General features: G+C 42.4%; 6 protein-coding genes across 14 annotated transcripts in view; 5 read left to right on the top strand and 1 right to left on the bottom strand.

Moving 5' to 3' along the window:
* The first annotated feature begins 5,633 nt into the window (after positions 1-5,633).
* Positions 5,634-13,560, top strand: gpr157 (G protein-coupled receptor 157). Its single transcript, XM_049580804.1, has 4 exons — positions 5,634-6,223; positions 9,287-9,500; positions 10,925-11,119; positions 11,763-13,560. Exons 1-4 carry the CDS (start codon positions 5,847-5,849, stop codon positions 11,979-11,981), a joined length of 1,005 nt encoding a protein of 334 aa, XP_049436761.1. The 5' UTR covers positions 5,634-5,846; the 3' UTR covers positions 11,982-13,560.
* A 3,182-nt stretch (positions 13,561-16,742) lies between these two features.
* On the top strand, positions 16,743-29,980 carry slc2a1a (solute carrier family 2 member 1a). Of its 2 annotated transcripts, none has more exons than XM_049580798.1 (11): positions 16,743-18,033; positions 18,184-18,282; positions 18,386-18,546; positions 18,630-18,754; positions 20,924-21,076; positions 21,196-21,509; positions 21,679-21,789; positions 21,876-21,977; positions 24,181-24,256; positions 24,470-24,597; positions 27,819-29,980. In XM_049580798.1, the coding sequence occupies exons 1-11, from the start codon at positions 17,989-17,991 to the stop codon at positions 28,041-28,043; spliced, it is 1,539 nt and encodes a 512-aa protein (XP_049436755.1). In that variant the 5' UTR covers positions 16,743-17,988; the 3' UTR covers positions 28,044-29,980. The 2 variants fall into 2 exon arrangements, with proteins under 2 accessions (XP_049436755.1, XP_049436756.1); XM_049580799.1 differs by having other exon boundaries at positions 18,014-18,033; positions 18,495-18,546.
* A 1,109-nt stretch (positions 29,981-31,089) lies between these two features.
* Positions 31,090-38,044, bottom strand: ca6 (carbonic anhydrase VI). The gene is made up of 10 exons (XM_049580797.1): positions 37,885-38,044; positions 37,130-37,309; positions 35,403-35,551; positions 34,948-35,043; positions 33,893-33,959; positions 32,662-32,819; positions 32,362-32,488; positions 32,167-32,250; positions 32,050-32,082; positions 31,090-31,942 (listed from the first exon to the last, which is right to left on the bottom strand). Exons 1-10 carry the CDS (start codon positions 37,973-37,975, stop codon positions 31,308-31,310), a joined length of 1,620 nt encoding a protein of 539 aa, XP_049436754.1. The 5' UTR covers positions 37,976-38,044; the 3' UTR covers positions 31,090-31,307.
* Positions 38,045-48,458: 10,414 nt separating this feature from the next.
* On the top strand, positions 48,459-59,762 carry eno1a (enolase 1a, (alpha)). 3 transcript variants are annotated; one of them, XM_049580801.1, is made up of 12 exons: positions 48,459-48,609; positions 51,035-51,129; positions 52,942-53,037; positions 53,476-53,534; positions 53,966-54,035; positions 55,679-55,812; positions 55,972-56,194; positions 56,659-56,856; positions 57,354-57,555; positions 57,657-57,765; positions 57,917-57,975; positions 59,238-59,762. In XM_049580801.1, the coding sequence occupies exons 2-12, from the start codon at positions 51,045-51,047 to the stop codon at positions 59,299-59,301; spliced, it is 1,299 nt and encodes a 432-aa protein (XP_049436758.1). In that variant the 5' UTR covers positions 48,459-48,609; positions 51,035-51,044; the 3' UTR covers positions 59,302-59,762. The 3 variants fall into 3 exon arrangements, with proteins under 3 accessions (XP_049436758.1, XP_049436759.1, XP_049436760.1); XM_049580802.1 differs by lacking the exon at positions 53,476-53,534 and adding an exon at positions 53,184-53,242; XM_049580803.1 differs by lacking the exon at positions 48,459-48,609 and adding an exon at positions 50,791-50,951.
* Positions 59,763-63,969: 4,207 nt separating this feature from the next.
* On the top strand, positions 63,970-210,713 carry rerea (arginine-glutamic acid dipeptide (RE) repeats a). 6 transcript variants are annotated; one of them, XM_049580776.1, is made up of 23 exons: positions 63,970-64,253; positions 94,105-94,185; positions 122,311-122,821; positions 132,839-132,909; positions 161,844-161,949; positions 164,788-164,884; positions 167,102-167,206; positions 175,633-175,681; positions 177,027-177,151; positions 179,383-179,482; positions 180,233-180,331; positions 191,807-191,887; positions 201,546-201,708; positions 201,816-201,908; positions 202,474-202,673; positions 202,934-203,095; positions 203,182-203,295; positions 203,395-204,773; positions 205,416-205,638; positions 205,729-206,449; positions 208,446-208,619; positions 208,730-208,910; positions 209,001-210,713. In XM_049580776.1, exons 3-23 carry the CDS (start codon positions 122,455-122,457, stop codon positions 209,032-209,034), a joined length of 4,644 nt encoding a protein of 1,547 aa, XP_049436733.1. In that variant the 5' UTR covers positions 63,970-64,253; positions 94,105-94,185; positions 122,311-122,454; the 3' UTR covers positions 209,035-210,713. The 6 variants fall into 6 exon arrangements, with proteins under 6 accessions (XP_049436733.1, XP_049436734.1, XP_049436735.1 ...); XM_049580777.1 differs by lacking the exon at positions 94,105-94,185; XM_049580778.1 differs by lacking the exons at positions 63,970-64,253; positions 94,105-94,185 and adding an exon at positions 102,330-102,863 and having other exon boundaries at positions 208,476-208,619.
* A 27,499-nt stretch (positions 210,714-238,212) lies between these two features.
* Positions 238,213-269,400, top strand: part of samd11 (sterile alpha motif domain containing 11) — a 98,738-nt gene continuing 67,550 nt past the window's right edge. The window contains exons 1-2 of the mRNA XM_049580786.1: positions 238,213-238,322; positions 243,718-243,840. The gene's annotated coding sequence lies outside the window, so the exon portion shown is untranslated. The remainder of the gene's footprint in view (positions 238,323-243,717; positions 243,841-269,400) is intronic.

Below are 269,400 nucleotides of genomic sequence, written 5' to 3'. Positions count from 1 at the left end.
ATATTTCTCATAATGGCATTACTGCACATGAACAAAAACAATCAATCAGAGCGGAGGAGTCTCTGAAGCAGCTGTCAATCATGTCAATCATTCTGTGAACTGAAGTCAAACTGTCAAACTCAGCAACCCTGATCAAATAGGAATCATGATTTTGTTACTGCATTGCCTATTTCTCACCTCATATGTTTTTAGAAACATGTTTTAGTGTACTGTTTGGCTGTAAAATAAAAAAGCTGGTCTGGTGGGCGGTGCTTGGTGTGCTGCTCCAATATTTCCAACATGGCAGCTGGATCACATACAGTACACAAACAAATATGTTTAGAAAAACATTTGAGGAAATATATTAAAGGTGGGCAATGCAGTTACAAAATATGAATTCATATTTGATCAGCGCTGCTCGTTTGACAGTTTGACTGGTTCATGAGCCGTGATTGACATGACTGACAGCTGCGTTATAGACCCCTGGTATTTGACTGGTTGTTTTTGGTGCACCGCGGTCGATCCGAGCAAATACCATTAGAAGCAAACGAAAGAGGAGAAACATGATTTTTTTTCACAGACCATCTGTCTCATATAATAATGTGTTGACAGGATGAGCAAATATGACATGATGTTATTTCATAAAAGTTACCAACTGTTGCTGCTGTTAATGCAAAAATATTTATTTGTAAAATAACATTAAATTACTGAAATATTATTAGTGAACAAAACTATGATTCAGATTGAGGGGAAATGAATTATCTGATTAAAGTAAGTAAAGGGGTCAAATATAACTTCACATTATCAAATTCATCAGCCTTTATTGTGTTAAAACAATTGGTCGATTGACAGAACATGAATCTGCAGCTATTCTGGTTGTCAATAAACCATTCAAGTAATTTTTCAAGTAAATACATTTCCTTATTACACATTTTCTGTTGCAAAGATTTTCATTCATTTTATTCAACGGTAAACTGTATATTTATCTGTTGATCAGACAAAACAAGATGTTTGACCTTGGATTTAAGGAAAGGCGATCAATCATTTATTTGAGAAAATAATTGGCAGATTAATTAAATTAAATATTAGTAGCAGCCATAACCACATTGAGCTCTCAATTATATGTGCACCAGTATCCTGCTTCTGCATCATTGCAGTTTAACTATGTGATAAATATTGCCTATTTTAGGACATATATGTAATAAATTGCAAGCTATTTGTATGTTACCGTAATATCCATATTTAAGCCCATACCTACTCATATCACTATAACCAAAAAGAACAGTCTAAATTATGGTGTATTTAACATGACTTAAAACCTGTCAAACCTGAAAAGCTAAATTAATTCATTCAGTATTCCTCCACCCCTCGCACCAATATTTGTGAACAATTTCCCACTACCTTATTGTCTTTTTTTTGTTTGTCCGATTTTACCGAAATAGGAAGCCACCATTCTGTCAGGGAAGCTGAACCCAGCCTGAGGCCTGAAACATATTTGTGGACAGGTTTGTGAGTCGAGGCGCGTTGCTGCTCCTGCTGCTGCTGTTTGCTGTGTGATGCAGCGAGGCAGCCAGTCATTCATTTCGCAAGCAGGGTGTTGTTTTCACTGGCATTCCTCAATCCTGTATTAGGGATTACATCAAGCCCTGAGCAGCAAAGAATTCCTGTCATCATGTGTTCAGTGAAGGCAGCGCCTGGCTCGGCACACAAAGGGACACAGATGCAGCCGTTTGGCAAACTAAAAGCAGGTCAAGAAGAGGGGTTTCTGTGTTTGTCGGTGCGCATCACCTGTGTCTGTGCGTGTGAGATGGGGGCAGGCAAATAAATATTTAGTGTTAGTATCAGCATCAGAGCATCACAAACATTTTTCTTGGAAGTATCTAATGTTTTTCTTCTGCATTGGATAAGGTCAAGATGTTCCAACCAGCCATCGGGCAAGGAATTTCCAGTTATACAACCAAAAATGCGTCATAAAATGCACCAAGAGCAGACATGTAGAGCTACAAATAGCCTTGCTGCGGACAGTGAAGATACTCAATAGAGGACGTTTGTCCAACTGTACGTCATCTAAACATCCCTCCTGACACCTCTCTATCTCCTCCATAATTCCCTCTGTTCCTTCATTTGCTAGTGACTGCAGATTGCTCTCTGGTTTCCATGTTGTCCTGTCAGCAAAGCAGAGTCCACAGGGAGAGGACAGTATGGAGTGGTCAGCCGGCCCAAAATAGCACTGCAGCGAGCAAACGCAACTGATAGCAAGGGGGATTTTAGTCCCTAACGTACATAAACACACGGGCACATGCATATTGTGGTACTCGTGTGAACAGATAGCCACACACAGATAGATGACAGCTAAGTCAAACAGAGCTTTTTGTTGCAAAATCATGAGTCATGGTAAGTCTATTCTTAGTTCGGGGGTGTTTGTGTTTGCCCAAGTTGTGTGCACTTAAAGTGATGCTGCATAAAAGGCTAGAGGAGTATCAGGAATCTGTTTGGGAACATGCTTTGGGTCACTCTGGGCAGCCGAGCGTAGACTTATCAATGCAGTTATATAAAACTGAGCTAGGCCTGGGAGGGTGCCGCCTTTTTAAATCTGAATTCAAGATTCCTAAAAAGACACATTTATTTTATTTTACATCACAATTTATAAGGTTATTAAATGGACCAATTCTTACTCAATTATTATCTCCTACTTTTCTTATAGAGCTTCCGGCTGCTGGCATAAGACCACACCATCTCGGGGGGCTCTTAGTGTGAGGCTGTTGCCTTCCAACCACCATCGCCAGGAAGCCAGGCATGAAAAGTGTGACCGTCCCCATAGTGCCAGACGCACAGGTGGAAGTGTATGGCAAATACCACTCAAGATCCTGCTGGGGGAGAGGCAGACGGAGGGACACACACTTGGACGTGGCTGCTGTGGGTGTTTCTCTGGCAGTGTCTTAGCTGGTTGTTGTGAGGAGTGAGAACGAAGCAATCAGCAAGTATACTGCCGCAGAAATTCTTCGCAATAAGAGGCCCTGGGATCACAGCCGTCACGAGAGGAAGGAAAAAGCCCGTATCAGCACTGTAGCAAACACGGATCCTGCTGCTACTGTAAGTTTTTACACGTGTGCTGACACTGTAGAAATTAACCAGAGCTGAGGACCTGATACAGAATTATCTGAAGATAGATCACCTGAGCGCATGGCCTTTTTGTTAACAGCCTCTACAATATTTACAATTGGATCAGAGCATCAAACTTCTTCACTGTGCTGTACTTTTATTGTCCTCTGCTGCCATCTTGTGACTGAACGCAACCTCCCAGCATGCTTTTGTTCTATAACACTGCAGCAATTTCCAAACCCTACAGGGTTTTTTTTTTCAATGACACAGTCTAAAATCCTTTTCATTCAGAAAATATGGCTCAGCTTTCTATGACTTCAGATTCCTTATTTTTTTTGTTGCAAATGCATGTTGATTTGTCACCAAATTCAATTTTGCTTCATGAGTTTTGAGCACATTTTCTATGGTTGATCCTTAATTTTTCAGTTGCAGCATATTAATTTCTTCAAGTATGTCTGTAAAAAAAAGGGTAAATAAAAGTTACATAAAGACTGATTTATTAACTTGCCGTGTTTGTTTTCACAGTACACAAGCATTTTGTAATTATGGAAAAGTTGTTTTTCATAAACCACTTTGCACTGTGTGAAAGCAGCACTTTGAGACCCTTGAAAAAATTTGCCATGCAAACACAGTTGACCTAATGAGTGCAGAGGAGGCAGAATGGCCTGGATGCCAGGTGCACACTAATTTAGGTTTTCACAAACACACACACACACACACACACACACACACACACACACACACAGAGCAAACGCAGATGCAGCTGGATGTATAGTGTGCTCCTGATTAAAGATGCAAAATGCTTTTGTCTACAGAATCTTTAGTTAATTTATTGTCGACACTTGACGGAAAACGTTGTGTATTTCTCTCATGTTTGATTCTGATGATAATGCAGATGTGTTTGCTGCAGACTGCAGGGAAAAGACAACGCGCCACTGCATTGCTGCAAACACAAAAAGGAGTTGCAGTTTTTTCAGGGCTGCAGCAATGCAGAAGCAGTAAAATCCTGCTCTCACACAAGGTCGCTGCTTTATGGCTCTGAATCTTTCTACACTTCAAATCTTTGGTAAATTACAAGGCCACCAAAGAATTAACACCTGCTCGACACAAAGCGCCGCAGACATGACTCATTACTCAAAAATGTCTCAAATGTGTGCTTTATTATGGGGGGGCTGTGATCCTAATGAACCGCTTAATAACTAAGACATTTACTTTGAGGTAAAAGGTGACCACCAACAGCACATTTTAATTAAATTTCTATTTTAATTTCATTTAAATAAGCCTTTTACTGCCCAGAATGCAGAGACCGTTTCCGTTCACTGCAGGTGACAGTCTCAGGTTCTCCTATGGTAGAAAGCTTACATATTGGTTGTGTAATGCAATGTGTCACTGTGGACTGCCTTTAACGAATTAAAAATGTGCTTCATCTGCATTGTTTAAATTCAGTGTTTCAGATTCATTCAGTTCAGTTAGCAATATAAAAAAGCCTGGGGAATATTGGCAAAATTTATATTAATGTTCTGTGGAATACCTTCATAATAATCAGTGCTGAAATGATTAGTCAATTCACTGATTATTCAACAACAGAAAATGAATTGTCAACAATTTTGAAATCTGATATATTTTGATAATCCATTATTCACTAATTAAAAAAAATCACTCACTGCCTCCAGGTCCTCAAACTGGAGGGTTTGCTGCTTTTTCTGATTTATAGAAACACCTCAGATTTTGCTGTACTGGTCAGACAAAGCAAGAAATTTTAAGACATTACCTCGGACTCTCATAATTTATGACAGGCATTTTTCTGTCACTGATTTATTTTATTGAGCATGCAATTAATCCTGCTAACTCCCCGACCGAAGTTAAAGATTTATTGATGAGTTGCAGTCCAAATGACATTTTGGGAATGACTATCGATGCATTTATGTATTTACACACAAGAACAGACATTGGAAATAAACAATCTCTTTGCAGCTTACAATTCTGTTGGTAGGATTTACTGAATAAAGTAATATTAATATTTTTTAAATGTATTTATAAAGTCAAGCCTTGCACAAATGTGATTTCAAGCAATTCTTAAATATTTTTCTGTCTTAGCTTATCTTACTTTATGTTTTTATGCACTCTTTTCTATTTTTACTGTTGTAAGTTAATTATTTTATATGACTGTTATTATCCTGTGCTTTGTAAAGCACTTTACTGTATTGGCAAGCCTTTATGTGGAGTGAAACAGTTGTTATAAAGGTTAACAGGCACTTTTTGTTCATTTTAAATGTGAAAATAAAATCAAATAAAATCAGATGCAATATTGTATATATGACTGCTAAATAGCATGGTCAGTGCTCTGTGTTTAGCATGCTTGGATTGAGGGTTTTTTTCTGTATAAATCAGTCCTGGAATGGAAAAATTGTAAGTTGTCATCTGTTTTAATGTGACAAACTTGTCATAGCTTTACCCGGCGTCAGACAAGTAAGCATCAGAGCCACAAATAGACCTTTATGAGTCTGCCCATATGCTCACTTCTGCTTTTGGTTCCGGTTAGTGCAGCAGCACGCGTAGAGAGGAGGCGGGGAGGGAGGGGTTAAACACAGCAGCAAAAGTTTGTTTGGCTGCCTCAAAAGCAATGGACGAAGTTGGTTAAATCACACAGCTCCTCTCGCCTGAGTTTAAGGGAGAATAACGCGGAGGGACTATGGTGAAGAATAAAATGTACAACAGGATAGACTAGTGCCTTTCGGGGGAGTGTTTACACACACGGTTTCACGATGGCAGATGGGAATCGGACGGTTGTGTACTTGTCTGAGCAGGTGATCGTGTTGTGCTCGTGCGCGCTGTCGTTTCTGGGCTCCTCGCTCATCATCATCACCTACATTATCTGGTCGGATCTGAGGACGACTCCGAGGAGGCTGCTGGTGTACCTCTCGGTGTCTGACTGGCTGTCCGCCGTCTCCTACGCCGTCGGGGTCTGGAGTGTTTTCCACACCGACTCGCTGGAGTGCGTCGCGCAGGGAGCCATATCCACTTTCGCCAACACCAGCTCCTTTTTCTGGACCGTGGCCATCGCTGTTTACCTGTACGTGTTCATCGTCAGGTCCAGCCAGAGGGTCGCCGACAGCCTGGTGTTGTTTTTCCATCTTGTGAGGTGAGTTCTTGGGCTGGCTGTCCGTGTATTTCTGGCTGCCAAGCTAACTGTAAGTGAATTCTAAGCTAACCGTTAGACACGTAAAGTTAGTGTAGCCGAACCTGTATCCTGAGGCATCTTGGGATATCAACCTGGTGACGAAGACAGCACGCTCGACTAATTTAGGATAGCAAAATCAAATAAAGTTTGCCACCAGCTTCCTTCGACTTCAAGTACACAAACTAGTCTAGTTTACTGGTAGAAAAAAATAAGACTAAACACAAGTCTACAAAGTTAGCTTAGCTACTCTGAGCGGCGCTAAGAGCTATGTTTCCATGGTAACACTTTCCAACAGGCGTTCTACTCCACCACACGGGCTCGTCGCGGTTTTCCTGATTAACTTAACTAGCGAATTATTGGATCTGTCATCCTGGGTTTATTGTTCAGGCTTCGTAAACTGAAGTATGATATAATGACACACAAACTAATTTGTTCTTGGGAGGTTAACCTGATTTTAAAGGGGAACACCACCTAAATTAGGAGCTCCAACATGTTATTTCCATGACCTAGCAAAGTTTTAACAACAGTATTTCTCAACTCAAATGTATTTATAAAGCATATTTAAAACAACTCAGGTTGACCAAAGTGCTGTATAAAAATAATAAAATGCTAAAAAAAAAAAAAAAAAAAAAAAAAAAAAAGCCTATACATGACCAGGGAAAATCACATCACTCAAATGCTAATAAGTAGGTTTTGAGTCTGGACTTGAACAGTCAATGGTAGGGGGGGTGCTGTTCCACAGTCTGGGGGCAGGCAGCAAAGGCACCATCACCCCTGAGCTTGAGTCTAGCGCATGGGACAGCCAGGAGCCCCAGGGGTTAGAAGGTCTGCAATGTAGTACAGGGCCAGACTATTAAGGGCTTTGTACACAAACCGGGGAGCCTTATATTTGTTAACATGAGCTACTCTTTCTCAAAGCCAGAAACCAGAGAAGTAAGTAAATTTGTGATGTCATCATGTATAAAGTCTGGAGCTGTTCCATAGACGATAAATGGGGGCCTGACTTTGTGGACACACAGATGCTTGTTTTCTTTTTTAACACCCAAATGAGCTTTATTTTGTTGTAGTGTTCTAGTTTCTGAGACAGAAAATGTCCCCACATACTCAGAACATTCCCCCGTGTGCGTCCAATTCATTGTCTGTGGAGCAGCGCCAGACTTTATGTTTAATGACATCACAAATTTGAATTTAAGCACTGTAGTTTTATGGGATTGACAGAGAGCTGTTAACTGTCACTAATATTTTCAGACTGTCTTAGACCACAGGAATAAATAACATGTAGGAATTTTGAAAATGGGCGTAGTTCCTATTTAAGCTATAGTAGTTCTTTTTTTTTAGGCTCCATTGCTGAGCAGATCAACTGTTACCACATTAACCAGATACTACAAAGCTCCACCCCAGGTTTTTCTCTACTATGGCAATAAGTCAGACAAAAGATATGAATGATATTTGAATTGTATTCCCACTCTTGTCCATAATTGCTAAAAAACCTACATTGTCTAAACTAGGCTTGAAGAAGCATGTTAGCTCTGCGTTGCCTTTGTAAAATGGCCTAAACCTTTTTTTCCCCCTATAAAACAAGGCAAGTTCATTTGCACGGCACCTTTTACGGCTTTGTATAAGACATAAAATTACATTATGACAAGTTATAAAACAACACAGGGCAGTAGGGGAATACATATGATTTTATTTCAAAACAGTAAAATGAAACTGGGGAGAAAATAAGCTAAAATTGAATAAAGCAGAATAAACAGGAAACTGAAAATTATGGTGCATAGAAATTGTCTGCTGTTTTTCTGCTGGAGGTGCGTTCCTTTCTGGGATACATTCTGGAATATGTATGATTAATATTTATTAAGGTTTTCATCATGTTTGCTCTTGAATTTGTTGTAGTGTTTACAGGATTTCTTTAAGAGAAAATAAGTTTTGAAATAACAAAATGGGAAAATTAACTCAATTTAAATCACCACTAAGGCTTTTAAAGGCACAGAAATGTAGACGTTAACAATATAGGTTCATATTTAGTTTGTTTTTTGTCACATTTAAACAGATTGAATTGCAAAAATTATTAGATTTGATCACTGGAACCATGCATTCATTATGTTTATGTATAATTACCACCCAGTACTGAGCTGACTGGTTATATCATGCACGTCTTTTAGGCACTCCAACTTCAGAAACAGTTAAATATCACAGCCGCACAGCTCTTTACAACTGGATTTGACAGGATAAAAACCTCATCAAACGAGGTCCTCTTGTTTTATAAGCATCTATTTGAAGGTTGTTAACAAGTTTAGCAGACCACTTGTTTTATTATGAGCTGGACTTCAATTTGAATGCTCTGAATCGGCACATATGTTTCATCCTTTGTGTCAGATTTCCTTCTGCACGTTAATGAGCTGTCCATGATGATTGTGGAGATGTAGGGAGGGAGTTGATTCACTGTGGTGTAGCGCTGTATAATTGATCTATTTTTGGACACAAGAACATTTTCACCCCTGGGTACGCCTCAGCAGTGTCTGTGGTTGTCATTCTAATTTTGTTTCTGTGAATTCTCAAATGCTCCATTGAATTGAAGATCACACAGCAGAGCCATTCATCCAGGCTTGTATATATAACACACACACACACACACACACACACACACACACACACTCATAAGGCCTTGAGCATTGTGTATTTATAGTGATCAGCCATGTATTGCCATGAAAGTATATTCTTTTAAATTGGTGTTGTAGGAGAAAAGATAACGCTTCAGGGGAAAACCTCGTGTCCAAAAGTGCTGAAATCATTTTGTGGTTTTATGATGTACTAAGCTAATGCAACACAACTGCTATGACTCCGCAGTGCAGCATGCACAAGCCTTAAGCACAAGATAATCTCTCACATGGTGTCACATGTCTCTGCAACATTTGTGGATATTGAACTAACCAAACATCTACGTACAAATGTTTAAAGATAGGAAGTTGACCTTTGAGGAAGTTGCGTTTGATCCTCTCTAAAACTCTCTGCTTTGTGGTCCAGCTGGGGCGTTCCTCTGGCCATCACCGTCACAGCCGTGTGCATGAAGAAGATTGGCTATGATGCGTCAGAGGTGTCGGTGGGCTGGTGCTGGGTGAGGATCGGTGCTCCTGACCGGGTCCTGTGGATGCTGCTGACTGGGAAGATCTGGGAGTTCTTGGCTTACCTCACCCTCCCTGTCCTCTACATCCTGATCAAGAGGCACATTCACATAGCGGTGAGGATACATGGTTTCTGTGCAGCTGCAGATTACATTCAGGACTCTTATGACACCCAAGTGCAAAGGCATGAACAGCAGAATAAAAAACAACCCTTCCAAGATTGAGAATATTCTTATAAAATCCCCTATATATTAAATAAACCAGTGGTTTCTTCTTTTTTTTTTTTTTAAATTGTAGCCCTTTGAAATATTTTTCACCCAACTACCTCTTAACCAATGCAGAACATATTTGGTGAAAACACACAGTAAATGTCAACATGATTTAAATAGATTTAGTGGCGTCTACTTAAAAGGATTGCTGATCGTAACCAGCTGAAACTTCTCCTGGTTAGAATTCCTTTAGCATTCATTGTTCAGGTTTTAACCACGAACTGAATTATCCGCAGGGGTCTCTTCCTCTCCAAAACAAACGAACCAGGTGATTAAATCTGGTAAAAACTCTGAATGAAGCAGTTTCATGTCACAAATCAGCATTTCTCCGAAGCTCTTTGGCACGTTGCAGACAGGTCTCTTGCCCAGTGCCTGCTATGTATGCTAGCCTTTTTTTTTTTTTTTTTTGATCCAGATGTTTAAGATGCTTTTACCGGGAGCCAAAGTATCCACAGAGATCTCTACCTCTACAAAACAAATGGACCTGGAGATTTAAATCAGTAAAAACACCAAATAAAGCAGTTTCACGTTAAAAATCAGTGGTTTTTCAATGCTGCTCGTCAAGGAGCAGCAGCTAACTACAGTGGCGGACACAAAAACGTGAATGGCCCTATCCAGAGCCAGAGTTTGGTTTGTTTGTCCTGGGCTACTGTAGAAACATGGTGGTGCAACGTGGCTATCTCCATAGAGGAGGGCCTGCTCCATATGTAGATATACAGTACATGGCTCATTCTAAGGTAACAAAACACGACAATTCTTATTTTCAGTTGATTATACACTACAGAAAACATACTTATATATTTTATTCCATTTGTGCCAATATATCCCCCTAAATCTTACACACCTGACACCTTAAAAGAAACCTAAATAGATGTAAAAAAAAAAAAAAAAAAAAAAGCTGAGAATTTTGAAATCTGCACCTGAGTTCAGATCACCATCATAATACATATTCTGATAGATGATAATTAAAGTAAGTGCAGTACAAATAGCAAAACATTTGCACATTGTTTATAATTGTTCTAAAAAAAGTTCCATATAAAACCAAGTTGTTTGTTGGCCCGTTGTCTGTTATATCCAGCTTGCAAAGATCACATAAACAGAGTGAACGAGATACAGTCTACAGTGGAAACAAATATTTGTTCCTAGGTCATGTTTACCTCAAGCATCTCTCATGTATCACTTTTGAATTTATGCTTCATGTTTTAAAATACTCAGACTTTTTTTTTTTTTTTTTGCTGTTATGAAATCTGGTCTCACTCTGTCTGACGCAGCATGCTGCCCTGTCCGAGTACCGTCCCATCTTGGCCAACAGGCCCCCGTCCCACTCTTTCTCCTCCATGGCGGATATGAAACTAACACTCATTCCCATCATCTTCATCGTCCTGCGTATTTGGAGCACAGTGCGCTTCATCCTGCTGCTAGCTGGCTCCTCAGCCAGACAGCACCCAGTGCTGGTCACTCTACATGTGAGTTTAAAGTTTCTTTTTAATTAATGATGTCCAGTTTAGAGGATGTCTGCTAATCCCCGTTAATCTCATTTTTAATCTGCACTTTATCTTATCTAATTAATTCTCCGGTTAATACTGCTTCATGCTTTAGATTTTGTGTGTGAGTAGTTTTGTATGTATGACAGCACATGTGTGGGTGTGTGTGCTATCCTTAGTTCATGTGCTGTCAAACTTGTGATTGCAAGTCTGTGAATCATCACACATTCATCATGAAAGTTCCCATGTCAACTGATATTTTTGGACATCTGAAAGTAGCATAATAACTTTTCAAAAAGTATTAATCTGTCTCTTGAAGTGGGTCAAAACTTTGTTGGACAGTTTTACAACATCATATTATTACTGTGTCTTTTATTTTATATAATAATGCAATAGCTCATAAGAATATGTGTTGTTTTATTAGTCAATTAAAATAAATATTATAGAAAATAAAATGTTATTTTATTCATTCATGAGGTGAACTCATAATTTGATGTTATCTCTTTGTCAGACAATAATTTGAAGAAGTCCTGTTACATTTTCAATCCATTAAGAGACATTTTTTCTACTGTAATAACCAGTTACTGCCACACTCCCCTTAAAGGCCTTTGTTTGGACCCAACAGGGAATTGGCAACACCTCGCAGGGAGCAGCCAACTGCATCATGTTTGTGTTGCTCACACAGCCAATCCGCACACGCCTCTGTGCCGCGCTCTGCTGCTGCTCTAAGCGTCATGCAGACGAGCAGCACTCGCACGACGCCCCCAACAGGCTGCTGCCGGGACAGGACACCTCCACGCAGAGAGAGGCAGACAGCACCAGTCAAGTCGGGGCTGATAGATGATATTCTGTGGATGTGAGGATTAACAAGGGTTGACATGAGGAGAGCAGTGGAGATCTCTGCTTCACACTGAGCCTCATTACAGCAAGTGCCTGGCAGGAGGGCTGCAGACTGTGCAGGTGCATGCACATCTGTGTCACAGGAAAAGTCACACTTCTGCACTGTGGGTGATGATGCAACCTGACTTTGTTCCCAGCATTTGGTGAAACATTTTGAGTGTTGCATACCGGATATGCACATGAATATTGTAGTTTCATAGATAGTCTGTCAAAGTGCCTTTTCACGAGAAGTTGTTCTTCGTACACATTTTCTGGTTGCATTTGAGCAGCTGTGCACTCCGTTAACGACAGTTCTCAGCTTTATTTCTCATGTACTGTGTGGATTCACTCACATTCTGAAGTTATCACTGTGAAATGAATGAATATTCAGTTTTTATCTAGTTCCACTGAGTATTTAAATCGTATTTATGGGAAACAATTACCCACTTTTTAGTGCCTGTGCAGCTCTCACTCAATGTGATAAGCTGATAGTGAACTTTCACAGAAAGCTTTAAGTGCTAACCCTCCCAAAATCTTATTTTTCAATGACGGCTGTTGGCTTGAAAGATGGGTGCAACATGTGTTTGGGTGTCAAGCAACAATTATTTTTATTTTCAATTAATCTGTCATATATTTTCTTGATTAGTTTATTAGTTATTTTGTCCAAAAAAGATCAGAATTTTTTTTTAAAGGTCGATCAGTGTTTCCTATAAAGTCTGAGATGAATGTCTTGTTTTGTCCGCAATCCAACGATGTTCAATGTATGGTCATAGAAAAGGAAAGAAACCAGAAAATAATTACGTTTAATAAGCTGAAATCAGAGATTTTCTACTTTTATTTATATATATATATAAATATATATAAATAAAACTCAAACCAATTACTTGATTGTCAAATTAACTGGCGATTAATTTAATAGTGGACAACTAATTAATAAATTGTTGCAGCTCTAGTTTGTTGTTAGTTTGAGTTCATGTCAGTTAGAGATGATTCACTCTGTACTGATTCTCTCTGCTCAGTCATTGTTTTGCTAAACTATTGCTAAATGCTCGGCTTATTACAGAGCTACGGAGCTTCGAGGAAGTAGATAACACAACATGGAAGCAGCACATTTAGTCATTGTTTGGTTAATCGAAGAGTTTTTGTAACGTACAGAGTAGTGGTTGAATAATATAGAAGAAAACAATGCTGCAGGTTTGATTTGAATGAATGTTCTGACACTTAATTTGCAAAGTGAAACCTGTCTCCATTACAAGTTGTTGAAACTGGCATGAACTCAATGTGGCCACAGCTGCTGTTTTTTTTAATAGTTAACTTTTTTACAGCCATCTTTCAAGCATTTTTAAAAGTGTTTTGTTTATGATTGTTTACATTTTGGGTAGAATGTCCCTTTGATATGTTCAGCAATGTAACTTTAATATCCAACTTGTGTCCAATATAACTTTTGGTGTGTTCAAAAGGTTTGCGTACAAAAAATGTGATTTATATCTGATCACATGTGCACATTAAAAGTTACATTAAAATATAAAATATTCTCGTATGGATCCCTTGACATCTTTGTCTTCACTCCTTGCCTAACCTCATAGTTGCAACATTTTTCTGACAGTAGTTGCAAAACCCCATCAGTGTTTGACTTTTCACCAAAATCAACTTGAAATCATCGCTGTCACTGTGGTCATGCTGCGTGACGTGTCATCACATGCCGTCCTTCCTCCTTGAAACTGGAGCCTTCCCTTTGAGCTTCACTTCTCCTTTGACCCCTGCTGTTTTTGGCTCCCGTTTCCCTGTCTGAACCACAGGCCGGGCGCATACCAACGAGAAGTGTGAACCCACTGAACCCCACAGAGGCTCATGGGACCGACCTGGCTCACAACCACAGCGCCACTTCCCATCTTTCCTTCAGCTTGTCTAAGATCCATTGAGTTTTAATGAGCCTGCCTCGGAGATGATGAGCTACATTAAAATTAGATTCATTACTGTGGTGATCGTTGGGAGAGGCGCGGAGGGGGAAATTCCACCTTGTTGACAGCCAATTTTCTCTTATCCTCAAGTGATTGTTGTTTGTTTGGCTCTCACAGAGGGCAAACACTTATTTGGGTTGTAATGGTGGCATCACAGCAAGTGGATTTATGGATGTTGTGTGGTCTCTCTTGGTTTGTTTGATGAACTAGGCAGTGCAGAAGTGGGTAATATTGTTGTAATAAGCCTTTATATCAGGTCAGCCAGACTTTTCATTACACAGCAACAACAGTGTGCTCTCATCAGGGCGGCTAGTTCTCATGCATCTTTCCAGAACATGGAGACCTTATGCTGTTTATACTAAAAATATTAAAAACATAAATACAGTGTTTTATGAGATAAAAGTTTTCCTTCCGTCTAATTTTATCTGTAGTCTAAAGTAATGTGACACAGTGAAGAGGTCACTCTCAGAGGGCCAGCAGTGACAGAGCACTGGATACCACGGCGGAGAAAACAGAAGCAGCGAATCCTGTTTAGGCTGATGACATCCAAAACTGCTGGTGAACATTTTTTTGTCCTTGAGGACGACAGAGGCCATGCAGACGACCTACACTTACTGTATTTCCTGCAGGAATTAATCCATTGTGTGTGTTCTGAGATTTGGCTGACATTGAAGTAACTGGAGCCTGTGGAAACACTTAAGGAAGGGGGTGTTGCTCCATCCTCTGCTGGCTCTCTGCCCACTTAATTCATTAAGTTAAAGAGTACCAGAGGGCTGTACTACACTGCACGGGGTGACCACCAGTCAAGATAATGGAAGTCATTTTTTCACAGCGCAGGCTGTTCATTTGGCTGCGTCAGTGGTTCTTAGAGCCAGTTCTCAAACACACACTGTCCAACAAAAGCTAACGGGCAATAGTTAAGAGCTGCAACAGCATGTTTAAATTAGAAGTGACAGGACATTTTTAACATGCAATAGAAAACATCAGAAACACTGGATACATTAAGAGAGAGGTTACTGGTAACGAGTCACAGCATGTGAATATTTAGGCAGTAAAAAATAAAGGGACACAGTGGAACTGCACTTTGCACTGTGACATGTTTGTCCAGTGGCGTAATGTAGTTACAACAGGCCCCAGTGCATGCTAGTTACTAGTTATAAGGTGCACACACTCACCACTGCCAACTGTTTATTAAAAAACAAAAAGTCAAATGAATCTAATTTAGGGAGCTTTGCTACTTTTTCCTCCTCTTCGTTTTGTCTCTTGTCCTTTCTTTCTAACGCTTTTTATGTTTGAAAGGCACGACTGCTCACTGGACTTGTCAGTCTGGACAGATTTTGCGCCTCAACTAGCTACAGTATCATATCATCTTGTCACATGATCAAATAGACTTGACATGAGGAAACATGAACATCTTACCCAACAATCATCATTGCATACCTGTATGTGACAAAAAAAAAAAAAAAAAAAGAAATCAAATAAGAAATTGTTTATTAATTAATTTAATTGACTAGTTTATATATATATATATATACATACATACATACATACAGTTTATTCATGGTTTTTCTAGCTCATGCAGAATAAGCATAATTTTGTTACTGACCATTTTACAGAGATGGGTTTGCATTTTGAGAGCATATAGCCTACAGTAAATGGCACCATCATTTTTAATGTGAGTTATGTTTGAACATAGGTGTAGTTCTGAGGTGGCAAGCATTTGAAAGGTCCCCCCACTCCACAGTCCCCAGTGCAGCTGCACTGCCTGCACTGTCTATATTTACTCCACTGTGTCTGTCTGTCGTCTTCCTCCTCTTCTTCTTCTTCTTCTTCTTTTTTTTCTTTGAATGTGAAGATGGTGCCATCATCTGTTGACTGATAATATTGCAAACACTCACTGCACATATTCCACTCAAAGGTTTAGGCTACTGTGCAGGATTTTCAAAAACAAAACACAACAAAACAATGTATAGATTCATACTCTCAATCACAGCACCCTGCTCAGGTCGGACTTTATAAAAAGGTAGCCAACAGGTGTCAGACCATGAGCAATACACATCTCAATACACATCTCAATACAAAGGAATCTACAAACATAGCAGAAACAGAAAAAATGCAGTTATAGTGAGAGGAAACTCCAGGCAGACAAGCTTGTTCCAAAATGGGAGTCAGTCTGGAGTTGCTCTCACTTAAACTGGTAATGCTGTGTACTGAACCAACAAATTCTGCATAGTAAACCTTTAAAGGTCCCATGTCACATACACAAAGACAATAAAAATGTTAGAATCAACTGAATTTCATGAGTTAATTGTAAATTTTCTCTAAAATTCACAAAAGCACGACTGGTCCTCTTGGGCTAATGGCACAAAGCTACATTAGCTGCTACGAGTATAACACACCCCAGTCTCTCACTGAACTGTGTTTCAAGTCCAGATGCATTGTGGGAAACTATAGGCGGCTGACTGACAAGGAAGAATTAAAAAATATGATATCTCTGGTCCATTATGAGAGCAGCAATGTTACAGAAGAGCAGGGTATGAACTGCAGGTGTGAGGAGAGCTTGGCTCCTCTTTATAAGATGTGAGCTCCCCTGAAAACATGATTTGTTGATTCTGTTGTTTGTTTGTTTGGGGGGAATTGTGTTAAAATTATTGACAAAATGCTTTTCTGCATGCATTTCTGTTTTTCTGTATCTTCATCATCATGGATCATGTGGAAAATTAGGGTTATTTCTGTTGTAGTACAGTTCATACATGAGGATGATTCATCTCTAATTCATTTTAATACAGATATTAAAATGGCATGCTGTTCTTGCCATCACAATCGAAGCATGGCGGCACAATATCATCAACTTCACCCTCTTTAACTCAAAGATCAAAACCAAACACACACACAGACATAAAACAAGTAGACCTACATGCTTGCAGCTTTGAATGTTTCTTTGCAACAAGAGTCACAGTCATTCCTGGTCTATGAGACATGTGCAAGTGCCCCCCAAAAGCTGTGGTATAGTTCACACACTGCAGATGAGCAATACGTCAGTGGGGAACTCTTTTACTGTCTACCATGGATTGGATTTGGCGATCGTTAACTTTTCCAACTTTTTTGATTTGTCCAATATTGTAGTATAAAAGTGGTTCTTAAAAAAAATCAAAATCAAAATGTGGCCTTCCAAAGACGTGTTGCCTTTTGTCTGAGTTCATTCTCACAGCTCATCCTGCGTTACTTAACACCACATCCTTTTGTGACATACATTGTTCTGACCTCTAATTATTCCTATTTCCCACAAGCATTGTCTGCTCTCTCACACACACACACACACACACACACACTATCTTAGCCTTTTTGCAGTGACTCCTGCCTAAAGCAAATAACATCCAGCTTTAAGAACAGCCTTGGGTCACCATAATGACCAACAGACTCTACTTTAGAGATAAGAGGCGATCAGCACGTGACAAATTGGAGACAATATAAACATAAAAACAGATTCACAGCTGTGGTGTTTCTGCAGAAAATGAATCTATTCTGTAATCAGTGTGAGATGAAGTGTCTCCAGATAAATCCTTCAAACTGTAAAAGGATCAACAGTGAAGTCTTTGCCAACTGTTTGTGATTCCAGCACTGTGTCGTCATGCTGTAAAAACACCTCTTCTGTAATCCAGTCTGCAGGCGGGTAAACAATATGTGGCTTTATCGTTTTGATGGCACCGTAACTCCATAACAACAGCGTTAGATTTCATCAATTGAACCAATTCAGTTAAAGGTGCAATAAAAGCATTGGATATCAACATTCAGCCCATTCAGGCATTTTAATATCTTAAAGTGTGTTGCGTACAAAACTTCCTGGACCTGAAGGCACAGTCAGCAACATGAAAACGATAACTGAAGTCAAGCTGTAAACCACTGCTATGCTCTTTGATCTCGTGTCCAAAGGGCAGGCAGGATCCAGTGGTGCAGTGCTAATAACAAAGTGTGCTGCTATTATTGCTGAAAGAGAGTCCAAACAAAGCCATGGCGGAGAATGAGGAACAGGGAAAGCTTGTGGAGAGGAGAGGGGTGAGTGACACGCCAGGTGTGATTATCACCATCATCACATAGATGTTTGTTTTGTCTGCTTCCTGACAGTGCAAATGTGGTGTAATCATGATGGATGGTGTTTGTGTTGCACAAAGAGGCTTCACATAGTGTGCTGATGTCCCCTGACAGAGATTAACTGTGGTGCTGGTGTTGGCGACACTCATATCTGCATTTGGCTCATCATTCCAGTATGGTTACAATGTGGCTGTGGTCAACTCTCCATCACCGGTAACACAAGCAAAGACACAAAAGCTTTCCCATAACACACAGTGATACAGAGACCAGTGTATATGATGATGTGTGTCTATCAGTGCTGTTCTGCTCTCTTCAGTTCATGCAGCACTTCTATAACACCACCTACATGGAGCGTTACGGCCGACCGATGGAGGAGAACTTCCTAACTCTGCTGTGGTCTCTCTCTGTGTCCATGTACCCGCTAGGAGGCTTCTTCGGCTCTCTGATGGTGGCCCCTCTGGTCAACAAACTGGGGAGGTAATATGTCACATTTATCATCATGCACTTTAAAAAATACTTGTTTGTCTAACATGACTTTAAAAGCATCAACTCCCTGACAGGAAGGGCACCCTCCTCTTCAACAACATCTTCTCCATCGTCCCTGCTGTGATGATGGGAGTCAGCGAGATCGCCAAGTCCTATGAGATCATCATCGTGGCGAGGTTTATAGTGGGCATCTGTGCAGGTCAGATATAGTCAACCATTCAGTCTTAATCTTAAAGGAATACTTCACCCCCAAAATGATCATTTTTATGTAAGTTACTCACCCTGTCTGAGCTGGTGAGGAAAACTGTTTCTCTTGCATGCCTCAACAGTGACCAGAGACTCTAGCCTGGGGACAAGACAAATCCGTTAGCTTGTGTTTTATTTGTTCAGATGCATCTGGTCCCCACTCCCGTTAAGACAGACTTCCGGCCAGCCTGGTCAGGGCCATGCCTGTCACAACTGTTTATCTGATATGGGGTGGGTTTTATTTGATGATTGGCAGAGGAGCATCACCAGTCCAGATCTGAAACATCACATGTCCCACATTTCACTGCTCTGACTGGTTGTAATTGCATCCAGTCTGCCCTGTCGAGCACCAGGCTCACGAAACTCAGATCAAACTGTCAGACTAGGCAAAGTCTCACCTCAAATATTTTCAGAGACACATTTTAGTGAACTGTTAAGCTGCAGTTTGAGAATTGTGACCACGCTAACATTTATTTCCTGCTGGAAAACAGACCAAGCAGCGCCCTAACTTGCATGTGTCACTTGGTGCTATGTCACATTTCATTGCTCTGATTGGTCTACCCAGTTGTGTCCAGAGGCATTTTGGTCTGCAGCCTCTGATTAACACCACTGAAAATTGAAATTGAACCAAGAAGCTACCCTAATATCACTGACAACTGCGACAAATGCAGTGCTTCAACCTGTTATTTATCCCACATGTTTTTTTTCTTGTCCATTATTATCCTGTTTTTGGCAATAACTATAAATGTCTCTCCCCATATTGCGATTTTTGGGTGAGGACCATAACTGATACACCTCCCAACAATTACTTCTTTACTGGCAAGAGGCCATCTTCTTCTCCACTGGAAGTCCAATAAAGCTCCCTCCAACACTCCAACACTGGCTCAGTGATACCATGTCCTCTCTAAAGCTAGAGAAGGTTAAACACTGAATTAGAGGCAAATCAGATCAGTTTTACAATAAGTGGCATTTTTTAACTCTCTACAATCCCTGTCTCCCGACAGGGCCTCCCGACCCAGCCACCTCCTCTTTTTCTTTCTTTCGAACGTACAACGCATGTTTTGTTATTTTTGGTCGTTTGTCTGTCTGTTGTTTGTCTGATTCTTATCTGTTGAGATGTACAGTACTTTGTTTATTCACAACTATTATTATTATCATTATTATTATTATTATTATTATTATTATTATGTTTTGTTTTTTTTAAACTGCTCTGTTAGACCATTTGCTAGACTCTTCAATAAAAATATTTACAAAAAAAGAAAAAGAAACTGAACTGAGAGGTTCCAGACTAATTCATGCTATGAGTCTGGCTACAAAGAATCCAAAAACTGAGATAATTCTTGATGAATTTGAGCCGTAGGGGTTAACGATTGACAGCAGTAAAACTATATTAAAAAACATCAATTTACAAACTCTCACACAAGTCGTTCAGGAAATCTATCACAGGTATTTTCACTAAAATTGTACTAATTAAAACACTTGCGCACACGAGTATTGCACTTGGGTGAGTGCATATGTTTGAACTCTGCTCGTACAATCCACTGAGCAGATGTCAAACTCATGCGCTTGAACTCAGACTGTTTTTGCAGAAGTGTTTTAAATAGTGAGGTTTTAGTGAAGTGAAATAGTGCATGTGTTTGGGAAGTACTGAGACCGTGACTGGATAAATGAGACTTGGATTACACTGCATGAGCTGTGTGAGAGTCTGTAAACGGATGTTTTCACATAGTTTGGCTGTTGTTGTTAAACACTGTTGTTGTTCAACACAGCCCCTTTTTACTACAGTTATTCAAGAATGTTTGCAATTTTTGGATTCTTTGCTCACTGTGGAAGTGTGTGAGAAAACAAATGGGGTGAGTAAGTGATATGGTTATTTTGTGGGTGAAGTATTCCTTTAAGTTTGCTGTCTGCGGGGCATCGGTGGCTTAGTGGTAGAGCAGGTGCCCCGTGTACAAGGCTGTTGCTGCAGCGGCCCGGGTTCGAGTCCAGCCTGTGGCCCTTTGCTGCATGTCTCTCCCTCTCTCTCTCCCCCCTTCAGGCTCCACTGTCCTGTCAATTAAAGGCAAAAAATGCCCTAAAAAATATCTTTAAAAAAAAAAAAAAAAAAGTTCGCTGTCTGCAGGTCTCTCATCCAACGTGGTGCCCATGTATCTGGGAGAACTCTCTCCCAAAAACCTGAGGGGAGCCCTTGGCATCATACCGCAGCTCTTCATCACCATTGGCATCCTCAGTGCGCAGGTGCTGGGCATCAGAAACATACTGGGCAACAGCACAGGTAAATTTTAGTCATCCTTCATTGGTTAGATGTTTAATCCGTCACTGCATATTTTGAGGAGAGATTTTTTTTGGGTTAATCGACTGGTAAAGAGGTGTCTCTTTTCCCTCTGTATCCAGGTTGGCCTCTCATGCTGGGTTTGACTGGTATCCCCGCCCTGATAGAGCTCCTGCTGCTGCCCTTCTTCCCAGAGAGCCCCAGGTACATGCTCATCCAGAGAGGAGATGAGAAGACGGCAAGGAAAGCACTACAGCGTCTGCGTGGCTGGGACGACGTGGATGCAGAGCTGTCAGAGATGCATCTTGAGGACCAGTCGGAGAGGGCCGAGGGCCGCCTGTCTGTGCTCAGCCTGCTGTCCCAGCGCTCCCTTCGCTGGCAGCTGGTCTCCATAATCGTCATGAACATGGGCCAGCAGCTGTCGGGGGTCAACGCGGTGAGCCGGGCCTGGTGTCCTTGACTCTGACCCACTGACGGCCACACTCACTCTGTTTCAGATCGGACAGCACAACAGTTTCTTCTGCTCAGGCATTTTCAACTACAGCACTGTTTCTTATGTGTTAATGCTGTCCTCTTGGATAATGCATTTCTCTCTCCCTCCTCAGATCTACTACTACGCAGATAGCATATATGCCACTGCTGGAGTCAAGCAGAATGACATCCAGTATGTCACTGTGGGAACAGGTGCAGTGAATGTCTTCATGACCATAGCTGCTGTAAGTATCCTGTTGATGTCCAAGGTCTGTTGTGTGATTGCATCAGCAGGAGACAATAGTTCTGAACATATCATTTGTTTCACCAGGTCTTCATCGTAGAGGCTTCAGGGCGACGGCTGCTCCTCCTTTGTGGTTTTGGGATCTGCTGTGGAGCCTGTGTGCTGCTCACTGTTGCCCTCAACCTCCAGGTACCATGTGAAACCCTCAGCATGTCTCACAACCTAAATGTGTGACTCTGCTGTCCTCTAGTGGTTCAGCATACAAAAATAATCTGCTGTTGTATGTCAGAGTTTCTCAACCTTGAGGTCAGGAGATTTGTTGTGGGGACTGAGTCACAGGAGGCTTTTAAGAAAGGTGACACAATCTTTGTTGTTGTGGTTGTGTACTCGAATACACTGTGTTTAAACAACAAGATTAAAGTGCTGACATACACTTTTAATTCATGGTTGTTTACAGTTTACATCCACATCCACAATGTCTGACCTTGACTATACTGACTCCTATCTGTGCAGAGGCAATGTCTGTGCACTTCCCTAAAATCTGAGACTCAAACTTAGTCCATGCAAGCTAGATTAGGTACGTTACTAATATGAAAGCCAATCACTGTCTAATATGGAAAACGCATATTAATTAGAGGGCAAACTTTGACACAACACTGGCAAAAAAATCTGAAACCTCCAGCACAGACTTGTCATTGCAGAGAGCAGAGTTTGCATTATCATAGTGAAAGTTTTGACTGTAATCATGGTAGAGTGTGCAGTTTATGGATGTAAACCAAGTCACTGCCCAAGTGCAAACGACTTCGGAGTGAGACTGGGTTGCTTTGAACGGCCACTTGAGGCTGGCTCCAAAACAGAGTTAATCCAAATAGACCCTCATATTAAAAAGCCCAACTTTACAGCAGAAATTAACATGTTTATAGCCTGGTACAAAAACAGTTTTGGTCTTGAGAGCCAATTGCCCCCTTTAGGACAATTGTATGGGTGGTGGGCTGCTTTGAGTGACAGGCTGTCTGCCAATAAAGTCCTCTGCTTCTCAGTCTGATCCACCCCTCACTGCTTTTTAAATACAATATGGTGGCGGCCTAACTGCCAAACTCAAGGCTTCAAAACGGGAGTACACAAACTAATGGGTGACGTCATGGTAGCTGCATCCAATATATTTAGTCTATGATGTAAACTGGACCCTAAAGCTTCCTTCCGTATCACCAAAAACCCCATCATAGCAGATATTTTTGTGTGTTTGACAACCAATAATGTTGTGTTAGCCACTGTCAGTGACAAGCTAACAAGCTAACAAACAACATAGACAAATTGTTTATTGTTTATTTTAAGGATCCCCATTAGCTGAATGCCTTGGCAATCAGCTAGTCTTCCTTGGGTCCACATCTTACATACAATATATTACACTACATTACATATAAAACATACAATTTCATCAATTTATATTATAAAATACAAAGCTTATGTTTGTATGAAATTTAAATAAAATAAAAGAAAAGATGCTAACTACACTTACCATTCTGATACGTCAGACGCCAGACAACTCATTTGAGTCTGACCCCCTAACCCTAACCCCTAACATGTGGCTAAATCTCTCCAATGTCTCCTCTAATGTCAGCCATCTTGATGTGCACTGCTCCGTTATCGGTCAACCTAACACTAGCCCCTCATAGCCAGACCTGTCTCCTGTCTACACACTTTTTTTTAGCACTGGGCCAGCGCTGATAGAAAGCAGAAACCAAAAGCAAAACCTACTGAGCAGTGGTGGGAGTGGATCTGCTTCCAGCCTCTTTTTAGACTTTTTTTTGGTTTTCCTTGTGTGTGGGAGAACATTATTAAACAAAATGTTCATCATAGAGTATTTTTATTTACTCTAAAATGTGTCCAGAGGGGAACTTTAATGAATTAGTTGTTGTTAGAAACGTTGCTTTAAAGCTAAAAGTCACCACTTTAACCTCGTGCTCCAATGAGCTGGACTACAAAGCCAGAACAGCAGGAAATGCGTCACTGTGCCACATTTTTTTTACTGGACTGTAATTTTAATTTATTATATATTTGGAGCTCAGTCTGGAAAATAAATGCAATGACTTGACGTCTATATTTACTGGGGTCATGAGAACCTCAAGACTTAAAAACAGAGTCGCCCACCACTAAAGTATGAGAAAGCACTGGCCATTAGACAACCACAAAACCAGTGGTGCCCCCCTGCAACCCTGTAATCTCACCTGGACCCAACATCTTCAGACAGGCATCACTTTCAGCATCACAGTGGGTTTAACTCTTCCCACACAGTGCAGCTATTACAGAGATTCTGCGACGTATTTTTCCTGTTTACAAATGTCAACACAGCTAGTTTGTGAAAACAGCAGCTGTGTCTTTGTGTTTCCAGGAGAGCGTGACGTGGATGCCCTACGTCAGCATCACCTGTGTCATCATCTACGTCATAGGACACGCCATAGGACCCAGTGAGTATGACCTTACCGGTGGTTATTTACACACACACTGATTACAACAGGGTGCTCCATTAGCTGAAGTGTTGTTTGGATGCGACCAGACATGTAATGATATATGTTGTAAAACTGCACTCAAGTTGTCTGAGACATCCTCACCCTGACCCTGAAGACTGATGATGTGTCTCGAGTGTTTTGATTGTGGTTAACCACATCTGTGCTCTCCAGGTCCCATTCCTTATGTGGTGACCACCGAGATGTTCAGGCAGTCGGCCAGGCCGGCTGCCTTCATGGTCGCAGGCTCCGTCCACTGGCTCTCCAACTTCACTGTTGGCCTCATCTTCCCCTTCCTAGAGGTCAGTTACACAACTTGTAAGAACGCTTACATTGGGGGATGAAGGATTATTATTTTAAAATGTAATTACTTACAGATGTTTCTTAAGTGTCAACAGAAAGGCAACCCCAGTCACATCCTGACTGTGACATGATGATTTATACCTGATTTTGAATTACTGTACTTCAGTATGTTCTGTGTATGTCTGTCTTAAGATATGCAGACAAACTTTTTATATAACTCAACAAAAATAAACGTGTATTCCTGGAAACTGTCAACACCAAAGTTGATTAATAATGCAATCTCTCCAATCTTTCATCAGACTTTAGATGTTTGTCAAGCATCAAACCCACAGTTTGAAGCAACATCATTGTTATGTTAGGGACACAGACAACAGGCAACAACCAGTTTAAAAGGAGACAAACACCTGAGACAAAAACACTACTGTTAATTGATCCAAAAAAATTTTTTTTTGAGAAAAACAATATATCTTAAAACAACAGTACTACACTTATTAGCTTTTTCTTCCCCTTATTTGCAACTAGTGGAGACTACACAGTAAAAATAAGGGTTCTTCCTGAAGCTTTTTGCTTGCTGTTTTTGCGTTGTGACATGCCTCATGTTTCTGCGCTCTAGGCACCTGGTGTTATTGCCAGAGTGCTCTGAACTCCTCAAGTTGAAAACACTTCCACTCAGATTGGAAATGCACCTCATGTCATCTTTTTCATTACCTTTTTTCCCATTGTCCATTGGAGGAGAAAGTGGTGGTAGTGGTTGCTGGATACCCAGAGCTATACGACCGGATGATAGAGAGCAGGTTGTCAAACTGTCCCAGAGTCATCCTAAAATATTTCTGGAAACGGCCATATCGAGGAGAAGCTCCTGGACCAACTGGTGGTACTCCCCGTGATCCACCTTCTCTTTTAGGGTCTCATGTACCCACACAAATCTCTGTTTCCCTGTGTCCAACAAATTATTTGCTGACAGCCTCTCACCCTCAACCAGAGCTACAGCAAGTACCCTCTGCAGGAGGGTTATAGTAGAGTTAGAGGTGGTTGTCCACCACATGTTTTACTACTAGCATTCAAGTTTTTAAAAAGGCAGTGTGGTGCACCTCGCGTTTTGCAACCTGAAAAATGCTTTCTGTGTGATTGGGGCCTAAAGATTTTATTAAGAACCTTTTTCCTCCAAAGAACCCTTATTGGAGGAAAGATTTCTTCAAGGACTGTTGTAATCATTAATGTCAAAAGATCCTGTTTACCCACGTTTCAAATGGTATTATGCCATGTATTTTCCATTCTGTGGTGCAGTAACCATTGCTGCTGCTGCTGCTACTGCTGTTGTTTAACTTTTGTCATTCTTGGTTAATAACCAGCAACTGGTGCAAAACCTAACTCTCCCCATCAGGGAATCAAACCCCAGTGTTTCACATGAAAGGCAGAGATACTGTCCACTCTGCCATTGAGCATCCTTGTAGAGTTGCGATCCACTGCACCATTGAAATAATAAAGACAGTAATAGTGATTATACGAAATCACCACCCCTACATGTGATTGTGAACCATGATTGTTGTGGATAGCACTAGACCACATCAGTCCAGCTCTGTAGGAGCCTCATGAAGCCCAAGGCTACTGAACGTGGTTTCTTTACCTTCAGGCTAACCTGTTAAACTAAACCCATGATTACTGGAAGAGAGGTCTATGGGTAATGTGGTCAGTTACTATTTATAGAGCCTCCCTGGGTGGGTTTTTGTTTGTATGAAAATAGATATGTCCATATCAAATGCTGTAAATGTCACGGCCTTCATACTTTCACGGGTCCTTTATGATGGCATAGATACACACATTAGATGGCAGTGGAGAGTGTAGTCAGATGTTTCTCACAACAAACAAGGCAGCGGTGGAGGAAGTCGTATTATGATCTCGATATGTAGATGGAGAATTCTAAATCTTTCACTATATTACTAATTATATTATCAGTTCGCTCTGTTCTACCACATAACCACAAATTGTCTCCATCTGTTTGTAGTGCACACCAAACAAACAAGATACTACATGTTAAGTAGTGATACTGATGTTACCTTTGTACAGAGCCAGGCTACCTGTTATCCCTGTCTTTACGCTAAGCTGAGCTAACTGTGTGCTGACTGTAGCTTCGTATGACAGATAGGCTATATGTGTGGTATTGTCATATTGTCCTAACTATTTCTTCGGGAACCCTTTGAAAAGTGGACGTAGAAAATACTGAATGGACAATGCAAAGGAAGCCATTTTAATCAACAAAGGAAGTTTGCATGGGAGGATAGGAATCAATCCAGGTCTCATACTCACACTGAAATGATTCTCATAAACGAAAACTAATCATTCTTAATTAAAATGTATCTCCCGAGCAATTTTATTTTTAGATTCCATGTTAGTGATGATATTATCTTCGTAAACACAATGCAGAGACTGAAATTTACTTCCTACTCTGCTGAAGAAGATGTGTTTTTGCTTTTCGTAACTTCACATGGATGTTTGAGCTTCACTGAGCAGACTGATGTCTGTGCAGGATTTGACGCTAAAAGGCTGTTTTCACATTTATCTGCTGAGGGCAGCAAAGTTTCTCTGTGCTCACCTCAAGTTTAATCACAATTTAAAATTATTTTGATTGTTTGGACAACAATACAATATTTGTTGGTACTGCAAAGTCTAGCATGATATGATTTCAGTATAACTTAATTCAGGGTCTTGTGATCGATACGAGACAATATCAGTTAATATTCTCTTTTTATTTTTCGTGACTGCTTACCATTATCTGCCTGGCGCTGGGCATGTTTTAGAGATGATGACATGTATCAAGGTTTTCTCTCAGCATCAACAATATTGGATCATTGATTACCGATCCATCCAGGTCAACATATCGTTACAACCCCAGAAGCCAATCACAGTTCAATATGTGATTTACACAAGTGTCAGCTAGTCCCAGTTTATTAGGACCACTTTGGTCAGGGTGTTTTTCCGGCTGGACCAAGTGGCGTAATCGTAGAGATAAACACAACTGTTTTGCAGTATCGTGTTTACTTCCTCTCAAGACAAGATCTTCAAACCACAAACAAACAATGCAGGATTTGACTTTGAGCAACAGAAACCAAAAGAGGGCATTCCAATAAAATTAGCCACCTTGGCTGTTGTTTCAACATTTTAACATTTTATCTTGAGGACACACTGATCACATTTCCTCTCCCTCCTTTCCCTTCTCCAGAGCGGTCTGGGCCCCTTCAGTTTTATCATCTTTTCTTTCATCTGTCTGGTCACGCTCATCTACATCTGGCTGGTGGTCCCGGAGACCAAGAGTAAGACCTTCCTGGAGATCTGCCAGATGTTTGCCAAGAGAAACAAAGTGGAGATCAAACTGGGTGATGGGGATCTGCCACTGAAAGAGCACAAAGAAAGCCTGGAGGATGAATTGAGGGTCACGGCCTTCTGAAGACAAATGAGACCATTCAGAGGAGAGGAAGTCTTCACTCTGGGGAGGATTGTACTGCACTGAAATGTCTTAATTTAGCCTCCATTTTCTACAAAGAATCTTTACACAGACTCTTTTGATATTGTTTGTTTGTGGCCACAAAGCCAGCTAAAAATACAAAGAGACTTGGGCCAAATCCCATTTAGTATTATTATTACCCCTCGTTTTAGAGTGCCACCTTGCCCCTCGGAACAGAGTTATAAAGGGCAGTGGTTGAAATCTTTCCCTGTGAAATGTGACCACCCTTGAAGACCCTGATTTTAATTTTGTATTTATTTAACCTTTATTTAACCAGGAATTCCCACTGACATTGAAAATCTCTTTCACAAGAGAGGCCTGGCCAAGATAGCAGCCAATCAAAACACTTTTAAAATGCAACAAATACGATATATAATACAAAAATCCACAAATGACAACTATTCAAATATTCTCAAGAAAAACAAGCACATATCTCTATCACCACATTCTTTATGATGCCCTTAAATTCACTGATGGATTTAAGTGTTTCTAATTTAGATATTTTTGGAGATTGTCCAAGGTACACAGTAGGATAATGCAGTTTTCCCCTGATACGTCCATTGTTGTCAGTGCTGGTTTTCACATAAACAGATGTGACAAGTGTTTCTGGACATTGCAGATACACCATCTTCTGCTGTGGTGATTTCTCTTGCGTGTTTGTGGTTATCAGGGCACTCACGATAGAGTGGTGCAAGAACTACATTTATTCGTAGGCCAGCCCAGAAGTTAGCTTCGCCATAGTTCCCTTGACGAAAATCCAATGGGATATTTCCATTGGATTTTGGAGTACTGCAGAAAATAAACCTTGTGGCAAAAAAAGAGAGTTTTCGATACTTACGTGTTTTGTTCAGCAAGATCATCTTTACAAATAACCACAACTTTCATTATTTTTGAAGTTTAAATGCAATCTCCATGAGTAAAAAGCTAATGTTGGGCTATAAACAAACTACACTTTGGTAGCAAGACGTCGCCATCACAATGAGGCTGTAATGTCGTGTTTGGCATAGTGATGCTATGTAGTCTTATTTAACCACCTTTTAGTAACTGCCTTTTTAAAAGAGACTTTAAAGCTTTAAGATTCACAAGTTGGGTATTTACAGTACTGGTATATTTTATGTCATTGAACAAAACATGAAAGCCTCTTAAGCTTGTGTTAACCACAGACTTTATTTATTTCAGGCATCTCACCAAAACCTATTCAAAAACCCAATGACTTTAAGATGAGGGAACTGGAGGAGCTAAAGTGTTAACTCATTTACAGTTTTAGGAATCATTCCTGCATCCCTCCATTTGTTCACGACTTCAGTTTATGCTATTGATCAGTCAAACAAGTCATCAGATTAAAAATAACTGCTTCATTATCAGGCCTTTAGTGGTGCTCTGTAGGCTAATGTTAGCAGCTCGTACTTCTACCCTGCCGGTCTGCACTGATATTAGAGAAGCGGTGACAAGTGCAGTAACATTGCTGCTGGACTTTAGTTAAATTTCAGGTGTCACATGCCATCAATGGGAGCAATGAGATGTGGAAACATGTCAAAATGAAAGACTGTCACGCAAAAATCAACAATAGCAATGTAACGTTAGCTAGCTAGCAGGGTGGCCACCAAAACATTAGCATACAAGCTATTTCTTTTGTCATGCTTTTTATAGTCCTAAATAAGAGGCTATGATACATTAAAATGACATTAAACTACGTTTAAACTAAATCTACATAAACAAAGAAAATACATTTGTGTTGTTGTTTTTTTGTTGCTAGTGCAGCCATCTTGCTGATGGTTTCTCATAACACTTTTAAGTGTAAAAAACCTCCACTTTGAGGGCCATGTAGGCTTTACTTCACCCTATCTCTCATCACAGGGCTGCCAAGTTTCAGAAAATGACAAGAGTGAGACATTAGTGTCATGATGCGTTTGGAAAAAAATTGGCCTTTTTAAACATCGATTTGGCCTGTTTTAACGTCGATTTATACCTTAAGAGTGATGTCCTCACCTCCATGCCAGCGGCTCTCCCTGCACTGTGGCCTCCTAATGCTAGTTTTACAGTGGTTCTCAAAGTGGATTCCAGGGACTCTGTGGGTTCCTTTAGGGGGGTCTAAATTGACCCTTACAAGGTCTGTAACTCTGACAGTGTACAAATGGACCCATTGGGGTCCATTTGGTTCCATTTGTACACTGTCAGAGTTAAGGATAGCCCTTGAAATTTAGAATTTTGAGAAACACTGCTTTAGGGGGGTCTAAATTGATATTTACAAGTCTGTAACTCTGACACACACACACACACACACACACACACACACACACACACACATTGAGACTAACGTTAGAGTCTCTTTTTCAAGTGTGAACTGGCCAAGAGAAGAGGCAAATAAATGTTACAAAGCTCTGCAACAAATACAGGACAATGATAGACTTATAGCAGCCTTAAAACAGTACATATTAACTAGGAAACTCAAGGAGAAATAGCGAATCAACAGTGAACAAAATTGGGTAGTTACCTACCGTCCGTCTTCTAGCAACTAGCAAGCAGGAGAACGTTGAGTGGGTTTTAAATGTCGGCGCTGTTGTGTGTGAAAGAAAGTTAGAGACGCCAAGACCCTCCTTACGTTGCTTCTGATTGGTTTATATTGCGTGGTGCCTTCCGTGGTTGGTTAGATTTAGGCACAGAGGACTGATGGATTGATCTGGGATTGGTTATCTCGGTCAGTCAATCAGAGTTACTCAAACTACGGCAAGCCGCGAGGACCAAAGTTTATTATCATAAAAAATAAATATAGAGTATTGAATGGAGAAATATAAGCGTGAGAAATGTCAAGTGTGGCGTGTGGTGTGAGAATGGGTCAAATTGCGTGACTGTCACACTCAAAGCGTGACGCTTGGCAGCTCTGCATCAAGTGGTAGGAGCAAGGGGTGTAGTGAGCCTTGATGTGTGCATGGCATGCAGCCTTTTAAAGGCATGAATGGGGGCTTAAGAAACCAAACAAACCAACAAGTCACTTGTAAGCCTTTATTGATGATGCAAAGGTATGAATGCAATACATGGCTGAAGCTATGCGATACAGTTTGCATTAAAGATTGACTTACAGGTGCCTGAAAGACATTTTACCCATCATCACATATGTCACACATTTTAAATCCCCACCATCAGCAGTGATATTAAGGTTTATTGCAGCGTTTTAATGCTCATGCGAACAGAAGCAGCTGAGCCTCTTCAGGAGCATCTGTACTGGCTGTCCAGCTGCACCCCTCCGTACAGACTCAGTTTGGTGGTTCCCCAGCTGAACACATTTCCCACCGTGGTGCTGTTTCTCTCACATGACATCTGGTCCCGGATATCTGCTGTTGTCAGCACATAGTCCCACACATTGACATCAGTCATCTTCCCCACAAAGTCGTCTGCGTTGGAGATGCCCAGTATTCCATCCTGGTCTTTGCCCAGGATGAACACACCGCCAGGGCTGATTGTGTAACCGCTCTTCAGGTACCGCTGCTCCCCTACCATGCCGTTGATCCATAGCTCCGCGCCACCGGTGTGAGACGACCAGGTGATGCAGTAGTTGGCCCAGTCATGGGACTTGAAGTTGTGGGGCAGGTTGACGAACTCATTGCCAATCCAGAGGCCCACCTCTCTTGTATCTCTGTCCTCGCTGATGGAGATCAGCAACTCATTGTCGATGCCGTTACTGGCATAGGAGATGGCAGTGTTGACCCCATCAGCTTGAGGCAGGACATGCATGCAGACGGTGAATGAGTCCAGCTCCATGGCATGGCTGAGACGGGCCAAAGCATAACTTCCAGAATTTTTCTCCTGGAAGTTGAGCACCAGAGGAAACAGAGCGCGGGGTTCTGAGGAAAATAGAAACACTGGAATCAAACTGGAGAGCAAGAAACATCCATCTACCTTTCATCATCCACAGTCTCAGATTCAATCAGAATGAAAACAAAACACTCACCATATCTGGTGGGCCTTTGGTTGCGGAGTCCACCTTTCAGGGAATAAGTAAAAAAGAGTGTAAATATGGGCGCTTTCATTTCACACCTAGCCATCGTGTGCAGGTTTTATAACCCACCTGAATGCATATGCTTTCCAAGAGACGTTATCAGACCCTCGATCTTCAGGAGCCTGGATTCAATCTCATCTTGCCGACAAAATGCTGAAAGGACAAAAGATGACATGGATTAGACTCAGGCCACGGTTGTGCCCAATTTCATTTCTGAGGAATAAATGATGTTGTGTAATCACACTGTTACAGTAAGTTACACACTTCCTTTCCCCAGACGTGGCAGGAAAGATGACTCCACCACACGGTCGTTGAGAGGCTGGGCGATGCGGTAATCATTCCACAAGGTCTTGTTGTCCATGTCCATCAGAGTACTCTCCAGTTTCCTGATCTAAACACAACAGAGAAGAAGATTAAGCTATGGCATGGCACCACATAATATTCAAAATAAGCCAACTTTCTTTAAATAGTTCCCATTTGGTTCTATATATTACAGAATAGCTGATGGTATTACTTTTTTTAATCAGCTAAATTTTGGAACAAAGGCCTCCCTGTCCACTGTACCTGGTTATGAGAGAGAGTGATGGGAGTATCAAACACAGTCCAGAGGATGCTCTCATAGCAGGGCGGCGTGGTGAGAGAGCCCTGGTATCTGAAGAAATGGTTGAGGTTCTCGGGGAGCATGGAGCGCACATCGAGGTTCGATATGTGCATGGACTGACCTGTCGGGATCACATTAAAGGATTACATTACCCACAAAATGACCATTGTATATCTGTTACTCACCCTGTGTTACACTGAATTCATGAGGGAAACTTTGTTTTTCTCATATGCCTCTGCAGTGAACAAAGAATCCAAAAACTTAGAAAATTCTTGATGAATTTAAGTCATAGGGGGCCACATTTAACAACAGCAAAACTATATCAAAACATCTGTTAACAAACTCTCACACATCTCGTGCAGTAAAGTCCAAGTCTCATTTATCCAGTCATATACCCAGTACTTCCTAAACACATGCCTTTTTGCTTAAATTGCAGCATGTGTGTTTGCCCGTGTGTGCTCTTTGTGTGTTGAAGTGTTAAATAGTAATGTCTCAGTGAAAATTCAAGTGTTTGGGAAGTACTGAGTATACGACTGGAAAAATGAGTCTTAGATTATACTGCAAGTTGTGTGAGGGTTTAAATGGGTGTTTGGTATAGTTTTGCTGTTGCTGAATACAGCTCCCTATAACTTGAGTTCATCAACAATTTCTCTGTTTTACAATTTTTGGTTTATTGAATGTGAGAAGCAAAGTTTTCATCACAAATTGAAGGTAACAAAGGGTGAATAACTGATATACAAAGGATCACTTTGTGGCTTTTTGATTCATTTAAAAGGCAACACCACCTAAATGAAGAATTCCAATGTTATTTCCGTGGCCTTGGAAAGTTCAATAAACATTTGTGAACATGAGCTACTCTCTCAAAGTCAGAAACCACAGAAGGAAGTCTCAAACTTGTGATGTCACCAAGCATAATGTCTGGAGCTGCTCCACAGACAATGAAGGTTATCTAGAACATCTTTTACCATTCATTGTCTATGGAGCAGCTCCAGACTTAATATCCTATGACATCACACATTTGAGTTTTCTAGCTTTTGGATTTGGGAGGGAGTTGTTCATGTTGACTGGACCTAATACTTTTGGACTGTCTTAGACCACGAGAATAAAATACATGAATTTGGGGTGAAGTTCCCCTTAAACGTCTCATAAATCTCAAGCACTGTGGTCAGTTAGTTTCTGTGTGCAGTAACTCACCTGCATATTTGATTCTGGCCAGATTGGAGATGAAATCACTGTAGTACGTGTTCTCAAAATGCCCATCCTGAAAGTAAACCAAAACTGAAGCATAAATGTTCAGTCATTAAAGACGACACAAGTGTGTGAGTAAGCGTGTGTAAAGGAATAGAAATGGGGGACGTGATTCTTGGTATAAGGGTTAAATATATTAAACCTTTAGCCTTGTTTTTTCTGTAGGTTTACTCATTGTATGTTAAGATAATTTGTATTTTCCAAAGACCTGGGAACACAGTAACATCACTTCAGAATCCTTGAAGGGCAAGAAACATCTGGCAGGTTGTAAACAAGGGAAATGTTTCGCTTTTTAAGGTTTCTAAACTATGTTATTTGGTGGTAAAACTTAACATAAGTGCACATAAGATGTTCATAATAACCCCCCGTGTCAGATACAAAAGGTCAAAGTTGACACAGAATGTCGGTCTTTAAACTGTGATGGATGTTTTTAATGTAAACCTTGGTTAATTATTCTACAGTTAACCTTTGTTTTCCCTTCACAATACATTACATCCTGCCCCATCTGACTGATGTCCTCAGATGTAATTAACTGTGATTGTCCTTTAAACTTCCATGTCAGTTCATCTATATCATTTGTTACTAAATTAGTTTGTCCCAATAGCACTAACTCTCTGCCACTCTGAGCTGCTATCACAGTGAATGCCAGCGGTGGTGTTGCTGCAGAGATGACGTCTCACAGCTGAGAGCCGCTGACTGTCTGAGATCCGGAGCATTCCTCTGGAAACAAGCACTCATTCAACGTGTCGCCGTGCACATGAACATTCAATAGAGCCTTATACCCGGCAGGATGACTGAAACAAAGTATCATACACTTCACAGGGCATTTGGTAATCATTTTTTCAGCACAAAGACGCCCTTTCTGTAAACTTCCTATAGCAGAACTGATGATCATTTATTTAGAAATAGGGCTGGCATCCTGTGCAGATTTCAACCAACACGGTGGGCAGACAAAGCAGAACATAGAGAAAAGGGAACGAAAGTGTTTGTGGCTTACGTACATCGTAGAAAAAGGCGAGCACTGCCAGCCCGTCCGGCTTATCTCTGGCTTCAGTAAAGCTCTCGTACTTGTCAGAATTGTAATGGACAACATGGAGCTGAAAGACAAGGTGGAAATGCAGAACAGGTTAGGTGCCAAAATATAAATGATGACGTGCTTTACAAATGAAATGGCTCTTTTAAAAGGCAGAACATGTATTAGCTTTAAATTTTGTTAAAATCTTAAATAAAAAACAAGCAAATTAAGGCTGACTTATAGGCAGCAAAGAGATACCTTTGCAGGGAAATATGCTGATGAATATCAAGGCCTCTGTCAAATAAATCTGCATCGAGGATCTTTTTTTTTTTAAATTACAAGATGTAGGTACTTCTGGTTTCCTTACTGATACAATGCTATCTTGCTATCTTTGTTTATAGAGCCGCACATTTATTTTTAAAGACTCAGCTTTAAGCCAACCTCGGCCATGTAACGAATGCCGTCTATGGTGTGCTCCGCTCCGCTGGCCTCCAGGTCCCAGCCCCCCCAGTGCAGGTGCATCTGGACAGCTGTGTATTTTCCCGGGAGGCCCTTGGTGATCACCATCGTGGGAGGCAGGTCGATTTGAACTGATGGAAACATAAAGATAGTCAGATATTAAAGGCAGCATACAAATAATGATTACTGTGCATACCGGCTAAAGTCGTTCAGATTTTGTAATGATTGTGTGTTTTCCATTTAAGTGACCCTCGGTCACTCACCAACAGCTGTTATGATTTTCACTCTACTTGGAGCCTCCTCTACCAGATACCCTGGATTTACTCAGAGCTTGGTAGAACAGCTATCACCTATTTTGCACCCTGGTCGTGGAATAACCTTCACAACACACTACAGCGTCATGAAGTTGTGTAACTGAAAAGTACAACTGAAAAACATGGATTTTGTATTATGTCTCCCTTGTCCCTGAGTGTTTTTAATGTGCTCTGTTTTTAATTGTTCCTTGTCTGTTTTTGACATGCTGTATTTTATAAGTTTTGTAACCTTGTGATGGTGTACTATCTTGGCCAGGTCTCCCTCGAAAAAGGGAAAGAGATTTTAATCTCAAGTGACTTCCTTGTGAAATATAAGTTAAATTAGCCTGATAAATAAAAAAACAAAACAAATTTATTTAAGATAAGATAACATAAGACGAGAGGAGACAAGAGAACATAAGACAAGACAACGTAAGACAAGACAACACAAGACAAGATAACGTAACGCAAGACAACATAAAATAAGACAAGACAAGATAACTTAAGACAAGACAAGACAACATAAAATAAGACAAGATAACACAACACAAGATAACATAAGACAAGCCAAGACAACACAAGACAAGATAACATAAGACCAGACAACATAAGACAAGCCAAGACAACACAAGGCAAGATCAGACAACATTAGACATGACAAGACAACATAAGACAAGACAAGACAACATACGACACAAGACAAGTCAACATAAGACAAGACAACACAAGATAACATAAGACATGACAAGACAACATAAGACAAGACAAGATAACATTAGACAAGACAACATACGACACAAGACAACATAAGACAAAACAAGATAACAGATGAGAGCAGCTCAAGAGTCTGATGAAAGAGAAAAAGGAAAAAAAGTGATGTAGTGCTAACCACAAAAGTATTACAAAAGTACAAATAAAATAAATAAATAAATAAAACTAAAATAATGTGAAATCTTTATTCGCTATATGCCTGTACTTATACAGATAGCGTGTGTTATGTGGGCTATGTTCATGACTGATATATAAAGTTGTGCAATCTACCACAATGGACATAAAGTACTCAATAATTCAAATATATATTATTGATGAGAAGTGATGCAATTTTTTTTTTAATCAAATCAGTAGGCCTACCATCCATCGCTCTATTGGTGCTCTGGGGTAAAATGTGCATAGATTACACAACTCACAAAAGGTTTGAGAATGTGTTCATTGAGTTTTACACCATAGAGAAATTAAGGAAAAGAGGGAAAACTTTCAAACATTTGAAAATCTTGACAGTACAATGGTCAGCAGTCAAATACAGTTTTGTGACTGTTCAGGAACTAGAACAGCAGAAACAGTGGCACGACCCTTTAACAGTGACTTCATTCTGAGGTTGAGAAATTTATTAATTTTCTCCATGCTTTCTTCTCTTACCGGAATGCCCGTTGTTGGTCATTTGAAAGGTTCCTTTCTGAGCATCATATCCGGTAAGCTCCAGCTGCAGTATGTCTGGGTTATGTCTCACGCTTCGCCGCTGGATGTCTATTGGTGACTGCTTCTTACCGCCACATGAAGGGTACTTAGTCGGCCAGTGCATCTGGTCCAAAGCTCCCTCTGGGTGATAACAACAAGCCCCGAAAAATATTATCACATTGTAAAAATCCCCCACAGATAAATGAATTAAAGATGCGACCTTGTTCGAACTATTGCGATATATCAGTGCTTGTTTATGGATTTTAAACCATAGTGACATGACACGAAAGGGACTTGCTCAACTGGATATTGTGGCAGCTGGTTGTGTTGTACTTCCTGATGGTGTACACTCCCAGGTAATTAAGTGCTGCCACGCTGTTTGCATACACCTAATAATTTGTCTCTGCGACTGTCTTCATAAGCTCTTGGTGTAACCACACAGTCTGACTGTGGTTATCCACAGGGGTATTTGGCAAAAGCAGCGCGCGCCACACTGAAAACATAGCAACCAAGTGCCTCGGGTGAATGTGGGATAATAACAAGAGCCTTGTAATATCCAAACAACTTGGCAGTTTCTTATCTCAAAACAAATACGCACTGGAGAGGTTGTTACGCGCGTTTTACGCATCAAACATTTAAATCCAATATAACTCCGTCACTTTTGTTTTTTAAATTAGGCGTGTGATTTAAATTAAATTGTAAAATAAGGCGCCTACCTGTGTATGTCCAGTGTATTCCATCATGAGGAATCCCAGCTCTGACAGCACAGACCAAAACAGCGGGGACGAACACAGAGAAGAGCTCCATCGCTGCGCCTTTGCTCCTTCACGCAGGACACTGGCACCTCACAGAGGTTTTCTCACTCTACATTTAAACTGCGAGTGGAGGGAGGTGTTGAAACCTCTGCTGAATGAAAACGCCCAGCAGCCTCACAGTGATAGGAAAAGACTGTCTCATCTGATAAATGGTATTAAAAAAAGAGTTGAACTGTTATCTCCCAGTATGAAACAACAGAACATTGCCTGCAGATTATTCTACTCCTATTACAGTATCAAACTACAGGTATTCACCTCAGGCAAATGTCCCAATAAATCATATCAGGACAAGTTGATCTCATATTTGACTTTGTAATATCATCAAATGTGAGTGTAGAGAAGATACAGATGTTGTTGCCTTATAGTGCAGTATTCCAGTCATACCTCACTATCTGAAGTTTTTAATATTTTCATTTCACTTGTGCTTCAAAGGAACTTTGTCACTTACTCACATCGTTTTTGCTGAGTAACTTGCCACTCGAGTTCACAGGAAAAACCACAAGCACATTCATGCACACTCACCTGGTTGGTAAACTCACTCTGAAAACCCCAAATAGCTTCTGATAAAAACACATGAAAGCCCTTGGTAGTAAGAAATAGAATAATATGGCATGTATCACCTGTTCATGCGCACCAGTCACAACATGTCCAACGACTCAACCCTACATGCCAGAGCCGTTCAACGCTGAGGTGTGAGTGTGCAGTTCGCCCAGAAGGATTAATGTCCTCACAAAGACATAGTAATAAGGGAAAGTGAATGGAGTTCAGAGGGAGAGTCTTAGTCAGGATTTCAGAGAAACAGTTCAACATTTTGATTATTCACTGTCTTGGTGAGAACTGGATGAGATGATAGATACCACTTTCATATCTGCATGGTGAATATAAGGCTTCAGCCATAAAGACTGGAAAGGGCTTACTAATGAATACACTGTGTGTAGTTTGTTTGATGTGTAAAAATCAAAGAGTAAAAAAGGCAGCCCAGTCACTGTCCATTTGTAGGTTTCATACGTATCATATCAACATTTCTAAAGTGACATAGTTGTGATTACATATATGAGTTGACTTTGTCATTGGGGGTAAAGGGGATAGTGGATGGTGTGACAGCTGCCAAGCTACAAAACACTGATCCAATCCAACAAACAACAACAGTTGTTTTCTAGCAAGCCATCGCTGTATATCCAGCGGGAATTATGGCACCAAGACTGGATATTTAAAAGGTCCAGTGAGTCAGTGTGGCTGACATATTGGTAGAAATATGAATTTTATTAATAACTATGTTTTCATTAGTGTATAATCACTTGAAAATTAGAATTGTTGTGTTTTCGTTACCTTAGGATGAGCCATTTATATCAAAACAGAGTGGGTCCTCTTCCATGGCTTCTACGGTAGCCCAGAATGGTTAAATCAAACACTGTCTCTAGTTAGGCCCATTCACGTTTTCATGTTTTCAAGTGGGAGAAGTTTTCCTTGTAGGCTTTCTCCATGAAATCCCTTTCCATCTGAAATCTACTCATTTTAACCCAAACCCCGACTTTTTTTTTTTTTTTTTAAAACTTTAACCAAGACATCCCTTTCTGGTAGAAAGCCCTCAAGGAAAATTTCTCCCAGCTCGTGATTTCGTGTCGGCCACCGTCGTTCTCCTATATGCTTGGAGCACGGGAGAAGTTTCAGTTGATTGTAATCTGCGACCTCACCACTCGATGCCACTGTTCTTCACATTAGACCTTATAACCAAAACATGATCTTTTCCAAACCATAACCAAGTAGTTTTTGTGCCTAAACCTGACCATGTTAACCACAGTGCTGTTAAAACTTATAGTTTTAATGTATCGACCACATAATAACATACAAATGTAACATACAATGCCAACATTCATTCTGGTGGTGGTGACTGGGTTGGAAAAAGGACGATTTGCAATTTCACGCTGAGTTATGAACTGCATTTTTTCTTGGCTGAGTGTATCTTCCGCGGTAAGGTTGTTGGGGAAACAACAGAGACTTCCTAAGGTTTATGTGCTCTGCCAAGAAATAGTCTGCCAACCACCCATAAGTTTAAAACAGATTAAACAAATGAGTGCAGGTCAGCAGAATTTGTTACCTTTTAACCAACCATGTCTCACTCCTGACTCACCAAAACTCGATACTTGGTCAGTGGCCCTTAACATCAGATACTGAGGCACAGAGGCAGCCATTAATGGTGGTATGAGACGCACTGGGCAGCTTCATTTATTTGATGCTCTGAGCCCCACCATATCCTGTGAAAATAGAAATGTATTTTGAAAAGACACAACGCAGATAACATGATGTACCTAAACGAACAAAAACAGCACAGGAGGGGCACCTAGAGAGTCATAGGGCCACTAGCCAGGTGGCTGCACACTAAAATAATGTCTAAAATAAAATAAGTTTGGAAGTATTTAGTCAAAGAGAGTCCTCATAAATGTAGGGATACAAATCCTCTGTAAGTATGTTTGTGTCTGTGTGTGTGCAAAGACCTGATTGAGTTACAAACTGATCAAAGCACCCACCTTGATCTAGCCTCAGACCCTGATTGTTCCCCTCACATCCTTCCTGTCTATAACAGAGTTACAGCCTCTCGTTGGCCTGCACTTGATTGATACCAGTTGTCTTTGTGTTTGGCTATCGACACCTCAACGCTGATAAAAACAGTTTTAAACAAGCCCAGGTGGAGAAAACAGAACAGACCTTTACGGGTGAAGTGACAGGAGAACGTTTTCTACCCACACACAGTCTGAGATCATTAAGAAGCCACAGGTTTGATGCCCCACGGCGCTCAGCTTGCATACACCAGCACTTAGAAATGAACCGAAGCTGTCTTTCTCCTCAGTAAATCACTGTTTATCTTTGCCTTGAGGACAATAATAGTTTTTAAAGGTCTCGGCGACTTAAATGATGTGCTGTGATGCTACGGCCAAGCCTAGTAATTTAAAGCCCACATATGGTGAGCCTGACATATAGCTGCAGTTATACGTAGTGTCCTGCGCTGGTTCTGTGGTGAAGACGAGACAAAGCTGTCTGAGAAATACACAAAGCTAGATCTTATCTTAAGAAAGTTAATAAAAGTAGAATTCTCTTGAGTGCAACTGCTCAAGTACAGGATCAAATTTACAACAAGTGAGAACTAAAACTCACTACATGACGCCTCGTCACAGGGATTCTCGGTTTGACCTTTAAAGTGTCATGTTGCATTTTTATGAGTCAGATGGGAATTTATTGCACTCAATGTTTCTCTTTTCAATGTCTCCCAGTACCCTGTTGGGAAGATAACAAGAACCTACCACTTAATAATGTAGTTTTGATGATGTGTGATGGCGATGGCAGTTAACAGGCCTATTCAAACCATATGACACCAAGTACCTCGACTCCGTCCAGTACTTCTATCAACCATTAGAAGAAGTCTGTGTTGCCCAGCTGCAGTTTGATCTTGTCAACAGTGGGACTGAAGGAAACTTTGTCGACTGTGATGATAAATTCAATTGAAGTTACTAAGAATAGATCAATATAACAGAAAACATCAAATAGATAAAGACAAAAAATATGTATCACATCAATAAGAAGAAAATATGTACATGCTTAAACATTTATTTGCATTCATACACAGATGTGGAAGCCACACATGCGACACATGTAGAAACAAATGTGTACACACATGCAAACATGTAATGGTGAGCATTTAAGAGATTCATTATTTTACCAATGGGTTTGTTTCTATCTATCTATCTTTCTATCTATCAGAGTAACTGCTGGTGTACTTCACACATTTCTTTCATCTGCAACATGTCAGTATCTTTCACCATCAGCTGTGAACTCTGTATTTTGTGGTTAACAACTGTCTTGACAGCCATCCAGCCTTGTTCGCGAGACATGTTTCTCTTTTGTTTTCTAAAAGTACGTTTATATTTTGTTTGGTCTATTTATATGTTGAAGTTCGAATGCTGGGTCAATACTTTGGACATAATAGTACACGTTTTGTACAACTTCCTGTAAATGTTTCATTGTGTTTTCTGCTCGACATTGTACATAGTATTTTTCAGGCTATACTATCTATCCATTTTTGGTAACTCTCTGCTCTTCGAACACAATATCCCTAGGGACATGTAGTGAGGGTGAACTGGGAACATCTGGCCAAGGCCCCTGTCCATGGGGTATTCAACTCCCACCTCTGGAAGTATTTCTCGTGCATCCCGGGGTAGGTTGGGGACATGGAATCCGAGTGGTCCATGTTCTTGGAGCTGTGGACAGAAGGTTGGTGGTGCCTGTCATGGTGGCAATCTGAGAGGCCATCAGGCCGAACACATTCTCACTCCTACCTCATCACATAGTCTCTCGAGTGAAAGTAGATGTTTGTTGGACCTGTTCACCACTACTCCATGCCCCCTTGTCCCGCCACGTTTCCCCCTGATGCCACCAGGCACAGTGTATCATGCTGATGTTAAAGGACACCCTTTATCGTTAGTTTCTCATGCTGCAAGTCACTGCCCAAGGGCCGAGTTTTGACAACTTCAAAGTGAGATTGGGCTCGTCTTTCGGGTCTGGCTGGCCAAGGTGTCACCTGAAGCAGCAGACAGCTACTGGTTGGCCAGAAGGGCTGTAGCCGTGGTGGTCACTGAAGCAAAAACCTGGGTGTGGGAGGAGTTTGGGGAGGCTATCGAGACCGCTGCTTGGAAAGGGATGTCTGGGGTGCTTTGCTTGGCCTGCTGCCCCCATGACCCATCCCTATATAAGTGGATGACAATGGGTGCATGGGTGGTATTGATCCCATACAATGCTTATCTTATCTTAAAGTAGAAACAGACAACTTTTAAACTCCCTCCTCTAGTGTTTCCAAGTGGTATTATGGTTGCCGTCACTGTCGCAAAGACAACTGGTTCGCTTTCCGTTAATACGCTGAGTAACTACCTCAGTTTCCACAGTTACTTTGCTTGTTCCACTGCCCACCATTTTAACTACTGGGGACAGTAACAACAAAGAACTTACACTGATGGCAAGTGGGGATAGTTACAGAGAACTACCAGGGAAAACAAAAGCACTATCCTCTCCCTGTTTTGGTTGTGCAATGGTTGATGCACTTCTTTTATTCCATAAATCAAGCCTTCATTGTTTGAGGAGATCTTAACGAGGTGGCAGACAGAAATGCATAATGACAGGGAGGCATTTAGGGAACTAATCTAAATGAAAATGGTGCCAGTATTCTACAGTCACTACATTGTGCAATCAACACTTCTCATAATGTTGAAGCAAAAAAACATTGTCAGTTTCCACGTTACCTCATCTTAACTTTTCTTGTGTTGTCATTAACTGAATCAGGAACTTAACCAAGTTATTTTATTCATGTTAAAGTATTAATGTGATTAAATGTATCCTAAATGGACCGACGGAGATTACTATCTAGATTTTTACTTAAACTAGGTTGTTGTCCTTTTAATTGCTTATAAATATCAGTGTAACTTCTTTTCCTGCCCTGAGGAGATCCTTAATGAGCTGTATACAATGAACTGTGTTTGAACAAAACAACACATACATGTTTTTTTGTGTTTGTGACAGTTAAATGCTGTTAATAGTGTATCTGAAACCACAGATAACTTGAGTGATGAATGATTAATATCTGTGTTGATACTAAGACGTTTCCCTCCAGACATTAATCTGTCACACAAATCATGCACACTCACATAGCTGGGGAAGTTGTGTTTCTTAGAACTATGTCGATATGTTTAAAAATATATTTAGTTGTTAGAAGTGACCCAAGTTATTTAGTATGCATGACAGCTTAGTGTTCGTTGGTTGAGTTGTCAGGACATGCACGGTATAGAAAGAACTGATGTGTCTTAAGTCTTTGTTTATTTATTTCTTAACCAGGGTTCATTCAGCATGAAAGCTCATTCCAGGAACGCCCTGCTTGCTCAGTTGCACACGTTCACACCTGGAAGCTGCCCAGCACAACCACTGAGTCACTGAGAGGCTCCATTGTAGCAAATTAGTCTGGCATGTGCGGCAGCTTAGCAGTGGTAATGACATTTTTTCTGAGGACGTGAGGCTTTCTCTGAAGAATTAAGGTGATGGGATTTTACTGTCATCATCACAGCAATGTAAATTCATGCATGTCATATTTTCTGACAATATCACAGCAGGTGTAGATTCCTGAACTGAGGATTCATTGAAGCCAGAGAGCATAGATGCAGAGGAGCTCATATTCAGCCAATCTCGCTAAAATACACTGCATTCCCTTTGGCTCACCATCTAAACCTCCATGCAGGCTGCCTGGCATCAGGAGGAACTGCTGCTTTGGTTTTATGGGAAATATTCTAAATTGCCTGACAGCAACATGCTACAGATCACCAACTCTTTTATGTTTCCTCACATCCTGGTGCAGCTTTCTGATGTTGACCAACAGATTAGCAGCGTGGCAGCCTCCAACCATTTCACAGGCAGATGGTGCAAGTGGGGCCAGAAACTCCAGATACCACCAGGTGACAGACTGGAGGCAAATTCAGCAAAGGTGAATGTGAGAGTCAAAGGCAAAGGTTGACATTTTAAGATGATAATAATAATAATAATAATAATAATAATGAGCAGTGGATAAAAAGTGAGCAATGGATTAAAGGGAAATACAGTGATAAATGTACATTTTGCAAAATACACATGCCCTTGAGCAGTTGCCAGTCCTGAGCGGAGAATAGAGGAAGTTTCTGTGGAAATAAAACAGCAGATTGGCATTCTCACACTTCTATAAAACAAGTAAGACATGATGTGTCAAAAATGTGAGCTTTAGATGTGCTGGTGTATTTTGTTATTTCTGGACAGAGCCAGGCAAGCTGTCTCCCCCTGTTTCCAGTCTTTGTGCTAAGCTAAGCTAACTGGCTACTGACTGTAACATCATATTTACCTTATGACCATGAGAGTGGTGTCAGTCTTCTTTAACTCTCATTAAGAAACCAAATGAACATAAATTGTACCCAAAATGTTAAACCTTTCCCTCAAAATCTAATCCAACACTCAAAGCTGGACTAATGACAAAACCAAATTTTAATATGTCACCTTTTCATAAGTAGCAGCAAATGTTTTTATTAATGGTTAACATCTACTAATGAGGCCTATAATAAGAGCATATTTGGGGTTTTGACTAATCTCTTTTGCTGTTGATTTTCCTCCTCATAATAAAAGTTAGTTTTTTAAATAAAATAAAGCAAAAGAAAATAAGATAAAATAAGGTAAAATAAAATAAAATAAAAATAAAAATAAAATAAAATAAAATAAAAATCAATCCCTTCTATTAGAGTATAGAGTGTATATATAGAGTATAAAAGTAATTTAAAAAATAGATCAATAAGTTAGATTAAAGGGAGGGGGGTTAGGTTTCTATATATTCATTGGGTGTATGTTTGTAATGTCGGGGTGTGGTGTTTATGAATGATGGTGTGCATGTTTGTTGTAATGCCCTATCAATTTTGCCATTACAAACAAAGTCATCAATAAAGGGATTTGTTTCTCATTTTCTTTATTAAGACATCAAATTGTAAATGTTAGTAAGTCATTAATAAAATCATTTGAATCTGTATTTCTTTTCCCCCTTTTTTTTAAAGATTTTTTTGGACATTTTGCCAGTTATGTAGGACACGCCTTAATCATTAGGCTACCAGGCCATGACTCATAAATTCAGCAGGTTGAAATGTAAAGTAAGTCAGTGATGAAGAGATTTCACAACAGTCTTTGAAGTCTGCAGTTGTAAACAATTTAATTTTGGTCAAGATGTTCAACAGCTGTTTTATTGAAGGCCGGAGGTCAAATGGGCCAGTGGAGTATCCTTCTGAGACCTGAACTTTTATTTGGTATGTATTTTTAATTTCACTTAGCCATTCGGGACCTGATAAGTATAAAAAACTAAACATCATCCACAATAATGAAGTCCCAGTATTCTCAAAGGAGCTGATAAATAAACAGGTTTCAGCCATAAAATGTGATCAGGTTTTGGACCTTGTCCACATTTGTGCCAGGATCAGCTGCAGATTGACTTGGCAGAGATGGCTGCCATCTTTTTTTTTTTATTTATTTATTTTTTTTTTACATGGTTTAGTGTATTGTGCTCTTACTACCACTAGATGGGACAAAAAAGGACAAGAACAACAGGTCTAAGTTAAGTAGAATGATGTGTAAGGTCAAGTAAACCCAAAATGTAATGTCCTCATATGAGGACACAGGGTCTCAGGAGGATATTCTCTCAGATGAATAAACAGCAGTCTGAAAGTTATTCTTATAAATAGCTTATAGCTGATCTGTGCAGCATTACTGAATTATTATTAACCATTGCAACCATTATTTGAAAGTGGTCCCCAGTAACCTTCTCTAGGACCCGAGATAGATTTAAAATTTTAGTCTAGCTGTGCACCCTTTCTTATTCCTCAGTATTTCCACTTTCTCATGAATACAGATGCTCATAGTGATGTAAGTGTTCCTAAATAGGTATCTTTCCTACTCAAACATGCCGTGAAGGGAGCCAACAGTGCGCAGCTATGTGAGATTCAATTTGTGGTTCAGTCCACTGCAAAGCTGCTGGAGAAAAGCTTACTGTGGATTTATGATGGCATCTCCCAAATCCTCCATACAGTCCATACATGGACAGTACGTGCAGCCATAGCAGGGATGAAGTTGCCAGGAATTACAATTTGTATTTTGTACAGTAGATAAGTAATTGTTCCCTCAAATTAATAATTCTTGCTTACGATTTATGCCCCCAAATGCTGCATGTGTTCTGCAGCTGATTTATAGAGCGTGGGCACATTTTTATTCAAGCATAGGTCATTTCCACAGAGGACATTGTGACATGTCACAGTAGGTAAAGCACAGGTGCAAATAATACAATGGATGATGGCTGAATTCTATTTAGCTGCTTCGGTTTCAGGGTACTGGTATTGTTCATGCTGGCTCGATGTAAATCTTAGTGAGGGAATTTTACTTTTAAATGAGTATTGTTGGGTAGTATTATTACTTTTACTTATGTTCGAATACTGCTTCCACCACTGCCCTTAAATCAGTTTCAGTATTGACGACAGAATAGACAACATGAAGTTCACTGTAACATTTCTAAGTCGTTAAATATCTATGCTTTAACACACCAGCTCATTCAGAAAATACATTTACTCCTAAAAAGACCAGGATTCATCATGATAGTAGACCTAATCACAACAAAATACCAGAGACAGATTTTTGAAGCGGTTTCCTTCCCTCTGAGAATTTGTCGGTTTATTGGATAAATATACTACATCAATAAATTCCTCCATCCTCTGTACTCCATCCATACGTGCACATGTCTGCTGGAGGCACTTGTTGCAGTGACATTTTAATGAGAGCATGTGGGCAGCAGATGGCGCAGTCGGATTTACCACTGACAGAGTCTCAAGGTCACTGCAGCAGGCTTTCATCACACTATAGCTCCGGCAGCTCTGATCCGCCATGGATGCTGCTGCACTCATCGCACTGCGCAGCTGCACGAAACCCTGTAATGTCCTGTAATGGATGGGACGTCAGATGTGTAGAGGGGAAGCCCACTATTCACTCATGCTGTGAGTCAGTACAGCAATGTCTAAATGCATAAACGGTGCAGTCATTCTTGGAAATGCATAATTGTAGTTCTAGTCATTTCATATCTACTTTATATGCTGAAAAACACAACACAACTTAAATTTACGTCAAAATAAGATGCTGATACAAGGCAGAAACATATAAAAAGGCTTCATCTAGGATCACAAAGTCTTATACAGAAGCTGATTTGATGACTTGCTGGTCCTAAATATAATATGTAGGATAAAACAGTGATGCATTTGTTTGAAAAGTTAAAGTTCTTGGATGTATGCCTTTTATAAAGTCATTACTGTTTCAACATGCCTTTATATAGGCCTAACAATGTATTTGATGCAACAGGTCATGTAAAAATGCCACATGTTGATATATAGTTAAATAATTATAAAACAACCGTTGATATTTTTTTTTTTACAAGTTTTCCTCAACTGTCTAGACATCTTTTACTTGCAAGTCACGACATCAGCGCTTTTTCGTGTGAGGAAAAAAACACACCTCGACTTTGATATATATATTTTTTTAATGTTCGTGATGGGAAAAGAAGTCAGTGCCAAAAAACGTGACCACAAATGACATGTGATCATCAACGAACCACTGCATCGGAGATTCCTGCCCGCTTTTCTGCACGTACTCACAATGCGTCATCTTTCCGCATACTGCCTCCTTCCATCCTCTCACGATCAAAAAATACATTACCCATAATTCGCCTCAAATTAAAACACACTCGCTCCCTGTGTGTTTATATATTAAATGTTTATTAAAAGTGACGTTTTTGGCTAAGATTTAAGACATCCGCAGCCTCCTCATTAGGGATGTGGAGTCCGTCTGGGTACTGATGGTGAACGTGCATCCATCCTCGCACTCGTTCGCCTCGTGAGTCAGTCCCAGCCAATGGCGTCGCTCCGTCGCTCCGTTCCTTCCTGATTCCGTCCGCATATCATCGAGCCCGAGGCGTCACGAGCGCCTTCTCTGCCTGCCTGCCTGCACGAGAGAAAGACAGCACCGTCCTTGCACACAGTTAGGCCCGTAAAGGTAACTTTTAACTCCTCATTTCTGCTTTTTAAAGGCGTGTTTTGTGTAGAACAACATATTTTAATATTTACAGGGCATATTTTAAGACTGTGTGTGTTAATTTAAACTACTTTTCTTCTTTTAGAAATGTGTACATGATGTTCCTCATCCTCGTCGGTAACCTCAAAGACTTGTCCTTGTGTTAGCGGCTACTTTGTCATTGCTATCGTTGATTATAAACGCCATTAATTCCGCAGTTGTTGGTTGTGTGGCTATCAGGATGGAGTAGTTCCTTAGACCACCGACTATTTTTAAACCAGGCCGTCAGCTGGTGAGGTGTCACTCCATGTAGAGCTGCAGCAGGGTGTGTGGGAAAAGGGCGTCAAGTTGCACGACCAGCTTCCAGCAGTCTCCTCCATGTGTTGGAGACCCATTATTAGTGTGTTTTTAGGCTAAAGCTCTAAAGGAGGTGATGGTATGTGAGACGCAGTCAGAGGCTACGCTGCACATGCTGGCTCAGGCAGTGAGCTAAGTTACCAGTTGCTTGCAGCAGACATGGGGGTGTGTCCACCGGTGGTAGGAAAATTACTGTATGAAGTAAGAAACGAGGCTTCAGTGTGTCTTTATGTGATGGTTAGTCATAAGTGACGACCAGAGGACGCTTTAAAACACTCACTCAGTTAGTAGGTTGCAAGTTTATTGCTGCAGTTATAAAGTTTTTTTTATTTTTTAAATCAATAATCATTAAACTGATTATTAACACAGAGATAAGGCTTGCTGGCAGACTCTATTGTAGCCTAATTGAGGATGAGGCCAACCTGACATGGGTACACACGTATCAGGTGTCTGTCCTCAGTTATTTATTTATTTGTGGGTGCCATTTTGTGCTGCCAGCTTACCTCTTTGCTCTCCATGTTTACAGTGATCCTGCAGCAAAAGAATGCACTGCATGTACTGTACAGACAGTGTTAGGGCTGTCACCAACACTTATTTTCATTAATGGTTTATTGATTCATGTACCCATTACTTTTTCCATGAATCAGTCAGCCATTTGGTCCATTAAATGATCAGAAAAAACACACCACAATTTATTTAAACAGCTTTTTTTGTGCGACAAGCAGTCCAAAATCCAAAGATGTTTAGTCTTTGATCTCAAAAGATAAATAATTGCATCCTCACAATTGCTGGAAGTTCAGGATTGGGGGGGGGGGCATATTTGCTTGAAAACCAACTTGAATGATCAATGGATTATTGTTGGCTTTAATGGGTAAATACAGGTAGACTAATGGTTTCATCTCTGCTTTGTATGTGTGGTTATTTCTGTAAAAAGTGGATTGCAGTGGAGGTTAGTAAGTTTAGTTGAGGCGGAAGGGTTGGGTCAATGGTGGAAAGTTTTGGTTCCAGTATCATTCTGTACTTTCTGGGATACTTAAAAACATTAACATTTCTTTTTTGTCTCTACAAAATCTTTGTGTTCACATAAATAGAATACTAAAACAAGCAGTCTCGCAAGAACTCGATAAACCTGCATGGACTTGGTAAAACTTTAATTTAAATCAAACACTGTCTTAACAAAGACCAAGCTAACTGAACAAGATATAAATCTGACCAGACATTCAATGCAAGCTTCAGCACCTCACCCCAGTAAACTCTAGTGTATTTCCATTTAAAGCACTTTCCATTGATTCTCCTGCAGCTGCACTCTGGTTTAACTCTGGAGGCTGTCCTCAAAGTTCACTCATGCATTCAGAGTGGGTAGATGAGCAAGTAGGAGCATGAATACAGGGCAGGATAGATAAAAAAAAAAAAAAAAATCAATAGTACATGCTAGACTGTCTGGCTTAAAACTTTGTCTGACCTCCACTACTGAAATTTAAAAAGATAACGAAGGCTCTGAGAGATTACACCAATACGCAGGCCTTTAACCCGTATCAGTACGGTGCACCTAGGACAAAAGAAGGAGCCAGATGTGAATTGTGCCAAGTCATTCACTTATTGTTACTCATGGAGCCCTTTCACTACTGTTATCAAGAGTCCCCTGTTTGACAGCAGTGCTCTCAGCCCAGTTTTGCAATGCTGTTTTGTAATCTGATATATAAAGTAAACTGAATGGACTCGCAGAGATTTTTTTTCCTTGCTGCATAAGCCACGCCTTTCTGTGAGTCATATATCTGCTGTCTCCACCTGCCTGCATCAGTTGGTTCAGGCGGTGTGCATGGCTCGTATATATGTTTAATTACAGGATCCATTAGATGGTTTATAGCTCCAAACTCGAGTTATAAATTAGTACATTTTGTTCTGCGCATGACATTCAACATTACAATTACTGCCAACTCATTCTTTTAACTTGAAGCTTTAATTCAGTAAGTAACAGTGCCGCTGTCTGTCTGCTTGACATGTGAAGCAGCGATATACTGATGTCTCTTCTCTGTCATTTCATCTGCAGATCCAGAACCATGTCCATCCTGAAGATTCACGCTCGTGAGATTTTTGACTCCCGTGGAAACCCCACTGTGGAGGTCGATCTGTACACCAAGAAAGGTATTGTATGGCTAATGTATCTCATGTACTGTATGACTTTAGAGGTTGTGGTCAAGGGTGGCACAGCTAGCTTCAGACTTAAGTGCTTGTTCAACCTCTTTGAACGCATCTACATGTAATTATTTCCTAATTTGTGAAATGCTGCAGTAAGAACAACATTTTTGTGTCTTGCCCAGTTATCTCGCCAGAAAACTAGCTCAGTTGTGGATTAGGATGGTGAAGCCAGTGTGTTGCCCTGCACTGTTGCCCCACGCTGTTGCCAGCTCTGGGCCCAGGGCGGATCAGATCAGATGGTGTATGTGTGAAAATAGCTCCTGTAATATCACACTGCCTCTACAGCACTCTGTTACTGTAATGGTTCCTGTTTGGGAGCACAGATAGCTCATACAGTAGGTACTTCTTGCAAACCCATGAGTTAAGTCGAATCTTTGCAAGGTTGAGACGTCGTGTTAATTAAACCTACAGTGTGCTGCCATCACCTAATTGTATGCTAGATTACATAATGAAGCTGCTGAGCATTAAGCATCTAAACCCTGCGAATGTCTGACACGTCTGCCTACAGTTGAGATCAATTAACTGAATTGAAGTTTCCTGGCAAGCCGTTCTGCTCTGAGAGCTAAAACAAAAGGACAGCTCAACCCAATGAAATGTCCTGAGAATGTTAATGAAGCAACCTGAATGACCATTGACATGGAAGTGAGTGGCTACACTGCCCTGAATACATCAGCTGGAAATAGTCTGCTCTGTTCTGCAGCCCTGTCGTCTTGTCATTAGTTTGGGATGTTTGCTAAGAGCTCCAGTTTACTGTAAACAGACCCTTGTTCTTTTTTCTTTAAAGATTGCCTTTTAAGTCCGTCAGCCAGGCCTAATTTGGCATCATTAACGGCACAGACCCAAGAAGAGTGTGCTGCACTCAGAGCATGTCTGTCATAGTTACTGTAATGTGTTTTACTGTGTTACGTAACCAGGTTGCCTCTCGGTCAGAGTCGTACTAGAAAACCTCCTCTGCTTGTTGGCAGAATGATGCAGGTTCAGTAGCTCTGGTGATCCAGAGAGACAGTTACAGTCACTGTTACTGCTCTATTTTTTTGTATTTAGGCCATGGCTTTATCCAGATAAAATGCTAATATGATGTGGTAGCAGGACATCACAGTTTATAGCCTGATGGACTGCTGCCAGCATCCCCCAGCTGCAGCCAGGTGATGTCTTGATGCAGATGATTCGCTAAGCTCCCGTCCTAAGCCGTAAATCCCTTCAGACTCGCACCGTCTCTGCCGCTTCACTGAACAAACTAAATAGATTTTTGATCATCCCCAATTTCACCTCACTTGGTTGAATCCAAAACGGCCATCCTTCTATGTACGGGGCGTGGCTTGGCATCTTTCCACAGATGCACTGCACATGCTCAGTTGGCAGCCTATTGTCCCCTGTTACATCACAGCCCTCTGCTCCACAGCCAGTACCACTTCCTCCACACGTGCTTTATTTCTCTCTGTGGACAGAAAAAAGGACATTGGGAGTGTCTTCAGCTAATTGAATGGTGATGGCGTCCCCTAGTGCCTTTGACTTGCTGCTGCTCCTTGAATACCAAGCACCCCCTCTTGCACTTAATGCTCCATCAGACATGTTTATGTATGCACAGTCTGTGTTGTGTAAATATCACTGTAATCACAAAGTTTACATAGTTGATGGCTGATACGGAAAATTACATTTCAGCATTGATCAAACTGCAGGCAGGCCTTTGCCGTCTTGTTGGGCATGACACAGCACTTTAGGAAATGACTGTTGCAAAATGTCCTCTGTGTCTTCAAGGTCTTTTCAGAGCTGCAGTGCCCAGCGGAGCCTCCACAGGCGTCTATGAGGCTCTGGAGCTCCGTGACAAGGACCCAACACGCTACATGGGCAAAGGTAAGCCATCATCACTGTCTCACCTTCTTAACTTTCTGTCTTCCTCTACTCCACTGCTGTTTTTCATGCCATTTCAACACCACTATACTTTCTGTCGTATTTCCTCATCTCTTCCTTCCTTTATTTCCGTTTCTTCCTCCTGTTAGGGGTCAAAAGAGCAGTTAAATATATAAATGAATTCTTGGCCCCTGCACTGTGTAACCAGGTAAATAAAGTGTGGCATAACAGGATGACTACATATCTGTGTGTGCAGCAGCATGAAGAGTGGCTTTGCCTTTGGACACTAACCTTGACAGGCATTAGCAGATGTTCACAGATCTATAAAAGAATGACTCACACACCCACATGAGATTGGCCGAGGTGCTCTGTGGTCATCTGCCTCGCCTGCTCTGCATGGTCTCTGTCTGGGTCAGTCATGGTCTGCTTGTTCCTTTGCAGGTGTCTTAAAAGCTGTTGAGAATATCAATAAAGTAATTGCACCTGCACTGGTTGACAAGGTAGGACCATTTATTGTTTGACTAATTTTATTGTGTGCCAGTATCAAAAGCCTCAAATTATTAGATCAAATTGTCTTTTGAAAATTCAGTAGAAAATGATGACACAAAAATATTAGCATTAACATTAGCAGCTTTACTGACAGTCTTATTTAAAAACAAGTGGTAAGACATTGCATCAAACAGACATGTTGAGCAGTTGGTTGTTCCCTATTTTACATTAACCTCATTGGTTTTTGACCTTTGCATATACAAATATTGTAAGTATGTATAACAATTGTATTAGTGGAGCTTCAGTGACATAGTTCTGAGATGTTGTGATTATTCTAACGTGATTTTAGTGTGTTCTTCTGAACTAACAAAGTCAGAATTAAACAAAGTTAATCTTTTATTTCCAAACATGCAGTATAACCTGTCACTTATGTCTTATCCAGAGCGTGAACGTACTGGAGCAGAACAAGATCGACCAGCTGATGCTGGATATGGATGGCACAGAGAACAAATGTAAGATGCTACTTTGTGTACTGGTGTGACAATCTTTTGTGAGCTTACTTTAGAAAGGGTGTGGCAATGTGACAATGTATGTATGACATTTGTATAGTTATGTATATGCCAGTGTGTCAGCCGTCAGACAATTAGCCATACATGTTTGAATACCTCGGTGTGTGTGCAAGTACAGTGAGCATTCCTGCATCAATGTCATGAAGCATCTTGGTTAGTCAGATATTCAGTTTGCAGGATTAACCATAAACTAAAATTCCTCTCTGGTTATTTTAGTCATTAACAGTTTCTTTACTGATTTTCCAGATAAAAATGCATATCTTGATGTGTGCATGTTGATACTGCAATACAAAATTTCATATACCATGATATGAGTATTTTATCCAAATTTCCACTCTGCCTAAGATTGTTTTGAGACATTGGGTGTGTCTGAACTATATGTACCCTATGCCAAGTTTTTGGAATGAGTGTGAAATTTATGCACTATATAGTAATCAGAAATATTTTAAAAATTAGAGACTTTGATATATACAGTCCATTCTGCTAACAATTCCACAATGCTTCACATTTTATAAATGTGAAACAGAAACTTTCCATGCAGCTCTACAGCTGTCAGTGTTGTCGTAAAATGACTGATTGATTAGTGCCAGAAATATCAACTGACTGCTGACTATTGAGTGAACTACTGAGTGTCTACTATGTAGGGAGTAGTAAGTGAATGAACAAGGAAGGTTAGTGAACAAGGGAGTGATTTTGGACACAGACCTAAGAAAAATATTTTAAAAAAAAAATAAAGCTGTAAGCAGCGATTTTGGGGTTCAAGCCCACATGTACCGTCAAAATTTGACAACCGTTAAGGAAAATCTATGACAGAGTATGACACCCTACATGAAAGATGACTAACAGGTTATCACAATCAGATAGATTTTCTTTAATGTACAACCTGATCTGGGTCGGGCCAGTCGATGTGGTCGAGCTGTGCTGAAGCCATCAACTGGCCATCGCCGCCTCTCACTAAATTCAACAAACATTCTGGGGACATGTTTCAACAGCTTAATTAAAAATATCCAAGCTTTATGCAGCTTCTAATGAGCTCGATTCTACAATGATCCACACAAAATTTGGTATAAATCAGACCTGCGCCCTAGGAGATGTCAAAAATATGTTTTTCAAAAAAATTAAAATGACGACAAATCTGATCAGGCAGACTTTAATGGTTCTTGAGGCAAATTTGTACAGTGAGTACAGATGGATATCTGCACCAGATTTTGTTTCATATTCATTAAGCAGCATTTGGTCACGACTTTTAATTACTGGTGAAAATTTCATGCTGACAACTTACCATCTCACAGGAATATGCAAAAACATTTTTGAAGAATAATAATAAACCAGGACAAAAACAATAGTTTCATCCCATTAGACTGGAACCTGTAAAACCACCACAGAAACATCAGTAGGCACACATACATCATGTTTGTGCGACAGAAAAGTCAGTTAGATCCTACTTATTTCAAGGTTATGCATTATTGATTTTTGCTTATTAGCCACAGAAATAATCAGTAAGGAATATATTGGAGGACAGTAAATGTTTCATGAATGCAGTCTCCACACAGTATATTGAAATATCTGTGTCTACCCTCCCTCAGCTAAGTTTGGTGCTAATGCTATCCTGGGCGTCTCCCTGGCTGTGTGCAAGGCTGGTGCAGCAGAGAAGGGCGTTCCTCTCTACCGCCACATTGCTGACCTGGCTGGCAACCGTGAAGTCATCCTCCCTGTCCCTGTGAGCACAACACTGCAGTTACCTAATTAAGAGGCTTTATGGAAACTCTTAATGTTCACAGTCCTGACAGACATGTACCGTTAGCGTTTGAGCCAAAGAACCATAAATTCAGTCGTGATTCCATTAGGCTGAAAGCCGATACTCTCTGCCCTCTCTCAGGCTTTCAATGTCATCAACGGCGGCTCACATGCAGGCAACAAGCTGGCCATGCAGGAGTTCATGATCCTGCCTGTGGGAGCCAGCAGCTTCAAGGAGGCCATGCGTATTGGTGCTGAGGTCTACCACAACCTGAAGAATGTCATCAAGGAGAAATATGGCAAGGACGCCACCAATGTAGGAGACGAGGGAGGTTTCGCCCCCAACATCCTGGAGAACAAGGAAGGTGAGTGGAATCGTTAAATCAGAGTCGTAGCCACTGTTTAACAATTAGAGTTTCATTACCATTGAAAGGTCAGAGATCCAGCTGAACACGTTTTTTGTTGTTTTAGGACACTGTTGTTTTCATTTTTGAGGAATGATTTGATCATATGAAGTTGTTACTGCGTGCCTTGACTAGTCAGATAGGAGTGACTTGAAAGCATAACATTCTTAGACCTCTCAGGGAAGTGCTTCACTTATCATGTCACTCTTGGGCCGACATATGGTTTCTAAATTAAGGCCTCAACTCAGTAACAAGTGCACTGACTGCCTGCCTCTGACTCCAGTGTCAGGTCAAGGTGCTGATAAGGCAAATGCCCTCAGTGGGGCAGAGTCTTCAGTGGTGACTCACTGACAAATTAATGTTTTTGATTTTCTCAGCAACAAATGTGGTCACATTATTTACTCTGTATGCTGTTTTTGTCTCAGCTCTGGAGCTGCTGAAGAATGCCATCGCCAAGGCCGGCTACACCGATAAGATTGTCATTGGCATGGATGTGGCTGCCTCTGAGTTCTACAAGGCTGGAAAGTATGACCTGGACTTCAAGTCTCCTGACGACCCCAGCCGCTACATCTCCCCTGACAAACTGGCTGACCTCTACAAGAGCTTTGTCAAAGATTACCCTGGTGGGTTTTTAACACATAGCCCTAAAACTCTTACTGCTTGCTGTTCCCATGGATGCAGCATTTCAAAGATACTATAGAAATCCATTTCATATAACAAGAAACGGGCTAAGCATGAATGACAGACTCAAATAATACATGTGAGGACATACACAGACGTGGGCCTGTGCAGACATGAAGTATAGCCTAAGGAGAACAGTATGTGCATATGCTGTCTGTCTTAAAATGCAGTGCTTTGGTTCACTCTTAACGCTCTTATAAGCATTGTTTTCAGTGGCAGCAGGCAGCAGACAACCACTTTAGATTTCTGTCAAAGAAAGTAGTGAGCTGGTGAACATGGTGGTGCATTTACCAGCTTGTTTCTGCTGCCACCAAGTGGTCAAAAACATCAGTTGCAGATTTTTTTTAGATAACTATTGATCAGTGTCTATTGAAATTCTGCTGACTGGTTGGATTTATGAATGTCTAACATTATTATCACCCTCTTCCTATCCTAACAGTGGTGTCCATTGAGGACCCCTTTGACCAGGATGACTGGGATGCGTGGTCCAAATTCACAGCCTCCACCAGCATCCAGGTGGTGGGCGATGACCTCACAGTCACCAACCCCAAACGCATCCAGAAGGGTGTGACCGATAAAGCCTGCAACTGCCTGCTGCTTAAAGTCAACCAGATCGGCTCCGTCACAGAGTCCCTGCAGGCGTAAGTGTCGATAACACAGCAGTGTGATCGTGCTTAAAAATCCAAGTAAAGTTTATAAAGTGTAATCTGACTAACTGGGCTTAAATGTATCTTTCTTTCAGCTGCCAGCTGGCCCAGAAGAACGGCTGGGGCGTGATGGTCAGCCATCGTTCGGGAGAGACAGAGGACACCTTCATCGCTGACCTGGTGGTTGGCCTCTGCACTGGACAGGTAATACCTCACAGACAAGTAGTTTGTCATTCTTATTCTGACGTTCATCGGCTTCTGCTATGGTTTTTAAAGCTGACTATTCAAACTGTACCACAGGTGTAGCTTTAACAATACAGACTGGATCTTATATGTCATGTAATTCCTCTCCCAGATCAAGACAGGTGCACCTTGCCGATCTGAGCGCTTGGCCAAGTACAACCAGCTGCTCAGGTGAGTCCAGTCCAAATTCATATGCTTACATATGGTGGCTAAATAAAAGCTTGGCCACATCTTCTTTTCTTTTTTCTTTTTGTATTGTGTTTTCTCACATAACACCTCAGATCCAATAGGCTGAACTCTACGAAAGGAAAGGAAATAGCTCAAATACATTAAAATTACAGATAAATTGGTTGCATTGTCAGGCTGTCAGCTTCCATATCCTCAACGACAGCTAAAAATGCTGCCAAATAGTATAAGAATTTCCAAGTAAACCCCCTGACAGTATATCTAATTTTCTCTAGTTTAATATGGTGCATGATTTCCCTGATCCAGTGACTATTTGTATCAGGCTCCTGGCCAGACGAGAACAGAAGGCCAACATTTGGGTTTGCCAACTCTGTCTACCTGGGCCACAACAAACAGTACAAGGACAGTGCCATTGTTTTTTCCAAATATTTTAGAGGAGGTCTTAGAGGGTTTTCCAAGTGTGTAAAGCATAGGACATGTCCAAAACATGTGCAGCAGAGTGGCTAGAGCCAGCCTGCGTCAGTCACATCGGATTTATATCCGCTTTAATCTCAGAAAGTCTGACTTTAAACCAATGCAGAGTGTGTACGAATGTTTGGGTTTTTTTTTAGCACTGGTTCATTCAAGTCTGCTTCAAATTTATTTTAAGGAGGTCTGAAGGCGTCAAATTGTGCATTTTCAGTAGTTTGTAAATTATTTTCATAGCCTGTTTTATGACCAATTAATTGAGTCAAACATAGAAGTGGAGGGGCATAATGGAAAGCAGTCTGAGTTTGAGGCTACAAAGTAAGTAACTGAGCTGCCAGTGCCTGTAACAATGGGATCTGGGGATATTATATTTAAGCACAAACTGTTCCTAAGAGGCAAAATTACTATCAGTACAGAGATCAGACAATGAAAGAACACCCCTATTAGACCACATTTCGAAAGCCTCATCCATCATTGATGGGGACAGACAGTTTTTAGCAATTGGTGCAGCCCATGATGAAGGGAAAAGGATCTTTTAAACTGTCTCCAGATTCTGATCGAGTGTAGGACACTCAAAGTCACCAGTAGTGAAGCTGGAAAGAGGCTGCGTGAATGGCAGTTTAGAACACAATATGGCTGGAGAAGTGAACCCAGTGGACGCCAGTTACACTGAACTTTATTAACAGTTCAAGTTGTGTTGTCTTCACTCCTCAGAGGCACAGCATAGCAAATTTTCTCAGGCTATCTATCGCTAACAAACTGTCATCCCTCTCTCCCAGGATTGAAGAGGAGCTCGGCGACAAGGCCCGCTTTGCCGGCCAGAACTTCAGACACCCCATCTGAGCTGGTCTACCTCCTTGGGCCTCCGTGTGTTCACTGCTCATAAATAATCCCCACACACATATACGCCACGCTAGGTTGCCTGCCCTGTCTGGAGAGAAGGTGGAGAGATTACTGCCGAAATCCGAGGTCCAAGTCTGTGGTTTGTGGCGTGGAGAGGCTACAGTACGTCCTAGTACAACCACAGCTCAGCTCATCCTCAAACTATGCTTAAGCTCCTGAATAGTGTTTGTCCCTATGTGTGTGTCCGTGTAAATGTGTGAGAGGTTTTCGTTTAGCTTCATGTGAGTTGTAGTGATTTTTTTTTTTGGTCCTCTGAGTATTTGAGCTACTGTAAGTGTAGTCGAGCTCTGCCTCGAGCAGTGGTAACAGTACTGTATGTGCAATGTGTCGCATCTGACAAGGTCTTGTGTTGCTGTAAGCGTTGGCAGGAACATGTAATAAACAACATAGTTTGAAACGTTTCTGTGATTTCTTTATGTGTTGTACTTATAATTCCCATATCCATTCAAAGATAATGAAGGTTATAATCACAGATCATTCAGGATTTTCCTGCAGAGAAAATGAACATGTCTTTAGCAAAGGGCCTCCTCCTCCTCAGTAACTACTCCTGCCTGTGTGAAGCGTGTGATGTAATCTGAGTGCCACCGAGAGGCAGAAACATGAGCTTGGTGCTTGGGGACGCCATTTCTGTCCCCCTGGGTAAAAGAATCCAGAGGCTCTCTGCAGTCTCTTTTTGTACTGAGCCTTGCCAAGATAAATGAGGGTCTATTCACCAGTGGTATGGTACCGGTGGGGATTGCCAGCTGGGTCTGTGCCACACCAATTCACTTTGTGTGAGCCCTGTCTGAACCTGCCTCCATTGTTTAGCCGTCACCAAGGAGATGTATTACAAATCACTGGTACAAAGAAACTACCTAGCGTATATAAAAGCGTCTATAAACATCCTGTGACTATCATCTGCTGCAGGTTTCCTTTAGCAACACGTCTTCTTCACACTTAAATGGTCTTACAGTGACGCTTTTACAAAAGGTTCAAAGGAGTAAGAGGGTAAATCTGGGTGACTAGTAAATTGATATTACAGCGTGGATAATAGGACAATGTGTCATTTCTTTTCCTTGAGACCTGCGTCATCTAGTGGTCAGATCTATACGGTACACATCACTGACATGTTCCCTGAAGACATGATAATAGAAGCCAGAGGGCCACCAAGATGACATTTAAAGGTCCAGGGTGTAGGATTTAGGCAGGCAGAAATGGAATATAATATAATATGCATGTTTTCTTTAGTCTATAGTCACCTGAAAATAAGAATCCTTGTGGTTTCTGTTTCCTTAAAATTATCTTTATATCTACATAGGGGGCAGGTCTTTGGTCCTTTTCCACAGAGACTGCCATCTTCACTGCCATGTTTCTACAGTAGCCCAGAACAAACAAAAGAAACACTGGCTATAGACTGGGCCATTTGTTTATTTGTGTCAGCTGCTGTAGCTAGAAGCCCATCTGCAACAAAACCTTCTGAATGTCTGGATCTTAAGTTATCAGAGAAAAAGGTGAGCACACAGTAGCATGATGTGGGGCAAGCCGCCCATCTCAGACATGCCAAACAGCGTCAGAGAAACACTGAGTTGTAATGTGAAACTGCTTTATTCTGTGTTTTTACTGGTTTTAATCACCTGGTCCGTATGTTTTGGAGAGGAGGAGACCTCTGTGGAAAATCCAGCTCCTGGTAAAAAGCTGACAAATGAGCATTTAAATTCTAACCTAGAGAAGTTTTAGCTGCAATCCTCACTGCTAGACACCACTAAATCCCCCTGAGTCTTATGCACTGAGTGTTTAAAGTTTACTTCATTGGGCTTCATCAAAACATACATGTTCCTGTAGATATAACAACAGAATTATAACAGCCACCGATTTTGCCACCGAAAATCAAACTGATACTTATTTGACTGTTAAACAGGATGTACTAAAGGCAGCTCCTGGTCCTGACATGAGGCACACATGTACCAAATGAACAAGATAAACACCATTTATTAAATTATACAATCTTTATTTCTAGTACAAAAAAAAGACTAATTAATCTAATTCCACAGTATTGTCACCAAAGCAGATCTACACCTCACAGACACAAATCATGATGACATCAGGCTCATTGTCTAAAAAGGATAGTTTCAGTTGCAGAGAAGACACAGGTTGTTATATTTTAATTAGGGATATAGGTGCTGCTATCTTTAATGGAGTTGTAGTTGAACACCACCTTTTCTACACAGGAGCAAGATGCATAGAGTTTTTGGTGGTTCCACGTCTCTTTGTAGTTGTTATGCATCTTTTTGTGGGTTTGCATCTATCTGTGGCCATTTAGAGCCTCTTCCTTCTCAGTACGTCTTAATTTGACATTTGACATTTTGACATTTGATAGGTGAAGACCAGAGGACCCCCCTTGACACTTTCAGCCCCTGGACCTGTGCCTGGTGGGCCCTTTCTGTAATCCATCCATGGTCCGATCACTATATGCCAGTCAATAAGTTCATGTGTATTCAAGGGGTTAAAGGTTTAAGCAGGGCTACTGCACCAGTCATGACACACACACAGTGTTACATACAAACAAACAATTCAAAACATATTGACCAGTGTTTTCACCTTTACACCCCCTCCCAGTCAACACTGCCAGAAAATAGGAAACAACACCCAAATGCTATTAAAGACTATGATTGTTTCTGCTGTTTTAAAAAAAAAAATCTTTGAATGATCAGTCATGAAAGTAGATTGCTGCCTTTTACTCATAAAACTTTAATTATTGTATTCTATTCTATGATTAAATTTACATTTCTAACTATTCCATCTCATGTGGACCCCAATACATTACACAATATATACCATGTTTCTTTTACTTACTGTATATTCAATGCTGCAATTCAAATCCTACAAGAAGTATTTAATTCTATTTCTATATTGTTCTTTTCTAATTGTGTTTGTTTTTAAATGGTTATTTCTTTTATAAACTGTTGCATTAGTGGAGCTTCAGTGATGTAATTCTTAGATACTGATGGATGCTGGAAATGGATGGCACAGAAAAAAAGTGTAATATGCTACTTCATGCACTACAACTGGTTTGGCAATATCAGTGCAGAGTTTTGTAAAGTTTAGATTTGTAAAGTTCTCTGTACTTTAGGAAGAGAGGCAATATGACGTCATATATATGAGAATTTAAAATATCACAGTATTTTTGACCAAATATCTTGATATTGATATTCCAACGACATTATAGGGTTGACTATTGATGCTTTCACAAAATATTGACTATTTAATGAAGATATAGTGACTAAGTGGGTAAAGGTAAACAACACAACAGCTGAAACAGTCCAGTAAGTTCAGAAAGTCACATCATTCTACTGTAACGCAGCCTTTAAAACCAGGAAAAGACAACACGCCTGTCTCCATATAGACACCTGGTTTGGTTGCCAAGCAGAATTTTTTTTTTTATAGAAGTTTTTCAAATGTATAAAACTGGGTTGTTGGCTACCTCAAATTCCATTCCTCAATGATGAGTTATTCATATTCCTTTAGGCCATAAGGCTCCTCAGATCAAAAGAATCAAAAGAGTTTTTCATGAAAATTAATTCAGGTTGTGAGTATTGTTTTAACAGGATAATGTGGTGTTGTGTCGGTATGCCAGATGCCGTATCTCACACTCTCTGATGCTCTGTCACCTGGAGCTACATCAGATGAATGATTCATAACTGATATATTATCTGAAGCCTAATTTTTATACAAGTACTCACATGCTCATACTGGTTAAAAAAAAACCAATTTCTTTCTATTTCCTGATCTTTGCTGTGTAACAGTTTTGTGTGAAAGGAATTAAAGCCCTGTCCCATACAGACACCTGTCCCAAATATAGGCCTGTTGATTTAGGTGATTTAAGCAAATAATAGCCCAAGCTACTAACTGAAGTTTTATGGTATCCTTATTTCCTCTTAAATTCTGCTGTTCTGTTGTGCCAGGTGTCTACACTATAGTATAGCATTGACTGTTTTGTGGTAATATATAGTTAGATTTTGTCATATATTTCTCCTTTAATTCTGTTATTTGTTTAAAATATGCCTTTTGATGTAAATATATTCTATTTTCTGTATATTCAATACTAAAATTGACTCAAATCTCCCAATAGAGATTTGATTATCATGGAATTATTATTATTTTCTATTCTCTCAGGTGCTCAGTGTATTTCATCCACCATTAAGGAATTCTGTTCTCTATTTTGTGATTTTAAATGTTACATTTTGTTATAATGTTCTGTTCCAGTTCTGTTATTTGTTCACTGTATGCTTTATAATGCAACACATCTGTTGTATTGACTGTATATATTCAGTGCTGCAGTACACTCAAACCCCCTCACAGAGATTGTATTGTATTGTACTCTATTCTTCTGGGCTCACTGGCAGTCCAAATATAGTCTGGCAGTATCACAGGTTTATAAGGATGAAGATAGACCAAGTGTTGCTACAGTATAGACACCCTGAGGACTCCCACACCGCCCCTCTCCCTCGCTGTGGATGTTCCCAGTTTTGGCCAGTGGGTGACGATATTTTACCGGTTGAACTTTGAGAACCCCCCAACTGTTCTCACCCCAAGATGAAGAAGGATGCTGTCATGCTGAGTGCCCCTCACACACACTAGTCTGTGCATTCCGGCAACGATTACTCCCTCTTTATTCTCAAGTCCATCATTTATGACAGCATTGTATCAACCGTGGTCCGCTCCGTTATAGCTACATAAGAGAAGATATACAGGTGGCACTGCAGCTGCCGTGCTACTCTGTGTAGTGGCGACACTTGGCTAACTAACGTTGGCTAATTGCCCCTGCCCCTGCTGCTGCTGCTGCTGCTGCTATTGTTTGTTGTTGCAGTCTCTCATCAAACAAATCACAGATGTTGTAGATCAAGCTCTTTAAGGTAAGTGCTGTGAGCTTCCACCAGCCTTCTTCTTTGCCTTTGACTTTCATCAGTAAACGAGCAGGAAATGACAAATATGAGGGAATAGTTTGTAAACGTTAGGGGCTGTTAACGTACACCCTTGCTTGCTAGCTATTTGGCTAATTTGCCTATTAGCATCAGCTAGCTAGTTAGCTGATAGACTTGTTTGCCCCTCACTGTTGCTGGTTACCATGAACTAACGTTAGCGGCTAGCGCCAGTGACTAGCACTGATTGGGAATGCCAACAAGGAGCAGGGTAATGTCTGGATACAAACAGCCCGTTGACACCGGTTAGCGCAGAGCACTTGCCACACACACAACATGGCTTCATTTTTATTAAACGCTTTGTGGCTTTAACGTGAACGTAACCTTGCAATACCCCACAGCAAACGTTTTCCCATTTTGAATCACCCGGTGTAGTAGCTGTGTTCCAGGGAGTAGCCCGAGCCCATTCAGCTATTGTCATTAGCTCATGGAAACGTTAGCTGGCGAAGCTAACTTGCTGTCTTTGTGTGCTTGACTTGTGGTCAATTATTGTCATCTAGCTTACAGTATGTGGTTATTCAAGAGCCTGGTGTTGGCTGGTTTTGAGCAAAGCTAACGGTGGATAACGGCACACTCGTGTTGGCTGTTGGAAACAAAGATGCAAGGCTTGTAAAAATCTTCATGGGAGACATTTGTCAACAAATAGAATCAGCAGAATTGGCATGAACACTTTTCACCTCTGGCAGCCTGGGTAATTCAAAACATTTGTAGTAGTGACTACATGAGGCACAAGGATAGTAGTAACGTTATATGCTGGGTTTATGCTTTTATAAGTGAAGTTGATTTTTTTTTTGTTGCATGAGGTTATTCTAAGTTATGGATTGTAAGTTTGAACATTAACAGAAGACACTGGCTACAGACATCCTGCATAACCTGTCATTTAAATGTGATCCTTAAGACAGTTTATGTTCATGTTAATATCTGAAAGAGGGAGAGCTAGTGACTTATATTTATTAAGTGCATCTGACTCACTGCTGACTAATTCACAGTCTTACGCAGCCTTGCACAATTGTGGTCCTCACCATAACTTGAACATACACTGCACAGTGATCAAAGGCACGAGTAACATTTGATTTGCTTCGTAAATGCCAAGTTATTTTAAGTCCACTGAGAGAATGGAATTTAGTGTTGACAGCAAAGCCTGCATTTCCTTGTCAAAGTGCCACAACATTAAGCTGGGTGTAAGGAAATTGCAAATTAATTATCTGATACCCTGACAGCATTAAAACATAGACATGCACATTACCATGACTGTAAGCAAACTAACATGGACAGGTTTTGGAGCTTTGCAACTACACTGCTACTCTATCTGTGTAGTTGCCACCTGTTCAGGCCTCCCGATAATGACATGACACTGTGGAGAGAGGGCAGTGAACTGAAAAAGTTTACACACATCATTTACGTCTGTGATGTCTGTTACACACTGTGGTTTAGCAATAGAGGGTTAGGAAGGAAAACACACTTACACATGCATACACCCATATGGTCAGACATTTTGAGAGGAATACTGCAACAATATTTTTACACACAAGTTATGATTAACAACAGGTAACATCCCTTTCTTGCTTTGAAAAAATAAACCAAAACATATTCAGCCTGCTTTAGATTTTAGTGTATCAAGTCATTGCAGTTGTGACTAAAGCTGCACCATCATACACCTCTTTAGCTCCATACATCATGCATATGGAACATCTGATGTTTTAGTGGCTTTCCATGCTGCCAGTAGCTTAGTGGTTGTGATTTAGATTTTCTTAAACTACCACTTAGACTGTAAACTTGCAAGGTTAGGTTACAGACATCTGCCATTACAGGCTATACGTTGATTACTACTTTAGCGCAGCTCCGACAGAAAAGCATCTTAATGTTTGGTTTATAGTTTTTGTAGAAAGGGAATTTTTCAGGTTCAGCCAAGAGGATAATTTAGAGCAGCTTAAAACAGAACATTTGTGGCATGGATGTTTTGTATAAATGTGCAAAGTCCCTTTTTTTAAATCCCCATTATCTGGTTAGTTCAGAGGTCAGAGGAGGTCAGGGTGTTTTATAGTGTTTCAATTTGAATGGGATCTCAAGAGCAGCAGTGGGTAAAATTACTTTGAGTCACATATCCAATGACACACCCCATCCGTCGAATGTTAATCTAGCTGGGTGGCTGTAGTAGCGGCAGAGTAATGATAAGAGAAATGTAATAGCCCTGCTATTTTCCTTTAATGACTAATGTGTGTTTGAGTAATGGCAGCTCTCTTATGAGTAATATGTGGCAAATGGAAGGCCAGACAATGTTAAGGAAAATCCCTTTTCACTGTGCTCTGACACCTCTTTGTTGGATGATTTGTCAATACACATGCTCGGGAATTCAATGTTTACATGCTGTGCTCGGATGGCATCTTGCCGTTTTTCGCCAAGATGCCGTCACTACATCTTTCCCTCACCATGAATTGTCATGAAGGATGATTCCCCATAATAATATCTGGGTATAGTCTCAGAGCTACTTCATGCTGTATGCTGAGGCGTTGTGGCAGGTACGAGATGGTGCTATAACCTGTCATCGGTGTGGTAAGCCTGTATTTTAAAAGGGGCATTTTACTCTCAGCGAGGCTATTGTGTTTCAAATAAAGGTGATTAGGGGGATTTATTGTGACTTTTGCTCAAGGATTTCATACACAGTGTGAAATTATGTTGGCAGGGGAGGCAGGTAAGCAGTGAAATATCTGCTTGACAGAGCCAGCACAGGAAAGGATGTGTAATCAAGCATCTTTAGACATCAGATTTGTAATTAAGAAAGTGCGCTGCCTTGTATTTATAATCTAATGACTTTGTGTAGTTGCTGCAAAGAGGGTGCAATAGGGAAGCAAGTGGATAAACTGATTTAGGTTTTTCCTGTACAGTGCTTGATATCAATTTCATTGCAAGATATCTGGCTGTTACATAGAAAATTAATGCTCTGAACAAAGGAGCAATGTTCGCTCAAAGACCTCTTGATGGGCCATTCAAGTGCTGTATATTCATTAAAAATAACAATCTGTCAGCACTTACTGACAGCACGCACAACAAGCCAAGCTCTCTTTATTGTTCTCCGAAGATGTTTTTCAGTTCCCGTGCCAAGAGCTGGGTAATTGGCTGTAGCAAAGCCTTGCATGTGTTGTTTTAAGATATTGGACTGACACGCACAGGGCACACTGGCAGAAATGAGGCAAGCACACTTCTCCCCCTCCCCCCTCCTCTTCCTGGCTTATCCCAGCAAGTCAGAGGAGGCAAGATGCTGGATGTGTTTTGTGTTCTCTGACATCTTCCCTTCACCTCTCATAAGAAGAGATCCAAGCATGCTGCATCATATCTCATCTTTGTTTGATTCGGGCCTAACTCCGCAGCTCCACAATTGTGCCAAGGAGATCGTATCGGCAAACGCAACCCGTGTTAACAATTGTGAGCTGTCTCGCTACATACTGCTGGTGGTATTTGATGTACTCGATGTGATCAAATCTACTTTTTCTGTGAGCTCAGCCATGGTGAAGTCGGTCTCACTTCATCCCGCAAATGCCGCCTGTGTCTTATTGGGCTGGCTTGGCATGGATTCACATCTTAACTGATCAGGCACATTGTGTTTTGTGTTGTTGCCAGCCTCTTGGCAGGTCCTAGGTACAGCAAAAATAAGTTCTCTCCATATTTGCCTTGTTCAGTTTTGTATGTGACTTTGCAGCTATGAGCCTGCAAAGTGTTGCAACTCACCACATTTCAGTGTTGTCTGTGATTTATGTACATGAGGGGTTGTACAATGGAGTGTGAGGAAACTGGAAATGGATGCTTGGCTAACATTTGTAAGAGTTGTGAAGCAACAGTAAACACAGGGCAATGAATACATGGTAGTAGTGTATTAGCTGTGATGATAGTTGGTTCACAGCAGATTTTTATTGTCTGCAATATCTTGGAGTCTTTCACATTGTTAGATTTTTCTTGCATCTCGCTAATTATTAGTTAAAACACACCATAGAATGCAGATGATAGCCTATTTTTTCAAGCATTTGAGTAAGATAGGCTAATAATAGCACTTTCAATTACAGTGACAAAAGCATGAATTGAAAGTGTTCAAAAATAACAGTCAGCCATTTGCCATCTCTGTAAAAGAGGAAAATGAAATGGTGTAGGATCAGCTGGCTGGCCCCTGAGGAGAGGGAGAGAAAGGGGGGGAGAGATGAGGAGGAGGAGGAGGAGGAGGAGGAGTGCTTTGCCGCTGTGTGTGTCAGTGCTGATTAGGTAAGAGATTGCCTCATGTAATGACACGGCATGGCGCTAGTGGTGCAGAAACACAAACAATGCATACCAGTGTTTTACTGCGCACACCCCCTGCAGCTGCCTGCCTGAAGATGTTTATATAGACATATACTCTCTCCCTAGAATATTTCAACATCTTTTTAGATGATGCCCTTTATTTCAGCGACACGCACTTATACGCCATCCGGAAGCCAATAGCCCTTTTTCTCCGTGCGCTCTTTTTCCTTCTACAGCACAGATGAAAGATGGAGGTGATTAAAGGAAAGGAGCACAATAGAGTCAGTGCAGTTTTCGATCAGCATTTATTGTTACTATTGACAGCAGTATTTCTCAGCGCAGGTGTGTTGTTAAATAGGCTACATAACCTGCCAAATATTCTGCTCTTGTTGTTGAACCATAAGCATATAAAGGGATCAAGTCAGATTTTGTTCTCTGCTGGTGACAGTTAAGGCTTCTATTGATGTATTGGAGCATTGATATTAACAATATTAACTGAGTTTTTATCCATGAGCTTGGCTAGTAATAGACCTGCTTTGGGCTAAGCTAGAATGCTGCAGAGATGACGTGTTTTTGTAGGCTGACACAGAAGTTAGCATTGCCATGGTTTCCTTGACAAAAAGCCAGTGGGATTTTTCTGTTGGCCTCTGGGTTACTATAGAAAATATGCTCTGCAGCAGACAAAAGTGTATGATACTGACATGTTTGTTCAGCAAGATAATCTCCACAAATGTAAATGCAGTCGCCAGAGGTAAAACACTAACGTTAGGCTTTAAATGAACTACACCACAGTCGCATGACTTTGCCGTCGCCACCACAATGAGGCTGTAAAGCTGTGTAGTCTCATTTAGCCACTTGTTAGCAACCGCCTTTTTAAAGACACGTAATAGATTCAAAATTCACATGTGGGTTATTTACTACTGACGTATTTCATGTTGTGTTGTGTCATAGAACAAAACATGAAATCTTTTAACCTTGTTTTTACCATGGACCTTATTTCAGGTACCTAACCAAAAACATCTTTAAAAAAACCCATAGACTTTGAGACATGGTAACAGAAACTGCAAAAATACTAACTTTTTCTGTGTTTCAGGACTTATTCCTGCAGCACTCTATTAGGGGTCTAAGAAAATATCAATACACCTGAGTATACTATATTATCTTTTGTGGTACTATATCACCTCTCAAAAACACAGTGTCGATTTTTGATTAATCATTTAAATACAAAGATTCGTAGCAGTCATTTGCAGCCATTTGACTCTTCTACTCCAACCTAACAAATTGCTAACGTAAACACCAAGAATGACAGTTCTCCTAATATTAGATTTAAACAAATGATAATATATGGCCTTGCTTACTGTATCGCTGTATAAGGCAATGTATTGAATCATAACCCTGTATCTTGATACGTATTGTATCGCCAAATTCTTGCCAATACACAGCCTTAAGGTCAGTTATCTTGTTGCTAGAGGAAATGTTTGGTAAATGATCCACCGTACTTCTTGACAGTGATTAAGGTATATAGTCACTTTGTTGTAATTACCAGAGAGCCACCTTGATTAGCAAGTCTAAATGATGCAGCTGATTTAATTGATTGTTTTATAGAGAGATGTGTCAATAACAGCTGTCTGTTGTCCAGACAAACATATGTCTTTGTCATTACATGAAGTGGCTGTAATGGCTGTTTTTCTCTGAACAATATGCAGGGCATTGATTTTCAACACTGTGACACTGAGACAAATCATACATACATCTTGTTACTATTGCTGGTTGTGCTCTGTGGCCTGGCCTCTGTGACTAACACAGGTACTGCACCGATGTTGTGACTGCACATGAGGCACAGTTTGTTTGCAGAGCTGCAGAGCCCAGACCTGTTACTGATGTTTTAATGGAGACGGCACGCAAGCCAGTGGTGAGCTCAGGGTTCATGCAGCCGTGAGGAAATGACCCCGGCGACATTGTGGCACTTTCCACTCTGCTGTTCAATAGGGGCCTTTGGTAAACTGTGTCCTTGCTCGCCCTTGCGGGTTAGGCGCACCTATTGAGCCTGCTGAGCCCTCAGTTTAGGTGCTGGGACTTACGGCTGGATCGACCACAGGTTTAAGGATGGACATCTTGTCTCTGTGCGTACCCCAGTTCCAGCAGCCAGCACAGAGAAAATGAGTTCTGAGGATTGGGTTTAGATTTGCCACTGTAGCACTTCAACTCTGATACACTCTAGCTACCATCAGGGGAAGGCTGTCAGAGAGAGGGAGAGAGCGGGTGGGGGGGGAGAAAGAGAAAACAGCGAAGCACAGCAGTGCTATCTAATAGATCAATTTGTAATAAATCTGTTGCCTCAAGCTGTTGTTGTTCGCTTCTACTCAGTAAAAGGTGTCTGCGTTTCTCAGGCAAGAAAATGCTTGTCAGGCAGGGCATACAGAGCTATCAGTGAATGAGACGTGCCTAAAGCACAGTAAATCATTTTCTCTGTGCTCAGTTTACATAGGTCGAACACATCGCTCTCTTATCAGCGCATTCCATTGGTCAGAAAGGGGGGTTATAACCAATCGATAGGGCTGAGCACTGAAATGAGGAAGTAACGCTCCCCTCACATTAAATTTCCCCATTATTCAATATGAGCCATTAATCATGATGAAGGAGCTATTGATTAGGCTATCAGCCAAGGTTGGTCAATTTATTTGCCACGAGTCATTCCACAATGTGAGGATCTGTTGAAGTAGTGCTGCCTCACAAAAAACCAAGTGCCACAATTGAAATGGCCCCATTATTATGACAACAGTTTGATCTTTAAGGTAACAAAAGAGCGGGCCTCTATAAGGACCACATGGGACCTCTCCTGCTCCTCCTCCACCAGCAGCCATATGGACCGTACTAATTGTGTTTTACGCCAACCATTTTCACCGATCCATTGGGGACTTGTGGAAGTGCTGTAGCTATAATGTCACCAGCAGTGGGCTGGCTCATGAAAGAAACATTAGCGAGCAAGATGAGAAGACAGGAAGGCAATACACTGCAAGTCAACACAATTATTGATTTTATTCAAATGAAATCTGTGGTTCTCTGTTCTGAATCTGATGTTAGGCGCCTTTTAAAGTATGATTTCTATTATGCCTTTTTCCCGATTGTAGCTGTTGGCGGAGAGCAGGATTCACCTCAGTCTCACACATGCACTTTGTCAAGTGGTAAAATCTCTAATTCTAGGCATATTGCCAATGTATAAAGATAAAGCTAAGAAGAGGACTTGCTCTTGTAGTCCCTTATATCTCCGAAGATGTTTTATCCTGTTAACTCACATGATAATTTTTCAGGGAGGTAGTTTATTCTGACTCTGACCAGTAGCACATTAAGCCAGCTGTAATTGCTCCACAGAGAAATTGTCTATCATCCGTTTTGTTTTGTGACAACACAAATGCTGAGGTTTGAGCGTTGAATGTAAATGTGACATTCACAGTATTTGCTTTGCCCTTCAGGCCAGCGATTGGTTGTAAAGCGTTTGAAGTGCTAAGTGTGACTGAGGCAAATCAGTGTGTGTTTTAACGTGTTTATAATATGCAATCACGAAAAGGGCACATCTATGGAAATTAGATCTTGTGAAGGAGGGGAGGGGCGTCAGAGTGGTGATGGTAGAGAGAGAGAGAGAGAAAAAAAGAGTGTGTGTGCGTGCGTTTCATTGTGTCCCCACTAACAGTTTTCTTGTAATTATTGAAATTGATGTTTGCCGCGAAGCTGTAAATCTGCAAGATCTCTTGTTAATAAAGCGGCAGAGGCAGCCGAGCCGTTAGGCTGGGAAATAAAAGGCAATCAAGCCTCCAACATCCTGTCCCTCGCCCCAAAATGAAGCAGCAGAAATCCTAATTAACTGAGAGGATGAGCAGCTCTTACTCCAGTGCTCGGCTAGTCGGTGCCAGAGCTAGCTGCTATACCCTAATGAAGACGCTCCACTAGCCGCCTGCAACCCCTCTTTCTCTCTCTGTCTCTCCTCCTTCCTTCCTTCCTTCCTTCCAGCCCTCTCTATCTGGCTTGCCCGAGGTATTTTCTCTTAGCTCCTCTCCTTTGCTGCCTCCTCCTTCCTTGTGAGTGAAGTTGTGGATGTGACTGTTGCACTGATGGAGTGAGAGGAGCTTTGTTGCCTGGAGGTGTCTGGGAGTCCTGCACAGGAAATCGGTGAGCTAGATGATGGCCTCTGTGATGCTTATTGCTGCTTATGTAAAGTGCTGCGAGAGAGCAGGAGAGACAGCATTGATCTCCTCCCATTGATTTCATAGATCCTCTTTAGGATGACAATAAAGTTGTCTCTCTGTGTCATCTTCAAGTGCTCCTTCTCAAATCAGCGATGTGGCAAATTATTCCTGTCATCAGCCACCCATATTCCAGCAGCATTGTGTGATCCTTTGTGGAGTTGAAAGTCGGGTTAAATCTTGCTTTGCACACTTGATATTTGTTTGTGCTTTGTCTTTGCAGCAACACCGCAAGTCTTTGAACATGTCATTCAGTAATGCGTTGGTTATGTATTGCTGTGCTTTGGTGTTAACCAAAGCTCCCAGAATTTATAGGCCTGCTCAGTAGCTTTCACAGAAAATAAGATATGCTCTGTGTAGTGAGTACTGTGCTATAAGCCAAATCTTTGTTGTTGTGAAGGAGTGAGTGGTGATTGATTGTTTGAAACCCGAGCCCGCCTCAGCTCTCCCAGCCAGCTGCTTCTCACTATTTACCTGTAAACTTGTCCTCTCTGCTTTTGCTTTGTCTGTGGATGGCCGCAGAGCTCTTTCTCTGTCGCCTCTCCCCCCTCTTTGTTGTACCAAGCAGCCCAAAGGCCTCCAGGGATGAACAGACAAATAGAAGACAGCGAGAGGTGAGGCTCGGTCCCCCCATTCTCCCATCTATCTTTCTCCCTTGCGAGCACTCTGCCAGACAAGTTTCCAGGCACTCAAAAGCAGCAAATCGACTCACTGTAGGAATCACTGTCACTTAGCCGAGCTGGGGCATAGCAGCGCACTAGGAGGCCAAATCCTCCTCCTCCTCATCTCCCCATTTCACCGCCTTCTCAAATGAAGAAAATGCTATTTGGCATGGCATTGCTGAGGCCTGGTTCTCTGTATAGATGAGCTTATTCCAGTCTGCCTTCCCAAAAGCTTTTTTTCTTTCTCTCTTTGCCTCTTCAGTTATACATTAGTGGGGTGCCTCTGATGACGACTTGATTAAGTGCTTGTGGAAGGGTCTAGGGAGCAGTGTTCCATCTTGATGTGCTCTGGTTAAATTTAAACAACACGATTGGCAGGTGAGATGGTGCAGCACCATCGCCTGAATCTCTCATCAAGGTTGGGGATGTTTTGTTTTGTGCACAGATTTCATGATTGTGATTGAGTGCGAGGAGAACGCTGTCAGAGTTTCAGTCTCTTCCTTTATTCTTGGCACAAAGCAAACGATCTGCTCGGCACAAAGCCAGCGCGAGCTCGCTGCAGAACCCAAATGTAGTAAGCAGAGCAAGGTGGCGTGCGGCTTCGTATCACGCTCATGCACACGCACGCAGATGCATGCACAAGTACATAGACACATGCACGGGGTGTAATGAAAGCCAAAAAATTCTCCTGACAGCAGGAGTTTAAATTTCACTCCTCGGTGCGACAGCTTTGTCACAGGGAAGAGATTCACCACCACCTCTGGCAGCCCTCAGAGACCTTTCCTTGGAGAACCAGCAGTCCTCCCTTTCTTCTCCTTGTTTCCCTCTGTATTTAGCACTCAGCCTTTTCCTCTAATCAACGACAGGCTTGTGAAAATCTCTACATAAAACAATGCACAATGCTGCTTTATTTTTTTTTCTTTCCCTCTGCCTGACTCTTCCCCAGAGTTTTTTTTGTCTTGCCTGTGCAGCTGTTGCTGTGAAGAGGATGACAACAGGCAGAGAAAACTAAAAGGACACGTCGTCTTTATCCCCCCCCCCAACCCCACCACCACACCACCACCTTTCTTTTCTCTTTTTGCTTTTCTGTAAGCAGCTGCTTACATTACACAGGGCTCGTCCACCTTGTATTTGCTGTTGCAGAGAGATAAAGATGATGAAAGTGAGAAATATGTGTGACGTTCTTTGGGAATTTGGCTTAGGAATGCAGGTGTACATGTGGGTGTATGGGGGGGGGGAAGGAAGTCATATGAGTGGATTTAATTTTATAGATTTGTGCGCATTTTGTTTGTAAGAGTAAGGAATCAACCACCATGTTTTAATTGTTTGTGACACGTGAAATGAGAAACAATAATGTGTGACTAGTGGGCCCAGGAGATTACAATCTGGTCAGCCGCTTAAAGGAGTGTCAGAGAGATGCATTACTACATCTTTGTCTCCCTTTCTGCCCCCCTGGGCCATAAACCACTCACGAGCATTTAGCCAGAAGTGATTTCTCCTCTGTTCACCTCCTCGCCCTGCTCCTGATCCTGTGGAGCTGCTGGTGGAAAACCTCCCAGGCTTCTTGAATGAATCCTCTCTAGTGTGTGTGTGTGTGTGTGTGTGTGCTCGCAGCCCTGGTTCTCGGCAAATCTCTGCAGCACCACCTGATTTGACTTGGTAATGGGGCATTGATGAGTCTTGGGGGAAATCGGAAAAAGGAGCACAAAACCATACAGCAAAAAGCCACTACTGTGAGGCGGCAGTAAAGACAGCGTCAGGTTTCTCAATAGCAATTGACAAAAGAGGAAAAAAGAGAGAGTGAGGTAAAAATGGAGGACTGTTAGAGATATAGCTGTCATCTGTTGATGCCTATGGCCGCCTGCTCTTCCTGCAGCGGGAGAAAAAAAAAGCTTAGAGGTGGAGATGGGCTTCAGCACCCAGGCTTCAACTCCATTTGTATTTCTACTCCACCGTACTGAAAAAGCTGCTTCTCTCTCCAGGACAGCAGATTATTTACATCTTTAGCAGAGCTCATTGCTCACAGAATATTGAGTTCAGTGTGGAGGACATAAAAGGTAGCCAAGCCAGGAGTAGTAGGGGAGATAAAAGCAGGATCGCTTAAGTACTCTGTGTTATTTCAGGCACATTTCTGCTGCTGTTGATGTAGCCACTAGCCTAATAATTCATCTTGCCTAGTTTTTATCACTCAGTGCATGCCCATGCTCCTACACACACACACACACACACACACACACACACACACAGTAACTACTCACAAACACAAATTCCCCTCACTGGCGAGGGTAGGCCCCCTCTAATATAAAACAAGCGATTCAAAGATGAAATGCTCATCATTCTGCTGCCTCACCATGGCCATCCAACAGATGAGTAGTGCTGCGAACAAAAAGCAGGGGCTGCCTGCGCCCAGCTCCCTCACAGGGGCATCTTGTCTGTGTTATCACTCCAGCTAGTGCTGCAATTAATATTAATGTGCTTTAAAGCACGCTCCAGCAGCCCTGCTTCCCCCTCTCTCTCTCTCTCTCGCTTTGTGTGTGCATGTGTGTGTGTGTGTGTGTTTGTGACTCAGGAGGAAGAGAGCAATAAAGCCAGCAGGGGATAAGAATCTAGGCAGGATATGACAGTCCTCATGTCAGCTGTCTTAGAGCTGGAGGGATATGTGGATAAAGACAAGGGATGAAACTGAATCCAAACCAGCCAGACAGGCAGGTAGCACGGCGTGTAGGTAGAGACTCGCAGCACTCGCAGCAGCGGCTGGGCTGGGGGCTGTGCGCAGCCTGTTTATTTAGTCATGTTGTAATAATGCTTGACCTTTTCTTTCAAGTCCACGGCCTGACCTTTAGCACCTTACTCCTCGGCAAATCAGTGCGTGTGTGTGTGTGTGTGTGTCTCACACAAACACATGCACATGCAGAGAGGGAAACGAGCACCTCCTTTGCAGGGAGCTTCATGGTCTGCCAACTCCAGGAGTGGATTGTTCCAAATTAGTATGCATTAGGTGGTTAGTGCAAAGCATTTAATTATGCGAGATGGCACTAAACTGTCTATGTTATGATTAGCCCAACACGTTACAACCTTAATCTCTTCATTTTTTTCCTCTCTCTTTCCATGGGTGAGGAGGTGGTGCAGGGTGGGGGGGCTGATAGGCTGGTGAAGGAGGATGATGTGTGTGTGTGTGGGGGGAGGCTTTAGAAATGCTCCCATATTCCCATTAGATGTTACAAGTATCCTCCGTATCTCTGCAGCCAATGTTTCTCCCTAGAAGGATTTTGATATTTTCTTGTCTCCCCTCCTTCACTCCCCCTCCGTCTGCATGCCCCCAGATACTTTGTCAGACGATATTGAATCAAGTCGCTTCCTTTTATGTGTATATGTGCACGTCCCCGCTTCTCTGTTTTCACTGAGCCGCTTTTCAGGGTAGGCAAGGCTTTTTAATCTCGGGCAGCAGGCAGCAGTGGCAGAAGCAGCCGGGGCAGAGTCAGAGTGAGCCAGGCAGCCATCCAGCCAGGCAGGCAGTCAGTCGCTGCAGTGGAGCCCCAGCAGCTCCCCGGAGGAGCCCATTATACAGGAGAGATATCAAACCATGAATCATTTACGCCAGTCCTCCCCTCCCCTCCCTTCTCCTACCCTCGCACGCAGCCTTGACGCCCGGCCGGCCGCCTGCTTGCCGCTGTCTGCATCTTTAATGAATGATTATTGCATTTCATAAACATGGGCTGCAGTAATTAAAGTATTATTGATCCTTTCCATGTTTATTCCAAGGTGGACAAAAATGTTTTTTTTTCTCCCCCCCTCTTCACACATCTTTTTTTGTCATTATGCAGGATAGAAAAAGTCCCTCTAGGAACAGCAGACGGTGATTTATTTAGCCTGACGGTGTGATTTTTTTCCCCTCTTGTTTAGGCATTTCAAGAATAGCCTTCATTCAGGGAGGAGGGTGATAATACAGCAGGGTGGGGTTTTTTGGGTCGCTCTCATTGTGTGGTGTGTCGCAAGGATTGTGTTGGAGTGTTGGTGTTTTGTGTTTTGCGTAAAAAGTGTAGGGACATGGGGGTTAATGTGCTGGAAAAGAGTGATTTAGGTCAGTGGTCGTGTCTGCATCTGTCACTCTGACAAGCTGGCGCTTTAGGAGGCTGCGCGGCGTTGAATAAAGGAGAGAGTGGGAGACAAGTGAGGAGAGAGCTGGCTCTTTCACATGGAAAAAAAAGGAAAACCTGACTTGACTGTGATTTGTGCTCCCAACGACAGGCACCGTGTTACAAGCAGCCGTTTGATATAAACCTAATCAGTTTCACCTCTTTATTGAGGATCAAGACAGTTAAAGCCTCTGCAAATAAGTGCACGTCTCCTTGCCTTCCTCCATCTGTTTTTCCTTCTCTCCCACCCTCCTCGGCTCTCCCTGCTGTCGTTTCTCCCGGTCATTTTTCCCTCCTCTCTTCCCACTTTCACTGCGCTTATCTTTCTCGCTCTCTCAACATCTCTCCCCTGTTTCCTCATCCGCCCTCTCCTCCTATTTCAATCAGGAGTGCACTTCAGTTTCTGTGTAAATATCACAATCACTGATGAGGAAAAAGTGCTGGCATCTCCACAAGGGGATTAGAGGAGCCATTTTGTGTATCACTTATTAATGTGTCCATCTCTTTTTTTTTTTCTTCTTTTTTTTGCGCGTGCTATCTCCCCCAGAGCTGTATGGATTGTTTCCTGTCATGGAGGCTAACATATAAATCTGTTTTGCAGCCTGGAAGTTTTTATCTCTATAATTGTTCGAAGAGTTTCGCAGTAAAATTTCACTGTTGTAATAAATGTCTACACCCCACTGAATCCTTACCTGTAAGGATTTTTCAGAGTGTTTCAGTTTGATAGGATATATTGGTTAATTATTTTCATTCACAGCTGTTGTTTTTCTTCTCCACACAAAAACTGCTCAATAACATCATCGTAAAACAATGTTGTCGTTAGCATTCAGATTGATCCAGCCATTAAAAGTCTGTGATAGCCTGTTTGAACTAGCCTGCGCTGATTGTTAGCCCTCTTTCCCTGCCCTATGGCTCGTCCCTTTTGTTAGCGAGCCACATGGCTCTCTACAGGGCTTAGTCTAATCAGTGCTAAATATTCAGCGGTAGCCCATAGCCTAATCAGCCAGAGCATAATCATTGTCAACCAATTGCATTCCTCTTGACCTCCCAGATGGAGGTAAACTGCACAGCCTCTCCATAGCGCCGCCTCAATTACTGCAGCAGTAATGGTGATAAAGAAGACCACGGGCTCAAATGAAAATGGCTGATTGATGTGGACACACATGGCTTATAATTGGATTATAAGGAAGGACGTTAATGGTGTTAGGGGCGTTGTGGTGGAGCGGGATCCTAAACACTGACCAGGTATTTAGTGATTTAGCCCTCCTGCCTCCTCGTCTAATGCAGTTGTGCATCACAACAGTATCCTCAGGGGTCTTGGCACCTAAAGCACAACCCTCTTGTCCCACCCCCCTCTTCATGTCAAGGGTGGGAGTGTATATGTGTGTGTGTGTGTGTGTGTGTGTAAGTAAAATGCTTATGTGAGCTGCCAGTAACTGGCTGTCTTATGCTAGTGACAGCTGTGGGGTCAGAACAAAAAGCTGTCTATTTCCAAAGCAGCAACCCTCCTCGTCCTCCTGTCCAACACACACACACACACACACACACACACACAGACACACACACACAGAGAATGAGTCAGTGGGAGAATTTGAGGGGATGAGACATGTCTGTCCTACAGTAGCTGCATTGCAGAACAAGGCTTTGACTGAAGCATATTTTCACTATTAATTTAATTATTAATCTTATAAATTCTGTTTTCCTAATTTAGTCGCTAGCTGTCCCTTCACAACGTACCATAGCCCAAAGTTGGGCTGGCACAATACAGATTTTCATTACACTATTATTGTGGCCAAATGAGTTTCATGGTAACAATGTTATTGTGATATCAATAAAAAAATAAAAATCTTTTTTTGGCAAATGATTTACACTCAAAATACGAGTGTAGAGAGGTGGAGACAGTCTCAGTGACCATAACTGTACATAATTGTACAAAAAGAGCATTTACACATAATAGATAGTGAAGAGGGAACCAGATGGCGTTGGAGGGCGGGAGACAAACCGATAATGTACAGAAACGGAAATGGTATAAGAGATGCTGAATTATTTACACAATAGTATCATATGTGTATTATTAACATTGTATTAGTATTTCCATTTTAAATATCACACTTATCGTGAATATTGGTGTATCACGACCCCCCTGGCTTAATGTCTTCTGATGTATTCATTTGGCTAAGCAGCATTAAAAGCAAAAACGTGTATTGAATTTACAATTAATTAAATTCTCACATTCACCTCAGAAATACTTAGTATATTTATTTGATAACTGAATCATATGATTTAATATGTTATAAAATAGTAAATCCTGTAAATGACTAATTGATTTATCAGCAGAAGGAGGGGCTGGTCAGTCGTGTTGCCGGGGGTTGGGGGTTCAGCGCTCCACTTGTTGTCAGGCTGCTCTTCATTTATTTCTGTTTATCCTAATGGAGAGCGTTGAGAGAGGGATGTAATTAATTGACCCTGGCAGCTCAGAGGGGCTGTGGTCGAGTCGGGGAGCAGGTGCTGACTGCGCTGCCCACCGTCTCTTTTCACTGGTCCTCATCTCAGTGTGCATATCTCTGCCGAGTGCCCAATGCTCCCCGCTGACCGATTGGTTCTTGGTAAGTGCAATGATGCTGGATGCCTGAGCCTGCGTGAGCGGCATAATACCAACTAATGCCTGAAGGAGTGCTCTCCCCATTTCTATCTCGCCTCTCCCCTCAGCTGCTGCTTAGCCAAGCCTGGCCAGTGCCGAGCAGAGCTGAGTGCCTCCTTTTCTACTCTCACTCTGCTCTGCCTGGCAGTTTATTAAAGGGAATACTAGCTTTTTCCTCGCGCCCGGCCGTTTGATTTCGACAGCAGCAGAAGCTGTCATGGCAGATAAAAGGCAGCGGGCCCCAGAATTACGGCGCACACAGCATCTGTATTTACTGCGTCATTCTCCCTGCCTCTGACAAGGGAGGAGGAGGAGAGGAGGAGAAAATGGAGGACAGGCTGCTGCATTCATGTGTCTTTACATTGACATGTCTCATCAGGAAAAGAGGTGGACAGACAGTCTACAGTGAAGCCATCAATCAGCCCTTTTCAATACGCCTGTCCAGCACACTGTAATACTCACACATAAAGACTGACAATAGAAGGCATTATTGCTGCTGTTGACATATTTTTATAAAACCCCTTTTTTTGTTGGCTTTGTGAGATGGAGTAAAATAGTAGGGTGATTGTAGTGTGCTGGTTTAAAATGTCAAGAAAGCATTTTTATTTTTTTTCACGGAGACAGTGTGGATTGATATGATTGCTAGTGTTGCTTTGATTTTTGTCTTTCAAATTAGCAAGTAACACATATAAACGATACAACCATTATGTATTTTTTTTAGAAATATCGTAAGATGAGCTGCAATGTTAAGTTGATTAATTAATTAGTTGATTGACAGATAATAATAAAATAATGTTGTACTGTTTTTATATGCAAAAAAAGGCAAATATTTGCTGGTTTCATAATATTTTAAAGTGAGATTTGATGCTTTTCTTTGTCATACATGACAATAAAGTGAATAGCTTTGGATTGTTGGTCAGTTGAGACCATTTGAAGACGTCACCTTGGGTCCTGGGTAATCACACAGAGCACATTTTACTGTTTTCTGACATTTTATTGACAAGCTGATTAATCGAGAAATAACGTGCAGATTAATTGATAATGAAATTAATCATTAATTGCAGCCCTAATGTGCTTAACTCTCATCTTGGGTGTAATTGATTCCTCAGATGTTTGCCACTTGTAGTTAATCAGATAATTGCTTAAAATGATTTATTTTGATTTCACTTTCTAAAAAAGTGTTGTCTCTCTCAGCCTCGCCTTGAAACCAGACTTAACAGAGAGATCCATTTTCCTGGCAGTATCCCTCACTGTGGCTGTGGGGTCATGCTAATTTTTCATCGGCATCATTTCATTGAGCTTTAATTAACACAACAAGGATTCGGTGTCCTCCAGTGTCATCCACTCAGACAGCTAATACAAACTCATTAGCCTAACTCCTAGCAACTCCGATACAAAATGTTATTACACTGTTTACTGTTTTGGTATATATTAGAATTGATTATGTTGATGTATTCATCCACATAAATTAAGGTTTTCAGATCATATCCTGTAGGCCATTTCATCTGCTTAGTATCAGAGGTCTGGAATAAGCTTTTATTTAATACAGTACCACACAATCCTGCTGCTAGTTTGCTTAATCTGCCTCAGCAGCGTTTCAAGCAACCAGCTGTCTGTCTTCTTCATGCGTCTCGATGCTCTAGCCTGTGGTGACAGCAAGACTAATGTATTCATGGCGCCGCCACGGTGAGAGGCATTACTTTACCTTTGCTTAATTGAGGGGAAACTCCCCTGACACCTGCTTAGCACAGCACCAGGCTAGCAAAGCGGCCAAACTCAACCCTAGGTGCTGAGGCCACTGAACCCTGACTGAGAAATAACACAACCCAAGACCACCCAGGGACTGCCGAGAGGAGAAATGATTTAATAATGTTGATGAGATATTACACCAACCCCTTCGTCCACTGTCTCCCTCTCTCTCCCCCCCTCTCATTACTTCTTACCTGAGGAGGCAGGCGGCTCTGACTCACTCTGTGCCTGAAGGTGTATTTAGATGGGGCTGCTAAATATTTCACACCCTAAAGACAGACAAGTGAAAGAAGTGAAGGAAGAAGAAGCAAAAAAGGGGAGTAAGAGGGGTAAAAAAAAAAAAATCAGTGCCGAGGGTTTTGACATGGATTGTGCAGGGAGGTTAGGGAGTGTAGTCAAGGGCAGTCAGGGCAGGCTTGTAATTGGCTGACACCAGAATATAGTGGTGGATTTGTGTGTGTGTGTGTTTCTGAGCGTGTGTGTCTCCCTCTCTGTGCAGTCAGACAATATCTGAATACTGTAAGGCCAAATATATCGCTCCAGCCAGACTGCATTGCTTTCAGGGTGTTGATATGCTGCCATCACCTTGCACTATACAGAATGTTGATGTCAAGTACAACCGACACAGTGTATTATTTTCTTTGGGCTCCAACACCAAACTCCCCCCTACCTCTGCAGCAATACAAGCAAGGTCCCATCTGAGACTCGGCTTGACAGCTCGACTGAGCTCCTGCCTCGTTTTTTAATTGTCCCGTGCCCCAGGGGCTGCTGGGAGCTAGCTGGGCGGGGCTGAACATTTTCTCCAGGGGGGGTGAGGAGAGGTGGATGACGGAACGCTCGCAGTGTCAGGTGCAGGTGCGGAGAAAAGAGATGGAGAGGTTGCTGACAAGCTAACCGTGGGGAGCCAAGTAGTGGGAAGCCACTCACTCAGACGGGAGAGGAGAGAGAGCTTTATATAAGAGGAAAGCACACAGGAGGCATCCATCACCCCGCTCCAGCACCAATGCACTCACTGATACATATTATTCAGCTGTTATCAGTTGGTCTATTAACAGACACCACTGCTAGAAATTTATGCACAGAGCACAATGTGGCCTTAGTGGTACAACAGCGATAGATTTTTTGCACTGTGACTGTCAGAGAGCTTTTTGTTCAGACAAGGTTTTGTTGTTGTAGGACTTGGAGAGTGTGTTGTCCCCCTTTTCTAGTTTATTTACAGCCTAACACTTCCCTTAATGTCTGTTGGACAAAACATCATCCTAGTCATGTTTAAATCACAACAGTCGGCCTGATAATCGGTTAATCATTTAATTAATTTCGAGGCAAAAATGCTTAACATTTGATGCTTCCAGCTTCTGAATCTAAATGTGAGATTTTGTTCCTTCACCTTGTCTCATCATATGAAATATAAACTAAATATCTTTGAGTTTTTACGTCTTGCTTGGACAAAAAAAGCAGTTTGAATATGGCTTTGTTAGGAATCGCATACTAACATACTGCCTACTAAGTACTGCATACTTTCTGCTACATAAATGATTAAGTATGCCATTACCAACAGACTGTTAACACTGATATATACTCAAGCAGCACTGCTGTATCATCTGATTGACAGCTGGTCTGATCCAGCCAGCGGCTCTCACATCAAATTTCTAGAGTTGTTGCGATACCAGTATCAGAAATGCCTCCCATACTTCCTAAAAAGCTGAATCTGGTATCAGCAAGTAGGCGAGTCTATGCACTGATCCGATACCACATAATTTGTTACACAAAATTTAAAGTAGTTTTACACCTGGATAAATATGGAAATCAGTTCTTCTTTCCTGCTCTAAAACAGTAGTCTATTCAGCAAGTTACACCATGCAGACACTGACAGCTACTGGTTTAGAGCGGCAAAGAAGAATTTATTTCCGGTAAATAAATAGTGTAACGTTAGCCATTAAATTGTCAGCAGTTTGGCAGTATTTTACACTGAGACAATTAGATAGTTCTGTGACATTCATTCTTTGTATGTATGTGTTCATGTTTTATGAAAGGTTTAACTCAGGGGTGTCAAACATTTGGTCCGACCAAATCCAGCCCACTGGATGACTTTGCACATCTAATACTGATGCACTTGTGGACGCTAGGAGGTGCCAGGTGCCACTTCACGTAAAATAGTGCTTCAGAGGCTTTCCCACCCCGAACCAGAATACAGTTCTCTGAAAAAATATTGAATACTTACTGTGGTCGTAATTAATAGTGTTAATCAGCAGCTTAAGTACAAAACAATCTGTATCAGACGTCTATTTTAAAACAATATTGGTGGAACCCTATGGCTAAGGCATTGCCAAAAGTTTTGATTTGTAAAATAGATTGTAAGGCAGGGGATAACTTAATCTGCTTCATCAATAGCTTCAACTTTGGTTTGGTGTGGTGATGCCAACATTTCTACACAGGAGTGGAGATGTATGAAAAAATACATATGGAATGACAGTGAGTAGTGTTTCATAAATGTGTGAACTTTTCAAGAATGTAAGTCTTTACACTGAGAGATAGTCATGAGTTATTATGCAATGGTTTTACTGGTCTAGCCCACTTGAGACCAAACTGTGCCGTTTGTTGCCCATGAACTGAAATTAGTTTGACACCCCTGGTTTAACACATCCATACAGGGTTTAAAGTAAATAGCTGCATTATTTATTTATTTATTTATTTATTTATGTATTGTAATGTAGTGGTATTGAATTGAACTCTGTTCGGGCAGATACGCAAGTTTAGCTACCGTAATCAGTATTGGGAAGGAATAAATGGTATTGTAACATCACTACTAATTTCCAAAAAGGCATAATTTGGATAAACTGACCTCATATTTGGAATCTAAATTGTTACTTTCTCACTTGCAAAAATCTCCAAACTTTATAAAGAGACAAATTAATAGCTTTTAGCCTCGCTAAAATTTCTGCAGGCTGGTTGTTACGCAGTCTGAAGAGACACAATGCATTGTGGAGCAGTTGATTATGTCCCGTAAGCTCACATCTCCTACTCAGATTCTTGCTAATATAATATACATACGAGCATTTTTCACATGCTATGCAGTGTGAACACACTACATACTCAATTTTACACCAGACAAAGTATGAACAGTATATTAGTATGTGTTTTCGAACACAGCCTAAGTCACCTCAGACTCAAGGTTATTTGATTTTTCACAATTTTTTAATGAATAATTGATTGATTGACAAAATAATCTGCAGATAAATTGATAATGAAAATGTTGCAGTCCTGAATTTGATTGTGTTACCAACTGTATTTGCACCGCCTGCAGCAATCTCACAATTGACCTTATTCTACATATGTATTTTTATGCTGGTTTGTGTGGGCTACTAATTCCCATTTACATGCTACCCGGCATTTTAGCCTAATTAATATCTTTAGACGCCTCCTCCGCATTATGTTGCAACATCAGTTTCCCTCCAGTATTCAGCCTCATATCTCTCTGTCATGTTGCTACTGTGTTAAAAACCTTTGAGCAGATTCTGGAATAACACTGTGCCTTGTACTATTCATCTCACAGCCACATGAAAACTGAGTCAGACAGCAGAGCAGTTGGATTTCAGCAAAATACTGTCAAAGCTCAGATTGTGATTCATCACTCCATTAAGGTGCACACACATCTTAAACGCTGTTGAATAAAGCGGTTGGAATGCATGTCTTAATGTGATTATGCTCTCTCTGAATATGAACGCATTCAGGTTAGGGTAATTCGAAAAGTGTGTTTACATGGTGATTTATAATTCACTGTCTGAATTTGGTAAATTATTGAAAAATTGTGGTCCTTGTGAGCTCAGTCTTTGAGCTATTGAGTCTTCTTTAGTGAAACGTCTGAACAATAGAAGAGCTGTTGTTCAGGGCTGCTGGAATGAAATGTTGTGCAGCCGAGAGGAAGCAGCAGCATGCTTTTGGGTCTTGCTCTTCCTGTGTTGTTGGCACAGAGACGTCATCCAGCCAGTCACGCTGGGGTCAGAGGCTCTGAAAATAGCCCTGAGGGGATTCGAGCTGCACTGATAGCATACCTGCTGTTACGTTGAGATGTTATCCAACTGCAAGCCAACCCAGGCTCCCTCCCAGCTGCTTTGGATTGTTCTGCAATACCTCACGCAAAGATGGAGTGGGGCCATTACACCTCTGGCTCTGTAGCACTCCCTGCAGACATACACATGCACGTACTTACACCTGCACAAACATGCATGCACGTACCTGCAGCCATGCACTGCATCGAGGTCTGTATATGTTTGCCTTTGCATGCACAGATCATCACACACATATGCGACCACACACACACACACGCACGCGCGCATCAAACCAGATTACGCTGTCACCACAAAAAGCTTCGTAGCAGCAGCACAGGCAGGCTGGCTTTTCACAAAGGGTCAGAGTTGACTGCAAATTACAGCTGGTGGCTGACCAAGGCCGGTGATGGATCTCAATGCACTCTGTGTTTACCCACACACCTGCACCCCCACGGATGGGAGAGATGGCGAGCACAGCCGAGAGCACACAGCCATTTTGTAACACCTCAAGGAACTCTCCCTCCTCTCCCTGTATGAGGAATAGATGAGGTGGTGCCATTAAGTGAATTTGCTGTTATTTCCCCAGGCTCTTAGCTGAAGATGTCAAACCTCAGCCAGCGAGGCAGCCAAGGATGACTGCCGACTCAGGCAGAGGCAAACACACACACACACACACACACACGCTCCACACTCTCTGCTACGCAAATGATCAGCTTTCATGCTTCTGTGTAATTTATCAAATTGCTTGGGCATGTGATGAATGGGCCCAGATCTCAAAAGGAAAAAAGACATTTAGTTTGCATTAGGTCGCTGTTATGCCCATGTAACAGCTTAGAATTTAATTACAGTAAATGGTAAACATCGTATTCACATTTTCTGAAACAATAATTTAGTAGGTCTAATTGCTTTGTAGTTTCACAGACTTACACTTGAGCGATTAGTACACAAGTGGAATCGGCTTGTTAAACAAAAACTGTTCAATCCTATTACTTATACTACAGACTACTGTGTTCTCTTAGCGTGTGGAATGAGCAAGCGGGCTTAATGTTCTCTACATTTTCTCACAAATGCCCGCACTCACACATCCTTACTGTAGAAGAGGCTGGTTCTCTCCTGGTGATTTGTCACAGTTCCCCATTGTATTACACACCACCTCTCCTTCACACTCCAAATCCCCCCCCCCCACCCCCCCCCACCCCCCACACACACCCTCCTTTTCTTTCTCTCCCTCCCCTCCTTCGCTCCCTAAATCATTTCTTTACATGTGTGTGGGTGCCCCCTCTCGCTGTGATTCTGATACTTCATAACGGCAGGAGGAAATTGAGCTGACCTTGAGGCTGCCGAGCTCCTTTATAATGCTGATGTATGGGGCTGTGGGCGCAGGCAGCCAGTAAGTGAGAGGCATGTTTTTATTTGCCGGGGAGCAGGGCCCAGTGTCAGGACACATAACAGGGTTCATTTCTCGCCCACTCGAGCTAGCTAGTGTGCCAGGAAGCTTAGTGTCAAGCATTCAAGTCCGCTAGGTGTGATTTACCTGCATTAGCCTTTGTGTACTGGAATAAGTTGCATCATGCTGCAGATAGAGTTAACCCTGTGGATAGCTTGGTCTCACTTTAATATGATTTAGATGGTGTTGCTGCATTGCAAAAGTCTCACTGTTGCCAAGTCCAGTATCTCAAGGTTGGAGTAGAGATTAATTCATGCAGGATTGTTTTTTGGCCAGTTTGCATTTTGTCGTCGGGTGACAGGGCGATCATTTAAAAACGACACAGTCTCTTTGACAACCTCGTATCACCCCACCTGTCATTGATGCCATTATTTTTTCAGCGTGGTTGTCCCACTTTCTTCTCCTCAGCAGCTCTCTGCTCATCAGTGCAATCAGCTTCCTCCTAACACAATCAGCCCGCTCTCAAATTACAGTCATGATTGAGACCAAGTCAGCCTGAGGAAAAGATGAGAGCGCTTATGATTCAAGCCTGAACGCTGCTCAGGAGGTGGACATGATAAATTAATATCTGTAAAATATAATGCAACCCAATGCAATAGCCCTGCAACAAATGGCACCTTTGTGATGCTTGGGAAATGCATTTTATGAGAGAGGTGGCAATTCTGGGGCTGCGTGCACTTGTTTGATTATAATGATTTGTATTATACTGTCAGCTTTTTTTCTGGAGTTTAATATCTGTACCACAAAGTAAAGGGAAAATTAAATTACAGCTGCAGTTAAAGAGTATTTTTCATTTTCAATTAAGCTACCAATTAATTTCTAGATGATTAATTAATTGTTAAGTCTATCATTATCAAAATGAATGCAGATTGATTTTGTCGATCAACTCATTGTTTAATCAAGAAATTGTTGCATGTCTGAGAGGGCAGAGAAAAATACACCACCACACCCTCGTAGTGGGTCATTAGTGATGATGAAGAGGAATTGCCTGTTATAAGTGCATACATTGCTTTCTAGGAAAATTCTGCATAGTATACCTTTAAGCCTTACAAAGTTTAACAATCCTGACCAAGCCTACTCTTGTCATACCCACGCATAAACATGTCAACATAAATTGTCGCTGATTGCATAATTCAGAACGTTATTCAAAAATCAAATCTCACCTCATGCTGCTAAATAAATGCAGAAATGTTTGAAGATGTTATGTGCTATTTGAGGGTCCCCTGTTGATACAAACGCAAACTAACTTTGTCGCAAGTCCACAACCTTAGTCCTATGTTTCAAGATTAAAAGACCGACATCACACTGTCCTACAGTCCTAATGCAATATTAATGTAATGCTACTGGAAGAGTCTGATTTACTTTGATGATACTTCTCCATCTTCTGCTGTAGGATGAATGGTCTTCAAATGCGTAACCAGGCATGTTGAACAAAACCAATCTGCCTTTAGTTTACACAGTGCCTATTTTTTAAAAGGGATATTTTTTTTTTAGTAAAATTTTCCCCCTCCATTTAAAAAAAAAGAAAAGAAAAAATATCCGTCCACACGACCTTCATTTTACAAAAAATCTCTGTGTACTCAAAAATGCAAAAATGACTCTCAGTGCCTTTGGTGTTAACTGTTGTCACCGGTCTCCCCTCATCACAAAGGTAGCAAAGTGTACAGGCTAATGTTACTTTTTCCAAAACACCTCCTTGAGATCTCATCACTGTTGTTTTGCCTTTGATATAAAGATGAAGGAGCTCACTCAAAGATAGAAGTGATGCTCTACACATGCTAAAAGTTTTCCTTTGACTCCCCAGTCAACAACAATCCGACTCTTGACATTGTCCCACCATCTGCTGGTCCACTCGGGTCTAATCCAAACCTGCAATTTTTGGCAGACTTTAAAGTTAGTCCACTGTTGTTTTTGTTTCTAACGCATGCTCACAAAGCAACATTTGGGCAAGTGCGAATTCGTTTCCCAAACGCTTCGTTTTACATGTCTACAGAGATGCAAACCAGAGTTTTGAAAGTGACCAAAAACTGTTGGGATGAGAGGCTAAAACGAAGTGGAAAATATCTGTTTACAAAAATATCTGTGAGCCTTAGCCAGGGCCTTTAACACTTATTCTCTACTTGCAGGCCTGTTGCTGGTTAATTGGTTTTCAAAATAAAACCACTTTAATAGTGTGGCTGTGTGACTTTTCACAATGACAAAAGAACAATAGAGATAACATACAAGCATTCATTTGTTTTCACTCTGTCTGGAATGTTAAATAGTCATTTTAGTCTTAATGTGGAGCTTTGTGTGTAATGTTAGTGGCTGTGGTTGACATTAAGAAGAGCGCAGGAAGCTTGTCAGCCCTGCCAATTCAGCTCACTTCTCATATGGCACCAATCCACTTGCATAACCCCATGTCTGGATGCTGCACTCTGAAAACAGGCAAGGACCCAATTCATTCACGGCCTATCCAACAACACATTGACTGTGCGCAAAATATGTTTTAGCAGCTTAACAGCGGCAGACTAATCAATTGATCCAGATTTTGCCATCCATTGATCTTGGCACACCCTGGGTCCAGGCTATTATAGTGTATGTATGATAATGATATCATTAGCAGCCCGTGGCCGATCTATTAGGGCAGGGGAAATGCTTGTAAAAACCACTCGAACCATGCATAGAAACATTTGCACTGCCAAATGCTGGGGCGAATGGTCCAAATCTGCTTTGCAAATGCCTCCCTGTCACTCTCCCTCCTACCCCACCTCACAACAGCAACAGTAGCGTGGCAGAGAGGCGGGTGAGCCTGCTGGTGCTGCTGACTGGCATTCTGTGTGTTGATGAATGTGCCGGCCTGACGGCTCAATGTGCTTACCTAACAGGAGCTGCTCTACTGTCACACTGAGTTTCTCAGTCTCTCCCTCCCTCCCTCCCTCCCTCTCACTCACCTCACTCGTGTCTTTTTTCGGGGGTAGTAAGAAGAGCGTTCCACTTGGTTAGACACTGCAGCCTCCACACTGTTTCTCAAAGGTTAATGGAGCTGCCTCACAACGCACACTAATCACCAGGTAATCGCTTTCGTTTGGCTTGATAGGTAGCTAAGGTCAGCTATGATGATCAGAGCAGCCCTTTTGGGTGTGAGGATCAAGTTGCCAAATATGGTTATGCAATTTGGACTACATTCTTGTAGCAGTTTGTTGTCTCCTCTTTAGAAACCCGTTTTGGAATCATTGCTCATATCCTAACACACTTGCCACCCCGCCTCGTAGTGGAAATAGTGAAGACGCAGCACATGCTATCTTTGGTTTCTTCATGTTGTGCTGTGGAGGTGTTTGAAGTGGTTAGCATGAGCTTGGTGTTAAAATAGTGGCTTTTCATGTGCCGGACAGCCAGAGACACTGACAGACCGAGAGGCGGACTGAAGTCATGAAAGCGAAGCGGTTGTCTTTGATGTCAGCCAGCTTCCGAAGGGCCATGGTGGTCGGAGGGGATTGAGGTTTCAGCGTGGGATTTGGGGATTGTCGTGTCTGAAAGGTCCCACTGGGGCTGAGTGTGTGTGTGTGTGTGTGAGTACATGCATATTCACATAGTAAGACTGAGACCAGGCAGTTAGAGAAGGAAAGGCCAGTTTGTCTTTGTCACCATCCACTCCATCACCCAAGTACAGTGGTCGACAAGGGCAACAGTAATCTGTTGCTCATTTGTAAAGTAATATTTGCAATATTGTAAAAGACTAAAGCCAAATGTAAAGAAGTATATGCCTTTTAATGTCGCTTCTTTACTCCACTTTTATTCCTACTCACACTCTTTCGTCTTGTCCCTCTCACTCGGGTCAAAAATCAAACTGTTCCACTTAGTGCTCCCCCTAGAGGCCAGGAGAACTTTGTTGTGTTGACTGGATATGCAGCATTTTTCTGTTGTGTTAGCTTAGTCTCTTTGTGTGTTTTTGACTTTGCATTGTTTATGTATGAGCAGCACATTTCCATTGTTGTATATGTTTTGGATTTTTGTATGTGTTATTGATTTGGCATTGTTTCAGAAGCTGCAGCACGTTTCTCTTTATGGAAATGTTTTTGGCTATTGTAGCGCGTTTGCCCTTGTCGGCCACTGTACCACTGTGCTCACAAATAATAACCCTCAACTGGCAGAGAATGGAAGTGATCTTGCTCTCACATGAGCACACATACTGGAATATAGGACTGGACATTTCTAGGCCCGTTGAGCTTGTTTTAGTTGCTCTATTGTGACTTGTGGGAGAGACGGGATGGACGGGCAGTTTGTTAAAGGAATGATGTTGCATGCCTTGTGCTATTTGGATACAGCCTCTAGGCCGAGATATGAGCAGATTAAAATGAAGATAGGCTAGTCACAGACTGTATTTTTTTTTTTAACTAGGAGAGAGATGAATCTTAGTGTGTGTGTGTGTGTGTGTGTGTGTGTGTGTGTGTGTGTTTGATGCCCACATTGTCTGTCCCTGTGGAAATTCCAGAGTTACTGAAGGGATTGTGAAATCAATGTGAGCTATTCATACGCGGATCTAATCCTCAGATTTACTGCCATTTAATCTGTGGTTATGGCAGGGTTCTGATGGCTCTAATGCTGTCAAACAGATGTCCCTGCTCAGCCACCCAGGTTAGGCTGCACCTGGTGACACCATTGAGCCCTGGCACTAGATGGCCCACTGTGCATTTCATCTTCTCCTCAGGTGGCGACTGTTGTATGAAAACATGCACTATAGTGTCACGGTGCATCTAAAAGAATATCGAGCCAAATGTTTACATCAAAAATGTACGACCTCTAAATCCTCTTTGGTGAGTTTGATCATGGCGTTGATAAACTAAATGTTTATGTGCTTATCTGGATGGTGTGTTTGTGCTATTTTTGACAGTGTGCTCTGCTCACTGTGCTGTTGAACAGTGCTGAGATTGCACGGACAGAAATACTTGGATTTTATTCACTGCACACCTGGTGTTATTTTCAAATTCAGAGAGGGAACAGACCATTTCACTTCAAAATGCAGGCTGAATTCAGGAGGCGAATTGCATCAGAGGCAGCGAACGAATAATAACAAACAGTATCATTTTTGTACATCTGGTAAATATCATGGGATGTTGCCTTGTTTTGTTCCAGCTTTGCCGTCAGGAAATAATTGGTTAAGAAACCAGCCACAACAGCCTTTAAAGAAAAATAGCTCAGACAAAATCCTACACATATTCACCCTACTGTTCCTTACATATTCATCAGTCGCTCATTATTATATCTCGTCTGTAGGGTGTCCTTAATTTTCTCATCATAAATATTCAGAGCTACATAATGACATGCAACATATGCTATACTATTCATTATTCTAAACCAAAATTATCCCCTAATTTATCCTTATAATTCACTTTAAAAAACGTGGCCAACCATTGAATCACATGATTAGAAAAGGACACAATTCTACCCTACACTGTTTCCACATAATCTTTTAATAAGTGAATTGTTGTTAAAAAATAAATATTTGTTCAAATCAAACCATACGTCCAAAAATTAATTTGGATTGTTACACCCTGCACATGACTGCAGGCACTAGAGTTGCAGCTGTACACCTGAAACTGTACACTGTGGTATTAAAACTGACGGTTATCACACCTTAAGCATTTGCTTAAGTACAGTATTTTTAAAATAAAAGCAACCACATGTGCACATCGCCTTTCTTCCTCCACTTCCTGTCTGACATTTACACTTCTGTTTTTGACAAATAGTTTAAAGGTTTGAAAATGATAAAGGGTTGGTTTAACCTGAAAACCCCACCTGTTTACATTCCTCCTATTGTAATTGATAATAATAAATATAACTGTATAAAACCGTGCACTGTGTAACCGTGGTATTTTCTGAGACACTTATCGCACCATGAAAATCTCATACAGTTGCATCTCTAGCAGGTGCATGTGCAGGACAAAAATGCACACACATACACATCCCCAGTCTGTGCAGTATTAAAATGCTTGCATTGAAATGTAGCAGATTGATAGTGTGTGTGTGTGTGTGTGTATGTGTTGCGTTTCTGAGTGTTAAAGAGAGTAAATGCAGGGAATCTCTCGGTGTGCGGATGCTGAATGTGAAATGTCAATGTTATTGAACAGGTGCTGCGAGGCAGAGCTGTGATGTTTTTATTTCCAAGCTCTTGTCAAGCAAGGCAGAGAAGAGAGGGCTCATGGGATAATGGGGGAGGTTCAGGGGTGGGGGGGACTGTGTGTCTGTGTGTGTGTGTGTGTGTGTGTGTCTAACAGTGTGTGTAGCAGGTATGAGTGCCTCGATCTGTGTGTATCCAGAGAGGTTTATTGAGAAGAGGGAAATGAATACTGGCTTGGAATAAATGCTCACAATCTCCTCGTAGAAAATGTTAACTGCACTGTGAGGGGTATTATTATTTTTGTGTGTGTGTGTGCGCAAGTTCTTTCAGTGGCTACGTTCACCATGTGTTCAACATTACGCCAAATATGGCTGCTGACTTCACCCATGCATACACCTCTGCTGTCAAGCTGTTATCACCTCGTTTGTTCCATTTGCACATCATTTACGTTTCTTTCCCTCTGTCCTCTGTGTGTGTCTGTTCCTCCCCTTCAGTTTTTCTTTTGCAGACTGTCGTTGTGTCAATACTTGTTGAGAGGCAGTGTGGCAGGGAGCTAGGAGGTGAATGCAGTCAAGGTTAGTCAACAATGCTTTGTGACACTGGAGTGCTGACTAACACAGTGCTTTCTAACCCCCCCCCCCCCCCCCCCCCCTCCCCGAAATGTTTCTTTTCCTGCCCCACCCAGTGGTCCTTGGTCGTGTATTCTACCTGCCCTTGGTGCTCCCAGCCTTATTCCTCTCCATCATCATCCTCACCCCTCATTGTGCTTCGTCTTCCCCCCTTGCAGCCATCTTTCCCCTACTTTTGCTTTCAATGGAGAGAAAGGCTCAAGCCTGTCAGCACTCATTCATCCCTCAACTGCTAACCCATGCTAACCTACTCTTGTGTTTGTGTCTGGATGTATTATTTCTGGAGCTGTGGCAAATACCACTTCTGGGGCATTGAAGCTTCAGTGAGAAATGTCCACAAATAATCAGGTTTTGGGCGATGGGAGGTGGAGGACTAAGAGACAGGAGGACATATTTTGAAACATCAGTCGATGCATCTAAAATAACATGATCATTAGCCACTTTGTTAGCATGCTGGTTGCAGTAACATTAGCAACAACAGCTAGAGAAAGAAAATACTTTGCTAATGGCTAAGCTATCACTTAAACTTTTCAGGTGATGCTTTTTGGGGTCGTCTTTGTAAATTTTGAAACTACTCGTGATGCTTGACTTGGTCAACATCTTGCTAGCAAACTAGGCCTACCACTAAGTTCTCAAGTTTCCGTTTCGAGAATAACCAATAAATAATGTTGATACATAACGAATTATGTTGGATCACTATTTCTTAATGTATGGCCTGTTTTTAGGGTAAAAGAAATGAACGTTCAAATTTAGTTTTAGATCATAGACTGTAAAAATAATGGATGTGACTACCGTGAGGTCAGTTATTGGTTTGTGAATGACTGTTTTGAAGCTACGGGTTCGGCATTACAGATGTAGCCGTCTTGTGTTTTTGGACCCAGAAGTGACCATAGTTAGGCGAGAGGCTGGAGCTATGAAGGAGCGAGGGGTGAATCTGACTGAGAAGACAGTATTGGCAGACAGCCTTTCACTCAAAGCATCCTGCACTTAATTATGTATAACTTTAAGCCGTGATAATTTCTGAACAGGTGAGTTATATAAATATTCAACCGCTGTACAGTTGTCATGAACGGGGAAATTAGCTATAGAGACCGGAAACGTTTTTCGTTCTAGGCTGTAAACACGTTTATTTCTGCTGTGAAACTGGACATTTTAACATGGTGGTCTAAGGGGAGCGACTAGCCTCTGGTGTCAGCCTCAAGTGGCCATTTAATGAACTGCAGTTTTTGGAACTTCCATGTTAGCTTAATTTTTTTGCCCTGGAGGTTGCTGCTTGATCGGCCATTAGTTACCATGGCAACAACCGAAGCTTCAAGGCGTTTGAGTCAGCCCTAATTATTTCCTTTGTTCGTCAATATACCAAGTATCTCAATTGCGGTTTCGCTTGCAATTCTGCGTTGCACTTTCAGTTCCAATAAACACATGTGAAAGTATGATTACCGTTTTGCTATTTACACCCTCCTTTCCTGCCATTTAAAAAAAAAAAAGAGTTGGAAGAGTAAGAGCAGCGCCTATCTGAATGTCCAGAACAGTGGCGGAGAATTCAGTCACCATATTGGGGTGGGGGCTGCAGTTCAAAGCCGACGAGCAGGTTACTTAATGAGTTTGGTAATTGGCTCGCTGTGGCCTCCGCGCATCCCTGCCCTCCTGCTGCTGATGTGTGCAGGAACAGGGAGAGCGCCACAGCTTGCACTCCCTCCCTCGCTCAGTCTCTCCTTCCCTCACGCGACCCATCCATCTTTCCCTCCATCCATCCCTCTTCCACGAGCTGACTCAAGGAGCTAATGCTGCACCAACCCTCCTCTCCCCACTGTTCCTTTTATAAAGACAGTAAGCGTGCTACATGTTAGGTTTCCACTCTGCTCAATGTCGAATATCAACAGCGTTGGCCTGTCTCTTATTTCCCCAGTCTCTCCCACTCGCTATCTCTTACAGGCGCATACACACACACACACGCACACAGTATCTATTATATGTTAGATGCTTCATGCATTATGCAGAGTATGTGCATCCAAACAAGCAATTTGCAGAATTTCCAGCTCACCACTTCTGAGTAGTAATTCTCTGTGTGTCCACAACAGCATAATGAGAAACACACTTCCATGCTCAGTTGATTCATAAGTCCAAACAATAAAGACAAAGAGTAGCGAGCTTGCCATGTAATCATAAATGACACCTAACATATTATTCTCAGATTTCGGCACATTATCTCATCACCAGATACATCAAAGGGACAGCTATTCTTGTCTCACTGCTGTTGTAATAGTGTGTGCGGTAGGGAGGAAACAGCGTCACATCTGGTTTAAATCTCGTGTATTTAGTTATAGTGAGAATAGCTGAAAGAAAAATCAGAAATGACCTTCATAGTTTAGTTGTAATTGAGAGAGGTATAGGTTTTAGTGAGGGTTGTTTATTGCTTTGTTTGTTTATAACAATCCTCCAGATTTAGTGTCTTTAGGGATCAGCACTAGTGAGGCTAGCCTAATATATATTCTGGCTAATGAGCAAGCTTCCCACCTTCCTACCTATTCCCATTAATTTCCATTTTGTACCTTTAAAAATCCATAAATAAAGCCTGCATGCATTAGTAAATGTAGCCGTCTCCAGTTGCAAGACTGCTGCCAAGCTTTTTATCTACTCCCACAGTTGAGCGGTTGATTCTGCACGCTGTAGGGGTTGGGAGGCCAAAGCACAGCTAAGTGGCTCCTCTTGACCTCAGCACTGATCTCCCAACTGTCTGCTCCGACTGCACACAGACAGATTTTACCCATTCGCTCCCACAAAAAACAGCCTAATCTCATAACACAGCCTCAACACCCTGTCTGTGTGCTGTCTTCCTGAATAACACATCCTTTTCTCACCGCACCCAGTGTTGACACACTGACCGTACATTTGCCTTTGAGATTACCTCTCTGCTATTATTCATGCCAGATTGAAAAAAAGGGAATGTGAGGAAAACGAGATGGAAAAAATTCAAGATGTGAAAAATTAGCTTGAATGACTTGAGTATTTTGTTCCTGTGACCTATAATGGATGTGCTTATTCTAGTTATCACTATCTATCTGTAAACTAGATGGTTGAATCATTAGCTTACACACTGAGAGCAGCCAAGTGTGACCAGAGGAGGGTAATTGATTTCTGAATAAGCACTGGTACTGCAGAAAAAAAAAAGCTACAGCCATGTGGGCCATTGCGCCATATTGAGTATCTTAATACGCATGTCATGAATTATAGTGTAGGGAGTTAATTTTTTTTGTTTTACACATTATGAGCCTCAGCTCCCCCACTCAGACTCCTCTTACAGCACAGCAACAGCATGAAGCTGCACTTCCGCTTACTGTCCATAAGGTGGCAGTGTATGGAGGTGAGACAGCCATGTGCTCTCTGTGAAATGGAGCAGTCATAGGCTATTTGAGCAGATTAGCTTGGAGACAGTAACCACACAGGAATCACACACTCCAACCGCCACTCTCTCTCTTTTTGCTTTCATGACCACGGACCCCATGTGCTCAGCCGACTGCTGATGACTTTTAAACAGAGTTTCACCCTGCCGGAATAGGATTTTACTAACTGCTTCCAGAGCTAAGCATCAGACACATGTACTGTTTGTTTATCTCGCTGCGTCTTTGTTCACAAAAGGATTTGCCTGAAATGTAAACTTCCTCTTTTCGCCACAGCCCGCACTCTGTCTCTCCATGGCCCTTTTGGAAATACAGTCTCATTCCTCAGAGTCTGTTCTCAGTGCAGCCACGGCAGGCTGAACTGCTCTTTTATTCAGATGAATGAGGCCCTGTTTTGCCTGGAGAATCAGACAGACACAGACAGTCCATGTGAGAGCTCGAAGAATATCTGTGGAAAATCAGGGGCTTAGTGAAACAGCATCTAAGTTATTACACATGTGCATTTGTTTGTGTCACCTCCTATTTGCGTGGGAGTATGGCCACAGAGAGTTGGTTTTTCTGGTTTATAAGCATGTCACACGCTGATCTTCTTTTACCTTAGCTTCACTATGCATCTCAGCAAGCTGTTATCTAACGGAAACTGTTGACAGTGTGAGCTCCTGTCGAGAGCAGTTTGCTTTTTTGCTAATATATATCAAAGTCTGCAAATGAGCAGTCGGGTTTTACTGTATTTTATAAAGAGAAAATGCTGTGATTCCTCTCACTAACATTTGATCAGTTTGTCTGCCAGGTGGCAGATACTTCCATCTGGAATAAGGTTTACTTACATTCATTTTTTTAATATGCAATAGTTTTACCAAATGGCTGCTGCAAGCAAGTTTCACTCTCTTGAGTAGCTTGTGTAGCTTGGCAAAGAGATTAGACATATGTAGCCTACAAGTGTCTTGGTTTTCAGAGTGTTGCGAGGCTGCCAAATGTGACTGTGAATAGCTATGTAAACAAGATAGCTATGCGAGGCTAGACCTTGCACTGATTGCCTGAAGTGAAATACCATTCCTTGGCTTCTTTCACATTTTTACAACTGTGTTAATGATCGCAAATAAAGGCTCGCTAGGTAGCAGGTTAATTACTAGCTGTCTGTTTGGATTGCCTCCAGAGGACATCTTGATTTTCAGTTAGTCTTTTGTCACCATAACAGGGCTGTTTGCTTGTGTAGAGAAAAGAGCAACCTTTATTTCTTAAAGGTCCTTTCTTCTTTTTCTTAGTTAATGAAATTTCACTCTGTCAAGTACTGTTCTTTTTAGCAAAAGCAATAGTCCTTGAATCTTCATATCCACAAGCGTGCAGTTAACCATATTTAGTTGAGTAATTTCCTTGAGTTACTTTGTTGGGAGATTGGAGAGGATTGTTTTATTGCTTCCCCTTCTCTCAACCCCCTCCAGGCAAAGTCTGTGTTTTAATTAGTCGTGTAAGACCCTATTTTCCCTTTGGATTCCCCCAACTTGTAAAGTGCTCTCTTAAGAATCCATGAAGGCTAAAAGGGGCAATGAATGATTTGAAGTCAGCTTTTTTTTTTGCTTGCCTGCCAGCAGTGAAGGGAGAGGCCTATCAGCACTTGCCGTCAGTATGAGGAACAGTAACTTCAAGCAGCAGTCACACAGAGTCTTTGTTCTTTATGGATTTAGTACATGTGGCGAGGAGAGAGTCACTGCTTTAAAGCCCCATCTGGAAAAGCACTGTTCAAGTTTTTAATATGGGAGGAACGGCTCCTGTAGATAATACCTGCCTGAGAATGGTAAAATGGTCTCAAGGTTCAGTCTAGCACATCCGTTTTTTTTTTCGCCCTCCTCGCATTATGTTTTGGCAGCAGGGAAGTTAGCTTGTTACACTGTGGAGATTTAGTCATGTGTTAAAGTCGAGCTTCTGAAGTACACCCCCACCACCGCCACAACCTAACCCTCCTTTTGGTTTACAAGTCTGTTTTCTTCTCTCAATCCCTTTTTCCTTCAACTTGTCTGCTCATCCCTGGTGAATGTATTAAATGAAGTTACTAGATATGAGTGCTTAAGAGGCCAGGGCCTCTGAGGCTTGCCAAGTCTCTCACAGGCTTGGCTCAGTCATCCATGTCGCTTTTTTCTGTTGTTTCAGCTACTGGCTGACTTACTTGTATCGCCGAGCACTTTCTCTCTTTCTCTCCCTCGCTTGCTCTCTGTGTTTGCTGCCTCTGAGTGGCTTGTTTTTCTCCAGTGTGGAGAAATCAGGCTAAAGCAAACAGTGTGTGTCAGCCACAGCTTTTGTTAAGTATTCATTTTTAATGAGCGTAAGTGGCTACAGAATCCTATAAACCATAAATGGAGTAGTCAGACTGGGGAGGGGTGAGGAGGGGGCCGCGTTGGCCTTTGATTCAGTGGCTGTCTTGCAGTCTTTTTGTTTAGTAACACTTGTACTAATTATGTTTGATGTGGATGAAGAAAACATATTTCAAAATGATAGTTTGTGTTGCTTTATTGTGCCTTTTTCCCTCCTCTCATACGCCCCCTCTGGTTTTGTTAGCTCTTACAAGGAATTGTTCTCCTTTAATAATCTTTAGGAAAAAGACAGTTGCAGCAAAGTGTCATTTTCTCTTTCGAGCAAGCGCTCGGCTCTGTTAGATTTCATTTCCTCTGAATTCAGAAAGAGGCAGCAAGTAACCAGTTTTTGTTCTGCCGGGATCGAAGGCACTGTGAGCTGTAGAAGGGGGTGCTCAGGGAAAAGGTATTGTGATGGGCCGTTTGAATGCTGAACAGAATTGAATAGACACAGTCAGCTTCCCAGATACATGCTTAGGCCTGTAGAATGTGGAGTGCTTTGCTTGTAACTGCACCGGTTGTCTCCTTTCATTATCGGTTAATGGTGCCCAACTTGACAGAGCCATGTGATAAACAGAGGAGCTGTGAAATCCTGGAGGTGGAGTTCTCGTCTCCCTGATAATGGGATCTCATCTGCCAGGGAGGGGAGCCTGCCCCGCCAGCCAATCCAGCTTTGCGCTGCACTGCCTTCAGAGAGGATTCACTGCGCTCACCCTTCAATGCTGTCTTGGCCCAACTTAAGCCTCACCGACCTGCTGAAAATGTTGGCTGCTTTCTTGTTGCGTAACACGTGATACAATCACTTATGAAGCCTGAAATACCCCTCTATCTTTGACTGTGTATCCCCAACAGAGATTGACATGCATTTCTGCCTCCCTATCAGCCCTGGATCCTCTGGATGTTTGTGTAACTCAGGAGAGGAGGCAGACTGTGTGTAAATATCATAAACACTGACCTTGTGAAATGTATACATACAGTGATAAGGGAGGAGCTGCTGCTGCCGTAGTGTTAGGTTACTACGTGGAGGGGGGGAGTACGACTTCTCAGGACAGATGCCTCAGGAGCTGGAAAAGGTTTTACCAGCACTTTGTTGCACACTCCCCACCCTCTGCTATTGAAACGAAGGCAACCAACATGGTTTGCAGCACAATGAAAGACCCCCTGCACACCACCCTCAACTCAATTGCTATTGATCCTCACTGCCCGTCTCTCCTGCTGCCTGTGTTTGGCTTTAGTGCAAAAAAAAAACCCATCCCAGTGCTCAAACTATTTGCTTTACGTAATTGGATTTTGACAGTGATCCAATAATATCATGTTTAAGACAATGAAAATGTGTCAAGCTACTTGCTCGGTGAAATGGAAATCATCCTATTAATTTATAACTTAAAGCAGGCCATCTTTGTTTGCATCCGCCTCTTATGTGTAAGGGAGACTGTCAGATTTCTTTTCATTAAAACATAATGTATATTTTACCACAAAATGAGGGAAATAACCAGGATCACATTTGATGCGACGCAGAGGCTAGCCATTAAAATCAGCCTCCCAAATATTGCTAATGGACTACTCACATTATCATCCCCGCTTGTTTCTGCCTTTTTAATGGGTGGGGTGACTAATTAATTCATTATCCAAAAATGCAAATGAGCTCCACAAGCCTGAGCAGCATTCATCCGCTTCTCCTCTTGTGTATTTCCCCCCCCCCCAAGCAGATGCATATAGCTAATGTTTTCAGATATAAATCAGTTAATGTATTTATGTATCAATCGTTAAAATGTGTCCTTGCGCACACACACACACACACACACACACACACACACACACACACACACACAGGGAGAAAAATGTAGTGTGCCATTAAGCTGTTATTAACAAGGCACTACTACTACAAGCTTTCACTGCTTTTCATTGTCTCGCTTTAGTGTTTGAGTCACATTCCCATAAGCGTTACCATTGATCGGTTGATGATGGTGGGTCGGGGCCACTTTGGCTGCCGTGCATCTCGCTTCCTGGTGTGCGCACACACACACGCACTGTGCGCGCCGCGTTTCCCTACGGGGCTGCCATCAATCAGCAGCCCCATTGGCGTCCCCCCAACCACCACCTCCACCACCACCACCCTTTTGTCCCTGACGATTATTTGAATCCAGTCCATGTTTTTGTTTCGCTCTGCTTTTTTTTCTCTTCTCCTCTTTTTTGAGTGTGGTCGGGGTAATTCTCCTTCACTAGTGTCTGGATAAAGAAAGACTAGGTCAGCCATGTGGATGCGTCTGTTGAACAGCTGAAGAGGAGGAGGAGGAGGAGGGGAGGAGGAGGAGAAGGGGGGGGTTTACAGAGACGGAGGGAGCGATAGGGAGAGTGTGTGTGCATAGGAAACAGAAGAGAGGGGGAGAGAGAGCGCGCGTGTGTATGCATGCATGTGTGTGTATGCGTGGTGTGTGTGTGTGGAAAAAGGAAGCGGAGCCTGTAAACGGCGAACTCGCTGGTTTCCTACCCCTCGAAACAACTAACAGCGCTGTGTTACTTTTTCATGTGGACACTATCATCGACAACAACACGGCCGGAGGGAATAGGAGCAGTTTCACGGGGGGACTGGCTGACGGTGCGGTGCCTCTGCTCGGCTTTATATCGGACGCGGACTGTAAATCAGTAAAGTGAAACCGTCTTTTGTTGAAGCAAGTGCTCGCCCGAGCCCCTCCGTGCGGGCAGTGGGTTTAAAACAGGAGGAAAGAAAAGTGTCCGTGCGCGCCTTGGTTTTGTCCCGGTTCTTGGATTTGGCCCAGCTGGCGTTAAGTTCGGTGGGTCATCTCGGGCAAGGATCGCGTTTTGAACTTGTTTGCAGCAGTCTGTGGGACTCCAAGAATCACCAGACTGGCGGGTGAGTAGTTGAATACAAAAAAAGATTGCAGGACGGTTGTGGTTGGAGGAAGAGGAGGAGGAGGAGGTGGTGGGGGGCGCAGACAGGGAGAGCAATGTGTGTGTGATTATAAAAGAAAAAACTGAATTTGAGCAATAGTGATGAATAAAGCCGGGTGACACTTAGACTTTAAAGCGTAGAGTGTCCTATTTTTGTTTATAGGAAGCGTGTGTGACCTCGAGTCAAATGTTTTTGAGTGCTCCGGCGAGCTGAAAGTTGGCTGCATTGTTGTAAAACTTGGCTCCTCTTCTCTCTGGACTGTGGAGCAGACCCTCAGGCAACCTCCATGACCTGAGCAGCCTGTAACAAGGCTTCAGCAGCTAATGGTTTTAAAGTCAGAATAATGAAGTAAACAAAGTGAGAGCTTAAATAGCAACGTTGTTTCCTGCTGCCCAGGAAACATACATCAAAGACAAAAAACTCCTTGTGTGTGTGTGTGTGTGTCTAAGCAATCAATCAACTTCCTAGAGGAGAGAAAAGTTGCATTTTTGACAGGAAAAAATGTTGAAATGTGTCTTGATGAGTCAGTGCTACATAAATTTTGAACGGGTGGGATTTCCCCAAGTTTTACATAAAAGGGATTGGCTATTGGATTTACAGCCATGTTCGTGTCATAAATTGATTATTGGAGTGTAATAATGGAAAGAAGTTGAGTGTTTTAAGGGGGACCGTGTGCAAGAGACCGGCTGCAACCAGCAAACTGTTGAAGGACCACCAAATTAACTTGACTTCCCCCCTTCAGCACCCCAGAGGCTATGAACTCTGGCCCGAGCACATGCAGCTCTCACTGTGGGGGGAGATCTGTGCCTGTTGTTGAAAGGAGCAAAGGGGGGGGGGGGGCTGGTGTGTGTGTGTGTGTGTGTGTTTAGGAGGGGACAGCTTAGGATTTGAAAGCAGACTACAGTTATTTGTCTGAAAGGCAGCTTATCTAATGTTTTCCAGTTATAGTGGGGGGGGGGGCTTGTTTACTTAAATTACTGTAAAATTGGTCATAGTAAGTCTTCATGTGACTCCAATCAGAAGCTGAATCCACAGGGTATGTGGCCACATAAGCACAAAGAAAGCTTCAGCCCTGAAACAAGATACAAATCGAGGATGAGGAGGGGGGAAGAAGCAGTGATTGCCCTCAATCTCCGCCATATAAAAACAATCCCTTCCTGAAATCCTTCCCCCTGCTGCTGCATTTTTTAACCGAGCTATTACATGGACTCAGATGTTACATTGCTAATTGTGAGGAGCTAATCTCCACCATGCCCAGCTTCCTGTGGTATTTTTTGTCCCCCCACTAGCTGAGAAGTGACCTCCAGCTTAATGATTCAGATGTGATTAATCCACTTGAGTGGGATGACACCGCATGGGCTAATGTATGGCACAAGCACAGCAGATAATGGACGATTGTTGGAACATAGAAAGGACATTTGCTCCTCCTAAAAATGCTTTGAACATTTGAGCCTCATTCGGTTTTATAAAATCAAGTGAATGTGAATACGAGGCATTGTATAAGTCATGAGGTGCAATTATGGTTAAAAAGTTAACAGTGGTTGTTGTCTCTCTGAGTATCCCTGTAACTCGCAGCGTTGAACTGCCAGCTGGTTCTCTCTAATCTTAAAAAGGAGTGATCTTTGATTTAGATCTCATCAGCAGATGGGGTGTGAAGATTTTACAGACAACAGACTTTGCTTTCCTTTTTATTGACAATTTTAAGGTGATGTCACTTGTCATATGAGTTTATTTGTGCCACCAATATTGGCTGAAAATACGGCAGCATAAACAAGACCGGGTTTGAAAATTCTGGTCATATCCGTGATGCTGAGGTTTTTTTTCCTGGTTTGTTTGTAGAACACTTTTCCCCTTTTAGACCATAGATGTTTTGTCCGTTGTTGGGTAGTCAGTGAACTGAAGAGGATTAGCTTTCTATTTAAGTAATAGGCCTGTGTCTGAAATGGTAACCAGTAGTGTGACAGATGTAGTTTTGGGTGATATGGGTAACACACACTAGCCTGGGAACCAGACAAATCTGCAAGCTCATGTTTTATTTGCTCTGGTGGATACGTCTGGTCCCCCTCCCACTCAGACAGATTTCCAGCCGGCCTGATCTGCTTTGAGCCAATCACAACTATTTATCTAATATAAGGCGTGTCTAAGATGATGACTCACAACTTATGGAGCCGTCGCGCTTTACGCAAAACACTCTGACTGCATTTTTGGCTCGTGCACCCACTCACATGAGACACTACCAACCTAAATGTAGCTCAATAAAGTGGAACACAGTTTAGGCATTTTTGTAAACAGCTGTATTGATGCTACACCATCACAGTTCACCTCTGGAGGCTGTAGTCAGCTCAGCGCTGGGTCACATGTCTCGTTGCTCTGAATGGTTGTAGGTCTATCCAGTTGTGTCCAGAGGCATTTTGGTCCATGGCCACTGATAACGCCTCTTTGGAACTAGAGAACCTCTCAGTAAGAACTGAGAGGTTCCAGTCTAACACGCATTGGTGTGGCCATGTCATGCTAAACGCACCCTAATATGTGGGAAAACTTGCATAGCTTGTCTTTCCAAACACATTTAGAAATGGCATCTTCCTCACTTCCCCAGAGGTTAGGATATCCATTTAGTTTCACTTCTTGTGGAGTGTATGAAAGAGGAAGTGGTCAGACCTCTTAATGGAGTTTTACACAAGAGCCACAAGTTGTTCTGCAGTGTGGGATTCGTATGGGAAAAGAGCACTGAGGCTTTCATGGTGAGGCTGCTATCAGACGAGAATATAGCAGTCTTAATCTTAATTATGTACACACTATCATACTGCTATCGGTATCATTTCACATCATCTCTATTTGCACTGCTTCATACCAGTGTTTGTAGGAAATTAAATCTGATGTGCAATTTGATCTGGGTCTGAGTCCGCAGTCTGCAATGTTGATTCATGTAAACCAAGGGAATCATAGTAGCGGTGTGAGTCACCCCCCTTCATAAACACCAGTCTCACCGCTGACAAGGTACAGAGAGCTAGTAAACATTCAGCTCACATACAGGCGTGTGTATGAGTGTCACCTCTGAGGAATCTGAGGGGCGATATCCGGATCAAAGAGGCTGTTTCCGACCATACAGAGAGAGAGATGCTTCATAGAGTGAGGCTGTAACGGCTGTCTAGCTGCTCAGAGGCGGCTGAATGTTTGACAGGGCATTGGAAAAACGTTATTTAATCTGCTCGCATGATGGCCCTCACTGGGATTGCACCACGCTGTGTCTCTGCCCCCTTTTTTCCTCCCTGTGTCAGGATGATGGCAGTTGCTGGCTGGTAGAAAAACACTCAGAGGTTGTCGGTGTGTTGTTGTTTTTTTTTTTTTTAACAGCATGATGTAATGCATAAAGAATCAGAGAAATTGTAATTGATGCAGTGTTGGCGGGCCTCTAATTGTCTTTCTAATGAGTAAGTCGGCTGGGGTCTTGATATCTTTTCCATTGGGGTAATAGTCTGAATGACTCAACTGTATCCCATTGTAATTACAAAGAAATGACCCAATTGTTATTATAATACGCTGCATAACTGAAAACAGATGTGATGTTTGACCCATTAAAAACAAACTGTTTGTAAGATGTTGATCAGATAAATTTTAGGGAAATTACAACTCTGGCTTTTTGGTTGTGTGAATGTGGCTTATATTAGCCACATAAAAGCTATGGCTCCCAGTTACCCTCCCACTTTTGACCCCAACAATACAGAAATGCAAGAGCCGCCGTGTCATATAAAGCCAGGCGGAAAATCAATGAGAAGTCATGGCTTCCATACCATTGTTGGTGTCATTTCCATCCCCCTACACAGAGACGCAGACGCATAGTTTTGAGGAGCGATGATAAATCTCTTCAGGTCTTGTTGATTCTTTAGATGGGTTTCATCTCTATATGGAACAAACCAGCTCGCCACTTCCTGACCTATTGTCCTTGCAGATAGTGGTTCACCAGTGACGCATTTAGAATACATTAGCCACTGATTGACATAATACACATGAAACAGTGGTAGCACTGCTAAGGAGGCAGTACCCTCTGGTGGGTGACTACTGAAATAGAGAGTGATGAAGGACTGGAGAGGTGCTTTGATTGTTCGTCGAAAATTCCATCTAATTTGTTGTGTGCGCAGAGAAAGGGGCCGATATCTTTTAATTAACATAAACCTCAGGAGCCGACGATGAGTGAGAAATTGGGATAATTGAAAATAGGCCCTGTCTCCTTTTTCCCCCCACTCTGTCGGTACATCCTTAAAGCAGCTGAGCCCATCAGAGGGCACTTTCACACATGTTAAGTGGGGGGACATCTGGCCTTGTTAATTCAGTGCATGGTCATAAAGTGGAATGGCGGTCCCCACAGGGCCGCCTGCTCCGAACACCGTCAGATGGAGCCTATGTGTCCTCGCTGCCTTCTCGTCCTCCCTGTTGACTGTCTCTCTGACACCAGCTCTGACACTTCAACAAGAACATCCTCACAATCCCGCCGTGATGTTTAAACACACATGCCGATGTCCGGGGGAGATAAAGCGATGGTACATAAATCTTCATTTGCCAGGAAAGTACATTTTATATACTAGGCATGGGGCGATATGAAAATGTCACGTCACAGTTACCCTGGCCAGAATAATTGCAAATTTGCGATATCATCATGATAAATATCAAAGTTTGCTTCAAGCACTTAAAGGTCCAGTGCGTAGGCTCTTGGGGTGTATACCAGGAGAAATTTAGTATATTTTCCTCAGTGTATAATTACCTGAAAATAAAAGTTGTGGTGTTTTTGTTCTCCTTGCATGATCTGTTTATAACTACATAGGGACTGTGTCCTCATACTAGGAATCCACCATGTTGCAACACCATGTTTTTACAGTAGCCAGAACGGACAAACCAAACATTGGCTCTAGATAGGGCCATTTGTGTTTTCGCGTCGACCACTGTAGTAAGCAGCCCCTCCACAATGCTCCCAACAACATCGGAAAACCATAGATTTTCAATGTTAAACTGCTTTATTCAGTGTTTTTTTTTTTTTTTTGGTTCTGATCCCCTGGTCCATTTGTTCCATTTGTAGACCTCTGTGGATAATTCGGCTCCTGGTAAAAATCTTCTGAACAGTGAAGGAATTCTAACTGGGAGTTAATGCTTGACACACGGGAGAAGTTTCAGCTGGTTGCAATGTGATATCCTCACCACTAGATGCCACTAAATCCCACACACTGGACCTTTAAAATGGCACCAAAACAATCAATTTCAGAAGAATCACTCATAGATTGGAGACATGTTTTTTTAATGAGCATTCTTTTTAGTTGGAAAAAAATCTTACGAGCTTAAAATGCTAGGGTTTTCAGGTATGTGAAATGGTATCATATCTTTTGATATGAAAAATGCCAATGCTTGATTGAGATCATTACATTTTTTGAGGTTGGTGCTTATGCAGCCATTTTACAGAGTCTTTATTATTGGTTGGCCATCAATGTTTTTAGGTGCTGCTGAACACATATACATGATTATTCAGAAAATGGAAATTCACCAACTTATTGGGAGTGTATTTTTTATTGTGATGCACAATAAAATCACCCATCGTCCCATCCTTGCTGTAAGGCTATAATGTGTGGTTTTCCCAACCAATCCTAATTTTCATTTACTTACTACATCAATAAAATGAGACACTCTGTGGGATTCAGCAATCACCTATGCAGAAACGGCGTATTTCCCCCCACCATATATTGGATATCAGTAGCCTGTGTCCATTAAGTGTATGTTTAATGATGAGTGGGCTGTCAGAGTATATATTCCAGTATCCACCGTATGTCCCTGCCTCCTCAGGAGCGGCAGCAGCAAATCGAGTGACAGCAGCAGGGAAGCGCTCACGCTGTGCATTCATATCCTATTTTACCAAGTAAACATTTAATGTGTTTAAATGTATCACAGCTTTATTTATGCATAGAATCTGCTGTTAAGTCTGAATTATACATTAGCCAATGAATAATGCATCAGTGCCATTCCTTAATGATTACTTGCCAGGCAGCGAATGGTAATATTTGCTGATAAATTTACCCATTGATCTTGCTTGTGTTTAACCAGGCTTGTAGAGATGATGTTTGCTCCATTTTGTGTTTAGGGAGGATTTTTTTTGTCAAGGATGTAATCAAAAGCAAGATAATTGTCTGGGTTTCTTTTTTTAATAAGATGTCTTTTAAAAATGACAAATGAGCCCCAAGGAATGAAAGCAAAATGGGAACAATCTGAATTCTCTGAGCACATACTACTGAGTCCTTGTGGTTCTCAATATGCCCATTTTCTCTAACATCTCAGTAAGGTTGGTGTTTACATACTGCTTTCTTCATGGCTGCTCTTAGGATGAGTTATTTATCCTTAGACCTCGACAGATCAATGTCCAATTACAGTTTTGTCTTTGTTGGCTCGTGGCCCTTACACGACAGAGTATGTTTGTTTGAAGTAGTCTAGACGATGTCTGCCGAGTCGGTAATTTAGCCCATACTTGGTAAAGGTTGTCTTTTGATAGCGCGTCTTTATTGGCACCGGTCTTAACAGCCGCACCGAGCCAGATTATTGGCACATTATCCGTATAATGCTGCGACTCTAGCATTGCCTAAGCCTTGAAGCACAGCTCGTTACTGTGCAGATATATTGCTTGTCCGCACAATGAGAAAATATTGACTTGTTGTCACTCACTCATTTGATTAGTTGTGCGGGTGATTCTGCTTTTCATTTGTCACCCTGGCAACGTAAATGGGGAAAACACAGCAACAGCCTCTCTCTATCCAGTAATGAAGCACTGGAGCATTGCAGACTATCACATCTGGAAAACCTCTCTCTAAGCAGGAATGAATGTCTTTATCACTCACGTTGTATCATTGGCACTTGTCAGCTCAGCTAGTATCCACAAAAAGCCAACATTTGACAGCTTTTCTCACTGCAGAATGTGCAGCTGCGTGGGAGGGATGTACTCCAACAATTCCACTTTGATTTTACAGGCTTAGTTGAGTGAGATTTATCCGTATATTTACAGTGTTGGCGAGTTACTCCATTTTCTTTTGTCTGTAAGAAGAGCAGCTTAAAGCAGTCTGCCGCTGTGTGTGTGTGTGCGTGTGTGTGCGAGCCAGGTCATAACGAGAGCACCTTACATTTAACCCAACAGGATTCATCAGTGGCCTTGTTCTTCCAAAAATAATGAGGTAGACAGTAAGGGCTGCCCCAGGCTGCATGTAGGGAGATGATCTCTCTGAACCGGCAAATCATTCCTGTTTTTTATGCTAAAAAGACAGGCTAATGACTATTCTTGATGTGTGTCAGTGCTTTTAGTTAACTAGCTTTAATTCACAGAAAGATCTAATGGGCTTGATTGTCAAGCTGAGTCGAGGCAGTCAGTGAGAGGCTTGCGCTCGGGTGGGGGGGAGTGTAATTGTTTTTGCTGGCGGTGATTCTCTCTGGAAGGGATGACTGCACAATCCAGATATGTAAACCAGAAGAAACTGAAAGGCAATATGCTGATACCTTGTCCGTTTCCTCTTGATCAACCTTGCCTTTGAGATGAAATTTCTAAGCTCTGCCCAAAACATTCTTTTGGATTCAGCTTGTCAGTAACGGTTGCTGTACAAAACCTGTGTCTGCTCAATTAAGCATTTCAAACATGTAAATCATATGTGGAAAATGGAGATCTTGAGGAAATCATTAACTGTGACGGCGCACCGTAAAACAAAAAGAGGCAGAGTTAAAGACAACAGATGCTCAAAGGGTTTGATTCTGCTTATTGGAGCATGACACTTATTTAGTGCAGCGGAGAATCTCAATGCGTTCATGGTAGACAATGATGCTGTGTCTTGCCAGTGCCCTGCCAGTCATCCATTCTCCAGAGGCATTCGCAATATTCATTTAATGTTTTTTTTTTTTTTTTTTTTTTTTTGCATTCATCTAAACCTCGCATTTCTTTGTTTGCTCGAGCCTGGTGTAATTTTTTTCAGAATCAGGTAGCTTGTTTGCCTGCACAAGACAGCTTGTAATGTTTATCAGGCTGTAGCAGAGTACACTTCCACCTCTTATGTTTCATAAATAACAAAGCTGCTCAGCCACTGTGCCAGTAAAAAAGGGAAGGTATGATAAAGAGAGCTGACTCTACTGGCCTGATAAAGATCAACTTAAGACCCACCAGGAAGCAGTCCAGTTTGCAAACACACGGTTTTTGGGGTTAGTGTTTGAGTCAGCGTCGGGGCAAGACTGGACATCTGTCTCCCAGTGATCTATAACGCCCACAATCCCTCCCACAGACTGTCGGCTTTGGCACTCAAGCAGTACACCGGTTGCTGTAGTACACCCAGCCACCCACAACAGTGGCTTATCTTGCTAGCATAACAAACAGCGGCCTAACAAAGAGGATAGAAAGCAATAGGACACACAGCAACAGAGGACCTTAAGAGCGCTGTGCCATCATAACTCCACTTCAAAATGGAGGCCTTTGTTCTGAGATTGTTGGAGAGGACATCATAGCAAGGTAGCAGCACATCTTTTCATCCTCAAACACACTCACTCCCACTCACTCAGCCTGCTGTCGGTGAAGGAGATCCTCTGCCTGATAGGGCTTCAGAGAAAGGTATTCCTCCGGGACTGTTGGTGAGGGATTTCTACACTTCTGCCATGCGCTGATTAAAGGAACACTTGTAGATAATCCTTTTAAAAATAGGGTCCTTATTGTGGCAGGGGTGGAGGGAGATGGGGTGTCGGGGGCAGAAAAAAAGCCCCAGATTTGGATTTCTAAATGGTTATCACCTTGGTATGATCGGCAACTCTGCTAAGATAAATATTTAATGACAGGGTGGCTGAAATAGAGCCGTTACTGACTGCTGGTGAGAAATGGAGCTTCTATTTAGAGCCCATACTATTCCATAAAGTCATGGCATTGGTAGACAGCCCAAGGTTATTAGTGTGGTATGAGAGTAGTGTGTGTTTGTGGTGTGCCTGTGGGTTGCTGAAGAGTTCTCACTCTTTTTCTTGCTGCAGTGATATAAAGGAGAGAAATGCACTCAGTTTGTTATTGAGCATTCACTCATGAATCCTTGATGGATTACGGGTGCGTGTGTGTTTGTGTGTGTGAGAGCAAGCGCTAATGCACGACTGCGATACTATTCAGGCACATTTCACTTGAGCTACTTGCACAAGCGAAACAGCTGTATGTTTTGCCCTTTACTACCTTAGTTTTGCTCTGTTTCATTCCACATGCTCCCTGCCCTCTGGGTTCTTGTTTGATGTCATTCATGTCATGCAAAATTGATTGCGAGGGCTCGCATCAATGCACGCTGCAATGAAGTTATCACAGTGTAAAGACAGATTTCCCTACATTGATTCTCCTAACCTTACACTTTCACACTCGAGTGAATAGAACCCTTAAATTGATGTCAGCCTTGCTTTTAGATTTTTGGCTCAGATTATGAAGTGAAGCCTGTATTAGGACATGAATGTTACCGCACAGCTCATTTAAACACTGATCTTGGCTCGTCTTGATTCATCCTGTTTACTCATTACATGATAGCTATGGCGAAAGCAATTACTTTCAGCTTTCAAGTACCTTGCTTTTGGTCACACTGCGGCTCTTATTCATTTCACTGGAGCTCCCAAGGCCCCGTGGCTTCCAATCAGTCCAGTGAGTGGCGTGCACTAACATCGTGCCTCTTTGTGTAGGAAATAGGTGGGTAAACACAGCACAGTCCTTGAAGCACTTCCCATCCCTGCTATTGGATTACCAGCTGCCTTTCCGGGTCTCATCTGCGCAGATGAGTGCCAAGATCAATGGAGCTCTTAGTGCAAAGCTAATTCGATCAGGACTGGCTTTGCTACTGCTGATCAGAGATTATTTTTTTTCACGTGAAACAAAAACTTAATCAAGTCAAGCCCATGTCCAATAGCCCGTATTTTCAGCCGCTCCAACTCCCATAGACATCAATTAGGAGGCATTTCATATTCATTATTGAATTGTTGAGTTGGCCTGCTGAGAAGAGGTGTGGAGATGGAAGTAGTGAACTGCTGCGTAAAGTGATCCGGCCAGTTTTGCTGAGTGTAGCAGGAATGCCGCCTTTTCTCCAGCAGAGCAACTGGCATCATAAATAAGCTAAGAGCGTGTTTTTAGAGGGATGAGGTGTCTCCTGCGTTGACGGTGAGCGGGTAGAAAAGGGTTGAAGGGCATATTGACCCTCTTGTTCTGGAAAGCGAAAAGCAGACTCTTCAGTGCCCCTTGTTCCCCATTAATTATTGTTTGATGCTAATAAAGGAGGGGGGATGGGGCATGTTATGAAACATAATTATTCATTGCAGCATTTCCCCCTTGACGAGCCTTGCTCCCCCCTCCCCTTGTGCTTAGCGAGGAAGCTGCCAGGGCTGTCAGTTGAGTACAGCAGGCAAAGATGTCCCCTCAGCCTTTTAAGGAGGGGACAGGAGGGAGCAGGGTGAAGGGCGCCATTTGCCCGAGTGATATATGAGGAGAGACAGCAATATATGTAAGGAGCTGCTGAAAGAAAGATAGAAGGTCAAGGCACATTACACTCTGGCCATTTATTGGCTGAGCACATAGTCTGACCTGGACTGCAAATACAGTTGCTCAGCAGTAGCAGCTTTTTTTTTTGTTTATATACGTATGTGTGTGCTTGTAAGTGTGTGTGTGTGTGTCTGTGTCTGTGTGTCAATGGCCTACACATTTTAGATTGACACGTGTGTATACACTTAGATGAATGCTGCACTGTAGTGAATATGCTCTCAGTGGCTTTTTATAAGCTTGCAGATGCAGTGGGAAGCTATTTTAACAAGGCTGTAGCTCCACAAAGCTGTCCTCCTAGATTTCCACTAAGCGACTGCGATGGCAAAAGCACTAGAGGCTGATTTCCTATGCATGAGCACAGCATATGGTGTGCTTAAACACAATGCAAGCACGGGATTAGTTAACAATTGTGTCTCACAACGTTGTGGGAGAGTGCAGTGGAAACGGTTACTCCAGGCACTATACATATATATATTCCTTCTGCTTTTACTTTGCTGAATATTAAAAACAAACCATGTAGGTGATGTCCTCTGTATTTTGAAAGAGTGTGGTATTGGCACAGGCAGCCCCTAAGTTGTATTTTCATTGGCATTAATGGCCCAGTGATGACAGGAGAAGTCGGTGAGACTGCCATGGTCAAAGCCTAACATTAACATTCCAAGAATATCTGAGGCTTATTCACAGCAACTCAGCCGCACAGCCAGCTGCGTTCACCTTCAGTTTAAAAAAGACAGCAGGCCCAGTCAGCCTGAGCTATGTTGTGTCGGGCCGGGCGGTATTTTTAATGCGCTGTTGTTGTTGCACAGTGAAGGATGCAATGTGTAATCCAATATATTGCAGTTGCTAGGTGTTTGGAAAGATGAAAAATATGCAGCTTGTGTTTGCTCGAGGCATAGCACACTATCAGTCAGGGATCAAGTCTCCATTTCACACATGAACAGGCAGAGTTAATCTGTGGATCACTACAGTACACTGCGTAATATCCAGCCTCTATTCTCATATTTTCCCAAAAGCCCATTGTTCTAGGGCCCTGCTGCTAATGTTTTTGGAAAATAGTTACCTTTTGTACCTGGTGTGTATTTTTAGGTTAGGACCTAAGCATTCGCTTGTGGTCTAGGTAGTAAACCATGCAGGTCTGACTCCTCCAAACTCTTTAAAATTAATTGTGTGTATTTGCAGCCTACCTGTGAGTGTGTGTGTGGCCTGTGTGTTTGTGGCAGGGTGCACTAAAATGCCACTGCTGTAAGAGGCCCAGTCCCAGCCACTGCATGTTTTATGAGCTGTCCTCAGAGGATATGGGAGCTCTGAGCTCAGATCCTGCTTGTTCCAGCAGCGTTTTCATCACTCCTGGCCACTTCCCCCTAGCTGTTTTTTTTCTCCTTTTTGATGAGGGAGAGAAAGCGCATCCAGAATAAGGCAATATTTACAACACAGCCCTGTCTGTGGCTGTAGCATGGCTAGCTGCATGGAGGCCCTACAGAATCATGATTCATATTATTCTCCCCATGCGCACTGCAGAGGGTGCTTTCCCCTCTGCCGAGGATCACTGGCCTGCACGACTGAGATGGTGGATGACAAGGCTGAACGCTACACTGAATATTCCACTCCCCTAGTCACCTCCCCCGCTGACTGCTTTCTAAAGCCGTCCTTTTCCTTGAGCAAACACATCTCCAACTGGAGAACGTTCACTGACGCTGTCTATTTACAGTGCTTACACATCGACTCGTGAATTATGGCTCTGGTTGGGAGAATGCTGAAATTAGCATGGAGGGTAACAAACAAAAGGGGGATGTTGTGCGTGGAACCTTTTTTGTTTTGTTTATTTTGTAACGGCAGTCAGTCGCAATGTTTGGTTGGGTGGCGGTTGGTGGTTAGAGGAGAGGCGTTTGCATATGAAATAATAGCCCTTCCTAATTAGAGGTAATACCATCCTGTGGTATCTAGAGGTGGAGGTGTTTTTTGGCTCAGATCATTATAAGACGTTGAATGGAGGGATTGTCCCCCCTCCTCCCCCGACCATCTGCTCGAGGATAGAGCAGAGTTTGCCACCGCGTAGCTAAATAATTTAGGCGGAAAAAATGGTTTTGTGTACTGACCTAATGGCTTTGTTTTTTGGAGCTGTTCTTGAAGACATCCTTCAGTGCCCCTGCCGGCCGGTGCTGTCAGTCTGAAACCTCAGAGCTGTCTTATCTGTCACTCTAATCTATTTATGTTAGTTTTTCCTCTGTGTTGGCACGTCACTCTGTGTGGCATAGTGATTAGAGTAGCTGGAGGATGTAGGGCAGCCATATGAATACATTTCCTCCTCACCCACGCTCATTTAGACTACCAGTTGGAGTTGAACTGACGGATGGGATCGTTAAGCTGATAGGCAGATCTGGGGAGGAAGAGTGGGGATGTTTGATTGCAGAATATCAGTGCAAGTGGTGCATGATTGAGTGCTCAAATATTAAAATCTCAAGAGTCCTTTCATTCTAACAGACGACAAAATCACTGTTGGGTTTTTTCCCTCTTTCTCAGTAAATCTTTTTACAATATACATCTGATTGAGAAAATGTCATGTAACTCCCTCCCCCCTCCCCTCACTGCAGCTCTACTCTATTTTATAGAGATAAATGTTTGAAGATACATATATGATGCGGATATTTTTTAGTGCAAGTCAGGCTTTAATGTGTCCCCAGTGTGTATTTATACCTCTCCTGACCCCTGCTTTACCTTTAGGTAAATTTCCATTACAACAGAATAATTCACTAGAAAAAAGATTTGTCAGCGCCTCTCCAGAGGTGGAACACACTAAAAATCCTTTCAGATCAGGCACTTTGTTCACACTGCAAAAAAAGCAGCCCACAGATCTACAGGGAAACGCAATTAAGAGCCACATTCATGATAGCGCTGTCTGCCGCCACATACCTCACATTCTCCTGCTTCTCTTATCAATGACACATTGGGAGAGGTCCTTTACTGGCCTGCGCGCGATTATATTTCTCAAGAGTGCCTCATTTAAAGGAAAGGGGAAGGGTGACAATGGACAACCCTGTCATTTCCCTCAGGAGCCGTGTCTAAACATGATGCCTGGTGAAGCAGTCAGAGCTGCCGAAATGGCCTTCAGCTCTGCTCCAGCCAGACAAACATGGCAGGCTGAAAGGGACTGTGTCTTGGAGTAGCTGGTATTAGGCTGCAAAATGAAGTCCTGCACACAGGCGCCGCAGATAATGGACATCTTGGGTTGTGGAGCGGCCCCCTCAGGTCCATTTGGAGCTCTCAGAGGGAGCACACAAACAGGGACTAGGGGGGGATTTAGCCTTCCTTTAGAGATGGAGTAGAGGCTTAGACCATGTGGAGCACACAGTCTGATCCTCATGTCTGTGGCTGGAAGTACCTGTGGACTGTTGGACAGAGAAAATGTTTGACTAAGTTGGTATCGGTTCAAATTACAGCAAGAAGGTAACTGATGCTGTTGTTAGCCTGGGGAGGTTTTGTAAATGGTCTTAATCTTTTTAGACAGTGATAGTTTATTGTTGCACACAGTGTCATTGTGCATGAGAATCTGTTCTTGTGCTGCAGTGCTTTGCTTTTTACCATGGGAGTCTCTAGGCTGGTTTAAATGTTGATGTTGGAAAGCCCCAAGCTATCTTCTCTCGAGCATGGCTTTTACCTACTAAACTAACCCCGGATGCCAGCTAAAAATAGAGCCTTTGTGAGCGCAGCTTTAGCAGAGGGGGAAAAAAAAAGATGTGGTTACTCATCAGTGAATTGAAAAACAAGTGGAGCAGACAAGTGTCTTTGCCCTGCCAATGTGAACTAAAACAGAGAGGGCCTCTGAGAATAAAGCAAGCCATGATTGCACCAGGTAAGACAAAGCAGGCAGCGTGCAGAGACCACAGAGAATCCCTTATGAAGTGGCCTACCCCTTGCCTCCAGCTGAGCCTTTCATTGTGCTGTTGTTTCTAGGGGGCTTGGATGGCAGCTTAGATTAGATCGCACTGAGTAATGGATTGGAGCTGACGAAAACCTGCTGCAGCTCGACATCACCACAGCTAGGATCCGTGCACTGCTGAGGATCTGGCTGGTTTATTCGGATCAATTTGAGTTGCCCTCATTGTTAATAACCCTGTGTATATTCATGCTAACATTGTTCTCCTCTAATCTGTATTCATGCGAGTATTTCATTCAATCCCTTTGCAAAGCCGGCCCTAAATCCTTGCCAATCACATTTTGCTACTTCATAATTCTCCAATTGAATATGCCATGAATGACTTTTTCAGTCTCTCTCCCCAAACTGAGTGGATCACTGTGCTGGTTATATTGTTGTTAGATTCTACTTTGCATTTAAATGTAAAAATTTCTAGTTTCTCTATTGTTTGTTCTATAAAATGTGGTATGAATAAATGTCCAGCTTTTGCATATTTATAATCCAAGATAATCAATTACTAAAATTTGGTGGGATAAGAAAAAAAAGGAGGAACCCTACAGCTGTATAGGTACTCAAGCAAAGCGTGATAATTTGGATGTTTATCCTTAGACAGGTTTTGATTAAAACTACAGAGATGAGCATGGATTTGGGTAAATGTGGGAGTGATTGAAATGAATAAAACATGGCTTTTTAAAAGGCTGTTCGGGAGACAGAGGGAGAGAGAGGGGGAAAAAAGCTGTGTTTAGTAACAGAAACCTGCTGTGTGGCCATTGTGGGGGATGATGTGTTAATCGAGCCACAAACTGTGTGGTTTTTCAGGCCAGAGGTCTCATTTAAACAGGCTCGGAAAAGAGAAATGTATTTGAGCAGGGCCCCGCTGGCTGCTAGCCCTTGACTCCATTGCAGTAATGTAAATGGTGGATTAGGTGACGTTGGCTGGGACCCCCTCAACCCCTCTCCAGCCACTGCCCCCTCCTTCTCTTTTCCATTAAGACAGCTGGTATCTTTCAAAGGGTCCTGGCCCAGTGATTGATGTGTAATAGCTCCAAGCCTCACCTGCCCCCTCACAGCGTTATTCATCGGCCAGGCAGCCAGCGCTGCTTTCTACTAAGCACTTTGTTTCCTGGGTTGTGGGTGGAGAGCCCCCCCCCCCGCGCTTTCTTTCTCCGTCTCACTTTCTCCTTCTCTTCCCTGTCAGCCATCAATACATTATGACTTTTCATTGCCACAGTGTTACTACTTCACTTCACACTGACTCACTCCTTTTTACTTGCTCAATTTGTTCAGCTTCAAATTGTTCTTTTATCTGCATCAAACTGCAGCTGGCAATGTGCACCAAAGAAAATGTGCAAACAGAGACACTTAAACATGCTGTTATTTGACTGGTAAAAGTTTTAACACCGTTCACTCCTTGCTCAGTCCCACCCCTCGAATACAAACTGTCCAATCACCGTGTAAAATCAGCCAGCTCTGAGTGGGGTCTGACAACAATACAGCTGTGCTCTGTAGACTTAAATGCAATCGTCTCAGATTTTCCTCATTTTCAGGTTGGTTTTGTGCATTTCGAGCTCGTCATGGTTAAGAGTTTAACCATGATACTTGTTACTCAGAGAAGTTGGAAGGAGATAGACAATTCTAACAAACCCTGAAAGTGTAGGGCTTTCGATAAAGCCATGTGGATGTCCTCATTCCCAGTTGAACGCCTCAAAGATCAACAAGCACATCAGTGTCTGCTCCAAACTAAATAATGACTTTTGCTAACCCTAAAATAAACATTGAGGCCATGCAGTGTTGTCATTAATAGATGTTAGCTGGTTTACTTAAATCATTATAAGCTAAGTCACTAGTAGCTTTCCATTGAGTTGGCAAGCCTAGCTTACATAAGGTCCTGAGATACCAGCTTGGTGTCAACAGTTTGCAATATTGGTAAAGTTAGACTAATGTTAGCTTTGTCATTTGTGATCTAGCCAGCTTTCTAATGTTAAGACCTACCTTGTTTTAAGGAACAGTGTTGCTTCTTAATGTCATTGTCCTCTGTCTCGAACACGAATGCTTTGGTAGTTCACTTTAACACTGTGATCTTGAACCTTTAGAGTCTGTCTTTACATTTTTAAGCTGTTATGGATGTTGAGTGGTGCTGTCATGATTCTGGAATTTCTAACTTTGATACAGTACCTTGAAAAATAAGATATTCAAAACCATTTTTGATGTGATAAAGAAAAATTGACATTGAGGATATTCAATTTTAAATTTTCACTGAATAATGAATATAATTAGGCTATAACATGTCAATGACTTTTCTTGATTAGTAGCAGAGTGCAGAAGAATGACTGTAATAAATGTTAAAAATAATTCAAACATTTTTAGAATAATGAAAAGAATAGATTGCACATGTTCAAAAGCCCCTGACATTGTCACACATTCAAAATGCAATAAGGTGCAAGTAAAAACCAAAAGAAAAATGTGCTGCAGAAGAATGTAGGCAACTGGAGAGAATGAGAAAAGTCACAAGAACATAGTCAACTCACTGTTGGAGGGTAGAGAGAGCATGTAATTGGTATCAATAGTATTGATCCTGCAAAAAATGAGCATTCAAACTGTCAAATATTCAGAATCAGTATGTATCGACAAATCAGTATTTTTGACAACACTACTGCTGAGTCACTGAGACATCCTGGATATATCCTCCAAACGCATATTGTGGGCCCTTCTGTCTGCTCACTTTTCCAAAAAAAAAAAATTGACAATATTTTTGTCAGGGAGTGCAGTTAGCAACAGTGTGGGCTCCATGCTATGTTCAACAGCTTGATGGAGCTGGCAGCGGCTAACAGCAAAGGGGCGGGGCTTAGCTAAGGGGCAAATAAAGAGCAAGCATGTCTGTATGTATGAGGAATTTTTTTTAAATAAATACAATTATGTTAACGTCAGCAAGATAATTGGAGTTCCAGAATTTGGAATGAGGCGGTTGTGTAAAGTGTTTCCAGATGCAAACTAATAGCACCTAGATTGTAAAGATACTTATAGAGGCTTATAGCAGCCAACAACATCAAAGGAGAATAGGCCAGCCCTTCATTTGCAACAGTTCAGGGTCCTCATTGCTCTCAGTGCAAGAGGCTTATGTTACTGATTAGAGGAGAGAAGAGGTGCTTAGCTCATACACAGATTCTGGCAGCTCCCAGGATTAGAGCTGTGCTATCAAATGGTACCTTCATCAATGTTTTCATGTTCCTCACACCTCCAAGACATGCTGCTGGATATGGACACAGGAGGGGGCACAGTATGTATTTTGGCACACCCAGCAGAGGTGTGTATAATCGGCGGGCAATGTGTGTGTCCTTGCACGCACATGCGCGCTGAAACTCTCCGTCCTGCGTGTGCACTAATGTGTTCTTGTGTGTGTATATGCTGGCAGCCCAGTGGTCGCCGTGGTAACTCATCATTAGGTGATTAATGGGGCTGTGACGAGGCTGCGGTTTAATCAGGCCCGGTGTTTGTGTTGAAGCCGACGACAAGAGCAGCTGCCCTGTCAGTTGGTGTCTGCTCACGAGATGACAGCACCCGCTGCTGAGGAGCGCCGTTGTCAAAAGCGCTTCATTGTGTGTGTGTGTGTGTGTGTGTGTGTGTGTGTGTCTGACAAAATCCTTTCTTCCACCTTCCTCTTCCCTTCTATTCTTCCCCTCACATTCTTTCTAGCCCTCTCAATAAATGCACGTCCACTTGCAGACATGCTGTATAATTTTCACTCGGAGCTGGGGCTGCTTTACCTGGCTCAATCTCTACCCGTCCTCCTTTTTCACTCTCCCTCTCCCACCCTGCTATCACCACCATGGTAACGCGGGTGCTGATTGCCTGGTCTGATCCCTCTGGGGGCTGTAATAACTATTTCTAGTTAATTTGTTGCGGTGGGGGTGGAGGGGTAAACACTGGCAGTAAATGAGAAGCCTCCTTTGTAGGCGCAGTGTGTAGGGGCAGTGTAGCGCAGACAGCGTGCTGCTTCAGCTTTGCCCACTTCACTGTTTATGGAGGATTTCATTATGGCATGAGAAAGTGGTAGCTGGGCTCCTTTGAATTACGACGATAGCTGAAAATGGCAGTGAACTGGGCATGGCAAAATGACTGGCTCAGCCTCTCTGCTCTCCCTTTTCTTACCCAGTGGATTGCTGTGTTCTTCCCTCCAGAGCTGTCACTTCACATTAACACAGTGGTGACTGTCAGGGCAGAGGGTTGGGCTGGGGTGCAGTCCAGTAAGCCAGAGTACACACACACACACACACACACACACACACACACACACACACAAAACCACACACAGATGAGTAAAACTGTGCCTGGTGTCATCACAGATGGTCTGCAGAGAAGCTAGCCAGTTAACTCTGTCATTGAGCTTTATGCTGTGTCTCTGCCGTGGCATTGCAAACGACAAGCAGAGTCTTGTGCCGAAAAGCCCCTCGACACATTATCTCCGAGGAATTCTATTGGCTGCCAGCCTCATCCTCAATGCAGCGCTACCTCTTTATGGTTATTCAGTTACGACTTCCCTTAAGCTTATTGTGTTACAAATACTGTGCACGCAGCTTTTGTCATTCTACTTTTCTCACTCTCTTTTTTTCCGTCCCTCCACCCTCTAATAACTCTGTTTTACTGCCTCTCTGAAAGAATGGAAATATGTTTGAGCAGGAAGCTACGAGGTTCTGTTCTTTGATAGAGCTACTCGGTGCTCTCCAGAGTATACATGGTTGTGGAGGGGAGTGCCAACAATTACTGTGATGTTGAGAGGAGTCAGCACAGCTGCCTGATCTCTAGGAACTATTCTTGTATTTCTCACCCACAAAAGATTTCCTCCAGCACAAAACAGCCCTGTCTTACTTAGAAGATACAGCTTCTGTACTGTAAGGATATTGGTCATTTACATATAGTCATGCTAATTGTCCTTCTTCTCTCGTCCACAGCTTTTCTGAAACACTGGGGTTGTTGGTGTGGCCAAATTTTCCCTGGATTTGACTGGTAAATTCAGAAGACTGAAGCCCAGGCTCACAGTCTACCTTTCACGGAGGCCCAGCCGTGAGAGGACTGAGGAAGGCACGTGGCGGATCATGACGGCCGACAAAGAGAAGGAGAGGGAGAAAGAGCGGGACAGGGACAGAGATAGGGACCGGGACAAGAGAGAGGCTGGTAAGTCCCGCCGGCAGGACGGGGACCGGGGCGACCGTGAGAGTGAGAGCTCGAGGCCCCGACGCAGCTGTACGCTGGAGGGCGGGGCCAAGAACTATGCAGAGAGCGAACACAGCGAGGACGAGGACAACGACAATGGCAGCACAGGTGGAGGCAGTGGCACGGCCGAGGAGGCTGGCAAAAAGGGCAAGAAGAAGACGCCTAAGAAGAAGTCTCGCTACGAGCGCACAGAGAACGGAGAAATCACGTCCTTCATCACGGAAGACGATGTTGTTTACAGACCCGGAGGTAAGTTCAAGTCATGGCTAATCCAAATGTGTCAGCAGATGAGCCACACCACAAACTGCAGTGAGCACTGGTCAGTCCCCATTAATCAATTTCCCAGTTTACTGATAATCATAAGACCATCTCCTAACATCACATTCACGATATCCCACTTTGTCCCAAATAAGCTCTTTTTAAGAATTAAAGCTCCACTCCAGCCCGTCTTAATTCCTGTTTTTCGGTTAATGTCCTTTCTCCAACAGAGAATGGATGTGTGGTTAATAGTTGGGATGTATTCCATTACTATGGTATGTCAGATTGCCATTCTATCTTACATGTCAAAGTGATGGCATGGATTTAAGCAAGGATAGTGATAGTGGTTGCAGTGGATTTTTCTTCACCACCTTCACCTAAAGGAAATATGAATGAATATGAATTAAACATCAGCTGCAATTCAGTTACTTCTGAAGCACCAGCACCAACTGGCGATTGCTTAGTAATCTTATCCCTTACATTGCCAACTGTAGTCTGTAGATGTTATCTCATCCATATTACACAACGCTGAAAAAGTTTTAAGATTCACAGCGCTGTGCAGGGCCCAAAATCTAAAGAAACAATCCCACAATCCCAAACTGAAAGCTCACCATCTTGTCTTGCCTGTGACTCACACAACCCTAAACTGTATGTGCATTGCAGGTGTAGCTGCTAAAAGTATACAATCCACAGTTCATCCGCTCCGTGAACGGTTCTCATCTGTTACATTTTCAGTATAGCTAAAATACAGATAAGTTGACTATCTAGCTTACAACAATGTTTCTTGGTGTTGTTGTTGTTGTTGTTGGTGCGAGTGCGTCTGCTCAAGTTTGGGAGACGACGTGACTTCTACTATAGTCATACATCATCTTCCTTTCCTAGCAACAACCTTTTTTAAAAAAAGATAATTTTTGAGCACAGAAATTAAGTTAGTTGTCAGAAAATATATTTGGAGAACAGTGTGGCTAATCAGTATTGTCAGGAAATGACACAGAAAGATGTGAAATATTAAAAAAATGCCAAAACACAGTGGAGTGGGGCTTTAAGACACATTTTAATTACTCAATGGTTCATTTCTGGGTTCTTAAAGAAACAGTCGTCCGTGTTGCAATAAGCTGCTGAAGGATTGCAGATTCTCCAGAGTAGCGACTCTCTAACTGCAGAAGTACTCCCTCAGGCTAGAGGCCAATGCATCATACAATCAATTCCAAGTTGACCCACTCTGTGCTTTGTCTTGGCCTAAGTCAATAAAGCAAAGTGGTGCTTCTCTAGATGATGTGATAGTGACGACAGCCATGTTAATGATTTCATCCCAACACCATCTGACTCACTGAAAGTATGCTATCTCCTCTGGGGCCAAAAGGTACTCTAGTTTCCTGGAGTGATGTTTTAGCAGCGGTACAGTGTCTTTATTACATCTGATGCACGAGGCTAAAAAGAGAATCAACCTTTTCCGCAGCTGTAAACATGGCCTCTCTTTCACCTACTGTTTAGAAATCGGTTGTATTGGGGGGGGGGGGGGATGTCAACACTCGCTGTCGGAAGAAAGCCAGGCTAGCAAGTTGTGTGTGTGTGTGTGTGTGTGTGTGTGTGTGTGTGTGTGTGTGTGTGTGTGTGTGTGTGTGTGTGTGTGTGTGTGTGTGTGTAGTCTGCTCTCGCTCTACTACTGCTCAGTGCTATCCACCTTGCAACTAAATCATTGCCGCCATGTCTTTTCGTTTATCTGGCAGCTAGCAAAAGGTCAAGTAGTGGGGGTTGGGGAGGGTGGCCCATATTGCTTGGGTACTTAAAAAGAAAACGTAGGAAATTACAGCCAGTGTGTTAGGATATTTTCCCACCCATGCACACATCAACACAAACGCTCAGCCCTCCCTTTTTCTTTTTTTTTTTTTTTAGGATTTTTCAGCTACTTAAGAGACATCTTCAAGCAGGTGCAGTGAAACAGCCAGACCTCCCCACCCTGCACTTTCCGTCTAGCTGCGTAATCTTGTTGGCTAAATTATCTCTGCACTGGTATCAGTGGAGGTCCTCAAGCAAGCAGTCACACTGAACCCAAGTCTTGTTGTCGCTTAGTCTCTTTTTCTGTCTCTCTAACTCTCTGCAACAGACTCCATCGAAGCATTTTTTTTGCGCCGCATTTCATGTTTAATAGAGAGAGCACCGGCGCTTTGTCTCTTAGTTAACCATGCGGAGAAGGGGGAGCAGAGAGGGGGAGAGGGGGGTGAAACAAACGGAAGCAGTCAGTCACATCAATGAAACATTCACAAGGCATATAAGCAAAGCCCCGCAGAATATTTATATTTCCACATCCGAGCGCACAGCACAGCCAGCGTCTGGTTGATGGGGAATATTTATGTTTCCTGTCTTCTCCTTCAATTAGTTTGACAGGTCTGGAGCAGCCCAAGTGTCACAACCTGCTCCCACCGCCCAGACTGGAGCAGTTTGATTGGTTTAGATTAGGGATGAGCCAGGATAGGGGAGTGGGTGGCCCTAGCACTGGTACACTAGTTTGTAATTTACCTCCTATTGTCAACGTAGAATATCCTCCACCTCAGCAACTGACCTCCTGCTGTCTCCTCTGCTCATTGTTCAAGTGATAAAAGCCCTGTGTGTGTGTGCATGGTTGTGTGTGTGCGTTTTCCTCCTCCTGCTTGGTCATTGGTAGCAGCCTTCTTGCAATCAGATTTGATGTGTGCAGCTTAAGCAGGCACAAAGCCTGCAATGGATTATGCTTTACTAAATGTTAAATCCCCTTATAGGCGTCTAGTGACACACAATATGTAAAACTAACCACCCCTGGAGAGGGATTTGCACCGCCCCAGACATGGGGAGAGGGAAGAAGTCGGTGATGGAAGGCAGTGAAGAAACGGAAAGAAATTGAGAACCAAAATGCTGTTTTGATTGCTTTTGTCACAGGTAGCTTTAGAAACATACAGGCCCATGTCATCACATAAGAAATACCAAGTAAGCTAGTATTGAAACCGTCTGCGCACTCCCAATCTCCAGCCATCTTCCAATCTCTCTGCTCAGCCTCTCTATCCCTTGAAGATGGGCTCAGGCGGCTTAGTGCACATCGATTGGATGGGGAAGGGTGGAAGGAGAAGTGCAAATGGCCAATAGGTGGGCCTGCAGCTAGCTGTAGCTGTGCTGCTGTTTAAAAAAAGGATGGAGGAGTGTGTCTGTGGTGGCTAAGGGACTCTGTCCCAGGCCATTGGTATGGTCAGCTGCTGGGGTGAACAGCCTGATGCAGTGCAAACAGACATGCCAAATCGATCTGTGCCCCGTGGCTGAGCTCTCACCACTTCCCCAGGCTGGGCCAGACACCTCCAGAGCCTGTTCTCTACACTGGTCTACCCCCCCACCCCAGATTATAGATCCTCTCTCTGGAGATTATACACACTGCCATGGGGGGATCAATAGGAGACACCCTAGAAGCACAGAGACACACAAAAAACTTGTCCGTACACACACACATACATGGCACACTGATAACCAGTATTTCTGCACACTCAAAAGTGTACTGTAACACATATACATGCACACACTAACACATATACAAGGCATGCTTTTAACAGTCATAGACACGCTCCCTATCTCCAACAAGCACACTCCTTCAACACACACACACACACACACACACAGAGTACTATCCACATTGCTCATCCCTTCTCCTCACTGCAGCAGGACTGTGCTTGGCGCTGCAGGCAGCTGGCTGCCATAGCATGTCTCCTTCCTTCCTAACTGACTGGCTGGCTGGTTTGTTTAAAATGGAGAGAGCTAATGGAAACCACCTGCCCCCCTCCACTCCTTCTGCCCTTCTACCTCAGTTTATGTCACACAACATGGCTGCCACAGCCAACCCACTGAGTTTCAGGAAGATAAAGACGAGACTTGATTAGAGTGAGCAATTTCTTCTCAGGAAGTGATAGGTTTGTGTTGTGAGTGCAGTGTATAATACAGGGCTAGTCTGAGAAAAACACCTTGTGTGTATGAGTGTTGGGGGAGTTGTTGATGTGGACAGCTGGTGCTTTTTGCCGCAGCCACCACAGAACCCTAGGGAGTGTGTGTGTGTGTGTCACAGTATGTGTCATGTGCACACATAGTGAGCTGTGCAGCAGGAGTATGTCTGACACACACATGTAGAGCTGGATAACCAGCCCTCCCTCCTCCTCCTTTATTCAAACCCAGGATCAACTGTTGGCAGTCACACAAACCTGCCATGTTCTTCATGTTTGCAGAGGCTTCAGTTGTTCTTTCTTGGATAAATGTTCGCTGTAATATGTCTGCTGTAATGTTCTTCATGTTGTTTATCATGTATATTCTTATTACTGCTAATGATAAGTGATATCAACCACATCAGGTGTTGACCAGATGCAGCAGAATCATGTTAAAAATAATTTCTTAGTCATTTCAGTCGTATATTTTATATTGAAGGAGCTGTATATAACAGTCAGAGCATTAATAAAGCAGCAAACAACTCTTTCCTATGTAATAGTGGAGTAATGGCGTCCTGAGCAGAGAATGAAGTCACGTTCCCTCTGTGTGTTGTAATCAGAGCTCTGTCTGTGGTAGATTGCCCAGTGGCCTGTGCATGTTAGTGCATGTGAGTCCCTGTGTGTCTGTGTATCCCACCGGCTTGCTAATCACCACTGATAACACTGACCCGACTCACAGCGTTGTGGCAGAAGCGTAGCACCCACCCTCAGGTTTCCCTCCAGGTTAATGCCATTAGCTCTGTCAGCACTGTTAGTGGTGTCAACGATGTTTGTGCTCTGAGCACTGTTAGCTGCTAGCCTCCAGCTCAGTCACCTCCATGTCAAGGTCATTATAGTAAACTAAAAACTGAAACTAGGTGGGAAAAACATTGTAGTTAACTGAAATAAAATAACAACTAGATTTTAGGAAAAAAGAAACAGGAAATAGCTGAAACAATATTGTGTACTTACAAATAGAGATTATTAATCTTGAGGTTTTTCTGGTTAAATAAAAATAGATCAAACAAAACAAACTAAAATAGAATAAACAAAAAACAAACAAACATTGATTGTCTTAAGTTTTGGTGGTGTTCAGTTTGGTCAAATTTGTCTGCACAGTATGAGGAAAAGGATTTTTAAAGAATATTTACTAAACTAAAATGAGCAAACCCACTTTGGAAATTTACTCGATCCAAACAAAAACAAAAGACAGATGACAAAAAAAAAAAAGAAAATAAGGAAAAATAAAATAAATAATAAAACTATAACAACTGTGCTTCATGTTAAGAACCATGTGCAGACAACTTGAATCAGACACTGAATCATAGATATGCTCTGAATGTTACACAAATTTTTACTGTAGTATTTTTTTTTTTTGCCAGGACAGGTAGTGTAAGGGCTTAGCCAACCAACAGACAGCTTCTTTTGCAGATGCTCTAATACACCAGACCTTTAAATATAAATATTTTCTGTCATCTAGAGTTAAAAAAATGACCTAAACTTCATGTAGTACCTTTAAGATTGAATTGTAATGTAATGTCCAGTATCAACCATTGAACTACATCATTTATTTAAATTTGCACCACCAATCATTTTTCACTTTATTGTCCAGATGGATATTTGATTTAGAGAGAAGTAAACTATACCTCATAGGAACAAAACATATTTGGACTCTGTTTTCAGAGTGAAATCCTCGTGAGGAGCCAGTATAATGTGGTTCAGTGTCTGTTAGATCAGTTATTCTAGAGCCAAGACACCGTAGGCTAGTATACGATTAGCATAGCACATCCCCTGCGCTACAAAGGCTAGCTGTCGATCAGTTTGCAGTTTCCAGTCAAGCTAACATGAGGGACAAGCCCTCGGAGTCATCTCGTATTGAAACATAGCAGTGTGAATCTGTAGCCTGTCGCTAACTGAACAGATCTATTTTTAAAAAGCCCTCTCTGCTCTCCCATCTCTCCCCACGCTAGAGACTCTGGGAAAAGGGCTTTTTAGTGAAATCCAACCACCTGCCGACTGCTAAATGAGAAAGCGTGGGCTAGCCGAGAGGGAAAGGAGAGGAGGAGGAGGGAGGAGGGTTGGGGGGGTGTTGTCAAAGAGCCTCTGTTCTCCCCTAGGAGCTCAGTCAGCTGTAGGCCTGCCCCATTGTAGAGAGCTGATGGTATCGCTTGCCAGGTATTTCCCACTGCTTTTCCAGTGAGAAGAAGGGAGAGTTGTTGGGCTTGTGGATGAGGAGAGAGGACGGAGGAAAGTTGGTGGAGAATCAAAGTGTCCGTGCGCCTCCAGGCCTTCACTGCCTGTTACGCCACCCCGCTGGGACCAACCCAGCAGGAAGTGGCACAAGGCAGCCTTGGTCATCAGCTGGTGTCCCTCGCGGAGACTTGCTGCGGTCGGTGGTGGATCAGTAATAACACCAGTTTCCCTCTTTCTCCCAAGCTCTGTGTCTCTCTTGGCCTTCCAGTCCCCTCACACCCCTGTGGTTCCATTATTGCATTCCTTGTGCTATTTAATTTTAGGATCAGTACACTCAAGAGGGGGGAGCTTTGCTAAAGCCGTGCACTACTCTGCTGCGTCTCTGTGTGTGTGCTTGGGCGTTTGCGCATGTGTGTTTCGCCGGTTTGAGCCGAGCACCCTTTATAACAATGCAGGTGCGTCCTGTCGCATGGCTAACACTCACCACCTGCGAGCACGCCTGAAACAAACTCTCGTCTTGATGTAATCAGCCTGTCTTCTATCCTAAAATATGCTCATATTCTTGCTGTGTTTAGCTGATCTCATTCCACAGCACCAGCCGCCTCCCCCCATCACTGTTTACAAAACACTGGCGTATATGACTGTGTTCACAATGTGACTTTTCCATTGTTGGTGGCTCGTAAAAGAAAGCCAAGCTGATATTATCTAAGAGCTCCCCCCCTCCCCTCAGCTGAAATGCTGCAGCAAATTAAACAGCATCTTATTTGCTTGATACAGAGAGTAGGACACGGCTCTTTTGCTGAGGCTAGGTGTGTTTTAGATTAGACATGCTTGGCAGCCATAAGAGAATGGCTGGCTGAACAATGAGCTACAGCTGAGAAAATTGCTGTGTGTGTGTGTGTGTGTGTGTGTGTGTGTGTGTGTGTGTGTGTGTGTGTGTGTGTGTGTGTGTGTGTGTGTGTGTGTGTGTCACAGGGTTACAGCGATGAATATTCTGTTGTTTGAACTCAGCAGTGACAATGTAATTGGAGAAACAGTGACCGCCAGGATCGGGTTTCAGTGAAGTGCTCAGGTCTGAGGAACTGCGCTCAGTAGCTTCATGATTATCTCCCGGTGTCAAAGTATTGAACTTTCTCTCGCTCTCTATCAGTCTGGGTGGCGGCGGCAGTCCGTAGTGGATTGTCGGGTGGAGGCAAGTAGAAGAAGTTAAAGTTAACGGCTGCGGAGGGAGTGAGAGCACTCAACTACAAAGACTCTGCTGTGGTTCTCCCTCCTACAGCGAAGGCTACATCCATCCAACGAGCACACACTTCAACCCTTAAAAAAACTGCCCATCCCCCCTCATAGACCCCCACCACGGCTAAACCTCTCGTCCCTCCCCTTTCCACTTCTCCACTTGAGCGAGGAGACCCACTTCCAAATGCACAAAATGGCAGGAATGTTTAACAAGCCAGGCAGACCCTGGAGGAACCGTGTGGCCCGCTTCCACCAGCCCCCCAACCTCCCCGAGCTCTGATGCCTCCTCTTTCGCTCAAACGGCAGAGTCTGAAGCATTAACTGGGTTTTAACTTTCACATTCATTGAGAATCGTGTTATAGTCGCTTTCAGAGAAATGCCCTTGAGGTAGTCGACTTTTAGTGCCCAGGATGAATTCAAAATGTGCTTTTGACGTTCGAAGAATAGACTCGCTTGCTGTCTGTGAATGATTAAACTAGATCCCTGTCTCTTTTTTTCCCACCACCTATCTTTTTCACTCTCGCTGTCTGCTCTTTATGCCTGTTGATGTGCTCTGGGGTGTAGACACAGAGATCTGGCCCCTCTAAATGAATGTGCCGACGAGGTGAAGGGACACTAAACCCTAATTCCCCCGATTTGACTCCTCTGAAACATGTCATCTCATTCAGATTAGTCTCTTTTGTTCTCGGCCCTCCCCCCACCTCCCTCCCGCTTGCTCCCTCCTCCTCCTCCACCCGCTTCTCCCTGTCTCTCCCAACTCACACACACACACACACACACACACACACACACACGCACACACACACACACACACACACACACTCAGTGTTGCTCACAGATCACACAATAGCACTGATGGATATTTTCATTCATGTTATCTTGTAAATGACTTCCAGGGATGGTGTAGAGGAGGGAGAAAGGAGGGAGAGGGGAAAAGCGAGAAGAGGGCAGTAGTGAGAAAGATATAATGCGTCACTCAGAGCCAGCGAGGGCGATAAACCCCCCCCCCCCCTTAGAACAGCTCATTCAGCCCACAGCAGATAACAAGCCCACCCTGGGGTTACACACACACACACACACACACACACACACACACACACAAAGCCTCTCAAAAAACAAAGCCATGATGTCACAGACGCACTCGTACACACCAGCCCCTCTACAAATGGTATCTTGGGTGTCAGAGCCATTTAATATCTTTGCCAACCCTCTTTTCCTCTGCAAGCGGTAAAGATAAACCACAGCCAGATCGATAACTCTGTTGACACAAACAAATAAATAACAGATGAAGGCACCGTCACTCACTGGAAACAAAAAAAAAACCTAGCTGCTTATCTTTTGTTAGAGAAAGTGTTGCTTAGTCCTTCCTTAAGGAACAGCTCAGCATGTATTTGGGTGAAATGAGCACTAGCGGTTTGTGTTGTCAGTGTAAGTCTTACCTATAAATCAAAGCGTACAGAGCTGCAAGATATTGTCCGTCTTCATTGGCCTTGTGTGTGTATGTGCGTGTGTGTGTTAATGTTGGCGAGTGCTACGCTCTGTTGCACCAAACGGCAGCCACGACCAGCCTTGGGAGCAGTCAAATAGCTTGTTACATTGCTTCCACCTGAATAGAAGGTCAATTTTTTTCAGTGTGTGATGTAGTTTTCAATCAATTGTCAGTGGCTTTTGATTGCTTCGTCCGTTGAGCAAGCAAGAACTGTCTTTTCACAGGTTATTATTGAAACCAAAATAAATCTTTTTTTCCTTCTCAGTTTGATCACACTCATGGTGTTGTGTTTCTGCTAAAAGCAAAAGGTGAATGGGAGACTATTATGCTAATTAGACTTTTGTGGATTCAAATCTCTTCTTCTATAATAATTCTAACCCTTGGCTGTTTCTGGAAAACACTGTGCCAGGCTTAGCAGTAACCATTAGCCATGTCCCCCCCTTCTGCCTCCTCCTCCTTTTCTTCTCCACAGAAGTGGCTGTGTGTTTTTGTCCTCTGCAGCGTGAATGTTTTTGTTAAGGAGATGAGGGTTCACGACCTGGCCATACCACCAGTCACATTCAATTTAACAGCACAGCCGGCCAGGGCCACCTCCTCACACACAATTTGAGGGGGCTGCTTTTAACACTTGTGAGGGTTATGTAATTTGGCCACATTTTAAACCACGAGAGGACAGAAGGTGAATTTCTTTTTGTGTGTGTGTGTTTGTTTCAGCGCGAAGCTAACCCAGAGTTAACTGGACATATATGTAGGTGTAATGACAGAAGTTGTCATTTTGCAGCAGTGAGTTACAGTGGTGACTGGGGGGGGGGGTGGAATGGGGTTAAAGCCAGTATTACTCACTGGTGTATAAATGGAGTGGAACAATAACATAATTCCCCTTGGGCGTAATGTTTGCTTTGGAAAGGCAACCTTGTAGCGCTCCAAAAGTCCTTAATCCTATTACTCGCATTCCAATTGAATTTGACTCAAGGAGAAAAAATGTCTTTTCAGCAGAGGTAACAGCACCCAAAATAATATATTACTGAGTCTGGCTGCAAAAAAACACGAAAGCTTTGGGAAGTGTGAACATCTTCTTTCAAACTCACTTTTCCTTTTCTTCTCTCTCACTCGCAGATTGTGTGTACATTGAAAGTCGGCGGCCCAACACTCCCTACTTCATTTGTAGCATTCAGGATTTCAAGCTGGTGAGTACATTCCACTTCCTGTCTGTCCTGTTTTATGTCCTCACGCTGGCCTGAGGTTCACCACTAATGTGCCCGCCCATCCCGTGTCGCAAGCTGGAAAACAAACCACTGTTGTTACTAGTGAGCAGAAATGCCAAAAGAAATCAAGGCTACGATGTCGTGTGCACCATAATTAGGAGATATAGTTGCTGAGTTGCACATTTTCTTTCGCTTTGGTCGTCTGATGAAGAGTGAATACAAATCCTAGTGAAATACGATTTATTATCAGTTTGTATCCTGAGGTTTGTTTTGAAAGGGTCATGTGGAAAAATAAAAACCCCTCAGAGAGTCAGGCTTGAATATTAACCACCTTTGTGATCCACTGGCAGTGTAATAATGCTTGTAATGGAAATAAAGATGTTTGTCGATGCACTTAATTGATTTAATGAAGGAGACCGTCACCAGTTTTCAATTGATTTTTTTACAACCTAATGTGGCCAAATTGCCTCTTTTGCTGAATAAAGAAAGAAATTAGTTTTTAATTTGCTACAGAGAATGGCTGATTCATCAGGCTCAGTCAGTTTAGTGAAGTGGGGCTTGTTTTCTCTGCAATAGGACACCGAAAATGTATCACAGACACACACACACACACACACACACACACACACACAGATACACAGACAAATTGATTTTCCCACACTGCATTCTCTGTTTGCTAAAGGGGAAGTTGCATTTGAGTTCACCAGACAGATTTGTCTTCGTTCATGCTGATGAAAAAGGATGTAACCTCATGGTTTGAGATATGTGGTTAGATATGCTACGCTGCAGTTGACTGTAGAGACACGCTGCACAGGTTTACAAATCACAAATGTCTCACAGTTACCTGTACACCATTCAGATTATCATTTTTAAAAAATCAATATATAATTTTGAAGCGCCACATTATCAAACTGGGTGTTTTTACACACTCAGTAATAATGGTTAGCTCCATGTGGTTTTTTCTCAGAGGTCAGTGCCACCAAACAAGTGTTTCTTTTGGCTAAGGAAATTTCATGGTCAAAGTTCACCAAATGTGAACTCACCAGTGAGACCTGAAATCAATCGTTTTTAATTGGCCCTTTGTTAGGTTTCCAGCTGCCATGAATGGAGAGTAGAACACATTTCAGTGCAGGTTTGCAGTATTGTGACTGCCTTAAAGTCCCTGTGAAATGAAAAATAAATTTTCGTAGTTTTAATTCGATGTCCTTGTGTTAATCCATAATTTATCTCTTGTTATATGCCAAATATATATCAGTAAATCAGTATCAATATTTTTATATCGAAATCCCTGTCTTTTCTCCTCCTGTAAAACCAAGTGAAATAGTTTCAAATGTTTGATGACTCATGCTGCACTCACAAGTGTTTACAAAAGTTAATCAAATCAAATAAGACTTTGGGCAGTTAGCTGGCCACACTGGTGATATAAAACTGCACTTCACTGTTTGTGGGTTGTAGCAGCAAGCTAACAGAGCGATATGTAGAGAGATACAATGTGACTTGTCCCACATTGTACATTGTCCCAAACAATGTGACTGAAGTATAATTCATTCATCTCTACCTCATCCTGCTCCTGATGTACTAAAGAGTTGTCTCACTTCTGAGACAGGAACAGAGGTAGTAACAGCGCCGAAACAATGTCTGTATAAACAGGACAGTTGGCAGAATGGGATCATAGGCGGCACCGTTGTGATGCTTTGACAACGTGTTATGTGTGTAGCTCACTGTGGGGTTTTTAAAAAGTAGCTGTTAGCAGTTAGCAACTAACTCGAAGAAGACCAGCAGCTGTAAATGTCCACAAATTGTAAAAGCAATGAGGTGAGGGAGGTCCTTACTCTCTGAGCGGTGGACCAGATCAGCTGCCATATAACAGGGACAGTAAATGATTGTTATTACCATGTTATGCCATTGTTGTTGTTCAGAAAGAGCTGCCGATGCATTTGTTATGTCAAACTAGATGCTGACACTGTTTTGTTAAATGTCACGACTGTCACACTCTCTTTTGATTCCACAATGCTGGGATGCTGTCTAAAGTCACACACTGGAGGGGAATGATGCAGCTGTTGTTTGGTTCTGTGTAACAATGTAAAGGCGGCATGAAGAAAGGACTTTGTAGCAGCCCTATAGCACGATCTCTGTGTAAAAAGGGCTAGAGAGGGAGGTATGTGTGGAGCCAACAGTCTGCTCAGCAGCTTTTTAGCGGTCCAATCAAATGCAAAGGATTTGATTTTTAATCCCTCTTGTAACTGTACACCACTCAAATATTCTGTTTCACTGGGGAATATGTCACAGCACAAGCTAAAGACGCTTTACCTTCTGTTTTATTAGGGCTTAAATGTGCAAATACCACAGGAATATGTAATCGATGTGTCCGTGTTGTCAAATGAAGCAGCATCTAACCCTGCCGGTGTGAGCATTGCCTGTCTTTTAACAGATTGGTTGTCTAAGTAGAGTGCAGAGGGCTCGGTGAGGGGCGGCCAGGCCCCAGGGGGCCAAAGTAATGGCTGCCAACAGCCAGGGTGATGATGGGAGGTCAACTCAGAGGCCACACACATGCACACACACCACTTTTGTGGTAGTGTGTGTATGTATATACGTGCGTGTATGCGTTTGACGTAGGTGTGTTGGCGCTTTCATATGAGAATACTTTTGTGCGTGAAGGGCGGTTGTTGTGTGTGGAAGGGGCTTTAAGGTGAGCTGGAGGCCTTGCAGCGGGGAGGACAGCCAGGCCCCACAGCAGCAGGGCTTTAATCGGATTGCTGCTAGAGAGTGCTGAGGACGGCAGGAACCCCTCCTCGCGCACGTACATGTGCGCACACACACTCGCAGGAAAAACCCACGCACCTGCACCTTGATTAAGAGCGCCAGAAAAGGTCCAGGGCAGACAGAGGTAATTGTCCAGAGAGGAAGAGAGAATACTGGCTCCATTAGCTGACCCCTCTCTCTTTTCCCTCTTTTCTCTCTCTGTGTCTCTCTCCCTCTCTGTTACTCCCTCCCCCCCCAATCCATCTGTAATTAATGAACAGCCATCTGCATGCCTGTATGTGTTTGAGCAGACTGTACCCTTGTCCTCCTATGTTAAAACAACAAGCCCCGCTGGCTCTCTAAACATGTACAGCGCTTTTCAATGAGCACACTTTGTCACCAGGCTACAAATCACAAAAGATCGGCACAACGTAGTTACATTAAAAACTCCTAACCTAAGACCAAGGCAAAATCCTCTTTTACGATGATAGCTGGTTGAGTTTGTAATTGCACACGCTAACTGGCCAGCCCTGAATCTACCCTGTCTCCCTGCTCTCAAAACTGGGGCACAGACTTGTGCCTTTGGGAGAAAAAAACAAATCATCCACTCATTCTCCTCTTTTGTGGCACATAATGGTCAGCGTAATCTCATTTCCTCCTCTTGCCACAATATATTGAAAAGCAGAGACAACAGGCAACTTGAGATCCATGTAAGCGAACCACGCATTAGATGTCAACTCATTCTCTTTATTTCCTATCCTCTCATCCTTCCCTGCCTCTGTCTTCGACCCCCACTTTTTTCTTGCCGTACGAATTATCGATCAACCCCCCTCTGTGTGGGGGAACAGGGCTTTGGAGGCGCAGCAGAGGGGGAGGAAATTTCATTGGTCCTGAACCAAACAACCTCATCAATATTGCCCGTCTCGCACCCTTCTCCTCTTTCCTGTCTCCCTCTCTCCTCCCTCAGTCTTTAGGCTGCAACAGTCTCACTCGTGTACTTTATCTAATGACCTGTGAATCCAATTAGTGGTGTGTAGAAATCCTGAATGCAGCCATCAATCTCTTCTGCGTGGGGAAGAACAAGGATTGAAGCCTGCCTCTCTGTCTCTTTATATCTTTTTCCTCTCACTGTGATTCTGATACTAGCATTTTTGCATGTATGTGTGCTTCCTCGTTGCTTCTGTACACACACACACAGCGCAGTCATTCAGCAATAACGCATGCAAAAAAAATCCATTCTGCAGCATTATTGGGGTCATTTTGAACATTTTCATGTCAATTTCCCGAGTTTGTTTACTCAACAGTGGCAGCTGTGGTGCCCACTATAACCTCTGTGACATATTGATCTAGCCATAGATTTCAGCCTCCCGCCTTCCTCCTAAAATGTCTGCCCAGATACAGAGGTGACCAGTAGGAGGCCATTTTAACCGTTGGAGGTATTAAACAAAATCAGGAGCTGAAGCGCTCTCACGCTCATGTTTAGATTATTAGAAAATGGGACATATTTATTAACAATAGTAAAAATGATTTACAAAACTTACTGTACATTTTGATTGATGATTTCTTTAATAGCACAAAAAAAGGAATATAAATAATAACAGAATATGCAAGGGTGGCCAAAAGACTTAAAGGCTTATCATGAGTCTCCCTTGATTTTGATTATAACAATTAAGTGAAAGAAACTTAAACCAGATACAATTTTGAATACGTCTTGATGTCATTATCCTTTCACAAAAAGTCAAAAATGCTAGAAGAAATCAGTGCTATAACGTCAAGTGCACCATAACAAGATAAATCTATGAGAGAGCCATTCAACATGAAATGTGAATTTAAGTGAATTAGGGAACTGTCACAACAGATGCACACATAACTAGTCAATAAAAATGTGTATTAGGATGAATTTTTTAAAAAATCTGTCTTTTATTCCCTCTGATGTGATCAATTCAGTCAATTAAGACCCAACAATCCTCCAGTGTGTTTTTCCCACAAGGGCTAGTTTCAGTTTCCACCTGGAGCCATGACCTTGTAATGTGTTTACTATCTATATTTAATGAGAGTAATGCAGTGAGCCGGCTGACCGTAGACGTGTGTGTTGTGTGTGTGTGTGTGTGTGTGTGTACATGTGTATGTTCGTCTTTATGTAACTTATATTATGATCATGAGGTTTGTGTGTGTATATATCTGGTGCAGCACGTCACATGCACACTGTGTGAGTCGCTGTGAGAGGAGAACCTGAGACAATAAGCCATCTGACAGCGACTGAGCACCGAACAATCTGCAGCCATATCTGCCCATTGACCCTGGCTTCACCAATCCATCCTGCTTTTCTTACCTCGATTGTCTCCTCTGTCTCCATTTCTCTCCCTCTCTCATCTGTCTGTTTCTACACTTCATTCCCCCCTCATCCCCACTCCTCTTTATCTGCTGTCACTCACCTCCCTCCCTCGCTCCTCCCAGCCCATGTTCTAGTCATTGTGTCCATGTCCTCGACGCTCATTGACCCCCCCCTCCCCTCCTCCTCCTTGCCTGCCTCTCTGCTTGTATCTAACCTCATTTGCTGTTATTGGCCAAGTCAGCTGTGTTCTGTCCTCCCTCCCTTCCTTCCCCACATCCCTCTCTCTTACTCCCTTTGCTTTCTCCCAGCATCCCTGCCTCCCTCCCTCTTTCACTAATGGAGTGATTGCAGCGTTTCTCCCTCCGGGAACGCGGGATTGAGGAGCCCAGTACGCCAACGCACACACAGATTTTTCTCTGTCGCACACACACATCTCCCTGCTTATGGACATTTAATTAGATGCCATGTACAATGCAATTATCTTGCCAGGAGTCCAGCTCATATGTTGTAGGCCTGATCAGCTTAAAAGGATGAGGGATTTTCTTTGTCATATAACCAGTATGCTGTGTGTGTATCCGTTGGTTTTTATTGTGTGCCCCTCGTCTTGGCTTCAGTTTAAAATCACAGAGTAAGGTTATAGCCATCTCAAGGTTGAGCGTGCTCTGTTTGCACTGTGAGATGTGTACAAGTCAATCTGTGATAGGTTCTGCATTCACACGCGTTTGGTGAAAACATGCCGTGATGGTTTGTCCTGGCCTTCGGACCTCATTGTACACGTTTCTGTAATTGAAAGCAATTGATGTGTGTCAGTCTAATTGATGAGACGCGTTAAAAGAAAAGGTGTGCCTGGAACATGAGGTGCCTATAAACCATAGCTTCTATTGATTAGTGTTTGGCCTCACGTCTCACATGCAGGATTTGTTCATGTGGGGTCGCTTGACCTTTGGATGCCTAATGAGCAAGGATACACTTAAGAGCTGCAACAATTAGTCAATTAAGCAATTAGTTCATCGACAGACAATTAATTGGCAACTATTTTGATCATCAAATAAACGTTTTAGTACGTTTTTGTTAGCAAAAAAAGCCAAATATTTGCTGTTTTCATTCTTCCTAAATTCTCAAGTTTTATGCTTTTCTTTGTCATGTGATGATAAACGATGATAACATTTTTGGACCGTGGGTTTAGATCACAACATATCACTTGAAAAGACAGGGTGTCTGCAGGTGCTTAAAAAGTCTAAAAAAATATTAGACCTTTAAAAGTCGTTAAAATAGTCTTAAATTTGAATTCATGAGGTCTTAATTACCACAAACATTTTATCTAGTCTCATTCATTCCTCTTTTAGTTTCTTTTTGTAAAAATTAGTCAAGTGTGACTGTCCATATATCTGATTTTACAAATCTTTAAACCTACCACTAAACCTAATACTGTCTTTTTACTTGCCTTTGCCTGTTGGCAAAATTTAATCAAACTCACTCCAATAACCAAATGCCTACATAAAACCTATTTCTTCATTTATATATTCTACTTACCTTCATACTTACGTGCAATGCTTGAATAAGACAAAGATAATTTGCCCAAAAATCTGTCTTAAGTTTGGTAACAAATGATCTTGAAATGGTCTTTAAAAGCATTAAACATAAGTGTCTGATACCTGTAAACACCCTATGACATCGTCATGCGCTCTGGGAAAATGCACAGGGCATGTTTCACTATTTTCTGGCATTGTATCGACAAAACCATTAATTGATCAGTTGAGAAAATAATGGGGTGATTAAAAATGAAAATCAATCTTAAGTGCAGCCCTAATACACATGGTAAATTGTTTTAACAGGAGAAGAACAAAAAATATTGAGGCATCCTGATGTCGATTATATTGTTCGTGTATCCCAGCTAACTGTGATTTTTGCCAGCTTATGTTGTCACATCACGCTTTCCTCATATTTACTCTCATTTAACTGTGAACTGTCAAACAAAACAGAGAAATTATTCAATTGTCTTTCAAAATTAGTTTCTGCTCTTCATTTATCTGTTAAAAAATGAATTTTGGCAGCCATTTAAATTTGTTATATTCTTTTCCCCAACAGCTCTGCTAATAGCATTTGTGTACACTTACTTGTGAAAAGATATCACCATCATTTATGTTTTAAACTTGTTGAAACGATTGATGGGTAAGCCAGAACACTTAATTAGCAGATAGCTTAAAAAATAAATGATTAAAAACAGCAATTTATAGTTTTCTTTTTTACATTTTCCCTTAACATTGCAACGTGGCACAATTATTTCTAGGACTATAATAGAATTAGCAGTTATGTTTTAATGATGCACAAAACACCAGATTTTCCCAGCAGTAATTCATCTAGCTTGTTCTGCTGTGACGTGTTTTTAAATACAATCCAGACTTTAAAACAATGGTGCAAAATTAACATCACATACAGTTCAAATTCTATCATAAATATGTTAATGTGATCACCTTTTAAAAATGTATACTCATGAACATCCGCAGTCCTCAGTGTGTAACCTGGTCATATTCACCGTACATGTGGGGTTACATGTTTGTGTTGGATGGATATAACAGCATAGCTTTCCCAGTTGTCATGTAAACAACATTTGTACACCTCCACTACACATACACACACACACACACACACACACACACACACACACACACACACTAAATGTTAATTGTATCTCACACAACTGTTTCCTGATGGTTTTAGTTGGTGCTTATCATACAGCCTTGGAAAATGCCACCTATTCAAAGCCCATAATTAAAACTGTTTGATAAAGATGCAAATATATGTGCATAAATACGCATGCTTAACATGAGCAGTTATTAGGTTTTCTGCGGATCCTGAGTACAGTCCTAATGGAATCCAAAGTGCTGAGAATTAGCTTAACAATGAGATCCACTCGCTAATTAGCTTGGGGCTAGCTTGTCTGTGCATATTCTGATCCCTGCAAAAAATACCACTTAATTTACAACGTGGCATTGGTGAGTGGAGTTTCCTGCCACGCTTCTGATCCTTCCTCAGATTTTATTCTTTCTGTGAAGCTGCAGTGTCAAAGTGCTCTGTGATGCATGCAGCAGCGAGTCAATGAAAGGAGAGACGTCAGGCTGTAACGTTACGCTACAACCTGTGCGTCTCTTCCACCAAAAAGTCTCTGATTGGTGCTGAGCCATCGAGATGATAGTAGAAGGTTGACTAGACAGGCATCACTTGTCTCTTGTCACTGCCTAGAAGGCTGAGTTCCCTCGTTTTATCTTCCCATTTCTCCCTTCGCGACCACCCTCCACCCCACCCCCCATCGAACATTTTGAAATGCAATTATGGATCAGTGAGCACCGCCATCAGTCGCACTTCTTGTTAATATTTATCGAGTAGAGCAGCAGCCGCTGCCATCTCTTGAGAGAGGGGCGCTACCCTCATTAGGGGCAATTTTGTATGTGTGTGTGTGTGTGTGATCCTCAGCTCTTCTTTTCATTCCACGGTCCACTCAGCTGCTTTAAGCGAGCTGGTACATTTTACAGACATGAACATGTGGAGGTGCAGCCTTTCACAGTTGTGTGTGGGGCCGACTTAAGTGTCTGCTCTCTGTGAGGAAGCAGCTTTGACAAGGGCATCTAGACGTCTATAGACATGGCCGACCAGCCGAGCCTGCCGCAAGCTGTTTGATTGAAGCATTCTGCCTGTAATGTTCACCATTGAGCAGCATCCTTAAAGCAATAGAGCCACAGCACAACAGCTACTAAACACTGAATGGCTGCTCATTGTCACTTACCTGCAAAAGGAAAACAGACCTGAAATTGTTGCCGACATTATACTTCGTAACTGTGGTCGGCTAGAGCAGGTTAACACATGAAGTGGAATAATTTTTTCGATCTGAACAAACCAAATCATGTTCAGATTACCTCCATTTATTTGACAAATAGCCCGCTCCGTCTCCTCCCCTCACAGTTGGCTCTGACTAGACCCTGTGAGCAAAGGATTTTTTACTGCTGCTTTGGCAGTATCAGGTGACTTTCCCCATTATGACCGCGTTGATTAATGCTCCTCCATGAGGAGGTATGCACCCCCTCCCATTCCCTCCCTCCTTGGCTTGCTCTGCACACTTGAAATTTCACTGAGGTGGAGCTATTAATGCCATTCTTTGTGGTAACATAAGGTCATTTAGCTGAGGTGTCGGGGTCACCGGCTGCAGCAGCTGCTGTTTCTATGCAAGCATGTTCTTAAGCGGACACAATCTGCAAGACTGACAAGTGCTAGTCCTTCTCTGGTGTCAGTTTGCAAGCTCGGTGCATTTCTCAAATCAGATGGAGACAGGCACGCATCTCTCAGGCAGCTACACAGCTCTGTCTCTCTTTGGGGAGGCAGGTAAGATTGATTGTCCAGCACAGCGCAGCGATGAATAAATAAAGCAATACAAATGGCAAGGTTGAGATAACAACACAGTTCAGACTCAGCGAGTGCAGGAGGCTGTATTCAGCTCTGCTCGTGGGTATTAAACCAAACCTACCCAACCCTCCCCCTGGCTCCTCGCTTCCACTCTGCCTCGTATCCCCCTCTTTTCATCTTTTTGGACAGATAACACTTTTTTCTCTCACCCTCACTGCCCTCCCTGTGCATTAGCTAAATGCTGCTATGGAAACTAGTTGTTCAGCCAATAGGATGATCTCTTTCTCTTGGATAGAAGACGGGAGGAGAGGGAAGTAGAGACAGACTGAAATCAAAATGGGGTTTTGTGTGTGTTTTTATGAGCGGTGATTACCTTCCCAGATGGAGAGGGTGCAGCCTCTGGACAGTGGGGGTTGGTCGGGCTGAAGGACCAGGCTAGCAGCCATAGCATTTTCATAAGACTCTTTAAAAGCTCAATCAATAGCCACCTCTTTGACCCGCCACTGCTAAATTATTCAGCAGAGAAGCCTTTTGCCCACTCTTCCCCCTTGGAGTTTCATTAGTTTAGTTTACTTTCACCGGCTTGGCTGCGTCTCTCTTACAAACAGATGCATGCAAATTTGTCATGTCATTTTTCAGTGACAGATGACATTTGGGCCTTGCATATATATCCAAGTGCTAATTTCACCCCTTGTTGCTAAGTTGTTGAAATATTCAGCGGCTCCTCAGACACTTTTCTTTCTTTTTTTTTTCTGGCACATCACAAGTGAAAATGTCTCCTCTGATGTCTTCACTAACATCTGAAGCAAATTCACTGCGCTCCGGCGCGGAGCACTACATTTTATCTTTAAAGCAGAAGAGCAAACAGACAGCGCTATCGTTTTTGGCACCAGCTTTGATGGGAAAGTATAAAAAAAAACAAATGTAGCTGAGACGTCGAGAAAGACAGGTAGATTTGATGCCCTCAAAACCTACAGGACACCCCACCCGGTCGTTGCATATGAAAATAATGACAGGGGCTGTTTAATTACCTGACCAGGTCCTCCTTTGAAATGAAAACAGTCGACTCCTCCATAGGGGGTTGCACGCTAAATTAGAGGGTGAAGGGTCCTTTGAAGTAGGCTAATGTTCATAGTGTCTAACAGTCGCTGGGGCTAGATGGTTTCCTCAGTAGGTAACCATAGAATTGTAGATGAGCCCCTTCTTTATTTCGTTGCTCATCATTTTCAGCTCTAAGTGTCTCGGGAAGTATGCATGTATTGTATTTAGAGGAGAATCTCTCATCTGTGCCTGGCCACCCAGCACTGAGTGTAGTAACCAGACACTAAACACATTTGCGTGGATTGGTCAAGCTTTAATTGGATTGGCCTCTGCACTGAAAATGGACAGCTAATTTTACCCCACCTCCTCGTCCTCTCCCACTTTACATTTCCCACTTCCCTCCTGTCCCCTATTTTTCTCTTTTCCACCCTCCACTTTTTTTCCCGCTCTCTCAGCTTAAGTGGGTATCTGGCGTGCTTCACCGCTGGTTCTCAGCTCAGCTCAGTGTAATTTCCAGCTTGTCCAATGTGTGACATGCCAATAAAAAAAGAATGAGAGAGAACAGGAGAGGAGGAGGAGGGGCGAGAGCTGTGGAAGTGGAGATTTACAGTGGTATCGGGTTCACACGCTTCAACTAGGGCCCTATTTTTTCCCCTTTTCTCTGTTAAAGAACACATGGTGCAAATTAACTCTCACCAGTAGAGAGAGCAGAGGGAGGAAGGAAAGAGGGAAGAAGGGCATCGGTCAGGGAGAGGAGCAGACACGAGAGGAGGAAATTTCAGGGATTGCTGTGAGGTCTGAGGAATGTCGACACTTTGTACCTAGGAGCCCGCTGCCTCACACAGCCCTTAAAACAACAGCAACATCACCACAGGCTGCCATCTCCAGCGGCTCCCCTGCAGCAGCACTGCAATCTCATACAGACCCTCTGACATTCTGTACATGTGCTACAGCTTGACTCACTGCTCGCTTTATCTATTCTCCATCTCTGAACGCTTGTTAATCTAATGCAACGCAACTGGCTCACATATGCTCACGCTTTGATTATGAAAGGGGAATATCACTCTATTTAAGAGCTGTCATATGCCATTTCTCTCACACAACGCCTACCAGTCAGTGTATGTGGACCAGAATACCATCTCTTGAAGCAACAGTTTACTTCAAAGTCAAACATGCATATTTTTCCTCTTCCCTGTAGTGCTGTTTATCAATCTAAATTTTTTATTCATATGTGAGTTGTGGAGTGTTGGATATATCGGCCGTAGAGATGTCTGCCTTCTCTGGAATATAATGGAACTAGATGGCACTCAGCTTGTGGTGCTCAAACCACCAAGAAAATTACACTTGAAAAACTTAAAACAATGTCTCTTTTAGAAATTGTGCATCTACTCATGGACGGGAGGCTCATGCTTGTGAGAGCACAAAATTTAAGCATTAATGGCATCCTCCTTGGCTGAGCTGCAACATTAGCAAGCTCAGTGATGCTAGGTGAGCTAGCAGTAGATGCACGCTATCTCTTGCACAGTGATCCGATTGGCTGGTGTAGTTTGGTAGAAAGAAAATAGTTTCCAACATGAAACTGCTCACAACAAGGTCTGTGGATTATCTTTAGTAACCTGTCATGATTTCTGCAAAGAGACATTGCTGTTGAGTTTTTCAAATGTATGTTTTTACGCTTTGAGTACCACAAGCTGAGTGCCATCTAGTTCCTAGTTATATTAAAGAGAGGGCAGACATCAAATTATGTGTGTTGGCTGCTTAATAAGGACATTTGAGGACTTGTTCCCCTTTCCTAAAGTGTTAGAGATTTTGAAGGGGGTTCGGCAGGATGTTCAGTGTGACTTGTCTACTAGTGTAATACAGTAGACAAGCTAACTATGCTAACGACATATCAGAATTTTGCGACATCATTTGTTGCCGACGCTAGATATTAAACAAAAGACAGACTATATGATATTTAGTTGCTGTGGGCTGTAAATTCACCGCTTTAAAGCATAGGGCAGAAGATAACGTTATTTTGTAGCCTTATAGGGCAGAGCTTCTCCTGTGATGGGCAGCTCTCTCAGTGTCTGCAGCTGCCTGTACCAAAGAGAAGCATGAAAGTGAAGAGCAAAATCTGGAGCCCAAAACCTCCCTAGAAGTACACTGCACACTGGCTGACACTACTAGACTGCTCAACAGTATCAATATCAGTCGACAATGGGGTCTCCGACCAAAATAGCACTACAGGTAGAAGGAAAAATATGTTGTATGTATGTTTTGAATTTGGGGTGCAATGTTCCTTTAAACTTAGAAACCATAGAGCCAAGACTATTAACAGTCATGTCATCAAGATTTAGACACTGGAGCTGCTCCATAACCAACAAATGGGAGATTTGAAGGGCTCACAACTCAGGCTTTTACTGTCAAATGAGGATTTTTTAGTAGATTTGTAAAATTCTCTGAACCATATAATGCACCAGTATCCTCTGAGATGAATTCAGCACAGCCTTACCTTGTGTGGCACAAAAAGATGAGTATCTGTGTCAGTGTGTACAGTAAAAACTACAAAATAAGCACAAGGGTAGAAAAGCAGGACAAACAGGTTTTACAGATTTGCATTAATGACAAATTTAGACTGGTCTTCCCTCGAGCACAGACGGAGGATTGTGTGTTTTCTGTTCAGTGCGTCACATTTCCGCCCGCAGTGGCTGCGACTGGTGTTGCATGTGCTTTGATGGGCAAGTCTAAATTGTGTTTGCCTGTCTGTCACCGCCAATGGATCACGTGGACTGAGGGAACCACAGCTGTGAGGGCTTGGAGACGCTTCACCACACATGCATGCACACACACTCACAAACACACACACACACACTTCATTTATTCTGCACATAGGTGTTTGGGCATTTTTGTGACTTGCATCCACACACTCAAAAACACTGCACACTTCATTATTCTTCCGTTGTGTAATCCTCGAGTCCCCAGTTGTGCTTACCACAAAACCATCCAGTCCAAACCTCAAAATTCTCTACCATCTCCTCGACTCGTCTGCTGTCTCGCAGCACATACCTCAACCCCCATCTCCCTCCCTCTCAGCCCCATTTCTCTCCTGAACATCATCTGTACTGAGATTTCACGGTACTACCAGTTGATTTTATTGTTGCTTCGATCTTAAACAGTACGCTGTGAAGCAACATAAACACTATCCGCGATGGTAAAGACATTTCCTGGCATCAAAGGGCCGAGCTGTGCTATCCCCTCAGTAGCTGTATTCATTTCTACTCCCGCTACGCTCAAACGCTCTTTGTTCTTCTCTTTATAGGAATGTACTTAACAGTTTGGCAGTGTTGTGTTTGTGAACAGAGCCGCCTTTGTTCCAGCAGGCAGTTAACACTTGTGCACAGAGCAGAGGGAGGAAAGTCTGCGTTATTAAGCCTACTGTTAAATTAGCCTAAGCAGTATCTTAATGAAATGATTAAGAAAATACAGACCTCCCCTAAGTCCCCTTTTTTTTTGTACAGTTGTCAAATCCCCCATGTTCTTTATCCAATGGCCTCTCCTCTACCCCTGTGCAGTTGTTAAGGCGAGCTGCTGCCGTGCAAGGCAATCTGTGTTTGGAGCTTTGTCTGATGTGCTGCTTAATATCCTCTTCTTACTCGCTCTGGAGCTAATTGAAATAATCACAGCATTTTTAAATATATTTTTTTTCAATCCAGATGGCACTGGCTGAGTGTTTATGGTAGGACTAACACAGTCAGCTATATAGACTTTCACTGCAGCATCACGACAAGCTAACCTTGGGCTATTGAGCTTAACAGCCCATTTATAGATCGCCATAATGCCCTCCCCATTTGAGGGTGAATAACTCTTTATAGGCTCCCATCATTTGCTCTTTTCATATCTTACGGCATTCCTCGCCTTCTTCCACATTATTTCTCTTTGACTTCTCCTTTCTTCCTCTCCTCTACTGTCTGGTCCTTGTGATGAATCTTGTGCCTCAAGGCATTGTGGGTTTCGGGGGTGGGGGTTGCTGATTTGGGCCCATTACTGATGGTGGCCCAGCACGTGGGCATGTCCGAATCTGTTCACACACTAGCTAGAAAGGACAGCGAACAAAAAAATAAATAAATAAAACCTCCCATCCTCCTCCCACCTCTCTGTCTCCTATCTTCACCCTTCTCTCCAGGTGAAATGGAATGATTTAATGTGCGGTCCTGTCGGAGTGGGTAATGGAGTTGGCGGATGAGCGCGAGAGGCTCTCTCCATCAGCAAGTGGAGGGTATGGAGGGGTGTCGGAGGTGATTGAGACCCCCTCTGTCTGGGTTTGCTCCTTGTAAAGACGGTGACCCCCACGTCCTCTCCTCCCTGCAGAGCCAAGATACACACATTTACACAAAACACACACCTCATTTCTTCGGCGTGTTTGCCGCAGTGGAACTTGTGCTTACATTCCTCTTGCTGTAGACTTGTGACAGGACCTGTAGGGGACTGATGGAGCTTGCTGTTAACAGATGGCTTACCGTCTACTTGGAGTAATTTTGGCCCAAAACGTCATCTCTAAAGATGCCTCACTGGATCATTAGAGGGGTTTTTAGACAGGCTCACTTTGAGTGATAATGAGACATAATGTTATTTATTTGTCAGAGCACTGCTTTAGCTTCTTTGAAGCTACTAATTGAGTGTTTCATGTAGGTTAATTTAAGACTTTCTGTTTATCAGATCACACAACTGAAATAAAGTCACTTTGAGCCTGTCTGGGAGGTTATATTGCAGTGCAATACAAGTACTAATTCAAACAGTGAAAGGTACAGAGGGAGAATATTGATTACTACTATTGATCACACTCCCACTGTCCTTGCTCTCCCCCCTTGTCTTTGTTTGGACTGTTACCATTTTACATGCTGTAGGAGCCTCCTTATCAACACTCACATCCAGTCCACCTCAGCATCGAGCCTAAAGGCAGAGGTATTGGTTATCCTTAAGAGAGTAGATTTGACAGCCCTGCTCTTGTGTGGATGGCTGTTTAAGACTCCCGCTTAACTCAGGACACAGCAGCAACTGGCCATAATTAGGTGCAAACTGTTTGCTGCCATGCTAAAATGCCATTTAAATGCCAAATGGCAGTGAGGGTGTGTATAATATGTGAGATCTCTGGGCTGTTGCTGTAGACTCTCTGCTGGATTGTTGCAGCTGCCAGAGAGAGGTTACACAGAGATAAGTGGTTGTTCTTGCTGCCTCAGCCTGCACTGGCCGCATTAGCTCATCAGCTAGGACTCCCCTTCCAAAACCTTTCACACTCCAGCCGCTACTGTTAGCAGAGATGCTGTCTGGTAAACAGGAGAGGGCAGGTATTTAACTAATTAATGTGCAAGTCTGTACAGATGAGCCAGTGGCTCATGCTGCCGGCGCAGTTTAGCCAAACTCAGCTTTTGGTGTGGAAATTCACTGAGGCCATGTAGCTTTCCACACATAAAGGAGACCTTTTTTAAATTTCCAACCCTCAAGTCTCTTGCAACTGTACACAGCTGATCTTGGCTCTTTGATAGAGTCTTTTGTCTATGTAGTGCTGACACCCACTCTGTGCTGTTTCATTTAACTGCGCTGACTTTATTGGGCTAGCTGCTAGTCTGTTGCTGGTGTACGCAGCCCTGCAGGCCCATATAAGGCATGTGTATCAGCTCTGTGTGGTTCTGCACAGAATCACAAGATGTCTGGAGCCCACCTGTCAAGCCCTACCACAGCCATCTTTAGCACCAGCCTGACAAAACCCACCAGAGCACAGCCGGCTGTACGCCAGCCCGCTGATGTGCTATGCTAACATGCTATAACAACGATATTTATTATGGTAATATGTCATGCTAAGCTTGCAGTCACTGGTTGCCTTGAATGAAAAGAAGCAGTGTTTTCACAGGGCTGGTGCAGCAGCCGCTGAGCTTTATAGCCTTTAAAGTAAAGCGAGGCTACACATCCCCACATCCCTACCAAAGACTCTAATGTGTGTGTTTGTGTGTGTATGCGCTCACATCACTGTGTGTGAGCAGCGTGTGTAATCACTCCTAGCTGGCGGGCTCAGAGGGAGAGGTGGAATCAATGCAGTGGGCTATGAAGAGAGGAGAGAGAAAGGAGGAGAGGGAGGGTGGAGGCTGATCAATATCATAGCAGCAGGGTGGGGTAATATCCACTTCATGCAGCGCCGCCACAAACAGGGAGGATTGTGGGAGTGAAGCCGGGGACGCAGAGGAGAAGAGCAGATATGAGAGAGAAGAGGAGAGGGAGGGGCATCAGTAAAAAGATGCAAATCTCTGTGGCGCCGGTAAACAAGAGGCTTTGTGTCAATCACCAGATGAAGTGGCACATTTAGCATTCTCCTCTCTCCCTCCACCATTCCAACACTGCTGGGGATTGTTTGCTCGGCAGCTGCCTGCCCATTGGTCCAGCCCAGTGACAGGGCGTGGCTGTGGCGGTGATAATGTATGGGCTGCCATGGCAATGATACCCGCTGTTTAAGAGAGTCATCAATAACCCCGCCCTGTTGTATTCCACAGACTGTTAGTCAATGTCAGCTGGATCATTCCATCATCAGCCTATCATATCACTCTCCACACGCAATCTATTACAAGCATCCACTCTGTTACAAAGAGCCAGCTGTAAGAACACCTAATCACCCTCCACCCAAGGACAGGTGGATGTCAATCACACCGCTACAATGGAGCAGGAAAGGCGAGAATCTGCCAACACGACTGACTGAAAGCAGTCTGCTTTCAGTCTGCTTTCAGCCTCACACACAAGCTACAGTACATAAAGCTCTCTCTTTATGTCGCCACCGCTTTGTCGTGTGAGCTTGCGTGCACAGCACCAGATCTCATGCTGATGCTGATTGCATGGTATGGTGAACTGTGTCTCCTTTCTGCTTGATTTAACTTCAAAGCCGTGACTGGGCTGAGCCGAGCAGGCTTCGCATTGCCGTTTAGAGCTGGGAGACAGGATGTGATGGCGGACAACTGAACTGTGCACTGTAAACGGACACTTCCTCTGCGGTGGGTAGGAAGTCCCCGCCAAACCATATGGTCACACTGGGATGCACAGATCATCCGTGTGTGTGTGTGTGTGTGTGTGTGGGTGTGGGTGCATTCTTTGGTTTTCCTCTTAGTGGGTCTCTGAATGTGTTTGTGCATTTACTCCACTGTTTCTGTATATAGTATCTTGCCCTGAACATGCTGTTACAACTAATTACAGTGACCCAGGCAGCCTCTTATCTAACACACCTTACAGCCATTTTTAAAGACAAAGGCAGACTTGTGTCACCTTTCAAAGATGGTGGCGGGGGGGCAGGTGAGGGGTGAAAGTGAAGCAATAGGTGACTTGCAGAGAAGAAAGCAACGCCTCAGACAACTCTGACCTCTCTGTCTTGTCTTTCTCTTTTTCTTTCTTTCTCTCCTTCCCTCACTCACTGCGGGTAAACAGTCATCCCCCTCTCCTCCCTGACAGAGTGAGCTGAGGCAAGTAATTCCCCCGTCTACAGCAAAATCCTTTACCTCCCCTACCCAGCCCTAGATGCTGCTGCACAAAGCAAATGCAGTCTGAGCTTGTGTATGTGTGTGTGTGTGTGTGTGTGTGTGTGCATGTTCAAAGTGTGCCTTTTGATTTACAGGCACACACACAGATAAATGGGCGGAGAAGGCTTTGATGTGCCTCGGTTGCAGAGAGAAGAGATGTTGGTGTGTTGTTCAACCTCTTTGTCTCTTTCTCTCTCTCCCTCTCTCTCTCTCGGTGGGCGCTCCATCTGTGTGTGTGTGTGTGTGTGTGTGTGTGTGTGTGTGTGTGTGTGTGTGTGTGAGAGAATGATAACCAATGTGTTTGACACTATGCTCATCATGACTTCAATGTTTTTCCCATGCTCTGCATTAGTGAGCAAGTGTTTACTTCACCATATATATTTCATTGTGTTACAGTTGGGGAAGTGAGCCGCAGAGATATCACAAGAGGCTGCAGTTTTAATTAGCTGTGATTAAAAATCAAGATGACATTTTCTGCTACTCTTGATCCCTCTCATTGACCCATTTGTAGGCCTTTTCCATACACACGTGCCGGCTGAGTTCCACTCGCTTTGACTCTGCACATCAGCCCAGCACAGCAGGGATTTGCATGTCCATACAACAGGGCTACCCGCTTGAAGATGTGTCTTTAAGTGATGACGTGCTTGTGAACCAACGGAACGTTCTCTGTCCGCCCGCTGGTGTTATTGTGGTCAACCACTTTCTTGTACTGCTGTCAGAGTTTTTAAATTTTCTCTCTCCACTGCACGAACATACGCCAGATGCCCGTCTCATCCAGCTTGCAGTGTCTTGGACAAAGGTGTAAGCAGTGTTGGGGAAGCTACTTTGAGCTACCAGTTAGATGTTGTACTACAGCAAAGCTATCCTGGGGAGAAATCTAGTTTGGTTATCTAAAGCTAATTAGAAAAAATACTTCACAAAACTTCTCACTCATTGTGGTCAATGGGGGTTTAACTACAGTAGAAAAGCAATGGTAAAAGCAATATAAGATATCACTCCTTTCATTTTATGGCCCCAAATTGTTTGTAGTTTCATTAGTTAACTACTCAGAAAATGGCAAAAAAAGAAGTAATTTAACTCCTTAAATCACTATGCACATATGAATGTAGCTGATGTACCAGCAAGCTACTGCAAAATGTTGTAAAACTACTAGTTTAATTTTAGTTGCTTTTTTCCTCCAAGTGTGGAAATAGAAAATTCGCAGTTTGCATAATCCAGTTGAAAATCATATACACTTTTTTAAGCATTCAAAGATCCAATCATCACTTAAGTGTATCTCCTGCAAGAGAGCCAATAAAAACAGATGGAGTAGTTAGTGTTATCATATTGAAATTTAAGGTGTGTTGATTGATGTATAATGGATAACATGGAAGAAAACATTCCACCTTAAAGGTTGGCAGTAGCTGCTGGAAACCTTTGAGCTGCACAGCGAATTAAATTATTTCTTTGCATTATGAATAATGATAACAAAAAGCATCTGACGTCACCGCAGCCCGCGGTCGGGAATGCTTTGGCCTTCCTCCGGAGATGGTCCATCTCGGGCGCCCGTGTCACAACTTGCCATGTTGAACTGATAATGGAGACACAAATCATCGCAGCATGGTTTGATTTGGCACACTTGAAAGCGCCAGTGGAAAAGCCCTACATGTTGTCTCCAGCTGTGTTCTATTGGTGCATTTTGATAATTGTAAACAAAACAAAAATTACAGAGTTAAGAAAGCTAAGGTTATTCAGAGATCAATTTTACCCATCTTAACTCTGCTACTATCATCCTGTGAAGAAATTAATGACCTGCTTAAATATAATACATCTTATGGAGGATACCAGCAGGCTCTTAAAGTCTCGACAGAATGTGTAAGGTGCGTATTTAAAGGTGTATTTTTCCACTTGGCAATGGCAGTTAGGTTCACAGCATGTCTGCTCAGTCAGTGCAGAACACAGTGTGATGGTGTTTCATTTTTTCTGCCTTACTAAATCAAATTTTTTTGTACATTCCCACACCTTAAATTTTGTTCTTACACCTCCTATTTTTAGTTTCAATACATGAATCAGTGATATCTAATTAAAACACAGTGGTTTGTTCACAAGTTTGTTGTTTTTTAATTCTGATTATTTTCTTGATTTACTTTTTTTTGCCTCAGTAGCTCATTTTACCTGTTATACCATACACCTAATTGACAGTCAAAGATAAACAAAAGGCAAATTTTGCCTTAATTTTTATGCACTGGAAGATTCTAAACCTCTGGTGGTGACTTAATTGTGTGGGAGGACGACACTAAAAATTCAATCAATGATTCTACCACAGGGAGGTGAACAATTCAGGCTTTTTCATCAGTGTAAAAAATGCCTTTAGACTCTCTGACTGATTCCAGATTTATACTTTGTAACGGCTGAATTAAGGATGTGTTCAGAAAATGTTGTTTCACTCTGGAATTTAAACTCATTTTCAGGTCGAGTCAAACATGTTACAAATGGTCTGAAATGTGTCTCTGTGATACGCTCAGGAGCTCCATCTGTGATCATGTTACAATATGGCGGCTGTTATTGCCGGTCTAGACTGAGAGTCATGCAGTACAGCTCCTTCTAGCACTGGGCCAGCCTTGTTATTGCAGCTGTGTTGTCTACAATACATCTCTTGTTGCAGCACAGCAGGAGGCTGCTCAAAGCTTCTGGCCTGTGTGTGTCTGTGTGTGTGAGTATGTGTGCACATGTGTTATAATCACATTCTTCCCCAGCAGTCAGACTACAGTTGCTGCGAGTGGCCTTTTGATTTTGTGAGCTGTAACTGTATTTGGGGAAAGGCCTGCAACTTCTCTATATCCCTCGTTTTAACACACACATCTGATAGCCCTACTGCATTTGCATCCACACTGATATATCGTCACACATGGGTAGGTAATTTGCATGTGATTATTTGCATATTGTACAAAGCAAGCGTGCCTGACAGACCACCCACTGCTCGGCTAGTGCGGCATCTGGCTGATACACCGCTTACATGATGTATTACTGATAGGGCCAGTGTCATCACCAGAGACTGACAGACAGGCAAGGTCACCTTCAGACGCAGAGAAGGGGAGGGTTGGTGGGGGGGGGGGGGGTGGCGAGAGAGACAGAGAGATGGATATCTTGAGAAGCAGTGGCCAGATAAAACAATACAATCACAACTGGTTGAGCTCTCTGTGATATGAGTTCTTCAAGGCTGTCTGCAATGCTGTCCGTCTGGTTTCATGCACGGCGCTAAGATCTGTTTTGCGTGCTCGCACTCTTCTTTGCTGCTTATTTGCCTCCATCTCCGGCTGTGTGTCGCCACTCCTCTCTCCCCTGGGTGTGTGTGTGTTTGTGTTCTTACACGGAAACGGTTACATGCATGTGTGTGTATGTAGAAATGAGCTTTGGTGTGTGTGTTAAAGGGATCATAAATATTCCTATTATCTGTAACTGTGTAGATGTGTGCTGACCATACAGAGCACACACACATAGAGGAAGCCTCTGGATGTCTCAGTATCTATGTCACTCTCAGACACACTCCCCATAGACACACTTCTCATGGCTTGACAGCTGCTCTTACATAGAGAAGACCTCCAAAGCACTCGCATAAACACACACTATGTTCCTTTTATTTTTTTTACCAACCCTCCATCATCCCCCACAAAGCACACACACCATCAGTCTTTGAAGTGGCACACATCCGCAAGCACACAAAACACCTTTCTGACTCCCCAGTGAGCTGTTGGCTGAGGTGTACTTCACACACACAACCTGCCCACCCCTCACACACGCATATCTTACCCAAATCTTATTTGCTTTGCACATGTATTACTTGTGCATTAACCTACACTTTAGCCTGAAAGTTAAGTGTGTGTGTGTGTGTGTGTGTGTGTGCACGTGCACGCATGCGTGCGCACGCCTTACACCGAGGAGGGGGGGTCGATTAGCATTGGCTTAAGCAAGCCTTCTCATTTCCTGTCTTCCATTACAGCACTCAATCAGCCCACAGCTCCTTTTCTGCCCATGCCCTGCTCAGGAGGCTGCCGCTGCTAGTCGTACACACACACACACACACACACACACACACACAGGGTCTGGATTAGCTGGCTGGGCAGACGTCCAATATGACATCTACACACACACAGCCTAATATTCATATCCTCTTCTGCACGCCCCTCTCAGCGAGCAGTCCCCCCTCTCTTCCTCCACAGCAGTCGCCCAGTCAGTATTAGTAAGATGTCTCATTAGCTCACTAGGCTATGCTAACAAGGCAAAGCTAACCCAACGGATCACAGGCAAACAGCCCTCCGAACTAAACACCAGGCCGTTTAAACACTGCGCTTGACACGAAGGAAGCTAGTGTCGTCCAAAGACGCCAGCATTCCTCAGTCTTTTCTTGTGTGTCTGTGTCTAACTCCGAATCCTGACTCATGGGTATTACCTTGAGACCAGACAAGTCTCCGCTCTCAAGAGAACATCCCGGGCTACACGCAAACACACACACACACACACACACACACACTGGCAAACACACTGACACGCACAGGAAGCCAGGTATCAAAGCGAGATGGCTTTGAAGTGGCTAAATGAAAGGCTGAAGGCAGAAATGACAATGTTTTCTGGCAGGCTATAACTGTACGTCTGGCTGAGAGGGAGGGCTTGGGAAATAAAGTCAGTATTATGATCTGAACACCCAGATATGAGCTCTCCTAACCGCCTCCATCTGTCCTCCTTGCACAGCCTACGTTTGAAGTCTCACTTGGATCTGCATTCTAGTCTATACCCTGCTAGTGCTGCAAGGATTTCTGTCTTTGTCCTCAAAAAAAGAAAGAAAGCAAAGTGCCTGTGTGTTTGTGTGTAGCCTAAATCACTGAACACAAGTTGTCAGGTCCCTGGTGCTCTGTGTCTGTGGTCTACAGATAATGATCATCATTAGCGGGTGTATTTTTTTTTATATCCTCTCTCTCCTTTTGCCTTTCACGGTGCTGCTCTCTGTACCATCACTTAACTTGTCTTAAATTTCTTGGCTAAATGTGCCGCGCAGCAGAAGTGTGTTGGAGGCAAAGGCAAATATTTGAGTTGGACACAGCCTGGCTATTTTATGGAGCGAGCAGCCGGGGCTGGTGTTCTCGATTCTCAGCGCCACTCTCCGTCCTAGAAGGAGGGCAACGTGGTCAACATCATACATTTTTCTTATTATTTCTGCCGTTAATTTACTCGCGCCCACTGGGACACGTTTGAAATAAAGGAGAGATGAAGCGAAGGCTGGCGCAATTAGCCCTGTTTGTTATCAGCATGGGGTGAAGCAGCGTTGGACGAGCTAGACCTCAGATGCAGCAGTCATGTGCAGTGCTTGTGACTCTCCAGTGTGTAAAGTGTGCCTGTGGTTGGCAGTATGATCCAGCAGTAGTGGCCCTCAGCCCTCAAGTCTTAATTAGTGTCATCTGCGAGTTCCACGTGACTCAACCCCTCTCCTCTTTTTCTCTCCATCTCTGCCCCATCCCTCCGTCTTTAGCCTGGGATGACACTAGGACCTGTTAACATCCTCTGATGTGTTGCTGTACGTCGTCAATCTGTACAATGACACGACCAGCGGGTCTGTCGTGAAGTGATTTATGTGTGTCTGCTTGACTTTTTTGAAGCGGGGGTGTTAAATTTAAGGCAGGCGTGGGTGCTCATGTTCAAAGGCACACACACGCACACACATACAAAGAGCAACAAGAGCAAATCTGCCCACTTTGAAACGGCTAATGCTCATCCAATCCAATATGGAGCCGGGCTGACAGATGGGCCCAGTGTGTTCAAAGCAGAGGGCGCCGATTTAATATCCAAACAGGTCAAGCCAAAGAGAGGCAGAGAGAGAGACACCCCTGTGTAGGCACGGCACAAAGGTCTTGCCAGCACCGCCACCACAGCTGGGACTCACCTCACCTCTTCCCTCCCTCCCTCCCTCCCTCCCCTCCTCCTCCTCCCTCTGCCTCCCACACTCTCTCCATTTGTTCTTGTTGCCAGGCGGGGTAGCAGTCTGCGCACAGTTCCTCCTCACAAACATTGTAATCAGCATTTGTTTAGTGTTATTATATGTGCCTAAGAGAAGAAGGCTTGAGGGGCAGGTTATCCTTCCTTCATCCAAGTAGCCAAGTGCTCAGAGTGAAGCCCATAAGGAGAGGAGGATTGCAGAGTGGAATCCTGCTGCTGCCGGCTCTGACAGCCTGATTTAGAGGTGCTTTTTCTTACCTCTGACACAGAGTCCCAGCCTGCCCCGCTCTACTGCAGGGTTGGGAGAAGAATAGTGGTGCTTATCCTGAAAGCCTGTTATTTGTGTGTGTGTGTGTGTGTGTGTGTGTGTGTGTGTGTGTGTGTGTGAGAGAGAGAGAGAGATAGGGAGAGAGAGAGAGCACATTGGCTTGTATGTGTGTGTTTGCTCACACAGCATGCTGGCATTTCTTTTTAACAACCTCCTTTGTCAGTCACTGAGATGTCGTAGATTGCGTGAGCACAGCAGATCTCTTGTACCTCGCCAGTGTACGTTCACACACACATACAGTTTCTGTGTGTGTGTGTTGTGTCGTCCAGATGGAAGTGCTTATTGAGTGCTGGTGTGCTGGCAGATATCTCTGTCTCGGAGAGAGCAGGAGAAAATAAGGGAGAGAAAGCAGGGAAATGAGGAAGAGAGAAAGCCGAGTGGAAAACCCTTCCAATCAGATCTGTCATCTTTGTGTGTTTGTGTGTTTATGCGAGTGTATGTGTGATCTTCCCAGCCAGCTCTTCCTGCCTCCCCTCTCTAATCTTATCATGTCAGAGCAGCAGATTAGTCCTCCCAGATCCCATCTCTGCCTCCAAATGCCACAATCAGCCTTTTGTTCTTTGGTTGTGCTTACTCTCCCCTTGCGGCAGGCGAGGTGAACACTCCCACAGTCCGCCCTCCGTTGCCATTTTGAGCCTCTGCCTGTCAATGTCACGCCGCTACCAGCCCTGATCCACCACACTCGAGCCTCCTCTGCCCCTGGGGCGTTAGCTAACTAAGCTGTTAGCTCAGCAGCCTAGCTAGCCTAGCTGAACTGCTTGACATTCCTCGCTAACACTGAGCTGCTGCTGCTGCTCTTGTCTGTTTGACCTCCCTCCCTCCCTCCCTCCCTCCTGTCCTCGCTCTCTGCTGTCTCCTTTGTCTGTGTGTTTGGGATCTGTCTTTCCTTCCTTACTTCTGGCTGCCACCTCCTGAAGGAAGTCATAGATCCTGGCTGCTGATGTCACCAGCGAGGGGAGGCGGGGGTCACTAACAGGGTTAGCAGAGGAAGAAGAGAGTGTTTGAAAAGCAGAGAAAATAAACAGAGGTTTCCTGTTAACGAGGTGCACTGGGGGCCTGTCGTGTGGGAGCGGGAGGGTCTGGTTTTGTTTAAAGCAAAGCTCTTGTGTTACAGTGCGGGGAGGAGGAGGACTGGGGCATTAGGTTTGAGGGTTACAGGTTGTAACAACGTTCTCCTAGTTTTGTCACAGCTCGGCTTGGCTGCAAAGCAATGACCGTGTTGTAAAAGGCCACTGTGAACAGATGTGGGAGAAAGCCTGGGCTCGCCGCTAGCGCCGTGCACTCTCGCTAACATTGAACGGAATTAGTGTTGTCATTGGTTTTGAATTGAAAAAGCACTGTATTGATTTCACACTCTCTTAGCAGAAAACATGGAATTAATCCTGCGCTCAGTCCATCTTTTAAGTGTACGCCTAACAGAGCTGGTTTCTTTTCACTTTTAAAGCCTGTTCTTGTTAAAAGGGAAGTCTGCCCTCTGCGTTTCCCTCTTTTCCCCCAGTCTTTGTAGTGGTGTGGTCGTACACAGGGGCCCCAGCTCCAGAGTTGACTGCACACACATGCAGCCACACAAAGAAAACTGCACAGCCATTATGGATCCAAGGGGCCAGCCACCTTTAGCTAGTCAGAAGGAGAATTAACTGACTCACACAATGCCTGGCTTGTTTGGGCTGCCGTCAGAACATATGCATTAATTTGTTTTTTATCCACAGTGATATACTTTGGATTCACTCTACAAGAAATGTACTTTAAAATGGTATATTTCCCCAGTATATAACCTTTTAAGAGATGGCCCTCCCTCCTATAATCCAACCCCTGTCTGATGAGTGTGCCCAAGAATGCCACAGGCCAGGCTGAGCCAGTGGAAGGAGGAGGGGTGCCATTGTGCTCAGCCCCAAAGCATGACTCTCAGATTTATATCTGCTCAATGAATAAAGGGGTAGCCTTGTACCCTGGAGGTTTCAGTAAAGCAGGAGGTGGATAGTTGTAATTTTAAATCTGAGGAAATGAGAAGCTCTTGCTCCTCCTACCTTAATCCAACCCCTTTCTCTCTCCTTATTTCCCCCCCCTCTGCTCCCTTGCACTTTCTCTTTTTTTTCCCTCCTCTTGTTTCATTTCTTTCCCTCAGTAGTGGGTTAGTAAGTCTTTTGGCCTCTCCGCGGTGAGCAGCATTCCCAGGGTTTAGGGCCCAGGAGGAGGGAGGGCAGGGCCATGTTTAGCCTCTGGCAGGACAGACAAAGATGGCTGACATTGTGCGGGGCTCAGCTCTCTACAGGCAGCGTGGAATGTCTCTAATCAATTCAGCATTGTGGTTCCTTCTTATATGTTCTCTCTCTGTTATTTTCTATGGCAGACTCAGAAAAAATCCCAGACAATACAACTAGTAGTTTGTATGGCGAGTCTGAGCTGTCTATCATCCCCCTTTATTTTCTCCTTGCGTTATCTACTCATTTTTCCTCCCCGCATGTTTATAGAATTGTGATAATTGAAAGCTATGCTTCACTCCCACTACGTGCTCCATATGTTGCACTCTCAGTCTTTCTCTCCATCTCCCTCCCTCAATTGCCTGAGAGGGCTTAACGCTGCTGTGAGCTTCTAAACAGCAATCTGCTCGGGAGAGCGACAGCCACTCTGTAGTGACGAGGATACTGATGATAGCTGAAGTGAGGTTCGCTCTCTGCTTTGCTTCGTTTGGTTGGTTTAAAATAATGCAGGCTCATGAATAAGGTGTAAAACCCATGTGTGTTAGCGTCTGCGTCTTTCCGCCTGCTTGTGCTTTTCTGTTTGCATCAGACTCTATGTTCCATCTCTCTGAAATCCCTTTGATTTTGTGGTTTTACAGGCAGAAAATGAAATGCTCAGGTAGCACACTGGCAGCATTTACAGTCTCCTTAAAGTATTAATTATGTATAAGCGGCGGATAACTACTCGTTGTGCTGTGGCAGGCAGCCTGTTAGTCTAGAAGGCAACAGTGTCTGTTCACTGGATAGACAAGAGGTTGGGATGGGTGGGCTAAATGCTGGGAGGGAGGGGGAGTGACATGACGTCATTGCACACATTTCTTCACACATGGTATGTCTACGTGCTGGGGGGGGGGGCTGTGTCTCAGTCCATCCGTATGGCTCTCTGTTGAATCACAAAGTGTGTGTGGTTGTGTGATATTTGCGTCTTCATACTCACACACAATCATCCAGAGCAGTAAATGCAGCTGACCTGACTGCGTGCCAGCTGCTGTTTAACACGTCCAGGCTCACTTACTCAGTCATTCCTCCTCCCTGCTCAAGGTTGGAGGAGGGAGGAACGAAGGGAAAGAAAATGGAGAGGTGGTTAGAGTGGAGGGTTGGAATGAGAAAGATGGAGAGGGAAGGACAGGAGGGTGGGAGTGAGAGGAGGAAGGAATGGAGAGAATGGGAAAACCAGAGGTGGGCTTGAGGGTTTAGGGAGGTGATGATTTGCTTGGCTGCGTGTGCTCAGCCTCCTCCCCAGTGACATAACAGAACAATGTACTCTAAAGGCTTTAAATATCTTTACTCTGACCTCATGTTCCTGCACACACACACACACACACACACACACACACACAGATACAGTTAAGAGCCTGGAAAGAGCGGAAGTTAAACTGTCTGTCTTAGATTACCATAGATTTTCCTTTCTTCCATTTTTTCCATATGCTCATTTCTCCTTTGCTCCACTGGTGGCGTCAGTGGTGGTGCAGGTGTCTCAGTCGGTTAGTGCAGTGCAGCGTAGCCGAGTCCCTAATAAAGATGGCTCGGGCCAATAGGATTGTGTCGCAGTCCAGCACCCAGCCCAGCAGTCTCTCTAATGTTCTTTCAAACCACTGTGACGGTCAGTTGGGCTTATGTGAAGGCACAATAAATATTTTATAACATGAAATGAAAACACTATTTTGCCCTTTTCATCTCTCACCTCAGCGCTGGCCTCAGTTTCTACCATTTTCTTCCATCCCCCCACCCCCCCTTTCTTCCCCCTCCCCTCTCTGTGTTTTCATTGACTGGCCCTGGAAAGGCTCTCTCCTCACCCCAGTGCTGCCACTTGCTGGTCATCTGAGGGATTACAAGCCTCTGTTGACATGCACTTTATCAAAAGGCCAGTGGGTGGCAGCACTTAAAGAGTATTAAGCCCAAAGCCCTGTAAAGAGATACAGTGCCTGCTCATGAGTAAACTTTAAAAGCCTTAATAGTATGTTAGGATCATTACAGTATTGTCATTAAGTGAAGAGAAGGCAGAGGATTGATTTGTAGACGACTCCATCCCCCTCATGGCTCCTTTCTCCCTTCACTTCCTTCAGCAACGGCCATCCCACTGTTTACTTTATTAAGGCTCTAAATGCTCTGCAATCCCTTTTTAATTGACTTGGTCTCTCCCTGTGCTTTTTGGCATCAGTCAGTGCGAGTCATAAACAGTGTGCCTGCACAGCCTCTCTGTTTGCCAAGAGGCCAGTTTGTGACGTCGTAATCAAACAAAGTGATGCCTGTTTATCTTAGTGTGAGATCTTTTTTTTTTTTGGTTCCTCTCCTGCTCACTCGCTCTGTGTCTCCTCTCTGTGTTGCAGAGTAAACGGGACCATCTGCTGATGAATGTGAAATGGTACTACCGCCAGTCAGAGGTGCCCGACTCTGTCTACCAGCACCTGGTGCAGGATCGCAACAATGAGAACGGTGAGGCTGCCTTTTGTTTGCTGAAACATATCCGCACATGTGCATATGAACAGTACGCACACGTACACACACACACACACACACACACACACACACACACACACACACAGAAAGTCAATACACTTACTTGCTCTGTAACACAACAGTCAATCACTCGCCTTCACAAACACACTCACACACACACACACACACACACACACACACCTGTCTCGGCTCTCCATACTGTTGTGGGGGATATAAGAGCTAACTGTGAATTGCATTTCAAACAGAAACCAGAAGACGGTGTTCCAGGCAGCCAAGCCAATCCCGTGGCTCTGCTCTGTTCCCCCGGTAACACTCCTTCAGGCCAGACAGCAGCGTTGTCAAGTGTTAATAACCCGCAGTGTCATGTGGCCTTTGAGCACACACTCTCGACACCATCAGTGTCAGTGGACTCATCACACTCTAGCACATACACATCTACAGGAACAGAAGCACCGTCACTGCTGAATATCAAATGCTGATGACAAGAAGGAAATGTCAGGAAGGAAAATCTGATTCAACATGGACGTGTAGTAGTTGAAATAATTTGTTGATGAACAAATAACTGGAGTTACAAAAAAGCTTATGCAGAGCCACATATAATTACACTTTATTGTTTTTATTCTTATTAAAGTATATTATCTTTTTGATTTTATTTCCAAATTCTTAATCGGTACAACCCCCCTGTAGTTATAGCTGTGAACTCTTAACTGAGTGAGCTTGCTATCAACAATTATTAATTGATTGAATACTTATATCCACCTTTCATTTTTTCTCAATCCTTTTTTGAGTCTTACATAAAAAAAATTGTCCCAAAAGCGTTGACTTGAACACGTTTGATATTGCTCTATAAAGACGTGGCAGAAAGCACTCAGTGTGCTGGCTCTGAACAGTTTGTTAATGTACAGATACTTTCAGTTTGATTTTAGTTTTGTATTTGTTGTAAAGGTATAAAATATTCTAAGGCATATTGCTTTTAAGTAGGAGTGTAAGAAAACATCGATACATGTGATTATTGCTCATAGAAATAAAATGAGAGGTGAACGGATATTTAGCTGTTTGTCGTGGTCATTTGACTGGCAAAAAAGAAAATGACTGTTGTTAGTCGTTAATGGTGACAACATTTGTTAGTGGGGCTGTAAAGGATGTCACACTGACTAGTTTGAAAACTCTCTTTTTGTTTATCAGATAGAAAAATACAACTGTACACCAATCAGACTTTCTTCCTTTTACGCCACAAAGACTTCCGTTAGCTTTGTTGCTTTGTTAACTCATCGTAAAACACATTGAAACTTGAGAAAAACAAAATAAAACTCAACAAAACCATTAAAGTTAGTCTTGTTAGTCATCTAGTTAGTTAGTCCACAGTTCCACTGATCACCAACTCTGGTTTGGTTACAGTTTTCAGTTTACATGTTACGGTGATATTTTAAATGTAATGTATTGCATATTTGAAAACCTGCTACTCCACCTCTTGTTTGGTTGTTACTGCAAAACCTCACCTCAGTGAGTTCACGGCTTGCCACGAGTCAATTTGTTTGTACGGACGTTAGCCTGCTACAACGGTTGCGGTAGAAACAGCACATATAAAATGCCCGCCACTGTGACCATCCTGCTACATTAATTTGAATAGCAATGTCTGTTTTACTCTGTATTTCTAGTATTGCTACTTTATGTTGTGTGATTCTGTATTGATTCTCAAAAACACTTTCAGTTCTTAATTGTTTACTTTTTATTTTCTTAATTTGCTTACCTAAAGAATCCTGCCAGCCTTCTTTTTTTACTGATACAGGCAAATATGAATTCTCTTGCTCATATTTAACTATAAGTAGCATTGTGATGTTGTATTTTAGAGGGTCTGTGAAATACAAACACATACCCGCTGATCTGATTGCAAAAAAGTAAGCTTTTTTTACTCAGATTGTATGCATATGAGGGTGTGTTCTTTATACTATGGCAGTTTTCCTGAAATTAGGGTTAAATAATTGCAATATATCACCTTGTTTACAGTATCTGTATATCACAATATATTGAACCCCCTGTATCGTAAGAATGCATCAGTGTATACTCTCACACACAGTCACCTGTAGACACATCTTGTTGGCAGTTAGTTCTCATTAGCTAACATTCCCCTTATGGCTGAGCTTTTCTCAGTTTGCAGATTACAGTCAACTCATCATATATACTTTGTCAAAACAGCCATGTAACCAGAGAACCAGTGCACATACAGTCACAGTTATAACTTGACAGGGTGTCAACGCTGTTTCCTGTTTCTACAATAATCAAAGTATCATGTGTCAGAGGAAATGCTTTAGTTTATGTTTATGTCATTGAGGTTATCAGCCAAACACACTGTATGTTGTATCCTCCAGAAAAGCGCAGTGCTCCTCTATCAGCAGTCTGTCCTCGCAACAGGGACTCAGGATTATTAGAATTGATGTCACAAGGCCGGAGCGCAGTGGCCACAGCACGCAACAACTCAGGTCATTTGTCAACGACAAGTGCCCGCCTTTCTTGGTGCTGCTGATGCGTCTTAACCCCCGCAAGGGTCATTTCACTTGAGAACTGAGCATTATGTCCTCTCCTCAGGGGACCGCACTTTATTGGCTTTATTGAATTATGTGGCATAATATTGACCTCTGCAGAGGCACTTGTTACTTAAGCAGAACTGTGCTCGTGATTTTCATTAGTGAGTTCAAACACCCGAGCTACTTTATCTCTGCTCCCTCTTTGTCAGAGATGAATGACTCGGGTTGTCTACGGCATTATATATCATGTAGATATGTATTCAGTACCACTGTTCTTTCTTCCCCCCAGACTCTGGCCGGGAGCTGGTGATCACAGACCCAGTGGTCAGGAGTCGAGAACTCTTTATCTCTGACTATGTGGACACTTACCATGCTGCTGCTCTCAGGTAAACAAACACCAATACACACACATATCTTCACGCACACACACAAATACTGGGATCTTTATAAGCTTAGCTGTTGTAGAAAATAGAAGCACTAAAGGTTCACCCTTAAATATCCAGTGACATCACGTCTGCTGTGATTGTAATGCTTGCATCCGTAGCACGGTACTCCCGTTAACACCCCTCACCTTTTTATGTGCTGTGTTTTGAAAATTCCGTATTTAAAGGGTCTTTCACATGTGGGACCCTGACCTGGATCAGAGTACACTTGACCCCACAGTCCAGTTTGTTCGATTAATGTGAACACCGTGTGGCATACAGGGCACAGCAGACTGATCTTTCCACGAGTGCACTTGAAAAGGTGGTCTCGAGTACAGTTTATTTGCATTCCTGCTAGTACACATCAGATATGAACATTAATTGTATAAAAACACAGACATGGATTGCTATTTAAGGCAACTACAAGGAGTTTTTAAGGGCTGATAAAACAGCTTCGAACTGCAGGCAGAGAGCCCCACGTCCGACAGCAGTGGCTCCTCCTCCAGTCCCCTTGGAGGAGGACGGTCTCCTGGGCAGCAGTGTCCGTCTGCGGCGCCCTTTTCTAGACTGTAGAACAACAAAAAAGTCACGTAGATGATAATGATGCAAGTGTACTCAGTCACGGAACAACATTACTGATGTGAAAGCTGAGCGGCGGGAGAGAGACTAGGGAGACAGTCGTAATCGGGCATGGTATGAATCAATCGTACCTGGTATGAAAACAGCCTAATGAAAGTTTCTTGTTACCATATGGGAAACTCTTTCTAGCACCACGTGTGCCGTGATTTAGGTTTGAAAATTTGCTGTCAGGTTGGACATTAGTAAACTAATCCATATGGGTCTAATTCTGTCTCATAAAAGTAATATTTTGTGCTGTCATACCAACAATTCATCCTGTAAGCAGCACTGTGTTTGTATATTCAAACAGACTAATGACAAACACCATCTGTTTTTAAATGGAAACACCACTATTGTAAAATAGGAGACAGGAGAATGACTCTTTATACTATGTACTATATCCTGATGTGTCTGTTGTTCTGAACGGTGGAGGCATAATAGTAATAGTTCTGCATTACTGCTTCAATTCTGTCAGCTGTCCTTGAGCCGACTTTAAAAGAAATCTCATCAATTGTACTATTAATTCAATGAATGATGATATAGAATATTTTACTGCTATGAGCAGGTGCTGTAGAAAATAGTCCAGATGTGTAAAGATGCACAGCCATAAATGAGACACATGCCTCAAGCTGTCTCGCATTAAAACACTGATTGAAATGGCTGTGCATCAACTCCCCCATACACACACCTGTCAGAACATGAGCCTCCAGAGTCAAACTGATGGCACTCACTCTGTCTATGGTTGATGTCAGGGGAAAGGAACACGGGCTTTATCATTTTCTTGGTCTGAAATGAGATATTCTGTGTTCGTTCTGTGTTCCTGCCTCTGCCTCTTCATCCATTCCTGTCTGACCACCCCTCCCACCTCTCTCACTTCCCCTTTTCTTTAACCAAAACCATCTGTGAGCAGCACAGCAGCGTGCAGTCAAAGCCATGTCTCCCAGAAACCACTGATTTCAGGGCAAATTAGCGGCAACTTCTTCTACACAGAGCGCCCTTTGATTTGACTTATTTTCCAGGCTTTAGATAAACGGGAGAGAATTCCAGCGGGATGCTGTAATGCCGCAGCTCTCCGAAGACAGCCCTCCTTAGCACCCTTTAATCTTTTCAGGGGGAGGAAGGTACTGTTTCTCTGCGAGGCAGCCCAGCTCCATATGCCTCTCATATCTGTTATTTAGATAGAGCCAGACACCAGGGTGCTGGAAACAGGAAATGGTATCAAGATGTTGGAGCGTCAGCCCTCTCTGCTCATGGGGGGGTAACCGTGCACAGGTTGAGTTCCTGTCCAGATCTCTGCAGCGTCTGTCTCCCACGCCTCAGCTGCAGCAGACGAGGCAGGACTGACATGTTCAGCTGGTGTTTATGGGTTCAGTAGCCAGAGCGTGATGTCTCACCGCAAAGTCAGCAGGCACTGACAGGCTCTACATACCTGCTGCTGTATTTGTCACCTCCAATAGGCGAGCACCCCAAGAGCATCTAATTAGGGCCATGTCTGCTCCTGCTCGGGGATCACTTTGTCATGTGGTTGTTTTTGTCTAATAAAGCCTGTCTTCTCTCTCACAGGGGGAAATGCAACATTTCCCATTTCTCCGACATTTTTGCTGCCAGGGAGTTCAAAGCCCGCATTGACTCCTTTTTCTATATCCTCGGATATAACCCAGAGACCAGGTGAGCAGCTTTTTGTCCTTATCACTTCCACTCATTCAGCCCACAGGCCACAAATGTTAACTCTACACAACTCTCATACATTTAATTAAAATAGGGCTGCAGCCAACCACTATTTTCTTCATTTATCAATTATTTCTTTGTCTAAAATGTCAGAAAATAGTGCAAAATGCACATCATTACTTCTTCAGCGCAAGTTCATGTCTTCAATTTTTTTTTGTTTTTTTTACCAACAGTTCACAACCCAAAAACATTCAGTTTACTTTCACATAAAACAAATAAAAGCAGCTCACAATTGAAAGGCTAAAACTAAGTAACAGTTAGCATTATTACATTATTACTTCAAGAAGGGCTTTGCCGAATTTATTATTTTACACTCAAAGCTTCTTTTGGGGTTTTTGAATGAAGCCTCAAATGTTTGTCTTCATATTTTATGATGTCATCACCATAAAAAAAATCCTCCAACAAAATCCAGAATTAGAACAATGTTATTCATCAGAATAAATAAGTTACCCTTTTTTAATAAATTAATTTTATTGATGTAATTTATGGTGCTGTTAGATTGGTGCTAGACTGCAGCTGCAACCCGGCTTGGTTTTAGATTTAGATTAAGATTTATTTATTTATAAGGACAACTCACACTGATCAACATTTCTGTAAATGTGACAGTGTTAGCCAGCTGGCTAATTTTCAACTGCAGTCTTTGGCATCATGTTCTGAAACCAATAAAAACATTAAAAAAAAAAGCACAGGATAATTCACAGGACAAAGACAGCATTAACTACAGCAATTAGAAATTGTCGAGATAGACAACAGAAGCCATGCAAAGCAACAAGCACCAGCAGAGCATCGGTACACTACAATAACACAACAACAACAAACAGCATGTTTGCACAGGCAGACATGCAAGCTACACGAAGCACCAACACAGAGATTAGCATTACATTCACACATGCAGAGCAGCAATAGAAAGTAAGAACAGATAAAACACATAAGTCAAATGCACTAACACACAAGCCATGCCACAGAAAGTTGGCTATGCTGTTAATAAAATAGATATTGCATACATGCCAATGTAGATTTTGCTGCCTGGCAACGGGCAAGGACATAAAGCAGTCTTTACAAGTATGCTTTCTGCTGTGGGCTCTCATGGAGCCGATGTGGGTAAGTCTTGACTTGTCTGCCACTGTGCAGAAATACTGGGTTCAAACCGAATTAATACACATGCAAAAAAAACAAAAAAACAAATGTCAGCGTTATGAATGGAGCTTTGAAACTTCAAACTATTCGGTACAGTCTTAGATTCAAATGACTGATCAGTTATCAAAATATTAATTTATGTCCATTTGACTAATGGACTAATTGTTTCCTCCATAAAGTTTATGGGCAGGTTATTGCAATAAAAGATTACAGCTTCATTTATTGGGGAGCAGTACACTGATATAAAATGATATGACACAAGATGGTATTACGTAATATCACACTAATCACCACATAATATATCCCTAGTAGGATTAAATGGTGTTTGATGGTACCAATAGGCAAAATCAAATTTCTATGACATTATAGAATTCAGTGAATGAGTAAAAATATTTGGATATTTGCTTTTCTCAGTATCACCCAGCAGTAGCATAAATACTATTAAAATCATGTTTAGGAGAGCAGATGAACAAGTCGTTTTTCTCTGTGTCATTACACATGAGCTTTGTGCTTTTTTGGGCTTTGGTGACTCAGTGTTATGTCTAATGATGCTTTCTGCTCATTACTGCTGTCAATGTTATCAGTGCACAGAGAATGGTCCTAATGTGGTGTAATTATGGGGAATGAGCCCCCCATGGCTTTGTAATTGTCGAGGCGTTTGTCGATATTTGTCAAATTACGTGTCAAGTTTTAATTACTGATCTTTTACATTACCATTAAGATTAGAAAAGTCTACAAGAAGCTCACTGATTGTGTTTTAAGTCACTTGTTTGATAAGAATGAAAGGACATTTTCTTAGAAGACCTTTTGTCATGTGACAGCAGGAAAGCACAGGTGTGAATAAGAAAGTACGTGATGGCTGAATTTCATTTAGCAGCTCTAAATTCAGGTTGATGCTATTGTGGATGCTGGCTCACCGTCACTGCTTACATGGAATAGAGCCAGCCTTACTGTGACAAGTCAATATGTCTGCTGTGGGAAAAAACTTTTTAAATCAAGACTTTTGATTTAAAATAGGCTTTTTATATGTTGTCTTTGTTATACCTGCTCAGCTGGCCACATTGTGAAATAATTAAATAACCTTTGTAATAGTGTCATGACGTCTGAAGATGGACAAATAGGGATTGTTCATGCCAGCAGATATTTTATTTAAATTTAACAGTACAGTTGATAAAATATCATGGCTTTTTTTTCCCCTTTATTTTAATATTTAAACACTTCAACCTTTAATTTATACCTTATTTACCTTTGTATCATTTATGCTTTGTTGGTCATAGGGTTGGGCAATATATTGATATCATGATATGAAACTAGATATTGTCTAGATCTTGGATAGCGTAGTGTTGTGTTGTCTTTAACTGGATTTAAAAGAACAGTGTGTACAATTTAGGAGGATTTAGTGGCATCTATCAGTGAGGACTGCAGATTGCAACCAACAAAAATGTAGAATTCCTTCAGTGGTCATTATTCAGAAGGTTTTTACCAGAAGCTGAATTAACCACACAGGTCTTTTTCCCTCCAAAATAAAAGAACCTGGTGATTTAAAACAGGTAGAAACACTGAATAAAGCAGTTTCACGTAGTAGTGTAGTGATCCATCGGTCTGGATTGATATGTAGAGTCAGTGATCAAAGATCCAGTATCATCGATACAAACTGAAAACATTGATCTATATCGTCATCTTTGGAATAGGCTTTTATGTTAAAAGTCTGCATCACTGTCAAACAGCTGCAGGCAGACGACAACAGCAGAGAGGAAGACAATCGTTATTTACTCGGGAATATGTCAGCAGTGTGGAAATATTTGGGTTTCAGAAAAAAACAGGTCAACAGACAGAGCAAATTGTCGTCATGAGATAAAACATGACGTAACATTACCTGCCTGGACAGCCATAGTTAGCTAAACTGTGTCAACAATGTTCGGCTGAAGAAACATGCGTGCAGGCTGAAATTCAACCGAGCTGTCCTGTCAGGTGATACAGTGACTTAAACCACCAGTGAGTAAGAAAAATAATAACGTTACATTGATTTTTAAGCTATGAGTAGAGGAAAATGTCCGCTAGCCGCCAGGCTAATTTATGCTATGTCAACATGCTAAAGCTAATAATGGGTCACTAGCAAAAAAAAAAGGAAACAGTTGTTTTGTCTCTGAACCGAACAGTTCATACTGAGCTGAATGTGATACTTATGTTAATGATGTTAGTAAGCCATGTTTTATGGCTGTTGGGAGAAGTTTGCCTTCAGGGCCAGATAAACCAGATGTGTTATGAAACAGATGATGGTTTGAGTGAAAATGAAAAGTTCTCTTTCAGTAAGGACTTTATGACAAAAAGTCCTGAAGGTTAACTTAATCCCATGTGCTGTGTAATGTGTTAGTGGAGTCAGTTTAAAGTTAACCTTAAGCAGGTACAGTTACTTACATCATTTATGTGTTGTTTCTACCTTTTATGGCTAAAAACAAAAAAGAAAGGGATAGCAGCTTCTTTTGTAATTGATGGTGTTATTTGGGCAGATAATATTGTCTCATATTGAAGGCTCCTTAATCGCATTGAATCGAAATTGTATCATGGCAGAGTTTGTGATATTGCCAAGTATTGTATTGTTTTCCAAAGAATCAATATAATATCGCAGTGAAACTGGTGCTTTTTACACCCCTAGTTTCACAAACAAATCGGTGTTTCTCTGACACCCTTTGACTTGTCAGAGATGGGCCGCTAGCCCAGCTCCTGCTAATGAGTGCTCACCTTTTTCTCTGATAACTTAAGATCCCGATGATCAGGAGGTTTTTATCAAGAGCCAAATTATCAGCAGAGGTCTCTTCCTCCCCAAAACAAATGGACTCAGTGATGTAAACCCGTAAAATAACTAAATGAAACAGTTTTGCATTATAAATCTCTTTTTTTTGTAGTGGAGGGGCTGCTAACTACAGTGGCCGATGGAAAAAAAAAACGTGAATGGGCCCATCTAGAGCCAGTGTTTGGTTTGAATGTTCTGGGTGACTTTAGAAACATGGCAGTGCAACCTGGCGGACTCTGTGGAGGAGGACCCGCTTCCTATGTAAATATAAACAGCTCATTCTAAGTTTAAAAAAAAAAAAAAAAAAGGCGATTCTTATTTTCAGGTGATTATACACTATGGTGGTGCAGTGGTTAGCACTGTCGCCTCACAGCAAGAGGGTTCCTGGTTTGGACCTAGGGTAAGGGAGCCTTTCTGTGCAGAGTTTGTTCCATGTGTCAGCGTGGGCTTTCTCCGGGTACTCCGGCTTCCTTCCACAGTCCAAAGACATGCATGTTGGGTAAATTGGTGACTCTAAATTGCCCGAAAGTGTGAATATGAGTGTAAATGGTTGTCTGTCTCTGTGTGTCAGCCCTGTGATAGACTGGTGTCTTGTCCAAGGTGTACCCCGCCTCTCACCCACTGTCAGCTGGGATAGGCTCCAGCACCCTGACAACCCTTAACAGGATAAGCAGTTCCGGAAAATGAATATACACTAAAAATGACATAGTTTTGATGATACATTATATTTCTGCTCATGTCCCCCTAAATCCTACACACTGAACCTTTAAAGGCTGCATTACAATATAGTGATGTAAATGTCACAACTTACTAGATTGTTCTTGCTGTTCTATCATCTGCCTTTAACAGCTTAGTCATTATATCCACATTACTGATGATTATTTATCAATAAATACAAATAATTTGTAATAGCAACAAATATTGTGATATTTAATTTTCTCCTCCTCCTAAGTTGATCCTCCATTTTGATATTCCCAATAGGAAAAATATGTGGGACGTGTTGGATGGTTAATTGTACATGGTGAGCTGTTGAATTCATTTAGGTGCTCGAGCAAATTTGGTGATTGTTATTATCCACTGATGGTGATTGGAGTGTTTCACGTGTTGCAGTGACAGCTGTCCCTGTTATTGGCACCGAGGGTTGCCAGTTGGGAGCCCCCTCCTTCGGGGCCCTGTTCAGTCTCAGTCATCCGCTCCCTCCCCTCCTCCTCCTCCTCTCCTCCTCCTCCCCTCCCTGCTCCGCTCGTTTGGTATTCTGAGCGGGCTGTCTGCAGCCTTGCAATTTCACTCTTGTTTATTATGGCGCAGACATACGAGGAGAGATGAATTCCGTATCCTGCATGCGTGTCTGCCTGCCTCCGTGTGTGTCTGTGCGTGTGTGCGCTTGTGTGAGGTCGCAGCACATGCTCAGTAGTGTCTATAGAGGAGCGAGCCGAGCTTGCGACGCTGTACGTGCAGGCTGAGGTCACAGCACAAGCTCAGTGAATACCTCTCCGGAGCGAATGCGTGGTTCTCCATTTTGAGCACCTAGAAATAGGTGGGAGAGGGGAGTTAATTCCAACGAGCATTTTACACACAGTGTCACCACCCAACCTTAGGGCTCGATGTCAGAAATGGACGATTTGTTCAGTCCCAGGAGGTAGGTGTGCGCTCATATTCTCGTGCTTTCTCGTGCCGTTATTAGTCGCTGCGCGAGTGTTGTCTCATTTTCACGAGTCGCATTCCAACTGTGTGATGTTTGCGAGCTGTCCGCATCACTGTCATTGTGTTAACCGGCTGTGTTTGTGTCGGGGAGGAAGATAGCGAGTGTGCACATTGTGTCAGGAGCAGGAGGATTGAATGCTGTTGGGCACAGAGGCTGTCATTGCAGAGCACATACCGTTACGCGTTTGCGCTACCGTAATGGATGCACCGTCGTATCACGCCTTTATTAACACGTTTCCAACAGAATCCCCATAAATACATAGTGTTTGCGATGCATGCGTGAGTATGAGGCTGATAAATGTGCACCCAGTGTGCTCATATGACGGTTATTATACCCGGAGCGGCTACCCTGGCTCCATTTTGCAGCTCCTGTTTACTATCGAGACGACATGGCGCATGGAGCAATGCTGCTCTGCACACAAAGCTCAGCCGGCTCTGCTCACCCCTGCGACCAGCTGCGATGTGTACACACTGCTTGTCATGATAGTTAAATACTCTCAACTTGGGTCTGTTTTTGCTGTGCTGCAATTATGTCAGTGTGCCACAGACTCGCGCCGTGATTGGCTGAAATTGATGGAGGGGGCGGGGCCATCCTTGATTGCACACACACAAAGTTGACCAGACTGTCACGTTGTTGTTGTTTGGGTTTAATAAGTAAGCCTGTAATTATTTGGCAAGACTGTGTGCTAATGCTGAGATAGATCTGAGCCAGTGGCGTGTAACAACTGGCTATGTTTTATGCTGTTTATTGTGCTAGGCAACAGGCTTTGTGCAGCTTATTAGAGGAAAAGAAAGAAAGATTATTACAGGAAGTTTGAATTATAACTAATAACTTTCAGACTATGCTTGTTTGCCTTTCTTATCTACATTAAGAGTCAGATAATTAAAAGACTAGCGTGAGTCTTTTTCCAGATTTGTCTGCAAGAAATTAAATCTATAAACATGCTTATTTTTACTGGAGATATTAGTACTAGCGAAGCCCTAATTTTAGCCCATATTTGCTCGTTCTGTTCGCTGTTTCTGTTCAAATATACCTGCAGTCTTTATGGAAACTCCTGAGAGCTCCCCGCTGCGATACATCTGTATTCTGCCTCCTCTCTCAGGACCTGTGCTGCATTCCATCTGAATGTCGACCGTCTGCTCTCAGGATTTGCCTGAGAGTAAAACATGGCTGTCTTCAGACGCCGTTCTTATTCTGGTGCACAGGTCCTCATTTGTCATCCTTACTGCTTCCTGCCAAATGGACCTGGCCGACTGCACATTGTCAGGAACACGTTTGTGGAACTTTTTCTCTGCTGAAACACAAACCAGATTCATTTTTTGTAGTTGGTAGATTGCATGCAGACATTCATTTGTCATGACCACTTAACATTGTAGATGTAAAGCATATCTGTACGTAAGTATGTTATATGAGACATTCCACTCCATGTTTGTCTTTCTTTGTTTAAAGCCTTTTTAATCTCTAATAAGCTCATAAGAATAGTTAGCTCTACGCTATGCAATATGAGTATTTCTAAAACTTTAGGTGAAATAAATGCGCAAGAAATATGTCTTTAAGTAGGATTCAGGTGTTATGAAATCATTATGAGACCTTTACAATGTATTCTGAAGTGCTGACGATGCAGGAAACTATCATACTTTATCTTTATCACCACTATTCATCGCTGCAGGCTCTTGCAGGATGCCAAATTCCGATAGCTTTACATTTAGTTCGCCGACAATATTTGCAACAAAATGAAATGAAAGTATTTCGACATGTTCTGGAGCAGCAGACTGTCCTGGCAAGCCCCGGGTCATTCACTGCAGCTTTTTTGGCCTGTGCTGATATCGTCTGTGCCAGTGCTTCTGTCAGCCATAGTTCATAACACCATGGATTACTCCTCTAATCGCTCTCTCCTGTCTTGAGAGGAGGTGGAGGTCTGTCTCAGAGGGGGGAAAGGGGAGTTGGGTCAAACACGTACCCGTCATAGTGTTTTGTGGTCGGAGGACTGTAAGGAGACCAGAGGGCTGTGGTCTCTCAGGTTTCCGCCGGGTCTCCGTGATGGAGTGCGAGCTTCTCTGGGTGCAAATCATGCTGACAGATTCTGGGCCGCCCCGCACTCGGCTGTATGAAAATTGGCGCTGTTACCTAGGCAACGGAGGGAAAGGCTTTTCAAAAGGAACATCTTGTCATTTTCTTTAATCCACTGCAGCTGGAGATTCGGAACACTATTATTAAATTGCAGTTGCTATGGCTACCAACATTTGTACCAGCAGCCGTTTTCAGAGGCGCTCGCCCTGCATATCCAGAGCCAGCTCCCCCCACCTCCACCCCTCCTCCTCCTCCTTTTAGGGGATTCTGTTTTATTGCTGCATCCACAATATCAGGCCTGTAAATGTGCTCTGCTCAGCTCGCCGTGCAGGAGCAGTCGACCAGGAATATTCTCCTCAAATCTTTATTTGCTTTTCACAATAACACACTGTGTACTTTCCTCACATGCCTGTAAAGATGTCCACAATAGAAAGTCCAGTCCTTGTACCCCTCGCACTGTATTTGATCTTGTGCAGTTCGTGTTTTCTGACGTGTTCTTTTGAAGCTTCAGTTAGTCGTGATACCCAGTTGTGACTTTGTAGTTTGTGCAGATGTTTAGCTGATTCAACAGGCACAATGCCGTCAGATTTCTTTCAGCTAGCTTTGAAACGTTGCCAAGTAAATATTTTGTTTCAATCTGCTCCCTTTGTCTCTTCTTAGGCGACTAAACAGCACACAAGGGGAAATCCGAGTGGGACCCAGTCACCAAGTAAGTCATTGTGCAGCACACATCTCCCAGCTGTTGAGATTTCTTGTGTAGGTGAATTTCTTTTTTCCACTTTAGAAACAGCAGGCAGCCTTTGGCTGAAAACTGTCTTGGATGTGTGGATTTTATTATTGCACGATCAGCTAAAATTTGACAACTCTTCTTTCATCTCATAGATACCATTTAGTCTCATTCATGGCATCACTTGTCATTTAAGATGTAGTAGCATAATAACGACACCATTCCGCCTTACCAAAGTTTATCTCACAAAATATTTGATGCTAGTTTAGTTTTTGCTGCAATGCTGTTCTCAAAGACTTTCTATCTAAATGTTAAAACAAAAATACACAATTAATCCTATCACATAGTGAAGCCAGTGTAAAATTGAACACTTTCTTCAATAAACCCTGGTGGAATCAAGATCCTTTAAATTTGACATGTGCAACTTGCATAGAAGTTTGCTTTTAGTTTCCATGATATTTTACAGTAATGTCTGCATCTGCCTGCCATGAAACTGTGCTGCAGCTTTGTGTTATAGCTGTGCATACCTGTTCAAACTTGCTTCAGGTTTAGATCATAGACTGTAAAAAAAATAATGAATATAGCCATTGTGATGTCACCCATTTTGAAGCCTTGAGTTTGCCACGTTAGCAGTTGACATCTTTGGGTTTTTTGAAGCCAGAAGTGATCATATTTGGACAAGAGGGTGGATTTGTGGAGGAGGGAGGAGTGGATCTGACTCCTCACTCAAAGCATACACACCGTCAATTATGTGTAACTTTAAGCCTTAATAAAATTTAAGCAGGGGAGTTGTATAAAAATTTGTCCCCTGTCGGATGTCAAGAACAAGGAAATTAGCTTTAGAAAACAAAATATTTTGTTTGTACCAGGCTGTGAACATGTTTAGTTCTGCTGTAAAGTTGGGCATTTTGACATGGGGGTCTATGGAGATCGACTCGTTTTTGGAGCCAGCCCCAAGTGTCCATTAGAGGAACTGCAGTTGTTCGAACTTGCACACTGGCTTCATTTTTCAGCCTCTGAGGTGCTGCTCGGTTTTGATGTATCAATAAGTTATTTATATTACGGCCATTTTTCACATTCAACATTTAGGGAGAATCTGCTCTGTCTTTATATTTTTAAAAAAGAAAGAAAGAAATCTGAGACCTGCAGTTTTGTGTTGTGATAGGGTACTGAATTATTGTGAGTGTAACTTGTCCCTGCTGCCCCGAGCCAGCCACTCAGTGAAAAGTTGATGACAGGGGGTTGAAAGCTGATATTTTTTTCAAGCTTGCTTGCTATTTGTAGTGTGACACCATCTGTCCCTCTCCTTCTCCCTGGACCTAATTAGGCCAAGCTCCCTGAGCTGCAGCCTTTCCCCTCTCCTGGTGGCCAGGCCGTGACCGAGAACGAGGAGCTGGTCTGGATGCCAGGGGTCAATGACTGTGATCTTCTCATGTACCTCAGAGCCGCAAGGTGAGCCCAGAGAATCCCAGGAGTTCAGACCTGGCAGGGTTACAAGGTCTAACCTACAAGTTCAAGGGAAAACTATTACAAGAGAGGTTAAAGATAGTTCGTTCAAATATATGTAACCCCAAACTGTCCTTTGCCCTCACTGTATTGATCTGAGTGAAAGAGGCATAAAATCCAGATTTAAAAAATATCAATGTATCAAAGACTCACCATCAGTGAACATAAAAACATCTACAGGACAGCAATAGCTTCCACTCTGTCCCATTAACCTGTTTGTGTACCCAGAATCAGTCAAACCAAATGTCTCTAAATGTTTGTCGTCTCAGGAGTGGTATATTAACGCTACTTATTAATGTTACACTTCATCAGCTGTCATGGGACAAACTCATTCATCAGTGTTCCCTGAGATGTTGTTGCAGTGAAAGTGATACGTGTTAACAGGTTTCTGTGTTATGTTGTAGTCGGGGGCCACAGTGTAATTAATCACAGTCTGTCACTGTGACAGACAGTGTTGTTGAAATTCCATCAAAGTCTATATTTATCCATCATACTTGCTTTCGAGCTTACCAGCTTTACATATACCCATATCATGTTGCATTAGTGTAAATATACTGTGCATTATAACACCCTTAATGTGAAAGCCTCGCTCGGTAAAAATGTTGAAAGCATGTTTTTTTTCTTGGCTCAAACAAGCAGGGAATATCAAATGTGCTTTTTCAAGGGCAACAAAACATTGCACTGACTGCAGTGTAATAAAGATTGTTATTAATATATGCCTCTTGCATGCCTCATCATAAGTTAATGAGAAATAGAAATACCATTAACTGCAGTGTGGGGAAGAAAAACACACCTAAAGCAATTATATTCATTATTGCATATGCCAGTTTTTTCTCGGTTAATTGATTAATCATTTGATCTATAGAACGTCAGAAAACAGACAGAGAAAATGCCCATCACAGTATCCTAGAGCCCAAGTTTACATCAGGAAATGTTTTGTTTTGTCTGACCAACAGTCCAAAACTCCAAATTATTTAATTTACTGTCGTGTATAAGACCTGGAAAAGCAGCACATTCTCGAATGTGAGAATCTGGAAGCATGTTTTTTAACTCAAAAATGACAAAACAAGTAATCAACAAAGTAGCTAGTTTTTGGTTTATAAAGGACACATTTTGTTATTTGTTTTTCCTGAACCTGTTTAATTTTATGTTGCATTGCCAGCATTTTTTTTTTATCTGTGTACATGAAAGATACCATTTATAATTACTTGTCAGTGGTTTTACAGTGAGGTAAATGGGAGGAAAATCTGTTGAGGTGACCTCTGCTTATAGACATCTGTTTCATTACTACTATGTCTGTGTCATAGTGCTGCACAATCTGTCGCTATTTTATTGTCATCGCAGTCTGAACTTGTGTGATAAACACATGGTGAAAGACAGTGATACTGCACTCAGGAATTTTTTAAGTTAATTGAAAGAGAGTATCAGTAGAAAACCGCACTTTAAAATGTAAATATCATTCATTTTTTGTCATTGGTGCCGTTTTCATTCAGTGCAATCCTAAATAAAAGAATGTTGGAGATAATTTCCTTTCATTTTTGAAATTTTAGCAAGTAGTTTGTTGTATTTTAGCACGATACTAAGATCAGCAGAAAAGCAGAACTGAGCACACTTCAATATCTGTAATAATTTCACAGTAATATTGCTACTGCCAAATTCTTTGTTATTTCATATTATGCATTTTCCTGCAGCCCTCCGTGAGACATTTTATTCAATTACCTACGATTACCAACACTTCAAAACCAGTTACACTCATATCCATGTACATTGTACTGTTATTTCCACCTGTCATGTGTTTCTATTTATGTTGTCTTACCTATCAAACCAATGTTTAGGCTGATGGAATAAATGACTTAGGACCAGTAGTTAGCATTAGGTTAGTTTAGTCTCTAGGTTTTTGGTCAGTGTTAGGAGTTTTGTAGGTTATAAATGTTACTACATATTATATGCTCTTTATTTTCTCAAATCATTAACACATTTTAAAGTACGATTTGCTTCGTGTCTGGGCCTTATTCTCAAGCTTTCACTAGCTTATCAGAGAGTTTCATTTCACATCTCTATTATTTTGTATGAATTGTACATATAATTTTAAAGTCAGTGAAGGGATTTAGTAACCACTCAGTAACCAGGTGTCTGTGGCTGTTTTAATGCTGATTTCATGTGTGTTGTGTCCACAGGAGCATGGCTGCCTTTGCAGGGATGTGCGACGGAGGCTCAACAGAAGACGGGTGTTTAGCAGCCTCTCGAGATGACACTACATTAAACGCACTTAACACTGTAAGTAACCATGCAACAAGTCTGCCACAAGAAAACCAAGTACACACAATAGAAAAAAACAATGAAATGTTACGTTTGAATCGCAGAGTGTTATTTTTCTGTGATGCAGCTGTGCAGTGATGGGCAATGATAAGGCCCCTGAGCCAGTAGAGTAGCCCCCTGTAGTAAACCCAGCCTCAGAGGCGTACAATACATTAGGCGTAATGAGAGATTTGTCTGTCACATTGACAATGAATACCGAGGAATCAAGCACAAGAAAGAGATTAGAATCATCATAAACAGGGCATTTATATTCCGACTCTATAAACTGGAAAATTAACATAGCGGGCAGGTCATTGTCTCTCGACCTTCCTCTCTATTTGCAATTCCAATGAGTAATACTTGTTTATTCTCAGAGAAAGAGCTCCAGCGCTGCCTGTTTCGCCCAATTGAATGTGACACAGGGCTTAAAGCTGCACGGCTATTGCCTTTGTCGCCGCGTTGTTTATTTCCAGGCTGATTCTCGGATCTTTGCAGAGCATTTCCTCTGACGCTTGAAGATCTCTAGTAAAAGGTTCAGCCACTCCTTAATGTAAAGTCTGTTTGTAAAACAAATCAGCTCCATAAAATGTGTCAGTGTAGCTCAAAATGTCCCTCTTGTGTCACTGTAAAGAAAATTGGCACCTTAGTAAACGGTTTTTTTTCTAGTTATTCATCTATGCATTGCGTTATAATCAGAATGATGAGATGATTCTTTGTTGTGATCCTCAGCTTCACGAGAGCAGCTACGATGCAGGAAAAGCTCTCCAGCGTCTGGTGAAGAAGCCCGTACCCAAGCTGATAGAAAAGTGCTGGTCTGAGGATGAAGTGGTGAGAGAACCGTGCTCTTTAATATGGAAATGCATTAAAGGAATACTTCACCCACAAAACGACCATTTGAAAATCAGTTATGCTGTGTTACCTTGAATTTGTGAAGAAAACTTGTTTTTTCTCACATGCCTTCACAAAAAAACGCCAACATATTAAATTGATTGACTGGGGACCACTTTTAACAGCAGCAAAACTGTAGTCTCATTTTTCCCAGTCATATGCTCAGTATTTCCCAGACACATGTATTTACACTGAAAAAAAAAAAAAAACAAAAAAACATAATTTTTGGGTGAAGTATTCCACAAAGATATCATGCTTGATTTTTTTTTTTTTTTTAAAGAAACGAGTTGGCATACACAACAAATAGATTTTTGTTACAGCAGGGTTTCCTATGGTTTTCTTGAAATTGGTATTTTTAGTGTGGGTACCTGCTGTCTGTCAGAGCCTGGGTTGTGTCTTTAGAGGGAGCTGTTGAGAGGGAGTTAAAACAGGACTCTTGGCCCACTCTCACAAGACATCCGTAAAAAACTCTCGTCAGTTTCCAGCTCCTCCAAGGCCCAAGAGCAGCTGCATCCTGTTTATCACCCACAGAATAAATCTTGAGTGTGGAAGCCTGGAAAGGGGAAAAAGATTGAGGGCTGGTAATGTTAGCCTCCATTTGAATTTAGATGTGAATTTCACCACAGCTGTTGAAGGGCTGGAATCAGAAAATGGCAGCCCGTCTCCCTGATCAAACAGCACATCATGAACGGGTGGAGAGGAGGGAGGAATGAAAGCGCTGGATAACACCATGTCAGAACGAGTGAGAGCTGCAGCTTTGGCCTTGATGCTTTATGACAGTCTGCACTACATGTTGGTACACACACTCCTTTTAAAGATAACACTGCCGACTGATCTGAGTGAAGATCTTAGAAAAACATAAGGCTCCACCACTAAGATTCTTCTGTGTTGGTTTTCTCCTCCTCCTCTGTGAATCATCGTTTTTTTCCACTTTGATATTGTTTGTTAATGCCGAAGCTTGGCAGTCTTTTGTTGAGCTTTGAATCCAGCAGCTCAGATCCAGTGAAAGTGAATGGGTGTATTTGTCTTGTAATTGAACGTGATGGGCACATTTGAATAAAGCCAGAGCTCACGGCAGGACCACAGCGAATCACAACAAATTAAGTCAGCCATCCTTTTGTGGACTACTTATGAGTTCGCCTTTATTTATGCATGCTCGCTGGCGCCAAGCTTAACTGCTGTGCGAAGATGATCAGAGCGGGGGCCAGGCATGTTGATGGGAGGCTTTATTGCCACGCTCCACCACAGCAGGTCTACCACAGACCACTTGTCAAAGGAACACAGTAGGGGCTCGACAGTACAAGCTGTAAATAACTTGATTCGGGAAATAAAGGGATCACTTCAGTGATTCACTTTTGTCTTTTTTTTAATCTGAGAAAAATATGCTTTACAGTGTTATTTATCTGTAATGATATACCCTAATATATTCCTGGAGTCTGAGGGAGGATACCACTGTCAATATTTCTGTTAATATAGATGCATAATATTAACAGTCGATCAGGATGCAGATCCCTAACATTTGTTTTGTGATAGAATTGTTACCAGCTGAGTGGGATATGTTGAAGTATAGAAACTAGAAAAATGCACACATCCCGGCTGCGACGTGGCTGCCCGAGCTGATTGTGGCCACTCTAGACAGTTTTTATATTTTTAGCAGATGCGCTGCAGCTTGTTTCAGAAGATAGGATATAATTATGAGGATTAATGTGTTCTCAATAACTAAAACAGCCACAAGTCTTTGATGCATGTCATTCATACAGCACAGTAAAATAGGAAATAACAATACACGTAATTAATTGCCTTGAATTACCTTTGTCTCTGAAATAAGCTGTTTAAGTAAACTTACCTTGCCCCAAACAGGCAAAAAAGAAACTATTTAACTGCCTACTTAATTGTAGTGGAAGCACAAGGGTCAGTGTCAATGACTTGGATAACAAAATCTGCAAGTCGACACAATCGGGCAGGCAAAACCCTTTGCTTTTGAAATGGCAGATGAACAAAAACGGGTTGCAGCCACAGCAACCCAAATGCAGGGCAGCCCAAATGCAGGGCAGCTGCGCCCAATGGAATCGTCCCTCCCAGCTTCCTTACAGACAAGATGGCAGTGAAAATAACAAACATAGTGTTTTTTATATCTCGTATCATGCCTAACTTTAGTGGATCATAACATATCAGGCATAGAATTAACCTGCAGGTGCTCTGGTTCAAAATGAGACCAGATTTGTCAGGGGCTTTTTTAGCAACAGTGAAGGCCAAAATGTGGCCTGCAACAGATTAGGCAAGGTTATTTTGTTGTTAGCCGAGATGATTTCTGGAGAACTTGCAGCAGCCATCAGTCACGTAAGAGGAGTGAGGAGTCAGTGATAAATGATGGTACAGAATAGGTTTTTCAACACTTACGAATCATCACAGCCATGAGAGATCCTTGAGCATACAGTCATAAGTATGCACACAATATATTAGGCTGGTTGGCCCAGTAGTTTGTGACATTAGCTGCAGCAGACGCTTCTTGTTACTCATCGTCCAACATAAACACCAATACTGATATACTGGCCTGGTTGATTTATTGGTCTAGATGTATATGATGTAGGGCTGTTTAATTTTAGCAAAAATGATAATCATGATTATTTTGTTTAATATTGATTATTATTTAACTTGATTACTCGTTGACTTTGGAAATGGCATTTATTCAACTTTTTAACAGTGGATTTTCTTGAACTTTAAATTTAACTCAACTGAAAAACTGGATCAGGGTGAACTAAACCTGTCATAACCTGGCTGAGAGTCGGCTGGGGCTTTTAGGGAGGGGTGATAGTGAGCAGCTGTAAAGGAATAAATGAAAGGGGTTTGCTGGACTAAAAGAGAGCATCATTGTGAGACAGAATGCAACACAGTTAATTTTTTTCGTCTCGATTATCTTGTTTTTATAATCCTTGAAATCCCAAATCATAATTGGAGAAAAAAAATGTGATTAATCGTCCAACCCTAATATCACGATACAGCAAATGTATACAAGGTACATAAGTCATCCAGTTTATGTTCAATGTAATGACCTCTGTTCCACTGTTTATTAACATCAGATAAAACTCTTAATATATGCAAAACAAAACCCTTCATAACTAAGAAACAATTTTGCTTGAAATGTGGTCAAAATAATTTTGTAAAAGTTAATACACTATGATCATTTTATTCCAATAAATTCCACCAAAAGACAATGACATTGAATTATTGCTCAGCCCAGAATCTTCAGGCCGTTTAATTAATTCTGTAACCTGGGCCGAGGCAACTCCCTCCACACTTTCACAGAGGAGTTTCATCATGTTCAGACAGCATTATGTAACTGAAGTGGAGGAGCTGTCAGGAAGTCCAGTACACTGTATTAGCCGTGTTCAGTGGCGGGTGTGTTTTGTGTCTGCGGGTGGAGGCACTCAGTAGGCCGTTAGTGCTCCACCTGCCCCACAGCGTCCACAGCCGGGAGAAGCAGCAGCTTGACTCTGGCTGGCCAAGGACACAGCTCCCAGTGATCTGATCACCAGTTGTGCCTTTTCAGCCCTGCAGCCTTGAGGGACAGGTGTAAATGCAGCTCCAACCTTGACACACTCAGAAAGCAGCCCTGCTGCTCTTCATTTATTTATCACCCCTTGCCTCTGCCTCTCCTTTGGCTCCTCTTCCCTCTCATCCCCTCCAGGAGTAGCTTCGTTATTCCTGCCTGCTCTTTTTTCACCCCACCCCTGAATTCTTTTAGAGATGTGAATAAAAGTGACAGCGGGGGCCGCTGAAATGACAGAATCAGCCTGTCTGCAGGGTCACTTGTCACCCTCCCCTTCCCCCTCTGACTCCTCTTGCCCCCCCCCCCCCCCCCCGTCTGCAGCTGCTGCCACATAGCAAATAATTCCAAACCTCGTCTCAACTCCCAAACGCTAGAAAAATATTTGTAATTTCTCCCCACACACCTCCTGCAGAAAGACAAGACCACTGCCATCATTTGTAAGCCATTTCATTACCGCAGCCGAGGAAGTGACAATGTTGCGAAGGGGGGTGTTTGTTTCATTTTTATTGTCTTGTCGCAGGCACAGAAAATAATTTCACTTCAGTAAGATGTGTTGCAGTCAACCCCTGAACCATCTTTCACTGTGAGATTATTAGTACAACTTTCAGAAATGGAAAATCCATCACCTTGATGTGAGCCCCGCTCAAACTAGTTTCATGCATCAGTAGGGTGATAACTATAGATCACACCCTAGAAAAATCTCAATTGTTTTCAAATAAATTAAATATAAAACTATAAACATTTCACCAGAAACATCTACTGTGCAGTGTTGTTGCTGTTGTGCAGTCAGCGAGCCGTTGAGGGTAGAGCAGTGGTTGATTTAACCACCAAGAAAAGAGAAAATGTAATCTGTTATTATGGCAGACAGTCAGACGTGGAATAGTCTTCTAAAGTCTAACGGAGAGAGGCAATCCCACCACACACTTCTCTATGTGTGTTTTATCAGAAGCCAAATCAATGCTCACTGCCCACACAGAACTCTCTTCCCATCCTTTTGATTGTGCAATAGTCTCGACGGCAAAAATAAACTCTTTTAAAACAGGAACAAAAAGAACTTCAAGTGAAAGGCATACAGGTTGTTTCTTTTGTTGCCCATAAATGTTTCTTGTCTGATGCCTTATTACGAAATAGCAATAATGTTACAACACTGAGTCGTTCTTCTTTCTCAGTAACCACTTGTTAACACCATGAAACCACAGTTAGCTAATCATCAGCAGTCGGAACAACTTCTGCTTTTTAGATCAGAAAAATCTTGTTACAGATTATAAATGAAGAGTTTAAGGTGACTCTCGTGCTGCAGCTGGCCTCTGTTGACACTTTCTGGGCAACTGCTGAAACTTGTGTTACATTAAAATACTTCCATGCACACATTCCATGTCATGGAATAAAGTTGTGAATCAAAGATAGTGGATTCTTTAAAGCTGCTGTATGAACCATTCAAAACATTAAACATTAATGTAGCAACAATCCAGTATTTGCTATGTAAAGATAAAGTGGAGTAGTGGTGTCCTGGGCAGAGAATGAAGTCACACCACCTCTGTGTGTGTTAATGTGTAATAATCTGAGCTTCTCTGTTTTTTTGTTATAGTAGACGGTCTGGCCTCGTGTGCATGTTAATTCATGTGGGTCCCTTGTGCGTATTCCACTTTGCCGCTGATCTGCACTGCACTCATATGGCAGTTATTGCTGCTAACGCCGTCCCAACTAGGGCTGAAACAATTCCTTGAGTAACTCGAATAATTCAATTACTAAAAAGCTTTGTTAAATCCAGAACAACTGTACAGCACACTGTGTTTCGCATGGATGGTTGTTTCTGTTGCACAAGCGCTTATGTTACTTTTGCTGTTGGTAGCCTACACAATTGTAACATGGATGTAGCACGGTTTGCAAAATAATGGAGGAAGAGGGACAAGAAAAGAGCGAGAGAAAAAAAGAGGAGACACGACAAAGAAAATGACAAAGTGTCAAGAGTGTGGGATCATTACAAGTGTCCTCGAAAACATTTCAATGTGTATTGCAAAACGGACTTAGCATACCACAATAGCACATCCTCAATGCTACAGCTTCTAAGTAGAAAACATCCACTGTATGCATTGAGTTTGCCGCGCGGACCCAACACAACAAGGTAATGTCAGCGTTACGTTTAATTGCATTTAACCTTAATCAGTAATTGCTAGCTGAGATTCATAATGTATGTAAAGAATGTGCGTGTATTATGGCTTTATAATGGCTGATCAGTAACAGAAATCAATGCGGTGGTTAGCGTTACCTGGCGATGTACCATGCGTATAAGCAAGTTTTGTTAGCGAAAATAGCAACACACTGAAAATAAAATGTTGTAGTCAATTTGTTTAAGCCTTAGCTCCATTCATGTTGTTTTGTTAGTCACACATCACCAGAATAATTGATAGAATACTCAATTACTAAAAGAATGGATAGCTGCAGCCCTAGTCCCAACCTATGGTGGTGGAATGGTATCGTCTCTGTAGCACTGTTTGCGCTATTACCACTGTTAGCTGCTAGCCGCCGGCTCAGCCACCTCCATGTTGAGAGCTGTGTGCAGACAATCATGGCTCAGAATTGGCAGTAGAAAGAAGAAGAAAATCTGCGCACTGAATTAGAGCTCCCAGTAAGTTTTTAATGACTAAAAAAGCGTTAGACCCAAATGGGCCCAAATGGTCTTCCTCAGGCAACTTCAAAAGAAGTTGCCTGAGGAAGACCCGTTTGGGTCGAAACGTTGCCTTTTTAGTCATTAAAAACTTACTGGGAGCTCTAATTCAGTGTGCGGATTTTCTTCTTCTTTCTGCATGGACCCCTATTATCCAGCACCTGACCTAAAGCAGGATTGGATGTGCGCACAACTACTCTGTCTTCTCAGAATCGGCAGTAATCAAGTATTGTTAAGTATATTTTATGAAAATATAAATCAGTAATTTGTGGTTTGTTCTATACTTGTGAAATATGTTACAGTATCCATCTCTTCAAAGTAATAGTCAGTCGAAAATAGGAATAAATAAATGTTACTCAATATAGTAAGTTGATAAACTGTAATAAAAGAATTCTTTTTTTAGAAGAATACTTGTATTTGTATATAACCTTTATATTTACTCAGCAAATACATTATATCTAGTATCTCACACACATTTTAAATTCTCGCCTAGCCTCAGATGCATCCCTTACTGAACTTAACTTAGCATCTGCCTCTTGAAATATCAAAATCAAATTGATTTTATTCTAAAGAAATGTTTATTTACATTCAGTGTTTGTCAATAAAATCCAAAGTATGGTCAGTAGTACGTCACCTCTACCTGCCCTGCCTGCAGACATATTAAAGGTCATCAAAGGAGTCTTGCACTCATTAACTTGATGTAATTAAAATGTCTCTTCACGTGACGCTGTTGTCTGTCCTGATTGTAAATAAGTGGTGCTAATAATGCATCGGCCAACAGGAGGTGCCACATAAACAATCAGAAGCAGCGGCAGCAGCAGTCGTGCTGTGTGTCGCCATGTCAGAGACAGAGCGGCTGATCTATGACTGCTGCGGGGCGGCAGGTCTATTCCTCAGCCAGCTGCGCTGTGCCGCGGCTTATCTCCGGCTGCGTCTTCAGTTGATGGATGACTGGAGCAGGCTGCCGACAGCACTGAGGCGGGAGGGGAGGCGAGGCGAGGGAGAGGAGAGAGTAGCGGCCCCCCAGTGGTTGAACACAGGCCTACAGACCTGAGACACACTGCCCAACCAAAAACACCACAGGCGGATAAAACACAACACGCCGCCCTGCATCCCCTGCTGCAGGCTGTAGATTATTTTAAAGTTAGATGAGCAGCTTTGCTCCAGTGTTTCACATCTGCAGAGGGAGCCCTGCCTGCTAAACAAAGATTTAGTGTCAACAGTACATTTTATCACCCTTATGGTTCTGTGCCAGCAATGCTTTTTAGGGTTGTTTAGTAACTAAATAGCAGGCAGGATGGGTGTGTGCTGGAATTTCCTGTCACCTTTTGTGTCAGTACAAGTGAAGGGAAGCGAAGGACGTTACTCTGCCTGCTGAAAGTTGGCAGAACATGTCCATGTTTGTTATTGGGTAAATACAAATACATAACTTTTTGTCTGTAAAAGGAGGTTCAGGTTTTAACAAGGGTTTCTAATCAAAGGGTATATCTCCTTTAAGATCTGCATACACTGTTCTAAACATAGATTTCTGTATTTATGTATAATGTCTGAACAAAGAGGATGTGGGTAATTAATGTCTGTCAGTGCGGTCTCCCCCGCTCTTCTTCAAGCATGTTGTGATTTCCTCTCTGCACACCGTGGCCAATCTTATTACTAGCTGATATTTCATAACAGACAGCAGTGTGTTTTCCCTTTGGTTTTGGCTAGCTGTCTGATTGTGCTCAGCCCTCTGGGTTTATACACTGCAGGCTCTGAAAGGTCAGCTTTTAACAACAAGTCAAGTATAATGACTCCATATTGAGTCAAAGTGGCTTTGTTTGCTGTTGGACGGTCTTGCGTCAGTGTTTTCATGCAATGACATTTAGCAGGAGTTATGTTCCATGTGCGAGCCTGCGCCCCGTCGGTCGTCATGATACTATCTGTGAGCATATGTCTGCATTATCTTAACCAGTTTTACAACTCCCAACAATCAACTCTCAAGCAGGAAGTGCGCACGCACAACAATGGCCTATTGAATCTTTTTTTTTTTCGTTCTCCTCCTCCTTTTATATGTCTTCTCTCCAGCCGCACAATAGTGCTCTGTTAGTCTCCGAGGGGAAACTTGGGGTGGGTGAAAAGCGCCAGCTCTCTGGAACACACTCGGAGAGAGAGAGAAGCCTGTTGTTTCTGCACAGCGGATGGCCATTTGGTAACGCTTCCACCCAGCCCCCCCCCCCGCCCCCCCCCTCCTCCTCCTCCTCCTCCTCGTCTCTCTCTCACTCTCTCTGGCTTGCTCGCTCTGGCCCTCTCAGCCCCTCCTCCGCCGCTGTGTTGCCTAGCAACGGAGGGCTGGAGCAATCGGAGCAGGGGCAGAGCGATTCAGGGAGCAGATTGGCGGATGATTTATTAGCTGGGCTGGAGAGCAGTGAGCCCAGGCAGCTGAAATGGAGCCTTTAACTGGAGCCGACGTGTAGAGAGGGGAGGAGGGAGCCAGCGAGAGAAAGAAAACGGAAGGGAGGAGGGAGGCGGGGGCAGAGAGGGCGCATGCACACAGCTCCTCTATGGAGACGGATGAGCAGACTGTGTAAATAGTACAGTTAGGGAACATAATTAAGGTGACATAATTAGGACAGACACAGGCTGCATGGGCAGGTCTAATTATTGACTAGTCCTGCCGTCAGTGCGAGGCAGGAAATCTCACTACAAACTCTTCTCCTGTGTGGTCCCTCGGTGGTGAAATACCAAACTCAACTCGGTCAGCAGAATCCCGGTCTGTCTTAAAAAATAGAAGACCCACCTCTTCTGAGAATACTTACTCACCTTTTATGCCCTCTCTTACTCTCAGTCCCTCTCCAGCTCTTTCTAAAAGAAATAAATAAATTGTCTTTTTCTGCACTTTCTTTGCTTCTTGCACCTGCTGCTTTGTGACACTTCTGTCAGGTGGAGCATGAAGCTGAGTGTAGAGGCACTTTTTTCCTCTTTTGCTTTGGACAAATAATTGATTTATTATTTTTATTTTTTTTTTATTTGATATACCCTAACTCATCCTCAGAGCTAACTACTTCAGGATTGTTCAAATATTGTTGTATCTTCTTGAAATTCTGCAAACAATTTTGAAGCTACTAGTTAAAGTAAATGTTTACCTAGTTTTGTCATCACCTGTCAAACAAGTCCTGTAACACTGATCCCCTGAATCTCTACAGTGGCGTTCCCCTGGTCATGTGTAGCTCTGTGAAACTTTGACTGACAGTCCAAATGGTAATCTGCTCTTAACCCCTCGAGTGGTTGGAGACGGGTGCTGGATGTCAGGGAGCGCTTGTGTTGGAGACGGCTCCATCTACTGGCTAATCAACCGCTACACCTTCGGTCTGATTAATGCAAATTAACTGCTGTCTCATGTCACTGATGAGAACGGGCCTTTTTTTTATTTGGTGCAGCTGTCAGCTCTTTTAGCTGTAGTGTTTGATCAGGTCACTTGTGTTTGATTATTTAGTCTAGTTTCACTCAGACTTCTTTATTTTGTTCCTCACAATTACACTGTTAAACTCCAAAACTTGAGACTGCTGAGTTTGTTTGCGTAATGGAGATGAATACAGTCATTCATTCCTGTTGTTGAGATAGGTCTCTCTTTCTCGCCTGTAATTTTCCCTCTTAAGGGACAGTTGTGTTTTGCAGCTGGCTGTTCGACTTCTGTAAATTTGGCCTTTGTTCCCCACCAAAATCTGGGTATGTAAACAATCTGTGGTTACATAACGCACTGTACATGGCATGGAAAATGAACTCCTGACAGTCAGGAGAGACTCCATGTCTGGTTTTCCTCCTCCCTTGTCTCCTTCCACCATGTCCGAGAGCTGCCTCCCCTCTCAGGCTGCCAGCTAGTTGAGTTTGTGCCTCTGTGTGCGTGCTCACCCCAAAGCTCTGAATGCATTTAAAGGACTGCTGTAGTTTCTCTTTCAATCAAGAGGGCAGTTTCGTTGTAGTTTTAACAACAAACAGTGGCCTGGCTTTTCCTGTGTGGGTGTAGAGGCATGAAGCCTGCTCATGCAGTGTTAGAGGATGGAGAACAGGCTGAAATGAGCACCGTGCCTGACACTAACATGAAGCACAGGACTCCACTCCAGGTTTTCCAGCCTGCTGCGAACCAGAGGCTCTCTTGCAGAAAGATCACATGTAAAGCCTTCCCCTTTGTAGTGGAAGAGCAGAGAGTGACAAGCTATTTCTTGCTTGTAAAAAAAAAACAGGAAAAAAAAGCAATGTACCATCGGAGACATTGTGGATTTGCCCCCTAATTTTTCCTTTACCTGTGGCTGGACGTAGAGATTTGTGCCGTGCTCCCTGAGGACTTTTCTCTGCTTTTTGCTGGAGTTACTTGGTGGAAACGGTTGGCTGAGATCACTGAGGAACGGGGCTCGCCTCTGGAACAAGAAAGTAAATCTGTTGGTTGTCTGCTTCGCTGGTTATGAATGTTTTCAGCCTCCGCTTTTTATGGCTCGCGGTCTGTGGCTCTTAAAGGAGAAGAAATACATTTAGGTTTTTCAGCGTTTGGGTATTTGTTCGTTTCTGATGTTGTTTTTGTGCTCGCTGAGGTGAGGTGGTATGTTCATGTTGATTTTTAACATCAGATTCAACCTGATGTTATGAAGTAAAAATTTTTGTCATCATGCCGTTCATTTCTCTTCACTCATGTGAGGGTGTATTTGTGGATTTTAAATTTTGACATGTTTTCTTTGCTGTTAAAATTGCCAAAATGTACAGACAATAATAGAAACAGTCCACCATACACAGTGAGGCACTTTCCTGCTTTTCAACTCTCAAGTTTTGGCTTTAAACTTTTCACAAACACATTCAACATGTTTACTGTCAGGTATGTTTTTTTAATATATATATATATATATATATGTATATATTTTTTTTAAACTGTATTTTCTCTCCACATGAAAATACAAGCTCAGCTCAGTGTCTCTCCCTGCCTTACTTGTCATTTCCTCTCTCGTTTTGCCCTGACATGGCTGTGTTTTCTCCGGAGTTTAAACGGCGACAGAGATTTCTAGATACACATCAAACCTCCCCGACCGCAGACTAGCGAAATGAAAACAGTGTTTTTTGTCTTGGTGTTAGCCTGTAACTTTATGCGGTTGCAGCTTAGCTGACTTCACAGATACTAACTGGTCTCTTTTTTTCTCTCTCTCTCTCTCTCTTCCTCTGTGAAAAATTGCAGAAGCGCTTCATTAAAGGGTTGAGACAGTTCGGCAAAAACTTCTTCAGGATCCGGAAAGAGCTGCTGCCCAACAAAGAAACGGTAAGACGGTTTAATTCCCTCCATACTGTTGAACTTTTTCAGTGTGTGTGTGTCATTTGTTTTATAGCACTGGCACATATAAAACGAGGTACATGTGGTTTGCTCGTAACTAATGGAAAGCGTGAGCAGTAAAACATTTTTAGTGTGATATTTTGAGCATGGCTGGTTTTTAAACCAGAGGCCTTATTGATAAGAAGTAAGTGCTGCCTCCTGCCAACAACTGTACTGCAGCATTGTCAGATCTCCCTTCAGGCTGTCTGAAAACAAACAAAAATATGGTTTTACCTGAGAAGAGAAAAGGCTAAATGTGCTTTACAGACGACCACTGAAACCTTATGAGAGACACGCTCAACATTAATTAGCGCTCTCTGTTAGCAAGTAGTAAACAAGTTGTGCAGATGTGATGTGAGCCACCGTGTTTGTAGCACATCTCAGGTCTGAAGAGCAGCCTGCTTCATCTCGTGTTTTTACTAAAGTGTTATAGCGGCACTCGAGATTTTTTTGTTTTTGCATTTCCACCAACTTTTAGAGTAGTCGGCTCTAAAGTGCAGCATAATGGCTTCCACGAGGATTAAAAGGCAAGTTACGATGGGAGCCTTTTATGCAAACAACAGCAAACACAGAATCTCTAATAATTGTGCTTTTAAAGGAAACAGTTTTATTTGTTGTCTCAAAGTTGCAAATTGAAGTTGAATTATAGCGACAGAAGACACATGCTTTTCCTTTAGATGCCCAATCAATTATTTTTTTATCATATAAATTAGAGGTATCCACATACAGAAATTGAGAGTTAAAGATAAAGATGAAAAATCAGTGTTGCTATCCCAACTGATCATAGCTGTAAATACAGGTTCCTTTTGTCTGGTAACATCACTGAAGGCAACAAAACTTTAACAGCACCAGAAAATTTAAATAACTTAGATTTTGTTGCTATTTTAATGTGAGTCAATCTATTGAAAGCACTGAAAGTGAAAGTAGAAATTGGAATTTAAACTTTTTTTTCTTGGTACTTTTAAAATTTGTTGACTTTTGATTAAAGGAGGCAAAGTGACTTAATATCTGCCAAACTTAAAGGAACTGCTGTAATTATTTGTTAATGTACACTGGCAGAAGCATGTCAGAGTTTCCCTCCCCTGTATGTGTGAGTGTGCGCACGCGTCAATGTGTTAATCATTACTGCACAACTGTGCGACTTGTTTCGTGGCACAAATAGGTCAAATCCAGGACTAACAATGATAAACAACAGTTAAGCTTATTAAATGTGATCATTATACCAAAAACAAAACAAAGCAACCACACAGGCTTTGTGTTGTTCCTCTTTAAGCTGACCCACAGCATTTTACTATAATCTTTGTCTCATTATGTCTGCACAAGGAGTGAAAAGTGCTGGATTTTTATCTGGGCTATAACTGGCAATAAAGGGAACATGCTGTACATTTACATGTTGCTTCAAAGAGCCTCCACACCTTTGACTTAGCTGCTAAATTATTCTCAGATATGCATTTTGATTCATAAAGCATTGCAGACCTTGCTGTTTCTGTGAGGCCGCTCCTGCTGGAAGTGTGCCGATACTGTGCTGACACAGACATCAAAGGAAAATCAAAGGTGTTTGTCATAACTTCTTCTCGCCACTTCATTTCCTTGTCTGCTGCAAGCTGAGGATATGTCAGCCGTGCTTCTCAAACACCCCCTACAGATCATGTAATATTTTTTACTCAAGAGCTCTTTAGTGTCGCCTTCTTTGTGCTCCATTTTTTATTCCTCAAAACCAATTTGAACCTCTTGAATAAGAGATTAAAGTGTATGAACACAGTTTCCTCACAGAGGTTTCTTCAATTATTTTTACTGGTTTTGAAATATACGACTAGTCCAGTTGATTGGCTATAAAGGAGGTATTAATGTAATTCAACCTGGAGGGGGAGTCTACTTGGCAGGAGAGGTAATAGACCTCCTCCAGGATCTAGGCCTGCCACCACCACAGAGCAGAGAGAGATTAATTTTCCCCCTACAAATGGAAAATAAACTGCCCTTTAAACATATGAAAAGAGGAGAAAATGACTGGGAGAACACGGGGAGGGTAGCAGTGACCGGAGGAGAAGGGGCAAAGTGGGGCATAAGCTCAATATAGATGCCTGGGTTGTTGCACAGGAAAAAAAACAAACTCTCTGCTTATGATTGAACTTGCTTTTGTGCTGTAAGACTGATCTGAGCGTGTGCCAGTCAATACCCCGAGGAAAGTGCCATTTATTTTCTACCTGCTCATTTCCAAATCTGGAACATGAGCACCACAAGATATTTTAGGTCCTATCCATTATCTCCAGTCACAGGCACGAATTTCTGTCATTCCACTTGCATGCAACGCCATCAAAAAAAAGAAGCATGTTACAGAAATGAGGGTGCCTCTGCCCTAAGTCCTGGCTGGACCACTGTTGCTGAGCCGGAGTGCAGAGCATAAAACCCTCAGGCTGATACCCAGAGGTCCAGTACAGTGTGTCTGCCCCTCACTGTTCCTCCCGCTAGCCCCTATTAGCTGCTCTGCCCCTGAAGTGCCAGCGAAGCTCGAAACACCCAGTGCCAAGGGTAAGCACCCAGCGCTGTGTAAACACACCAGGCCTAACTAGGACTCAGGAATGCTTTATATAAAGTCACATAAAGGCCCGGAGGGGGAAGTGGGTGTGTCGTCTGACCGTCTGCAGCGAGCTTTTGCTGCCACCATTTCCTCCACTCCAGAGAGGACGTCATGGAACACGAGCTTTCTGCTCCCAGTGTTTAAACAACTAAATATGCTGAAATGGCAGATCACAGATAACTCTGCTGCTGATATTTTCACTGGAGGGGTTTTCATAAAAATGTGGTTTTAGGGGGAGATCAACACACAGTATTTGCTGAACAGATTTGTATCAGCTACTGCTCTGTTTGCTGTGCAGCCAAACAGAGAAACTGACAGCTGAAAATTAGCTCAAATATGAAAGTTTTGACTTATTCTAAAGGGCCAAGCACAAACTATTTCACTGGTGGAAAAAGGTACTGCAGTTAACTTGCAAATTAAATGTTAAGGTTAATTCACAAATAGGAACGTGACTAGAATTTTATTATTTTAAGGACAAGGCTATTTTCAGTTTGCATCACTAAATAAAATAACTGCAAAATCAACTGTATTTAGTACAGCTTCTGTCTTAGTGTACTACGAGAGAGATTATAAATTGCATAAAAATACAAGTAGTTTGTTGTCCTAATTGTTACATCAGTGTATTTATGTATTTATAGACCATAAAAATGTTTCACGATAAAACAGAACAACCATAGTCTCATAAACTGAAGTGAAGCAACGGAGAACAATTTACAAGCACAGAACAAAAGCTCGGTGTGTACGTGGAAATGTTTATCAGTCGAGTTTTCCCTCAAGGCTTCATTCCTGCATCCTGTTTTTTTATTCCCTCGGGACTGCTCCCCTGTACTCCACGTTTAAATATTAAATTTCACACAGTGTATCAGCACACGGTTAGCATTAGGATCAACATGGTTAACTAACTGTATTTTAGTCATAATGTGTAAAAATCATGACCACTTCACATAATAAATAATGTAAAAACACGTTTATTGATATTTTTCTATGTAGTAATATAATACAGTTTCAGTAATACAGTCAGCAGGTACTTGTGCAACAAAACATCAGATGCATGTTGTGTAAACGTACAGGGCAGGAAAAAAAAAAACAGTGAACTGATTCATAGAGGCATTTTTATGCTGCTGGTTCCTGCTTTGTTTTGGCGCTGAGGTGGAAAAGACAGAAAGGTGCAGTGGCAGCGTGTTAGAAAAGCTAACAAAGGTGAAGCCACAGTGTGTTTGTGGTTTGCCTTAACGTCACAAGTCAAACAAGTGTCCTCTGACGGCAAACAGTTTGAGTCCAGCAGCTTGGCAGGTAGCAGCAGTCATTTGGAGAAAAAACACAATTCTCAGCAGTACTTGTGTCTTGATTTAGCAGCCTCTGGTGATTTGCGTTTATTGTTAGCTTTTGATAGAGGCAGGTGACGGAGCAGTACAGGACATAGAAGTCACTGTGACTGCAGAGCGTGTAGTGATTTGAAGGACGTATGGGCATATGGCTGACCTGAGCTGCACGTCTGATTTTTAAAAACGCTGCCTTGCTTGTGTCGACATTTAGATCAACCAGGAGGTGATGTGCTCAGCGGCTCTTGCAGCATCTTGTTCTCTCGGAGAAAAGAGAGCACCCTGCACCCCCCCCCCCCCCCCCAGGCCCTGTCATTTACAGGATGGCCAACAGGAGAACAGTGTTCTCAACACAACCTCACAGCAGATGTTTGCCCTGGTACAATCTGTACAAACGTCAAATTGAATTCATTGCTGTGTCCTTAGCTCAGCAGCCAGAACCTTGGGGATGACTGTGATTATAAATACTTTGGTTCAAACACTAATTAAACCAGCTACAAACTACAGGGGCCTGGTCCAGTTGGCAGCAGCTGTCAGTAGTGTGACAGAACAGCTTTCGTGTTTGGTAAATGATATAACTTGTTTAGGCAGTGAAATCGCTGTCGGCTGACGGAAGCTCAACCAGCACGTATTGATGTTCTTTTAGCAGACCACAGGCAATTTAGCGCGGCAGAGTGCGGGCAAAATCTTTTCTCTTTTTTTTTTTCTTTCCCAGCCTAATAGATGGAGCTCGGAGAGCCGGAGCTCCTGTGTAATTGAGTTCTTTGGTAAGCTTCATGTTGTGGTTTTTGGGGACTAGCTTATCAGCAGAACACGCAGGATCGACCCTCCAGCAAAAAAGGCACTGTTGCCATCCAATCTGCTTTCATTGGCAAAAGCGCTTACAGCGGGAAAAACACGAGTGCTGATTCTTCAGCATGTGCATCCCTGACCTGTGAAAGCAGAGCTTATTCAGTCATTCTCCAGCAGAAAGGCGCCGCGCAGCAGGGAATGGCTGTCTATTTAACCGCCTTTCACATGCACTCTGCTCCACCAGCCAAGGTCCTTTCACTATTCAGTCATCTAAAGTCTAAAGAGGACGGAGAAAATAATTTTAATCTTACCCAGAACTCACCTGGTACCTTGTCATGTTGGAGGAATGTTTTTTTTTTGCATATTATGTGACAAGTTCCCAGTGACCTGAAGTAGTAGAGAATAATTTTTGTCATCTGTATCATTTAAACATGACATTGATTAAAGATAAAACATTAATATAAACACTGTTAAAAGACTAAAGATAAATAAACATGTCAAGTTGTCTTGCAGCCGTCACAAATACTCTTCTGACCTGCATAAGCATTTACCAAGTAACCCTGACGGTTACAGTCGGCATGAAGATGACAGAGAAGTCAAGCACCACTCACTGAAACGATTCGCGGTACAACCTGTCACGACCGATGAAGAATACCAAGTCCAGGGGTCGAGCACATACATAATTAAACGCTGGTTTGATTTAGCTCAGAGAAGTACATCCCCCTTCACCTCACCGAAATGAATCAGGAAGCAGTCCTCCCTCCTTTGGCTGCAGACTGTGGAGGAAGCAGGAGGAGCACAGGTTCATGCTGCACTAATGGATGTTTACACAACTCACTATCAGCCACCACAACCCAGAAATCACATGCTCCCCGCGCGCTGCGGCTAAACCGCCCAAAGTTTTTAGCAGTTATTTACGGAGAGATTTTTTTATTAGGAAAGGTTGCGGTTGGACTGGATGTTGATTGTCCATTGTTATCCTCCGCTGGCTCTTTATTCCTCCCTCTCGGCTCTCCTCCACACTTGGCCCTCCCCCTCCTCAGCTCTCCCCTGTTCTCTCCTCCTTCCCCTGCTCTTGCCAGTAACGGCCTTAACCGTTTGGCTTCATGTCAAAGCAGGGGCCTTTTGTGGCTCTGTCACAAATCTGCCAGGAAAAACAGAAACCATCTGTTCAGGCCTGGGCCTGAGAGGGGATGAGGGTGTAAATACACAAGTTTAGCCCTCGCCCTCAGCCCTGCCCGCGCACACAGGACCACCGAGCCCAGTGGAGGAGCCTGCACTCCCACTCACCCTCAACCTGCACTCCCACCCGCAATTAAACTGCAGTCTGCAGAGGTTTCATGGTTAACCTTATTCTGTCTAAAGCTTACAAACAGGAACAGACGATAGTTTACAGCACAGTGACTCAGAAACGAAACCTGTTGACTTCTGTTACAAAACAAAGCACTTGCCATTTACAAAATCTTACTATAATTAAATGATGAGGTTAGAGTAGTTTTTTAACATATAAGCAAATATAAAAACTGTGTATTAATGTGGCACAGGACTTATATACAGGCTTTAAGCTATTACTCTCAAGAGCACTGATAACTTTTACATTTATTTATGTTAATTACCATAGAAGAAGAGTACAAATCTTTGCACGATGGATGAAGAACTTGTTTCACTGTGATGGTTGAGTCTCAAGACAACATTGCTGTACATAATCTTGAGCTCCACATCCATTTCACACACACACTTTTATGTAGACAACCATTTTAAGTGGCAATAACCGGGATGGAAGCCCTGAGTATCGTGATAGGAGGGTAAGCCCTTTCCTTGTCGGATAATCCACTGGCCAGAAAGCTCCTGCAGATGGAAGCAGTCTAAAAGGCCTTATAATACTGAGCTTATGTTGTCACTATCTCATGTACTGCGGAGCGGCAGCACACTCTGTACTGCAGTGATTTAGTGGACTGGGGGAAAATTATGGTGTGGAGGCCGGGGCCAATCTAGATTTCTATTTCAAGTATTTCCATGAATTTTTAGCGGGTACCGGTGGACTATTTTAGATGCAGGTTCGTGGAATGAGGTCTGTTTTACCGTCGTCTTTATTTTATGACGTGACTTAACAACTTTACACACAAACTTGCCGTCTAAACGCCCAATCATGGGGAATAAATACAAGGTAAATGAAAGTTAAAGTGTTGCTGCGGGCATATGGCAGCATGACAAAGTGACTGTGATAGAGAAAGGTACGCAGTCAGTGCGAGAGATCGGACATATGTGATTTCAGGGGAACCAAATTTGACGTACAGGCAGGCTGTGAGAGGTAATCTATCAATCTCCCTTTGACACTAATTTACAGCACAAAGCCTCCCTCAACCACAGGAATGCCATGCTCATATTCAACTGCACTTCACTCACAGACATCATTATGTAACTCCACATCAATCTTTCCTTTGTCAGCACATTCGGAATATGTATTCAAGAGCTGTAAAGGCAAACTATAAAGCAAATATTACAAAGAGGTTTTTGCAGTGTGCATTTTAAATAGAGACACAGAGAATGTTTCCTTTTGGATTTTTTACCTGCAGTCACGTTTGAACTCAATAAATTTACCCAAATTTAAGGCTTCTTCTTCTGTTTTCCCCTCGCAATTAACATCCGGCTGTACCAGCTCATCGGTGCACCTGTTAATTCCCATTCAAAAGCCCAAGTTAATGTTTTCATTAGCCCCTGCCTAATGTAATGGTACTTGACACAGTGTAAGTGATGGAGAGGCAGGGTGACCTTTCCCCGTGTCTGCCAAGCTGTTGTTGAGGCCATGTAGTTGTCAGCCTGCAGCGAGGAGGCAGAGAGGCACTGCTGAGAACAGTCATTAAGCACAGAGCAAAGCCAGCGCTCGGCACCACTCGACACTTTTGATCTGCACATTTCAATTAGATTTCACATCAGGACGCCTGCCTTGCCTCAGTTAGCACCTGCGCCCTGCCTTCCCAACTGGCCGGCCAAGCTGAAGAGGAAGGCGCACAGGAAACAACTAGAAAGTTCTCTTTAACGGTCTGAAATAGATGCACAAACACATGGCAGCACAATAGAGCCGTTATGGTGATATAATCATCATTAGCTGATCTGTTCTGGGCACAAATATGGACATTAAAAAAAAATGTCCCACAAGTAGGAGGTTAATCTTTCCCTCTTTATCCGACTGCTTTTTCTATTTTAAAGGAGTCCTAGTGATTTGTCTCTGCTAAGCTTCTACATGTGGAACCGTTCCCAGTATCCAGATGTGCTCATCTGCAGCAGTCTTGAGGTCTTAAAAAAACCAGCACAAGCTGTGGGGCTTGGGACAGTTTTACTCTGGAGCGCTGGCTTTGCCATCGCACGGAGCAGCACCTTAATTTACCCTGAAATATGAGCAGGTTTCATTGAGCTCAGACACCCTCAGTAAATGTTCCCAGCACTGCTCTGCCTGATAAGACGGAGTCCTACAGCCACTGGTAGATATGAATTACCCCTAAGAGGCACATGAAGGCAGATCTTATTAAACAAGCCTAAGCCCACTGAGTGGAGCTTTTTCTGCCAATCAAAGCAGTGATTGAGTTCCTTAATGTCAGATACTCGCACGACTTGTTGAAGCGATAAAGGAGCAAACATTGGCCAATCCCTGACCTGTGTTTTCTCACTGTGCGTAAGAAACCAGCTAGCCTCAAGTTGTTTTGTATTTCATGAGATAAGAAATTAAAGCTGCAGTTACCTTTACGTGTCCATTAGTATCAGCCTGTTATACTTTGAAATTTCTGGCTTTGATACAAAGTTATTTTCTTTCATTGGAGAAATAGAGTTAAGTGAGTCTTTTATTGCCGCTTACAACTGTCCGCCATTTCATCATATCCTTTCCCGCCTTTGTTTGTTGTGGAACATTTTGATACACGATGTTAAGCTGTTGCTGAAAAGCTGTTGATGCATTTTAGAGAGCAACGTACTGACTAATTTATGTCAAGTTTCTCAGCTGAGGCGGAGAAGGAAAACAATCGATAGCCATTAAACCCTGGGAGCTTTGTTGAACAGCAGTTTAACAGACCTCAGACAGTAGATGGCTGCCCTCTGGGCTGTAAAGATTACAGGTGACTTACTGCTCACCCAACAATCACACCACACCTTCATGAATTTGTTACAGGACCACTAGTTCACGGCAAGGGAGAGAAGGGCAAAGCCCCACAGGAAACTACATAATTGTGGCTGACTCCTGTCGCCAATTTTCAAGGCTCGCGTATTATGAGTGTGGCCGGAAAGCGGCAGTTAATATGCACAGGCTGCCTCAGCAAAGTGCTTTCTGATCCATGATTGCATGTGTTAATGTTTCAGTTGGGTATTGATTTCCTGGCGGCCTTTTGTACACTGGATTTATCCGCCTCGCTCGCTGGCAAGTGCGCCCCTCCGAATGTTTGATTAAAGTTCAATTGACTCTTCCAGTGAAGGGGCGAGGAGCCATTTCACTCCCTATTTGTAGCGCCAGAGCTCTGCCTGACATGTTCTTTTGTTCCCATTCAAGCTCCTGCCACCCAGGCAGCCACCAATGCACTGATCCTAATATCCCTGCATTCAGTGAGCCTCCTCGCCTAATCCTGGGACAGACAGGGCCACAGTATAAACATGCCCGGCCAGCTACAAAACCTGGCATGGACTCACCCACTCCGTGGCCTTTCACTGTGAAATACTGTGCTGACTGCTAATGTGTATTTTCCACATATTTTATTCAGCCTAACTGCAGATATTTCACAGTGACTATTTTTCAACAACTTGGACAAATAGACCTTTAATTCCTTTTAATTCAGTCAAAAGTGACGCCTCCTCTTCAGTGTTCCTCCTGTTTGTGTTCTTGTGATGTATTTGCCCATTTTAACTTAATTTGTTCTGTGTTTCACTTCAGGGGGAGCTCATTACCTTCTACTACTATTGGAAGAAGACCCCTGAGGCAGCCAGTTGTCGAGCCCACCGCAGACACCGCCGCCAGCCCGTCTTCCGCCGCATCAAGACGCGGACCGCTTCAACTCCTGTCAACACTCCCTCACGCCCCCCCTCCAGCGAGTTCTGTACGTATATTTGACCCCCTGAATGGCAACCACAGAGGAAATGGCCTGATACACTGTGGTGTTAGAGCAGTGTACCTGAAGTGTTTTTTCCTCTCTCTCTCTTCCAGTGGACCTCAGCTCAGCTAGTGAAGATGACTTTGACAGTGAAGACAGCGAACAGGAGCTGAAGGGCTACGCCTGCCGCCACTGTTTCACTACCAGTAAGACACCACGCTCTGCATTTACATACACTCTATAATACTGGTCATATGGACTTGCTTGGCTATTCCTGTCCTGATTAGGATCAGTGTGAGGCTGCACAACACAGCGCTGTGTGACAGATGGGCATCAGAAGATGTCAGGACTAATTTGATCAAATCAGACATGAGCCCACAGCTCGTTCACTCTCTCCACCTCATTATCTTTCCCCTTTTTCCACACAGCTGGCTCCCAGTGCCAGGCTCCCATCTGATCACACTTAGGTTACTGCCATCACAACTAGGGTGGCTAATAGCTTTGGCTTTATAGTGTTAACCCTTGTAGACCTTTTTAGTGCATTATAGAAAATTTAAATACGGTATGTAGCGGGGGACATACATTACCTTTGATTCATCTCCTGCATTAAATATGTTTATCCCATTAGATGTTAAACAACAAAGTTACTTAATGACCTCCTCTGTATTCTACAGTATCGCTGTAGTTCATAGATCATTTCTTTGTGTTGTGTGTACTTCTCAATGCCTGCGAGAGTGTGTTATTTCACAACTGTAAATGGCTTTTCCTCAGCCTCCAAGGACTGGCACCACGGGGGCCGGGAGAACATCTTGCTGTGCACAGACTGCCGCATTCACTTCAAGAAGTACGGTGAGCTGCCCCCCATCGAGAAGCCCGTGGACCCGCCGCCATTTATGTTCAAACCTGTCAAAGAGGAAGAGGATGGACTCAGCGGGAAGCATAGCATGAGGACCCGACGGAACCGAGGCTCGGTGGGCACACACTCATCTATCCTTCTATTTTCACCTTCAGGAACCATAGCCTCAGAGTCATCCCCAGAGCCAGACTACAAAGCAATAAGCCTATCATCTGTAGACAAGCAGTACAGGGACAGCTTTGACATGCATTGATTCATACATTTGGTTTTATAAAGAAATTCAAAAAAGTTAGATTTGGAGTTACGTATAGTGTATGTCCATCTTAATTTCAAGTTATATGCAGCCCTAATATTGCTGTTAATTGTTGTTATCAGATGTCGACGCTACGTAGTGGTCGTAAGAAGCAGACAGCCAGTCCTGATGGCAGAGCCTCGCCTACCAACGAGGATTTGCGCTCCAGTGGACGCACTTCTCCCAGCGCAGCAAGCACGGACAGCACTGACAGCAAGACAGACTCCATGAAGAAGCCCAGCAAGGTAAACACAGCAAGGACTGATTTGTATTTATGTGCACGTATCACTGTGAAATGTACCCTAATGGCTCTGCTACTTTGGCTCCACAGAAGATTAAAGAGGAGGCTCCTTCACCTTTGAAGAGTGCCAAACGGCAGCGAGAGAAGGGAGCCTCAGACACAGAGGAGCCCGAGAGAGCCAGCGCCAAAAAGTCCAAGACACAAGTGAGTGTGTCGTGCTTGTTTTGCTGTTCGGATATGTTTCAGTGGAATGCAAAGACTTGGTGTTATGATACTCATCCTTCTCTCTCCTCTGTCCCTCAGGAGCTGAGTCGGCCAGATTCACCCTCAGAAGGGGAGGGCGAAGGGGAGGGCGAGGGCGAGAGCTCTGATGGGCGCAGCATCAACGAGGAACTCAGTAGCGATCCTAAAGACATTGACCAGGACAACCGGAGCTCCTCCCCAAGCATCCCCAGCCCACGTGACAATGAGAGCGACTCAGACTCGTCTGCCCAGCAGCAACAGCTCCTGCAGAGCCAGCACCCTCCTGTCATCCAGTGTCAGCCAGGCACCTCAGCCTCCTCATCGGCACCACCTCCGTCTACAGCCTCAGCCCCCTCGCTGCCCCCACAGGTCTCCCCCACAGCGGCGTCCACCTCTCTACCTCCCCAGCCTCTGCCCCAGGCAAGCCCGATGTCTCTTATCCAGTCAGGAGCTTCCCTTCACCCTCAAAGGCTTCCCTCTCCACATTCACCTTTGACTCAGGCTCCACCTCCTGGCCCCCCAGTCCCACCTCAGTCATTACCCAGCTCACATCATGGGCCCATGCCACCCATGCCACATCCACTGCAGCCTGGCCCCTCACACATGCCTCACCCTCACTCAATGCCCCCTCAGGGCTTCCCTGTGGGTCAGTCTCAGGTCCCACCCCTGCCAATCTCTGGCCAATCACAGCAGAGGCCGCACACGCCTCCTTCCCAGTCCCAGTCATCAGCTCAGAGTGGAGGCCAGCCTCCCAGAGAGCAGCCCCTTCCCCCTGCCCCAATGTCCATGCCACACATCAAGCCTCCACCAACCACACCCATCCCTCAGATACCCAACCCACAGTCCCACAAACATCCACCCCACGTGTCGGCGCCTCCATTCCCTCAGATGCCTTCAAACCTGCCTCCACCTCCTGCCCTCAAGCCCCTCAGCTCTTTATCCACCCACCATCCTCCATCAGCACACCCACCTCCCCTACAGCTCATGCCTCAGGGGCAGCAGCTTCAGCCGCCCCCAGCCCAGCCTCCAGTTCTCACTCAGTCCCAGAGCCTCCCACCATCAGCCAGCCACCAACCTCCTCCACCTCCTCCTCTGCCGCCCTCCGCAGCAGCCTCACATCCAAACGGGCCACCGCAGCCGCCATTCTCGTCTCATCCTTTCAATACAGTTCTACCTCCAACTGGCCCTCCCCCATCCTCATCAAACTCTATGCCTGGCATACAGCCTCCATCCTCCACCGCTCCAACCACCTCCATCTCCATGCCACTGCCTGCCTCCGTCACTTGTGCCGGCCCCGGCCCGGTACTCCCACCTGTACACATCAAAGAGGAGCCTCTGGACGAGACAGAAGAGCCAGAGAGCCCTCCGCCCCCACAGAGAAGCCCCTCCCCAGAGCCTACCATCGTCAACACGCCCAGCCATGCCAGCCAGTCAGCACGGTACGTCTGCTCTGATTTCTACCCCAAAAGAGGAAAACATACACCTACAAACGCAGTTATTTATCAGTAGTCTGTTGAGCTGCTTACTGTCTTGTCTGGGGATGCTGATTAGCTCTCAAACACATCTAACAACAAAGAGTCTCTGCCTTCAGATTTTAAGGCTTTGATGTAAGCAACAAATCGAATGTCCTCAGCAAAACAGGCATCCAAGGCCACAATTAGCCCTGAGCTCCAAGGGGCTGATGGCGAGGAATTATCGGGGATGGAGAGCAGGGAGATTAATTACAGTGAGATGCGGCTGAACCGAGGCATCTGAATATGAGTATCTGTAGTTGCCTTGTGCTTAAGTGGCTCTCAGACTGCCAATGAATAGCAATGAGGGTTTTAATACATACTCAACGTAGCAGCAAAAGTGAATGCCAAGGGAGTTTGTTTCCTTTTGAATAATGGACCAGTGTAAGCTAATACAAGCTGTCTTTTCATCTAATGGGACATTATCTTGCCATTCAGCATGCAAAATTAAACATGAATTTCTCTCCAGCCTATTTTCTTTTGTTTGTAACAAGTATTAATTTATGAACTGGAACATCCCTCCATTTTTCTGAATAAATATTGAATGTTTTATCTCCACCACGACCACAGGTTCTACAAGCACCTGGACCGGGGTTACAACTCGTGTGCTAGGACAGATTACTACTTCACTCCACTGGCTTCATCTAAACTGGCCAAGAAGCGAGAGGAAGCTCTGGAGAAAGCCAAGAGGGAAGCAGAGCAGAAAGCAAGGGAAGAGAAGGAGAGAGAGAGGGAAAGGGAAAAGGAACGAGAAAGAGAGCGGGAACGAGAAAAGGAAGCAGAGCGAGCTGCGGTGAGTGGTTTTGTTTGTCTCCCTTTAGTTTGCCTGTGGTTAATTTTTTTCTTTTAAATCTTACCGAACATGTTGTTTCTCTCTTTACAGAAAGCCTCCAGTTCCTCTCATGAGGGCAGAATGGGTGAACCTCAGATGGCTGGCCCCGCCCACATGCGTCCTCCATTCGACGGCCCCCCCACCACGATCGCAGCTGTGCCTCCATACATTGGCCCCGACACCCCTGCCCTGCGGACCCTCAGCGAGTACGCCCGACCCCACGTTATGTCCCCCACCAATCGAAACCACCCCTTCTTTGTATCCCTCAACCCTGCAGACCCGCTGCTGGCCTATCACATGCCCAGCTTGTACAACGCTGACCCGGCCATGCGGGAGCGCGAGCTACGAGAGCGGGAGATGCGTGAGAGGGAGATCCGTGAGAGGGAGCTGAGGGAAAGGATGAAACCTGGTTTCGAGGTTAAGCCTCCAGAGATGGACACACTTCACCCCTCCACAAACCCCATGGAGCACTTTGCCCGGCATGGGGCCATCACGTTGCCCCCCATGGCTGGCCCTCACCCTTTCGCCTCCTTCCATCCTGGCTTGAACCCATTAGAGCGTGAGCGGCTGGCCCTCGCTGGGCCCCAGCTGCGGCCAGAAATGAGCTACCCAGAGAGGTTGGCTGCAGAGAGACTCCATGCTGAGAGGATGGCCACAGTGGCCAACGACCCCATCGCTCGTCTACAGATGTTCAATGTCACGCCACACCACCACCAGCACTCGCATATTCACTCACATCTCCACCTCCACCAGCAAGACCCTCTCCATCAAGGTAAACGAAAGCCCTGCTTGTACACAAACATGCTATCACTGTATCACTTAAAATGACACAATAGAGTAAAATAAATTTTAAGAAATAAAATTATCTATTTAAGTATATTCAGTACATACTATAAATGTTTACAGAAAAAGGGCTGCATTCCAAAATATTATCAATTCTGGGAAAACTACAAGCTGGTAATTGTTCATTATTTGGCAAATGTATTTGCAAAATGTGTTTAGTAAATTGAGGTTGCCAGATTTTATCAGAGGAGCTTTTTATATTTCCTTTAATAAATATCACTGTCTGGTGTAACCCTAAAGTATACAACAATAATGTTGCTATAATTTCATTTATAAAGGGGAAGATGATTAATCAAATTCAAACATGTCAATTTTTAAATGTCTTTTATATACTTACAGACATATTCAGAATGTGCATGATACATTGATCTTTTGTATACAGTCATATTTGTAAATTGATGTATGAATATTTTAACTTGATTTTCTGAATGTTTTATTGTGTGATATTGATTGTAATTAGGGCTGGGTGGAAAATCAAATATGATATTACAGACCACATAACTTGATATTGCAGCAATATTCTAGGGTTGCGTTGTTTTCACAAAATATATACACAAAGAGATTTTTGAGAAATAATCATAAGTAATGTGGATTTAATGTTTAATGTGTTTAAAGGCAGATAATAGAACAGCTAGAACAGTCTGGTAAATTTAGAAGATTACATCACTTTACTGTAATGCAGACTTTAAAACTAGGAAAAGACAACACTTAAAATATAACACTATCCAAAAACAAATAAGATATCTAGTCTCATATCACAATATTGATGTAATACTGATATATTGCCCCGCCCTATGATGTTATTGTATAATATTCTGTGCTTTTACATTTTGACATTGAAAGGGAGATTTGTATAATCAGCACAAAGATAAGGGAAAAAAAATCTTTATTTAAAGCATTGCTAAAGAAATAGTCAAGGACCAAGAATAGAACCTTGGGGCACTCCAAAGATTTTTTGATACTTATTCAAGATGCATCACTTTTCAACTTTGATACTATACCTAAATAAGATATTGATAATTTAACCCATTTTCAAAACCAGGGTAAAATTGACATTGAGCACATATAAGTTAAAATTTTTATCAAAAGACATAAACTATAACTTGACACCGACGACTTTGCTTTTCTTGGTTAGTAGCAGAGTGACTGTAGTACACATAGGCAACAATAAGACAGAGCAGGAAAGCGCAGTTGTTACCCGTGTATTGAAAAATGAGTATGAAACCGGTTCAAATATTCAGAATTGATATGTATCAATAAATAAATATTTTGTCATAGCACTAATAAGACATAGTAGAAATATTGCTAACCAGTTTTACTCTGTGCTTCAAAGTTAGAGGAAGAGAAGGTACTCTAAGGAATCTTTGAAAAAATTAAAAGATTGTAAAGAGAATTAGAAAGGATAAGAGTTAGGGTCACCTGTGTTTGTTATAAGTAAGTTAAATAATGTACAATAAGAAAAATAAGTTTTGAGGAGGTTAATATTAAGTTCCTTGTGCTATTATTTGAATCAAGTTGTCTGTTAATGCAATTATTAATTTAATATATATTACTTCTCTCATAACAGTGAAGAGTGCACAGAGGGGACATTGAATTAATGATAATTCAACTTGCATCTCTTTTAGTTTAAAAATGTCACCATATGATCTGAAACTCCACTTCATATTTTATTGTCTGTAGTAATGTACAGTATTGACATATGAGATTGGATTAAAGCATAATTATATCCTCATTAAATTTCTAGAGCCAGCAGATGCTTCACAGTGGATAAATATAGTAAAGTTGTCCCTGCACTCTTTTGGTCAGCCTTGAGAGGAGTAACATTATATTAAGCTGTGTATCACTAATGCCTGTCGCATGCACTGTTTATGATACACTGTCGTGAAATGAGTGTACCCTGAACCTAAGACTCTGACGCCCAGAAGGTGGTGGTGAATGTCTTGTGTGTCCTCCAGGCTCGGGGGGCCATCCACTGGCAGTGGACCCCCTGGCAGCAGGACCTCACCTGGCTCGCTTCCCTTACCCGCCCGGCGCCATCCCCAACCCTCTCCTCGGCCAGCCACCGCATGAACACGAGATGCTGCGCCACCCAGTCTTCGGTAGGCTCCCCGCCAACATCATCTCTCATTAACAGCAGTATCAAATCCAATCTATCAATCCCAGCTCTGCCAGATTGCCTGATCAAATCTTTTGTTTGTGCCTCGTCCAGGTACTCCATACCCACGGGACCTACCAGGAGGTCTGCCGCCGCCCATGTCCGCAGCCCACCAGCTGCAGGCCATGCATGCCCAGTCTGCTGAACTCCAGAGGCTGGCCATGGAGCAGCAGTGGCTCCACGGGCACCATCACATGCACGGAGGACCACTGCCTGGCCAGGAGGACTACTACAGGTCAGATAAGCACCAGGAATCAGACGAAAAAACATTTAGATAAACCAAGCGAATGTGTCCAGATATTAATACTTGGTGTTTGTGTTTCAGCCGACTGAAGAAGGAGAGCGACAAGCAGCTGTAACCAGCCAAGGGAAGCAGCGACCGACAGGTGCAGGACACGGGAAGTTGTTACAGAGTTCATTCAGTTTTGAAGAACAGAAAAGGCCAAGTGGATCGTCTGAGAATTCTTCTGGGTTTTTTTTTTTTTTTCTGTTCCTGTCAAAGACTTTTTTTATTATTATTTTTCAAGACATTGACTTTCTTTGGTATATAGCCAGTAGTGACAACGTCCTCAAGACTCCTGCATGACAAGCTTCCCTGACGTTTTTTTGTAGGTGCTAGAACAAGACACTGTGCTTATCAACAACAAAAAAAAAGACAAGACCGGTCAGGCCGTTTATGGAAAAATAACAAGTGCTATCTTAAACTCAACATTTATTTTAATACATTGTTGGAGGTTTTTCATAATTTTAAGAAAAGCTACAGCATGGCGTTTTTGAGTCTGTAAATAGTATATATAAACATATAATTATTATTATAATTATTATTATTACTAGGTGTGGACTCCAAACCAAGTCGTTTCAACCTTCAATATAATTGTTTTGAAGCATTATCCCTTGTTTCAGAGGGGAGCACCATGGCATTATATGAGCAGTTTCTGAGAGAGTTGTGGTTCAGTTGTGACGTTCCTCTGACATCACTGTGTTAGATTTAGTCCCACATACACTATGTAAACCATGACGCTGTCACACCCACATCCATTCATCACACACCTTTGACACGCAGCAGGTTGTCAGAATGTGTACACTCAACATGTTGAGTTCATGATTTGAAACACTTGAAGAGGTGATGCTGTTGTCACCAAGGCTTCTGTGGAGTGCACGCCGAAGCCATGGATTAAAAAGAAAAACTAAAGTTTGCACTGAGAGCTCGAGCTCCACTCGATTGGTTTTATCCTTTTGCTTAAAATCTATATTTAAGTCAACACATTGGAGTAATACTTCATTGCTTTTTGTTGTAACAGAATGATTTTAATTATGATTTTAAACATGTGGATACCAGGAACACATTTGGCTGAAATGGCTTCAAGTTTTTATTTTTAAACACCAGGACCTGAATTTTAACTTTGCTCAGTGTATCAGGAGCCAAATTTCAGGATTGTTTTAAATGTGTGAATGGTTTTGAGTCAGTGCTAGTTATGTTGTGGGTGTCCCCTTTTCTCCACCTGGTCCAGTCACCCATGTTTGTTGCAGGGCTCACGTCTGACTGAGTCATCCTCCAACTAGGCTGTAATAATGTTCACTGTGACACTAGAGGGGGGGCCTGCCGACACGTGACCACCAGGAGGTAGAGGGTCGATGACTGTGTGAGCGTGTGTTTTTCTCATGATGTTTTCGTATGCCTTGGTTCCTTAAGGATACACACACTCCTGGACCCCGGGAATGGGGTGTGTGTTTGCGTGTGCCACTGACTGTTACAAGTTGTGCTGACCTGTCATCCCAGTGCACACCAGCCCCAAGTTTTACTTTTTGTTTTTCGCTGTAGCCATGACATCAGTTCTGCTTTTGTTCCACGCACTAAGACTGTTGGACCGTCATGGACATTTAGAAAACTGTGGCTTTTTTTTATTTTCTTTTAACCAAATGAAGAAATTGTACTTGCATTTTAAAAGTGACCATATCTTCCCTTGGAGCACTATAATTTACATTTAAATGCTTGAAAACATCAAACCCATGCCCCCCCCCCCCCCCCCCCCTTTTAAAGATCCAAAAAAGTCTCTGAAGCCCCGACGAGAAACCTGTCACTTTGTCTCGCCATCTCCCACCGATTCCTGTCTCTCTCTCCCGACGACGTACTCCTCATCGTCACCTTTGCCTCGTTTTCCTGACGATTCCCTTGCCTTTTACTCCCTCTTTTTGTGTCTCCAGAACCTTTGATGTTAAGTGTTGTCAATGGTTTAGCTTCTTGTTTCAAAGCGGCAATAGCAGAATGTAAATTCTGACTGCTAAGATTTATATATATACTGGTATCTTGAAGCTTATTGTATATATGAGTAGTCGCCATGGGATGACACAATGTAAACAAAAAGTAGAAATAATAAGAAAAATTGTGAGTCCTGTGTTCTCTCCATTTGAGTATTTTGTAATTTTTTTGAAAAATTTGTGGAATTAAAATAAACGACTAAGTTACACCACAAGAAACGACTTCATCTCTTTCTTTTAATGCCTTCAGATACATCACATTTATTTCTTTGTAAACACATTTGTTTGTATACCGAGGTAGAGCAGACTGCTAAATCCCATCAGCCGTGAGACACAATAATCCTGTTTTAAGGGTAAACAATTTTGATTTCTCACTGCTCGTTCGTTAAATGGCAAAGATAGAAGGAAAGCAGAAAACACGCTTAATTCTCTGTTTTCTTTTTACATTTTGGAATTCTCCAGCTGAGCGCAGGGCCTGATGCCGGCTCTGTTTTTGATAATACTCATGTCCTACATTTGCTCTTGAATAATAGAGTTTTTGCTTGACGGGAGAAACGTGTTACAGAATAGATCAAGCGTCCCTGTTTCTCTATTTTTTTTCCAGCCTTCCATTTTCTCAGCTTCACAAACACTGAGCTTTAAGAGATCACCCCAGCAGCAGGTAGTAAATCTCGGAGCTGAATATTGCTCTGCTATGGTATAATAACATCAAAGCCAGGCTAAGCCAGAAGGAACACTTACTCAGGCTGAGATGCCTTGCTATCAGCGGGGCAGGGCTGTCATTTCATCCTGTGTGTGTGGGGAGTGATAGACCAGCAATCTGTGATGGTGTGCCGCAGCGATGGCTGTCATTTTGAGAGGGAGCTATTATTCTACTGCTGCTCTCTGAAATGATGCCCTGTCCTCGGGAAAATCGAGGTTCCTTGGATGCTCTATCCTGGGGCTGTCATGTGACGGCCGCCTTGTGAGGAGGTGCTGCTTGTTGTCGCCGGCTCGCCTCACCTCCCCATAAGACACAACGAGACGTCAGAGCCGAGCAGTGCCGGCTGGTTGAATAATTCATCTCCCCTCCTCCTCTTCCTCCTCCTCCACACCGGCGATGGAGCGACTGTGACTTGTGTCAACTCAAATCCTTCTCATAATACTGTGTGTACCCCTCAGGCAGGCACACAGGGATACAGAGTCTTAAAAAAAATCTGCTCTTTCTGTCTGAATAGCAATATGCCTTGTGCTGTTCTCGCACTGTTATTGTATCTGTTGCAGCAGGTCTCGGACACAGAGCCTCCTCATCTCCTCCATCCTCCTGTCTTCTCTCTCGCTCCACTGGGCCTGCCTGCCGCAGAGTGTGATGCTCAGTGGCAGAGAGGGGCCTACATGCTATTAGCGCGTTCAGTCGGAAGGTAGCTGTGTTCCTTCAGCGGGTAGCTCTGCGGTTGCCCTGTTTATTTTAAAATGAGCTGTGTTGACACAGAAAGCAAATCTGCTGCTGGTGTTATTCCTCACCCGCTGTCTGAATTAGATATACAGGAGACATGATACCAGATATTTCATGTGCCGTATTCTCTCAGACACCATCACCTTGTTCTGTGAGTCTTGTGCGTTTGCAGAATTAAAAACATTGCTTCCATGTTTACTGGATCGATATTCAGTGAGTTAGAAAACAAGCAACCTGTGGTTATGTAAAAAAAAAATACCGCTCGATAAATTGAGCACAGCTGTAGGAATCTGATGCATGCAAATAAAGGTAATTAAATCCATCTACATTGCAGATGAGCCTGTCTCGAATATGCATACATGCATTTTATTTAAAACAAGGTTCGTCCGTGCCTTTCAAACATCTGAATATGTATATCACCGAAACAACCTTCATTTTCCAAGGAAAGGTTAAAGCAAGGTTTTCCTATAAAGCACTGGAATGATAACTACACCTGCGGGGATAAACTTTTAAAGCCTGCTATGTGGTAGAATACTTAGATTGTCATGTTGCTGTATGCTTTCAAGCACTCTCCCTGTAAAGTCAGAGTGAAAGGTCCTACAAACAAACCTGCTGCTTCATGAAAGGACACCAACATCCTTCAGATCCTTCAGATTCTCAGATAAAAGACCCACAGGTTGTCCAGAATCTCTGACCCTCTCATCCTCTGCCCCAGCTGAAATCATCTCCATCCTCACCGAATATGACTCATGGTCCGGAGCCAGGTCTCAGGTCTGTACAGTAAGATGTGTGTATCAGTGTGTGGTCTGTGAGTTCAGATGTTAACTGTGATTTTAAAAAGAAAAGGAAATGGGAGAGGGTGTTGAAAGAGATGGAGCGATCTGCCAGGACATTTTTCATGGTCTAGGGATCTTTTCTGGCAAACTTTTAGTGATGAACTGTAAAGTTTACTTGAGTATTTTTATAGTTTGGGGTTCCTACTTCTACTTAAAGAAACAGTCCACCCCACAATCAAAAATACATATTTTCCCTCTTACCTGTAGTGCCATTTATTAAACTAGATTGTTCAGGTGTGAGTTGTTGTGTGTTGAAGATATCGGCTGTAGAGATGTCTGCTTTCTCTCTAGAGTAATGGAACTAAATATCACTTGGCTTTTGGTGCTCAGAGTGCCAAACAATACATTTGAAAAACTCCACACTAATGTCTCTTTCCAGAAATCATGACCCAGTTACTCAAGATAATCCACAGACCTTGCTGTGAGCAGTTTCATGTAGGAACTATTTTCTTTCTACCTAACTACACCCACCAACTGTATCACTGCACAAAAGGAAGTGTGCATCTATTCATGGAAGAGAGGCTCGTACTTGTCACATAAATGGCCTCCTCCATGGCTGAGCTGGAACATTAGCTAGGTGAGTTAGCAGTAGATGCACACTTCCGTCTGCACTGTGATACGGTTGATAGGCGTGTTTCTGTGGAAATAGTTCCTACATAAAATTGCTCACAACAAGGTCTGTGAATTATCTGGAGTGACCGGGTCATAATTTCTGAGGAGACACATTTCAACTGTTGGTGATCAAATTGCATTATGGGTAATGTAGGCAGCAGGTTTTGACAAAGAAGAATGCATAGTGAGAGAAAATTTCCTACAAGTTACACAAGCAGCAATTAAAAAGTATTAAAAAATAGCATCTCATCATGCAGAATGGCTCCTGTCTGGCTTATTATATGTTATAGCATATTATAAAATAAAATATGATACTGTAACTGGTCTAAGTCGATATAACAGTGCATTATATGCATGTCATAAAGTAGTCATATGCTTGTAAATTAATGGCAACTCAATTTGCAGTGCTCAAAGTGTCAAAAGATAAATAAAGAAATTTGAAAAACTTGTTGTGAGCAGTTAAATATAAGAACTATTTCCACGGAACCACACCTGTCAACCGCATCACTGCACAGAAGGAAGCGGGCATCTACTGCTAGCTCACCTATCGTTACAGCTCAGCTGAGGAGGATGCCATTTCTGTTTACATCTTGCACTGAGACAAACACAAGCCTGTTATCCATGAGTAGATGCACACTTCCTTCTGTGCAATGGTATGGTAGTTGGATGTAGTTCTGTAGAGAGAACATGAAACTGCGGGAGGTCCGAGGCTTCTAGCGAGAGGAGAGGGATAAATAAAACAAAATAAGATAAAATAGGAAAAACCTGTCTCCCTCTTTTATTTTATTTTCAGCGTTTAATCAAGGCGGAGGCGGGCGGCTGGAGGTCCAAGACTTCCAGAGAGGGGAGAGGTAGAAACAAACAGCCAATGTGTGTCTGTGTGTGTTATGTTCAGGTGTTGTCACGTAAATAACAGTGCTCAAGCAATAAACAGGACAGACAATAGGATTTAATTTATTTTTACACTACATTTTCACTGAAAGCTGACCGAATCTGATCCGAGCCCGAATACAATTTATAGCTACATTTTTGACCAAACCCAGCCCGACCCGTCGGGTACCGTCGGGCTCGGATCGCCACACTCTATGTGTCCCCTATTGGGGCCTATCTGAATTTCTGTCTTTGAGAGATATTATTTTGTAATATAACTGAATTTTCTATCCATACATATACATTTTAAATATATTAAAATAATAAGGCATCTTTGAGTAAACTGCGAGTATCATTTAAGTAGGCTATGTCGTGGCCGGCCAAGTGTCCTCTTTTTTGGAAATCAAAATATGGTCACCCTAGGTAAGATGACTTCTTTTCATCTCAACACCAACAGGTTGTTTTCATTTCACTCGTAGTTTTCAGCCCCAAGCAACGCTGACTCAAATGACATCACTTGAGGCAACTGATCAGATTTCACACAGCTCCTTCTTAAGCCACAAAGGGCTTTTTACAACTTTTTCACATATGCAGTCGTACTCCCCAAGACATGAGAACAGGCTTTGATGTGTAAAATTCCCCTTAAAATAAAAGATCTGAATACTGCTACACAGTTGAGGGTCGAGGTGGAGCCCTCAGTTTGTTTTCAGTAAGTTTTACTGTCATTATGAGAACACTGGAGCTAGACATTACATCTCAGTTGGACACCAATAAAAAGATTTTTGAAAGAGAAAAAGGGGAGGACACTGCAGCTCTGCATACCACAGCATAATGTTTCAGGTCCATGAGATGGCTGCCATTTTGATCCACCTTAATGTTCAATCCCTGCATGTGTGCTGCAATAACTTTTCCTCTGTGTGTGTGTGTGTGTGTGTGTGTGTGTGTGTACAGTTTATCTCTGTGAATCTGTTTGCGTTGCTGCCTGCTGTGTGTTTGAGGCCTGGGCTGCAGCTCCCATGCGTCTAATGATATCCTGCTTTCACATTCCTGTCATCGCCGATCTGGATTCCCCCTTGTCTGCACCAGCGGATCAACCCAGTGCAGCCACTGGCCCGACCCAAGCATTCCTCACCCACTCCCAACACACACACACACATACACACACACGTACACGCCCTCAGGAGGCCTTTGCTGACGCCTACCACAAGCCTCACACACACACTGCCTCTCGTTCTCCCACACTCCTTCTCCCTTCTGTTTCTATTGTCTCGAGTTAGATTTCAAGGGAACAGCCTGTAGCCAGAGTCGTAGGGAACTCTTTGTTCAATAAAGCGTGCCAGGTTTGGTTCCTCGCTGGCAGAGGACAGACAATGCAAGGCTTGCACGCTAGACTTCCAGGCTCCTCTTTAATGTGTTGTCATAAAACATGCAGCTGGCAGAGACTTAACGTTCAGTGGGACTGTGTGCTGCTGCAGCACACTGAGCCCTGGGTTCTGCCCTTCCAACTGTCCCACGTGCATGTTTCTTTCTGCAGCGTCTGTGCACCGTCAGAGTCACACAGACCTGACATTTCAGATTTCTCACAGCACAACATTTCAATTCACTGTTCACCCAGTGGAAAATGTGAAACAGTAAGGAGACTGCTGGGGCTACAGTCCACAAAAATGTCCTCTACTGTCATCTCAAAATATTGGGACAGCGGAGGGATATTGGTTCTTTTGGCAGTCCACTCCCTTAAATTTATTCTTCAGATGAAAATAAGACCTCAAGCTGTCATCTGATTTACTTCTCCTCTGCTTAAAGGGGAAATAAACCCAGAATGAATTTAAGAAACAGTCTGCACACTGCCATGCGGCTTACCCTTAACCCCTTTAATGTAGTCATGAGGGTTTCATAACCTTGTGTAACACAAAAACAGATTTGTTATACTCTTGCATCTACAAACAAATTCTGTTAGTCCTTGAACCAGAAAGTATATAATAAATCCCAAACCAACTTGTACAGACGCTGGCTTAACGATAAGCTTATGATAGATGTGTCTGTTTAACATCACAAACTCCTTTACAGAAACTAGCTGCATGTAACTGAAGTACCTTAGTTTGCTCTGGTGCTTTGTGCCAGTGATGGCATTTTTAACTTTTTCCGAATCAGTTTTGCATCAAGTTAACGGAGCTACCTACAGTTCTGTGTGCATTTATTTTAGATATTAAAACTAATCTCATGTTTGAAGACATCTGAAATAACTATTCCTATAAAGTTATGCACAGAAAGGTGAGAAAAGACAATTAGAAAATTGAAATAGAGATATAGTTGGCCTAAAAACTTTGTACATAAAAACTACATCAAGTTATTAATCTGCATCAGGTGTCTGAACATTTTTCAGGCCAAGGACCCCTTAGCTGAAGGAGAGCACAGACCCCTGACTACATATATTGTATAAAACTGAGTTGCAGAGGTAATTCTCTTCACTTCACTGGTCTTAAAGTTGCACAGTGTGTCAGATTCTCTCGCTCAAAAAGTTACAAAACTATCCATTAGGTTCACATGAACATCTCCATCCATCCTTTTTTTTAACTGCATAGCCAGGGCCGGGTCGCGGGGGCAGCAGGCCAAGCAAAGCACCCCAGATGGCCCTCTCCTCAGGGACCCCAAGGCGTTCCCAGGCCAACTGAGATATGTAATCTGTCCAGCGTGTCCTGGATCTACCCCGGGGCCTCCTACCAGTGGGACGTGCCCGGTACATCCGAGGCATCCTGATCAGATGCCCAAACTACCTCAACTGACCCCTTTCGACGCGAAGGAGCAGCGACTCTACTCTGAGACTATCTGTACACTTCAAATGATAATGATAATACAGCTAATATGTTTACCTTTCTACTTTACCTCGCCGTTACAGATAAATGCCGTGCAGATGGCCTCATTAATGTTGTGTGCTGTACTGCAATGTGTAATTTAAGACATATTTTTTCAAAAAACTTAATAGTGCAGCAACTCTAAAGACTCCCTAAGGGTCGCGGACCACCTGTTGAAGACCCAGAATCTATGGTATTTTTCACATAAAGGAGAAATGTTAGCGAAAACCAGGTAAAATCTAAGTTTCAGAAACAGGAAGCTCAGAGTATTCTTACAGATAGATCACAAACAATGCTTTAATAACTTTAAAGGTATACTATGCAGCAATATTGCCAATGGAAGTAAAAGTCAAAGCCAACCCCAGATTCTGTCTTTTTTTTTCAGCAGTTTGTCTGCGATTTCCATAGCCGCCTCTTGAATACGTGCTGCTTACGGTCTGGCACCTGGTTGCTACCATTTTAATTCTTGGCTTCAGATGCTCGCTGTGCCCTGAAACATCCCGAGAATATAATAAGAAAGAAAATAAGAGAAAACAGGCAGAGGGAAGAGTGTCTGTCAAAAAATACACCACCACACACTTCTAGTGGGTCGTACGTGATGTTTGACAGGGATTTCTTCTGTCTGAGTCTGTACATTGCCCCTTATTAAAGTCCTGTGTAGTATACATATAACTTCTTGCCATCAGAGTGGATACAGTCCAGAGAAATAAAATAAGTTTAACTTGATAGAAATCTGATTTGTGGGCCACTTCTTACGAGGAGAACGCATGTATACCTCACAGTCCTGTCAGCTTCCTGTTTGTGCAAATCACATTTATGGATGACAGCCTGCCTGCTATGTTCAGGCCCACAACTGGAGGTCCACTGCTCCATCCACATGTGACATCTGCTGCTCGCTGTAATACACATCCAACACACCCTCTGCAGTACAGCAGGTTATTTAACCCATTAAAGCCCTCTGCTCTGCTGTAAACACTTGTTGCTAGCACTGCAGATGATACAGCACACATATAAAATCTAAGCAGTGTTTGATGTGTATTCTCACTGGAAACATAGGAAGTACACCCAAAAAAAGTCAGTATGCATATTAAAAATGCCTGGGTTTTTTAGTGTGCTCTTGATGGTGGTCATTATTGTCCCACAATGCATTAAACACGGAAATTGGAGGAGCTGCTCACAGCTGGAAAAGATTAAAGCAAAATGTGGATGGTGCTCCAGGAATATCTCAGAAACACAAAATAGTAATTAAAGTCTTGGAAAGACATTTTGATGGCTAGTTGTGAAGTAAACAGTGATAGTCCACTGATGTAGTTTGGTTCATATGCTTTGGTGCACGTAATGTATTAACTCCTTTTAGTAGGAAACTGTATTTTAGTGTCTAATTTCTGCTCCTCAAGTTACTGTACCTGTATTATCAGTATAAGTGTGAGTGATTTGTTTTTCTTTTTTTATTGTTTGGCACTTGATGCTTTCGTTTGACAATGGCAACAAATTTTTCTTTATACTGATGAAATACTGTAAAACTTCAATTAATAGCCCAGGCTATTATTTGCTTAAATCACTGAACTCAACAGGCTTATATTTTGGACAGGCCTTTAATTCCTTTTACACAAAACTGTTGCTCAGCAAAGATGGGAAATATGATCGAATTGTTTATTTGAGCCAGTATAAATATTACCTATATAAAAATTAGGCTTTGAATAACATATTAATTATGTGTTATGTTATGACACTTGTTTCACAGCACCCAGCATATATTCTGACACAACACCACTTTATCCTGCTAAAACAATATTCTTAACTTGGATTAATTTTTATGAAAACACTTTTGATTATTTTGATTGACGGACCCTTACGAACTAAAGAAATATAAATAACTTACAGGGTAATCCAGGAAAGGACATATATTCTGACTTAATGACAGCTTCAGAGGAAGGGAGTCACCACTTGTTTTTTGTCATGCTGATAAATCTTAATTAATTACAGTCTTCTCTGGAGCTCTTGGTTTCAGTAAAATGAACTGAGCTAACAGTGTGTAGCATCTCCATATTGACAAAAGTTTAAACATTTATATATTTGTATGTACGATCTAAACAGCTAACTAGCATTAGCTCAAGTGGGTCGTCAACAATCTGGTTTTATACATCCAAAGAAATTCTTTAAAAATGAAGTGCTTGGCAACCAGACCAGGCGTCTAATTGAGACAGGCCTTTATTTGTCAAAATGTGTAGCCACACCAGGCTAGTAAAAGAGACGAATCATTTAATTAGGACTAGGCTTTTTTTTTTTTTTTTTTAAGATTATTTTTTAGTGGGCTTTTTGCCTTTAATGACAGGACAGAGTGTGAAATGGGCAGAGAGACAGAGAGTGGGGACTGACATGTAGCAAAGGGCCGCGAGCTGGATTCGAACCTGCAGCCGCTGCAGCAAGGCAATGCCTGCATTATCCACTACACTACCGACACCCCAGGACTAGGCTTTAATTGAAGTTTTACAGTACGAATGAATGATTTTTGAGTTCACCAGTTTTACAGGCTAAGTTGGTTTCCTGGTGGCACACTGCGACTGAAGTGTCTAGTGGAGGGTGGACTGTATTACTGATGTAAACATGACTTTTGCACACTAGATCATCACATTCACATTACCTCATCATATGGTAACACCTTCTATAATGTCCAGTGTTGGGGAAGTTACTTTTAAAAAGTAGTGTTTGCTCGTTACTTGTTACTTCTTTAAAAAAGTAATCCCTTACTTTACTTTGTTACCCTCTGTGAAAAGTAACTTTTTACATTACTTGTTACTTTTACGTTACTTTTATGGTGCTTGACTTTGGTCATTTCCTAAATGTGAAAAAATCTGAGTTTCCCACTGGTATTTACCACTTTGGTGATAAAATAAAGATTAAAGAGTGAGAGTTAATTTGTGTTAACTAGGCTACATGAATTTGCCAGACCTGCTGCATCACTGAATGAGGAAAATATTAATATTCACAGACACTATCTTTGAACAAATAGTGTCATATTCATGAATAAATCATTTTCTGTTCTGTTATTACGTGTGTAACTGTGAGACTGTGTTTGTGTAACAGACTCATACTTTGCAGTAAGCTACAGACCTGCACGAATAAATTAATTAATTTTCTCTTCTGGTATGGTAGGTACTTTATTAACCCCTCGGGGGGAAATTTCAATGTCACAGCAGCAATTTAAAATACACAAAATAGGAGCTGCTGCAACAGGCTGCCGTTCACACAGCGCCAGGAAGGTAGGCAGGTTATGATTGTTCTGTTTTCTGTGAACACAATGCTGCATTTTATTGATGTTTTGGGGGTCGTTTTGATTTCCTTTGAGGTTCCGGGGTCGTATGTTGCCCATGTCTGAGGTCTGACTAGCGAGGTTAACGTTACATCACGTCAGTATATAGTTGGTCGACTTGTTCAGAATCGCCCAGGTCTTGTACATTAGTTAACGTTACTGTTTTGTGTCCTTGTCGCTGGCTCGGCAGTACTTCGGTCCGTAGAGCACAAAAACCATCAGATAAATCCCGGTATTCAATATCTTGGACATGACCGCGAAGTACAAAATTATACACATCAAGGGATTTATATGCCTTGAGTTTCTCATGCGTATAAACGCTGGGTTTCTCCACAAGATATTAAAAAAATGTCCGGCCACTGTAGCTTAGGCCATTTCGTTGGGTCGGTGACCCACTGACCCGACATTAAGTACGGGTCAGGAAACCTCACTCCGTTGCTAACTGTTAGCTTATTACAATAAGCTAACCTGTCTTCGGTTGACAAACCGTTAAAACAATCTGAGGAGGCGTGTGTATCTTCCATATTCCTCATACGATTCTTGATTTTGGCGCTCCTGTCTGTACTGTTGACATGGCAACTGTCACAGTTCCTGCCTAGTGCGCAGCTGAGGCAGACAGGCAGTGTCACCGTCAAATCTGTCCCCGGGAAAAGTAACGTTGTGCCCAACTGACAAAGTAACTACGTTCCGTTACCATATTTTCAGTAGTAACGCGTTACACTACTTTTTACCCAATAAAAGTAGTTACGTTACTGTAACACGTTACTTTGTAGCACGTTACACACAACACTGACAATGTCCATGTCTGTAATGCACAATAAACTGCTTATTGCACTGTATAATAGTTCTAAGAACATTAGGAGCTTTATAATGATAATCAAGACACATTGTAAAGTATTTAATAATGACTTAAAAGGTCAAGTATCATGACCACTTGGAGGTAACTTACAATTACATTATAATGCATTATAAAAGGATTAGGAGTTATAAGACACTGTGATCCTTGCAAACATTTATCAGTGAGTGACCAGCAGTTTTGAAGTATTATGATACTTAACATAATATAATAAGAAAATGTCTTTTAAAGCATTATGAATATTTATGAGTGTAGTAGCTCAGTTCATAGGGACTTCAATTGAGAACTGGAGGTTCGCCAGTTCAAGTCCCCATCCAGACTAAATATGGTAGCTGGAGAGGTGCCAGCTTGCTGCACTGCAGAGGTGCCCTTGAGCAAGGCACCAAACCCCCAACTGCTCGGGGTGATCGTCCATAGGCAGCCCCCTCACTTTGTCAACGCTCCATTTAACATATGTATAGGTCCTGGTTGTGCATGTGTGTATTTCGGGCCTGTGTGTCTCTGACAACAGAGTGAAAAAAATGAATTACACCTTGGAGATGAATAAAGTATATCTTCTTCTTCTTTCTAATTATAGGTCTACAGTGCTATAACCATAAGTATGTTTATAATGCATCATGGACATGGGTGTCATAGAAAGTGTTACCAACTATTTAACTTAAAGCAATAGGTTCACCTGATTAGTTTCTTCTTCTTTATATCATATATGTGAACTTCTGAGCTCCTGTTACTGCTGCACTCACTGCCAAGGTTAACTGTAGGCTACAAACATGAACCCTGATATACATACATTTAACAGAGGAGGCTGTCTGCTCCACACCATGTGTTCTGGAGGTTGAATTTAACAGGCATAATTACGTTAGCGTCTTTGTCGGCTTTTTATAGGGCATGGATTGTGTGTAAGTTCCCCTGGAGGAAAGTTTATTATTGTCGTCATTGTGTATTGTCCCTTCTGTGCGGAGCTTGGTGTACGATGATCTCATAATCTAGATGCCAAATATTATCTTTATACATACCCCTTATTCTCATTAGGGCTGTGACTGATGATTACTTTCATCACTGATTAAACATTTAGTCTTAAATTAGAGGATGTTGAAAAATGGTCCATACAATTTCCCTGAGCCCAAGGTGATGTCTTCACATTGATATTTTTTTTGTCCAACCAACAGTCCACAACCCAAAGATTCAAGAGAGGTATAAAGAACAAAGGAGCAAATCCTGAGAAGCTGAAACCACCAAATGTTCAATATATTGTCTTGATAAATGTCTGAAACAATTAATTGATTAACAATTTTTTTGTCAAATAATATTCTGCATATTGATCTACATACATAATCTATTCTACATTAGGTGGCTGACAGAAATCCTGTATTTTGAAACCCTAAATCAGTGTTTCCTGACTGGTTCAGCCAAGGGGTCCAGATTTCTCCTCAATAATTTGTTCAAGGTCCACACAGTTTAATACATTCAGTGGCATGGATTTGGCCATGTTGTCAAGCTAGTTTGCTGTCTCTGTCAAGTAGCTGAGCTGTAACATTTGCTAGCTCAGTGGTCGGTGCACGCTTATTTCTGCACGGTGATATTATTGGTGGATGTTGTCCTATAGAAGGAAAATAGTTCCTTCATGAAACTGCTCACAACAAGGTCTGTGGATTATCTTGAGTAACTGGGTCATGATTTCTGGAAAGAGACATTGCTGTTGAGTTTTTCAGATGTGTTTTTTGGCACTTTGAGCACCACAAGCCGAGTGCCATCTAGTTCCATTATATTAGAGAGAAGGCAGACATCTCTATGGCCAATATCTCCAACACTCTGCAACTCACACTAAAACTATCTAGACTGATTAATAGCTCTACAGGTAAGAGGAAAACTATGTATTTTTGAATTGGGAGTGAACTGTCTCTTTAAGTGACTGATCTGTACACATCTTCCACCACTGCTTTATACACCTAAACATTTCATAGTGAAATACTGCACTCTTTTAAAATGTAATCATGTATATAATGCATTAGTATATCCACTTAGACCAGGTACAATATTATACATTATTTTATGATATAGTATAATATCTAATCAGACTGAAATGAGCCATTATGCCTGATGAGATGGGCATTTTTTATACTTTTTACTTGCTGCTAGTATATCTTGTAGGAAATTTCTGTTATATTATATGCAGTCTTCTTGTTTGTCAAAACCTGGTGCCTACATTACCCACAATGCAAGTATGTTATGTGACTAGTGGCCAGTGTAGCTCTGAGCTGCCAGGCTAAAGCAGAGATGAGGTCTGACAGGATTGCTTTCAAACTCCACACCAACAGGTTTTCAATGTCCAACTTGTAGACGTCAGTCCCAGCCAACACTGACTCAAGTGACATCACTTGAGGCAACTAAATTAATTTCGTGCAGCGCCTTCTAGAGCCACGCAAGGCTTCATATAACTGTCTTCATCAGTAGTACTCCCTGAGACATTAAATAGGCTTTGACGTGTTAAATCGGTGGAGTGTCCCTTTAAATAAAGATCTGAACCATGCTACACAGTCGAGGGTTGAGGTGCGGTGTGTAACTTAATTTCAGTGATGACCTGACAGATGTGATTTGGGGATCAAATGCCAATATCATTAAGTGACTGACCCAATATGCTATAGCTCAGCAGCTCCACTGTCTCCCATCATGCAGATAACCCCGCCTTGACCCTGGCCTGTCATACTTGCTGTGGTGGCTTTATAAAGCCTGCCTGTCTCAGGGTAGCAACAGCACTAAAGCTAAATAAATCACAGCCTGTAAATGGCTCCTACTCCTCAGCAATTTCCTCAGCGATCTATCATCAGTCTGTGGGCCAGGACTGATAGCTCACTGTCACTCGCCTGCTACCTTGGAGAACCCAGCATTGGCGTTCTCTGCAGTGTGGTAACGGGTTTGCCTCACCTCCTGATGTTTTGAGGACTAGGACAACAAAGGAGAAGGTGGTGAGAAGGCCAGCGGGCTTAGAGGTGCAGCTGGGGTTGCCGTGTGGTGGCTTGGGGGCCAAAAGAGACAGGTAGCACCCTGACCTTGTGTTTGCGTAATGGCCGTCCCTGTGATAGATGACATTGTCAGAGCACTCACCCGCTGCACCACGGGGGCTGTCCACTTGCCCTGACGCAGATGGATCGGCCTTTGTTTTTTCCCTCACCTCAACTGTGTAATTAATCTCCAGTGCGAGTCTATGGAGGAGAGTGCTCTGTGGGCTGCGGGCCGATAAACTCACCGGCGGGCAGGCAGAGGTAGCTTTCAAGGCCCCGAGGACAAGCACCACCTTGGAGCTGGCAAAAGAAGATGTTTAAATGCATGCTGCTCGGGGCCCCCTCCCTCACCTAGGTTATCAAAAGAAGAGGCGATGAGCACAATATTTGTCCCCGCTCCCCAGTACAATTTATCTGGGATGAAAATAGCGTCTCTTGGAAGATTCAGCAGTAATAGACTCTCTCCAGCACCACTGCCATCACACATTTTACACAGAGGCCTGGTTTCTCTCTGCCTATTGCTTCACCGCGCCACGTTCTCAGCTCCATTTCACAAGATAATAAGGCTGTGGGTTAAAATGGCTTAAAGTAGATGAACATATCTGTGCTGCTGTTTTTTATATTCTGTTCAAGTTTAGCAGTATGAAAACTGCAGCCTGGCTACACAAGTGAAGCTGCATTTTATGCTCAACCTTAAAGGAAGATGTAATTATCTATAATACATAATACATAATACATTTTGTCCCTATATTTACTACAGTAGGCCTCTGTAGATTTATACAGAACAGGGCTGTAGCAATGGAGCCAACATTGGGGGGACCAAATCTCCTGGGGGGTCCAGTGTTCCATGCTAATGCACAGAATGCATAGCTAGCTAATGTCAAAAATGCTCTTTAACAAAAGATAAAACATTACAAACTGCGCCAATAAATGAAATGTACAGGCTACACTCCCAGTCTCCTATTTAATTGGGAGAGGTCATCTCCATCGTCATGTCCATCTGAAAAATGGATTTTTTAGTAACAGATTGTTTGGGAGATATGTGGCTCGTGAAAAATGGGTCCAATATTTACCTGAGTGACTATGGCGCTAAGAAATCGATCATAATCTGTGCTTCCACTCACTTCTCCCATTGGAATGAATAGATGCAAGATGGCTGGTAGTAGGGGGCGTGTCAGTGACAAAGCCCACATGATACAGTTACAGGAAATGACTCTGAAGTCAGCCGTCTCAGTTTATCAGTGGTCTCTGCTAATGTCCTGACAGGAAGTTAAAATAACATTACAAGAAGGAAACCATTCATAATATTATTATTTTTACAACACTTTACAAAAACGATCAATATCGACATATGACTCATTTTACATTCTAGTTTTCCACTTGTACTTACAAGTATTAAAATTGAGACAGTGCAGTGTTTGAGACTGATTGTATTTAGTTAGATAGAGGCGCCTCTTATAGTTAGTACAGTATGATGGCCCAATTGCCTGAGTCCAATAATGGAGTACTTATCTATTGGAGGTACACATACTTTGTAAATATTGTGTATGTATTATATAAATGTCATGTATATTATTATGGGTATATGGGCATGTATATGTGTGTATATGTATATGTATGTGTGTATGTATGTAGCCTATGTGCATGTATATACATATATATATATATACATATACAGTACAGGCCAAAAGTTTGGACACACCTTCTCATTCAATGCGTTTTCTTTATTTTCATGACTATTTACATTGTAGATTCTCACTGAAGGCATCAAAACTATGAATGAACACGTGGAGTTATGTACTTAACAAAAAAAGGTGAAATAACTGAAAACATGTTTTATATTCTAGTTTCTTCAAAATAGCCACCCTTTGCTCTGATTACTGCTTTGCACACTCTTGGCATTCTCTCCATGAGCTTCAAGAGGTAGTCACCTGAAATGGTTTTCCAACAGTCTTGAAGGAGTTCTCAGAGGTGTTTAGCACTTGTTGGCCCCTTTGCCTTCACTCTGCGGTCCAGCTCACCCCAAACCATCTCGATTGGGTTCAGGTCTGGTGACTGTGGAGGCCAGGTCATCTGCCGCAGCACTCCATCACTCTCCTTCTTGGTCAAATAGCCCTTACACAGCCTGGAGGTGTGTTTGGGGTCATTGTCCTGTTGAAAAATAAATGATCGTCCAACTAAACGCAAACCGGATGGGATGGCATGTCGCTGCAGGATGCTGTGGTAGCCATGCTGGTTCAGTGTGCCTTCAATTTTAATAAATCCCCAACAGTGTCACCAGCAAAACACCCCCACACCATCACACCTCCTCCTCCATGCTTCACAGTGGGAACCAGGCATGTGGAATCCATCCGTTCACCTTTTCTGCGTCTCACAAAGACACGGCGGTTGGAACCAAAGATCTCAAATTTGGACTCATCAGACCAAAGCACAGATTTCCACTGGTCTAATGTCCATTCCTTGTGTTTCTTGGCCCAAACAAATCTCTTCTGCTTGTTGCCTCTCCTTAGCAGTGGTTTCCTAGCAGCTATTTGACCATGAAGGCCTGATTCGCGCAGTCTCCTCTTAACAGTTGTTCTAGAGATGGCTCTGCTGCTAGAACTCTGTGTGGCATTCATCTGGTCTCTGATCTGAGCTGCTGTTAACTTGCGATTTCTGAGGCTGGTGACTCGGATGAACTTATCCTCAGAAGCAGAGGTGACTCTTGGTCTTCCTTTCCTGGGTCGGTCCTCATGTGTGCCAGTTTCGTTGTAGCGCTTGATGGTTTTTGCGACTCCACTTGGGGACACATTTAAAGTTTTTGCAATTTTCCGGACTGACTGACATTAATTTCTTAAAGTAATGATGGCCACTCGTTTTTCTTTAGTTAGCTGATTGGTTCTTGCCATAATATGAATTTTAACAGTTGTCCAATAGGGCTGTCGGCTGTGTATTAACCTGACTTCTGTACAACACAACTGATGGTCCCAACCCCATTGATAAAGCAAGAAATTCCACTAATTAACCTTGATAAGGCACACCTGTGAAGTGGAAACCATTTCAGGTGACTACCTCTTGAAGCTCATGGAGAGAATGCCAAGAGTGTGCAAAGCAGTAATCAGAGCAAAGGGTGGCTATTTTGAAGAAACTAGAATATAAAACATGTTTTCAGTTATTTCACCTGTTTTTGTTAAGTACATAACTCCACATGTGTTCATTCATAGTTTTGATGCCTTCAGTGAGAATCTACAATGTAAATAGTCATGAAAATAAAGAAAACGCATTGAATGAGAAGGTGTGTCCAAACTTTTGGCCTGTACTGTATGTATGTATATATATATATATATATATATATATACACATACACATATATACATATATACACACACACACATATATATATATATGTGTGTGTGTGTGTGTGTATATATGTATATGTGTGTATGTATGTATATGTATAAATACACAATGTTGTACTGTATATCATTATATCAAAAGGAATGGTGGATATCTGACATGTTTTTGTATTTGATCATGTTCATGTAGGGCTGCAACAACCTGACCCGTATTCTGTATCCCCTGAACCTTATGCGGTGGTGTGTTGCAGCTCTATATGCATATAAAATCCTCAACATATCGTTTTACACAATATATTTTCTACATAGTATATATTTGTTTACACAGTATATATATATATTTCTCTATACATGATCGCATATACCACTAAGCATTATATATATATCATATTATATTTTATTTTATTTGGCGGAATTGTACTCCTGCTATTGGAGATGTACCACATGGTATAATCCTTGCATTATGGGTATTTAAGATGGCGACTTCATTGTAAATGATTAGCAGTCTGAGGAAGAGCATCATGCTCGAAACGTCACGCAAAATAAAAAAATTGCATACGGGAGCTCTTTTGGTGTGCGGATCGCTTTTTTCATGAGACTGATTGTACCTTATTCATTAATTTAATGTTTATCTGATAAATACAGTATGCACAGAGAATCGCACGGCAATTATCCAACGCAATGCATCATAACATTTATAGCAAGTGGTAATTCCTAGGCCTTTAAAATAACAAACATAAAACATGATCACAGACAACAAGGTAAAACTATGTTATAGTACATTTTGTTGACCTTATACGAACAGCAGTATGACTTACCCGCCTACACACATATTCAGTATATATACGCACAAAGATACCTACGAATATACATACATATAAACTGCTTACACATACATGCCTATCTAAAAAAAACCATCCCCCTGTTTAATTTTAAAACGTTGACAATTTTGATCTGTTTTGAGTTCAATAGGCAGTGTATTCCATATGTTAGCTCACTTTTTTTTTAGAAAACTTCTGGCCAAAGGAGGTTTTCCTGTACGATACTTTACAGTTCCCTGTACATGCAGTAGTGTTCCTGGTAGACAATCCAAAGGTCTGTAACAGTTTCACCATGTTGCAGAGAGCCTGAGAAGCTTGGGCATGTCAACACTGTGGATAAATGTGGTATAGTTGTCAAAACCTCAGGTTTTCCAGGATGTGACAGTGGTGTGATCCTCCTGGCCTTTTTGTCCAGTATTTTTATTGCACGATTGCAAACCTCTCCAGGGATTTAATTACTGATGAACTTGTGACCTTGATGTGTAACACAGCAACTAAGATGAGAGATAATCGTGGAATGCATACATATATATTTTGGCCGCATCAAACATTAGACAGCCCCTGATTAGTCTAAATGTGTACAGACTGACTTTTACAGATCCATTACATTTTTTAGAATCTTTATCAAATTTTAACTGTGGGCCGAACGTGAGCTCTAGATATTTGACCAAAGAAGTTTGATTGATTGACTGATTGTTGATCTTAACATGTACACTGTAAACCCCAGTCCCAAGAATTTTAATGTAAAGTCACATAAATGCCCTGGATGATCAAAATGACATAAAAACTTTACATTAACTTGACACAAAAAGCTTCACGTAATTTTTCATGTTAAGTCAACAATTTTTGAGTATTGAGTAAATTTGACTAACATGTATTAAGCCAATTTTGTGTAATTAGTTTAAGGCCAACAAACAACACTTTCACTGTGCGCTTATTGTGGCGTGTTGGGGCTGAATGGGTGGAGTTTCCCAGCATTCCTTGAGACAATGTGTTTAAGGCCATAAGCTGAAAAAAATTGTTTGAATGTGTTATAAATCATTCACGTTACCCATTACGCAGTGATTAATGTTTATGTATTTGACAGTGGTTCTAATGGTTTACAGTTACTGTTGTGGTAAAAGACATTTTGCACTGTGAATAAAGTCATACACACAGTTAGTGACCTCCCGCCTGTGTGGATATTAGAGTGTCTAAAATGAAGCTGTGCTGAGGTGAAATAAAGAGCACTTCCTGGTTGAGAATTTGTTTCTTTGCGTTGTTCCAGCAATCAAGAAACCTATGCACACCACAATATATTTTTATGGTTCAATGAAATTTTAAAAAAAAACCCAAATGTTGTAAAATGTGAACTCAACATGTTTATGTTTACGTGTCATAGAATTTAATGCTCAAACAGCAGAAAAACGTTATGTTAAACTGAGAAAAAAAATCTGTCAGACAAGAGTCATATGGCACATTTATTTTGTGTCTGGTGTACTCAAAACTTTGATGTTACTGTATTGTACTAAACTAAAAGTTTTGAGTACCAGCTGTTTCCAAAAAAATGTTTAAGTTGAGTGAGCAAATTGGGGTTTCCTGAGGATAAAACATATCCTCCTGAAACCTTGTGTCCTCCTCCTACGAGAACATCACATTTTGGGTTTACTTGACTTTATACTTTATTCTGCTTAACTTAGGCCCATTGTCCTCGTTTGTGGACACTTTTTTGTGCCAACTAGTGGCTGGAAGACCACAATACACCAATCCATGTAAAAACAAGATGGCAGCCATCTCTGCCAAGTCAGTCTGCAGCACAAACATGAACAAGATACAAAATCTGATTAAATTTGATGGTTCAAACTTGTTTATTTATGATTAATAACGTTTGTAGTTTGATACTGCAACACATTTCACCAATTTTAGCAACAGTAACAAGTTAAGACACTGTTTATTAGAAAGTAATCATTTGTAGACATAGATACTTTATCATCAGCTCATTGAAGGACATTGGGACTTTATTATGATTGACAATGTTCAATCCCATATGGTTAGGAGAAATTAAAAATGCGAACCAAACAAAAGTTCAAGTCTCAGGGGGATATAGAGACATTGGTTGTTTTTTTTTGTTTGTTTGTTTGTTTTTTACATTAAGAGTCAAACACCAAGTTTTTCTACCCACAGCAGTTGAGCAAAAGCTTCTACTGTGGTACAACAACAACAGCTTGACAAACCACACCATAATACAAGATATATTGGAAATAATAATGGCTGTGTGTGGTTGTAATGTCCATATATTGGTGGTATTTGAACATTAGGGGTGATGTGCCCTCCAGAATATATATCATATAAATTATAATTACTGCCTTGATGTGGCACATGGGGAAAAATATTTGACCTAATAAAACTAGGGGGGATCAGGCTGCCACACTTTTACTGTCACTGCCAGTGTAGCCGTATTTTAAGACTGCATGCAATTGTTTATTATAAAATGTGTTGACAGTAAGCGGTTGATATCTCTATAATGACACAAACGAATATGACATATTTTGAGCACTGTGATCCAGAGGTTTGTAGGCAGTTGTTTTTGATTCCAGTATAAATCCTTCTTCGGGTGCAGTCGTGGGCTGCTAATCAGAGGCTGTGGTTAATCCCTTGGCTGTGGCGCGTCTCACCAGCTGAGAGCAGTGAGGTTATGGACAAACTGAAGCCCCCTCGAGATGGAGGTGTGAAGCAAATCCAGGCAAATCACTGAGCCTCGAAATGAGCCAAACGGAGACAAAAATAAAAAGAGGCATATACTGTATGTTTTTTTTTCTCTTCCTAAGGAGGGAAAGTCTTCATAAAGCTTTAATACTGAGCAGAGGGACGGGTCAGTTTAATGAGGTGATGTGAAGCCTGGAAATGAATAGTGTTGTGATATCCTGCAGCACAGCAAATAGAAGCACTGGGAGCCATTGAGCTTCAGAGCCTGAGGCGCAGGACTGCAGAGCAAACAGGCAGAGTGTTAGTTCACTAAATGATGCAGAATGGATGGCGGATAATCACCACACTGCTCATAAATTCTGCTTTAAAGGCACCTCGTAGAATAGACTGACTGCACTTTCTTTAGTCTAGACGGTATCAACATACCGTCCAGATAATCATCTCAACATGTGATCCAAACATATGACAGAAACTAGAATCTGATTTAAATCTAACTTGATCAATAGACATGGCTGTACTTGTGCAAACAGAGCAGATACATCAAGCAGGATGCACACGGCTCATCCTGATTATCTATGTTCATGTTGAACGTGTCTCTGGTGCAGCCCCTGGGGTTATGGAGGAACAGTGCATGGTTTAGTTGAGCCCTCCTCCCTCCCTGTAAGCCCTCCACTCCGGTGGCTGGCTGCAGATTTAATGGGCTTAGCAGCTGTTGAGGAAAAGCAGTGAGGGCTTGTGGCATATGCTCTGGTTAGAACAAAGAGCAGCGAGCACACCACACAAGCTACAACTGCCTGAGCTGAACGCAGGGCTGCCACAGGGGCTGCAGTTAACCATTAAACTCTTTTACAGCTCGTGTTCATTCAGTTTATTTGATTGACTTTTTGTTAATGTGCTGTTCTGAGGTTTGGGTGCTATTATTAGTGTTTTTGATCATTCCTCCTCCCTAGTTCACAAAAAGAATATTGCTTTATGTGTTTTCTTTTTTACATGTTTGCAAGGCAGTGTTTGCTTTGTTTTCACTGTGAGGTTTTACAGTAGGTGTGTGAGCTGGTAATTCATGAAATGAGAGCAGAGGATGGTGTATTTCAAAGGTTCTTTAAAGGCACTTGACAAGGCCGCCCTCTTCAGGGAGAGCTGTAACCCCTCCAACACGTCTGCTTTCAATGTACTCCATGATGCTATTAAGATAGAAAGTGGTGCAGAGAGTCCTCTAGTGGAAATAGACATAAATGGCTCTGTGAAAAGTTGATGTTTTTTGTACAACATGCAAACAGATACAGGTTTTTACAGCATCAATTTAATGACAATATAAAGTCTGATTTTTCTATTCTTGATAACTAAATCTGGATAAACTCATTTTAATTTTCTGCCCTGAGCATTTGTATTTGATTTGGCAACATGCTGCCTGTAAATATGATCTGAGTATTAGCTGGAACCTAATTAACTCTGGCAAATATGTGATGTTCAACACTTTTATTTGGTAAACAAAGATCCCCTTCTTTATTACTCTGCTTTATTATAGTAGTATTAAATACTGCATACAGCATTTCCTGTACATATAACAATCTGACAGCTTGCACAGATACTTTCTCTACATGTATATCTGGCCAACGCAGTCTGGTTACTTCTACAATTACCAGCTGTTGTGGAAACACACAGGCTGATGTAAGTTTTATTGCAGTTTGCACAGTTGCTCTGTGCATATATGAGCTTCAACAGGCAGTATGTGTAAACAGTGATAATGTTGAGTTTGTGCAGTGTGTGCGTACGTGAGTGTGTGTGTGTGTTTTGCTCGGCTTCCTAACTGTTAGCAAACACGCTGTGGTGCCATGTTCTCCCACTCACTGCTGACAGAAACAGCTCAGCGACTGTGTGGGAGTCAAGTGTGGCAGGCTTGCTAACTGTCTGTTCTCGTAACAGTACAGTACAAGCTCTCTAAATCAAGGAAGCTGCTCCTAGTATGTGTGTATGTTTTTGTAGGTGTGTATGCATAAAAGTAGGTAGTAAAAGATGTCTCTTACATCGCCTGTGTGCCCTCATTAAAAGGTAAAAATGTCCTTGCACTAGCTGCACAGCGGGGGGGCAGATATGTTTGAACAAACCCAATGGCTTTCAGTGGAAGCAAATAAAATGGTAAACACTTGACATTGTGTAAGAGAGATATGAGAGGGCAGCCTGTGAAGGGGAATGAAGGGAAAATGAGACCAAGCGAGAGGCCACTGGGTGAGCAAAGGCTTATCATGTGTAATCTCCACCAGTGTTGCTTGTCGGTCTCATCATGGCCGACCTTGTCTCCAGCTCTGCTATAAGCGTGACCCTCTGTCCCGACTTGGCTGAGCAGACCCGTCACACTCTGTTTGTCTGCGAGCCTCTCGCCCCCACACCAACCAACCAAACAGCAGCACTGCCTCTGTATGCGCCTCACTTACTCCACGGTGTAACGACATGAGGTGCAGCTGAAGAGAAACAGGTTACACTTGGGAAAGAGTCTCGAAAGAGGATCACATATACTGTACACTTTTCATTTATTGTACTGCAGAGATGTTTAACCGTGAGAGTGGAGGGTGAATTGCAGGAGCAAAGGCTGAATAAAAATTGCAATGCCCTCCTTTTGGTGTCTGTATATACACCTCAAATGTTGGTCACAAGACTGAGGGCCTTTACACCTTCCAAGTTCCACAGAGGGATTACTGTGTTTTGGAAAAGGAGAAACTGGTTTATGTGTTAATATTCACACACATTGTTCTGCTATTTCCAGGGTTAAAATGTCTAAATGGGACTGTGTCAGTTTTGAAAACCCTTGCTGAGATGACAGTGAGAGCACTCAAGATCATTTTTGTTTTTAAAAGTAAGTGGTTTAACTCAGGGCTCTGTGGAGAAACAACTATGTAGCTCAAGATTGCAAGATTGAATGTGTATTATCTTTGCAGTGTTAGTGAACATGTTCCTTCTCTACATACATAATTATAGTTGCACTAATTAGAAATAAGTTACTGTAAATACAAGGATATATTTTATGTATCATTTCCAGCAAATAGTTTGTTTCTGTTGTTGCCTTTTGTCAGTGGTGACGGGCCAGCAGAGGGTGCCAGAGCAAAACCCCAACTCCTCAGCTATGTTTTAAAATTGAGTCAGTATTTGAGTGACACAAAGAGGGCAGAAAAGCATAATATAAAGCTGTTTCTCCTCCGAGCTCCTCTGCCGACTCTCTCTGCCTAAGTGCATGCTCATTAACGGAAACTATAGGATTTTACCTCTCACTCTGCTCTGTAGGGAAAGCCGTCAGTCTTTCAGCCAATTCATTATTTAAAGTCTTGAGTCTTGTTGATGCAGTTTTGGCAGCCTCCTATGTGTGTGGGACTATACTGTATACATTATGAGACAATCTGTTTTCGGTATAGAGAAATATTTTGGCACAGACTCACACATTAAACAGTTGTGCACTGAGTAGTGTAGTAATTTACATTTGTTTGTAAGAGCTGCATGCACACTCTGGCTTTATGGAAAACAAAAGTTTACATTCACCCTTGGATTTTTTTTTTATACAGTGTTATTACATCTGAATGCATTCCTAAAGTCATTTTGTGTTTTAAGTTAATGATTTCCTGAGACATTTTCCCCACAATGCATTTCTTCTGGGAATAGGCATAAACCTTATCAAGTAACTTTACTTAGCCTATACAATAGGGAAATCAAACATACAGCATGTGGGCCAGAACCGGTTCACCAAAAGGTCCCATCCAGCCCACGAGATGACTGGACTAAGAGGTGCCAGGTTTCAGGAGCAGGCTAAACAATGCGTTTCCCACTTCATGTAAAATTCAGCTTCAGAGGCTTTTCCACCCTGACCAGAATATAGCTCTCTGATATAACAATGACTTACTGTGACCATGTTTAAAGATATTGGACATTGTGCAAAATATTGTCAATCGGCAGCTTCAGTTCAAAAGAATCTGTATCAGGAAATGTATGTATAAATGCACATGTAATGACAATGAGAAGTAGACTGACTGAGAGTAGTAGTATGGTTTTATTGGTCCGATCCATCTGAGATCAGATTGGGCTGTATGTGGCCCATGAACTAAAATGAGTTTGACACCCCTGCTATAGAATATAGCATGATGTGTAAAAATCAACCCACCCAATGAGTGAAAGCGCACTAGACCCCAGGAAGAGTAGCTGTGCTTTAGGGCAGTGTTTCCCAAACTTGTTTTCTTGAGGGACCCTTTTTTTTTTTTTATCATTTATTAAACTGAAGACCCCTGACTGAGTGACATAATTTATGGATATTTCATATTACATTTAATGGGTAACAATAATAGTATAGAAGAACTGACAGACTGTATATGTAATCCAAATTGTGAACACAGAAACTTCAGGTTTGTGCAAAATGAGCAATTTGGTTGGATTTTGACTGGATTATTTCCTACTGATACTGCATCAAAGATGAGTTTTCCTGATATATTTAGGACCTTTTTGTAGGATTTCTGTGTATATTATTTATATATATATTATTTTGTACAGCCATACATACTTTAAACTGCACACTGCTATAATGCAGGATGCAGCTGTTAAGCAGAGAGTGAGGGCTCTATGAGTGTAGCTTGTAGTCAGTTCTTTACTGTTCCTACATCCTGTGAGATTTTTCTGAGTTTATGTCCTAAAAGATAATCTAAACTTTAAAAGCAACAATTTCGCGTAGTTTTCTCCACAGAGATGAATGATAATTATCTGTGCACTCACTGGCCACTTTATTAGGTACACCTACTCAACTGCTTGTTGATGCAAATAGCTGATCAGCCGACATGTGGCAGCAACTCATTGCATTTAGACACGTAGACATGGTGAAGACGACTTGCTGAAGTTCAAACCGAGCATCAGAATGGGGAAGAAATGTGATTTAAGTGACTTTGAACGTGGCATGGTTGTTGAGCTCATCTGAGTATTTCAGAAACTGCTGTTCTACTGGGATTTTCACACACAACCATCTCTAGGGTTTACAGAGGATGGTCTGAAAAGAGAAAATATCCAGTGAGCAGCACTTTAAAATCGTACTACACTAAACACTTTACTTGTGTGTTGTTTTTTTAATTTTGTTTTTTATCTGTGTTTGAATGAATGTCTGTGACATGTGCTGCCTGTAAAACTACCTTCATGCTCCTTTTAAATTGCCCCCCGGGGACGAATAAAGTGTTTTTGAATTGAATTGAATTGAGTTCTCTGTGTGAAAATGCCTTGTTGATGCCAGAGGTCAGAGGAGAATAGCCAGACTGGTTCAAGATGATAGAAAGGCAACAGTAACTCACATAACCACTGGTTACAACCAAGGTCTGTAGAAGACCATCTCTGAACCAACAACACGTCCAACCGTGAAGCAGATGGGCTACAGCAGCAGAAGACCACACCAGGTGCCACTCCTGTCAGCTAACAACAGAAAACTGAGGCTACAGTTCACACAGGCTCACCAAAACTGGACAATAGAAGGTTGGAAAAACGTTGCCTGGTCTGATGAGTGAAATGAACAACATGAAAGCATGGATCCATCCTGCCTTGTATCAACGGTTCAGGCTGCTGGTGGTGGTGTAATGGTGTGGGAGATATTTTCTTGGCACACTTTGGGCCCCTTTGTACCAACTGAGCATGGTTTAAACACCACATCCTACCTGAGTATTGCTGCTGACTGTGTCCATCCCTTTATGACCACAGTGTGCCCATCTTCTGATGGCTACTTCCAGCAGGATAACGCACCATGTCACAAAGCTCAAATCATCTCAAACTGGTTTCTTGACATGAGTTCACTGTACTCCAACGGCTTCCACAGTCACCAGATCTCAATAGAGCAGCTTTGGGATGTGGTGGAACGGGAGATTCTCATCATGGATGTGCAACCAACAAATCTGCAGCAACTGCGTGATGCCATCATGTCAATATGGACCAAAATCTCTGAGGAATGTTTCCAGCACCTTGTTGAATCTATGCCAACAAGAATTAGGGCAGTTCTGTGGGCAAAGGGGAGTCCACCTGGGTACTAGCAAATTATATGGGCGGCATGGTAGTGTGGTGGTTAGCACTGTTGCCTCACAGCAAGAGGGTTCCTGCTTTGATCCCAGGAGGAAGCCCTTCTGTGTTCTCTGTGTGTCTGCGTGGGTTTTCTCCGGGTACTCTGGCTTCCTCCCACAGTCCAAAGACATGCAGGTTCATTGGTGATTCCATAGGTGTGAGTGGTTGTCTGTCTCTATATATCAGCCCTGTCCAGGGTGTACCCTGCCTCTCGCCCAGTGTCAGCTGGGATAGGCTCCAGCCCCCCCATATGCTGTTTACATATTTTATTTAGCTCTTTACGTTAAATTTTGAACTATTTAACATCGCGCACCTTACGTACAGTTAATGAGAGGTATGATAAAGTTTGGCGGAGTGATATACGATGTTGTGGATGTTCAGTTGTCCTACATTATTTTTAGGACATTAAAGTGGATCCAGTTACACAGAGCAGCTGTCCCCGTGCTCTTACTTCACCCACAGCCCTTTGATAGTTAATTCACTAAGTAGCCTACCAAGTTTAATATAGGTAAGACAGTAGACAGCAAAAAACAAACCACATTTTACATTAAAAACTTACCAGATGTGTAAGCAGTTAAGTCGGTGGTGACATGAACCCCATCACTTGCTGCCCACCTGACACGAATGCAACTCCAATCACAACAGGTGCAGACAGTTCCCATTTCAAATGGATGAATCAAACAATGAGTTGCCGTTTATCAACAAACGGTAAGTAGCCACGCCAACAAAGGCCTTTTACAAGTAAAGGATTCGTCACACAAATAAGCGTCCAACATGAAGGAGAGAAGTTAACTGAAAACTGGAGCTAACATTGGTTTGGCTCTGTCACCAACCACCAACCGAAATATCTGTTAGCTAGCTAACGTTAGCTTTAATGTTCCTCTCAGGTGCTGTTAAACAGTTGTGTCATTTAAAGTCAGAATGCAGCCATAGTATTTTAATGTTGTAGTTTAATCACAAAACTTATTAAACATTTTAGAAAACATGACCTTCGAAGAGCTTAACCGGTGATGTGTTAGCTACGTTAACGTTAGCTAGCTTAACTGATATCCTCAAAGACAATGCCTGGCTATGTATGAAATCCAATTATGACGTCATTCTGTTGTACTGTTTTTAAAAGGGAGGCCCAAAGTTAAAATATCCTCAAATAACCACATTTGACCTCTCTTCATAATAGAAATTCCATTGATAACAAAAAAAAGTTTCAAAGGATTCCTGTTCAATTGTCACATGATTTAACTGTACCATTATTGACAATTTTAAAGGGAAATCACCTAAAATGACAATATAACATTCATGATTTTCTCATATTTATCATAATAGACCTTTTTCACAGCAGACATTTTGACATGTCAAAGCAGGAAAAGCACAGGTGTATTCTGTTACATTAGTGATGGCTGCATTCCACTTAGGGAAGCCCTGGTTGTGTCCCTGCTGGCTCACTGGAGTAGCTTACTGAGAGACTTACTGTGCGTTCCAACACTCATACCATACTGTATAGTATGCCAGAAAAAGATGAATTACGTCAAATGCAGTATGCCAAAACTACCAGGATGTTCTACTACATCCGGTCTGATTTTGCAGTATGCAAGCCAGCATGCTTTTCTGGCTATTCTGCTATTATTTTTGGCATTGACTGAGTCGCAAACACATGATTGACAGTTGGTTGACAGCCGTCAGAAGTTGCAATGACGGATGACAGCACATTCAAGTACCTGACCAGTCTAGAAGTAATATTTAGGAATATTGATGGTTTAAGTGAACAAAATGATCATAAATATTACAAGCAACAGAACATAACTATGAAAATGACAATGACAGAACAAATTCACTTCCACAAATATGATATGTTACAATCTACAATCTGTGCAGTTATAACTTTAAAGTTAAACTACATACATTCCAACTCAGGCAAACTGGGTAAGCGGCGTTTGTTTTTATCTCCATGGTAATGGATATAAAAGCAAGAGGGTCAAAGTTCAGGGCGTAATTTAATGAGAAAGTAATATATCCTGGTTGTGTGCATACTGCATGCAACAGTATGTACTTTTTAAGGGCAGCTGCTGTACATAGTAAAAGTAAAAAGAAAAAGTATGCGACTTGGAATGCACCCTTAATGGAACTGAGTCATCGGTAATGTTATCAATTTCACCTGTGATTTTCCTACTATGACAAGTCAAGATGTCTGCTGTGAAACAGATCCATCCCACTCTGATGAAGACTGACAGTATGATGCGGTTTCTTCTAAGACTCCATGTTGAATATGGGTTGATATAATTCCACAGGTTATGCTGTAAATTATGTTGGTTCATGGTGTTTTCAAATATTGTTCCATATACTCCTTTTTGACTTTGAGCACCTGCCCCTGTAAAGGTCTCTGCATGACCCTGGTTACTGTGTACATCATACATATACAGATAACATTGCTATTCACATATACATATTTATTCAGATATTTTTTGTCGCATAACACATATCATCAAAGTAACAACAATTTTGCATACAATTTGGTAGAGCCAACCCTCCATCTTCCTTCTGATTTTCTAAAAACTCTGCCCCAATTTGGAGCCGAATTTGTATTCCAGATGTATGTATATTGTTTATTTAACTCCCTGGGAAATGACTTCTGTATTAGTATTAGTACAGTAACACCACCTAACTTAGGAATTTCAATATGGAAGTTCAGTCAGAATTTGTGAATGTGAGCTACTGTTGAGCTCCCTCAAAGGCAGGAACCAGAGAAGTAAGTCTCAGACCTGTGCCATAGAGTATAAAGTCCGGAGCCTGATTTTGCAGACCCACAGAATGTTTGTTATCCTTTTATGCCCAAATGAGCTTTATTCTATTATAATGTTCTCAGTCCTGAAACAGAAAATGTATCCATATTCTCAGCACAGTCTCCTGGTTGCTCTCAATGTCATCATCAGATGTCATCAACATCTTTCCCAGTTCATTGTTTATGGAGCAGCTCCAGACTTTAAACCCTATGATATCACAAGTTTGAGTTTTAGCACTATCTTTTGGATTTCAGGGAGTTGTTCATATTTACTTATATTTTTGGACAGTCTTATACCATAGGAATACCGTGTATGAATTTTGAAAATGGGCGTAGTTCCCTTTTAAGTTAGCCAGCAACAAAGAAAGAGCTGACCTCTGTTCCATGTCTTTCTTGATATTTGACAAATACATATTTTCACAGCAATCATACTTTTTACTTGTGGCAAATCAGTATTGCCAAGAATGTGGTGTTGTCCTATCATCTTTATAATTTATCATCTGTTACATAACAACACTCTTTGTCCATCTCACAGTGGAACATGTCTCTACCTTGTATTGTTTAGCCAATCCTGTTCCTCTAAAAATAGTCAACATTTGTCTAATATATTGGACTCTGAGAAAAAAGATTTTTTTTATTTCACTTTAAGTTAGAAGAATATTTATTATCCATTTAATGGATATATTTACTATTTATCGCCATTTAACCAGTGAATCAGTGAATTTATTTTCCATATCAGTCTACATCAGAGGGGTATTCCAGGTAGGAGGTTAAACAAACTCTGAGTCTAACCCTGAACTCTGAGTTGATTTACCCTGAGATGGGAAACTCTGAGTATCCGGTTTCAGAACAGCTGATCTGAGTTAGTTCAGTCAACTCTGAGTATGTTCACTCTGAGTTAAGCCGACAATGAAAAGCCATCATCAATGGAGCTCCGACTCCACGATTCACCATGGCAACAGGTAAATAAAAGACAGCGCCTCCATTTTAATCCAGTGGATGTAGAGATATTAATGCATGTGTAGCAGACGGTGCACGTTAAGTGTAAATAAGTTAACCATAAAGTTAATAAAAAAGTTTTATTCAGTGTTGTCCGTTTATTCATCATTTATCAGACTTACATAATTCTTAATGAAGATAAAGTGGTGGAATCTGACTGTGTATCAGGCTGTAGATATACTACATTACATTATATTAATAATATATAATAATATATTTGTTCAGATTTAATCTGAAGGGGAAAAACACAGGAGGCAGCAACTGAAAAACAGGAAGATTTAAAACATATAGGCTAGGCTATAGATCAAAGACATAAAGACATGACTGTAAACTCAGAGTCTGACCCAGTAATAATATGTTTGGTGATTTGCACCTGAAAAGACGTTGAGGTTAAAATACAGTAGATTTGAAAATGTTGCACATCTGTTTGTATCTTGACTCAACAGCATTCAGTGACTTTATTTCAGATACAAATGTAGTAAATTTAAAGACACTGAAATGCTGCACCATTGGTCACTCAAAAATATTAACATATAATCCCCAATATTAGGTTAGGAATTATGTTCCATCAGTGCGACCAATGACATCAGTGATAGAGATCATTAGTCACTGATACTACATGTCTAAAGCTTCATACCGATTTTTAAAATTTAAATAATTAGACCTACACGTTATGTGCAATAAACATTTGGGAGCTGCTCTAACAGACTGACAGTCTGATCCTTGTGCACAGTGTTATAAAAATAATAAATATAAAAAGGACAGGTTTGATTCTGAGCTGAGGGTGAATTCTCGCTGTGTAATATTTGAATATAAAGACAAAAACCGATGTCCAAAGAAATGATTGATGTGCATAAATTCAGTAGCCTAACGTAAGACAGTCCTGAGTAACAAACTAATATCCAGCAGGATTTAGACTGTGACAGACGGTAAATCTCCGCTAATTAATGCGCTTCGATACAAGCTTTGACACGGACTGAATGAATGAGGAAATGAAACAGCATGCAAGAGGGAGGAGACAGAGAAAAACTCAGGGTTTATTGAAGAAAACCTGTCAGCGAGCAGGATATGTTCACAGAGTCTGTTACCATGGTGATTGACTCAGAGTTTCAGTTACCTCTCTTTCTGGAACAGATAACTCAGAGTTTCCCTCATCTCAGGGTTGACTTACTCTGAGCTTTCACATAACCCGCTTTACCCCCCAGAAATACAATGTGTAAACAGAATTTATTTGATTACTATGGGGTCACCTTATAATCCTCAAGGATTTCAGCACTTTTTGTTATTCTATATCACTGTATACTTTTCTGTATTTCAATATACAGTGTATGTTTGAGCTTTATTCATAATAATAACAGTCTCTGAGTATCATTAAGGCACATAATTTAAAAAAAGCCTGACTGCATATCCTGTAAATGACAGTAGGAAGATGAGATGTTTGTTTCTTTCCACAAGATGGAGCTCTAACCAAATATATATATATGTCTTCAGTGTGCTGGTGCTTGTTACTTTTCAGTGTGTATAAGAACCAGGAAACAGTCATGCTAGGATTATAGTATACAGTAGGTGGTGCTAGTGGTTTATCATCTCTGCAGAACCCTATTAAATGGCATAATTGGAGGTCTCAGCAATGAATAAGCAAAAAACCTTGAATACTTTAAAAGTTTCTGGTAATTAACGATAATTTGGTTGGTTTAGATTCATAAATTAAATGTATCGTCACCTCCATAACGGGTGTGATTTATGATTTATAGTAGTAGCAGGTTAATGAGTTGGATTGTTATTACTGGACAAAATTCAAACAAGTGTTTTAACTGTACTAAACTCTGACTGCCCGTTAGTTTCAGCTCTGCCGCCCACATTATGTAGCCTAAACATGACTTGAAATGATGGGATTCAATTCAAGAGCAGTTCACTTTAACTAATCCATCACCACATCTCAGTATGTTTTACTGAATAAAAGAAGTCTTTAAATTCAATCTTATTAAATGATGAAAGTGACAAAATTATTTTCACTTGATAAAATGTACCAAACAAATACTATATGTGTCTAAAACAGATTGTAACAGGCTTCCCTCGGCTTTCAGAGGTGAATTTCAATGTGGCCACCTCACAGTCATATGGCTCTTTGCCGAGTCAGAAAATCACCACTATGCCCAAGAGAGGATTATAGTAATTTCCACAAAGATTGGACTGTAGGAGGAGAGTGGGGTGGAATCTGTGTGTGTGTCTTTGCATGTTTATGTGTGATGATGTGTGTATGGGGGATGGGGGGTTATCATTGACGTTCATTATAATGAAATCTTCGCCCTTTCACCTCTCCCACAGTTGGTTTAAGCATTGCACCCAATCTGCACCAGTTCCAGTGGGAGGAAAGAACAAGCAGATCTACATCACATATGACCTGAATCCTCAACCAAAATACGTCAGAATCTAGATGCCTGTCATAAGGTACAGTAAGACTGATTATAATATATATATAAACGTTTACTAATTTGTTACCACATTAAATATGAAGTGTCAGCCTGATTATCCAAATAAGTAAGACCATTACTAAGAGAATTTTGGCATATTTGTCCCATTTGAAATTTTAAAGTGCATGCCACTGAGGGTTTTACAAGAAACAAATTGGATAATCCAGCTTATCTTCAGTAAGCATTGCTTAGTTAGCTTGATTTGGAGCCTGTTTAGACCTGGTATTAACGTGTTTTGGGTGATCCGATCCCAAGTGGACAGCGCTAAATACAAGTGTAAATGACCACCAAGACGCATTGTGATCTTATCAGTCAAACTACTAGCCAAGGTGGTCTTGGTCGCATTTATCTTTTGTATTGTACACACTAATGCATCCTGATGCGTCCCTGACAAGGACTATGTCATCGATGCCAACGTGGTGGTTGTTTTGGTGACAGTGCGCTTATGCTCCATAACTTACCCGTTTTATGATGAGTTGGATAAAGTGTTGTGTGTCCGCCCATGGTTTTGCCCTATGGAAGGAGATGTGCTGAATTCTGCTGACAGTGATATCACCAGCTGTACTGACACAACTGCTAACGTGACTAGCAAGCATGCTACAGAGCAGTTAGCAAAAGTGTAAATGTAATAACTGCACACAGGGCAGTAAAGAAATTCAAACACCACAGCACCTTAAAAAATGAATATCAGTTAAAGTGTATGCTATATTTTTTCTCTGTTTCACCTGACATTCTTATCAATTGAAGCCGCAGTAGACCGGCAACTCTTGTGTTCTGCAACGTAAAATTACCATTTTTGTCAGTTGAGTCCGGAGGCTTTGAGATAATGGCCTAGGTTCCCGCTGGAAAGGGCTGTCTGATGTCCAGATAAAGCATTGAAAATATTCTAAATATAGTTTACACTGAAACTGATACTGAATTTTAGGTGGGTAATTGAGGCAGTGTTTGCTCAGCACTGATTCATTGTTTGTAAATGACTTGGTTTTTCAAATCAGAAGTTATTGTTAACAATCATTGTGCTTCAGTCCACATAAATGCTGTGTTTAATTTTATTGTCTTAAAATAAAGATTGTGCTAATCTAACAATGAAAAACACCACAAAATCCAAAATCCATGCCAAGGCCCCAACAGGCAGTGAGGATAATCACACTCCATCTGACCAGAGGAGTTTGAAATAACATAATCTTCCACACCTAGATCTGTCTCATCTAGGCCACAGAGGCCACTGAGCGACCACAGTTAATTTTGTGCAGGTAGACCTGGAAAGCTTGAGATAGTCATTGATTGTTTTTGAGGCAGAACATTCCTGGAAACTGTGTCTTTTGCTTTAGTTTGTCAGTTGAGCAGAGGCAAGATTCCCTCTTTGGTGAGGACTAGCGGCAGGCTCTGCTCTCACCTCCCCTGAGTGTACTTTTATTGGATTAAGGTATGACAACAGAGCCCACTGCGTCTCAGCCCTGTCCAGCCATCAATGTCTGCAGAGCCGTGCGCTCCCACTAACACAGCTAAAAAGTTTAAGAAATAGTAATAACTACACAAACTCATAAAAAGTAATACAGAAATATACTCCGGTGAATTATCTCGAGCTCCTGGCTTTCCTATCTTGATAATGAATACTAAAATTCAGGCAATGTTTTTGCAGTATATGGTATACATTGTTCTTGATGGGGCCCTGTGGTACCTTAAACCACTGCTAACAAGAGAAATGTTGCCTTCAGCCACCCAATATCTCAAATAACCCAAGTAGAATAATGCAGACCCTGCAATAATATTGATCCTTTGTATGATATCTATGTTATTGTTACAGACAGATATTTTCTTTTACCTCAGGTTACCTGATAGCTGTTATTGTTTTGTAGTATTTCCCCAATTAGTTGCATGGATGTGAGGATATGATGCTTCTGTGGATAGGTGCATTTGTTTTTGCTCGTATTTTGCATATGTGTCATTATGAACATATGTCGGTGTATGCACGCAGAGATATATTGTAGTATGATCTTGTGTGTGAGCAAGTGTGTACTTGTGTGTTGCGGGTGATGTTAGCTTCCTGAGGCTGATTACCACCCTCTTCCCAGCGTCTTGTTTTTGCCCGTCTCTCCGCCTGTGTGGAAGTTGTGTGGGCACCCTCTGGATTGCCTCACCGCCGAAGCATGCCGGACCCTGTTATCCAGCTATCCATCTGTGTTATTGATTTTTTTCCCTCTTTGTAGAGTTTCATCTTTCCTCCACTTTTCTATAGAACGATGGAGAGGGAGGGAGTGCGAGAGAGAAAGGAGGGGCAAGCAAGGGGGCAGAGCAGAGATCTGAGAGCTGGTAGAAGAGGGGGGAGGAAGGGATGGAGCGTTGGAGGAGCGGAGCAGCGGTGGGGCTTCTGAGGGTAGGGGTGTAAGAGGTTGGGGGGGGGCACTCAGCCTGGACTATGGATGAGCAGAGAGAAAGAGGCACTCTTGAAGTGTTGGAGCTTTTTTCTCTCCCTCTCCCTCTCTCTCTCTCTCTCTCTCTCTCTCTTCGTTTCTCTCCATTCTCATGGGAGTGCCCCCCCCCCCCTCCTCTCCTTCCTCCTCCATCCTGCTCCGAGGCGCCTCTGGTACACACGCTCCACTCGCCACCCCCCCTCCTCTTCCTCCTCCTCGTCTTCTGCCTCTCGCTCCGTCCGCCTGCCTGCCGTCTCTCCTTCCCGGGGGGCTCGGGCAGAGCTGGCGGCGCAGCCGTGATTTGCAGGAGATTTGTCTAAGTGAGAAGCAATTAGTGCGCCTAAGCACCGCTAATGTATGCATGCTGGGGCCGCCGCCGCCCCTCCTGCTTGGTGGTGCCCGACCAGGGCACCGTTGGCGTTCTCTCTCCCTGTCTCCCCTTGTCTCTTTTCATCTGCAGGCCGTCATCGTGCTCTCACTCCCCTTCAGATGACCCAGTCCTCTCTGATTCTATTAGCACAATAATTAGTTGACCGATGACGCTGAAGTTTGCTTTATTATTTACTATGTTTACTTTATTTAAAGTATTTAAATGTATGCAACAGTATATATTACCCCTTCCAGTCTAGAGGCCTCTCCTAAAGATGCGGGGGTTGACTGGGTTGTGAACCTTCTACCTTCTAAACTTCACTGAAGCTCATGGAGGTGATTTCTCTCCCTCATCTTCTCCTACACATGTTTCCACTGTAGTTTCGGAGGAGGCTTTAGTAAGCCTGGAAATTTAAGTCTGTGAGTGATGGTGAGTGGTAGCATAATTTGGGTGCAGTAATCCACACACTCAAATATACACTCAAATGAACACACAGACACATCACAAACACACTTGCACAACAAAGTGGAACAGTGGTGGGTGGTAGGATTCCCTTTGAAACCTGTGGTGTAGGAAGACTTGTTTGCAAGCGTGCAAGCATGAGGGACGTTCTGCATGCTGCGACTCCCCATCTACTTGAAGATGAACTTTGGCCTTTTCTACACGTTCACTCTCTCTTACTCAGACAAAAACAAGATTAAGTCTGCTCATCTTTACGCCGCACTGACTGCCTTCCAAGTGGGAGCCTACGTGGACCGTGGGTGGTTTTGGAGCGAGGTGCTCGTTAATTAAAGATAGGCTAATTACTGGTGCTTCTTAGCCTGGCTTTTGCGGCGCTGATAAGAGGATAATCCTGGAGAGAAAGGCGGAGATCGCACTGGTCCCCGGTAGACCGGGCCTCCTGCTTGACTGGGCTGGAAGACCCCCCACCCCCACCCCCACCCTCACCCCCCCCACTCATCCAACCCCCGTCCTGTCTCTGCTTATTTGAAGAGCAGGACTTGCATCCAGAGAGTATAGAATATTCAAGCAGGCTGCACTTCAGCAGGAGGAAGCCTACATAAAAGACATTAGCTGTTACTTGTTAGACTGAGGGGTTTTTTGAGGCTATTTTGAGGCTACATCCACTGGTTTAGCTGAGTTTGGTTGAGAAAAAGCATAATGGTGTATGGTAATAAAACAGTGATTTTTTTTTATGCCTGTGTGGGAATCCTCTGGTTACTTTTTGCTTGAGTAAAAGTCTTGAGTTGAGTATAGTATAAGCTGCAGAACTACATGACTGAAACATGTTTATGTAGTGCCTTGCTCAAACACACTTGTGCGTCTCTTTGCTAAAGTTGATGCTTGTTTATGGTCATATTAACATGCTTATTCCACACGAACACACATGCACACATACACATGCAGACGTGTAAATAATCCCATTTACAATCCACCTCACATTCGCATGACTGAAAGGTTCTATGACCTGACTATCATTCACGTGTCTCTAACCCATATTTTGTCATGAGGAGTTAGCCATTAGCACTTGCTGGGCTGTTCCCATATGCTGTGCCTCCACAGATCTATAATTCAGGGGTGGCAGATGTCCCTGTGCATTATTCATGAGTGCTGTTCCATTCCGGGCTAGCAAGCGAGCCAGCGTCAGAACCGTCACAAGGTCCTTGCATATAGGGGGTCTCTTCCATGTTGACCTGCGAGTGCACCTTTACTGCAACTCCTCCCTGCAAATGCACTACAGTGAGTTTTAGAGAGACGGAGAGCTGCTCTTTCAAATAACGGATGGCATCATGGGATTTGGAAGCCATATTGATGATGTTGGTGATGTTTTTCCATCTAGTACGTATAATTGTCATTAAACATAGGAAGTGCTACAATCAAACACCAAACTGACACCATAGAACTAGTGGTGATGGAGGCCCATTGTTGTGTCGCCTGCATGTCGGCTAGAGAACTGCACCTGAACATGCCGCAAAGACTGCAGCCAGTGGCCAACAAGCGCGTACATTCTTCGCCTGGTCGAGAGGAAATGGCTATCCATACCAGCAGTTGGTAGTAGTCTAAAAGGGAAACTGGAAGACTGACAGGACAGATTAAAAATGCTACTCAGCTAGTTAGCATGTTAACAGATCAACACAACCCAATGTTAAAACAACAATGGATATTTATCATGTGCTAGCGAACAATAATGTAAACAAGTATGAACTGTTTCGGCTAAAGAGCTCATGGCTAAACACACAATTATTTCTTATATAACAGGTTATTAACAGGTAACAGGTAATTTTCATCTGCAGTCCCCTGCCAGATATTTAAAGGCTATCTAAAAGGAGGAAAAAGTACAATATCATCACACATTAAAATGGTACAAAAAACATCAATCATCAAACATGACACTGAGATAGGTAACTGGACAACAACACAATACAAGCAAACAGTAGCGACAGTACAGTGACACAGAGACACAGTACAAACATTTAGCACTCAGCATAGACAAGCAAGCAAGCAGTAGTAAGTAGTAACAACACAGCAAGCAGTAGTAACAACACAACGTGTAATGTCTATTGCGGCTCTAAAGGAGGTTTTCAATCTAACAGGACATTATGGGAAGTTTGTCCCATACTAGGGACTAAAGTCAGAACATCTCAGCCTTTGCTGCACCATTCTTTTTAAAAAAAATGTGTCTCTTGCACACACCTCAACTTTATGGAAGTATAATACGTCACTGCTCAAAAAAATAAGGGAACACTGAAATCACACATCAGATCGTGAACAAATTATTCAAATTGAAAATCTTTACTAATGTACATTGTATATTGTGTTGAGAACAAAATGATGCAACAACAGTCGATGGAAACCAAAATCATCAATCCTGAGGGCCGGATTCAAAATCACACTGAAAATCAAAGTGAAGTATTGAAATCACAGGCTGATCCAACTTGTGTGAATTTTATCACGGCAGCTCATAATGTGACTCAGTAGGGTGTATGGCCCCTGCGTGCCTGTATGCGCTCTTGACGACATCTGGGCATGCTCCTGATGAGTCGGTAGATGGTGTCCTGGGGATCTCCTCCCAGACCTGAACAGTCTGTGGCAGTACTTGACGGCATTGGATGCACTGATAACAATGCGTCGCATAGGTGCTCAATTGGATTTAGATCAGGGGTATGAGAGAGCCAGTCAAAGGCATCAATGCCTTCTTCATCCAGGAACTGCCTACATACTCTGGCCACATGAGGCCGGGCATTGTCCCGCATCAGGAGGAACCCAGGGCCCACTGCACCAGTGTAAGGTCTGACAATTGCTCTGAGGATTTCATACAGGTACCTAACAGCTGTCAGGGTACTGTTGGCTATGACATAGAGGTCTGTGCAACCCTCCAAGGAATATACTCCCCAGACCATCACTGACCCACTGCCAAACCAGTCATGCTGGATGATGTTACAGACAGCATAACGTTCACCACGGCACCTCCAGGCTCTTGCATGCCTGTCACATGTGCTCAGTGTGAACCTGCTCTCATCTGTGAAGACAACAGGGTACCAATGACAGACCTGCCAATTATGGTGTTCTCTGGCAAATGTCAGTCGCGCTGCACGGTCTTGGGCTGTGAGCACAGGTCCCACTAGAGGATGTTAGGCCCTCATGCCACCCTCATGGAGCCTGTTTCTGACAGTTTGGTCAGAAACATGAACACCAGTAGCCTGCTGGAGGTCATTTTGTAGGGTTCTGGCAGTACTCCTGTTCCTCCTCGCACAAAGGAGCAGATACTGGTCCTGCTGCTGGGTTGATGCCCTTCTATGGCCCTGTCCAGCTCTCCTCGTGTAATAGCCTGTCTCCTGATGTCTCCTCCATGCTCTTGAGATTGTACTGGGAGATACAGCAAACCTTCTTGCGACTGCATGTATGAATGTTCCTTCCTGGAGGAGCTGGACTACCTGTGCAACCTGATTAGTCTGCAAGTACCGCCTCATGCTACCAGTAGTGACAATGACACTAGCAACACAAAACTAGAGAAGAATCTGTCAGGAAGGAAAAGGAGAGAGCAACTTTCTATGGCCACCGCATACAAACACATTCCCTTTTTGCGGTATTGTCTTGCACCTGTTGTAACTTTAATTTGCACCAAAGCGTGTAATTGATTTAAAATTATTTGTGCTTCCTAAATGGACAGATTGATATCCTGTGTCTAGAAATGCAGCAATATATGGCTTAATTTGTCTGTATTTTAAGGTCTACTGAGACTTCTGCTGCCATTCAGTAAAATGGAGGTAGATTTTTGTTTGTGGTGCTCACGGCATTGAAAATTCCAAAAATAGATGGCAATTTGTCTTACCAGAAATAATGTCTTCTTAACAGTTTTCATAGAGACAACTGTTGACAGCAAGATCTATAAATTAAACAGAGTGACCCAGACATTGTCTCTGGAAATGCAGTAAAATTTAATTACCTCTATCATACTCACCAAACACTCAGAGACTGATATCTCAAAATAAAAATAAAACCAAAACTATACAGCTATTTAAAAGTCTATCTCATCTTATAGGCCTGTGTAATGCAGTATAGAATATTCTAGGTGCTTTGGAGCAGAGGAAAAAGTAGAATTTTGCATGTGTGCGTGTGCGAGTGTGAAGCGTCTACACTGTAAATCACACCTACATACCTGGAGGAGACAGCAGCGTTGTGTGCCGATACCCTCAAAGAGTGGGAGATAAAATACACACACATATACACACACACACACACACACACAGGCACCCAAGATCACAAGCTGCCGCCAGCGCCAAGCCTGGCCGGCGCTGAACCGGCAACCCGATACCTCCTCCGGAGCCGTGCGGAGGGGGAGAGTGGGTGTGGGAGAGAGGCTTCCATAAAGTCTGTCCCGCCGGTCGGCCGTAACCCGAGCTCCCAGCAGACAGCCGCGGTGCCTTGCAGTCAGGCACGGAGGAGTGTGTGTGTGTGTTTTTGTGTGTGTGTTTTGAGTGTGAGTGCAAGGGGACGGGTGACATGCTGCCACACGCTTGTTACCACACTTGGGATCAGGCCTATGTGCATGTGTAGATTACAGACACACCAACACTAAGACCTCCCCTTGACTTTCTGTCTTTCTCACAACTTCACACGCACATCTCCTAAATCACTCTAAAATTCCTTTCAGCAACGTGTTAATGCATCGATTCTTTTTCACATTGACCCTTCCTCTCCCTGAAATTGATACAGATGACGAGATGACGGGACCTTTGTCACAGAGTCACTGAGCTTTTCTATCCTTCAGGCTTTAGACTTTTCTCCGATATCGTCTCCCTCTTTACCCTCTGTGAGCTTCCAACGTGACCGTCATCCAAAACATCTACGACGTCAGCGAGCAGAAAACTGCCGTTAGCTGCCATATTGCTCGCTGTTGCTGCCAGGGTGCTGCCCTTTACGGATGTGAGTGCGGTGTGTGTGGTTTGGGAGCTGGATTGGAGGAGGTGCAGTGGGGTGTGGGGAGGGTGATCGTGCTTGTCTCTGGGCTGGCAGAGGGACAGGAGCCCCTTGTGCGGTTGCAGTGGGTGAGGAGGTTAACTGAGCCACAGCAGAGCCAAGACGCTGCCTGGGATATTGACAGGTTGGAACCTGAGGGCTCCTGCAGGATAGGAACACACTGCCAGAGGCTTGGTTACCACCACCGCCTGCCTGCCTCCCAGGGAGGGAGGGGGTATAAGATGGAAAGAGAATCTGAGATTTCGTCCTCCAAAATGGCTAGAAAAAGAGGATCATGGGAAGGGCAAGACACAGGAGTGATTTAGTAGGGCCATACGGTTGCGGTCAGTATCACAATATGAATAAGAATTTTTTTTTTCTGATGCCAGTGCATATCAAAAAATGGTTAATTTATGCAAAAACATGTTAAATATTTTGATTTATGTTTACTGCAATTAAGTGTGTTCCAGTGCTATGCTTTACGGCAAAGAAAACTCCTCAAACATGTGAAGCAAAACCTTCAGTACCTCATTTTTAAATTACAGTTTACTTGAAATCATTAATATGTTGAGCAAAAATGTGTAAAACAAAAATACAGTAAGATCAAATCGATTGATAACACTGAAAGTCAATTAGTGGTGAAACTGAAATATCCCCGCGCCCTGGACAGTGATGCAGAAAAGAGTGATTTTAGAAGAAATTGCTTATTCCAAGCACGATGACGTGATTACCAGCCTTTAGTGAAGGATTTGTTGTCGCTCCACCATCTTTGCGGAGCTCCACTCTGCTGCTTTCACTCAGTAAGAAGCCGAGTATGTGGTCTGTGTGGTTCAGGGTCATTTGCCATGGTAACGGTGGACCAGGTCAGAAGGTGATTGGCTTAGCCGAGGAGGGTGCAGGCGGCTGTTTGTTGATTCTCTGATAGGGGTGACCTACCCCTGACCTCCACACAGATCAATACTGCCTCCTTAAACTTTCATTTGTCCTCGTTTGCTCGCGCTCACCCCCGATGGGGAGCAATTAGAGTCTAAATAAAACACTTTTTTAGCCTAAACTGAATTTGGATAGGGAGGTGTTTGTGCATTATTACTTTCGACTAGTCGGAAGAAATTACAAGGAATTGCATTATTGGTGTATATTTTTATACATTTGGTATAAAACTATAGAAGACTAAAACTAGAAGAGATCTAATTATGTAGATTTACTGTGTAGCTTAAAACAAACAAATTTCAGATGTAAACCAGCGTGGCCTTTGTCTTGAAGTAGGTGAATTCGTTGGTAAATTTCCAGTCACACAGTGATTTCAGAGAATGCTCTTTGTGTGTGTTTACAGAGAACCTGCGTGGTGTAGGGAGTCCCTCCAACGCAGGAAAGCCTTTGAGAAGCTCCTTCCTGTCTCTTCACCTCCTCTTCATTGCACTTTTGTTTCTCTCTCTCCTCACCCCCTTGTTCTCACTTTCACTACCCGTAATCCCCGGTGTGGCCTATGAGGTTACCATGTTCCTCTGCCAAACAGCAGGGCTATGTGGGCTCATGTTTTTTTTTTTGTTTTTTTTTTTTGGTACCTCGCATATGTATTTCTCCATTCTGGGGTTACCCTTTTCCACTCCCCCACACAGGGAATCACCTTACTGAAAGGCATTGTGGTTGATTTAGTGGGTAGTTGCACTGAAACGTTACAGTCCTCCACAGTGTGAGTGACATGACATGCTGTGCTGTTAGTTCCCAAAACTGACAGGTCAAAATACAGCGTATGCCTCAGAGCATCCTTGTTACTGTGTATCAGACTCAACCTTCAGTACTTTATTGCCATATCAACGTAGATGGCAGGAATTTGCCTCAGTGCAGCTGAGGTATGAAGTGAAAACAGCAGCAGACATTTGCTGCACAATGCCATACACAGCTGCTGTCATAGGCCAACAGATACTCACAGTGGATTTTATGTCTTACGAGCCTATGAATCCTTTGAGTGACAGCCAGTGAGTGCAACAACTATTTCTTTGTGACCATGTACAAAATATCTAAATCTTCCTCTTTTCTGTCTGTTTTTCCTTTCTTTTCTTTTTTAAAACTTTGTTAGATAACAGTATTTTGAGAAACGATAGACACACTTCTGCCTAGTTTATATGGATAAAAATGCCTGATGCCTGAATCCATGCAATCCATATTTTGTTTTAGTAAAGTATAGGTACTATATGAGATAGAAGTTGTTCATACAAAAAATACATTTTCTGTGAAAACAGGTATTACAGTATGTGTTATTTGTAGGAAAAGAAAGTGGAAAAAATTATAGCTCTGCTATTTAAATGTCTTTTTTCATAGCACTTTTTATAGTAGCTTATTGGTTTACAAGAAATATAAAAAAATCTGACACATGACAAAACAATACCTTAAAGCTTCAGTTGGTAACTATTTTCTGAAAGGGTCACTATATTCTGAGAGAAGTACATGAGACAGAAATTCTGTGAAACTATCATGTTCCTCCTCTTCTCCTCCTACTGTATTCGCTAGAATTGTCTGTAGAGCATCAAAAACAACCAATCAGAGCCAAGGAGTCTTCAACGTGTATGTCAATCATCTCAATCACTGCTTGTGAAATGTGGTCAAACTGCTAAACTAGGCAGTGCTGAATAAATATGAGTCAAGATTTGGTTACTTCATTGCCTATTTCTCACCCCAAATGTGTTCAGACACATATTATAGTGTACTGTTTAGCTGTGAAATGAGAAAGGTAGTGACCTGCTGCCATGCGGGAAACAATCAACTGAAGTACCAAGCACCGTCTACCAACCAGACCAGCTGTTTCATTTTACAGCTAAACAGTACACTAAAATATGTTTCTGAATCTTGATTCTTATTTGATCAGCTCTGCCTAATTTCACAGTTTGACTGCAGTTCAGGAGCAGTGATTGACTTGATCGACAGCTGCACGAAAGACACCTCGGTTCTGATTGTTTTTGTTTTTGTTTGCCATTAGAAGCACTACGAGGCAGAGTAGGCAGAGAAACATGTTTTTTTTGTCTCCACATATTATCTGTTGCATTTAGTGCTGTGTGAATATAGTGACAAATTCAGCAAATATTTTAAGAAAATATATATATTTTTAATAAAAGTAACCAGCCAGGAAATCTGTATTAATGAAAGTATTAAAATTAAAACCAATAAAATAGACCTGAAAATATTACAAAAAAAGCCTTTCAAAATAGACAAAGTCTGTCAGTCTGATCCTCTCAGGCAAGAATGTATTCCGGATTAACTACAAAATTGCCATGACACCTGTTCACTTCCTCATCTGATGTATGAAAGGCGCTATATAAATAAAGTTTGATTGATTGATTGATTGATCTAAGTTTTATTTGTACAAAACAGAGTCCCACTCCAATGTAGTATAAATACAAGAGTACACTAATATTTCATCACAAAAAGACTTTAAAATATGAAAATGCTGCCAGTATGCTTTAGCATTTCAGACTAGAGTTAAAACGACTACTGGATAGATTATCATCTTCTTCAATTTTTGTCTTTTAAATCTTCATTCAGTACCTGCCACACCCACAAACAAGCAAGCACAAAGTGGTATAGCAGAATTTAAGTTAGAGAACTGTGATGTCCACAGAGGCAGCAATAACTATAAATACACATTATTTACATATATTGAAAATTACATTTAGTTATGTCATAACTGAATTTGTGTTATAGTTTGAGGTTATGCACAAATACTGAACTGAAAAGTCATCTGACAAAAACTGGAAGCAACATAACACCTGAAATGCATCAGCACCAAGCTATCTAACAAACTGAGTTTCTATTTAGGCCCACAGTGATAAGTTATTCAGGGCTTTTTCACAGTAGACATTTTGACATGTCATAGCAGGAGAAGCACAGGTGTAATTAATAACATTATTAACGACTGCATTCAATTTAGGTGACCCACTTTCAGGGTCCTAGCTAGTATTGTGCATGCCGGCTCACTGTCAAGGCTTACTGGGACACATAATGGAACTGAGCCATTGTTAATGTTGTTAGTGACACCTGTACTTTCTCTGCTTTGAAGAGTCAAAATGTCTGCTGTGAAAATGGTTTATGGAGGCTAATAACTGATAACAGCATTTCCAGAAAGAGAATAGAGAAAAATCACTTCTTGGTTACATCACATTTTTGATTTTCATCTTGCCAGTCTACTTCTGTTCAATCTTTGTTTGGTTTTCACTTTCTCTGCCCGCTAGCTTTCCTGTGAACAATCATTCTGTTTCTCTGTCCTTGTTTCCCCCTCATAGATACTGTGATAAAACATGTCACTTCCTTCTTAGCAGAGTATTTATACGTGGAAATGGTTGCTACCCTGCTTAGAAAAGTATCACTCACTTATGTAAATATGTGATATGTGATAGCATCAAAACAAGACATTTATTTAAAAATGTCACAGGTCATTATATCACAACCCCCATGACTTGTTGTTTTAGACGTGTAGCATACTATCTGAGACCTCTGGGAAACTTTTTAGCAACTCTGAACTATAGCACCGTGTGAATAAAAAGAAGAATACAGCCTCTTCTTGCCTGTTTCACCATTCAGTAGTTGTGTGGTTGATTGTGTATTTGTGTGTGTGTGTGTGTGTGTGTGTGTGTTATAATACATTATCTCCAGAGAGTTTGGCTGTCGTGGCGTTGGGAGGGCTGCGTCGTGGCCGTGGCTGCGTGGAGCAGCAGCACAGGAAACGCGTCAAAGCACTGAGAGCTAACTGGAACCAGATGTCTGAGGCTACCGGCCGGGGGATTCTCGCCGTGGAACAAGAGCGTCAGCGGGGGAAGTTTACTTCCCCCTGACTGTCTTGCTGTCTTCTCTGTCTGTCTATATCTCCAGATCTTTTGTCTTTGGGTCGTTTCCTCCTCTCTCTCTGTCAAAACTTCTTGATTTATCAGTAGTTTGAGGTTAAAGCAGCTGAAAGACTGCAGCGGGGGATGAATAAAATAGCCACGGCCAAGAGAAAATTATTTTCTTTTTGCACATCCTGCATAATCAAAAAAGGGCACAGCTTCAATTCTCATGTGGAAACTAAATACCGAAAAAGGCTCAGAGATCATAGGAACTATAGTGTGCGCTATTCAGAACATACAAATATGTGATTGTATTCAAGAGTTGGTGTGTGCTGCAGTTGTTAGTTTGAATACAACATAGCATTTCATCTCACACAACTGATATAACCAGGCATACTCTACCATCTCTCATTTTACTACCCCATCTCTTTGAAGCTCTCCATAGTGGGAGATGGAGTTGGCCTGCTTTCTATGCCTGGGAGCATTGCCTGCCCTCCTCTGCTTCACTGCCCCCTGACTTTCTCTCACATATACAGTGCAGACACACTCTCTCACACACACACACACACACACACACGCATTTAAACACACACCCACACACACTCAGGCATATACTTATTCACTCATGCACAGCAATCATACATGGCGCGTGCACACACATGACGACCCATGCACCGCTGATGCTGTATGTGCATGACTCCAGCTGAGCCTCCAGTCTACCCGGAGCTGCTGAAGCCTTGCCTCGGTCTTACCCCAGTCTCTCTGCCATTGGCGGATCCCCTAACTCGGACCACTAGGCGACAGCAACAACAACACACCCACAAACCCTCCTGCGGTGACAAGTGTTCTATAATATCAACTTGGAACCGATAGAAAGACTGACAATCAACAACAGCTTGGGTGGTACTGAAACAGGACGATTACAGCAGATCATAAACACGGTCCAGAGTGTGTTGAGTGTGCTTGTGCGTGTGGATGCATGTCTGTCAGTGGCAGTAAGATGAATACTCCATCAGCGTTTGGTCGGAGCTATTTTCTTTTCCTGTGCTGCTTCGAGGTGAACCAGCGCAGCCTGAAGGTCCTGGATAGCTCTGGGTGAGAACGGCTTTCAGCAGGCTGTTAGTCTTATCACACACACACACGCACATGCACATACACACGCTGTCCCCTCTGACCCAGGCCGTTTCCTGCCCCTGGCTGATCTATTGGCTGATGCCTGCCCTGTGACTGTAGAGAAAGAGAGAAAAAGAGGAGGGGAAATAAAGTGTGCGTGTGTGTGTATGTGTGCTCGTGGCCTGTCCCAGCGAATCGATATCCGTCTCGTATCCGTGAGCTGTGCCTGACCCCTGGCCGACCTTGCTCAGCGCTGGTGGTTGGAGTGTGTTTTTTTTGTTGGGGTCTGAAAATGTGAGAGGCACATCGAGTTTTACCCCCTTGCTAATAGAGGTCTGGGGCCACGGAAGAGTGTGAAAAGTCCTGACTTAAATGTGCCAGTCTGAAGAAGCAGCAACAACGTAGCTGAGAAATGGTGAAATAACACGAAATACTTGGCATAGTTGCCAGTAATTTTACAGTTGGTAGGAGTATTGCCCCAGAAATTATTTCGACATGATTATAAACTGCATCAATGAATATTGGTAACGTAGCTTGTAGAAGAGATTGTGGTTTCGAAGCTAGCAGTTGAGCCATAAATCCATGTTGTGGTTTCAGGAAAAAAGCAGAAAAAATTTTACCTCAGTTTTTACTTAAAATTTTATATGGATGACCCTGTTGTACTTGTAGCCGAGATACTAAAAGCTTCTCCGATTGTGTGTGTGTGCATACGTACATGTGCCTGTATGTGTGAGGCCAACACAGAACTTGCCTTGACGCTAGTTTGCTAGTTGGACTCAGCCTTGCGTGTTGTTGGTGTGTGCTGATAGAGGCTCCAGCTCCCGGGCTGAGTGGGGCTGCGGGTGCTAGCCGCCGCCGGCACTAATTGAACCCTGCCGCTAAGGTAAGGGGGGGGGGGGGGGGGGGGGCGGTCAGCGAGGGAGAGAAAAGGAAAAAAAAAGAGAAGGAAGAAAAAAATAGCGTGGTGAGGGCGAAGTGCCCCTGGGGGGTTGGGTCCCTGCCTGCCTGCCTGCCTTTCGTTCTCCAGCTCCTTCCCCCCTCCCCGTCTAAATAGCCGTGCCGGCGCTCCAGGGCTTCCTGCGCCTTATCTGCTGATAATTGGGCACTGGAGCTCCACAGCTCGCTTATGAAATATAGATTCCTGACGGAGGGGAAGGATGAGGGGTGGGGGGGTAAGGTGGTGGAGGGAGTGTGCAGGCAGAGAAAAGCCCCTGGTCGTATCAGAGAGCGTGGAGCCTTGTGGGCTCCGCAGTGTTGCTCTGGCTCGTTTAGCAAACACAGCCCCAGTAGTTAGGGCGAAGGCCTCTGCGCTGAGCAGCCCACACTGTCACAGACAATTGAAAAACAATGCTTTGTTCCTATTGCACCCACATGGTTCAAAGAGTAATGAATTGCGGGGGTGAATGCTTGTTGTGTAGTTTGTCGCAGAGCATGTGAAATCTTCTAAAGCAATTTCAAACATGTAGCGGAGAATCGAAGAATGTGTAACGCAAAACTCACCACAGTTCCTGCTCACTGTGTTTTACTGAGAGTGTATATTCAATACTAGAAATGGTGTGAAAGAGTAGCCTACGTAGTTACAGTGTCATTTAAGCGTGTTCTGATGAGGGTATGTTATGAAACTCAGTATTCCTCTGTGTATGAATAGAAGAGGATGTTATTTTCCTGCAGCAAGGTTTGGATGCTATCTGGAGTCTCATGGGGGGACGTTGTTGGATCACAACATGGAGACCAAATCCCAGAGAGAAAAGAGCAGGGAATACTCTGCTGGGTGCTTGGCACAACATGGTTACCCATTATGTCTTGTCCAAGACTACTTTTGCCTTTAGCTTCAAGGAATGTTGTTAACTTGGAGTTTAATTTCATAACTGTAATGTCATCTATTCAAGAAATATCTTGTTACCTCAATTATTCTGTCTGTAAAAATTAACTGCTTTGTAAGCAACTGTCCTATAATTTGCTTAGCTGTCATTGCTGAAGTCAGTGGGAGTTGGTGTCTCTAAATATCTCATTTTGGAATGAAACTCTGCAGCTGTGGACTTGAAAGTGCAGAGCCTCTCTTGGATACACGACACTGTTGACCAAATAGCTTTAAAGATTATCATCACTATTTACACTCAGAAGGTTATTAGATTCAAACACTGCAGAAAGCATCAAAAACCTTTTTTGTTTCTTGTGTCTTTTCTTCAGACCTATTTTGCCGCTATCCTCACATTCATTTCAAATACACACCTACACACACAGACAGGTCTGTGCATGTCCTAATTAGTTAGTGAGCGGTTGGGTTAATGAATGGGGAACTACCTGCTTGGTTGTAGGAGGTGGACTGGGGGGGTTGCGGTTTAAAAGAAACACACTAGAAGGCTGACTCCTCGACACGTCTACAGTACATGCAGGAGATATTGAAGCTGATATGTGAAGTTTTCTCTTCAAGCATTGCACACTTTGTGTTTTGAGGCAGTGGGGAAAAAAACAAATGGGCCGGGCTAAAGCAATCTCAGGAGTGATTCCCCTCTGTAGCCTTACCTCTGTGTATTCCACATTATTTTATAAACAATTCCAGCTCACATCTAAATTGTGGCCAAAAGTCAGAGAACCCTATAGTCTGAGTAGCTGCTCCATCATCACATTGACCAAAGTTACCCCAGCAGCCAACACAGTAACTCACCTGTTACATGTTTTCCCCCCAAACCACCTTTATTTACGGGACACAAATACCAGCGCTGGGTTACACATTGATCTTGGCACGGACACGCCGCACTCCTCGTTTCATTTCCCTCAGACCACTTGGGCCCTATTGGTCAATAGCAATTGCAATTCCCTGCTCTACGGGACAGACAAATTCATTTCAATTACAATTAGCATGGAGGCCCAGCGGCTGATTTATGGCCTTGTTTTCCTTCCCTTGCGTTCCCCCGCACATTAATCACCCCCACGCCGGCCTGTGTGATCCTCACTTCATCTACCTGCCAAGGCAGCCGCCCTGCCGTGCATTCCTGGATCCACTCCCCTCTTCCTTTCCTCCCCAAACCCTGTCCTCCTTCCCTCTGACCGAGGGGAACAGTGGGTGTTCTTAACTTGCACCTGACTCAGAGCAGGGAGCAGGGCTGCACTTAACTCAGTGCTGGGGCGTCTGATTGGCACTCATATATCATGTGAAATGAGCAGATGGTCCTTTGGTTAAATGCATGAAAAGCTGTGGTTTTATAAGAACACCAAAATGATCTCAGTACAGTATAATTTAATTTTCTTGGATTTGATTCTGAGGAATGCAGAATTTAAAAATGTTCCCAGTTGCAAACACACATGCAGGATACACACCTACATAAATACATAAATCAGATGCCATGCTATCTCCTGATTTATGCTCACGGTAAATAACTACAGGCTGAACATGCCTGTTACATATTTATGGCCTCTGGTCATATGCTGCAGTCAGGTGCAGGTTTGGAAGTTTTCTGTCTTGACTGGGAAATTACGTTACAACCGACAAACACTCTCATCCTTCACTTGACATTTGGTTACCATCAGTTGGGGATTAACAGGCCTATTTTGGATAGTCTGGAAACTGTTTGGGACAGAGCAGTGTCTCTCCACTCCTCCTGTGCTGTGTCGGAGGCTGAGTCATCCGGGGCCAGACGTTTCCACTGGGACAATGTACCAATCCCTGGTGGCCACACTCAGTCTTGTTTATAAGGCCCCGTCCACGGCCTTGTGGATCTGGCAGCAGCTTGTTTGCTTCCTACCTCTGTCCCCTTCCCTACTCCTCCACCCTTTGACGTTCTACCTCAAAGGCTTGGCACATTTGTGTGGGTCGGGTTGGGGGGGGAACGCAGTGACCAAGGTAATGGTGCGTCTGTGGAAAGCCAGTAGATTCAGAGGGCCAATAAAAACAAAAGGCAGTGCGCTGCTCAGGGCAGACTAAACATCTGTTCGGACAACATCCTGACTGGAGTTTCTCTGATGGGTGGCTGGTGTGCAAGCATGTGCATATACAAGTACCTGCATAAAAACGTCTCACACCTTTTCCAGCAAAACAGAAGGGAATCCAAATCTTCTAGGTACCAGTTAGGTTTAACTCTGTTCTTAGACCTAGACTAAAAGCATCTCTGGCGATTGTTGACTGTAGAATTTTTAGGGGCTTTTATCACTTTATTTATTTCATTTATGTCACGTCAGCAGAATGAGAAGAAAGGGAAAACCTACCATTGTTCCACCATAGGAGCTTTTACGCATTAATCCAAAATGGTTACCCCCATTACTAGTCTTGTAGTCAACCCAGGTAAATGAAAACCAAGTCAGCATTATCTGTCTTTATTGTGCTACTAAATTTGTAGATCACTAACAAGTGAAACCAGACACAAACAGTGTATAGCTCCTTTTTAATCTGTTTTATCGATTTCAATAGTATTAACAAGCAGTTATCTTTGGATGCAGTGTCCAGTGACTGTCAAGTGGGAGATACTGTTATTAGAAATTTCTAATATCTACAGGACCTTTGTGTTTTGTTATTGTTAGACCGAACACCACAAAAGACCACCATTGTAAAATAAACGTCTAAAACACCGCAAGACTTTGTTACCTGCCACAGCAGCGCAGCGACGGCTGGTATAGATTTCATCTTATGAGTCTGTGCTTTTTGTCATCAGGGCAAAATATGGTCTGGGTGAAGCTAGTTGTAGCTGGAACTACCACAACAGCTGTTTTGAGTATTTTGCCAGGCATTTAGTCTGTCTGTGGACAGATTTTGTCAATGTGATAACCTTGCAACTGACAGGATGCAGTTAGGAAAATTTAGCTAAATTCCAAGATGGGTGTGGTTTGAGCAAGGGCACCAAAAGTAGGGGGGTAGGAAGTAAGGAAGGGGCTATTACCCCCCAATTATTATTCCCTGGTCCACATTTATTTTAAGTCATGGGTTACTATATTGCGGCTGGAGTGATCCCATCGCAAAATGTTTTATATTTGCAGACCTTTCCCAAATTGTCAGCGGTAATACGCAGTGAGTAACTGATATAGACATGGTCTTTTTTTGTTACTAGGGACTTTATAGTTAAGTAATTATTATTAATACTTTATACCTTTGTAATAACCAAGTACAACACATGAATATGAGGAAGCTTTTAGGTAGCTGGTGATTGCTTGTGTACTGCCAGTATAGATTCCTTTTACTTTTTGAGCCCCTCTAACCCTTCTGAAAGACTCATTCATGTGTTACTTGCGTGGTTGATAACTTATTGTTGTGCAAAATTTAAGTTATGAGGATTTGTGGGTTTTTCCCCACTTCAGAACACCCAACCAAGGCTACGATTATGATGTAATTAGGTTAGGACCAAGTGGCAACCTCCCAGGGCTGAAAAATTGAGTGATTGCGTAAGTGTCAAAAAATTGCAGTTTATCAAATGGCCACTTGAGGCTGTCTCCAAAAGAGAGTAAATCCCCATAGACCCTAATGTTAAAATGCCCAACTCTACAGCAAAAATAAACGAGTGTAACAGTTTGAAACAAAAAAAAAAGTTTTAGTCTCTACAGCCAATTTCAACATTCACGACAAATGTATGGGGAATAGATTTTTTTTTTTTAAACTCACCTGTTTACGTTTTATTAAGGCCCAAAATTGCACATATCTAAGGGTGGGGCCACTTGAGTGACACGCTGTCAGCAAGGTATAGTCTGTGAGTCAGATCCACCCCCTGTTGCTCTGCAGCTCCAGGCCTTTTGTGCAAATATGGTCACTTCTGGCTCCAAAAAACCAAGATGGCAACAGCCAAAATGCTGAACTGAAGGATTCAAAATGGCAGTCCACAAGCCAGTGGGTGATGTCACCGTAGCTACGAGCATTATTTTTTATAGTCTGTAGACAGGACACAAAACAGTGCATGGGAGGGTCCTTCCTGATCAAAAAGCGACATAAAACCCCCCCAAAATAAGCTATAAACACCAAAGTGGTGATACACCAAAAATGCACCAAAATTCCTCTTATGCTACAGTATTATTTTTTGTTCCTTCATGATTATTAATGATCTGTAAAGCACTTATAACAATGGCACTTATAACAAAGGCTTAATAGTATACAGTGATATGATATGTAACATTGGAAAACTAGAATGACCGCCTTGCAAGTTGCAGTTACTGTTTACGTCCATGTCTGTAAAAAAACAAAGGATGCTTCACAAACATCTTCCCTCTGGCAGCCCAGACGATCTGAGCTAAAGCTCTGAGTAATGGCCAGAATTGTGTTTTTGCAAAACATTATGATGACACAGTGAAGTTGACCTTTGACCTTTTAGATATCAAATGTCATCACTTAATCATTTTATTCTGTTGGACATATGTGTGAAGTTTTGTAATAGCGTATGAATTCTGGAGTTACGGCCAAAAACATGTTTTGTGAGGTCACAGTAACCTTGACCTTTGAACACCAAATATGAATCAGTTCATTCTTGAGTCCAAGTGGTTGTTGTGCCAAATTTGAGGAAATTTACTCATGGCCCTCTTGATATATTGCATTCACGAAAAGGAGACGGATGTAAGGTCACAGTGACATTGACCTTCGATCACCAAAGTCTAATCATTTCATTCTTGAGACAAAGTGGACGTTTGTACCAAATTTTTAGAAATTTACTCTAAGCCTTTTTGAGATATCGCGTTCACAAGAATGAGACAGATGTTAGGTCACAGTGACCTTGACTGTTGACCAACAATTTCTGATCAGTTCATCAATGAGTCCAAGAGGACCACTGTACCAATTTTTTTTTTTTTTATAAAAATGTCTTTTAGCCACAAGCAGTGAATAGAGAAGTTCCCCTGACTGACAGTTTACCGAGACAACAAGCTCAGGCTTGAGTGTGACAGCTCAGAAGACTGATTTCAAAACTTAACAAGGACTTAAGTTTTACTCATTTTCCTCCAGACCCTCTACTTACCACATCTGTATCTGTACATTTAGTGAGTAATACAACTACATCTTGATAGGCTGAAACTTTTTGGCTCAAATATATCAAGTTCTTTTAGACAAAAGTTCTTTCAGATTTGGGTCCCATTTGAATCAAGTTGTTCAAGTTTGTGTGTATTTTTTCAGAATACATCTAGACTTTGGGCAAGTGTAAGTCCCCGTTCAGGTTGGAGTCAGTTTTTTGGACCCTCGAAGAGCTCCGTCATAAACCTGTCTTTTTGTAAAATAGTATCAGCCCTTCTAAACAGTTTTTCACACGTGGCACGTTTTCATCCCGGGAGGTGGTGTTTTCACCTGACCTGTACATGACCTGAGCAGCCTCTCTTGTTTAACACCTGGGTGCTGAGTGAGGAGGTTCAGTCTCTCCCACTCCCACACAGGAAGTTAGGATTCCCTTTCTACAAACAACACAGAAATCTGTAGGATAAGCAGAGAAGAGAGAGAGAGAGCTAAGACTCCCAATCCTCAAACAACACAGGAAGCTGTCGGATAAGCAGAGGAGAAATTGAGAAAGAGAAATGAATGTTGCCTCTCCTGCTTTTGAAGTATTTATGAGGATCTTCCACTAAGACTGAACTTCCCTCTCACAGACGTGAGCGTCAGTGCAGGTAGAATTATTTCACCTACTGGAGCTTAAAGATATTCATATTTCGATAATATTAAGGGCAGCAAAAAATTGACCTGTAAAATAAGAGGAGGATTTTCTCCGATTTAGGGCATCCCGACAGAGCAACTCTCATACTGCATGGATCAAACATTACTACTTGTCCCACTGTAACGTCACTTCCAATTTGTGTATATGTTTTAGCTACTGGTCATATGCGTTTCATACAAATATGTAGCTACTCAAGCAAACCCTATATTTGTCTTCTAATTGATTTATCATGTGCCAGCTCACACAAAACCTTTCCTTCTCCGTCTCTCACACCTACACATTCTCATTCACAAACTCATGAACATGTAGACAAGCATCAGTGCATACACACATGCGCACACACACATTAACACACACACACACACACACAAACACACACACACAGAGTAAGCTACCCAGAGAGCGAGTGCTGTATTGGGTTTTCTTCAGGAAGTGCAGCTCCTCCAAAGCTCTGGTCAGATGAAAGGCGAAGAGCTGTATCGATCGGCCCAGAGCGGGGGTGGGGGTGGTGGTGGTGGTGGTGGAGTGAATGTTGTGTGTGTGTGTTGGTGGAGGGGGGGCAGAGCCTGTGGTGTGTCTGCCTGATGCAGGGCTGCCAGCCAGGCGAGGAGTAAAAGGCCAGAGGGGTGGGGAGTGGGGGGGGCAGCGAGTTGTCGCTGTGGCCCTGTGGCTCCACCGTAACCCCCTGGCCCCTCAGTGGAGAATGTACAGCACGTACACACACCCAAACACGCATGCATGCACACACACACACACACACACACACACACACACACACACACACACACACACATACATGCACACAATGCCAGCACCAGTCTGCTGTTGTTGATGAGAGCTGTCAGAGAATGAAGCACCATGGCTACGAGTGAGAGAAGAGAGCAAGACAAACACACAAAACATTTTTCATCCAGTTATCTCGTGTTACTTTTAGGACTGTATCATTTGAAATTTTCGATACTACTGCAGATATATATTTTTTCAATATCTTACTTTGTTTTCCCACAGAACCAACCTGTTAAACAACAGAAGTCAGAGTTCTCTAACGTCTACACGCAAGCTGTACGAGGATTTTAACAAATTAAAATTTTGATGTAAACAAGATTATGAACCTGACCACATGTTCCATATAAGTTTTCAGTACTTGACAGTTTTTGCCACTCTGTGCTATGACACATTTTGGTCAGTACCAAAAAAGGTGAACGTCATAATTTTGATTTCCTGAAGGCTGAACAACAATGAAACCATTGAAACCCATTTTTACTTTCCTGTAAAAATCACTGAAGTTGAGATGAAATAAAAAATGCCTTTTTACCTCTTTAAGATCACATCCCTGGATTTTTTCTGCAACTGTTTAATAATATATGCATAAAAAATCTATTTGTATTTATTATATAATATTTTTGTACATAGACAATCGTCTGCTTTTATGTAGTAAACTATGGACCCTTCTCTGTGTCCTTAATAAAGTCAGTATTATTATAATTATTTCTTCGTATTCTTCTATCAAAATCCAGTCATGTTTTCTTTCTATAAAACAAAAAATGACTTGTGCTTACTTAAGCTCATACCAGCCAATTCCAACAACTAATTACGACATTCGCCCATCAATCAATCTGCAACTTTTAGCTGCACGGAGCTAGTTAGCTAGCTAGCAACGACATAGTACATCATTGTGTCTCCGTTTCCCCAAAATGAGGGAAAAAGGTGTCTGTGACAGCTCCAAGATAATGCGCGAGGCATTTACAGTGCACTGCTTCAGCAACGTATGTTACATGGATCATATGATGTGCTTTGTCTCTGTCTTATTGATGGATACTACTTTCCTGTTGGCGTTACATTATCAGGGCCTCACTGTTATGACATGCCCACTTTTCAACAATCAAACCTTTGTTTTCATCGGGTGAAGGCTAATTTGTTCATTAAATTATCAAATTTGTTAATTTCCTTCATCTCTGCCTCGTCCTTCTGATTTAACACTGAGGGAGGTGTGTATAAAGCCACTGGCTGGCTCCAAGCAGAAGTCCATTGTAAGTCCACTAAGCTCTTAACCCGCCCACTTTTTAGCGGTCCAATCATATGCAAAGGGTTTGATTTAAACCCCTCTTGTAACTCTACACTGATCAAGTATTCCATTTCACTGGGAAATACGTCACAGTATAGAGTACCGAAGTCACGCCCCTTCCAGTAGAGCTCATGGGACCTTAGATCAGAAAAAATATGAATGGCAGTGAATGAGGAGAGAAATATTATCTTTTGGTCCCGTTTGAAAAAAACATAATTAGAAAAACTACACAGGAGGAGGTCGCGTATGTGACGTCATAGCTTTCGCTCGCTTCCTGCAGCTTGGAGTGACTGCAACCTGGCACAAAACACACAGACATCTTCAATCATAAATCGATTAATCACAAAACAGTGGAATTTCAGCGGGGAGGCCAAGCTGCAGGAAGCGAGCGAAAGCTATGACGTCACATATGAGACCTCCTCCTGTGTACTCTTGAGTCTTTCTAATTAAAAAGCTTATATCTCAACAGTTTTACCACAAAGTATGACTTTCTTGAGCTTAAAATGTATGTTTTAAATTCATTAACAACATATTTAGATTTCATGTCGCAACTCAAACAGGAACAAAAGATAATATTTCTCTCCCCATTCACTGCCATTCATATTTTTTCCGATCTAAGGTCCCATGAGTTCTACCGGATGGGGCGTGACTTGGCACTCTATAGAAGTCTCTCTAACTTCTGTTTCACTAGGACTTTAAACATGCTTACCTTTTCTAAGTGTGCAGACATGTATTATACTATCCATTTTAATGCACAAATAAAGCTAAATTCAGCACTGCAAAAGTGAGATGTCCTTAAACTCAGTACTCCTACACCCAAAAAATAAACAAAGTTCTTAAGAAAAATACTCAAGGAGAAGCAAAAGAAAGTGTTTAACAAAAGTAGCTGACACTGAGAAACCGCACAAGTACAGAACATTAAGCTGTGAATAGTCCCTCCTCCTCTAGGCGTTAGATGGTATCGCCGTGGGCACACTATAAGTGAAAACCATTTTCTGGATGGCCTGTTAAAATAAATAAAAGTTAAACAGTTGACAGACCGTTATTTTACATCGCAGAGTCATGTGATATAAGCAGCTACTGGTTCATATTGCAGCAGTGAAGTCTTGTCCCGTTGCTCCGTCTGTTTCTCTCCTCCGGAAACAACCAGTGTCAAAAAAACCACACTCTTCAGAGGCTGAGGTTGGTTTGACCTGTGAGTACACGAGTTTGTGTTTTGCACTTAATGGAAAAGATGTAGAAAAAGACAAATAGTTGGCTGGGACATGTATAAATTCTCCCTCGGTGTCTTATCAGATTCATTTGAGCCAACACAGGACCATATGTGGACTTGGACTGGGCGTGCCCGACCCTCTGTGCTTTGTGCCCCAGGGGAGAGATCGGCCAGGGCGGCTCGCTAATTGAAATGTGTTGGCGACTCATCGACGTCTCGGCTCCAGTTTCAGGGCTATTTCGAACCGCAGTGCTGATTGCTGGTTTCACATCACACAGGGAAAAAAAAATCAATACTAGCTGGAAGAGCTAGGGTTTATTCTTTGCAAGCAGACATTAATGCTTTGCAGAGAAGGGTTTGATATTTATCATTTGTCATTTTGTCTCTGCAGATCATCCTGAGCTGTGGAATATATCTAAATTTCTGAGAGTAGTGGCCGACACTGCTTGTGAAGAGTTTCCAAAAAAGAGTGTGG

The sequence above is a fragment of the Epinephelus fuscoguttatus genome, linkage group LG7 (assembly GCF_011397635.1).
Source record: "Epinephelus fuscoguttatus linkage group LG7, E.fuscoguttatus.final_Chr_v1".
Lineage (NCBI taxonomy): Eukaryota > Metazoa > Chordata > Actinopteri > Perciformes > Serranidae > Epinephelus > Epinephelus fuscoguttatus.
Note: the sequence above shows the minus strand (reverse complement) of the source record. Positions and strands in the feature narration are given on the sequence as shown.

Bases quoted from the DNA above. Each gene is read 5' to 3' on its own strand.
- gpr157 (XM_049580804.1), top strand. From the start codon at position 5,847: ATGGCAGATGGGAATCGGACGGTTGTGTACTTGTCTGAGCAGGTGATC. The intron at 9,501-10,924 runs GTGAGGATACAT...TGTCTGACGCAG, and splicing joins AGAGGCACATTCACATAGCG to CATGCTGCCCTGTCCGAGTA. The intron at 11,120-11,762 runs GTGAGTTTAAAG...TGGACCCAACAG, and splicing joins CAGTGCTGGTCACTCTACAT to GGAATTGGCAACACCTCGCA.
- slc2a1a (XM_049580798.1), top strand. From the start codon at position 17,989: ATGGCGGAGAATGAGGAACAGGGAAAGCTTGTGGAGAGGAGAGGG. The intron at 18,283-18,385 runs GTAACACAAGCA...TGCTCTCTTCAG, and splicing joins TGGTCAACTCTCCATCACCG to TTCATGCAGCACTTCTATAA. The intron at 24,598-27,818 runs GTCAGTTACACA...TCCCTTCTCCAG, and splicing joins TCATCTTCCCCTTCCTAGAG to AGCGGTCTGGGCCCCTTCAG.
- ca6 (XM_049580797.1), bottom strand. From the start codon at position 37,975: ATGGAGCTCTTCTCTGTGTTCGTCCCCGCTGTTTTGGTCTGTGCTGTC. The intron at 37,310-37,884 runs GTAGGCGCCTTA...GTTATCACCCAG, and splicing joins AATACACTGGACATACACAG to AGGGAGCTTTGGACCAGATG. The intron at 35,044-35,402 runs GTTGGCTTAAAG...CTTGTCTTTCAG, and splicing joins GCATTCGTTACATGGCCGAG to CTCCATGTTGTCCATTACAA.
- eno1a (XM_049580801.1), top strand. From the start codon at position 51,045: ATGTCCATCCTGAAGATTCACGCTCGTGAGATTTTTGACTCCCGTGGA. The intron at 56,195-56,658 runs GTGAGTGGAATC...TTTTTGTCTCAG, and splicing joins CATCCTGGAGAACAAGGAAG to CTCTGGAGCTGCTGAAGAAT. The intron at 57,766-57,916 runs GTAATACCTCAC...TTCCTCTCCCAG, and splicing joins TTGGCCTCTGCACTGGACAG to ATCAAGACAGGTGCACCTTG.
- rerea (XM_049580777.1), top strand. From the start codon at position 122,455: ATGACGGCCGACAAAGAGAAGGAGAGGGAGAAAGAGCGGGACAGGGAC. The intron at 191,888-201,545 runs GTAAGACGGTTT...GTTTCACTTCAG, and splicing joins TGCTGCCCAACAAAGAAACG to GGGGAGCTCATTACCTTCTA. The intron at 201,909-202,473 runs GTAAGACACCAC...GCTTTTCCTCAG, and splicing joins CCGCCACTGTTTCACTACCA to CCTCCAAGGACTGGCACCAC.